The sequence below is a fragment of the Pavona decussata genome, unplaced genomic scaffold, assembly GCF_977016875.1.
Source record: "Pavona decussata unplaced genomic scaffold, jaPavDecu1.1 SCAFFOLD_156, whole genome shotgun sequence".
Lineage (NCBI taxonomy): Eukaryota > Metazoa > Cnidaria > Anthozoa > Scleractinia > Agariciidae > Pavona > Pavona decussata.
The window spans coordinates 3,640,893-3,872,332 of NW_028145568.1; the positions used below are offsets into that span (position 1 = coordinate 3,640,893).

Here is a 231,440-nt window from a genome sequence, read left to right on the forward strand (position 1 = left end):
CCTGATGTTTGAATTTTTTTTTTTTTTTCGATTTTGGCCATATGTAAGAAAAACCAACACTCCGAAGGAAGCCGTTGCGTGACCGAAACAAGTACAGTCAAAAACAATCGAAGACGGAAGATTATAAAGTCCGGCGGTTTCTGAGATGACTGTGGAGAACTTTAAAATTAGATATTTCTGTTAATATTTTCTTTGAGCCGACAAGGTTTTGTTACCGTCAAAGGATTTTTGCCCCTTCAATTGGCATTTGCCAAGTGACGTGAATGCGATAGCAGAAGTCATTAGTCACTGAAGGAGATCAATTATCAACCCTTCGAGCTATGATGGCTTTGTATGGTGCATTAAGCCAAGAAACTGATACTTAGATGACATCTTATTCAAGGTGAGCTAAATATGAGCTTTCTGTTGATTGGTCCATCGTACTATTGAGGGAAACAAGGAAAAAAATTACAAAAGTCTTCGGTGATTTTGACAAACATGTTTATCGCTTACAGTTGTTGACAGATAATGTTGCAATTATCGGGATTTTGAGAGCGTTAGTTCTCAGCGCTGATAGAAAGCCCGAAACTGATTTTTAAACCTGCTTTTAGAACGGCATTTCGTCAATCAAGAATTCTAAATTTCAAGTGATTCGGTGTTTTACCGGGTAGGGAAACTCTCTCCTGAAAAAGTGCGCCAAATTGAGAATTTCGACTGAGCCAATTTTAGTAACTTTCGGTACCTTCCCCATGACCTTCAAAACTAAAGCAGAGATCTATTATTGGCCTCAAACGATTCGTAAACACTTCAACTGAACATTTCCAAGCTTAAAATGAGGTTTTTTATCTATGCGAATTAAACAGAGCGAAGTTGAGAGAAGGTATGGGACACGTCTATTTTGGGTGCTTTCATAGACACTTGGGCCCGAACACATTTTATTCAATTTTTCTGGGTTTAAAAAAGAATTCCGAGAAATCAAAACCACCACGTTACTAGAACTACCATAGGGTATCCTTAGTCAATTTGTGAACGACTTTCATTTTTTATCATGTGCCACCCCTCGCTCGGTGTTAGTAGACATTCCCTCTTAAGTAATGAAATTTTAAAAGCATCAAAAGGCAAACATCTCATGTCTTCTGGAAGGGAATTCCAGTCTGTCAATGCAAAAGTTTCCTTGCGTTCAATGTGGGACAAACGCTTGTAGTCGAAATATTTTTTTTACAGTATCCTACAGTGTGTGTTGAAACTTCTGTGACGTTTTCATATATCTGCCCATACAAATGAAAATCGCTGAGCTGTACTTTGTGATCGGGTATTTATACTAAAATAGAGGCAGTCAAGTCTGGTACATATACAGTCTAGCGTATTTCCATTTTTTTTCCCGAAATGTAAAAAATAAAAGTGTGACGAAACAACAGGGAGTCCAACAAATCTTCCCCACAGCTGCGCTACGCGAGATTTTTGGATCATCGCTCTCACGCTTATTCAGTCAAACCTGTATTAAGCGGCCATCGATACCCTAGGGGTATGGCTGAATAACCGCTTCCGATTCATGTGATGGTTAATCATAAGGAACGGGGATGATATTGGATGACCCCCCCCCCCCTCCCAAGTCAGGAGCATCTTCCAGAAGATCACTTACTTGCCGATCATGATAAAATTATTTGCATTCAGTTTATAACTCCAAAATTTTGAAAACTTCAATATATGACAGCTATTTTTTTCAGTTGTAACCCTTGGAATTATACCCATACAAACAGTTCCAAGAACTCCAATTATTGCTCAAGATTTGAAAATTAATAAGGTAAACGAAAGTTGAGTTCATAATTTAGGAAGTTAATAATAATTGATGTTATGGCTCCCAAGAGATCGCCTGTTAACACTCAATCAAAAGGATGACATAAACAATGTTAAACTAAAATTCGAAGAATCAATCTACGAAAAGATCAGCTTTGTTGTTAATATGGGAAAGAAAAGTGTTCGACAGACAATTATAGAGCTTATAGATTTTGTGTATGCTGACCCAAGATTTTGGGAATTGGGTTGAGCCTAATACGTTATAGTACATGTATTTAGATCTGTGGAGGTGCTTTTGATTTCAAATTAACGTGGTTGTTAACTACAACACATCTTCTACCAGTTAGTTACCGCGGCAATACCAAAAAGGACATCAAATACAAATGTGTCTTTCAATTTTGAAAATGAGAATTTGCCATTTTCGTTTTACGATTTTACTTCAAGGATTTCCCCGCTTAATATTCCTTCCGACTATGCGGAAAAAAATGTTATAGTTAAAAAAGGTAGGGTGTAGAAATTATATTTTTGTGCAAATTTGCCAGTGTGAGGGCGCCCTGAAATTATGAATTTTTGATCGATTGTATACAATGGTTCTCTTCCCAGGTAAATATTGTTTTCCCCGACGAAACGATAAAAAAGGTTTCTAACGTTATGTTTTCAAAATAACTTTTCATTTGTTCTTCTGAGCAGGTGTTCTGACTTCATTAATTTCGTACAATCATCGAAATCCCACTTTGCAAATTATTATGTTTCCACAAATAACTGACATCGTCATCTAACTCCAGGCAGTTTTAATTAAGGTGATCTCAGCCATCTTTCGAACTGTTTGAGGTACGATTACCTCTGTTTGCAGGCAAATTCTACTGACGAACTTAGAAACTGCTCAGTTTAAAAAGATTTTATACCCATCACCGTTTTTCAGCGAAGGAATTAGACTTGACCGGTTTAAAAAAATCCAGATAGGTGACTTAACTGAGGTAAGTTGCAATTTCTTGTGTTTCAGAAAGAAAATAAATAACTGCTTCTTAATTTAAAAAAGGTAATGATATCTGTTGTATTCTCTCTCTCTCTCTTTGTGTTATTGAAACTTCAGTTTCGTACGGAACCGTTAGTGTCCTTGAAATCTTTTTTATTATTATTATCCTTATATAACTTCATACAATACGACTAAAATTTTATTGAGATGCTTCTGCGACAGGCTAATCAAATAATTTCGCTTCGACTTTACTGTGCGTGCATGATTTTATTTTAACTTCAACCTTTATTTTTTATTGATAATCACAACAATGGTACGTGTGATTTAATGCCTTATCTTGGCCTCCTCTTCCATTTTTATTAAAGCATTTTACCTTGATAGCAAGGCTTAAAAACTCTTCATTTTCTGATAGCAATCATTTCTTCGAGTGAGATTCTTAAGCCAATGTAAAATAAAGGGCACAAAATAAACATTATCAACGTTCTGAGTCAAATTTAAATATGAGTAGAGATTATTTATTACACTGGTGCCTGTTGACTCTTTCTTTTCTTCTGAGTAGATTAAAAACGCTTTTGTTAGCTTTAAACTTCCTTGACATTCACGAAATGTAAATTCGGGAAATTTTCTGCTGTAATTGTAAACAAGAAAGTAAATTAAGAACCTTTGAGAAATGTGCACCCGCCCTAAATTCAGGCATCTTCCTTGAAAATTTAACAAGTAACTGTCATCAAAAAACTGATAATGATTTTAAAAGAAAGGAAAGGTAGTATTAGTATTTGCTGTGACCCGCTGCCTTCTGTGGCATAAATTAATATTCCAATAGCATTTTTCAAAAAACGTGAAAATTTAAAAAGCAAAATGTAGTTATCAGCTTCATAGTTGGGGCATAAAATATACGCCAATTTCGCCCACTATCTTTTTAACGTAGCTGTAAACAGTTTTTCTTTTATAGTACCACAGACACTTCCCATAAACGACTTTTTAGTGCAAGTTAGGCCCAGTTCAGACGCCGAACCTTTCATAAGCCGAACTTAACTCAAATTAAGGTCGGTCCAAATGGCGAAACTCCCGCCTTTTGATTCAGACGCCGAACGTAATTTACTTGAAGCAAAACATGCATGTTCTCTACGAGAGACAGCACCTGAAATACGTTATAATAATTTATGCATTAGGTTTGGCTCATGAAAAGTTCGACGTCTGAACCAAAGCCGTTCCAAAGCCGAAATTCCCGGCTGAGCCAGGCGGTAAGAGCCGCTGAGCCGTTCTAAATTAAAGCAGCCGCTCTCAATTGATTCAGACGCCGAACTTTTCATGTACTTAATTTAAGGTATTGGGTTCGGCTCATGAAAAGTTCGGCGTCTGAACTGGACCTTATTGTGGAGTTTCTCCACCTCTGCCTGTACCGGTTTCTGTAAAATTCTTAAGTCACGGTTCAAACTTTCACATTTTGTAGAGCGATTTGTCTAAGCTGGTCGTAAGAAGGACACATTTCGATTTACCTTTGTTTCATTAAATCATGTTTCTCTGTTTAGATGGACTTTAAAACGATTGCCTGTGGAATCGCTCTACTTTGTATTTTAAAATTAAATGCATACAGAGGTTAGTAGTTTGTTTACGTGTTTGTTTGTTTCTTCGTTCATTCGTTTGTTTGTATGAAATGTTATATCTCTCTGACGATATACGTATTCGTAACGGCCAAGATTTTGGTCTGAAGCCGGATCGACTGAGCTGTATCTCAGAACGAGATGCATCCAAAGTATGGTTTGAATAGAACATGTTAGCTTCCTATCATTCTTATACTTTCTCTACAATGCACAGTATGTTTATCCGGCCAAATGCGTGGAATTGTTAACAAAAGACTGGGTAAATGATAAACTGACATGGAGTGATCATACTTGTGCGCACTATATAGTGAAATAGTTTATCAATGAGCGTCCCTCGCCACGGAAGTATCATCTTAGTGGACCCGCAAAGGAAAAAGAAAAACAACAACAGCAGAAGTTGCAATGTTGGTACAATGATTATCCGTATGCATGTCACTGCATCTGAAGGACAATCACAAGCATTCCTCTTTTGGGATATTGTACCGTACGGCATTGTAAATAAGATAAGGACCAAGGAACTAATTCACTATAAACCCATTCCGAGTATTAATGAATCCTATGTATTGTTTTCATACATTAAAGGCCTCTGGATTCCGACAATACTCAATACACATATATGCTTCTAAAAAAAATAAAATAAAATAAGCCTTTGCATTTCAACAATACCGAGAACACATCTTATCCTAGGTTGCCTTCATAATGAATCCTAACCCAGTGACCAATGAGTCTAGAGCTGTTTACCTTACCTTTCAGGAAATGGTTTGCGTGTCAATGATTCGGAGGAATACAAACTGCGTCGTGAGCTGTTTGAAAACATGGATGTCATGGTTCGCCCCGTTAAGTCGCATTCAGATGCCGTCAATGTATCGTTTTCTTTGACCGTCAAGTCACTGAGTGACTTGGTAAGTGACAGGTGTTGGTATTGGGGAAAGTATAGAGACACAGCTTTTTATCCACTGTACTCTTTATTGTCGCTTGACAAGACTTATAACAACGGCTTTCGAACTGCGAACGACAGGATTTTTTACAAGGTGCTTCGAAGGCACAGGAAAACTAGAGGGAACCAAAAAAAAAATTGACATAACAAATTTCTACTCTCTAGGGTAGGGTCACAAGACTAGGCTGTCGGGTCTTTTAATTGTTCGTTCTGAGCAAGTGCGGACCGTAACACTTGGCGGAACACGGAACATGAGTTTCGAGTCATCTTCTCTGCCATTGTGTTGTTTCCTTAAGATGCTATTACACAGGGCACTTTTCTTCTAAGTTGAAACACAACAGTTTCTTTAGCAATTGCGAGACAAGCTGCTTAACCCAAGTTGGTACCTTATGACGTCCTTGTGACGTGCTACAAAGCATTACGAGAAATAGACTTTTCCAGCAACTCGCGCAATTATTCGTTGAATAAGTCATGAGAAGGGAATGTTACAGAGAGACTTTTGTCCAATTTATGGCTCGAAATGGTGTTCCTTTGCATCATAGATCTTTACTTGAGGGACTGGTTAGGAAACCTTGCCATGGAAACAACGGTGCTGCAATTTATGTTGGAAGGGCCGCGAACCTGCACAATCCTTTGTTTTAACGTTCACACCACAGTTAAATATCTTAACAGAAACTTTCGGTTGGTCATTTGCTCCGACACATTTCAAATGCTATTGTTGTTTTTGCAGGGTCAAGGCCAAAAAGGCAAACAAAAACATATTACAATGAAGGTTGTTAGGTTCCATAACGATTGCCCTTTCATTAACTATGGTTGCATGTTGCAGAAACAATTGTTTCGTGTAATAGCATCTCTAGCGGCCAAGGAACGTAAGTTTGTTCCATTGACTAAACCGTGGGTAAACGAGAAGCGAAATCTTAAAACGAGGTCGCAGGGATTTAAAAGCATCCCTTCTACGAGGTAGCTGTGATACTTGTAGTTATGCACCACCATGTGGCCCGCGTCGCCTCTAGTCCGTCTGCACCTTTAATTTACCTACCTTGTAACACTTGGATGCAGTCCAAATGTGATTGTGCTAAGATGTATAACTTATGAACTTGTTTCCGCTTGCGTACTACGCAGAGGAGCTATTATTTGCGAAGGTGATTCTGTAGAAATAACCTATTTGAAATTCAGTTGAGATATACATGCATCTCTACCTACTCTCAAGTTCTTATGCCTAATTACTTGATTATTTCAGGAAAACAAACGACAAATGCTTATTACAAGTGTCTGGATTTCTCAGGTTAGCTTATGGAAACATGCATCTGTTATACAAATAAATTCAGCCGTGGTGCATAGCTCGTTTAGTTCGTTCCCTTTTTTGTTTGCATGGATTGCAAACTCGTGTAGACCCTCTGAGTAATGTCCTTATTTATAACATGCGGGTATGTGATAACATGCAAGCATACGTACAGTAATCTTGATTTAAAATACTTTATTCAGTGACGAAAACGGGAAAAAGTTACTACTGGCAAAAAAAAATAGTCAATCATGCCGTCCCAAATGACGCCATGTTCTTGACAAAAGGCATCTTGGGTAGCTTATAAATAATCAAAATCAATAAAAGAAGAATATCCTGTAGAACTTGATAGTGAAAATGACAGTGAATGTGGCCTTGTAAAGGAAAATTCAAAATGTCAAGTAGCATTGCTGTTGAAACGTGATCAATGTCACGAAGACATGGAGTTCTCAAAGTAATTATTGTGAAATTAAAATTTTGCTGTCAGACATTTTGTTAGCGATAGTCCTAACGCCTTCTCTTGTGCCATTTTTCAACAGAGGTGGCATAATCCTTTTCTTGAGTGGGACAAAAACAATTTCGGAGGCATTGACCGTATCCACGTCAGTCCGAAGGAAATATGGGTTCCTGATATAATCCTGTATAATAAGTAAGTGGTACTTTTCATTGGGTAAGTGATAAAAAGTAATGGTCGTAGAATTTCAAAATGGACTTAGCCACTCGCGCCTTTCTTAACATCATGCCGTCCAATCCCGTCATCATTATTACAGTCATATCGTTATCGTCATCTTTATCATTATTATCAGTTTCACTTCAGCCAGTGTGACTGCCATTGTCATTGCCAAAGCCACCGTACCGTACCTTTTTTAATTATCATAAGGGTTGCCATTGCTACTATCACTATCGTTAACAGTCAACGTTACGGTTACTGTCACTGCCACTCCCATTGTCAATATCATTGTAAGGTGTTGTTGCCTTTATCGTTATCATCATTTTTGCCCTCGTTATTAACTTCACCATCATTATCATTGTCATTTACATCGATATTGCCATCGGCATTTGTGCAATTCAAAATCGAAACGGGAAGCAACAAGCCATGGTCTTTGATTAATCAGAAGTTTCTGATGTGATGCTCAGATTTAAATACTGATTCAAGTGCCTTATATAAATCATTGTCTGTTCAGAGTGTATTTCACTTTTCCCTCATCCAATATATTTAGATGTCACCATTATGTACATGTAGACAAAAGGTAACTTGTTTTCTTCGTAGTGGAGACAACAAAGTGTACCAAGCAGGACATACTGAACTCTTCAAGACATGGGTAGTACTGCAGAGTAATGGAATATGCTCTTGGGAATCGCCTGCCAACATAGAAAGTGAATGTGACATTGACATTGGCTCGTTTCCTTTCGATCGGCAAAACTGTTCACTCATCTTTGGATCCGCGACGTACGGAAGCGAGCTACTGGTTATTCGATCTATGCCACCAAAGAAACATGGAATCATTGAATCAGGTAAAAAAAGAAGGCCCAAACTATAACCAATGGCAGCCAATGATTCGGAGCGACAAAATATATGTTTCGAGGGCTCAATCGCTTCAAATGAAATATTTGGAATGAACTTAAAATTTTAAATCTAGGGAGTCAAATGCTAGGGTTAGGTAAATCAAAATTTGATGGTTCTCACAAAAAAATATATTAAATTAAACATCTATTAATTTATTTCTTCACAACAGTCATTTGGACTTTCCTTAAATCAGAAAAGAATGAAATCTACAGTTAAGACATAACTGATCAAGGAATCTTATTAGTCAATAACCCTAGCGGGAGGGGGAGTTGGGGGGGGGGGGGTTCCCACGGCGACTTTGAACCTGAATAACTTTTTTTAATATTTGAGTAAACGACACCAAAGTTCAGGAATTTTTCAGAATTTGTTCTGGGAAAAATTCGATAGATTGGTTAGTGTACATTGGCTTTGATGTTACCGTGGCAACTAATTTTTGACCGGCCTTTTCCCAGAACTGAAATGGAAAATCCCTTTTCAAATAAAGAGAATTTACTAAATTCCTTACTATAACTTAGCTCATGTTAGTCTTCCTTTATTGGTTCTGATAACTTTTCGTTACATTTAGGCGCTTTCTGAAGTTTTGGGAAAATCCAGAAATCTAAGGTGGCGGATCCAAGAGGGCCGCACGTCATATGACGCCTTCTCTTCCCGTTACGGACCTCAAAGGAAAAATCGTTAGCTTAGCTTGCCCCCGATCCTAGAAGACAAAAACAAGGCCGGTCTAGATAGGGTTAAGGGATGTCTGTCTTGGAATGATCCCTGTGTTGATTGAAAACCCTCATTTTAATTTCTTCGGATTTACACAAATAAGTTTTAGAACTAGAAGTGTGCCTGTAGATACTACCTGCACTGGTTCTTCATCGTTCTATCTAAGTTACTTTCAAGTTTATTATGTTCTTTCAGATAGCAACGGTGAGTGGCAAACCCTTAAACTTGGAACACATGAAAACGTTTCCAAGAGACAGCGACATTCGAACGCAACTGAAAAGTACTCGTTCATCATATTCACGCTGGAAATCGAGAGAAAGTGGGTATACTACATCATGTTCTTGATTCTCCCGTGTGTCATTTGCACCTTACTGGTTCTGGTCAGCTTCGCAATTCCTCCAGAGAATGGCGAAAGGATTGGGTTCTGCTCAACCATAATGATTGCTGTCAGCGTGTTTCTACTCCTTATCGCGGATATGCTGCCAGAAAAGTCGGACACGTTGCCCATCCTCGGCGTTTACTACATAATTACCATGCTAGAGATCGCGTTCGCACTGATAGCGACCATTCTTGTGCTAAGAGCCTACCATTCAACTAGTGATCCGCCTGCTTGTTTCAAGGCCTTGTATCGAGCTAGCAAGGCCAGGAAGAAGAAGAAACTTGAGTGTAAAAACAAAATCAACATGAAGAAACTTCTTAAGCGAAATGTTGTTGCCAGCGAGATGACCCCAGCGGAAAGCGAGGAAGCAGCAGCCTCCATACCTCGCGGTCCTGCCTCTATTGAAACGGCGCAGAAGAGGGTCATCGAGGACAACGATGAACTCAGTGATGAAGACAATAGGAAAATATGGCGCACCGTCGCTGTGTCTTTTGATCGCTTCTTTTTCTGGCTGTTTTTGTTGGTGTTTATCGGATCCTCTGGGTACCTGGTAATGTATCGCCCTGACTTTACTCTCAACATAGCGGAACTGTCATGAAATCTTCAAAGCGTCTTTGGCTTTCGCAGCGCTATAACCTGAATACTGACCTTGATTTGTAGCCGGAGAACTTAGTTCTAGGACTTCGTAGTCTATCTATCAGTGGTAATAGCTTTTCAAAACATTGTAACAACAGACATTCCCATCCCACTATTGTAGAGTGGAATAATTGTGGAGAATCAAGCCTTCTATGCAGTCTAGATGATGCTGCCGTTTGAGGAAAACATTCTATTTGCTCCCGGTTTGGTGCTTTCTTTTTATAAAGGAAATGAAAGTCTATCAGATAAATCCAGGTTAGGATAGATAAATACGATTTACTTTGAAACTGAGAATTTGACTTGTTTTATTGGTCCGAAAACTGATTGGCTCCATTACATGAGTCGGGGATTTTCATTTTCGATTCTGCGAGAAGGTTTGCATTTCGCTGTACGAATTGATGGCCACGGTGTGGCGCCGTTAGAAGGTGCAGTTTAGTAAGATGTCATTTCTCGTTTGACCTCAGTATTAGTAGATCCATCATTTGTTTCTCTAAGGGCTGATAAGGAACCGTGCGATTGAGCGATTTCTGGCCATACATTTATGCCTCCGATCATGGCATGTTATGTTAAGGTATCCGTTGCCCAAGTTAGTGATACATAACAATCGTTTATTTAGATTTTGCATTGTTAAAACAATACAGTATTGTTAATACAATACTGTATTGTTAAAACAATACAGCTGTGATGTAAACGTTGCATATGAATAATTGAAGCTGAGAGTTATAATCTAGTGTTCTTGTTTATAGAGTTGATCATGAATTTGAATATGAATAATGTTAACTATACCTAAATATCCTATTAACATAATATGATGTAATGCTATAAAAATGTGTACAGAATTTATTGGAGCATAACAATGATTTTCTAAGAATAGGTGAAAACACCTGTAATAGATTACTTGAATATCTGTCTGGATTTTCAAAAACGTGCCCGCCCGTAAAGGGGAAGTATCACGGGAATTTGATGATATGTCAAAAAATCCAAATCGTTTTTTTATCAACAGAAACCTAACAGCATTGCTCAAATTTGTTGTAAATTATCACCCCAGTGTACTAAGACTATCGATGAGAGTTTCTGGTCACAAATGGACTTCGTCAGAATGCACTGCAACTTGAAAAAAGCTAGGCTAACTCTTTTCAAGTTCTCGCATTTTTTTTCCAAAATGTACTAGAGCAGGTCATGAGTTGTTCCTTTAAAGAAATCAATTTATATCTTTTTCTTGATGTTCAAGAATTATTTTGAAACTGAGTGAAGGTGTTGTTGCACCATTGTAACGAAAAACGGTCAAAATTCCCCTTTAAACTGAACAGGGCCCAAAACTTCAACTGCGCTCAGTCTCCTCCCCTCCCCACCTATGTGCTTTTCACACCCAACTGCGAGTCAACCACCTGTACGCTGACACAGCCCTGCCCCAAGGCTGTGTCAGCGTCAACGAATCAACAATTAATCCCATGCAGCTGAATGGGAGATGTCGCCAAAACTTTCCTCGCAAGTCACTCTAGCCTAGGAAAGGAACGCACAACTGCGAGTCACCTACCAGCAGTTAGCCTCCCTCGTGGGCAAGGTCACAGGATAGAACATGATGGCGAGCCCCCTCAAGTTTCAACCAGCCTATGCAATGGCTTCACTTCAAGTCCAACCTAGTGGTCACATTTTAGCAAAATCAGACAATTATATCATGATAAGTTGATTTCCGAGACGGAGAAGAAGTATGTATACTTAATGTACCTAATGTATACTTTTAACCATTTAACCATTTTTAAGAGAGAACTAAGCAACAGTGACTCTAAACAGATTTAAAATATATAGCAATATATGGCATTTTTTTTAATGGGAAACTTAATTATTTCAGAAAAATGCATGGCTACCCCTAATTCCAATAACCCTTGCTTTTAAGTCCCGTGTTTCGCGCGTAGTCAGAAATCACCTAAGAACACCTTTGCACTAGTAGGCACCACTCTAAAGAAATTCGAATTTCTCGGACCATCCCGGGATGCGCAGAACGTTATAATTAACAATTATTCCACGAGCACGCGTTGGATATGAGATGACAGATAGCCAACGAGGCGCGTAGCGCCGAGTTGGCTATAATCATCTCATATCCAACAAGCGCAAGTGGAATAACAATGAAGTAATATTGCTAGATCTTACTGGTTTTGCTGTGCAAGAATAACCAGCAGACAATTTAATGGTCGCCATTTCTCGGCCATGGTATAATGGCTCATATACCATGGCCGCTAAGCCAATCAAATCCCTCGAATTGCATTATACAATGATTCAGTTTTTAATAATGAGCATTAGCAGAAGGAGGCAGCGTAAAACACGTTATGTTAATGTAAACTAGTTTTTTCCAGTCTAAGAGTACATCAACTATAAATGAAGTCTATGTTTGTGGATTTTTTAAATCACTTATTCCCACATTGCGGGCTAAGACTCAATAGTAAAAGAGATGAAGGATTTATTTTATGTTTAGTGCATCCAGGAGCACCTAACCAACCGTTTCAGTGAATATCTGTTCTTACGACCTTAATCGGCTCAGAAATTCAAATTGAAATGTGATGAAAAACTAGAGTTCTCTCTGGATAAATATCTCTTTAAAATGCGAAAATGAATTCTTTTCCCATTCGAAGGCACAAAAAAGGAAAATATTGTCCCCCAGCATTTTCGTCCCAGGAAAGCCAAAGCAGCTCATAAATTCTGGGGGAGAGGTTTCTGTTCCCTCAAATCTTCTGCGACTTAAAAAATGAGCTAAAGAATCCAAACAGATGAAATTGTGCTAGCAAATACAAATATCCTTTTTAAAGGCCAGAAAAAAAAATCAATCTTCGCCTCAATCTGAAGAAGTTTTCGTAACCTTCTCGATGGGTGCCCCTTTTCAGTTAGCTGAACTAAGTGTTCAACTAAATGTTCAACGTCAAGAATGACCATCGTATGGTTGTGCATTGTAATTTTTTGCGTATATGTGATGATTTGAAGTTGCAGATACTGCCCTGCCAGATGGGGCGAGGGACAACACAGATCTCAAATTCTCGTTGGCAAGCCTGCTCCCATTCGAACAAAATGCAATTTGTTCATGTAAGTCTCCATTGATTACACCACAGTTAAAGAAATGGATGCATGAAAGAGACAAATCGAAGAGGAGAGTAATGATATCCAATGTGTTGTCAATGATTGGGCCAATTTTAGGCTATTTTAAGAAAATTCGAAATAGAGTAAACAGCAAAATCAAAAATGCCGAAGGAATGCCATGACAATAAGGCTTCGGGGGATAGATAGTACGTCCAAAGATTGGTCATATGACGAGATAGTTACGTCATGATTGCCAAATGGCAATCATCTTAGTCCCGCCATCTTGGACTTCTGGATTTCCCCAAAACTTCAGGAAAGCACCAAAATTAAACGAAAAGTAATCAAAACAAATGAAGAAACAAAATAATATGAGGTAAAAGCATACTAGTTACAGTAAGAAAAGTAATTTTTCTTTTTGTTTTTTCATTTTAAAAATGGATTCTCAATTTTCTGAAAAGACTGCCTATTAAAAAGTGCCTGCCATGGTAACGTCAAATTCAATGAACACTAACCAAACACTAATCAAACTTTTCCCAGATAAATGACAGAAAATCTCCTGAAGTTTCATGCGTTTACTCTAATGTTAAACGGACTCGTTCTCCAACCATGGTGCAAGATAGGATTGATTGGATCCCACAATTTTTGCAGTATCATTCGCTAAGAAACAAAACAAGTTATAGCTTGGCTATTGGTTTAGTTGTCATGGAAACCAATCTAAGTGTCCTTTTATGAAACGAAAATTTTAGCCGTTGAAATCAGGTTAAAGGGGCTCTGGAGCAAGTAGAGCTGCAAGTTAAACTAAGATAACCGCAAAATAATAGCTGCGGTTTGTCTTTCGACTTAAGATAATAATAATATTATCACCACCAGTTACTTATGAAATCTTGCAAAAGACCTAACGGGAAACTGACACCACTGAACCGTTTCAAATTTCTGGGATTTGTAACTTGATGGTTTTGTTAAAAGTAATATCCCGCATTTTTATTCTTTCTAAGAATAATCTATTGCGTTATTGTAAAGATCAAAGATGGCTTCTCCAGCAACACATCACCGGAGTTCTGAAAGCAGGTACACATTCACCTTTACTTGTCAAAGCGTTTTGTTTAAAGCAGGTAAGTGTCGCGTTAGCTATAATATTTTTATGACGTGTTAAAGTTATCGCATAAAGCTGGAAAATAATCGCGTTTGGTTTGATTAAGTAACCAGTCTAAACACTTTGATATATAAACAAAATCGCTGGGGTACGATGGAAGCTGCACACCAGAATCTGCTGCGCGCTAAGGTAACCTGTGTGTATTAACTGGAACTTTAGCAACGAAAACCGCGGCGGAAACGAAAACGTCGCTTGAAAATATAACTTTATTTTATTTGTGCTATTTCACAAGTATTTCAGTTCATTCAACATGTACAAAAACGGCGAACTACCCAGGAACCAAATTGGTAGGCGTGGCGTTCGAGTGAAGGAAGAGAATGAAAAATTCGTGTGTTCACGTTCTCCACAAAATCTTAAATTTGGTCATTTCACATTGTGCTTTGCAGAGGACGGCAAAGAAATGTACTAACATTTCAAACGCATCTTCAGAGCGATTGTTTTTGCTCATTAAACCTATTGTTCTGTCGTCGCCGTCGTCGTTGCTTAAGTTTCCTTCACATATTCTACTTTGAAGCATACAGCCACATATATACACTTGATAGTGGATGGACACTTAACTCGTAAGCTAGGTTGAAGTTATACTACTTGAGATAAAATGACAAATGGAAAATCATTAGTAGATCTAAGTAAGACGTTTAAATTTCTAGCAATACAAATCAGCAGTATTTAAGAATGAGTAAGGTTACTACATCAGTTGTTCAATCTGAAATATGAATACGACGTTATGGCATGTTTCTATGACACCGGGTTTAACGGACATGACTCCGTCGGGTCTAATTTTATTTAGTCTATACATGAATTTCATTAAAAACGTTGCAACAGAAGGTATTCAGTTAGGGGTATCTGTAAAACGCGGACCGGATGGCTGCGGATGGCGGATGCAAATGGCGGATGGGAAAGTGCGGATGGAAAAATGCGGATGACAAAAGAAAATAAAAAAATAAAAAAAATGAAAAAAAATTAAATGAAATAAAAAATATAAATATATAAATATACAGATTAACAAGAAGAACAAAAATTGAATGGAAAATGATAACAACAATTAACAAAGGACTAACGTTACCCGAAAAAAAACACCAGTAAAGCAAAGAACGGCGCTGGGGCTTAAAGAGACCACTAAACCAATCATCAATTTGCTTTTAGTCGGTAGTCTTCAGGGTCGAGTTAAGCGCCTCTATATCGCTTGGCAACCAGATGTCCGCATACAAAATGACTACCCCCATAGCCATAGAAATGATTCACATAATTCAATGAACTGAAACAGTTTATTATCAGTGACACTCACAACATTTAATTAAAAGGGATTTGCTGAAGACAAACATTGACATACTTATAAATCACGGTTAAATCGAAGTCACATCGAACGTCGGTAATCAATAAAACAACGTTTGTTCCACTGCAGATGTGGCTGGTCCTTTGGTATAAGTAACGCAACAGTGTAAGCTAATATAAAAAATTGTAACCAGGAGCCTATAATGGACTCCTGCTGTAACATGCAAATTATTGGCAACTAGAACAAAACAAAATCTGCTAATTACACTCAGCTATTGCCCGGGGGAATTTTTCTGCGCCTTTAATACTAGCTTCGAAACTGAAGTATTTGATTCCAACGCTTCATCTCCCCAAAATTAATTCGAGTTCCAAAATTAAAGTTCCCGCTTGGGCCCCGCCCATCCACGGAGCGGAACGATTCAGCGAGGGTACACCTGAAAAACAGGGCCTTTTTCCAACAATTTTTATACGTAGGATTTGATTTCAAACCATAGCAACCTATACATCACTGTAAAGCTTATAGAACAAAGTTTGACATGACACCAAACGGTTAAACAAACCATCTGCTGGGTACTACCAGTGGTCACTTGAGAAAAGATAACTCTTCCTAGATTTGATGGCCATTAATGGTTTCTGCATCGGTTGAAGTTTCTAATTTTAAAGAAAACGAAAAATGCCTTTTTATGACAAAACTCCGGTAGACCCCTCCTTAATTATATCAGGAATACCCTCTCAGGGTTAAAAAAGAAAAAAAGATGTGAAATAATGTAGAGAGGGCCTCGCTCTTTGGTTCTCAGTCCGTCTACATTACACGGACAAACCTAAATTCACCCTCAGAAACGCACGATGTTGGTCTGAGAAATAACATTTACTGGAAATGTCTCGCCCTGATCGCCTTAACTAGGTCTCTGCCCCGCGTGGGCCTTACACTTTAAATGCGAAACATCTGAGAAAATATATTTTAACAATGGGTAGATAAAATTTTGATAACAGTAACATTCTTGCCAAACAATCCCGTGCGCAATTGATGCAGATTTTTCGTGGCAGATGCCACGTCGATGAAGCCAAATACATGTGCTTAGTCGAGTTTGGCATTATTATTATTATTATTATTATTATTATTGTTATTATTATTATTATTATTATTATTATTATTATTATTATTATTATTATTATTACTATTACTATTATTATTACTATTATTTTTTTTGAATTAGTTGCCTTTTCTTGCTTCCTTCGATATTCTTCATAATGCATCGATTGTATGCTTTTTATGTGAAAAAGTGAAATTCGCCACCCAGAATTTGAAGGGTGATAACTCACCGACCAAAAACAGTTCATATGAGCGAATGTCGTAACTCTATGGATTCGCCAATTACCTCTTGCAATGATTCCGTCTCGAAAAAGTCTTCAATCCAAAACGTTCACTCTTTAAATTTTACGATTTCAAAATTATTTTCTGAGTAAACCTTACCCTTCATTCGTGATCTCCTATCTCAGCCACGTGGTGGTCCCACTAAGGGAAAATCGAGAAAATGTTGTAAGTCTTAAGTACACAAATGAAATGAGAACCTTATACCTAACCTCATGACTTACCTCCTGTTCTCAAACACGGGAATTCCCAATTCGTAGTCACTGCTCTAGCTATCTGTCATGATGGAACGTTAGGGTCTGGCTGCGACAATTCGTCAAACAAATCTTTCCCCGCAATCTTGCTCATGACACAACACTTTGTGTAGGGTGTGATGCTTTGATTGACAGTTGCCAATGACGACGGGTTTGACAACAGATTTCAATCTAGTCGATGCTCGAAACAATCTGCTCGTAATAGAAAAATAGACTCGCATGCGCTTTATCTCTTAAAAACTAACCGCATTTATTGGAAACTGCATATTTAAACTCGACTAATTTTGTTCCGTGCGAGAGTGCTTGCAAACGAAAAGAAAGGTTTCCTGATGCCTCATGGTAGCTGTGAAGCAGAACAAACCCTACTTGATTTCCCAGCGCCGTTCTTTGTTTGCTGGTGGTTTTTTTTCAGGTAACGTTAGTCCTTTGTTGATCGTTGTTGTCATTTTCCATATAATTATTTTCTTCTTGTTTAATCTGTATATTTATATATTTATACTTTTTAGTATAGTATAGTATAGTATAGTATAGTATAGTATAGTATAGTATAGTATAGTATAGTATAGTATAGTATAGTATAGTATAGTATAGTATAGTATAGTAAAGTATAGTATAGTATAGTATAGTATAGTATAGTATAGTATAGTATAGTATAGTATAGTATAGTATAGTATAGTATAGTATAGTATAGTATAGTATAGTATAGTATAGTATAGTATAGTATAGTATAGTATACTTTTTCAAGCCTTACTGATCGATGCTTTATTTTATAAGAGTGTGACGGGAGCGCTACTGTGCATTTTGCTGTTGTACGGGGGAACCATTTCAGGTATACACACACAATGCTAGTTTAACTTATCTTTAGTATCTCTGACGTAGAAATAAAATTAAGTATTTTGGGCTTGGTCGGCATAATTCTTTGTTTTCCATGCATTCGTTTTGGCTGGTTGGACACCACGAGAAAGTTTTCCTCGAAGTCAAGTCTGCATTCGACAAGTTTTCTTATCTCGTGTGCACAACAAAATTTTGCCGACGTTTTTCCTTTGTCAGTTTCCTTAAACGAGGTCCCTGGAAATTTCACGCTTTCCACACGAACATGGCAACTTCTCTCGTGTGTAACCAGCCCTTTTAAGTTGTAACTTGATACTGATGAGCCAAAGACGTACTAGTACCCGAGGCATTACATGTAAAAACGGTTAAAAATATTCAACCGAAAGCTTGCTATTTTACTACGGACACTTTCAGAAAAACTGTTGAAAAAACGCTAGTCATCGGAGAGAGATTTACCAATGCTGTTTCGAGTTGCGGGTGTTTTATCGATTCTATATAAAACACAAGCAAACTGTCTTTTTACCTCTCCTTTATAAAACAACCCATGGGAAATTTAGCTCAACGGAAACAAGTTATGGAAACACCGCTTTTTATATTATAAAATAAGCACGTAACAGACGATGTTTTCATTATCCAACTATAGTGAACTCAACTGTCTATTGCATCTTCCTTTCTCTTTTATTTTTCAGCCCAAGATTGGAGAAATGTTGGAGACTGTGGTAAAGGACTGAGTGAGTACTGTAATTATGTTTGTTTAAATGTACAGTTTATCTAATACTTTTACCTCTCCTTTCCAAATTGACTGCTCCTGTTTTGAAAGTGCTGTTTTATGTTTTGCTGCCTGTGTGTGTTTGATTGTGTACCTGCTTTTTAACCTAAATGTATTATAAATTAAACAAGCCACGCCTATAATCCTGATTTTAAAGTTGTAATTTTTTGAGGTGCCTGTAGCTCGTACAAGCCCTAACGGTTTCTCTATTGGCATCCTCGCCATATGTTTCTCTATCTTTTGTTCTTCATTTATCTTTTATACTTCAATTTACATTTATGTTGTAATGATGTGTAAATATAATGGTATAAAGTAAACTGAAACTATATACCGATTTCTTGACGCTGCACCTAGGTTTTCAACACAAAGAGAAAAATGTACCTTTCCGTGGAATCCGCTTTCTAGACTGTTCCCTGCGCCAGCGGGCATTTTAGACTGAGACTGCGGGATAGAGCTAAGAAAAATGTGTTCTTGAGAATGAGTTTTCAAGTCCCATTCAAGTCCTATTCAAGTCCCCGCCGCGAACCATTTTTTCACTTAGTTAAATGTCGCTTTTGATCATCCAGAAGAGGAAAGCATAATTTCCTATTACTTTTTGATAGGATATACGTATGAAGTTATCACTGACCTTTTAGCTAAGTTTCATGGCATTACAATGTGTGTACGAACATTGAAAAATAGGTTGAGGCAAGTTAACTTTAAAGAGAAGATGCCATCTTGTGACATGGACGTTGTCCGGGAACAAATAGTCCTTATCACGATTTTCGACGCCATTTTGACGAGCAGGCAAACGGGCTTGAAATAACAGTTTTTGTTCCTTTCGTATAACAGATCATTAGAGTGATCCTATGTGAAGATATTGGCTGATTCGCTTAGTATGAATATTCCTTGCTGTTTGTTTCATGTTTCATTTGAATTTGACCATAAAACCATGCAATCATAAAGAATTAAGCCTGCCGCACACTTGAGGAAAGAGCTGAGCAAACTGCCTCGTAAGGCGATTAGCTCAGCTGTTTCATCATGTGTGCGGCTGCGTTTTCGTGAGTTTTTCGCCTCGCGAGGCCATGAGGAAAATATCTATCATGTTTGATATTTGAGATTTCGCCTCGCGAGGCGAAATTTTCACAGAAACTCAACCACACACTTGAGGAAACAACTGAGCTGATTGCCTTGCTTGGCCTCGCTAGGCAGTTTGCTCAGCTCTTTCCTGTAGCCATCTGCAACGTGTTATATAAAATACTTGATTCACTTGGAATAATCTGTCACCCAATTACCTTCTTTTAACAACTCTTTCTTACTCGATGCTTACAGACTGTGGTCCGCAATGTCAGCAGTTATGCCTAAGTCAGCATAACTACTACAGGTCTTTACACGGTTCTCCTCCACTGAGATGCGATCCCGAGTTAGCCAAGTCCGCGCAACTCTGGGCCGACTCTAATGCACTCGATAAGACGGTACAGCCGTCTACACCTTCTAAAGATTATGTTGAGAGCATCTCATGGAAGAAATGGGGCTGGGAAGGAATGGAAAGTAAACTTGGGGCTATTCCTGGAGCCGTGAGAAGCTGGTACAGTGAAGTCAAACGGGGCTATAATTACTGGACAGGTTTGTTTATGGACTATCTTGTTTACACATTCTACACCAAAGAACAATGCCCGGGCATAGTTTAAGGTGCAACATTAGCTGTTGTATGTTTTTGATCCTTCATAAGCTCATCATCCATTCATGATATAAGTAACCAATCAGTAGGCCCCAGCCTGGTCATGTGGATGAGTTTTAGAAACCAATAAAATACAAGTCGAAAACCACACGTGTTTAAACAAATTTTAAACACGTGTGTAACGTGTCCTTCTTCTGGATATTTATCAACCAACATATTAAATATTTGACGGAATCGATAAGCCCACTTATATCAGATTTAAATTATAATATCTTTTTTTAAAAAGCTTGTAGGATGATCTGATAGCTTTTTATTTGGTTTTATCAACTGAGTTGATAAAGTAATTTGGCCATCTTTAAAGAAATTCTTGAGCTGACGTTCTGAGCGTTAGCCCTTTGTCAAAGCGAACCAAATCAAATCGTAGGCAATGGTTGCAGTCCAAGAAACTCAGATGTTCGTGGTTTATGTTTGCACGGGTGAGGGTAGGGTGAGGATGTGGGACCTTTTCCGGGGGACCCACTTTTCACGGCGACAGTCCACTCTGTTGCATTGTCTACACGAGGGTCGCTGGACCTTAGTTCGTGTAAAGTAGATAAGATATAAAGTCAGGTACAATTTTGGGAAACAAGTCTCTGCGAAATTCCACGACAAATTTAATCTAGTCTGAATTCATGCGACCCCCTGAGTCGTTGGACCGAAAGTTTGGATCCAGTATAATGAGCAGATTGTTACTGAACAATGTGAGTAGTGAGCATATTAATCAGTGTACTTTTGTCCATATTGACGCGCGCAGAGCACCATTGGTAAGAAAACGAATGAATCCCAGAAATTTTGGTTTTCGTTATGACGTCACTTCCCTCCGACCGTGCGTACGTAAGTCCGTACGTCCGCACGTCCGCCCCTCCGTGTAAGTGAAAGTAAAATGAGACGCTCAACTTAACCCTGTGCTGCAACCCGCGTATTTTTCGGTAGGAAGTTGCATGGCCAGCTGATTTTTAGAAAAACAAACGGAAATTTTGAAGAAAAGTTATGGATTTGTGTATTCGTTGAATTTGTCAACAAACGTGGAAAGAAGAGAAACAAAGAGACAGAAAGAAAACGAGAACATAGGCGATGAATAAGCAAAGTTCAATGAAAAGACAGCGACTGACGAATATCAGCCATAAAGACATATTTTGCAGTTTCAATCGTCTCGTTGCACCCTCTGGAAGCAGAGATAGTACTTTTAAATATTTTTTTCTCTGTTCGTGAACGGACGGTATCCTGAATTTCCTACAATCTGACTGGTCCGGGAGCGGGCAGAATTTTCCTATCTCTGACCACGGTCACGGTAACAACACGGTAACCGGAATGCGCGGGAAATCATGAAGTGAAATCATTTTACTCCGATCCGGTGCAAAGGAACGTTAGATTTTTCCTCTTAAAGTGAAAGTTTTCGCTCACTTAACGTTGTAAAACGAACGAAAAACTCAGTAATGGAATAAAAGGATTGGTTGTTCTCCAAAGAACCAAAGAAGCGAGTATTCATCTGATTTTGTTGACAAAACGTTGCTGGTTTACTGTTTTTGCAGGTTTTGTTGCAAAGTTGACGCGTCGCTTAACTTAAGCTAATTATATTGCTAACTGCAGAGTAGTCTTTTAAGCTCAGTTTTAGTTTTATGGTCCATGTGCATTATTTCCCTTGGAGTTTTATTTTCTAATCTCGCCCAATTTTACTTTACTTAAGAATGCTAGTGCCGGGAATATTTGTGTGTGTGTGATCTTAGAAATATTCAAAACTCTCTTTATACTTCGTCTGGATACACAGGTAGAGGAAATGGGATAGTGACTCAATTTAAGAACTTGATCAATGCCAGAGAGGCAAGACTGGGCTGTGGTATTACTATAAAGCCAGGTGATGGAGCTTATGTTGTGGCTCATTATTCTTTGGAGCCTGGCAAACAATTCCAGCTGAATGACTTCAGTCCAGGCAAACACGTCAGACCAAGAAAGGAAGTCGGTAAGACTTTAAGATTAACTAATTTGATTGTATTTCTGTGAATAACAGTACAGTACTTGGACCGAAAAAGCTCCTTGCACTTAAATTTAATTGTAACTCCCAGTAAACATTTGGGATAACTTTGAGTTCATTTAATTTCAAGTCGTTATCCTGCGTAATCATAGTAATAAATACAACATAAAAAATTGAAAAAAAAAAAAAAAAAAGAAAAAAGAAAAAAAAAGAAAAGAAACCTACGGACGGCGCCGGATGGCAATGTAAGGATTCCCATTTAAGGTGGGTGGTAACGGTTTCTGTCACGTTCCAGTATTTATACTTTGACGAATCAATACTACCACTCTTTGTCAGTTTATGCAAAAATAATGGTATCAAAAATATGCTTAACGTTTTCTTGACAAGGTAAGTTATCATTGCAACGGTATAACCTCTTTGAAACACTCCTAATTTTACCTTTAAGCTACTCAGATAACTAAAAAACGAGCTCCGGACCCCCATTGTTTATTATTGAACCGTACATCAGCATGTTCGGATACAACTTCTATTGAAGGGGTTCAAAGATACCTTAAATTCCGATTTTTTACGCAGTTCGCTACAAGTTTGAACTCACCTAAATATTTGGTGAGGTGGCAATTAATTTTAGTTCCATTCTTTAGTCAATCAAGGGAAAGATTCAAGACACCTTTCTAAATCGAGATGTTTCCTATGTATTCCTTGACAATAGACTTACTAGTGAGAAGATACTTATGTCCCTTGACTGTATGTTATCGTAAGTCAAAACCGGCTAAAGCGGAAACAACTTCACACGGAAATAGCCCCAATCAACTGAACAGAAGGAAAACTATCTTATTTTAATATTACCTTCTCTTCAGAGCCCCAGTGTCGCCTAAAGTCTTTTGAAAGAGAACCGTGCGGTCACCTTAGAGGTCCATTTGTAACTCCTGAAAAGTGTCTTAAGGCCGGCTGTTGCTATGACGACATGTTCATGGATGAACCTGAAGTACAGTGGCACCATCCAATGGCCTCAATATGGTGTTTCAAAAGCAAGCCTGAGAACAGTGCGGTGGTTGGCAAGTTACACATTTAATTTGATTTTAATAGCAGCACATTTTGTTAATTTCTAATCTATATGTTACGCTTTAAGTGTTCGTTTCAAAATGATAAAATTCTCACGCGCCCAAGTTTATATTGCTCTGCTTCTCAGTCCGCTGATTCTTTGTCAAACATTCGAATTTCTTTAACACAGCATTTATTTTGAATGACAAGCTATTACAATTTTGAATGTTCTAATGATGACTATTTGGTCGTTCTTTTTGGAACCATGTAAACACTGTATAATAATACCGGTAATATAAATTACAATAAATTATGTAGTGAACTCATCGCACGCAATGCCTATTCCCTCTCACTTTTCTAGTGCCACCTTCCGGAATCACGTTATTAAATGATGATGTCTATGGCGAGGACACCTCATGGATGAATGTAGGGAACTGTGGACAAGGACTTAGTAAGTAAAAATGCAAAACCTTTGCTTGATAAGCCCCGACGAATGCAACATAAGTTAGTAATAGTTCGATATTTTGAACTTTTGTTAAGGGCTTTAGAGCCTTGTATAGAGCGCTATATAAATGATGTATTAATATTAGTATTAACATAAGATCTTGTATTATCAAAAATTGATGGATGGAGAAGGTTTTTATTTGCTAGGCTTGCTCGATGGACATTGTTTGAATTGCGTCCATGACTCAAACATCGCAATGCATCAATCAATAACACACGAGGGTCTCCGGGGCAAAGTGCATCAACCCATCATTAATAATTCATTAAGATAAAAGAAAGGAAATCACGCTCTTAAAGAAGTTTTGGAAATCTGGTCATAATTATCAATAAATATAGCGAACTTTTTCTTTGAGTTTCTCCAAATGAATAATTGTCAATGGTTTGAGAAGCCTTATAAAACAATCGAAAGGGTGTTTCGTCCGATTTCCAAACACCTCCAAAATCAACCCACTTTCTGGTGTTTGGAAATTGAATGAAACACTCTCCCTCTTTTTTGATAGATCACGTCAAGGCGAGTTTCAGAAGCAGAGGATCATTTTAAGAAGTACAAATTATTTTCCAGCCTTTAAATACAGTTTTAAGCAAAATGGGCAACTCGTTTGTTTTTACCACATTTTTAAGCAAGTTTTATTGCATTTTTTTTTTTTTGCTTTAGGCAAATGGGCAATTTCAATTCCAGCAATTTTATATTGAGTTTTAAGCTAAATAAGCAACTTCTAGTTTTTTTTTTTCTAGTTTTTCAAGCAAAATAGCAGTTTTCAGGTTTTTATTTGCATTTTTAAGCAAAATAGGCAATTTCGAGTTTTTTTCTTGCATGTTTAACCCAAAAAGCTGGGCAAATTCCAATTTCTTATTTGAATTTTAAGCAAAATAGGAGATATCCAGGTTTTTATTGCATTTTAAGTAAAACTGGCAAGTTTCAAGTTTTTATTGCATTTTTAAGCAAAATAAGCAATTTCCATGAGACTATGACGGGACCGTACTGTATCTGGGATGGGTGGTCCAATCACTGAATGACTAGGAGATCAGCCATTTACCACTTAGGTTTGACAAACGTCCTCTTGCCGCTGTCCTCCCTTAATCGCGATGCAGAATAGAGAGAAGAACAGCTAAATATTACATTACAAAACGAACTATCTTCATTGCCTCACTCTAAGTTGTCATTTTCAAAATCGATCTTGTTCACAGCTTGTAATCCGGATTGCCAGCTGCTCTGCCTCAAGATGCACAATTACTACCGAGCACTGCATGGCTCGCCGCCTTTGATATGCGACCCGGAACTGGCCAAATCAGCTCAAAAGTGGACCGATCAACAGGCAGCAGATGGCAAAATGTACCACTCACCATGGACATCCGAGTTTACCGAAAGCATTTCATGGAAAGGCTGGGGGTGGTCAGGAATGGAGAAAATGGAAGGAGCCATTCCTGGAGCGGCAAGAAGCTGGTATTCTGAGATCAAGAACAAATATGATTACGAAGCTGGTGAAGGGAGTGGTGTTATTGGACACTTTCAAGCGGTAGTGTGGAAAGGAGAGAAACGGCTGGGTTGCGGTCTCAACATCAAACCGAATGATGGAACTTACGTCACTGCTCATTATGCTCCACCCTCTCACACGTTTTGGAACAAAACGAAAGAGGCTCCGTTCAATGTCAAACCTAGAAAGCAACCAGGTGCGTTTTTATACCTTGACATTTTATTCAGTCTACTTCCTGCGTGTATGCGAATTAGTGTTATGAACATCGTTTTCCCCCTTTTTACTAACAAAGTTTAACTTTGTTTGTTAAGTTTACTAGCTTTTCATGCTACACATGCTACACCTTTCTGTTGACCTTACAGTGCATTAATTGTGTTGTGTAGCGACCCAAGGCGTTCATGTTTAGCGGCAGATTATAGTTCATTAATTTCCTGTCCATTGCACTTTAGAACCAGCCTGTGCAATTCACTCAAGCAAGCGCTTTGACTGCTTTGGCGATGCAGCTACAGAAGAACAGAAGGTCCCCTTCGTCACACCCGAACTGTGCATCCAAAACGGTTGTTGCTATGATGACATGTATATGGACGAGCCTACCACGATTTATTCTAGACCTCCGGGAAGAACGTGGTGCTTTAAGAAGAAGGAAGGAGGTATGGTATTGCAATAAAAATAATGCGATGCTGGTTAAATTGAACGTCTCTCCTTGTGTCTTAATTGCCTTGAAAATTCCAATATTAAGAAGTGACGACAACAACAGTATTCAATTCCCTTAAGAATAAGACTTTGTTATGTGTTTCTCTACACAGCTCCAGGAGCGCAAACAACAGCCCAGCCAACAGCCAAAACATCAGCTACTGTCCCTCCCTCAGCAGGTAAGTTAGAGAAGAAAACGGGAAGTACGCGGCAGTAGAAGGAATGCGCGAGGCTTCAGTCTTGATAAGACTGCAAAATTTCTATGATGTACAGTTAATATTGCATTGTACACGCTTATTTTCCAAGCGAGTGCAAAGGCAGTCTCGTCGACAAAAAGGAGAGTTTTATATCGAATATGTAACGCTTGTTTAATTCAAAAGATGTGAGGTTTATTTTATTCAAAACCTCTCCTTGTGTCTTTCTTCTAGAAAATCTCACTGTAGTAGTTAAGGAAACAACAATTTTCAAATCCTGGAATAATGAGTTTTCCTTACTTAGCCCCAGGAGCTCAAACAACAGCCCAACCTCCAGCCACAACGTCAGCCACTGGCCCCTCACAAGCGACAACAGTAAGTCCATCTCAGCAACCCGGAGGTCCGTCTCCTTCAGCAGGTAAGTCAAGGAAGAAAGCGGGAAGTACGTGGCGAAAGGACGAATGAGCGCCGCTTCAGTCTTTAAAAGACTAAAAAATTTCTATGATGTGCAGTTAATATTGCATCGTACAAAAGCAGTCTCGTCTACGCATATTTGGGCTTTTTTATCGAATAACGGTAATAATGAAGTAGCTGAAGGCAGTTGCAGTCGTCATCTAAGTAAATATAGGAGTCATTTCGCTTCTGGTCCTAAGCTACGTGTCACACTTGTTTCAAAGTGAGTGACCGTCTGGTGCGAGCCAGGGCAAATAATGTTCATATCTCTTACTTTATGCGATCTGTAGCTCTAACCGTGTCCAGGCAAGGGAAAATGGAAAAGTCATGCTTCTTCTCTGACGGATAATGAATATCTATAATATCAAATCAGCCCGCCACTTTTGTTTATCTTTTACTGTTGTACTTTTTTGAAGGCGTTCGTGTCTCATTTAGAAGGTATCCGCAAGACTTTCTCAGAACCTTTTTCCAGTTCCGCCACTGCAGTCTCCTGCCACAAACTTTGTAATGGGTCATGACATTGTTATCATGGACGTCCCCTTAACGCAAAGAGAAAGAAGTGGTTTCAATGTCTATTATTTTTTTCTATTATACATGTCGACTTGAACACCTCAGATAACTCCTTCAATACTGATCAGAAAAGAAAACATTTCATTAGTACATTAGCTGCATTCCAAGAGGCAAAGTTGACTTATAATCTAGATCTTTTAAAGAAGCACGTACATTCATATATACAATTTGATTGACAAGAGTCGCCAAAAATGCCGTTGCAATTCCGCAAGTTTAAACTGAGATGGAGTGAAATAGATAGATACTCACAATAAAGGTAATTATCGACCCCTTTAAAATGTGCACTGGGGTTTTTATCGTTCTCGCTAAGGATTTTGTTGCTCGTGAAATTTCATATCTTTGACAGCGAAATCCCTTTTCTCTCTCTTCACAAGCTCTTGGAAGATCTTCAAGTGGCCATGATGATGTCTTAAAAATGAATAGCAGATTAATGCCTTAATTCGTGAACCATGGATGTTTTGTTATTTTCAGAGTAGGATAATTCATAGCGTCTTCATAGCATGAAAATATGAAAAAAAATGTTTTCTTCAATGAATTCAAAAGTATAATACTGAAGTAAATCCAGAAAGAATGACATCTTGGTTGCAATGCTGGTCATAACGGAATTGACCAAGGAACAATATATATACATTTAACAAATTCCAAGAGCGCGCGTTGGGTAGGAAATGATATATCCAACGAGGTGACTAGCGCCGAGTTGGCTAAAGTCATCTCATATCCAACAAGCATGAGTGGAATAATTGTTTTATTATAGATATTCATAATAGATATTCAAGACAGATAGATAGATACTCAAACACTGTTCTAGACTTTACTAGATCTTTCTGATTTCGCTTTGCAAGAACAAACAGAAGAAAATGGAATGGTCGCTATTTCCGGGCATGGTATAATGGTTATATAATGATCCAGTTTTCAATAATGAGATTTGCTATTCACACCTTGTAATACATAATGCTTAGTTACAAGCGTAATTGTTACTATTGGGGGAAAATGGCTAAAGTCAAAGGTAGAATTAATTTTATTTTTGCATCTTCGCAGACGATTGTTGCGAATTTTGATATGTCGCTTCTATATGTAAAAACATGTAGCTCCCCACTTCAACTTCAACTTCAGCTGAGGCCCAGATAGAGATCCAACCTTTTTTTTCTGATTTATAGAGTAAATTATTTCTGTGGTGACATTTTTGTATCGACTATTTCTTTTTCCAGGCCCTTGTTCTGCTAATTCCTGCTACACATTTGTAAAATCGGGGGGCAAGTGGACCGAAAACCGAAATGCCTGCAAAAGCAAGGGAGGTGATCTGGTTTCTATGGAAACGGAAGAAGAATGGGCATTCATCAATGGCGAGATCCAAAAAATCACCCTCTCGAATGTAAACGAATGGCACATAGGTTTGAGAAAAAAATCAGACTGGGAATGGGTAAGTGAAAAGCCGCTGACGATTGAGAAGTGGCAAAGAGGCCAGCCATCTGGCGATGGAGACTTCGCTGTTATGTCAAAGGATTATCCACCAGGATCTGAAGGGCTGTTTAATGATCTTCCAGACTGGATTCAGAGAGCTTATATTTGTGAAATTCCTAAAGGTAAACGGACAAGGGAAGGTAATCTGGGAAAGTAGCTCCTCACGTCTTTGGTTGATTTACATTGATAGCTAAGTTCGCAGGCTTTAAATCGCATTTTTATTTCAGCAATAACAAACTCGTTTATCTATAAAAACGCATAGGTTCTTGATCAATATTCAACATGATTCGTTTTATAACGCATCATCTTAGTAATATCCTACAAGTCTGTTTTTCTTGGTGTTTTTATTACTCACACCTCGGCTTAGCCACAAGTAGCTCAGTATCGTTACGGCAACGTTTGACCTTTCGGGCAACTTTTCTTTTTTTTTTACCTTCGAGGAACTGTTCACTTTAGAGCAATTTTTTACTAACAGAACTGCTTTCCTTGTATTTTTCTACTACTATATCGAAATGTAGCTTGTAGTAAGCAAGTCTTTATGTTTTTTGACACTATTGGTGTGGATTTAGATATTTGAACGAGGCTTTTTTTTAGTCTCTGACCGTAAGGAACTAAGCACCGTAACTTTGTTGCTCAGCGGTCGCACAGACCACGTTTTAAAATAGCGGACAAGAACCGTAGTACTTGCAGCTCTCCAGCATCGCGCATTTGATTGTATGTATATAGATACTTGCGCGTTGCAAGTGTTCTGTCGAGAATTAAGGCTCGATTGTCAAAGTATCTAAAATTGCAAATTGTGAGGGACTTTTGATTTTTTTAAAACCAAAATAATCAAAATACAAGCATATTTTTGAGCAAAGAAAATTTTAAGGAAAATTGGTATAACTTGTGACTTTCTCTATTCACACAGTCCCACCCAGAATAGAACGTGATTTGTACAGTAACCATAAGAGCTCCATTGTAGCTCCTTTAAGCTATGTTGCATGTTAAACTGACTCAGATAAATAGAGATCAGTTGCTGTATGATGCCCATTTGAATTCGTTATTTTGAAATATAAAAAAAATTCAAAAATGAACTTAATAAAGGCTAAAAACATTAAAAACTAAATAATAAAACAATTAACATTATTAAAAACAAAACTAAGAAGCACAGTTCCGACCAGTGCCATTTAATGAATAACTTCCACGTTAATCCTATCTGGATCAGAGAGCGGATTCTGCCCGCGGCGACTATGCACGTGAAAAAAGTTTTTAATATTGGAGGACTGAATAAAGTTTTGATGTTTGAAGAACTCGGCGACTTTTTTCCTAAATTTATGTGAAAAAACTTTTTTTGGGGGGTTTAGTATCCAATGACTTTGGTGTTACAATGGAAACCAATTTTTGACAGACAGTTTCTAAAGAATTCTAACAACGGAGGTTTTAAAATTTAGACTGAATAAAAACAAGCGATAGCAATGTTGACTGCGGTTTCGATGACTCCATGTCACCATTTTCAAAGTTGTGTAAGTGCGATTATGCAGGTAGTTATATACTGAAAAGCGTGCGGAAATTTAGTTACAGGTAATTAAATATACAATTTGACATCCAGAGGGTGTTAATTATGAGGTAAATAGTTTTGTTTAAAAGGAATCAGATTGGGTGTTCAGTTTGGGTTTCTTGTCTTTGATGAAGACCATTTCGTAGATTACACAATCCAGCTTTCCAGGGCATTTCTTTAGGTTAGAATAGTAAATTATTTTGGCTGGTCGTTCATCCGTCCAACAAGCACTCCCCTCCCCCCCCTCCTTCCCCGGTCTCAGAAGAAAACAAAAGCCCAGTCTAGATAGGGTTAAGTTGCAGAGAAAGATTAGGGTTATAAATTCAGCGTGAATGCCAAACGGGACGAACAACTCCCACGATCACCGACTCCCTCCCCACATGTAACACGGTAGGGTTAGGACTTGCTGGCTTTTACGTCAATGGATTGACAAAATTTCTTGTGTGATGTTAATCAATAGATTTTTGGGACTTTGCAGAACAGAGAGTAAAAATCTTACAAAATTCATGTTCGTTATTAAGAAATTCAAAAATTAAACAAGAAGTAAAATAACTTTATCCTAAAGAGAGTAATTATCTTACAAAATAAATGTTTTCTGATGTTCGTTATCAAGAAATTTTAAAAAATAACTTAAAATTAAAACATTAAAAACTTAAATTATGAAAAACAACAACAACAACCACAACAACAAAAGGGAACAATGATATCACGGGTCCCACCAGCGTCATTTAGATAACTAATGGTAAAGAGGGTAATAACCTTAGGAAAAACCTCTCTTTTTGCAACAATACAAACGTTTTTTTTATTTATTATTTAGAGTAATGAGTCCTTTTATGTCGTTTAAAGATTGGTTTCATTGATTGGTTTCATCGTCTCATTTATTTATTTCATTTTGCTTGATTTTTTTTATTTGTTTGTTTGTTTTTTTGCATTGCTTTTGTGTTTGTTTTTAACGAATAAATGTTTCACTACACAGGTGGTCAACCTGGAATCGCGCAACCCGCGCCTGCGGCACCAACGGAGACACCAACTGTCTCGCAGGGCACTACAATGGCACCACCGATAGGGTCCACAGTGGGTACCACAATGGCACCGCCAATAGGGTCCACAGTCGGTACCACAATGGCACCGCCAACGGGGTTCACGATGCCTCCATCGGGAAGCCCGGCTCCAACAGTGGTCACCACAGTGGGGCCAACTGGAGGTGGTGTAGGTTTTTCCGGAAAGCAAGAAGGTCATCTCTCTGGTTTACTCTTTTTTATATATATTATTATTGTTAGACTTTATAAGCAGGATTTAGCTCTTGGAAGAGGCTAATCTGCAATGGGTTATTGAACTCTAGGTGCAGAATCCTTCTATGATGCAACGAAACTAAGGGTGCGTTTCTTTGGGAGAATACTAAAACGGATTTGCTATCTCAGATCATTCGGATCTTGGTGTATCCAGGGAACACGACGAATCCTAGTCCAGAGTGGATTCGTCGGTTCCTTTGATGCACCATGATCCGAATGATCTGAGATAACAAATCCATTTTCGGATTCTCCCAAAGAAACGCACCCTAACCCTGCCTTAACACGTAGCACTTGTTTATTCTTATCTCTTGCTAGCTACCTCTAAATACAACCAACAAACTAAAAATAAACATAATGCAATCGTCTAGGATAGAGACAACGACTACTCCGGAAGAGCCTACGGATTTCAGGACACAGTTAACTAATTTGAAAATCAGATTGCCACGAAACGTCTTCTTTTTACACTGGCCAATTTAAGCATTGCCTTTCGTTTACATTCGTTGTGAACAAACAAGTTTGACCTTTTAAGATCTTTCTAGTTTTTAAATAAATAATCGATTGAGATGATTTGAAGCTATTTCACTTGAATCGGTACATTGAATCGCGGGATAAATGGACTGATAATTGTAGTTATTTTCGAAACGAAACTTCACGCTTCATTACAGGCATGACAGGATTTGAAGAGGATTGCTTGAAAGCTCACAACGAATATCGAGCAAAGCATGGAGTTCCACCTCTGAAATGGAACAGACAGCTAAGAGATGACGCACAAAAATGGGCCAACACTCTCGCTCAAAGAGGTGATATAGTTTATATTTATTATAAATACATATCTTGTCCCAGTCGCCGCGAAATGTAAAACCGGGTATTAATATGTTCAAAACATTACACTGTAAGTGCAATTTGTGTCAAAGTTGCACGAGACGCTGTTCAGTAAAACAATACCCTTAGAGCTTTTTCATTCGGAGAACACAGCCACTAGATATTGGTCGGTTTATGAAGAAAACAAACACGCAAAATTTCTCTTCAAGTTTCAACTTGTTTCATAGCGAGGCGAAGTTTACTTCAAGCTACTGGAAAGAATGTCATTAAAAGGCTTTGGTCTAGTAATATAGCGGCATACCATAATCCTATCTAGATCAGGCTTTTTTTTTTTCGCCTTCTGGGGGATGGTTGAAGGGAGAGGGCCTCCATTACTCCATGACAATGAAAGCTGAAAGGTGGACAGTACGTCAAAAGACTTTTCCTTTGAAGTCAGCGATGGAACGTCATATGACCTAGAACTACATCATTATTTCGGTGGCAGTTTCTGGATTATTTAAATCAATAGAACAACACTAAAATGATCTAAAGCATGAAAATTACAGTGATAAAGTTAACTTTTATGCTTTTTAGAAAGCAATAAAACCTGCCTTCGGTTACTATGCAACAATAAATTTATGAAAGAGTCACGAAGTTTAGCAGCGTTTGCTCAGACATTAAAACAGTTGTAAACGTTCAAACAGGGTAGAATCCACTAGTTAAAGCTACTCCTAAATTGTTCAAATTTTTGAGGGTTCGTGAACCTGTGAGAGAAACCTTCGTCACCTCGACATCCAAAAGTACTCCATTTTGACCTTTGAGGTATGCAAGACGAGTAGATAAGGTCACATGACGTAAAGATTACGCCGTAATTCCTGAAAAGCCACCACCTTGAAGCGGCCATCTTGGATTTCTCAACTCTTTGAAACCTCAGAAACTTAAAAGTAATAATAACCGATAAAGAAATGCAAATATGGTTTAAAAGTAGAGGTGGTGATATGTTTTTCTGAAACAATCAAATAGGCCTTTTGCACTAAATGGTCACATTGTAAAATCTGCCATACTGTATGGCAAAAAAGCGTGGCATCCTCTACTGGGACATCGAGAACAAAGAAAGTCAAGCTTGACAGGTTGCAATTCCTTTGTGTTCGAATCTACAACATTCTCTTGTCATCCAGTATGACGGATTTTGAACCATGTGACCAATTAGTGCTAAAGGCCCATTAAAAAAAATCATCTAGGATGTGATTGCCATGGAAACACCAAGTCGGTGAACATAGGCACGTCGTCCCAAATTGTTGCCAAATACTTTGAGTGATGATGTTTGATAAAATTAGGAATGTTACCTGCTTATCGTTTGTCCTCTTTGGTCCTTTGGGACCGAAGGGGACACGAGTTCAACCCCCTTTCCTCCCCCTCCTCCTTCCTCTCTTCCATGACTGTAAGGGTATTAAAACTCTGACAAAAAAACTGGTAAGGAGTATTTCCTGTGAGTTCCTTAAGGACGAGTGATGGCCTTACATGACATTACAATTACGATGTGATTTGCGGGCGGTTGCCATCTTGACTTCTTAAAATTTCGGAATCCTATGAAATTGACTAAAAGCATTCAGAACCAACAAAAAAAGTACGAAAATATAAGTCACCGTTACTTAATGTTGTTCTCTTAAATCAGGAAGACTTCATTTTCTGGAAAATCCACCTGTATCAATACTGTTGCAGTGGTAACATTAAATGCCATGAACATTGACCTCTTGCACCAGATTGCTCCCAAATAGATTGGGAAGAAAATTAACTACTTTAGTTTGGTGGTGCGTGCTCGTACAGTCAATGAATTAAGAAACGCTTGAGGTCTCATCGAGAGAAAAACCCTCTCCTTTTTCTGCATGTGTAGTTAGGGTTGAAATCAACGCAGACAGTTTCTGGTCATTATGCGGAGCGGCATTCTCCTCAGCTGAGGTAACCATAGTGCGGTGTAATTGTTTAGCTGCTCTGCCGTGCTTTCTAACCATAAAGTTAACTCTGAATTTTCCAGATACGATCCCACCGGACCATGACAAAAACAGAGGTGAGACTGGCGAAAACTTGGCATGGTTTATGATGTCAATACCAACGAAACAATGCCAAGGACCAAAGACACCTGACTGCACGCAGTGCCGCGAAATGGTCAAGGACTGGTATGATGAGATTCAAGACTATAATTTCGACACTGGTAAGAGCAACGGAGGAGTGATCTTACATTTCACTCAAGTCGTCTGGAAGGAGACCACCGAACTTGGAATGGCAACTGCCATGAGTAAAGAAAATTTCTTTACAGTCGCACGTTATAAACCAAAAGGAAATTTTGGTTTTCCAGAGGATTTTAAAAGGAATGTACCCAAGCTCTTGTAAGGAAGGGCTGGTACAGGTAGAAAAAAACCGTATTTTTCCGAACGAGTGCCAGCTCGCGCTGTACAAATTATCTTAGATTTTTCTTTCAGCATCAATGTTGTTGACAGCGTAATTTCCCTTGTGGAAAATATAGAAAAATAGTCAGCATGTTCTTTCATCGTACTCTGATGGCTTTGGTGGCTATCTTGCGTTTCCATTGACGCGAATGTCTGCTTCTTTGAAGGGGTGGTGAGGCGCTTAACAGAGGAAATATGCTAAGTCACGGGATAGCAGATATCTAAGTTAAACTGTTAAGAGCTGAGTTTGTAATGATAATAATTAAACTTCTTCCTTTCTGTTTACGTTACATTCAGATCAGAGGAAGTAACATTCAGATTCTAATGGTGCTTTTCAATTTCTTGCTCCCATCTAACTGCTTGTTTTATAAAGGGAGCAAACTATCACCCGAACTTTTTATTATCAAGATTGCAATATCAACCGTTTAACAGCCAATAAACAGCAACTTAAAATTGTTTCCAAAGTGATTTTTATGAGTTCCTAATGCCTTTGTGTATTTTTTGTGCCTGTTATTCGGCTAAAACTGTTCCATTCGAGAATGACTAAATCAACTCCCTTAATAGTGATATAATCACCAAAAAAGCCCCATTTTCGCTGAAAAACATTCTTCCATTAACAGCACAATTATCAAGGTTATTATTTAAACCAAACGTCTAAGATGAACGGATCAGCAATCAGTCGCTGCACCATAGAGTTATGAGTTACCTGTGTGCAAGTCTTGTAGCAGGTAGTATTGGTTAACCCTATCTATTCCGGCTGGGGGGTGGGGGTGGGGTGTAGCAAGTAGCCCTCTCCTCCGTTTTGTTTTTAAGTCGTGGCTGATTAAGTAATTGAAGTCACAGGAAGAAAAATCGAGATGACCCTCTCCCGTTAGCCTTGAATATAGTTTTAGAAACAATCGCAGGGACATACAAGGAACTTTCGACACAGTTTATTGGGACCAGATAATACCGTGTGTGTCTCGATTCAGTTGCAACAAATTAAAATTCAAAGGTCAGTTTGCCGAGCCTATTTTTTCAGGCTCTCAGTGTGCCGCTCATTCCCGTCGATCTCCCGCATTACACCGAGAACCTGGAACAGGCTACAGTTTAACAAGCGAATAAACTTGGTATACCTGCCTCTAATGTGAAGAAACGTCTGCCGAAGTCAGACTTATTTAGTAGACAGTCAAATCACCGAAAAAGAGACCGATCAATCTTTTACCATGAGATTATCAAGACGACGCCAAGGTAGTCAGATATGCCACGTGGCTGAATTGCCCCTCCTAGCCAATAGCGTTCAAAAATATATTTGATGTGATTGGCAATTCAGTTCGCTAGCTCCTGCCAGTCAGTGATGTCCGAGACGTTTAGCTTTGAGATTTGATTGAAAATGTTGACTAATAGAAAGACTGGTGGCTAGAAGGATAGGTTACCCAGTTTAAAAAATAACATGGCCGATTTATGTGGCTTGGTTGAATGACTATACAGCAGAAATTTAAAGAGATATCGTGTCTCTACCACCACGAAAACGTGACATTTTTAGAAGAAACGATTATGCTTAGAAACGCAGCGGATGCAAACTTCAGAGATGTGTCATCATCTGTGTCTTAAAGTTTGGTTAAACGAGATTGCAATAAGGGATACCCGTCAAAAAGGTATTTAATGCCATAATTTACCTTCAATAATATGGCTTGTGTTGTTACACCTGAAAGATGCAACCGAACTGCAATTGGAAACCTAATTTCTGGGATGCTCCAAAATTCTCGATGAACTATTTGGATGTGACCTAATTAGGCAACTTGAACTATAAATTATTTTCTTTTGTTCTCTATAGTCGTTAAACTTCCAGCCGATAGAGTAACGTAATGTTGCATATGATGACCGTGCTACAGCGCATGCGTGTTATATCTAGTTGGCAAAGAGGTTTGAGTCTGTAATTTGGCCAATCATATGAAAACTGTTCAGCGTTACGTGACGGTGGTGCAGTTTATTGTGTTTATTTTACAATATTTTCAAAACAAAACCACGTCATGCAAACTTCTTTTACATACCTTTTTTTATATACTTAAATGGCACCTTTGCAATCGTTTAGTTACAGTGAATAGCTGGATGTTCGCGAATGAAGCGAAACTGAGTAAAAACGTCAGCGTAGTGTTACACAGCAACAAACCACTTCATAAAACTGTCTGATATTGCCTGGAAATTTTCAGCGTTTTTAGCCAATGACTCTCTTGTAGCACCATGCGTTAAACTTCCCTTCCTTATTAATTAAACGTTGGCCCCCGATGATCCCTGTGTTATTTCCGCAGCCTTGTCTTGCTTTATGCATGGGGAAGCCAACTGAACCGGAGAATAGCCAGCCCTTACTAGAGAAATGAAAAAAAAAATGGTAATATGAGCCAAAATTAATAAACTTTTGTCGAAAATATAGCCTATGAAACTAAGTGCATTTTACTTTCTCAAAATTATGCATTATAAAAAAAAAGAGTAAACAGTTTTTATTTAAAATATTACACAGACAAACGAGCGATTTCACAGTATGAGGACAGGACAGGACGATAAAATAGAAGTAATTGAATTATATATAATCAATAAAATAAACATCTGTTCATCGTAGTACCCTTTACAAGTAAACCTTAAAACGTATATTTTGAACCTGGGGCAAATGGAAGCCACGATCATGTCTACGTAGGTTTCTCTGTCTCTGATGCGGAGGATGATCATGTAGACGATAATTGGGGTTCATGGTAAACTTGCTCCATAGTCGTTTTTCCATAACGCTTATATCATTCTTGATGGGAGTAGATTTGCTTTCTTTCCTCCCTTGTGATCACACAGCCTTTCTTGAAAGGGCCTTAAGTGTCATTGTCTGAGAAAGTGTTCCAGGGGCCAAAACTTGTGGTCAACCGATTTGGCTGAAACTTGGCACAGAAGTTGGTTGCCATGAGATATTTGAAAAGCCAATTTGGCTCACTTCTCTGACTTTAAGTTTTAGAGTTTCAGGGGGGGTCTCATTTTTTGCCCGTTGAGCACAAAAAATCCAGCCTTTCAGGGGTCATTTTGAAAGTGCCATAAAACCCAACTGGTAAATTGTGCTGCCAAATGAATTTGACCATGAATATTACTATAATAGAGCTTTCATTTCATGCATGTAACTTTGCCCTCAAGGTATTGGACAGAGAGGAGCCTGGGGCTAGAGTTAAAGCCAAAATTAATGTCAAAATTACAACTCAAAATTGCCATTTTTCAAAAAATCAGTGTATCTACCTGCCTTCTTGCATAACATCCGTACCTAAACCGTTATTTACTTTAGTGACCCAACTATCAAAATCAGTTGAGAAAAATTTGGCTTATCACGGTTTGTTGAATTTTTTTTCACAAACACTCCATGCCTCTATAAGGTCATGCAAAATGGAATTTTGAGCATAAGTCATGCCATAAAGAAACCAAATTGTTGACATGAAGCCCTTATTCTGTATTTGGTCAGTGAAAATGAATTGCTAAAGCAAAATCAGTTTAATTGTTTAGAAATACTCTGATTCTTACCTTACAATTGCTCTTAAAGGCCTTTGATTAGCACAACAAATACCCTGATTTAGCAAAACAAGGTTTAGTTTGTACTTTGAAAACCTAGTACCCATCAAACAGCTCAAATGATGAAGGCCCAACCTCGATATAACGATCTTTCTAAACGATGCTTGAATTTTTCATTGATTAATATTAAGTTCCAAGTCATAAGTCTTCTCCGTTGCTCCAAGCATGGAAAGTCTCTATATTTTGTCAGGCCTGATTTTTATTATGATTACAAGATAAAGTTAGCTTAACGAAAACGTTCGTTAGTATATAATCTATGTCTGTTAACAGCCTGAACAGTTCTTGTAAATACCCACCAGTAAAGGAGCATGGCCATGCATACATAGATATATAAACTTACGTAGAGATATACGAGCTGCAGTTTATAGCAGTGCCGATGTGACCCGTTACTTCAGAGTCCTCTAGAGCGGAGTAAATGAAACCATCCGTCAAGAAGGAATGCACAGTTAGGAGAGCTCGGTAGTAAAACAAAAAACCTGTGTTGCTAAATACAATAACAAACGAGGCCAGGGCATTGAGATGATGCAAAATCAACTGGCCCGCCATTTTGGACATAGGAGAGAGTGGGGACTGGACCGGGGTTACGTTCTTCTTCCGTTTCACGGCTATGTTTCATCAGGTGTAAGAAATTCAAGGGTAATTTCACGATGGCAGTTTGTTCCTTTGGAGGGGTAAGGGATAAGTGCGGTGCCACCGCATGGGCTCCGCGCGAAACAGGAATGGTTCCTTTATTATCTTGCGAGAATGATATGACTGAATGGTTGAAGGAAAAGTACAAGGGGTCAGGTGCATCTGGGGCAAGAGGAAGACCTGGTCATACCAAAGCAGCAGGTGATTCAAAATATCTGTTAGGCATCATACACGCGCACAAATGGCTTTTATCGCGATCAAGTGGACTCTTTTCTGTTGAAGAGAGACCACGATATTTTACGATATTGTCGTCTCAAATTGTTTGTTTATGACTGATTGAAGATTTCCCGAGGTAATTTACTTGATTCTTGCGATGAGAAACAAACATTCAACAAATTGTTCACAAGAAGGGCAAAGTGGTTGACTGAAAACCCTAACTTTGAAAGGTAAGAGCGCAGTTATTTTATCGCAACAATCTCTAAGACCAAAAACAACGATAAGAATAACTTGAAGTTGAAGGCTGTTTTTTGTCTGCTCGCTCTGTTTGTTTACATTCAGCATTACCTGTTCAGACGCTTATCATGCAATCACAATTCGAGCGTGAAACCCTACCGGTTTCCTATATTTGCCAGTTTCGTCTAAGAAGAGAGAACTTGAAAAATCTTTGCAAACATGCTGCATCGAAGCTTTTCGATGAAATTGACATTTTGAGCGAGAAAATGTCTTGTTTCACGGATAACTTTCTTGGTAACAAAAATTATTCGGATACTTTTTTTAATTACTTATAATTAGTTTTTTTAGTATGTGAATAGAGGCGGTATAATTTTAGGAATCTTACACCCAGTTTAAAACCTATCTCAGATTTATCGTTTTATTCTGAGCTCAACTAATCGATTAAACATTTTTTTTCTACAAGAATGGATGAATCACGATAAAAAGAAACTACATTCGATTTTGAGACGGTATTACGACTTGATAATGACACCATGACATACGTACAGAATGTTTTCCCGTATATGGACTCTCTGCTTAATTCGCATCGTTAAGAAGTCCTTATATTGTCTCAAAATCTGCCGATTTGTTATGAGATTTGCTTGAAAGATTTGCTTCGATGCAGCATGTTTGCAAAGATTTTTCAAGTTCTCTTATCTTAGACGAAACTGGCAAATGTAGGATTGCGTGATAAGCGTCTGAACAGGTAAAGCTGAATGTAAACAAACAGAGCGAGCAGACGAAAAACAGCCTTCAACTTCAAGTTATTCTTATCGTTGTTTTCGGTCATAGAGATTGTTGCGATAAAATAACTGCGCTCTTACCTTTCAAAGTTAGGGCTTTAGTCAACCCCTTTGCCCTTCCTGTGAACAATTTGTTGAATGTTTGTTTCTCATCGCAAGAATCAAGTATATTACCTCGGAAAATCTTCAATCAGTCATAAACAAACAATTTGAGACGACAATATCGTAAAATATCGTGGTCTCTCTTCAACAGAAAAGAGTCCACTTGATCGCGATAAAAGCCATTTGTGCGCGTGTATGATGCCTAACAGATATTTTGAATCACCTGCTGCTTTAGTATAACCAGGTCTTCCTCTTGCCCCAGATGCACCTGACCCCTTGTACTTTTCCTTCAACCATTCAGTCATATCATTCTCGCAAGATAATAAAGGAACCATTCCTGTTTCGTGCGGAGCCCATGCGGTGGCACCGCACTGATCACTTACCCCTTCAAAGGAACAAACTGCCATCGTGAAATTACCCTTGAATTTCTTACTCCTGATAAAACATAGCCGCGAAACGGAAGAAGAACGTAACCTCGGTCCAGTCCCCACTCTCTCCTATGTCCAAAATGGCGGGCCAGTTGATTTTGCATCATCTCAATGCCCTGGCCTCGTTTGGTTATTGTATCCAGCAACACAAGTTTTTTGTTTTACTATCGAGCTCTCCTAACTGTGCATTCCTTCTTGACGGATGGTTTCATTTACTCCGCTCTAGAGAACTCTGAAGTAACGGGTCACATCGGCGCTGCTATAAACTGCAGCTCGTATATCTCTACGTAAGTTTATATATCTATGTATGCATGGCCATGCTCCTTTACTGGTGGGTATTTACAAGAACTGTTCAGGCTGTTAACAGACATAGATTATATACTAACGAACGTTTTCGTTAAGCTAACTTTATCTTGTAATCATAATAAAAATCAAGCCTGACAAAATATATATAGAGACTTTCCATGCTTGGAGCAACGGAGAAGAATTATGACTTGGAACTGAATATTAATCAATGAAAAATTCAAGCATCGTTTAAAAAGATCGTTATATCGAGGTTAGGCCTTCATCATTTGTGCTGTTTGATGGGTACTAGGTTTTCAAAGTACAAACTAAACCTTGTTTTGCCAAATCAGGGTATTTGTTTTGCTAATCAAAGGCCTTTAAGAGCAATTGTAAGGTAAGAATCAGAGTATTTCTAAACAATTAAACTGATTTGGCTTTAGCAATTCATTTTCACTGACCAAATACAGAATAAGGGCTTCATGTCAACAATTTGGTTTGTTTATGGCGTGAATTATGCTCAAAATTCCATTTTGCATGACCTTATAGAGGCATGGAGTGTTTGTGAAAAAAAATTCAACAAACCGTGATAAGCCAAATTTTTCTCAACTGATTTTGATAGTTGGGTCACTAAAGTAAATAACGGTTTAGGTACGGATGTTATGCAAGAAGGCAGGTAGATACACTGATTTTTTGAAAAATGGCAATTTTGAGTTGTAATTTTGACATTAATTTTGGCTTAACTCTAGCCCCAGGCTCCTCTCTGTCCAATACCTTGAGGGCAAAGTTACATGCATGAAATGAAAGCTCTATTATAGTAATATTCATGGTCAAATTCATTTGGCAGCACAATTTACCAGTTGGGTTTTATGGCACTTTCAAAATGACCCCTGAAAGGCTGGATTTTTTGTGCTTAAAGGGCAAAAAATGAGACCCCCCCTGAAACTCTAAAACTTAAAGTCAGAGAAGTGAGCCAAATTGGCTTTTCAAATATCTCATGGCAACCAACTTCTGTGCCAAGTTTCAGCCAAATCGGTTGACCACAAGTTTTGGCCCCTGGAACACTTTCTCAGACAATGACACTTAAATTACTAAGCGATACATGCATGGTAGCCACATCGTTCTCTCGAGACAGTAGGTGTTTCTCTTTTTCTTTCTTTCTTTCTTTCTTTCTTTCTTTCTTTCTTTCTTTCTTTCTTTCTTTCTTTCTTTCTTTCTTTCTTTCTTTCTTTCTTTCTTTCTTTCTTTCTTTCTTTCTTTCTTTCTTTCTTTCTTTCTTTCTTTCTTTTCTTTCTTTCTTTCTTTCTTTCTTTCTTCTTTTCTTTCTTTCTTTCTTTCTTTCTTTCTTTCTTTTCTTTCTTTCTTTCTTTCTTTCTTTCTTTCTTTCTTCTTTTCTTTCTTTCTTTCTTTCTTTCTTTCTTTCTTTCTTTCTTTCTTTTCTTTCTTTCTTTCTTTCTTTCTTTCTTGTTTTCTTTCTTTCTTTCTTTCTTTCTTTCTGTCTATTTTTTTTTTAAATTTTGGCATGAAAAATCTGAAAATTTCAAATGAAAATAGAATGGTAAAAAATCCATTAACCTTGGAATTAAAGGCGTCGCTATACCTTTTCTGGGGTCCTATCAACGTCACAGCATCCAACAGAAACCGGAAAGGCAAAATTCAATGGTGCAACTCTCCTTTGGGACTTATCCACTCTCCTTTGGGACTTATGACTCATAGCAAGATGCCAAGGTAAAGTTTCCGAACTCGTATTTAGAAATTTAAGTTGACGAGTGTCATCACCCTCTTTCCGTATATATAGATGATAAAATGTGCCTTACCTGCAGTGTTCTAGTCCAGCTTTCCAAGCAGCACTCAGTTGATCGAAAGAGGCTAAAGTCGCTCCAATCATCCCACAAATTCGCTCGGCCTCATAATAGTTCAGTTGATATCGAGACGTACTCACAGAGAACACGCCTTGTACAGGTTTCGTTTGTTTGATCTGAGAAAAATCTGGAATTAAATAAAAGTATTAATACTATTTTGGAGTGGGCATTGTCTACGTTGTATGTTGCTGACTACGAAAATCTCTTCGAAGGTTTATCAGACATCTTCAGAGTAAACTTAACCATGAAACATAGCAACACAGGTAGAGCCCCTCGTTTTGCTTTGGGCGTCAATACGGTCAATACGCCAGTACGGTAACCAACATAGCCCCCACATTGGATTTTACTCAAACCTTGAATTGATCGAAAACATCGATGATTGTGAATTTGTTGGTTTCTATACGTGTATTATGAAACAATGGCAGTATCAGAACATATACTAATTGGAAGGAAAATACCATGATGGTTGTTCAGGGTTGCCCAGTACACTGGCAACGGTGAACTTGACGCTGTGACCGTAAGAAGGAGCTCGAGACGACGGTGCGTAGATTGCATGTCATTTAGGGGACTTAGAATATTTCAGTGTGTTTCGCAGTGGAGTGAGTCCTTTTGACGTCCCGTACAGTTCGCTCGATCGTACGGACTGTGAACTTGAAGGAGAAGGAGATGACGGTCCGTAGATTGCATGCCATTAATGGGACTTGGGGGTAAGGGATTCGCAAAAACACTAACTCACCATCTACTTCTCTCCCCCTCCCCCATCCACTTTTAAAACAGGCTCATTAGCCAATTATTTCAATGGGGCATAACGGTGTCTTATTTAACTTACCGACATTGCATCGCCTGTCAATATAAGGCAGTGTTGCGACTTCCAGGGGACAGTTGCATGTAAACATACCCAAGGCCGGTCCATTGACACATGATCCGCCATTACGGCAGGGGAACGAAAGACACGGGGACAACCTGAAGTGCGACTATAAGAATAAGTAATATCAATTCACCTTCTTATTCCTGGTGGCGAGCCTCGATTCATGTCATATCACCGGCTCTAAATTTTAATCTGTCGTTGAAATCAATCCTGAGATGCCATTATTGAAGAAGAAGATTAACTCAGCCCAGCAGTGCTTAATTTCCAATGGTGTTGTGGTTGATAAGTGTTTTGTTAGATAGCTTTGTAACTTGTTATTAAGTTCGACCTTCAATTATACCTGTAACTTACACGGTATAAGAATAATGTCATATCCTATTCGAACTGAACCATAAGGCTGTATTGCTCTAAAATTAACTAGCAATTTTGTTGCCATTAGTAAATATAAGAACTCCATTAAGTCTAATGTTAGAAAACAGACAACACCTTTGAAAGTATTGCCTACAACAACCTTTTGACAGTCCCGTTACGGACTTAGCACTAAGAACGAAATCATCTGCATTAATGATTAATTTAATATGGAAGTTCATAAAGGCGTTTGTTAAAGTATGCATTTGTTCACAACGTACACGCTAGGGATTTTTCAAGCAAAATTGGCCAACAGATTTTGTGGAGGCGTGATGGGGTGCACGGAATTGACGAATTCTTGGGTCTGTAACTTTACTTGCTTTTGAGACATCAATCTAAACTTAATACAAGCAATACATGTAATGTTTGAATCCAGAATTATTTTGGAGTAAATGTTTCTATGGTTACTAGTCACGTGACCAGTCAATCTTCGCCTTTTTAAGGGTGTAACCTTAAATTGTGATAACTTTCCCAAATGCAGAGCAACGAAAATTAAAAAAAGTTGTTCGATTTGAATTCTTAAATTTTATTTTTGTGACGTCACAATTGATTACGTCACAAAATAGCTTTTTCGTTCATGCGTAGCACTAATGTGAAGAGTCAAGAATTTGAAACAATTATTTAGGGGAAAACTAGCACTGAAAGTTTCATTTCATTTTCTTGTATAGTTTTTAAACAAAGAGATATTAACAAAATTCCATGAATATTTTTAAAAAAATCGTTTGGAAAAATTCATGGCCGTTTTTAATAACTTTTTCCCGAGCGTGTTGAGAAAGCGAAACGGAAACGATTTTAAAAGTGCCTAGTAACCAAACCTAGATTCTAATTGGTGTTTTGCAAATAATAAAGTGATGAGTCCGTCACCTCACTGAGATGACTGAGATGTAATAATAAAGTGATTTATTGTATGTATCTAGTTTAGTTATCTTACCTCCTCTATCATGCCATAGTAGGCAAATCCTTGCCTTTCTTGCAGATTTTCGGGGGTTAATTTCCTTTCTGAGTTGCTCAGCTCACATTCGTACAAGCCTTGTCTTTCGGATCCACCAAAGTTGAACGAAAGACAGTTTTTCTTTGCAGACTTTACACACAGAAACGAACAGTCTAAGAAATCCTGTGTAAGATGCCGCTCAGTCAGGTTCCCAAACAGCGACTTCCCTTCAAGTTTGTAGAACTTAGCTTCATGTAAATAGCGGTGAATAGATGACACTACTGAAAAATGCAGGGCAAGGCAGATTATAGACAGCGCGCAGAAACCACAAGTAGAAGCCATCTTGACTGAATCTGAACCTATTACAACTGAGACCGAAAAGGCAAAAGCATTTAAGTAATCATGAAATGTACGTTTAAAGGTGTATTCAGCGATTGACAGTACATTTGCAAGTAATATTTTTTGGGTATTGGGAAGAATTGTTGTTCCTTTGTTTATTCCTTTTTTCTAATCACGCAGGTCTCAATTTATCGGGATAGACAATGTCCTTAGTACAATCTAAATCTGTCAAAACAAAGTACTATCGCGGGAGTTTAACTTCGTGGATTACCGATTTTTCGTTTCGCGGGAACAAATTTTCGCGAATTTGGATTTTAGCCTTTAATACTGGGAACCTCGAATTTTCTCCGCAGTTTTCAACATGAATGTCTGCCCTTAAGAATGGTGTTCCTTCGGACGACCCACTTTGAAAAACCGAACAGTTGCCATCCATGTACTGTAATCATTCATTGTTTGTTTTGTTCTTCAGCAGGAGATTTGTATCCTGGTCTCTTTGTCTAGAGGGAGTTGATTTTAAAAGAAAATTTACCCGGAGACAGCGGAGACTCTCAATTACAACTGTAAAGAATACACGTCCTTGTCGTTATATGTTTTCTGCCAGTTTTATTGAAATTCAGTCGTGAAAATAAAGAAGTAAACCTTCGCTGAGTTTGGTGCAAGTTTATTTTTACGGGATCTAAGTTTCTCTCAATTACAACTGTTAAGAATACACGTCGTTGTCGTTATATTGTTTTCTGCCAGTTTTATTGAAATTCAGTCATGAAAATAATAAGTAAACCTTCGCTGATTTTGTTTTGGTGCGAGTTAATTTTTACGGAATCTAATTTCCGCGGATCGATGGAAAATTTGCGTAAATTTAATGCCACACGCTAGGCTCTGATCCTTAAACTATTTTCTCTTTTTTAGTTTTAGTGATAACATGGAAAATGGGGAAAAGATATCTTCCATTTCGTTTAAAAGTACTAGACGTATGTACCACCAATTTCAACATGCTGATGGGGCATAAGAATACTATGAGTTTAAAAGCACTAAAATATTGAATCGAATCAGAAAAAGGGAGAACAATTTTCAAAACACGCTCGAAGCACAAAATCCATTCAAGACCCAGTCACCTAATAACTGAAGTTTGCTCGCTTACACCTTCTTAAATATTTCTCCCCAGCTGAAATGCGTCTGATCTAATAGCAGAAACTTAATTCGATAAATTTTTAAAGGCCTTACCTCTCAATATACTTGTAAAAAGCCGATTGATTTTGGCTCGCCTTTGAGTCTTACATGAATTTAGCACAAGGAATCATTCCAGCCCCAAGCTGAATTTAACTGAGTATTCACACGAATTACCACTTGTTAATGTTTGACAATGCAAGCAGCAAAATTGCTAACGTCATACTTGTTTTATTTTCTTTAAAATACTTGTTTTTTCCTGGTGACTTGGAAACTAGGTTTTCTTATATATAAATAATAATTTAACATTGTTTCCGCTTTCTAAAATAAATACATTGTCATTACATATAAATAATTAAAATTTCCTGTATAAGCAAATTGATTCGGACTGTTGAAAACATAGCTGGGAACACAGCGGGAGCCTGCACTTTGCTGAAGTTTCGTTGAGAAGTATAACATATGTAAAAAAAATAAATACGGAAAGCAAAACTTGACTGGATTTAACAGAAACTGGAAAATCAAACTTCTGGCATAATGTTAAATTCGTTACGTTAGTGAAATTGATACCGTAAGTGGAAAGATATTGCTATAATTTAACTCGAATCGAACGTACTGAATTTTTCGAACTTTTCAAAGACCTCTCCCATTTTCCTCGGTTCTGTGAACCAATTGTGAATAGAAAAACAAGTCAAACCCAAGCGATCGCGGACACAGAGAAAGAAGTATGATTAAATGAGTTAGCAAAGTCGGTCTAAGACTTGGGTATGGGGAAATAAAAACCAATACAAATTGCCAGACTGTTGAGGGGAAATTTCCTACAGCACAAGTTAGAATAACCATGTACATTTGTTCCAGTTTGTCGATTAATCAGTTTCGAATGGTGTCGAAACAGCCGAGCGATGTATATTTTGGCGAACATCGACCACTTTCTTTGAAATCCCCGTTAACCGATAACATCGATCGAGTATAGTGGGGGGTCGTTTTACGGACACCTGTTTAACACGGACTCATTGTTTACTACTGAAAGATTTCTTGGCCGATTCCACCTCATACATTTTCCTTAAAATTAACCCGTTTGATATTTAGGAGGAAGCGTCGTAACACGGACACTTTATCTGGTCACAAAGGTGTTAACAGGGTTTTGACTGTACATGGAAGAAATGCCGGTTAGCACCAGAACTCCAAGAAGCAGGTAACTGATCTGGTCAGTTGCTGTTGTCGTCTAGTTAAAAATGGCAAATTGCAATAACGAAATTAAACCCTCAGCAACTAAGTATTCCTAACAAAAAAGTAATGGGCTCATCACTCGGCCCTGCGTGACAAATTTTAAACTGCAGCCATCTACTAGAACGGATCAACCATTAATTTCGACGCTTTCCTGAAGTTTTGGAGAAATCCAGAAATCCAAGATGGCGGATCCAAGAACCGCCATTTGACAATCATGATGTCATTACAACGTCATATGACCAATTAAAAAGACTGGTGGCTAGAAGGAGAGGTTATCCAGTTTGAAAAATAACATGGCCGATTGAATGTGGCCTGCCTGAATGACTTTACAGGAGAAATTTAAAGAGATATCGTGTCTCTACCGCCAGAAAACGTGACATTTTTTGGACGAACGATTATGCTTAAAAGCACACCGGATGCAAACTTCAGAGATATGTCATCATCTGTGTCTTAAAGTTTGGTTAAACGAGATTGCGATAAGGGTTGCGTCAAAAAAAAGTATTTAATGAATTGTATTCTGCTTTTTTCAGTTTCAGTTTCAGTTTATTGACACTTGGATATAGTGTTTACATTGTATATAGAAACATAGGAATAAAATGACAAATAAAAGGAAAAGAAAGAAGTTAATGGCTTTGGTAGAAGTGTACGGTGGTCAGAAGAGCTTAGCTTTCGAGCTAACCACCGCTATATTATAAATGGAAATACTAATAATAGTCCAATGCCATAATTCAATTTTCATGATGTAGCTTGTGTTGTTACACCTGAAAGACGCAACCGAACTGCGATTGGAAACCTGAGTTTCTTGAATGCTACCAGGTTCTCGACGAACAATTTGGATGCCACTTAATTAGGCAACTTTCTCTTTTCAGTCGTTAAATTTTCAGCCGATAGAGAAACGCAACATTGCATATGATGACAGTGCTACAGTGCATGCCTGTTAAATGTAGTTGGCACAAAGATTTGAGTCTGTGGATAAAATCCTAAATTTTCATCAATCAAATGAAAACTATTCAGCTTTACGTAAGGGTGGTGCAGTTTATTGTCTTTATTTTACAATATTTTTGAAACCAAACCCCCTTACGCAAACTTCTTTTACATATCTTTCTTTGTCACCTATTCAAATGGCGCATCAGTTGCAATCGTGAAGTTGAGGTGGGTCGGTGGATTTTCTTGCATGAAGAGAACTGACTAAAAACGTGAGTGCAGTGTTACACAGCAACAATTTGCTTTATAAACTGTTTGATATTCTCTGGAGATTTTCAGCGTTTTTTAAGCAATGACTTTCTTGTAGCACCATGCGTTATACTTCTTTTTCTTATCAATTAAATGTCGGCCCGCGATGATTCCTATCTTATTTCCACAGCTTCGATGTTTTACTTGCATCGGGTAGCCAACTTTACCATGGAATAGCCAGCCATAACTAGAGAAACAAAATAAAATTGTAATAAGGGCCAAAGTTACATTTTTTTTTGTCCAAAGTGTGAAATCTAACTGCATTGTACTTTCTCAAAATTGTGATTAATAAGAAGACGAGTAAACAGTTTTGATTTGAAATGCTACACAGACAAACGACATGATAAAATAGAAGTTTTTGAATTAGATATAATTAATTAAATCAAACATCTATATATTACATCTATTCACCCTAGTACCCTTCAAGAGACTATGCCAGCTGGGGAATATACGCAGTAGAGTCCGATTGAGGCTATTTTGCATACAGCTCGTCGCCGGAGGTTTGCTTTTCCGCCATTACGAAATGTTTCAAAAATATCTTTAAAGAAACAGCATCTGTAATTGCTAGAGAAGGTTCCTAAATTAAAAATTCAGCTAACTTTCCGAAAATGAAGTCGATTCAAACAGATTAAAACAGCTTGCTGACGATATTGTTTTAAAGTGCTTCTCATCAACGCGAGCATGCGTCTGTGTGGCATAGTCCCTTTGAGCGTTAATTTTTTAACTTGGGGCAACAGCATGTCATGGTTATGTTTACGTAGGTTTCTCTGTCCCTGTTCTGGAGGATGATAATGTAAGAGTTCGGGTGCCTGGTAAACTTGATTCATAGGCTGCGTTCGACTGACCTTATTCCGGAAATAAGAATAAGCGGAATAGCTGTCAAATCAGTCTCATTCTAAGTAATTTGGAAAGCCATTTCTGAAAACTTACCCTGACACATGATAATTTTTAAAAGAGCCATCTCGTACTCCATTAACTCCTAAACGTCTTATGAGGGATTTCTTGTCAGCGTTGTATGTAATCCTATTCCGGAATAGGGTCAATCAAACGGATCCATAGTCTTTCTTTCCTAACACTTTTATCATCCTTGATGTGAGTGGATTTACTTTTTTCTTCCCTTGAACCAGGTGGTCACAAAGCCTATCTTGAAAGGGCCGTAAATTACTAAAACTTCTGGCATTAAAAATCTGGAAATTTCAAATGAAAATAAAATAACAAAAAAATCCCTTAACCTTGGGATATAAACGCGTATAATTTTTTTTTGCCGTTATACCTTTTCTTATCTCCTATCAACTTAACGGCAATCAGCAAAACCCGGAGTGATCAAAGTCAATGGTGCCACTCTCCTTTGGGACTTATGACTCATGGCAGGGTGTCAAGGTAAAGTTTCCGAACTCGTGTTTAGAAATTTAAGTTGATGAGTGTCATCACCCTCTTTCCGTATATATAGATATTAAAATGTGCCTTACTTGCAGTATTCTAGTCCATCTTTCCAAGCGGCAGTCAGTTGACCGAAAGAGGCTAAGGTCGCTCCAATCATTCTACAAATTCGCTCGGCTTCATAATAGTTCAGTTAGTATCGAGAAGTACTCACAGCGAAAACGTCTTGTACGGGATTCGTTTGTTTGATCTGAGAAAAATCTGAAAATAAACAAAAATATTAATACTATTTTGGAGTGGGCATTGTCTACGTTGTATGTTGTTGACTACGAAAACCTTTTCGAAGGTTTATCAAACATCTTCAGAGTAAACTTAACTATGAAATGTAAAACCACAGGTAGAGACCCTCGTTTTGCTTTAAGCGTCACACGATCAACATGATCAACAGTCACCAACATGGCTCTCACATTGGATTTTACTCCAAACTAGAATTGTTTGAAAACATCAATGATTGGGAATTTATTTTTTTACTCGTATTTTGTGAATTAATTGTAGTATCTTAACATATCACACGAATTAGAAGGATTATATTATGATGGTTGTTCGTGGGGTATTTTGCGGTGTGTTCCATGGTCTTCTCCGTACCGCCATTTTGAATATGTCAAAGGCCCTGGAAATGAGGTTGACGAGTAACCTTTCGGTAAATAAAAAATACCGATATACGAAGCAGGTTTTTACCTACCTATCTTGCTATGTTCAACTAAATTATAACTTGTGGGGACCCTTTACTACTAAATGTTGCTGAACGAAGCTGGGGTCATCAGAAACTTTGGCACAACACTTTTTATTGACATTTCACACTGTTATCACACGCTATTCATCCGTAAAAAGATGAAACACACATAGCTTATGAAACCTTGGAATGAGTTCATATTACTTATCCTTCAATATTTCACCCACTTATCAGCAATTTTCAGTCAACCAACCAGGCGCTGATAAAAAAAATGTTATTGATACGATCAATCGAAAGCCTCACGGGCGAGGCATTCACTCGCCTTCTCCTTCTTCTCCTCTGAGTTTGTAGAACAGGCTCATTAACTAATTGATTTAGTTGGGTATAAAAGCTCCATGTTAAACTTACCGAAATTGCATTGCCTGTCAATATAAGGCAGTGTTGTGACGTCCAGGGGACAGTTACATGTAAACATACCCAAGGCCGGTCCGTTGACACATGATCCGCCATTACGGCAGGGGAACGAAAGGCACGGGGACAACTTGAAGAGCGACTATAAAAAAGGTAATTTCAATTCACCGTTTAATTCCAGGTGGCCAGCCTTGAAAGTAGTATAGTAGCGACCACGGTCTCCTCTTATTTTGAGGGGGGAATCTCATTAACTTGACGAGGGATAAATTAACACCGATGACTTTATCGTCTATTGTTTTGATCTCATTAACGTGACATTAATTATAATAGGATGATGTAATGTTTTATTTTAGCATTACCAACAGCTTATGAACCGGTTTGACAGGTTTGAGGGGCAGGTTTGGTGGAGGCAAACTCGGATGGAGTTACTTTTATTCATTTAAAATCTCCGATATCTAAATCTTTTTTCGTTCGTCTGATCATTTCTATTACCTGAAGCTGTCTATTGTTTTTGTTAAATAGAAGACGTTTAAAGGTTATCTCATGGGCTTATGGGCTTTTCCGTAGAGTGTATGCAAATGTAGCTTTGGATTCGGTTCAAGGCGTGCTTACGTACTTAATTATTGGCCAAAAAAAGGGCTATTCAAGAGTGTTAGTCTCCAATCTGATAGCCACAAGCGCGTTGACCCCAGATAACGAAAATCAAACATAATCAACTTTACGGTGATAAACATATTGTGAAATCTCTCTATGTGTTTAGTTTGTTCGCGCTATTATCAACATGCACAATTTAGCAGCAAGGAATTAATGAAACGGAAAACAAGTTTTCTATTATCTAGGTGATTCTATCGACATCTCCTTCAAAAACCTGTCAAACCGGGGATACCGACCATAACTGCCATAAGATAAAAAATAGAACATGACATCATTCATGAACCTGTCAAACTGTTTCATAAGCTTTTGGTAAGGCTAAAATAAAACATGACATATCCTATTATAATTAATGTCACATTAATGAGAATCCACCGCAATTTAGTCATAAGATCAAGACAACAGGCGATGACGTCATTGGCCTTAATTTATTCCCCGTCAAGTTATTGAGATTCCCCCTCCAAAAAGAGGAAACCGTAGTCGCCACCATACTACTCTTGAATTGTGTCATACCACCGGCTCTAACTTTTGAATCTGTTGATAAAATTTAATACTGAGATTCCATTATTTAAGAAGAAGATTAAATCAGCCCAGCAGTACTTTCCAGTGGTGCTGTGGTTCATAAGAATTTCCTAGATTATTATTATACCTGTAAGCAACATACACGTATAAAAATATTGTCATATCCTATTCCAACTGAACCACAACCACATCCTGCATACTGCTAGAGGATTGGAATGTTGTTTATCCCATGAACCTAGTTTAATGGCTTTAGCTCCCACGAGTCCCCTATAGCTCAGTGATAGAGCAACCGAATTAGTAATCGGAAGGTCTTAGGTTGAAGTTCTGATAGGAGCACTCGGATTTTTTTCCGAGTATGCCTGTGTCACTAACTGAATAATACATCATTCTCAAGTATGCATTTGTTTACAACTTGAGAAAGCGAAACGGAGACTATTTTTAAAAGTGCCAAACTAGAGCTAGATATTAAATATTATTTAGAAAATAATTAAGAGAATAGTTCGTCACCTCACTGAGATGTAATAATAAAAGTATTTATATTATTGTACATATCTAGTTCAGTTACCTTACCTCCTCTATCATGCCATAGTAGGCAAATCCTTATCTTTCTTGCAGATTTTCTGGGTTGAGTTTCCTTTCTGAGTTGCTCAGCTCACATTCGTACAAGCCTTGCCTTTCGGATCCACCAAAGTTGAAAGAAAGGCAGTTTTTCTTTGCAGACTTTACACACAAAAACGAACAGTCTAAGAAATCTTGTGTAAGATGCCGCTCAGTCAGATTTCCAAAAAGCGACTTCCCTTCAAGTTTGTAGAACTTAGCTTCATGTAAATCGCTGTGAACAGACGACGCCCGTGAAAAATACAGGGCTAGGCAGATGATAGACAGCGCGCGGGAACCACTCATAGAAGCCATTTTGACTGAGCCTGAACCTTGCAACTGTGACCGAATAAAAGATATAAAATTTGAGTAATCATGCAATGTACCTTCATAGATATATTCCTCGATTGCCAGTACTTTTACAAGTAATTTTAATTGTGTATTGGTAAGAATTGTTGTTCCTTTGTTTATTTGCCTTTTCTAATTACGTCTCAAATTATCTGGGTATACAAGGTCCTTAGTACAAACAGGAGTCCATTACCACGAGCGCACAATTTCCTCAGACTCGTGTGACGGCGTTTGTACAGACCTACCTATTTTTAAATAATAGTTCCCAGAAATTCAGTCTCCTACAGGAGGCTTTCTGACAAGTCTCAAACTTTGAATAATCCTCAGGTGAACGGGAATTTAAATTTTCCCTGGAAATAGTATTCCCATGGGTATCTAAAAATAGACCGATCGGTGAAAACGCCGTAGGAAAGGCTTAAGTAAAGTAAGCTCCTAGTAATCGGCTCTTGGTACAAAGTAAATCTGCCATAACTGCTAGACCCTGATCGTTAAACAATTTTCTGTATTTTATCTTTTAGTGATAACACGGCAAAGAGGGAAAAATACTTTCCATTTCGTTTAGAAGTATCATTTTTGTCTAAATGACGATTCCTATTTTTAATTTTAAAAAAGCGTCATAGTTGTGTCGAGGATTATCTGAAAGCTGGGCAATCCTACCTAACTACACCAGACGTATGTAGAGCCAATTTCAACATGGTGATGAGGTACAAGAATACTACGAGTTATTAAAAAAGTACTAAAATACTGAAAACTGTGGAAGAATTATGATGCTGAGTCGAATTAGAAAAAGTGAGAACAATTTTCAAAATACGCTTGAAGCACGAAATCCATTCAAGACCCTATCGCTTAATAACTGAGTTTGCTCCCTCACATCTGAAATTTCTCCCCAGCTGAAATGCATCTAATCTAATAGCAGAAATGTAGCAATAAATTTTTAAAGGCCTTACCTCTCAAAAATACTTGTAAAAAGTCTGTCGATTTTGGCTCGCCTTTTAGTCTTACATTAATTTAGCACAAGGAATCATTTTAGTCTGAGTCCACCAGAATTACCACTTGAATGTTTTTGTTTGATAATGCAAGCAGCAAAATTGCTAGCTTCATACTTGTTTTATTTTCTTTAAAATACTTGTTTTTTTGTCTGGTGACTTGGCAACCAGGTTTTCTTATATACAAATAATTATTTAACATTGTCTTCGCGTTCTAAAATAAAAACATTGTCATTATATAAAATTTAATTTTTTTTGTATAAGCAAATTTATTGACTGCTAAAACCATAGCGGAGAGCCTAGCGGGAGCCTGGGCTTTCCTGAATGAGGTTTGAGAAGTATAACATATGTTAAAAAATAATTACAGAGCGAGCTGAAGTCGACTAGATTTAACCGAATCTGGAAACTAGTAAAACTTATGGCATGATGTTAAATTCGTTACGTTGGTGAAATTGATGCCGTAAGTCGAAAACCATTGCTATAATGCAATTGGAATCGAAAAACAAATTAAGTTTTTGACTTTTCAAAATCAATTACACCTCTCTCATTTTTCTCGGTTCTGCGAAACAATTGACAATAGGAAAATCAGTCAAAGTTAAAAAAATAATAATAATAACCGTTAATAAATTAAAATCAAAGAACAAGCGATCCCGAGCACAAAGAAAGAAGTATGATTAAATGAGTACTTTAGCAAAGTCGATCTAAAACATGGCTAAGGCGTAGTAAAAACCGATACAAATTGCCAATAACTGCTGAGTGGAAATTTCCTACAGCACAAGTTAGAATAACCATGTACATAGTTACAGTTTGTCAATTAATCAGTATTGAATGGTGTCGAACAACTGAGCGATATATATTTTGCCGAACACCCATCACTTTTCTTAAATTCTCCGTTAATCGATAATATATATCGACCGAGTACAGTTGAGGATCGCTTTACGGACACCCTTTTAATACAGACATTTCCCTTAAAATTAACCCGCTTGATATGAATTTAGGACGAAACTCCGTAACACTGACACCTTTTCCGGTCACAACGGGGTTTGACTGTGAAAATTATAAACAAAAGTATCAGCGGTTACTACTGAAATGGTCATCACTCATGAACAATACAAAGACCTGTAGAAAAAGAGTAGCAACAACAACAATAACAACAATCTTACGTTATATTAAAGTGTTTTTAATAACTTACAAAAAATAAGCAAATTGACATCAATCCGTTAAAAACAAGATTTGTATGAAAGATTGCTTAGGGTAACCATCTTAAGTATTGATTGCCGTTTCTATGTTACGCCTCATTAACAAATGGAAAGTTTTTTTTTTTCAGCGACAGTTCAAAACTTCGTCGAAACCTCATCAACTCGTGGATAAATAATTAGTAAGAATCAGCTATTTAAATCGGTTCTGGTATTCGAGTTTCGTACTTTCCCGAAGCGGCGAAGAAAGTAATGTGCGCTAAACTAGGTTGCTAAAAGGATAGGCTAATTCTCAAGACGAAAAAGGTTTAATAGCTTGATAAATATATGCAGCGCAAAGGAACAATTAAACAAGCAAACAAGAGAACGTTTAAATGCTTGTCACAATTTACATTTTGTCCACAAGTTACCTTAACAATGGCGTCATGATGACACAGAAACGTCGGTTTTTATCGTTCGTTTTTGCTTGTAAAACTGAAGATGCGAATCAAAGATAACTGAACGAAGGTCAAAAGTAGGAATCCTACGCTAATGATTTCAATTTTGTATCTCAGGATCCTTGAAATATAGAAACTATGAAAGCAACTGACATGTTTAATATGTGTATAAAAAGAAATAATAGATACATGGTCACCTTTCCCACGCCCACGCCCTTTCACGAGCCTGCTTATGTCAATCAAGTGTCAATGGATTAGCCGAATCCACAAATCACGAAACGGAACAAAGTGAAATCATTACGACAAGCAAGCCGGGTTGAGTTTTAGTGCAAGCCTTGTATTCTGCTGATACTAAATTGCCAATCATCCACATTCTTGGAAGGTTCCAAGAACTTGCACATTTCGGGTTTTTTTTTAAGGCCTTACGGTTGGCTTTCACAACAGAACGAAGGAAGCGCTAGCGTGCCTTTTGCTGTTGTACGGTGGAACCATTTCAGGTACACGAATTTTGCTAATTCTGTTTATTGAAAACATACTTAATGTTATGAAAGAGAACGCTTGTAAATGTTCTGCTTTGACTAAATACACCATACCCTTTAAGCAATTACAGCTCAAAAACTTCTTAGAACAGAGTGCCTCAAAGTTTAATGTCACCCATTCTCCTTCTTTTGACTGACCTCATCTTTTGTTACTAAGAGAGGTCAACATTATTCAGGTCATGTCTTCCTGTGCACATAAATATCAGGGACATATATAGCAGCTTTTTTCTACAAAAAAAAATACATAGCATTTGGTATGCTATGGTGAGGGTTTCTCCTTACGTACAAAAGTGATCGTAATTGCTGAATCCTTTTAGTTTTTTTATGGGAATCGGCACGAACGACAAATTAAACTAGTCTATCCACACCAAAGATAGTAAAGTTTCTCTTCTTTGACCCCAAAGTGGGGTCACAGAAGAGACCATTGCACTGCAAGGTCAGGAACATTGAAGCTAACATTTATCTTTTTAACCTTGAATGTTTGCATTATAACTAGGTAACATTCAATGAAGGATGAAAAGCACTAAGGGTTGTGGATGATATCCATTAGGCAAAATTTCGGTAGGGGGTTTTACTTTTAAAAGCGTTTCTGATAATATCTCGGATGTTTGGAAGCCAACCCATCAAATCTTAATAGGGGAACTGTAATTGGGCGTTTTATTCAATAGATTGCCTTTTTGTGGCAGTATCACAAGTATCACATACTGTGTCTCCCAATAACATGTGGACTCTGACGGTTCAAGATTAAACTAACCCCTGACGTCAATCAGTGAAGTGGAAACCTTAGAAAACAAACGAAGGTCGTGTTCAATTGTTGTGTTTGGCAGATTTTATTCTTCTTTGTCCGTTTCGGTAGTTTTGCGGTCAGTCGGTTGACGTCGTAATTATGATTGAGGGTAGTAGAGCACGCAAATGGTCAATTGGGTTTTGAAGTTCAGAGTTTGAAAGGCGTACTAAGTTAAAAAATGTCAAAGCTGTTTTCTGTGTCCTCGTTTTCTTATCACTATCAGCGCAACACTAGCTGATTTTAGCCCTTCGTGATTACCGAAACCTCTTTCGTGTCACTTCTAAGAAACTGATTTGAAAAGTAATTAGCATTTGCAATTTATATGGATATGAGTTGGTTATTTCGGATAACATCTATTGTATATTATACAAAAAGCCTTGTTTGTCAGAAATAGTTGGATGACACTAAGTGCCTAGTGTTTAAGATTTTTCAATCAAGTGCAATCATTGATGTAGATACAAAATGTTTTAAGGGCTGTTCAAAGTAATTAACATTTCTGTCCCGGCAATTTATATGGAAAAGATTGCATGGGTTATTATTTCGGATAATGTCTATTTTCTAAGAAACAAAGCATGTCATTTGCCAGAAACAGTTGCCGGTGGCGCCAGTGCACTCAATTAGTCTTCCATTGCTCAACCTATTGCTTTGGTTATTCGTGCCGCACTTGTTGATGCTGAAACAACATGTTCAAGGGACCTGCCCATGATAATTTGGCGTATCGTCGTCGTTATTAAAGAGATTTAGAATCTAGTTTACGGCACTAAAGGCAAACGTCAGATTCGTGTTTATGTCTATGTTTTCTTCATAGATGAGAATAATGCAAAACAATTCTGGCCTTTGATGCTAATGCAAAACTTGCACTCAATTCTGCCGAGAAACTGAGAACAGCAAGGAACAAATATAGGATAAGTATGGTCATGTGGTTATTTCTGCGAACAACAACAACAACAACAACATTAACTTAATTTTTACAAAACTGAAAAAAGGCCTTTGTAGCCCGCCTTTTGCCGTTTGTCGCAAACGTAATTCTAAAGGCTGGTTTCCATATGATCGCGGATCGATCGCAATAAGGTCTGCGATCGTCTGCGATCATATGGAAACTACTTCTGCGATGCGAACGCGATCGCAGAAGATAGAACCATGTTCTATCTAAAGGCTGGTTTCCATATGATCGCAGACGATCGCAGACCTTATTGCGATCTGCGATCTGCGATCCGCGATCATATGGAAACCAGCCTTAAATATCTCTATTGAATGGTTATAAACTCGTTGAACACTCTCCGACTGCCACAGTAGTTTTCGCAATAATCTCTAAAATATAATACTTTAACGGGTGCTAATTCAGTGGAAATGACTTTGCCAGACTGACCTTTAGCAAAAATGATCGCCCAGCCACCTTTGTTTGAGTTTTTGTTTTTAATAGTGATCACATTTCCTTCATTTTTGTGAAAACATTTCTAATATGGTTAATGAGAATTAAGTACTGGTACTTTTTTTCATCTTTACTAGACTGATCGTTTGACAATTTATCTTTGTTGTTGGGTGAGGTCTCTATTCAATATTTAATTACCGTGAACTTGTAACAACAGTTACGCTACATTCTATACAATAGCATCACCAGTAACTGAAATGGTTAATACTTGAGTAAGACAAACGATCTGTGGAAAAAGCAACAACAACAATTGATTTCAAATTGCTTCTCCGCGATTTTCCTTCGAAGATGAGATTCTACTCATTTTTGTTTTCTCTGTGAAAATTTTTAGGCTCATAAAATATATTTTCTGTAGCGAAAAACTACCTGAGAGGCTGAAACACATGCACTTTCTTTTCTACATGCAAAATCTCTTTGTTAGGAGCAGGTAAACGCCCCATGAGCTATAATAATTTCATAACTGCGACAACGTTATCACCTTAAGATAGCAAATAATCGAGTTTAGTTTAGACAAGGTACTATTCTAAGCACTTTGATACTTACACACAACGCTGGAGTAAGATTTAGGCTGTGCACAAATATCCACTGTGTGTAAAGGTAAGCTGTGTTCAGTTTACATTTAATTTAGATGCATGTATCGTGTTAAAAATAGATCCACTATAGGCAAGGTTAACCGAAACAGCGTTTAATATCTCTTATAGCACAAATAAAACGAAATGCAGTCCACAAGTTGAACAACGTCATCGACTGATCGCAACACCGTGAACTCTGTTTTGTTATTCAATAAACAGAACCTTAATTTCCAGTGTCTTGTCAGAGCTGAAAGCTTCCCTTTGATTTAGCAGTTATTTAAAATGGCTTTAATGATGGTTAAATATGGCGTTGTATCCAGTACAATAACAAAGGTAACAAGAGACAAAATTTAAAGGAAAGAGAAAAAATAGATGGTCGATCAAAAAGGAAGAATCATACGTTACTCGGGAAAAACTTTATGCAGACTGGTCAAAATGAGTTCGCCTGTCCACAAATTGCTTTAGCGAAGCGGCGAAGAAACTGTGCTAAGCTCAGTTGCTAAGAGGGACTGACTAGATCAGTAATCGCAGCAGAAAGAAGTTCAACGGTTTCATAAATATATGTACCACAAGAAAACACGCAAACAACAGAAGTTAATGAAAGATGTAAAACACCCAAATAGAAGCAAAGAAATGACAGCTAAGGACTTGTGGGGTAAACAAAAGTAAAAGACTAGCAATCTCACCCTTATAACTGACATTTACATGCCTAAAATATAGAAACGAAAATGGGAAAATGTCAATCAAGTGTAAAAACAGAATCCAACTACGCAAGAAAAATAATAGAAGAAAGCAAAATGAGTGAAATCACTGACTAAGACAAGCAAATTCCAGTGGGAGCTAATTCTGACAATTGACCTTTTGCGATGGTGATTTTATATTTTTATGCCAACCAGCTTACAAAAACCATTAACACCAATAGAAAAGAAAAAACGTAAAATTAGTAGCAGGCCATTTTGAAAGTCTTGTTTTTAAATGTTCTACTAATTCAAGAGACTTGCATACAAGCGTCTGTGAAATTGTCGGCAAACTTAACGGAACTATATATATATTCGCTCTATTTAAAAAAGAGATTCGCAAACTTTTACACTTAACTAATTTTGATGTGTTTTTTTAGTGGTGTCAATTAATTTCCGTTACCTGGTAAAGATCAAAATTTAAAATTACCTTAACAAAGACCCAGCACTACAGTCGTCAATCATCCACATCAAGAGATTCTAAGAAACTCGGACATTTCTGTTTTGCTTCCTAGCCTTGCTGTTGGATTTCACAAGAGAATGAAGGGAATGCTACTGTGCCTTTTGCTGTTGTGCGGTGGAACCATTTCAGGTACAACTATTATACTTAGTTTTGTTTCATAAACGAGCGCCACTGCTTTGTCAGACCAGGGCTCGAAACACCGAGAAACAAATGGCACAAGGGCACACAACGGTTCATTTCCGCGGATATCTGTCCTCACCTTGAAAGCCTAAGAAGGAAAATCTATAGTTTTTTTCGGGAAAATGTCACCTGAAAATTTCGTATCACTGGAAAAGGAATTCTAAACAATTGAAAATCAAATATCTCGTTGAATATAAAGAAATAGGTCAGCTAGCATTTTCGTAAAGCCAACAACAACCGCGTAAATTCGTGAAATAAGATTCCGTTTTCTGAGACTTTCTGAGAGGTAAAGTTGCAGCTAAAGTATCTGAACAGGTCATACTGCATTAGCTGATGCAAATTCTGAAACACAACTGTAAACGATCTGGCAAAGCAGCACACAACATTTTAAGATCTTAGCTTTTATGTTCTCGTTGGGTACCAAAGGACAAGTAATTTTTGTTGTTGTTGTTCTTTTTTCTATTGTTTGGAATCTGTGACATTACTTTTAAGAGAAATTTTAATTGGAGAGAACTGATCAGAATAGCCCTTACGAGCTCGAGACTATGTTTCATTTTTGCACAAAAATGTGAAAAGGAGGTACCGACAATTGTTATTGAGCATTATAGATGGAGCAAACTCCAAAGTGCACACAGTACTTGCCTGTAAATAGAGCACGCCAAACGAATCTTATTTACTCGAAGCACGATTCGCCTTCGAACAGCGGCTTTGTTTTGAAGCTGAAATAATGTAACAAATATAAATTACGTAACGAACATAACAGTAACTGTATTGGCTAATCCCTGGCGTTAAAGCCTGCTCAACTCAAAATTAAGTGACTCAAGAAGGAAAGCAAAACATGCAAACTAATGTTCAGCAATTTAACAGACAACTAGGCAACAAAATGTAGCAGACAAAGAAAGAATTTCACAAGTTTAATTTTACTCCGAAATTGTCCGCTGTATTGAACTGTTGCAGTTTTGTGATCTCAGATAAATTTCTTTTTATCTCATATCAGAATTCCAGAAGATTTTGATCTGGTGTTTCATTTGGTATCAAGAGTCATTGATCTGAGCCAAATGGACCTCGTATATTCAATCTAGGCTCTAAGAAGCCGCCTTGTAAATCCACCAGTTCAGTCAGTTCAGTCATCACAGCTGACAAAAATCCACCAATTCTCTTTATATTTAAAGCAGGACTCTCCGAAAGGGGTTAAAATTAACCAGTTGACGTCTTTTTGTGCACGTTAATACTCAGGGCCTAGCAGCTTATGGTTATGGTTCTATAAGAGATTATAGTATTTGGCTCGCGATAGTAAGGGTTTTCCTGTGATCGGTTCACAGGTCAACTTTTAGTTTTATGTCTTAATTTTTACTGCGTGCTTGTGGGCTTTTCATTGTAACCAGGCAACGGTGGGTTGAATTCTCATTAGCTAAAAGCACTAAAGGTCAGACATTATATTCAGGGCAAATTACTTTTAAAAGCATTTCCGATGAATTGGGTGTTTGGAAGCCGACGCCATTAAATCTAACAGATATTGCAGATTATTATTTAACACATTGTAACTCTGCCCAAATATGGTCAACGTGCACTGAACATTCGCCGTCCGTAGTCAACAGATATCCGGCTCTACACGTAGAATGGCAAAACAAAGATCGTTACCAGCTTTTCTGCAATAAGACTGTGCTTGGTTATCAATGTGTTGAAGCCCATCATACATTAAGAATGTTTTCCTACGAGGAAGGACTTTTTAACAGAAAAGAGAAAGTGTCAACTTTTATTTTTCCAGAGATATTAGTGAAAGCTGCGGGAATAAACGAAATCAAGCCGTAAAAATTGATTCATTATTTACTTAAAAACGCTCTTACAGATTTTTTTTCTTATTTCGTTCGCCTGCAAGTTGTCTAATCGACAATCTCTAAAATGAGAGGCTATGCGCTACCATTGCTAGCTATAGGTTAATAGTTGTTGCTTGTAAACTGATGAATGTATGATGAATGATGCTACATGAGATCGAAGTTTATCTTCTATGCAAGATTGTAATTTCAAAACGTCCACCCTAAGTCAAGAATAACTGCAGCGAGCCTCCTTAATTTAACGAAGGCTTCATATTCCCGAAGCAGAATCGATTTTAGAACTCGAAAAACACAAATTGAAATTGACAGCAATGCTGTTATTCGAGACCAGTTCATCAAAGCACATCGACGCTCAATTCCAGTCCATAATGTAGTGAGCGCTATAAACTCACGTCTTCAGTGAAGATACAAGGCCTTTCAGCTTCCAAATTCTTGACGCGATATACCTTAAATAATCGACTAAAAAAGTTACCTTCTCTTGTGCTGACCTGTTTGCAAGCCGTTTTAAACTGTTAATGTAAGTAATTGCGACAATTATCGCCCTCAAGTTCGATAGGTTGACCTTCAACAGTTGATGAATCGTCTCGTTCTAAGAGAACAAATCTATTGCCATTTTTAGACACAAAATCGATACGGCACGAAACAAATTAAAGATGACGATAGGTTAATATCGACATTCTTCTAGATTTCTTCGTATTCTTTGATCGACGGCTCTCGATTCTTGAAGCGTTCTCGGAAACTCATAGTCCATACAAGGTACTGGTGCTGTGTGGATGACGGGATACGTTTACCTCGTGCATGAGTTTTGAATTTGAAGGTCGCGTAACCTTGAAATCGATGGAGAATGGAACGGCTTTGAGCTTACTATACACACTTCTATCTCATCGTCACAGCTTTAATGTTGTTGAAGTTATGTTGGGTGGAATGGAAGAGAACAAAAGGCTCGCTAAGGCCGAATACCCAATATCATTAAAAAAAAATAAATAAATAAAAAAATCAATGCCAACATTTTTGAACTGTTCATTCTCAGGCTCAAAAATATGCAACACCGCGCATAAACTGAGTTTTTTCATACACTGCGCTACATGCCATCATAAACCATTGTTTAATCAAGTTGTCGATTTACTCATCGCTCACGATCCATTTTCCATTTTTCTATTTCAGTACCCGCTTTTGGAATGGCAGAGCAAAATGACCGTGTCTACGGTGGAATGGACACCTCTTGGGTGAATGTAGGAACTTGTGGGCAAGGACTTAGTAAGTAATGTGACAAGGTCCGACCAAACGAACAGATGTACATAGTAACACGGTCATTCAGAATCACCCAAAATTGTTGCACTGCTGTATAAACAGGTCAATGCTGAATTGTATTAACTCTTTGTATTTGGTCAGGAGAATCCCTTTGGTGAATTATTTACCAAAAATCTTGAGCTTGGTCATATAATAATCAAATTAACCAAATTAATCAACTTCATTCACCATGTTACGAGCTCGGGAGTGGTTAGACAACAAAGTCTAGAGCGTCAATGGGGTCAAGAAACGTAATTGGCAAATGTTAAACTCAACAAATAAACGTCTGTCGAAGATGGATTCGTTTGGCCCCAATATCCAACAGTGTTATTTCCTTTGCACGAGGCTGAATAATTTCCGATCGATGTTCAATGTCTATCACGGCTAGGTCGTAAAATAGTTAATCTAAAAAATGACTTCTTTTTGGACTGTGGAGATAGTGGAATGCATGCTCATGGGAAAAAAAGATATACTTTGACATTGATAAAATCGATACTCCCACAGCCAAGATAAGCAATGAAAAAATACCTAGCAATCATAATAAAAGTATCGACATCCTTCAACAATTTAAAGACGAAAGTGTGCAAGATTTTCAGGTATTCCGGTTGCCGAGCAGCAAAAATTTGTCTCAGCGACCCGCTTCCTCGATCATGACATGCATGCCCTATCGCTGATTACCAAAGCTTTGACCTTCCAATTTGGTTTGGGCTTCGACATACAAAACCAATCTCCGCCATCTCATCATTAAAAAAAACCCTGCTATCAGAGTCATTAACAAATCAAGTTTTACTCTCATACAGATCCAATCTTAAAAGAACTAGGTATATTCAGTAAAATTCAATGGCATCCCCTTGCTACAACTAGGTCAGTTCATGTATTCTTACAAGACCTCATCCTTACCACCAAGATCTTGTAACAAGTTCTTTCCAAACAACAACCAATTTCACAACTGCAATACTGCAAACTACCTTACTATCCTACAAATATTAAGAATTTTTCTATGTTTTTCCAAGGACTCAAATTTTATAACTCCCTTAACGACGAAATCATCAACTCTAATTTAATTTGCTCTTTTAAGAATTCAATAATTAAAAACTTTGAGTGACACGTGATTTTCTAGCTTATTACTTTTATCTATTGAACGGCTGTACGCCATGTAACTAACTTAATTATTTGTAGTCAACTTAGTTTAATTTGGCTTTCTAGTTTCTTTTCGGTCTCCTCGCCACATTCTCTTTGTAACTTAATTTAAATTATTTTATTGTGTCTTGTTTGTAATTTAATTGTATGGCAAAACAAAAGAAAAAATTGAATTAAAAAAATAATAACCTTGTAACAGCTTGTCATCCGGAATGCCAGCTGCGCTGCCTCAAGATGCACAATTACTACCGAGCACTGCATGGCTCGCCGCCTTTGAAATGCGACCCGGAACTGGCCAAATCAGCTCAAAAATGGACCGATCAACAGGCAGCAGATGGCAAAATGTACCACTCAGAATGGACAGACAAGTTCACGGAGAGTATTTCATGGAAAGGTTGGGGGTGGGATGGAATGGAGAAAATGGAAGGAGCCATACCTGGAGCGGTAAGAAGCTGGTATTCCGAGATCAAGAACAATTATAATTACCAAACTGGTCGGGGATCTGGCGTCATTGGACACTTCCAAGCAGTAGTGTGGAGGGGGGAGACGAGGTTAGGCTGCGGTCTCAACATCAAACCGGGTGATGGAACTTACGTCACTGCTCATTATGCTCCACCTTCTCACACGAGTATGAACAAAGAGAAAGAGGCACCTGACAATGTGAAACCAAGAAAGGAATCAGGTGCGTAAAGCCTTTGTACCTTGACGATCAACCCAGTTTACTGTGTGTAATAAATTAAACATCTCGCTTGGACTTTAACCAATTCAACGGAATACAAGTTACTCTGTTTTTGCACTCTTTTAATTTAACTTTTGCTGATTCCGTTAGTTTATTGCATATTGTTTGACACTTCTCAAATTGCACGACACCCATGTCGAGAATTATCACTTGAGCCCATTTGTCACAAAATGTCTTGTCGTTCATACGGTCACGTAGAGTACAATATTGTTTATTCTGTATTGCGCAGTGTAGCATTGAATTTGTATTGTGTTGCGTTGCGTTGCGTTGTATTGTATTATTTTTTTTATAATTTTTATTATTTTTCTTTTCTTTTATTTATGTTTAAAAAAAAACTGAATCAACAACGCAAACATTTGCATCAAATAATCACAGCACAGGACAATTATTACACAACTACTTACACAACAATACAGTTACAACAATAGGCCATTTTACAGTTGTGTGTTTAGTGACCTGGCCTTGAATTGGAAGCGAGGCTGGGGGTGACCTTGTTTTGATACAAACCCCACTGCTTTTCATATGTAAATGCAAACTAGTTAGCATAAAAACAGCATGATCTACATATGAAAAGCAGTGAGGTTTGTATCAAAACAAGGTCAACCCCAGCCTGGCTTCATATCCAACGCCAAGTCGTGTAGCACACAACTGTAAAATGGCCTATGCATCAAATAATTACACTACAATACAATTTAAAGCAAAAAGAAAGAAAAGATTGGTATAATTTGAAAGTTATAAAAAACAGACGAATTGACGGGGAAAAGGCGATAAACACACATTGCTTTTTCCAGGAAAAAAATGGAGAAAAAAAATACATGGCTTAAGGGGGCATAACTAAAAGTACCTAATTATATTTTCATGAGAGGTAAGGCAATGTAGATAAATTGATATATTTAGTCACTGAAAAAAAAGTTAGGAACGTCCAAAAATTTTGTTACATTGTATTGTATTGTATTGTTATTGTATTGTATTGTATTGTATTGTATTGTATTGTATTGTATTGTATTTTATGGTATGGTATGGTATGGTATGGTATGGTATGGTATGGTATACACCGTATTCACAAATGGCGGACACGCGCGGAAAAGACTGGCGCTACGCATCAAAACGAGGCGTTTTAGGATAAACAAAAAAATTTCCGTCGAATGCAAGCTTCTAGAGGGTCGATAAGTGCTGAGTTTCTAAAAATTGAGTTTTTCTGATCACTTAGTCCGAACGAGTTCAAGTTCTAGTGTTTATTATTTATTTGTTGGCTTCTTGTAGCAATCTCAAATGCAAACTAGACACTCACGGGAAAAAACTGAGTTAGATTGTTTGTTTCAAACCTTCGAGTGTAATGTCTACAGAAAATATGAAAAGTTGTTAGAAAGATCTTCACTTTAGCAGGAGCCACAAAGGTTTATTCAATGTATTTTTTGGAAAGGGAATTAAAACAGGTTTCGAAGGAAAGAAAATGAATCTACAAACAAACGCAGTTCCAAAGAGGGTTGCGTGGTGATTACTACTCGGAAGTTCCGATCACAAAAGCTACAAAAACCGACTCCTACTATTGTGAACAGTTCAAATGCCTAAAAAACGAAAACAAAAGGAGGTGGAGGGAAGCTACTGAAAGAAAAGTTTAATTAAGGAAGCAATATGTGAGCCAAGACTTCAATATTTCGGTACATTTTAGGCGCTTTTCCCCAGAATAAAAAAAGATATCGTGCATCGCAAGATTAGCCAAGATTCATGCAAGTCATTGAAAATGTAGCAGTTACCAAAGTCAAGAGGAACTATACTGGAAGTAAGGTATCAATTTTAGGAAAACGATCCTGCAAGGAAATTCAGGAATGTCACTCTCAAATGCGTTATATTGTAACTGCATTACAAAGAATGACAAGTTTAGGAACCCAGTGTAAAGCGAAATACGATAATCTAATTCTGACAAATTACCTAATTAAGTATGCAAATCTTTAATGATTTCAACCGAAATGCCGGTTAAAAAGCCACACTGCTGTGTTCTCTAGTCCCTGGCGTGTTTCACGGAATACAGTTTTCTCATTCAGGCAAGAAATGTTCCTTCTGAGCTTGTTCCATTATTAAACAGTTGGATTTTGATGACTTGATTGATTTGACAAATTATGAATTTTGAGGGGACTGCATTCTCTGCTTGTTGTTTACAGTACGGCTACAATATAAATGAATCAAACAGACAAGTCTTGGTTCACCTGTTGCTTCTTTTTAACTTATTCGTCCAGCCGTTTCTCTCCACATCCTTCACGTCTTTTCGTTGTCGTCTTCGTCTTTTTTTTCTTGGTATTATAGCGGTTTAGACAAATGGTTGTAGTCTCTCTGGCGCTCGGAACGTCCGATACGAAGTTGATCACGCAACTCTCGCTAGAAATGCATCCTTTTGTACGTTCATTTTGTTTCTTCTAAGACCTATCTTACAGTCGGATTCTGAAAGACATACCAAACAAACTTCTGTAGTATCTCTATCCATCTGCACTCGAAAGTTGAATCCTTCGGAAACAAAAACTCTAACCGATTTGTTTCCGTGATCGTCTATTTTGCATTTGGGATTGCTACAAGAAACGAACCAAGAAACACTAGACCTCTCTCGTTCGGAATAAAACCAGCGATCTGAAAAACTCGCTGTTTAAGAGCTTATCAGCTAAATATTCTCTCTGTGAGCTTGTACTCGCGGGCAAATTATTTTTTGTTTATCCTAAAACGCCTCGTTTTGATGCCTAGTGCCAGTTTTTTCCCGCGCATCCGCCATTTGTGAATACGGTGTATGGTATGGTATGGTATGGGATTGTGTTGTTTAGCGACTATTAAGGCTATATCTTTTTACTACATAGTTCGTTTTTTGTCTGTTAATCGCTATATTAGAACCAGGATGTGCACTTCGTTCAAGCAAACGTGTTGACTGCTTTGGCGATTCAGCAACCCACGAACAGAAGGTGCCCTTCGTGACGCCCGAGCAATGCATTCATAAGGGCTGTTGTTATGACGATATGTACATGGAAGAGTCTGAGACCTGGTTTTATAAACCTCCTGGAAGAACGTGGTGCTTTAAGAGGAAAGGAGGAGGTATGGTATGCCAGAAATGGCACGACTGGATTCACTTTAAACTTATCTTTACATCCTTGTCTTAGGAATCCTATAGCGGTAATGACAGAGGTAAATGGAGAGAGGACGAGGAGGGAAGGGGGGGGGGGGGGTGAGCTACGTAAACAGCCTAGATAAGGCTTCCATGAATAGAAAACAGTCAAATAGCTTTTCGGTATGTTTTTTTTCTAGTACATTTGACCACTTTTTGTCGATTTCAATTAATTTTGGCTCATTAGAGGTGGGTTTCTTCGAAAAACCGGCTAATAAGGTGGAAACAGTATGGCGGCTACATGAATAAATAGGAACCCTAAGCAGAGACGACGACGACGCCAATGAAAATGGGACTTAAAATTTACATTCATGCGTTCATGTTCTCCATAAAACCTTGAATGCGGTCATTTCACGTGGTTGTTCTGCACGAGCAGAGTCAGTGTTTCGCTAAGTACTTGGCTAATCACCTCCGAGGTAGCCAATCAGCGCACGCGAAAGGCACTATTCACTTGTGTGGTATATACTAATTAAAACTATTGTTTTCTGATGTTATCGTTGTTGTTTTCGTCATCGCTCAGCTTAAGGCCCCTAATAACGTCACATTATGTAATGATCAACAGCCGATCCCTTATCTCGTAGAAGACACAATTGGCTATCAACAACAACAACAACATCCTTTTTTTAAACACGATAGTAGTTAAAGCAACAGATACGCTTGTGGGGTCGTGTATCTAACTTAAGTTTAAAAACATGCATTTAAAATTAATAACAATTATTTACATAGTCTTACAATTAATAAAACTTAAAACGCATTAAGCTCATTCCTTGCGTTTGAATCGAAGTTGTACGACGTTGTGTGAGGTACAAATATTACAACAAGAATAAAGGGTTTCCAAGAACCCCCCAACCCCTCGTCCCTCCGCCTTAGTACGGTGTGAGTGGGAGTTTACGTGTACGTTCGGGGGCAAAGAATCTCGCCAGCAGGTCAACATGAGTGATATAATCTGAAATGCTACCTTTATTTCAAAAGCTTAGAAAACTCTTCCCGTAAAGAATTGAGTTATTTCCCACTTAATTTGTTCTAGTTCCTTTATGACAACAACTCGTAGTTTCACATGATATGAAGATTTCTTGTTTGTTCCATTGTACATGTGTTGTTTTGATTACCTCGTTTAGTGTTTGTTGCTTTTGGGCTTTTGCCAAATACAACTCAGGAATGCACGTTACGTTATACAGGTGGTGCAATTCCTACAACACAGGGGCACCCGACTACCAGGCCGAGCACCACAGAGCCACCAACAGTAGGCGGTCTTGATAGTCATGCTCCGGGACAGCATGAAGGTCAAGTGTTGGTTTTATTTTCTGCGTACACTGATTGTTTTAATTCCTTTCCTGTACAAATTTCCTAAAGGCCGATTTAGACGGTACAACTTTTGATTACGACTGTCGCATGCGATTTCTAGAGCGCGCGCGTCTCGTGTCTTGCAAAAAATCGCACACGACTCTCGTCATTCAACATTGCCTACACCTACCATTGTCGTAGGAATTTAAAACATGTTTTAAAATCCTACGACATTTTTTTGTGACGTACACGCGAGTTGTAGGTTTGATTTACACGAAACAATTCGTGTCGTAGGCTTGTCGCATGCGACAAAGTCGTACCGTGTAAATCGCCCTTAACGCAGTTTTAAGTTTGTTTCGGGAATTAATAGCTTATAGCCCTTTTTATTTGACTGAGTAAGAAACAATACAACCATGTGATTAAAGTCACTCAAGCCCTTTGCGGTCTGTGCCGATCATTGTCGACTTTGATCAGCCAATGTTGTGTATTCTGGTTCTTTTTTTTTAATGCCGTGATAGCACACGTCACATCTGAACTTTTACTACGTCTCTTCGTATTTTAGTGTGATTGTTGGCTGGCCATTATACGCCACTGAACAAACCAAACATGACAATGATATTTTCATTTGGCAAAGAAACCCTTATACTAAATTAACTTAATTAATCCCTTTGTACTAAAACAGGTGGAACAACTCAGGCGAGCGTCCAGTACTCTGAACCCATACCTACACCACAGACGCCTTGACGCCATTAACGTCTTGACCTGACGTCTTGACGCCATTAAACTGATTTCTCCGTTGTTGTTTTTAATTGCTATATGTAGCCTCATCTGTTTTCTTTGTTGTTGTTGTTGTTTTTTTGTTTTTTTTTTTTTGTATTTTTTAAACTCTGGGATCACTGTAATTGGCTTACCGCTGTTGTGGTATCCCTGCCTAATTAAGCATTTATTATACTTATTCCTTCATTTTTCTGTATCATGTAATAGGTGAAGCTAATAAAAAAAAAAAAAATTAAAATAAAACCCCAGGTAAACCAGAGTGTAAAACCGAGCACCACAATGAAACCAACGGTATGTGGTCTAGATAGTCCTACTTCGGGACAGCAAGAAGGTTACTTTTTCTTGTATACCGATTAGTTGAATTCGTTTCCTTACAAATTTCCCATCACAGTTTTGAATATGTCTCAGGAATTATTAGGGATATGATTCAGCTTGGAGCCATTTTTGTTTTATTTCGCTGACTATAAAACTATACAATCAAGTGATCGAAGTCGGCCAAGCTCTTAGTGGTCTCTTGTAATCATAGTCGAGTTTCAGCAACTAAACAGGGGTGTTCGCTTTTGCTTAGAGGAGAAGACTATAAGTCCAATTTTTTTTTATTACCGAAATTCGCAGAAATAGCATTGAATTTTAAGAAACAAACAGGGATAATTCTTACCCATTCTGCGATATTGAACGTCCGCCGTTTTGTGAACATTTTCTTCCGGTTACTTCCAAGAAAGGAATGCCAGTCGTCATGTTGTGACGTCACTGTGCTCATGCGAAAACAAGTATTTACACACGATGCGATGCGAGTGTGTTTTCTTACTAAAATGTGTGTATGGTCGCTTCTTTTTATTTCTATAAATTGTCCATAAATTGATGGCAAATTCGCCGAATTCAAACCTTATTCGTTTGAACCAATGCGAAACAACTCCAGTTAGGAGGACGAAGCAAGTGAAGGTGAAGAAACCGAGAAGAGGAAATACAACGTGGTGCAGTTGTAACCTCTGTACAAACTGGGAAGGGCAACAAGAAAGGGAATGTTTATGTTCAGGCCAGAAGATCGATGAAGCTGTGAACAGAATTTGAGGTGAATATTTTTTATTCAAGAGATATTAAAAAAATGCGAAACTCATGGAGAAGTGACTCTGTTGTTGTTTGCTGCTATTTTGAGTGACCGTGAAATAAGTTAACTTAAATTTTGCGTTTAATATATATATTTGGCTCAGATATTGAAGTTGATCCGTCTTTTCGCTGTATAACACAGCATCCTAGCTTTCAAAGAGTTTGGTTACATAGAGAAGTAGTAGAGTTTGCCATCGTGGCAACGGAGGATTGAATTCCCATTAGCTAAAAACACTAAAGGTCAGAGATTATATTCAGGGCAAATTACTTTTGAAAGCATTTCCGATGATATACTGAATGTTTGGAAGCCGACTTTATTAAATCTAACAGATATTGAAGATTATTATTCAACACATTGTAACACTGCCCAAATATGGTCATGTTGCACTGAATATTCGTCGTCGGTAGTAAACAGATATCCTGCTCTACACATAGTTTCGCGTGTTGGGGGAGGAGAATGGCAAAATAAAGATCGTCACCAGCTTTTCTGCAATAAAACTGTGCTTCGTTATCAATGTGTTGAAGCTCAATATACATTAAGAATGTTTTTCTATGAGGAGGGACCTTTTAACTTAAAAGAGAAAGTGTCAAGTCTTACTAAAAGAGATATTGGTGAAATATGAAGGAATAAACGAAATCACACCGTAAAAAAATGATTCATTATTTACTTGAAAACGCTCTTACAGATTTTTTTTGCTAATTTCCCCTGCAAGTTGTCTAGATTAAGTAGTTTAAATCCCCCTATCTTATTTGGCTGAGTAAGAAATAATACAACCATGTGACTGAAGTCACTCAAGCCCTTTGCGGTCTGTGCCGATCATTGTCGACTTTCGTCAGCCAATATTGTGCATTCAGTTTTTCTTAAATGCCGCGATAGCACACGCCACACTTGAACTTTTAAAACGTCTCTTCCTATTTTTTATGATTGTTAGCTGGCCATTATGTGCCACTGAACAAACCAGAAATGACGATGATATGTTCATGTGGCAAAGAAACCCTTATACTAAATTAACTTAAGGAATCAATGTTATGTTATACAGGTGGAACATTTAAGGCGAGCGTCCAACACTCTGAAACCATGCCTACACCACAAGTAAACCAGATTGCAAAACCGAGCACAGCAGTGGAACCAACGCCAGGTGGTCGAGATAGTCCGCATTTATCTGTATAGCGAACCGGCCATGAACTGCTACTAAAAATAGTTCGCGGGAAAAAAAAAAAACAGACAAATGTATGGAAAGTTCAAAACACGACTGGGCGCTCTCTGGCACAGCTACATCCCTCCAATATTTTTTTCTTAAAATCCTTTTCCTAGTACCAAAAGTTTCCAATTCATGAATTTTTCAGAAGCGATGTTTTATGAAAATTATTTGACATCGGGAATCCATACAAACACTGTTATTTCAAGCGCGTTTGCCTACTCGTCAAAATGGCGTCGAAAACCGTGATAACGCCTATGCTTCAAATAGGAAACAAGTATCCGTTAGACGCTTGAAAAAAAACGTTTAAACGGAACCGTTTAGAAGAGTTGACTCCGTTTAACGCTTTGAAAATTACACTAATACAGTAAGTCTTTGTGAAAACACTAGTAGCAAAAGCGGCGACTTTCGCTTTACTAGTTATCTTGTAGCGACGGCCGACGTTGACAAAAGATCAAGACATACTGAGTAATTATTGTGCCTCTTGATTCTTAGCGTTATTTTCCAATTTTTTTTGTTTTGTTTTGTTTCCGCTTGCCGAGACTTGTAACGTTTACGCACCCCAACACAAGATTCAGTGATCTGATAACATTAAGCTACAAATAATAATAACAATAAATTAAAAAAGGCAGCCTGGAAGCGCGATTCCCGGACACGCGAATTGAAACAAGCGCGTCTCCAAATATTTGCTTGGCTTGAAGATTTTAAGACCTTTACCTACTTTAAAGTGTACCTTAAAGCTATTGTTCTTTTATCTTAGTTTCGTACTCGAACAAACGCAAGTTCTTCCACTAAATACAGAATATTCAAAGTGCGGGAACGCGAGGGATTCAAGACTATAAAAAGATCGTTCGCGCGATTATCGCAACGGGTGGTTATATCGGAAGCAATATGCTGTATGGCAAGCCAAATGTAGCAATATTCAAATCGTCTAATTTTATATTCAGTTTGTATGATATATTCAACTATGTGTTTAATATTCAACTTGTATTCACAATCAACACGCTTTTTAACATTCAACACATCATTTAACATTCATCTCTCCATTTAACATTCAACTATTCATTCAACATTCAACCATTCATTTAACATTCAATTCTTCATTCAACATTCAACTATTTATTTAACATTCAACTATTCATTCAACATTCAATTCTTCATTTAACATTCAACTGTTCATTCAATTCAACTTTCTTGAGCCCTCACTATTTCTGGTCAGTGACGCATAGCATTGCTTGTTACAAACATGGCGGCCTCGTCCATGGCGGCAATGCCGGTTACGGAAATGGCAGCCTACGAAGATGATGACACAAGGCTCGAATTCGATGTGGAGTCTGACTTGCCAAGGTTTCTTTCCTCGATCCTTCAGAGAACTGACCAGATTTCTCAGTGAAAAGAAGATAACGAAATTGTGGAGCAGCATATTGTTGTTATTGATCAAACGGTGAGTTTGCTTCGTACGCTCCGAGACAGCAGCTCGAATATTAACGCTTATGACAAAGAAACCTTAGACAATCTCTCATCAGCTTTCAGTGATGTCTTATCCGCCCTGTAGCAATGTTTAGCCACAGCATCTTTGTCTCCAATCTCAGTGGCAAAGAATGTTTGTGCCAGGCTAAAAAGTGATGGGCTACAGACCTCCTGGAACACCTCCTGGGTTTAGGCTTTACTTACACTAGAATTGCGGAGACGTTCACGTATATAATCTCGTACTAATTCGTCTAACTCGTCATCAGGCAGTTTACTAAACGACCTGAAATCTTCTAAGCCATAATCTTTGATCCTCCTTGATATAGTCCAACGAGATGCTCCCAACATCTCCGCAATTCTAGGGTAAGTAAAGCCCAAACCCAGGAGGTCTTCCAGGAGCTATGCAGGGATATCGAAAGCTGGTTTACCGGGCTCATCACTTTTTAGCCTGGCACAATAATTAAAATCCAAAATTTTTTTTTCTTTGAACGTACACGGTGACTTCATACGGCCAGCATCAAGGCGAAGTCGATCTATCATGCCATTCTGAAAAAATCGCTGCTTGTAAACCATTTACACTTTTAAACCTTTAAGCGATTCGTAAATTCTATCCGTTGATCCTTTTGCCCTTACCAACAGAGCCACTTTTTTATGAGATTTGAAAACAAACAAATAAACACATCAAAATTAAATTAAGTCTTAGCTTTGGAATAAATTTGCTTTAAACCTAAGAAGTCGCCATCTTTATCAGCGCTTGATGCACAGATAAATGTTGCAAATGTCATAGATAACAGAATAAACAGACAGTTGAAAGGTTTTGGAGATAGAGAGTCATATCATGTCTAGGAGGGGCTCATTTTGTGCTATTCATGAGTCAGGGACCATGACAAGATCATCTCACTAGCGCAAATCTCACCAGCCATCGACCATATCGTATTTGTCCCGTTTAATTCGCTGAACAGTAGATTTGCAAAAGGAAAAATATTGGCTTGTGGAAAGAAATGTTTATGAAGGCTCTAAGTACGTCGCTTTCAAATCAAGTCAAATATATTTGCCAATTTCCCTCACCCCGTCGAATAACCAAATTTGCTCGAAGACCGAACTGCAACGGAGTCTCTTTACCAGTCTTAATTCGCGTGGGCCAAGATAGATCGCATCATGTGATTGGCCCATCATATCACATTACGTCAGGGGACATGTCTGCAACGTAGGATTTAACTGCAATGGTACAGTTATTTTGTTGGGCTGGGGGAGTCTGGGAATGCATTTTTTGTGAGCCCGGATTGTGAACGAACGTGATTTTTGAGTCTCCAATAAAGGCCAAGCCAAATGCGAACTTACTTGCAAATTTATCGCCCAAAACACTCCCTAAAGCCATATAAAGTTGTTTTTATACAAAGGTATGAGTGGAAAAAGAAAAGGTAAAAATAAGGGGAAACGACCCAGACCGAGTAGTTAAAAGACCGTTGGGCGACGTGTGAAAAGGACCAGATTATACAAGACAACGTGTTAACCCGCCAAAACATCTACAGCCGGAGATGGAACCTGCTTTTCTCCAAAATTAATGAAAACAAAGACAGGAATTGCCACCAGCTCGTAAATGATGCATTGACAAACAGTCTTAAACTTGACGAAGAGTACGTAAACAACATTCCATTACGCGGCGTCCATCGGCTGGGCAAGAAACGTCCAAACGCCAACCAGCCAAGACCAATAATCGTACGGTTTACCTGCCGGGCCAACAGAGATCATAGAGACTTTAAGCAACGGCAACGGCGACGGCGACGTGAGATTGTGAGGGAAAACTCAAATGTCACATTGCGCATGTATGGCGGGAAATATCCAGACGTTCTGTTCCGGGGCCCGACGTGAGAAAGCTTCGTTTGGCGTTGCCCGAAAACGTGAGAACATTTCACATATTTTACCCTCGTTTCGGCCCGAAAAAATGATATTTTTAATATCGCTTGGCACTTAAGGATACTGCAGGTAAAGTACGCGTTGAGTTTTTGTTTTATTTTTTCGGAAACCATAATAACTTCATCAGTCGGCTGTTTCGAAACAGAAAGCTAGTGACGATGCCTGCAAAATTAGAAATGACTTGCGAGTCTGACACTAATCATCGATGTTTCTCTCTAACATCAGTGTAACATTACTTTTTCTTATTCAAAACAAGACACACTAGAACTTTTAATTTACATTTAAGCTGGAGAAAAATAAACAGTCTATGTTGCTCAAAATAGCATCCAAACCACAAACCACTGTGTCATATCGTAGTTTTCAGTTCAAAGTTTTAGATGTAAAGATAACGAAATTCTCACGCGTGCTCGCACTGCTAAAGTGTTTCTTGAAATCCCAGCCTTCGATGCAGAACATTTGAAGTAAATTAATGTTAATCTAGTCGCTATTTCTAGTTATATCGGTGATTTTTATTACGATCTAAAAATATATCAAATGGTCTGAATTGTTTACATCGGAGAACTGCAACTCCGACAAACACGTTCTTGTTAATAGCAGTAAAAATTCTCCATCGGTTCTTTCATTATTAAAATCGATTTCTGACTTCTTTTAACGAAAACGTGATGGGTGCTTTCAATTCGACGAAATTTTCGAAAATTTCGGGTGGGAATCGAACGGAACAGCATCTTTTCCGGAAAAGATTTTCGACAATTTAGGACAACCTTTTCAGCTGTTCCCGAAAAGTGGAAACCGACCGAGAATAAGCCCGTTCCATTCGAGACCGAAATTTCCGAAAATTCAAATCGAAAATTTTTGGTGAATGGAAAGCGCCCATCCTATTTGATCCTCTTCGAGGGAAGCTGTCGTCGTATTGCGCCTGCTTAACTGTTTCCAATTTCGCGACGCAACCGCGTCCTCTCCTCAGTCTTTTCTCGGTTTTTCCGTCGCCGTTGCCGTTCCCGTCGTCGATGCTTAAAGTCTCTATGCTTGGCGCCAGCGCCGTCACCTGGAGGGATCCCACGTCAGGATAGCGGTAGACCTTCCCTTCCACGTCCGCAAAATTCGAAAGAATTTTCTAGTCCCAGCATTGAAGAAAGCCAAAGCGGTCCCCGATGTGAAAGCATCTATTGTTGGTGACAAGCTCGTAGTAAACGGCCGAAGTTACACCTTTAACAAAATCCCCATGAAATGGAGAAACGGTGAAGTCAAACAGCAGAATGTTCCTGCTCAAGAAAGCCAAGGTCTTGACGATCCCACCTCGCTCGAAAACCGAACCATCCCAAGAAATGCCAGAAATCACATAGAAAGTTCTCCTACAAACATTTATTTAAATCCAGGTAAGTAGTTTAGTAGCTAATTACTCTTTTTTAAAATCGTCAAACTGTCGAATCGCAGGTCTGACCTTATATATTTCTATCTGACGCTGTGTGTTGATCTTTAAAAGGGACTCAATGAACTTGCTCCAATAACGTCTATAAGCTTCTACCAGACTGGAATGCGAATTAGAATGTTTCCATCGTGTTTAGGTCTTGTTAGATCTCTTAATATTTCGTTTGTTATTCTATATACTAATCTCGTATCAATTTTTCGTCTCGTAAATTATATTGAAATCTTGGTTCTCAATGATATTTGTATTTCAGTTATTTAATAAGCAATTTCCTACTATAATTGTTATGGAAAATAATTCTATATGATTTTATCTGCGTTGTATATACAAGAAGAACTACGCAAATTTCAAATTTCAAGCCCACTGCATTGAAGTTAAGTGCTAAGAAAACTGTTCAAACAAATGTGTTAATACAAAGCCATCAAGGAATTATGAAAACTCTGACACCTCTTTTATGAATAATCCCATTGATACCAAATGTCTGTCAGTGAACATTAGAGGCTTAAACAAATCACTAAAGCGTCGTACCGTCTTCAGGTGGCTACATCTTCAAAAGTGTTCTTTTGTTTTCTAACAAGAAACCTATAGCTCAAAAGAATGCAAAAACGTTTGGCAAGCGGAATAGGGCGGCGAGGTGTCTTTTAGCCACAGCACAAATCATAGTAAAGGCACCATGATTCTTATCAATCCTAAAATAAAATGCAAAGTTGAGAAGAAAATCTGTGACAAAAACGGGAAATATATTATATTAGATACAGCACTCGCAGACACTCGAATTGCACTTGTCAACATCTACGCTCCAAACGACGTAAATCAGCAAGTCGCCTTTTTCAAAGAGCTTCAAGAACAACTCCAAGAATTTTCTGAAGAAACAATCATAATAGGTGGCGACTTTAATTGCACACTATCAGAGAAAGACAAAAAGAGAGGTAATCCAATCCATGCAATCTTTACGACCTAAACGACATTTGGTATTCTCTTAACCCAGATACAGAGTTAAATATTCGTAGAGAAACCAATCGTTTAAAATTCAATGCCGCTTTAACCTTTTCCTAATTTCTAAGAAACTGTATGATTTAACCGGCACGTGTAAAATCGTATAAGCACCCGAGACAGATCATTTGGCAACACTGATATACTTCAAATCCGATTAAATGAGGCATAAAAAAGGTCCTGGCTTCTGGAATTTTTACCAATCGCTTCTAAAAGACGAAACCTATGTCTCCAGTTTGCGTGAAGAAATTCCCAACTTTAAACAAAAGTATAATGACATTGAGGACTTAACCCTCAAATGGGATTTAATTAAGATGGAAATAAGAGGTTTTACAATTAAATTATTCTAAAAATAAAGCAAAGAAAAGAAAATCTACAGAAATTCACCTCCAAGATGAAATCAACGAACTTTACAAAAAAGCTGAAAAACAACCCAATAACAAGCAAATTATCAACGATATCTAGCATGTTAGATCCCGCTTATTCTTAGAAGCAAAATCAGGTGGCATGAGCACGGGGAACGAAACACGAGATATTTCTATGGCTTAGAAAAACGAAACTATGAAAAAAAGACAACCACAAACTTGAAACTTTTAGATGGCAGTTTCACCAACGACCAATCCAAAATCCTACAGGAACAAGTGCACTTTTATAAAACTCTCTATACATCAACTAAGCACGGACCTTCGGCTTAAAACGATCCTCTCCGCAGTTTTACAGAAAACATCATTCCGTTAGAAAATGACGGCACGTTATGGTGTGAAAAGTTATGAAAAGTGACGGAAGGGGAATGTTTAAAAGCGTTAAACGAGTTCAAAAATGAAAAATCGCCAGGTACTGCATGATGGGTTCCAAGCAGAATTCTATAGACACTTCTGGAAAGAACTGCACTCCGATATGTTACAATGTTTTGATTATGCCTATGGTAGCGGAAAATTATCGATCTTCCAAAGACGGGGAATTATAGCACTCATCCCGAAACCGAACAACGATACCACTATACTCGACAACCTCAGACTCCTCTTAATACTGATTATAAAATTTTAACGAAAGTCATTGTAAAACGGCTAGAAAAAGTTCTACCTAAAATAATTAACCCTGATCAGACCGGTTACATCGAAAACCAGTACATTGGTGAAAATGTTCGTTTAATTTCCGACTTCATGAAGTACACGGAAGAAAACAACTTTTCTGGAATCGCTCTTTTCATAGACTTCAGGAAAGCCCTCGATACCATTGAATGGGATTTTATTAACAGCTGCCTTAAAAAATTCAATTTCGGGCCCAACATCTAAAACTGTATATCAATAAATAATTGTATATCAATGTTTCTAGCTGCGTTCTTTATAATGGATTTGCGTCGGGATTTTTTTCCGTAGAACGAGGTGTTAGACAAGGTTGTCCCTTGTCCGGACTTTTGTTCGTAATTGGCATAGAAATACTCGCGAGAGCAATTAAAAATGACACCGCCATTAAAGGCATAAATGTAGGTGAGAAAGAAATTAAAGTCTCTCTATATGCTGATGATACCACTGTTTTTGTTCTTGACCTTGATTATGTTGACCACCTGCTAACTCTACTTGATAACTTCAAATACCTCTCCGACTTAGAAATTAACACTACGAAGTCTGAAGGAATGTGGCTTGGTTGATGGAAAAATAAAACCGAAACTCCCTTCGGCTTTCGCTGGCTGCGGGACCCGGCCAATAAAAGCTCTTGGTATTTTCTTTTCGTCTGACATAAATAAAACAAACGAGTTAAACTTTGCAGAGAAAATCCGAAACTTAGAAAAGACGCTTAATAGTTGGAAGAGAAGAAATTTAACACTTTACGGGAAAATAAACATTGTTAAAACTTTCGGACTTTCTAAATTAATGTACAATGTGTCTGTTCTTGTTTTCCAGAAAATTTTATCAAAGAAATTGAGAAATTAATTTTTAACTTTATTTGGGATGGAAAACCCGCAAAGAAAAAAAATTTTCATTGGTGAGAAAAAGCACGGCAGACTCAAGATGAGTGACTACTGACTTTGACAACGTGAATAAAGCTTTAAAGGTTGCTTGGATACCACGTTTGCAAACCAGAACCGACGCATCCTGGAAGATCATCCCTAGAATATTTTTTTCGAGCAAATTTATATAAAAACGCGTTTTACCTTTGATTTTTATGTTGCGGTTGTTCCAAATTATTTCATCGTGGAGAGATGTGTCGTTTTGAAAGGCCTGTTTTGTGCTTTGCCACTGTTTCAAGACTTCACGATAAAAGCTTGGGAAGGTGGTTCATTTTGCGGAGAATTTATGCCATAAATGCAATGTGTCAGAAAAGACAGTCCCTCATAATTTTCCAACGTGATCTCACGTATTGAAGACCTTGTTCAAAATGACGGAAATGTCTTTTCTTTTAATCAATTCTCCGAAAAATTTCACCTTGAAACGCCGTTCACTTTTTATTTTGGATTGATCAATTCTATTTCGACTAAATGGAAATTAGCAATAAAGAACTCCCCGGCAAATGTCGGAAAATGATACTGAAACAAACATTATCTCTACTGACCAAAAACATCTACTCCTTTATGGTAAAAAAAACGCCTTTTTACCCCCCACCGCTGAGAGCAAAACTTTAAGGTACGGTTTTAATCAAACAAACATAAACAAAGTTTATGAATTACCCTTCCAGATAAAAAATGACATAAGGGTATCAACGTCTCAATATAAGATGATTCATAATACTCTTTCAACAAAAGTTAGCCTTTTTAAAGCCAAAATTTCAGATAATGATATATGTCCTCATTGTCTCACTGACAGACATTCTTTAGATCACAATTGTTCTTTCACTTCTCTTTAACTTTATCTTTTTGGAATTTATTTCAAAACTGGTGGTCCAGTAAAACTAAGGAAAATATCACATTATCAAACAGCATGATTTTATTTGGAATTTTTGACAACAAGATGCACATATGTACGCTTTAAAGTACACGCTTCTTATTGCAAAATACTCCACATACTGCAAATTCTTACAGGACGAAAAACTATGCTTCGACAGTTTTCTGTCACTCTTAATGAAAAAGTTAAATGCAAAGAGAAATTGCTATTCAAAACAACAAACTTACTAAATTCACTGAAATATACGAAATTTTTTTGTAGTTCTTTTTTTTATATACCGTTTTTTTTTTCTTTAAACACTTTATTTTTGTCGTTACTTGTCTTTTTTTCCTCGTAAGCATGATAATATACGTATGTACCGCACATAAAATCAATTTTATCTTACGTATATACTTCATAATATCTTGCAAAACGCTGCCGTTTATACGTATACTTTGTATAGTTTACTGTTATTGTTCCTTGTAAATACTAACACTAATTAAATATAAAACATAAAAAATAAAAAAATTAAAACAAGTAAAAAGAAATATAATAGATAAAAAAAATCGTTGAAATTCTTGCTAAACATTACAGCACCCTGCATAACGGCTGTGCTGGCATCACTTGGTACTATCACATGGCATCTCCTTGAAAAAAAGAAAAGGGTTTCCACATTATGCTTAACTAGTCGTTACAGAATATTATCATTGTAATTTTCAGTTTTAATATCTTTATCACTGCTAATGCTGCTGTTGTTATCGTTTCTGTAATTGTTCTACTTCATTGCCTTCCAAGTGACGGATTTGAGAACGAAGTCAATCAATGAACTCTCTAAATCTGTGGCCGACTTCGCCAGGAGATGCTCCTATTCCAGATGGTTATCGGGTTCTCTCGATACCGTTAGAAAGTTGCTGCTCATTAAGGCCCTAGAGATCAAGCTCCTTAGTTTTTCTTAGGAAACTTAACATGTTTGAAGCTTGTCTTCGAAGAAATGATTACATATCATTAAAGTTGGTAAGGAATACGTTCTTTAACAGAAGGCATTCGTTGTCTTTCCTCGAATTGCAAAAATTCGCCGTGCTTGAAAATTTAGGTCTGGAAAAGAAGACTAACGAAGAGGCATATGCTTTATTTTTACGCCACCAAAGTTAAATAAAAATCAAGCCCTCTACTTACAATCGCCCAAATTTAGATTCAAGACTGATCCATGATTTTCTTCCGCTGATGCACTACACCGCAACATGATTGGGTAACGAAGTGTTTAAAACATTTCTCAAAATCGTCTAGCTATAAGCTAGACTACCCAGACCAACACCTAAACGACGCTGAAATCTTTTTTATCACGCTTGCAGGCAGGTGTTATTCCAACGTTTAAAATGATGCGTATTCACACAACATACCTTGTGAACTCCTTTTTGATTTTATCTTGTAACAGAGAAGAGTCTGCAAATCCACCGACCAAGAGCATTACTTTGACTTTTGAAAGCTGAGGGCTACTCAGAAGAACTCTCAAATGATCTTTCATAGCTTCCAGGACAGGCTCAAAGAGCTTTACCATAACTCTTGCACTCAAACAGAGATACTCATCGTTGAGTATCCTAACTTCACCTGATCCATACCGCTTCATTGCCGCACTACGACAATCATTGACAAAGGAAACAAAGCTAAGCGGCAGGCGAATTCTTGTTTCTTTCTTCTCGAGGGCACGTGTTCTACGCTTCTTTGCTTCAAAATCACTCATCAACATTAGCCAGTCAGATGGGAACTGGGCGCGGTAGTCATACAGCATTTGATCACCAAAAATCTCATCCAGAAGACTTTGAAACTGGTAATTTACCCTCATACCGCCGTGAGGCCTGCCAGTTACTTTGTGGATTCTTTTGATGCTACCGTCATCCTGTTTTTCATGTACTGTCACGTCGAGTGTACCACCTAAAATTGTAAAAAAATTAGTTACGTGAGCATGCAACGTTGTAATAAGATAGTGTTAGTAAGAAAACAAAAGAATGTTACAATGGCCTTGCCACCATATCCCTGCCTTGACAGCCAAACGGGGGAGAAACTGTGTTGCGATAAAAAGAGGCAGTGCTGACAACAGAAGACAAAATTTGTCCCTTCAAAACCAGCCCCTTTTGCCTGCACCTTCAGCAACAACTACAAATGAGCCCCTACAACATCGTAATCTTCAGTCGGCTCCCTCATTACGGGATGCCCGCGGTGGAATTTCCTTTTATTAATCAGTGTGCTAGACGGCTGTCATTAACTAGGAAAATTTTTACCAAAAAAGAAGAATTGTGCAGTATCAGCTCTATATCTGAAAAAAAAAAAAAAGGGGGTAAAGGTGATAACGAAATGTTTTCCGATTAATATACAAATCCTTAGTCTTCTTCATTAACCAGTTCTAAGACTATTTTTGCATTTTGGAAAGTACTTACCCCCAATGTCTACAACCATGAACTGTGAATTAGGTGTAGAAAATTTGCCCTCTACTGAGACACTTTCCTTATCTGATGCGGGGTCGCCAAGCTTTCTCTCTGTGCAGAAAACTGCAGCGGCTTCAGGTTCCAACGCAATGAGCAACTGTTCCGGGTTTTTGCGTGAGCCAATACCAGCCTGCCAGGTGCAAAAACAGCAGGGGTGTTATGAAATTACTACAGTGGCTAGAAAAGACTTGCAACACAGCTAAAAAAGTCTTCAGGGTAGTACATCATCTTGTTGAATACGGCTGCCAAATGGACATTATTTATGTAGAAAAATGAATAAATATTTTATGGCTTTAGAATAACATATCCTTCTTCACACCTTTTTATCGCAGGTAAATTTATATGGCAGCAAAATTAACTGTTAAACAATTCATTTCCATACCTCATAGGCGGCTTCTCTCATGAATTGCTTTGCTTTTGGAGTCCATATAGCAGGCACCGTTAACACCCATCGAATATCTTCCACTTTATAACCTTCATCTCCCGCTTTCCGTCGAATAATTTTCACTGCTTCGTCTTTGAGAAACCTGATGGAGTGGACAAACACTGTTTTGGCTTTCAAGCTTCTTCCATTGGCTGCTTTTATCTTGGTCTCCAAGTTCAGGCTCTACAGCATTTCGAAGGACAAAGTTAAAACCGCAAAAAGCAAGCCTTAAATCCACATATTTTATATTTTCGTAATTTGATAACTCAATTTACTTTGTTTAACGAGGGTGACAGTTAACAGTCTGATACGACTGAAAACCTGTGGCCCTCAGATTCCAGATCGGATTGGAATTTGGAATGCTGGTGTTTGAGAAGAGGGGAAAACCCAACTACCCAGAGAAAAACATCCCGGAGCAAGCACGAGAACCAACAACAAACTCAACCCACATATGACGAGTCCGCCACATATGACGCCGAGTCCGGGAATTGAACTCGGGCCACATTGGTGGGAGGCGAGATCTCTCACCATTGCACCATCCCTGCTCCCCGTTAATTTGCAATTGCATAGTATGGTAAGTTTAGCAATTTGGAAAGCATAATTTGAAAACATTTGCAACCTAACCGCGGTGCTAGGCGTCATTTACAATACCTGGAAAGCTAGAAAAAAAATCTAACATCTTTTAAAGGCCTAACACAAAATCATAAAATTATTATTTTTTCTTTAAATGTTATTCTTAATGCCTTCAGCTCAAAACAGTGGTGCGTTGTTTGAAAATCAAAGCGGAAAATACGATAACGTATCACGTGTTCCGAAGCAACGCCCAGCATAGTTCCAGCGCTGATCTTTAACCCTATTAGGTCAATAAATAGTTTTTTCTCTTTTTGGTTACGGGGCTTGATGTGATAAGCTGTTGCTCCTTTTTTCAATGTATGTAGTTGGTATCTGCATTTGAACCTGAAAATATGAGGGAAGTAGTTGTTTGTTTGCATGCTTCTTCTTCCCTTCTTACCCTGTCATTGTGTAAACACATCTTAAAATGCTGGAAAAACCAATACTCTGTTTCTTCATACACATTTTTGAGATTACAATACTTCTCTTCTGCTTTATACCCAAACGAGTCGAACGATAGGTCCGGTTTAAGCAACAGGGACGTCGGGGTCTTCTTTGTTCGATGCCCCTGTTCATTAACCCAATCTCTATTCATGAAAATCGAGTAACTTTCTCCATTTTCCTTGTTAAATGAAAACGCAAAGCCACTGTAAGTTGTTCCAAAGTCGATGGCAACGGTTACAAGGTAAGACTTCTTGATATGAAGAAGAAGAGCGTCGTTGAAATCTGTTAGAAAAAATATATAATTATTGTTAAAAAAAAGTGTTCATTTTGCATGTAAACGATCAATCCAGGGTCATGTGTGGTAATTCCCATGTGGAAATCTTATTAAGATCTTGTAAGATCTCACAAAATCTTGTAAGAATCTTGTAAGACTGAAAATAACACTAAGATCTTAATAAGATCTTTTTAAGATTTGTTAAAATTTCAGATCTTAATAAGATCTTACGACACTTCTTTATAAAATCTTAATACAAACTATACGATCTTCAGCATTTTAAGATCTAAATTCTTCTAAGATACTTGTAAGAATCTTGATAAAATCGTCAACCTAACAATCAATAAGATCTTTAAAAAAAATAATAAGATCTTATCCATTTCTTAATATTTTCTTAAATATTAAGATCTTATCAAAACTTTTTCAAGATCTTATTAGAATTCTTGTCAAGATCTTAAGAATTAGCTTACAAGAATCTTGATGAGATCTTACTATATAAGATCTTAAACAAATTTTGATAAGATCTTACCAATTTCTTAATGTTTTTTTAATAAGATCTTAATCGAAATTTGTACTAAAATCTTACAACTATTCTGATTAAGATCTTACTACCTTACAATTATCTTTGGTAAGATCTTAGCATAAATAATTTAGAAAAAGATCTTTAAAATCAGTTCTTATAAAGAATAATAGCATAACGTGAACATAATATGCAGAACTGTTTGTATGTAGTTCTAATAGCGACGTCAAACTCAAACTGAACTTATGAGGAAGCGATAAACACACACGTCAGCAAGTCGAACGAGAATCTACTTTAGTCTTTTAGAAATAAGGCTTTTGAATGTTCCATTTCTTATTCATCAATTAAGTACCCTCTGATTACCTATCTTTTTAACAGTTTTATTGGATGTATCTCTTACAGTATATAATATGAATTAAAAAGAAAGAAACAAGACTCAAAAGGGGCAGATGCAACTGTACGAACGTCCCATGAGATCGAGGCACCACCCCTGGTTTAAGACCTGAGTTAAAACAAAATGAATACTCAAGCATTCCGGCATTCATGTGTTTGTAGACTGAGTGACACACAAGTTTAAAAGCTCTGAAATATTCTACCAAACACCAAAGACTATTTTCCCGTATTCTCCATTTGTTAACGTTTATTTAGAGACTAGAATTATTACTATGGGACCAGAATTGACACAGTTTTGGATTTCCAAACATTTTCCCCCTGGAGCTAACTTGCTCTCGCAGAAAATGTCATGTTTACGTGATTCCGACGGCCGTTTACAGATCATTTGTAAACGAAAATGCTTTCTTCCAGGCAGAAATCGATAGTTTTATTTATGTTACGTGTTTAAAGCTTCACGCAGGTGCTTTTATCGTTTATTAAATTCTCGATTACGGTCATCGACATTCGTTTAGAAATTAATTTTTGTACAATATTGTTTCGTGGCCGTGTTTCATTCGCATTACACGGCTCTCATGTGTTTGTAAACAGACACAAGTTTAAAAGCTCTGAAATAATTCTACCATACACCAAGACTACTTTCCCGTATTTTTCATTTGTTAACAAGACTAGAATTATTACTATAGGAGCAGAATTGACACAGTTTTGAATTTTCCCCCGGGCCGGTAACTTGCTCTTACACAAAAAAATATTATCACGACGTGTAATTCGAAGGCCGTTTACAAATCATTTGTAAACGAAAATGCTTTCTTCCAGGCAAAATTTAGATAATTTTCCTTTATGTTATGTGTTTCAAGCTTTACACAGATACATTAAACGTTTCAATACCACTTATATTCGCAGAGAAATTTATTTTTTTTAACATTTGGTTTTGAAGCCGTGTACATGCAATGCCTTTGCGCCGCTCTGCTTTCATGCGCTTAATGCACTGTAAACACGCACAAGTTTTAAACGCTCTAATATTTCGGGCCACAGCTAAGCGTCGAAGTCTAAATTTTTGTAAAGGCCAAAAATTATTTAGTAGGAGCAATATTGACTGCGTTATGGCATTTTTGACATTATTGACATTATGACATTTTTTTCAGAGCGCCAAATATATCAGAGAACCCTGTTAAGCAACGACGACGGCATCAACATGGCTGAAAATGAACAACAAAAACAATCACTCCGCACGTGCATTTTAAATTTTGGTACATTTCTTTACCGTCCTCCGAAAAACAACAAAGTGAAATGACCTAATTTAAGAGTTTTGCGGAGAATATGAGCACACGACGGTGATTTTTTCTTTCTCTGTTACATTGAACGCAATTCCTACCATTTTTTTTTTAATAGACAAGTGTCAAGCTTTACAAATGTTCTTCAATCGTTTCGATAGGAGAAATATTCGTGGAGACACCGATGTTTGAACTTTTTATTTCGGGGCAGTTTCGTTTGCACCGCACGGCTCTCATTCAGTTGTAAACCGGTGAGGGTAAAAGGCGGAAAGAGTTTGCGGAATGGCATGTGGCATGGCCTGCGGAATGGCATAATTATGCGAAATACGAGATATGCGGAATGACTTCAAGAAATAAATTAACTGAAGAGCGCGTCCTGTTTTCGCGCCAATTTTACAAGAGTAGCAGTTTTCTCGATGCTGCGGACTATTAAACAACCAAACAACAGATCGAGGATTAGAAAATAAAGGCCTGGGATAGAACATGTCTGATCGCTGGTTAGGAAGTGAGAGTGAAGAAATCGATGAAGTTTTGCATTTAAAGAACTAAGAATAAATTAAATTTCTAGTTGACAAAAAGAACGTGGCAGTGAGTAGCCTGGACAAAAAGCAACAGCAGACTGGAGAAATAACATCAGTCCATGGCCAAACTATTATGTGAGAAATTTTAAATTTTATAATCTCGGTCATTTTATCAGACTCTTTGACGGTTACATAAGGTAACGAATAAACAATTTGTACAATTCATGGGAAAAATAATATTTTACTTTTTCTCACCTTACATTTTCGTCGAACTACGAGTACGCAAGTCACTGTTGAGCTGCTGAACTAACTAGCTAGCTATTCAACACGGCCATTCATGTAGTTCATATCTAGCCATATCTGTCTTTAATTAAGGTCTATCAGTGCCAGATGTCCCAACCTAACTTCAGATTTAAAAGCGAAAAAGCCCTAGCGCAAAAAAGCAGATGACAAGTATCGTGTGAAACTGTTCTTATCACAAATGCATTTTGGTCAAATCAATGTTCAAACCCTTCCGATCTCAATATTAATCAGCGCCAATTAACCCGCTCATGATAAATGAATCATCGAGCATACAGGGTATGAGAATTGATCTGTTACCGAGGGTTTAAAAAAAAAAACAATGTTTATTATTTGCCCTCGGTAAAGGATCAATCTTTGTTCTGATAAGACTTCACGCTGCCACGTTATTTTTGTCAACCGAAGTCGCACGGAGAAAAATGAACATGAAATTTAATTTACTACGGATTTACTCATAGTTCCTTGAATGCTAAAAATGTAAACAGTTTTCATCGCTTTGTTTACCCTCACTTCTTCCAAATCAACGATCAGACGATCTAATCCTAGAATTGCTGTCTATATTCAGCAATATTCCGCAGCATCAAAAAACTGCTGCTCTTATAAAATTGGCGCGAAAACATGACGCGCTCTTCAGTTAATTTATTTCCCGCGTAAATCGTATTTCGCATAATTATGCCATTCCGCAAACTCATTCCGTCTTTTACCCTCACCGGTTGTAAACGTAGTTAAAGATTTGTGCCAAGCAACCAAGGGTGATTTCCCCGTGTTCTCCTTTTCTTGACGTTTATTTAGATTTCAGTAGGGGAAATATTGACTGAGTTGTAAATGTTACACAGTCATGTTAGGAAGATAGAATATACGTTTTTAATACAGGAGTAAACTAACAACGATAAAACTTAATGTCAGGTTATCTAATTCCTACCGCTTGAAATTCCGCGAAAATAGATCGATAAAAAAAGCCAACGGTGTATCTAAAGAAGGAACATAATTTCTTCCACAAAATTTGACCTACGCCTTGCTCGCACCAAAAGGACACTGTTATGCTCAGTGATCATTCGTTGTAAGAAGAAGTAGCGAGCTCAAAGCACTTGCATGGAAGCAATGACTGATTTCGGTTTCTTAACTGAACAAATGTCAATCCTATCCAAGTTTTTAGCTTTGACATAAATAATCCGGCTTTTGCTGATTCCTGTAAAAAAACACGAAAACTAACGTTTAGGAATTCCCTTTCTCAACCTCATTAATAATTCATCAAGAGAAAACAAAGAAAATCACTACCGTGATCGTGGTTTGGATATGTGATCCTAATTACCATAAAATTTTGCCAACTTTAGCCTTAAATTTCCCCCAGAATTATTGATCATTTGAGAAGCCATATTAAACACTCGAATGTGTGTTTCATCAGATATCCAAACACCTCGAAGTCGGTTGAAAAACTCGGCTGCGCCTCGTTTGTTTAAACTACTTCTCAGTGTTTGGATATCTGCCTCGTGTTTGATATATTACTTCTAGCTGCAGCACTTGATTTCCATGTATTTGTGGTACAAACAACCCAGCTTAAGCAGTCGAACTCCAAAGAACTTGAAAGAAGTCGTTGTTTTTAGACAACAAATTAAGAAACCAAAGGAATGTAGAACTGGCGTGTTCAGCCAATGAGGAGCGAGTATTTTCGCCGATCGACCAATCAGGAGTAAGTAATTTTGTCCTCGGGGAAAGAAAAATTGACTAATATTGCCGTCCATTGCAACAAATCAGCATTCAAGAAAAAATTCGCCCTCTGTATTGCATTGTTACTGTCTGGGCAGTTTGCTGCATATGCACTAAAAATATATATAACTGCAGAAAGAATGAGGAACTGGTAAGGTTATTACGCTCATGCGCTAAGCAGATTTTTATAACTGCTATGAAAAAAATGGAGCTCCGCTTTTAGGCTTGGCTAAATATACATATTATACCTCAGTCCGTGTTTGATACCCAGTCCGTCATCTGTATTCCGTATTCCGTAGTCCGTCCGCAGTCCATATTTTATACTGACCGTACTCGAAACAGGATTCTCAACCAGTGAAACAGAATAGACTGTTTGCACGACGGCAATGTTGGAGGACCGAAACAATACAATGATTTTCCTTTGGGAAATATATTCTTTTTTTATGCAAATATCTTCTATTGTTTTAGTCCTCCAACATGGCCGCCGTGCACACGCTCTATTAAAAGAATAGTTAGCGTTAGCATGAAGCACAATAGCTATTAGACGTACAGGAGTTTAAGGCCAACATATATTAAAACGTGTTTACAGATCCACGCTAAGAAACATTTGCTCAAAGAAGGTCGACTAAGTAATTGTGCCATGTCATTCCGTTGTTGCATTGATAAAACCTTCTACTTCCCTTGTGTCGACGACACAAAACCCATCATAGCGTGTATTAAAGACGAACTTAACACATAGATATTTGTGCCTAAAATTGTTACCTTGTAGCGACAAAGCCATGTTCCTCAAGTTTTCCTTTCAAACGGGCCTCCAGGTTTAAAAACAACGATGCGATGAAACTATATATTGAAGGGAAATTTCCTAGAATAAGCTGACGTCAATGACGTGTAACGTGTAACGTGTAACATGCTTACCTAACTACACCTAAAATTTTCCCAAAATCAAAACAAAACAGAAGTAAAATGAGAAAGAACTACGGTAAATGTTTTCCCTTGGAAGAGTTGGAATTTGTTTCGTGTACTGAAAAAAAGTGCCGTCAGTTTGTTATTTTACTTTCAAGCCGAAAATCAAAGAGCGTGACGCTTTCCGGTTTTCCTCGAAAGTGAAAGTTTCAAAGCGGAAGTACAAGGTTTCCGGGAATAGTAGTCAGAGCATTTGCTTGAACATCGATACATTTTGTAGATCGACATTAACATGGCAGGCCGTAATTCCGTGCCATCGAGCTCACGGGCTGGAAGTCGAAGAGAATCATTTGACTCAAGTCAAACGGAATCACTTACTACCAACGGAGAGTTTATGAAGTTGTTGAGGCGGATTTCAGACGAGTCAAACTCGACTTGAAAGTGAAAATAGGAAACTGAAGAGAGAAGCAAATACTTCACATTCAAGGTGATTTGAATATATACGCTACACTTCTTTATTATTTGAGTCTGTGGATCAATGTTAACCAGCAAAACTCTTTTCCAAACCCAAGTTACTAACGGGAAAAACTGATCAGCTGCTTCTATTCAAGACACTTCAGACAAATTGCGTTCGTGGTTGCCACGGTGTGATGGTTGTATGCACATAGCTCGCTACTTCGAGTTTTGTTCTCGCATTCTGACGATCTGGATGCTGTTGAAGTGTTGCTACTGAAACCAAAACTCTCATATCTGCGAAGATAAAGTACGCCTTATACACTCTTATCCTACCTCTCAAAGCCTAATTCATTAGTTTATCGCCGTTTATACTAAATGTTAATGGATATGTAACCAGTTCCCAGTTGGCTTGATAGCTCAGTTGAGCAAGTTCAAAACACGACTGGACGCTTTCTGGCACAGCTACATCCCTCCAAATTTTTTCTTAAAATCCTTTTCCTAGTGCCAAAAGTTTCCAATTCATGAATTTTTCAGAAAAGATGTTTTATGAAAATTATTTGACATCGGATTTCCATACAAACACTGTTATTTCGAGCCTGTTTGCCTACTCGTCAAAATGGCGTCGAAAACCGTGGTAAGGCCTATTTTCAACGGCTGCCTGTAACCCAATACCGCTTGCACTCAAAGGTCGTCATCCCACTAGTGATTAATTATTACACGCTCTCTAGTGACGCACTTAGGCTTCCTTTGCACAGGCGTACACAGAAATGAGAAATGCGAGTTTTTTCCAACAGGAGTCGAACCTATGATCTTCTAAGCAGTATGATAGTTTATAGCAGAGCTCTCGCGCGCGCCGCAGGCGCGCGCAGCGGAGCCCCATAGCTAAGAGAATTTGGTAACCCGTGAACGCGAGAAATTTTGGTTTGGTTATGACGTCACTGTCCGTCCGGCGTACGGGCGTCCGTACGTCCTTCCGCCCCTCTATGTAAGCCATTGTGAAATGCCACAGTCAACCTGTGTGACAACCCGCGTTTTTCTTGTTTTTCGGCGGGAAGTTGCATCGCCAACTGCGTTTTAGAAAAAGAAAAGCAAAACATAATTTTAAAGACGACAAAATACAAAGTCAATTTATGTGACCGACAGCGGGAGAAACAGCAAGATGTCTAGCGGTAGAGGAAACAAATTGACTGGCACGTCATCAGAATCTTGAAGTGAAACCATTTTACTCCGATCCGGCGCTACGAAACGTTGGACTTTTCCTCTAGAAGTGAAACGTTTCATCCGCTTGACGTTGTAAAACAAACGACAAAAATCAATAATGGAATAAAAAGACTGATTATTCTCAGAAGAGGCGAGTATATTCATGTGATTTTGTACGTTGACAAAACTTTGCTGGGTTGCTATTGTGCAAGATCCTGTTTTCTTGCAGTGTTGACACGCCGTGTAATTTAAACTTGAGCTTAATATTGCTAACTTCAGAGCAGTCTTTTGAGCTCATTTTATTATTCGGTCCATGTTCAAAATTTCCCTTGGAGTTTTATTTTTTAATCTCCTCCGATCTCCTTCAAATTTTACCTTTCAACAGCGGGAGAAAGAGTAAGATACGCGCGGCGGGAATTTACATGAAGGGGGCATTGATCATAAACAGCAGGCGCCGTGAGTCTTGAAGGTCTTGAAGGGGCAACCCTAAAAACTGGAACGGTGGAAAGGCAGAAAATCACCCCAAATCCAAGAACACGGAACGGGTAAGGGTTAGGTTCAAGGTTACAGTTTATTTGGGGCGATTTCCGCCGTTCCATGCTTTAGGATTTGTAGTGATTTTCCACCATTCCGCCGTTCCGCCGTTCCACCGTTCCTGCTTTTAGCGTCGCCGATCGTGAAGTGAATCTACTCCGATCCGGCGCGATGAGAAGTTGGATTTTTCCTCTTCATTCTTGAAGTGAAAAGTTTCGCTCACTTAACGCTGTAAAACGAACGAAAAAATCAGCAATGGAATAAAAGGACTGGCTATTCTCAGAAGAGGCAAGACATGTATATTCATGTGATTTTGTAGACAAAACTTTGCTCGTTTGCGGCAGTTTTGCAATAAATCGATTTCTTGCTGTGTTGACACGCAGTTAATACTGCTAACTTCAGAGTTGTCCTTTTAGCTCATTTTTTTCGGTTCACGTTCATTATTTCGATCCCTTGGCGTTTTATTTTTTAATCTGGTCCAATTTTGCTTTCCAACAGCGGAAAAAAGAGCAAGGCGAATAGCGGCGAAAAAGGACTGTTCTAGAGGCGGCACATTATAAACAGCGTATCTGATCCTCGGAGAAACGTTGGATTTTTCCTCTTGAAGTGAAACTTTTTGCTCATTTAACGTTGTAAAACGAACAAAAAAATCCGCAATGGAATAAAAGGACGGTTATTTCCAAAGAGGCGAGTATTGTTGACAAAACTTTGCTGTCGACTTTTGCAAGTTATTTTTTTTGCAGTGACTTCACACTGCAACATGTTTAACTTAAGCTACTGCTAACTTCAGAAAAGTCTCTTGAGCTCATTTTTCGGTCCATGTTCGTTATTTCCCCTAATGTTTTATTTTCTAATCTCATTCCTTTTTGCTTCATGTAAGAAAATTTGATTCTCAGGTAAAATAGTCAGTGAAACAAACGTCTCGTAACACTTTTTTATCGTTAGCTAGCATAAACTACTGACAAGTTTTTCTCGCATATATGTCTAATTTTTGCATTTATTTCTGACAATCTTTACAGAGAACAAACACAAATACTTTAAAGGATAGGATATGTCTTTTCAAAGAACGTTAAAAGCGAATGTAAAATTAGTTATTAGTGTGACCTCATTTTCATCATAACATCAAAAGTACGCCAAATTTGTTCGCTTGTTTGTGGAAATTTTTGAAGATCGTCGTTTAGTTATCTCTGTTCTGCTTCTTATGAATTATCACAGTTTGTTTGTTTTTTTCATTTATTACTCCAGGATACATGTATATTTTAAGTCTGTTTCATGGTTTATAGTGTAGCCTTTTTCTCTGAGGTTTATGGTTGATCAACAAAATTTGCCTAAGACAGTGACAGTTCGCCTCAATCATCTTTAAAATAATAACAACAAAATAATACTTTGAGCGTGAAGAAAACTATCAAAACTCGATAAATAGCCAATCCCGTCCTGAATATTTTCCTGTACAGTGTAGATAATATTTTGATATTTTTTTTGTACCCCCCACTCTGCATCCATGTAGCTTTAAGAATGTCAGTTCTGCTGAAATGGGTTTGTGGGAGGCCGAGTAAAATTAAGGTTTAATTTTCAAGCGGCAGGGGTATTTTGCAGTACACCAAATGTTGAATCTATAGAAGTCCTTTAATGCAATGGCTGCCATAACAACAAATTAAAGCTAATTGTCTGTATAATCAGTGTTAGCCCTAAACAGAAAAGAAATGTGCTTAGACCTTCATAACTTTGTCCATAGCTTAATAGGTGTCTCGCGTCCAAGTGATGTAGAGCGTCCGGTTTAAACTGTGGATACCTAACCTTACATCAAATTAATTAAAGCTTATAGAGGCTCGGCTTATTAAACTATACCAAGAATTTTGAAATAAAATGAATTGTCGAATTTTTAGCACTGTTTTCTTGAATCAATTTTTTCACTTGAAGGGGGCACTTAATGCTAAAACTCAAATGGAATTTGTTTGTTTACCCTCAATTTTGGGCAGTTATATAGCTAGTTTAACATATAAGGAACAAAGACGTGTCGCAAATTTTTTCTTTTGAAATATTTTTTCTCTGAGTGATTTTTATACGATCACTTCACATTTCTTTAATCGTATTTCGAAAATGTTCTGTAACTTTTCACTGCAATTTAATATCACAGAATGCAGACATTTTTTTTTTTTTTTGCACTTTGGGTGTACTGGAAACTGAGGAGCAAATTAAATTAGCAAAAAACAAAATTCACTTGACTTGTAGCCTTTAAAAGGTGATTCGGATGCCCACATTTAGAGGGGGTAAAAAATTCGACAATTCATTTAATTTCAAAATTCTTGATATAGTTTGATAGCCAGCTCTATAAGCTTTAATTTGATATAGGGGTTTTAACATATCTACAGTTTAAACCGGACATTAATTGCTACATCGCATGGACGCGAAAGACCCCTAAAGGTATACGGTAACCTTACTGCTAAACTGTTATAGGTGGCGAAAAATGCGACATTCGGCATTCAGCATTCTGCAAAATACCCCTTCCAGTTAACAACTAACAATATTGTTAAGGTCTAATTACTTTTTTATACTATTTAGGGTTAAGCGATTTACCAATAATTACATGTATAATGACTGCAGTGTGTCCACTTCTAGTGCTGCACTTTTTATTTTCCGGCAATGGTATCCACACTCACTGCCATCATTCTCACTCAGCATCCCCTCAGTTTCACTGCACCAATTGTTTTACCCACAACAACAGTGTCGTCTCCACCTTTTTTTATCATTATCATCAGATGTGGGTTTGTTAGCTTGTAAAAGACTCTGGCCTGGGACTTTCATTGTCGCTGATGTCTGTCCCCTTTGCTTCTTCTTGTAGATGACTGGTTAATTTAGCACAATCTTTTCATTTTTTCAATTTTTTTCTTGTATGGAAGGGAGTGTTTTTTCAAGAGAGTGTTAAGTCAAAAAAAAAAAAAAAGAGATTTTAACCCTCCAGATAGTAGTAACTCTTCCCAATTGTTATCCTCATTCTCTGTTTCATCGTTTCTCAATGGTTGATTGACTTCGCAAATCTTTGAAATAATGGAGATGTTTTGAATGGTCTAGGTATATTTTCACTAGATCCTCAGAAACCACAAACTAAGGTAGAAGAAAACTCTGTAATTTCTATCGCTGTGTTCAGCTTTCCTTCATTGAAGGAATTAGGCATAAAGTCATCAACAGTACTGGTCATGCTGTTCCATCTAAAGAAGTAGCCGGAGATTCAAAGACATTTTAATTTGTACCTTAACTTCTCTTTATCCAGGAAAGGGCATGGAATTCTGCCCATCATGGAGCCAGCCAACCATTTTCACATGAAGCTGAGTGACACTGCTGCTCTTTCTTAACCTCGCAGGTGTCTTTGACAAATTCCATGTATAACTCTAGCCACAAATTTTTGCAAAATAATTATAGCCAGGTACATGTTTTTTTTAACTTTCAGATGCCTTCAAGTAATCATGATTAGCTGGGTCCTGTTGAAAAAAAAACCTGCCTCCTCCTCCCTCTGTTACAAATTCCCTTATGTAATCTGGCAACAGGTGCATCATCAATGTGCAACGCTATGTCATGAGCAACCCTCCATGCATTTCTTTTTATTCTTTTTCTTCGTAATTTCACAGTGAGCTAGCCACAGTCGTCTTCTAAATTTCTTCGTCTGATTTGTCATGAAATCTTTGAAAATATTCCATTTTATAGAACTGCCATCGGTAATGGCATCTCAGCCACCTGCAGGATTAGTCCTTTCCAGCCAGCTTCCCCCCAGTCACTGCTTTCGTGTGCTCGATGAATCCGGATGCGGTAATCAGACTTGCAAAATTCTGGACAATTCGGCATCTCGTAAACCTGACCTCATCAAACAGTAGCATTATCCAAAACGTGAACTTAGGGAAAAATTTAAAAATCATCATAGGCCCCCATCTGCTTAAATTATGAACCCTCACTTAGGAGTGTTTTAAGATTTGCCACTGCCTGGGCACAAAAGCCATGCACAGAGGGTGTAACCTTTACTGGTAGGTTTAGATCTTGTGTTATAGCTGTAGCCGGCAAAAAATAAATTGATGTAAGCTTTTTATTTACCATCACAGATCATGACAGATGTGATGAAAACACAGTTTGGCTCATGAATCACTTTCTTAATGGACATTCTTGTTGAGGCAGTTCATAAACTTGTAAATCATCTATTCTTGTGTGAAAGCTTTTGTGCACTTTTCCCATCAAGGGATAGATCCAGTTGTGTATTAAATTGTTTACCTTTTGATAAATGTTGATGTGATGGCACAAACCAAATTGAATGGCGCACTCGCTAAGCATATAAAATTTTTCTTCAGGAGTAAAGATTTTAATTAGTTGGCCTGAGGCAGGGCTATTGCTCTAGCATGTTGTGTTGGCCACTGGATGTCTGGGCCTACAATAGCTGCACGTTTATAAGCAACAGTCAGCACTGTCACTTAATCATTCTTATAACTATTCAATTGATGGAGGCTACAGAAATATGCTGAACAAGGGGCATTCCCTGTATACTTTACAGTGCAACGAACTCAACTGGGGCCACCCAACATTAATCAGCCAATCATAGGTCACGTTTACAACAAATGAGTCTGGCTTTGGTAGTTGGTAAACCAATCAAAAACGAGAACATGTCTTTAAATTTCAAAGTGTCGGTTTTATCGGTGGCCCCGGTTGAGTTTGTTGCACTGTCTGTAAGACAAAACCTCACCTTACCTTTAGTTAAATATATATATTTTTTACAAAGCCTGAATATCAGCTGTTTCCCATCTCTCACCAATCATCTAGAGAGGAGATGACTGATATTCAGGCCATGTTTAATGCAACCAGACCCTGGCTTCTTTTGAAGACTGTGATTTAACAGATACAAGGTCAAACTTCTTATCAGCCATCTCTTATTGAAAGAAAAATTTAAAACTTGGTAGTGGGTAATGAATTATGAAATATGTACAGTTATTTATTTTTACAGTGCAATCTCAGTTATTTGAACTCTCAATGTTTTTCAGCACTCCCAATTCTTCAAGAACAAATAGTTGTTACAGCGGTTACCAATAACACGCTACCTATCGCCTTCAAAAGACTCCGATAAAGTTGCATTTTGGTGGACGTCAATCATAGAAAAGCCGTTGAAATTATTTTGAATTCTGAGTCCATTTCAAGGCAACAGAACCAAGAAATTGACAGTTTTATCCGCTGACGGATGGTAAACTTTATGACAGTTGATTTCCAAGCCAGATTATCTAAAAACAATGGGCATTAAACATTTGAAATCGCTACACCTGATAATAAATCAGCGATGCGTGCAAGTGAGTAAATTATCACGTGCAGTGAAAATTGAAATATTTAATTCAAAAATACCTTTTATTTGCGCTTGATCTGGCTCGAGAATCAATTTGAATAAAGTTTACCTTCTCTTAGCGAGGTAAAATTCTTAGTTTCTTGCCGGGTTACCTTGCAATCTTGTCAGAATTCAAAATAAGTTCAATGGCTTTTGTTTGATTGACGTCCACCAAAACGCAACTTTATCCGACTCTTTTGAATGCGGTAGGTCGCGTGTTATTGGTAACCGCTGTAAAATTCTCTTGGATTTGCTTCAGTCAGTTTTTTGCCTCCTATTTTTTTGAACAAAATTCATTTTCACTAGGAAGTTAAAAAAAAAATTGGTACAGTACTTCCACTGCAGTGAATTTTGTCACATAACATTGTTATAAAAATGTTAATATACCAAGTAAATTGTTTTCTTTTACTTACTTTTGATTATCCAATAATAACTGTTAATTTTCATGGGTTTAGTGACATGCAGTAACCTGAGTGCTACAGTTTTCTACACCTTTAGTCTGGTATAACTTTTTCAGTAACATAAGGAAAAACACTAAATAATATTATTTTCCTTTTCCATTCTGTCCAGGGTTTATGTAAAATCTTTATTTATATGAAAATAGTTTAATCCACTGATTGTTTTGGAGAATAAAGTGATATAATGCTTTTAATTTGCAAATTATATTTCAAGCAAAGTATATGTTGTACATCATTTTGTGAATTCAGAAGAGTACTACAGTGTATTGCTGTACATGCACTCAACTCTCTTTAGGCACTCTTGTTCCTTTTATTTTTTTCTCTCGGAAAAACAGGATGATGAAAATTAAAGTAAGGAATATTTTTTAGAGAATGCTTATTAAAATTAATGTTATCATACATGGTCGGTATTTTGCTGTGTAAAAATGAATGGGACTTCTCAGATGAGGTGCTATCCATCAACTGGAGTGATGAGGCTGCAGCAGTGTAGTGTTTAGCAGTCTAATGACTTCCTAAATTGGGATTTTGCTTGTAAGGACAAAAGGTTAATGGGTTGAAGCAAGGCCTGTTCCTTAATTGAGAAACCAGAGAATAAAATCTGCAGTGTAAATTTTTGTGGTGGAACAAAACTGCTTAGTTTTCTTTTCGGTATTACCTCAGTAAGGAAATGTGGTCCATGAATGGTAAAGAAAAACTCTTTGACGGATTAAAACCTATGACCCCAGGATTTTTTTTATCACTGATGGACCACAAGGGTAATGCAAAATTTAAGTGGTTTCCTTCCCACACAGAAATTTACACTCCAAGGATAATTCTCTGATTTCTCAGTTGTATAGTCAGTACTGCACAACACAAAAATTAATTTCATTATCCCTTAATTGTTGTGTTATTTCCAAGTTTACTCCAAGTTAACTCTCGTGTAGCAAAGTGTAGAAAAACTGCTGGGGATAACTGGCTCCCATAACTGCCTGATGAATTTTTTTTTGGTAAAGATTTTGACAGCGACAGTTGAGGATTTATACACAATAGGCCATTTTGATGATGGCGTCATTTTACTACAACTACCAGAATTCATTTCGTTTTCCTTTTCAAATGCAATTTTTTTTAATCCCAGTGGAGAGCAAAGAACAATAGCTGTAATTAGCATGAGAAAAGAAAAACCAGAAGGATTCTGGTAGTTGTAGTAAAATGACACCATAGTGAAAATGTCCTATTGTTATTTGATTCTATGTCAAACAATTTACTAACTTAATTTGAAACCAGGTACAAATGACTAGGGACTGAAAAAAAAAAATTTCCGTTGAATAATTAGACTTACGACATTTGTTGCATTCAACATAGAAAGAACGCACTCCTTACACAGCCGGATTGGAGTTGAGATTGTGTGGGAGAACCAAAGTTGATTGCCATGAATGAAAGGATATTGGGACATACATGTGTATATCTGGCAACCCCTGTAGATTTTGCAGGGGCAGATGACATCATCACCAAATTGGCAAAGGAGAGAACCTACGCTAGGATCAAGGTTATCAAACGCACTCTCTGATCCAGTTTTGGTTATTACTAGTTTCCATACATACAAAGTAGCAAAAGGCATTCACAAGTGATTGTTGTTTTGACTTTACAATATCAAGAATAAGAGGCAGCCAATTACTGCTGTGCTTTCTCTGAACAAAACAGTATCACTTTGCACTCTCAAAACAATGGAACTAATGTGATTGACAGGAAATTATGAAAGTTTCATGTTTTCCTATCCCTACCGAAACAAATAGGAAAAATTATACTGCATTCTTAGTTAAGTTTAGAGCAAGAAAGACATCTTTAACTCTCTTGTAAATCAATATCAGTTGCATGGAACTGACCATTTAGTTTGGGTTTATACAAAAACCAAAATAAGCACACAAGAATAGCTATCAACCTGGGAATAACAGAAATTTTTAAAAATGAGCTTTTCAATCTAATTTATTGAATTAATGAGCTACAAGTGCAGTAAGAAAATATAAAAATGGCACAAAGCTAATTTGACTTGAAATATTTCTCCTGTATTCAAACATCTCCAATGTGCATCTCCCTCAAACAGAACCTAAACATAAAAAAAATCACTCAATTTGACGAGAAAAAGATGAAATTTTAAATATTTTGTAAATCCCTATAACTTATAATGACTCGTTTTTCAATTGCTCCTCGGTGTACCAGTTTGGAACGATCTCCTGGTATTACTAGACCACATGAATTCATATACCAACACTGGCCCACTATTGTCCGTATTAGCTTGCAATTTTAATATTCTCTTGATAAAGATTTCTTTTAGAAAATTGCGGTCAGTGTAAAATGCAGACTGCAGACTGCAGACTGGGGGTAAAATGCAGACTGAACACTGCAGACCAGGGGTAAAATGCAGACTAAATTAAATTAAATTTTGTTCGGTTGGGCAGGTTGTATCCCGGAAAGTATTCATTCATTTTAAACCGTGAGAACTGTTTTCATTTTCTACGATTTTTTCGCAAGCGCTAAATTTCTTTCTCGTTATCTGCGCAACAGAAATCTTTTCATATTTAAATTCTACATCTACTCAGCTTTCTATAGAGACAAAAATGAGCTCGATAGGACATATATTTACCGAGATACGAATTCTTGAGTTTTCTGTACTCGCTTTGTTTACAACGTAATTGATACACGGCGGACGGTAGTAAAATGCATCCATCCGCGTACTTTAAAATTCACTGATATATTTCGAAAGTACATCGTCAAATGCATTTTTTTTTCAAAACTACAACATTTAAATATCTTGTTGAGCGGTTTTTCTCTTTATTTCGAAGCCAATTCATGGAGAAATAATTTTTGAAAGTATTGGAAGAAGTAGGGCGCCGTCCCCAAAAGTCACGCAATGAAATCCTAAGTTTTTTTCCCAAGCCTCAAATTCCTTTTACGCTAACAACGCTACATGTATCTTTTTGGAATTCTACACTTACTTATTAACTTTCTATACAGACCAAAATCACTTCGAGTGTTTTACAGTCAACCCAGGTCACGCGTGAACGATATTTTTGAAATTTGAACGGAGTTATGAAATTTACATGTCAGTTTTCAAAATCTCAGAGTTCCCGTATAAAATTTCCCTAGCTTATTGACAGTATAAAGCTATGAATTTTTCTTTACATTGCAAAATTGAATATTTCAAGAATAACAATTGTTTCCCAAGTATTTAGAATCTATTTTTCAGTTAATGCGTCTTTTTCGGAACGACTTCCACAGAGATGTCCAACATTTCATTCACACGTCGGACATTACAAAGAGAAATTCGAATGTTCATTTCATTCTTGGAATTACTGTTCACGCGTGACCTGGATTGACTGCAACTTTAAAAAGATAGTCTTTATAATTTAGTCTGCATTTTACCCCTAGTCTGCATTTTACCCCCAGTCTGCAGTCTGCAGTCTGCAGTCTGCATTTTACACTGACCGAGAAAATTGCTCCCTCGTCAGAAAAAAACAACACTACAAATGGAACAGTTTAAAGGTGTGTACGCATACACAAAGATTTGAAGTTATCTTACCTCCTTGATTGACGGAGCTGTCGGACCTTTCGCCTTCCACCGACACAGCAAAACCCCTTCTACTTTTGACATTTAAGCTTATCACACTAAAAGTTTTCTTTCAAATCTGCTGTCAAAACGGAACATTTCCACACAGTCGTGCAGGAAAAATAAGACGAGGCGTACGAAAAATTCGATGCTTTCAAACCTGAAAACTTATGCAGAAAAATCCTTTCTTTTTTATCCACCATCCTAATACAGGAAGATGTCTGAACACTGCTATTTTTATTCTGTTTTATCCAAATCTCTAGAACGAAGCAAAGACTAGCACTAAATCGCCTCTTTGCTCGTACTCAGAGCCCGCGTTACCCTTATCCAGCGCCCGTTCCGCTGGATAAGGTTAATGCGGGCTCTGAGAACGTGATTGCCGCCATTTTTTGAAGAATCTGGGTCACGGCTAGGAGTCCAGGATCAGGAATCAGAAGACCTTAGATAAAATAGTCTCCTTCGCAGCCGTTATTAGTGTCGTCACGCTACGCTCCGTGGGGAGGAGCGTTGCGTGACGACCCTTATAACGGCTGCGAAGGAGACTATAGATAACAAGGACTGCAAACCAGATTTCAGAGCCCAGTTCGAGCCCAGCGCTTTTAGGGAAAACATAGGTTTGGTGGGAGTGCCAATTCTCGCGGGCCCACAAACCTGGTTCCAATCCTTGTTATTTAAGGATTATGGATATTCCTAGGAATTTCATTCCCATTCAAAAACGCACGTGGGCTCTGGGGACGAGATTGGGGTACAAGCGCAAAGATCAACCAATCACCAGCCCTTGCTCGGTGAAAGGAAAATTAAGAAAAATGCCCTCTGTTACAAAAAATCAGCCTTAAATAATTGTGCTCTCGGTATTACCAGGAGCCGATGATCATGGACTCCTGGTATTACATTGTTGATGGGGAGTTTGCTGCATATGCATTAAAAATATATATAACTTTAGAAAGGATGAGGAACTACGTCCATACGATAAGCAGATTTCCATAAATGCTATCAAAAAAATTGGAGCTCCGCTTTTAGGCTTGGCTAAATATATATATTAAAACCTTTGTCATATTCTTTTGCCATAAATGAAAGGATTGTACAGTTGAGGACGCATTGCGAAGAGCAGCTGCAGAACAATAATGAGTTCCAGATCTTACAGAAAAAGAACACTCAGCACCTGCACTCAGCTACAATATCGCTCAAAAGAGAGGTAATGCAATACTGTATCAGCACCTATTTGAGCGAATTGAGGTTCACTTTACGCTAATGAAAAGTTTTCATTTTTGTAATTATACGTTTTGATTTTGTGATTATTCAACTCCGATCGGTAACACACACAATAACGGTCTTGATCATGTGACTGGAAGAAATACTCCAATCTGGTTGTCTGAGGGCACGAAAATCAATCAATAATTTTTAGTTTGCCCACAGCACAAATTATGTTACCTTGGCAGTGGCAGAAGTAATTTCCAAGGCATTCACAATGATGAGAATTTGATTCAAAAGTGTCTTCCCTTCACAGCTGTGAAAATTTTTTTAGATGAGTTAGTACTTCGGGGCAGCAAGAAGGTCACTTATTTTTCAGATATTTTCTCGCCGTTTAACCAATCATTTAGTGTATTTTTCAATGGTAGGACCAACAAAACAATGTCAAGGACCAAAGAAACCAGACTGCGTACAGTGCCGTGAAATGGTCAAGGACTGGTATGATGAGATTCAAGACTACATTTTCGACACTGGTAAAAGCAACGGAGGAGTGATCTCACATTTCACTCAAGTCGTCTGGAAAGAGACCACCGACCTTGGTATGGCAACCGCTAAGAGTGCAGACAAGTTTATCACAGTTGCACGTTATAGATCAAAGGGAAACATTGATCGTCCAGAGGATTACATAAAGAACGTCCCCAAACCCCTTTCGACAAGGGCTGGTGCGAATGGATCGTCAAATCCCTTAAATAACTGGAACCAGTTGGTTTACTTTAACTTTCGTATGTTTGTGTTTTTAACTTCAATAAACTGTCTTGAATTGTCGACTATATAATGTCTGTGGCAAAAACTATAAAAAGTGAACTGGACTCAACCTTCTCAGTTCTATATGGACATGATAATATCATAAAAATAAAAACTTTAGAATGCAAGTTAAACTAGTTCATAGTTAACGCCTGTGGCTAAGTTTTCTGAACTTACTTCTGCTACTTTGTCTTCATCGGTATCGCTGCCATTATGTTTTAGTAGCTGAGTTTGATTTTGTTTTCACCAAATAGGACCAGAAATTTATTCATAGCGGTGTAAAGTTGATCACAAGTTGTTACTGAATGACATGTAAGACTACATACACTGCAAACTTGAGGTCTAAAACATAGTTATAAGGCGTAATATAAACCGATATAAATTGCCAATTACTGCTGAGTGGAAATTTCCTAAAACCAAAGTTAGAATAACCATGTACATTTGTTCCAGTTTGTCACTTAATCGGTATTGAATGGCGTCGAACAACCAAGGGATATATATTGTGCCTAACACCCATCACTTTTCTTGAATTCTCCGTTAATCGATGATATATGTCGATCGAGTACAGTGGAGGATCGCTTTACGGACACCCGTTTTGTTACGACGGACAGATTTCATGACCGATTCCACCTCATACATTTCCCTTAAAATTAACCCGCTTGATATTAATTTAGGACGAAACTCCGTAACACCGGCACCTTTTCCGGTCACAAAGGGGTTTGACTGTGAACGTGTGACAAATGTTATGCTACATTTTAAATAAAAGTATCAGCGGTTACTACTGAAATGGTCAGAACTCATGAACAATATAAAGAACTGTAGAAAAAGAGTGACAACAACAATCTGACGCTATATTAAAGTGTTTTTAATAACTTCCAAAAAATGTGAAAATTGACATCAATCCGTTAAAGACAAGATTCGTATGAAAGATCGTCTAGGGTACTCATATTAAGTATTGATTGCTCTTACTTTGTTAGATCTCATTAACAAATGGAGTGCGGTTTTTTGTTTCAGCGATAGTTCAAAACTTCGTCGAAACGTCAACAACTTGTAGATACATAATATGTAAGAATCAGGTCTTTAAATCGTTCTGGTATTCGAGTTTCTTACTTTCCCGAAGCGGCGAAGAAAGTAATGCGAGCTAAACTAGGTTGCTAAAAGGGCTAAATATATATGCAACCCTAGAGAATTGAACAAGCAAAGAAGAGAACGTTAATGAAAAGGGTAACTCAGGCAAATAAAATGTTTAAATATTTGTCACAATTTACATTTTGTCCACAAGTTAGCTTAACAATGGTGTCATGATTACACCGAAACGTCGGTTTTCATCGTTCCTTTTTCTTGTTTATAAATAAAATGTGTAAAACTGAAGATGCGAACTAAACATGACGAAGGTCAAAAGTAGGAATCATTCGCTAATGATTTAAATTTGAATCTCAGGATCCTTTAAATATAAAAGCAATGAAAGCAACTGACATTTTTAATGCGTGTATAAGAATTAATTATATATGTTCACCTTTCGACATAGCCCACGCCCTTTCACGAGCCTGCTTATGTCAATCAAGTGTCAATGGATTAGCCGAATCCACAAATAACAGAACGGACCAAATTAAAATCATTACGACAAGCAAGCCGGGTTGAGTTTTAGTGCAAGCCTTGAACTCTGCCAATACTATAAATTGCCAATCATCCACATTCTTAAAAGGTTTCAAGACCTTGCACATTTCGTTTTTTGTTTGGCCTTACGGTTGGCTTTCACAACAGACCGAAGGAAGCGCTAGTGCCGGCCTTTTGCTGTTGTACGGTGGAACCATTTCAGGTACACGAATTTTGCTAATTCTGTTTATTGAAAACATCATTAATGTTGAGAAAGAGAACGCTTTTAAATTTTCTGCTTTGACTAAAGACACCATACCGTTTGAGCAATTATAGTTTAAAAAACTTCTTAGAACAGGAACAAGAAAGTGCCTCAACATTTAATGCCACTTTACTCTCCTTCTTTTGAATGACCTCATTTATTGTCACTAAAAGGGGACAACATTATTCAGGTCATGTCTTTATGCGTTCGTAAATATCGGTGGCATACATAGTAGCTTTGCTCTACAAAGAAAAAACGTGGCATTTTGTATTCAATGAAGATGGTTTCTCCTAACATACAAAAGTGATCGTAATTGCTGAATCCTCTTGAATTTGTTTTGAGTCGGCAGGGAGGACAAATTAAACAAATCTATCCACACCAAAATAGTAAATTTTCTATTCTGTGACCCGACTTTAGGGTCACAGAAAGACCATTGCACTGTAAGGTCAACAATAATAAAGCTAACATCTTTCTACCCTTGATGTTTCCATTATTACTAGCTAGATAACATTCAATGAAGGATGAAAAGCACTCAGAGTTGTAGATGATATTTATTAAGCAAAATTTCAGTAGGGGGTTTTACTTTTAAAAACGTTTCTGACAATATCTCGGATGTTTGAAAGCCGACCCCATTAAATCTTAATGGGGGACTGTAATTGGGATTTTTATTCAATAGATTGCCTTTTTGTGGGAAATTGCTTCGAGTATCGCATACTGTATCTCTCAATAACACGTGGACTCTGATGGTTCAAGATTCAACTAACCCTGACGTAAATCAGTGAAGTAGAAACCTCAGAAAACAAACGAAGGCCATGTTCAATTGTTGTGTTTGGCAGATTTTAATCCACTTTCCGCTTCTGTAGTTTTGAGGTCAGTCGGTTGACGTCGTAATTATGATTGACGGCAGTAGAGCACGCAAATGGTCAGTTGGGTTTTGAAGTTTAGAGTTTCAAAGGTGTACTAAGTTGATAAATTTCAAAGCTGTTTTCTGTGTCCTCGTTTTCTTATCGATAGGAGCACAACCCTATTTCTTTTACCCTTTCGAGATCACCGAAACCTCTTTCGTGTCACTTCTAAAAAACTGATTTGAAAAGTAATTAGCATTTGCAATTTATATGGATATGAGTTGGTTATTTTGGATAATGTCTATTGTATATGGCAAAAAGCCTTGTTTGTCAGAACTGGAAGGACGACGCCAAGTGCTTAGTGTTTGAGATTTTTCAATCAAGTGCGATCATTGGTGTAGATACAAAATGTTTTAAGGGCTGTTAAAAGTATAATCTGTTCATGTTGTCCTTCAGCAGCATGGTTAAAAATATATAAAACTGTTCAAGGAGGCCTTAAACTGCTGTTTAAAAGTAAAAACTAAAATCCAAGCTTTCGCCGATCAACGGCATCATCAGCTGTTGAAAGTAATTAGCATTTCAGTCCCGGCAATTTATAAGGAAAAGATTGGGTTATTATATGGATAATTTAATTTCTATTTTCTTACAAAAATATAAGTTGTTTGGCAGAAACAGTTGGATGACGCCAGTGCAATCAGTTAGTCCTGCATTGCTTAACCTGCTGTTTTAGTTATTCGTGCCGCACTTGTTGATGCTGAAACAACATGTTTAAGGGACCTGCTCATGATAATTTGGCGTATCGTCGTCGTTATTAAAGAAATTTAGAATCTAGTTTACGGCACGGACGGCAAACGTGGGATTCAAATTTATGTTTTCTTCAAAAAACGGGTCATGACATAGATGAGAATAGTGCAAAACAATTCTGGCCTTTGATGCTGACACAAATCTACTCAATTCTGCTGAGAAACCGAAAACAGCGAGGGACAAACATAGGATAAGCATGGTCATGTGGTCATTTCTGCCTTTTGCCGTTTCTCGTAAACGTAATCCTAAATATCGGCTACTGAATGGTTATAAACTCGTTCAACACTATCCGACTACCATAGTCCGTTTTCGCAATAATCTCTTATCTAATACTTTAACGGGTGCTATCTGAGGAAATGACTTTGCCGGACTGACCTGATCACCCAGTTATCTTTGCTCGAGTTTTCGCTTTTAATAGTGATTACATTTCCTTCATTTTTGTGAAAACATTTCTAACATTTTTAATTAGAATTAAGTATTTGTATTTTTTTTTTCATCTTTGCGAGACTGATCGTTTCACAATATACACTTAATGTATGGTCCCGAGGAAAACAGAGAGTCCTGGGACGAGTTGCATAAAACTTAACGGCGGGCGTAAATGCTATCGTCAGACGTTAAAATACTGAATGTGACTGGGCTGAAGGTCTGGCCTTAGCAGTTATGCCCAACGTTAAATTTTATGCAACTCACCCCCTGGACTCGAGGGAAAACAATACTAACTAGTTTCCCGGGGGATTATACATCTAGTGGTCTGTTATGTATTAAGACTTTCCCTTCAACAATCACAGTGAAACAAATAAACAAACAACTGAGAGGGCAACAACTGCGGAATTGTATCCCGGTTGGGATATATTTGTATTTGATCAGGAGCACGTGACCAAGAATCAACCAATCACAGGTCTCGTGTCGTTGAGTGAAGGTCTAGGTATATAACAATTTATCTTTGTTGTTAGGTGAGGTCTCTACTCTATATTACCGTGAACTTGTAACAGCAGTTACGCTACATTCTATACAATAGCATCACCAGTTACTGAAATGGTTAATACTTGAATAAGACAAACGAACTGTGGAAAAAGCAACAACAACAATCGATAGTAAATTGCTTCTAAGCGATTTCCCTTCGAAGATGAGATTCTACTCATTTTTTTTTGTCTGTGAAATTTTTTTTAGGCTCATGTAATAATAGTTTCTTTAGCGAAAAATTTCCTGAGAGGCTGAAGCAGGTACACATTCTTTTTAAGATGCAAAATTTCTTTGTTAGGAGCAGGTAAACGCCCCATGGGCTATAATAATTTCATAACTGCGACAACGTTATCACCTTAAGATAGCAAATAATCGAGTTTAGTTTAGACAAGGTACTATTCTAAACACTTTGATACTTAAAGACAACGCTGGAGTAAGATTTAGGCTGTGCACAAATATCCACTGTGTGTAAAGGTAAGCTGTGTTCAATGTATATTTTGTTTAGATGTATGATGCTAAAACTGGAACCACTATAGGCAAGGTTAAGCGAAACAGCGTTCAATTTGAAAAGCAGGTTAATATCTCTTATAGCACAAAAGAAAACGAAATACAGTCCACAGGTTGAACAACGTCATCGACTGATCACAACACCATGAACTCTGTTTTGCTATTCAATAAGTAGAACCTTCCCAGTGTCTTGTCAGAGCTTAAAGCTTCCCTTAGATTTAGTAGATATTTAATGTGGCTTAAATAGTTGTTAAATGTGGCGTTGTATCCAGTGACAATAACAAAGGTAACAAAAGACAAAATTTAGAGGAAAGAGAAAAAATAGACATAGTCGAACCAAAAGGAAGGAGACGTTAATCGGAAAAAGCTTAATGCACACTGGTGAAAATGAGTTCACCTGTCCACAAATTGCTTTAGCGGAGAAACTGTGCTAAGCTCAGTTGCAAAGAGGGACTGACTAGATCAGTAATCGCAGCAGAAAGAAGTTCCATGGTTTCATAAATGTATGTACCACAAGAAAATACGCAAACAACGGAAGGTAATGAAAGATGTAAAACACCTAAATAGAAACAAATTTAGAAATGGCAGCTAAGCCGGGAGCGGGGTAAAAAAACTAGTGAATAACTAGGAATTCCACCCTTATGATTGAAATTTGCATGCCTAAAATATAGAAACGAAAAAAATGTTAATCAAGTGTAAAAACAGAATCTAACTACGCAAGAAAAATTATAGAAGAAAGCAAAATGAGTGAAACCACTGACTAAGACAAACAAATTTCAGTGGGAGCCAATTCTGACAATTGACCTTTTATTTATTTTTTTATGCCAACCGGCTTACAAAAACCATTAACACCAATAGAAAAAAAACGTAGAGTTACTGTAGTAACAGACCATTTTGAGAGACTTGTTTTTTAAAGATGTTCTACTAATTCAAGAGACTTTGCATACAAGCGTCTGTGAAATTGTCAAACTTAACGGAACTAAATATTCGCTATATTTGAAAACGAGACTCGTAAACTTTTACATTTTCAGTTACTAGTTTTAATGTGCTTTTTTAGTGGTGTCAATTAATTTTCGTTACCTTAAAATTACCTTAACAAAGGGGAGTACCAGCCCAGCACTACAGTCGTCAATCATCACATTTTTGAGAGATTCTAAGAACTTGGACATTTCTGTTTAGTTTCCTAGCCTGACTGTTGGATTTCACAAGAGAATGAAGGGAGCGCTACTGTGCCTTTTGCTGTTGTGCGGTGGAACCATTTCAGGTACAAGGATTATTCTTAGTAACTATATTTGCTAATCCTTGGCGTTAAAACCTGTTAAACTTAAAATTAAGTGACCCGAGAAAGAAGGCAAAAGGTATAAACCCCTGTACAGCAATATAACAGACTGGGCAACAAAAGGCAGAAGTCAAAGAAAGAATGTCACAAGTTTAAGTTTACTCCGAGTATTATCCGCTGTATTGAGTTATTGCTCATGAAAACGTAGGTGTGTGATCTCAGATAAATGTTTTTTGTTTTTTTTTTTTTTATCTCATATCAGAATCCTGAAGATTTTGATCGTGTGTTTCATTTGGCATCAAGAGTGATTGATCTGAGCCAAATGGACGTCATATATTCAATCTAAGCTCTAAGAACTAGAAGCCGCCTTGTAAATCCACCAATTCTCCTTATATCTAAGTATGACTCTCCGAAAGGGGTTAAAATTAACCAGTTGATGTCTTTTTGCACACGTAAATATCCAAGACCTAGCAGCTTAAGGTTTTGGTTCTATAAGAGATCATAGTATTTGGCTTGCGATAGTAAGGGTTTTCCTGTGATCGGGTCACAGGTCTCTTTTTAGTTTTAAGTCTCAATCTTTACTGCGTGCTTGCGGGCTTTCCATCGTAACCAGGCAACGGAGGATTGAATTTCTTTTAGCTAAACGCACTAAAGGTCAGAGATTATATTAAGAGCAAATTACTTTTAAAAGCATTTCTGATGATATACTGGATGTTTGGAAGCCGACTGCATTAAATCTAACAGATATTGAAGATTATTATTCAACACATTCTAACAATGCCCAAATATGGTCATGGTGCACTGAATTATCGTCAACAGATATCCTGCTCTACACGTAGTTTCGCGTGTTGGGGGGAAGAATGGCAAAATAAAGATCGTCACCAGCTTTCCTGCAATAAAACTGTGCTTTGTTATCAATGTGTTGAAGCTCAATATACATTAAAAATGTTTAGTTGTGAGGAAGGACCTTTTAACAGAAAACTGAGAGAATTGTCAAGTTTTATTTTTCCAGAGATATTGGTGAAAAATGCGGTAATAAACGATATCACACCTCAAAAAATTGATTCATTATTTTCTTGAAAACGCTCTTACAGATTCTTTTACTAATTTCGCCTGCAAGTTGTCAAGATTAAGTAGTTTAAATCCCAAAGTTTCGTCATAAAGTGTCTGACTAGATTTCAAGATAATCGACAATGTTTAAAACAAGAGGCTATGCGCTATGTCTGTCGGAGATGGATTCGCTTGGCCTCAATATCCAACAGTGTTCTTTCCTATGCACGAGGCTGAATAATTTCCGATCGGTTTTCAATGCCTGTCACAGCTAGGTCGTAGAATAGTTAATCCAAAAAATGACTTCTTTTTGGACTGGGGAGGTAGTGGAATGCATGCTCTTGAGAATAAAGGATAAACCATTCAGGGATTTTTTGAATAACGAGATGGCAGAGGTTGGTGTTTGTATGTCGAAGGACAAACCAAATTTGAAGGTCAAAGCAATAGTATGCCTATCATGATCGAAGAAGTGCGTTGTTGAGACAAATTTCTGCTGCTCGGCAAAAGGAATACCTGAAAATCTTGGGCATATTCGTCTTTAAAATTGTACTTGAGAGATGTCGATACTTTTATTGTGATTGCTAGGTATTTTTTCATTTCTTATCTTATCTTCATCTTATCTTTATCTTCTTCTTATCTTTATCTTCTTTCATTTCATTTCTTATCTTATCTCTTATCTATTTTATTTGGCTGAGTAAAAAACAATACAATCAAGTGATTGAAGTCACTCAAGCCCTCTGCGGTCTGTGCCGATCATTGTCCACTTTCTGATCAACCAATCTTGTGCATTCAGTTTTTCGTAAAGGCCGCGATAGCACACGTCACACATGACCTTTTACTACGTCTCTTCCTATTTTTGTGATTGTTAGCTGGCCATTATACGCCACCGAACAAACCAGACATGACAATGATATGTTCTTGTGGCAAAGAAACCCTTATACTAAATTTACTTAATTAATTCCTTTGTACTAAAATTTAACTGAGGAATCAGTGTTATGTTATACAGGTGCAACAACTCAGGTGAGCCTCCAGCACTCTGAACCCATGCCTACACCACATGTAAACCAGACAGTAAAACCGAGCACAGCAGCGGTACCAAGGGCGGGTGGTCGAGATAGTCCTCATTCAGGCCAGCAAGAAGGTCATTTTTTTTGTAAACTGATTAATATTTTAATTCGTTTCCTTACAAATATCTTATGGCAGTTTTAAATATGCTTCAGGAATTTTAATTCCCTATTAAAATAGGGATTAAGCTTGGAGCTCTTTTTATTTCGCTGACTACAAAACAAGACAATCAAGTGATCGAACTCGCTCAAGTCCATTGCGGTCTCTGCTGATTATAGTCGACTTTCAGCAACCAAACTTGGGTGTTCGTTTTTGCTTAAAAGCCTTGGTAACACCCGTTGCACCTGAATCTTTGGTACGTCTTTGCCTAATTGGTAATCGTTGGCTGGTCAATATGTGCCTTTTTATAAAAACAACAAACTAGAAGTGACAATGATGTACTCATGTGACAAGGAAGCCCTTATCTAGAACAATTATTGTTAATTAATTAGATTACCTCAACCTCAATTTTTGTCTCTCTGGCCGATGAACGTCTTCGCTTTCAGTTGCGCATGATTTTTGGGAAATTAGATCCTTTTCCTGTTGTATTTTCAAGTCTTTTAACCAGTTATTTAGTGGCAGAATTTGACCAAACCAGTTTACGTGTAAAGGAATCGGGTACACGGGGACGAGTTGCATAAAACTTAACGGCGGGCGTAAATGCAATCGTATGACGTTAAAATACTGAATGTGACTAGGCTGGAGGTTTGGCGTTAGCAGTTACGCCCGTCGTTAAATTTTATGCAACTCACCCCTGTTTTTTTTTTTTTATTGACCTTACTTAGTTGCCAAGACATAGAAATTGGGTTATATAGAGAGGTCGCTTTAGTGGCTTCCAAAAACGTGGTACCAACTCCTCTTATACCTCGCATTGCAGTTATGACAGGCTTCGAAGAGGATTGTTTGGAATCTCACAACGAATATCGTGCAAAGCATGGAGTTCCACCTCTGAAATGGAATAAACAGCTGCAGGAGGACGCCCAGAGATGGGCCAACATTCTAGCTCAAAGAAGTAGGTTGGCGGTTTACTTGGTTTTGTTTAAAAGGAACAAAAATTTCCCAAAGATATGGCATACGGGAACGTTTCGTGAAACCTGTCTTGTCGCCTGTGTAGCTGGCAAGCTGGCAAGATTTTTTAATTTGCGCGAGGGCGAAGTGACCCAGGAAAATAAGGCAACTTACCCGCGAGGGGTATGGGGAGGAGGCGTTTGGTATTTTCTCGCGGCTTCCTCCCCAAACCTTAACAAGCCAACTAATAATGCGTTGTGGCCCTCACAAGAACAGCGGCGGGTCGACAGCCTGCTAAGTACTCTCTCCAAGAGCACGCGGATCTCCTGTTTGTCAACTCCCTAGGGTGTTTCGCCCTGTCACTCGAAGTACATGCCACTCACAGTCAGAGAGCTTTGATCCTGTACAAGCAAGGTCAAATTTTGGACAACTTTCCCTTTACCCGACTAAACTATTATCCAGTGAAACAACCTACCTGCCTCTATTCTTAATGACCACAGTTCTCTAGAGTCTTTCAAGCAAAAAATAAGCAGTGTCAACCATGTACCTGCTCATAAATCCTAACTGATGTTATTTAATTTTTGTGCTTGATGCTGACCCTAGCCAATAATCCTCAAATTTGAGGGGTAGTCTGCATCGGTAAATTAACGACGTAGGCTAACTGTCTTCCAGCTAACAAATTTGAAATGCAATGTCACATATCCTAATGTTACATACCGTACGACACAATGGCAATTTTTGTTCAATTCTAGCTGTGCGAATGGTAGCCTATTGTAACAGCACCTTTAGAGTTATCTGAATCGGACCCAGAAGTCACCGGGTGTCAGCGGATTTAGGTGTTAAAAGGAACACGCAAGATTCATCGCGTGATTTCGCTGCAAGACCAAATTTATCTAAAAGTACTTGAAAATAAGTTTAGAAAGAGTTTTGGCCATTGATATACAGCTATTCCAACTAAGGGCCACTAATGCGCGGCCGTAATTAAGGTTGTGAGTGCATATCTCCCTTTTTTCGCCATTTAAGACTTCAACTTCTTCACTTAAATAAATTGAACTTCATTTGCGAAACAGCGTCCTGTCAACTGAGCTAACGAAGTGTGGTTTGATTCAACTGATGGCGCTGCTTACTAACCATAAATTTAATTCTGGATTTCTAGATATGTTCAAGCATGAGAGAGAAAGAAATGGTGCAGGCGAAAACCTCGCGTATTTTATGCCACCAAAAGAACGATGTCAAGGACCAAAGAAACCAGACTGCGTACAGTGCCGTGAAATGGTCAAGGACTGGTATGATGAGATTCAGGACTACAATTTCAATACTGGTAAAAGCAACCACAACGGAGGAGTGATCTTACATTTTACTCAAGTCGTCTGGAAAGAGACCACCGACCTTGGAATGGCAACTGCCATGAGTGCAGACAAGTTTATCACAGTTGCACGTTATAAACCAACAGGAAACATTGGTCTTCCAGAGGATTTCATAAACAACGTACCCAAACCCCTTTAGACAAGGGTTGGTATGAATGGATCGTCAAATCCCTTCAATAATCGGAACCTTGGTTTACTTCAACGTTCGTATGCTTGTGTTTTTAACTTCAATAAACTGCTTTGAATTACGGACTATTTAATGTCTGTGGCAATAAATATAAAAAGTGAACTGGACTCAACCTTCTCGCTATATGGACATGATAATATCATAAAAATAGAAGCTTTACAATCCAAGCGAAAGCGCATGAACTAGTTCATAGTTAACGTCTGTGGCTAAATTTTTTGAAATTACTTTTTGCTGCTTTGTTTTCATCGGTATCACTGCCATTATGTTTCAGTAACTCAGTTTCATTTTGTTTTCACCAAATGGGACCAGAAATTTATTCATGTTGTAAAGTTGATCACAAGTGGTTGCTGAATGATATGTAAGACTACGTACACTGCAAACTTGAGGTACGCTAATCCCCCAAATTGCCCTTTTTTTTTTCAAGAGATGAGCCTCCGTCTTTTTAGACAACAGTCATTACAACCTCTATGTTACTAAAACGTTAAACAAAAATATTGTTTCTGCGCAAAGTTGCGGACAAAAAAGGTCCACGCCCTTAATTATCTGTAATTACGCTTTCACATTCACCCGTGAACCTCATTAGACATCATGTGCGCTCATTATAGAAATGCCCTTGAAAAGACTGAAAGGCTGTGCTTAAAAATTTCACAATAATTCAGTTCTTCTTGTGATGATAATGATTTACGAACTGCCCCATGGAGTTAATTTAATACATATTACATCTGCTGAAAAGTCATCCCATACCTTAAGGTGGGGGTAAACGTGAATTTGAATGGGATTTTTAGAGGTTTGAAGAAGAGATAAAAGAAAGAAAATGATTTTTAAAACACCAACAGACAGTCGATAACCACGCAAGAGCACCCCAGGTTGCTAGTGGACTAACTGGGTATCCGTCTATTAATTATTAACTACAAATTCTAATTTTAAAACCTCACTAAATCTTCAATATTTCTTATTTCTCTTAATTTTACCAATCCTTCAAGAAAAACTATCTCCTCCCAAATATACCCAAAATTCACCTAAAAATTCACAAAACACCCAACAACATAGATTTACGGGATAAGCAGAGAGTTTTTGGATTGCTTGAAACGTGAACGAGATATTTCCATGAAACCGATTTTAATCGGCATGAAAACGGCTTTAAGGTTTACCCCCGCCTTAAATGGTGAGACTAACCAATATTTTGGCGTAATAGTTTCTATTGCGTAGTTGTTCGTGTCATTTATAACGGTAACCAGTTGTCGTCTATGAAATCAAGCTGTTATTTCATGAAATTGAACTGCTTACGCCTGCTTGTGAGGTTCAATTAGACTCCATCTCCAACCACTATGAGCCATGTCATATTTTCTAATCTTAAAGCCTGGGCATAGCTTAAAAGTGTGATAGCAGTAAAAAGGACGGACCTATCACAACGACGATCAGCGACTTGTTTTACCTCTGCATCCTAGACAAGAACATAGTTGATTCCAAGCAGACATGATTTACCTTCATGATGGTTGGTCAGATTGGTCAGATTTGTTTTATCATCGCGACTGTCGGTTTAAACTACACACAACCCGCAAATCTTTGATTCGTTTCGAGGAAGGGCTGGCGCTAAAAACGGCAGCTCTCAAATCTCTTCATACGGTGGCCAAATTACGTAATCAATTTAGTTCATCAAACAAAATATTCCTTTCCACTCACTCACCGACGCAGACATTAAGTTTCTTTAGAAACCAACCACTTATATATCCGACAATTCATAGCTTTTGTTTGGAGAATTGAGATTCTGACAACTCTAAAGAATTCTATGAACTCGTAACAACAGTTATGCTACATTGTATATGATGTCACTATCAGAGACTACTGAAATGTTCGATGATTGAACACCCTCTAGGAACAATACAAGAAACCCAGGGGGGGGGGGGGGTGGGGAGGGGGGAAATAACAATATTCAGAGGCCGTTTAAAAAAGTTTAAAAGTACTTCACACTTCACAGCGAAGATTATCAGTGCATTTGCAACAGGTTACCCGAGTTAAGAAAGCATGTGCGCATTCATATTTAATCGCCTAATTCTTTTGTTAAAAGTAGGTAAATGCCCTGTCGGTTATAATATTTTCATGAAGTGTCAAAGTTATTGCCTGAAGCTGGGAAATAATTGACCCTGGTCTGGGTAACCTACTGGTCTAACTACGTTTTGATATATAAACACAACATCGAGGTTAGACTGAAGTAGCGTATCTTCTGAAGTAACCTGGAGTGTATATTTTTTGACTGGCCACGGATTCTAATATTTCCAATAGAAACTATAGGTCATATGAGTGTAATTTTGAAACGCTAGTAATGAGATTAAGGCTCTGTTTACATGGAGGTAGGATGATCTCTACAGGTGAATTATCCTAGCTGAAATGTAGTATTATCCTTTGAAGAGGGTGAGCTTTTTGTAATGCATGTAAACACTCCAATTGATAGCTCGATCAAATGCCCGGGGCAAGTTTTCTCCAAAGGAAAACTCTGAACACAATACCGAGAAAATTGATTAAAACTAAAAGTCTTAAAACACTTCAATAACTCGACATCAAATTTACTTCTCCGTGTGCAGCGTATTTCGGCTGAAATGTGGTAACAACGCTCTTGTGAAAGGCTTTGTGAAACTTGAAATCGAGTTTGGCTGCCTACAGCACATGAAAATTGTTTTGAAAAAATCGACATATAAATGTTTCTCGACTTGGAAGCTGGGTTGAATTCTTTCGCTGCTATAACTTTAACATTAACTCCAGCGGTCTCTAAGCCATCTTCTCCTTCGTTTGCCTTCCGGGGTTTCATCTCAGGGTATCATGAACTTTAACTAACGCGACAAAAATTGGATCGGGAGCTAAAATAAGTTTCTGTTGAGAGGTTTCGTGACGCTTTCGTACTAATAATACCGAAACTTTTGACCCTGTTTTTAAGGATAAACTGACACATGTAAACAACACACTGAGGGCGCATTCGTTGGAGAATATTCTGCTTATTCATACTCAGGTTAAGGAATAAGCGAATAAGTGAAATAATGTTTTCCGAAAAAAGTCACATCTTCTGAAAACGGAATGCTTTTTGCGGAGGTAACCTGAGAATCAGAGCTCGGAATGATGGGACCAACTTTCACGACGCCATACTTTTCTTTTTTATACAGAGAAATACGACTGTTTAAACCCTAATTTTAGTTGAAATCCGTTTAAAATAATAGTAAAACCATGATTCCTACTTGAGGTGGGATATTTGGCCGTATCATCGAACACACACACTTATGAACTCAAAGCAATCTATTCCAAACTGAAAATGTAATGCAATTCTCTTGATTATATAAGATCGTCGCTCTTTTAATTACAAGAAAAAAATTCACACAAGATCCTAGAGAAAAAAAGATTTGAAATCACCAAAATGAGTCATTTTCAGCGAGAGCTTGTTCAGTCATTACCTGACAAACAGTGGTAGTATAGCTGTAATTACTTGTTCATTTTTGTTTATTTTCCTTACCTTACAAAGGGATACTTGATTTCTCAAAGGAATGAAAAGGACGATACTATTAATTTTGCTGTTTTACGGTGGAATCATCTCAGGTATGTGTTATCTGATGGTATTTCTGTTTCGCCATCCAAAATTTAGGGACTATTATTTCTTAAAATAAGCACTATTTGTATTTTTATTTTATGGTAGTTTTTACTGATATATATCTAGTAAGCTTTGTAATTGTTGTCTTTATACTTTTAATTTTTATATTTATTCAGCACGTACGAATTTTGAACGAGCTTTAAACTAATTAGACGTTAGGTAGGTAAATAAACGATTGATTGATTGATTGATTGATTGATTGATTGATTGATTGATTGATTGATTAAAGTAAATCACTTCACGTTCTATGTCTCCGTATAACCTCAAGTTTTTGTCATTGAACGGAGTAAAAAACTTTTAGTTTGAAATTTCACTACACATGTAAATATCAGTAGCCTAACAACTAAAGGCTTTGATTAATGTATGGTATATTTATGAGAGGAGTCTGCAACACTTTTTTAGCGTCACCCAACGAGAACATTAAAGCGACATTAACTAAAGCTGAAAATTTAAGCCGCAGAAAATTTGAGAAAACTGAATCTCATTACCGAATTTACGAGCTGTTTTTGGCTTCACGAAAATGCTAGCTGACCTTATTTTGCATTTCAACGACCTATTTGTCCCTCTCAAAACGAAAAAAAAATCGAATACAAAAACAAAAAGCAGTTTTCTAATGTTGCGAAATTTTGAGCATACATTTTGCTGAAGAAAACTATAGACCTTCTTTAAAATTAATGACTTTCTAAGGAGACTAAGGCCTTCCGAACAGATATCCACCGAAATAAATCATTGGGTGCGCTTTACTTTTTCACCATTTTTGTGGCTTTGGAGTAAAAGGAAAGTAGTTAATTTATTATTGTATTTAGTTTGTGGTGTTAGGAGTTAATTATCTCTTATCAACATAAAGAATTAATCGCTGAATCTCGTCAGTTAAATTTGTTTGAATTGTCTAGAAAGACAGTCACGTAAAGAAGAGTCCAAGCTAAAACTGAAGGACAAAGATATTTTGACAGAATCTTTATTGATGAGTATTTAAATAGCTGGAAGAAAAGTTCACGCTAACCCTGGATTAGTTTAATCGGTTGAACGACTGGGCCCTGCATAATTCGGCCACATTTTATTAGTTGAATGTATTAGAATATTCACGGAGTATATCAGATTACGTGAACGTGTGTTTGTAAGGGACATTTTCGTTAGCGTTAAGTCTGTTTTCGTAAGGTCTCTACCGTTTCATACCGGTTCAGTCAACCTTTTACGAGAGCTTAATTCTATATATTGCGGACAAAAGGTTTTTATACAGCTCTGAAATGAAACAACCCAAGGAGAAAATTACAAAGGTTTCCATAAGCAAAAAAGAATCAAAAAAGCTTTTTCTTTAAACTGGTGACAGATAGTACATAACGACGAAAATCATCTCCAATCATAATGAATTTAACAAGCTAGTGGATTACACGAAAGAAAAATATTCTTTGTTCTTATTTTTTAGCTCAAGACTGGGGAGATGTTCGAAACGATCAAGCCGGACAGGGTAAGTATTGTTTTGACGTTAGTCTTAGGTTGAAAGTTATCCTAAAATATGCTAACCACAATTTATTTTGCATGGTCGGGCCAGCCAAAATTATGAAAACAATATACTTTGTTCGATCAGCTTGGAAGTTGTTATTGGACTTTTTTTTTTTTTTTTACTTATTCGAAAAGCCCGTGTTTTAAAAATAAGTAGGAAACTTGTATTTTTTTCCTTTTCGTTTCCTTCCTTTTACTCCTGGTTGTTCTGAATAATATACTATGCTTGAGAACGCTGCAAAACTAATTTAATGACTTCCTCAAAGGAACACAAAGTAACCTGTTTCTCGATGAAAATTGTTCTACAGCCGTGGATCCTTCTTCCTTATCCAACCTGTATTCTCCTGCTTCAAGACCGATTAGCCCGTAAAAACTGTGTAGAATGGTAATGATTTCTTACCTGTGGTAGGATAACATTTCTTCTTTCTTTTTCTAGACACTTGCTTTGCTAATTCCTGCTAAAAAATTTTCAAATCGGGTAAATCGTGAACTGCAAATCGAAATACCATAGTTTCTATGGAAACGATAGAAGAATGGGAATACGTTAATAGTGAGATTCAAAAAATTAGCCTTTGGAATGAAAACGAATGGCATATAGGTTTCAAAAAGGAAGGGAACTGGAAATGGGTGAGTGGAAAGCCTTTGCAATTGACAAGTGGCAAAAAGACCAGCCATCTGATGATGAAAACGTTGCAGTAATATCAAAGAATTATCCGTTAGGATCTAAAGGGCTGTTTAATGATCTTCCAAACTAGATCCAGAGAGCTTACATTTGCGAATTTCCTAAAAGGTTATCGATCTGGTCTGAGTTTGGCGCTCCTCTCCTATTTAAATTGGTCGACTTACATACAGTTGAGAGTTGTTTTCTATTTTTAAATTATTCTCCTCAACATTTCTTTCACATCATAGTTAGACCTTTGCAATAAGAAGATATTGTTGTTATAAAAAAGCACCAGGTTATGTTTTTATTTACGTTTAATTAAGCTTTATCTTTAAGGTTAAAATTGAAAATTAAAACTGAAATTAAAGTAGCATGAATCTTAAAAGCGACATTACTGAAAATTGCAATTTATAAGTAACAACGCTTACTTAAGTTGAGGTAAAGTAAGAAAACAATATTTCGGCAGGTAGGCCAATGAGCTCAATGACTGGTTTTCAGAGAGGCCCTATGTCAAATTTACAATTGCAATAATAAAATATTATGGAGTACACAATCATCAGAGAAAATGGTACTCTTTATCGCGAATAATAACCTTACCAAGTATGTTTTGTTCGGAGCCAATGGAAATTTCTGTCGTAGAGAACTGCTTTATTTCGATTTTTGTTCTTTTTATTCTCTCTGTCGCAATAATGGGAAATTCATGTTGTCTGAAGAATTTGTTTGTTTCATTGCACAAGTTTATCATGTTAACTGTGTTTCTGCTTTGAATGGGTCTTTGTTCTGAAGGGATGCACTTTGTGGAGCTTTGGTGGTTATTGTAAAAATGAAAAACGGCACAACCAAGGAATCAACAATATTTTATTATACAGGTGGAGCAGGTCAGCTGGTAAACCAGCCACCCAAGCCTGCACCTCCGGGGAAAACTTCTGGCAAGCAAGTCTTTTACGCGTCTCCAATAAAAACGACAAACAGAAATGACAATAATTCGCTCGCTCATTCTTAAATAACACCTTAACCACACAACTATTACAGTGGATATCTAGACATTAAATCTTTTAGCTCCGATTGGTCCAAACCTTCTTTTTCATTCCATGGAAGTTTTCACGATTTCGAACATTTATATTTCGATATTTCTTGATAAATTAACTTGCTATAATCCATTATTTCTAACAAGTTCTGGTGTAACAGAAGTCAAGTGCATTGGCCATTTTTATAATCTACTTTAATCACCAATTCTGAGAAATAGCGTTTCATGGATTCGTTCTTTCAGTCACCTTTCGAATTGAAACGTTAAGGTTTGAGCTCTTTTGTTACTCTGCATTACAGGCATAACAGGATTTGAACAGGATTGCTTGAAAGCTCACAACGAATATCGAGCAAAGCATAGAGTTCCACCTCTGAAATGGAACAAACAACTAAGAGATGACGCACAGAAATGTGCCAACACTCTAGCTCAAAGAAGTAGGTGCTATTTTTGTCTGGTAAATGAGAAACTAAAAACACTTACCAAGAGAATGAACGTTTTACCATTCTTCATAGAAACCTCTGGAAAAAGGAGAACGTTTCGTGCAACGCGTTTTGTGTAGAAAGTCTAGTGTACGTACCCTGAGAGATACATTTCCTTTTTTTAAAGCTTCATTTTCGCATTACACACATTACAAAAGTACAGAATTTGTCACAGTATTGTTACGAGACAATTGTCAGATAAGCCGCCTCGTGACAGAACGCCTTCCTAAGGGATCATAGTGACTTGTAGTTGTGACCTGTAAAAGAAACCTGCCGCGGCTTTTAGGATATTTCTTATTGGGACCCACTGGTGACATGATATCAAGGAGCTGATGGGTTGGGGGGGAGGGGGGATAGATGGTCAAGCAAACTTTAATACTTGCTAATATAAGCTCAAAGTAGTAGGCTACTTAAAATAACATGTTCAGTGCTTAGAAGTTATATATATATATGGCTTAAAGTATAGGATGTTTTTACCTTTCTGATACCGGAGGGAGAAAGCAGATTTCTCCACACTCTCAAGAGCACTAAAGCTATGACACTGAAGCTATTAGGGTGCATAGTAAAAACCCAAAGTGCTTCCTTTAGGTTTGGCATGATGAGTTGATGACAACACATGACGTGAAAATTAGCCTTGATTTCTCAACCTTGGATCATTTTGGCTTACTCTAGTTCTCCAAATCCTTAGTAATGAGAAACAATCAAGAAACACTAATAATATATAAATGTAAAAAGCTTTCAAAAAAACCTTTTAAAAAATTGTTACGTCTAAACCCTTGTGCAGACTAGTACCCCGCATACTGGGCAAATCGCAAAGGGAGGTATAATTATCCAAGACCTCTGCTGGGCTTGCTAACCATACATTTGACCCTGAATTCTCTAGATACTTTCCCGCAACATGACCCAAACCGCAATGGTTCAGGTGAAAATATTGCGTATTTTTCATTTAAAACACCGCCAAAACAATGCCAAGGACCAAAGAAACCAGACTGCACACAGTGCCGTGAAATGGTAAAGGACTGGTATGATGAGATTCAAGACTATAATTTCGACACTGGTAAAAACAACGGAGGAGTGATCTTACGTTTCACTCAAGTCGTCTGGAAGGAGACCACCGACCTTGGAATGGCAACTGCCATGAGTACAGACAAGTTCTTCACAGTTGCACGTTATAAACCAACAGGAAACATTGGTTTGCCAGAGCATTTCAAAAAGAACGTACCCAAGCTAGTCATCCTTCCTACCACAATGGCACCTCCTGGTGACTGTTAGCTTCTTGTCGTGTGTCTCTAAATGAAAACAACAAACTGGAGATAATGCAGATAATAGTTACGCTTATCTCGGGAAGGAACCCCAACCGCACAACAAGTACAGTGGATTTCTTAACACTGTTGAGCAATTTGTAACTCAGATGACTTAACTCCTCGTCTTGTTTCCTGGACTGTCAAATACACCTTAATAATAAAAACAATCTTTTAATAGGATGCTCCATCACAAGAGTGGTTTACATAGAGGTCCTATTATTCCTTCATTACTTTTAATTTACATTTCGTGTGAGTTTCACTGTTGATCAATTATCTTTCAATGAGGTCTCAATATATAATTCTTCTACTCTATTCAGTTATTCAGAGGCATGATTTTACCAAGGAATCAGTTTGCGTATAAGAGAATCAGTAACAAGTCCAATTTAATCAATTTATTGATCTGTTCACCATCTCTTAGAAAAATGGTTATATATATTGGATGCTTTGGCCACTTTCGAAACTGTGTTGCAAACTCTCCCCATACCTTGCATTACAGGTATGACGGGATTTGAAAAGGATTGCTTGAAAGCTCACAATAAATATCGAGCAAAGCATGGAGTTCCACCACTAAAATGGAACAGACAGTTGAAAGACAACGCGCAGAGATGGGCTAACACTCTGGCTAAAAGAAGTAAGTTGCATTTTTGGATTTTTTTTTTTTTCAATAAATAAACAAGTACTTTGGGTATATAACCTTTTTACGAAACGAATGGTAAAATGTAGAAAGAAATTAAATAAATTAAACATCAGCCATTCAAACTTTGGTTGCTTACGTTCTAGTTGCCTGATACTTTTAGCAAAAGTCATTTGTTGGCATTAGCACAAATGTTGTTCTTCCTTCTCAACGTAAAAAAGGGTTTACTAAAATATATTCTTTATTTTGTTTGTATATCGAATATAATTTTGTTGTATTTTTTCTTCAATTTATTTTTTCATCTTAAAAGCAACACAACATGATCATAATAAGATTAAATTTAGAAATGCAGTTGACTATAAAAAAATTATATTTTCTGTTACATTCTTTACTTGATAATGGTGCCAAGATGACACGGAAACGTCGTTCTGTATTTTTGCTTATTTTTATGGTCAACAACTATGATCACATCTCTTATTTTTATATATCATGTCCCACGCCAGGTTTTGGATGTCGAAAGACGATTGATTAATTCAAGACGATTGAGTAAAGTAAATAGTCAAGACGTCGATTGCTTTCCTTGCATAAAATGAAACGTCTGACGTACTCTTGTACAGACTTGTACCCTGTAAACTGAGCCAATATCTGTTCAGCTGTTTCTTTGCTAACATGAAGTTCACTGTGAATTTCCAGATAGAATCCCACCACAACCTGGCGAAAACAGAAATGGCGCCGGCGAAAACATGGCGTATTTTTCAATAATAACACCAACGAAACAATGCCAAGGACCAAAGACACCCGATTGCGTACAGTGTCGTGAACTGGTAAAAGACCGGTACGACTTGATTATAAACTATAATTTCAAAGCTGGTAAAAGCAAGGGAGGCTTTATCCTACCATTTACTCAGGTTGTCTGGAGACAGACCACTGACCTTTAAATGGCAACTTCCATGAGCAAAGACAATTTCTTTGCAGTTGCACGTTATAAAACCCCAGGAAATGTAGGTTTCTCTGGGGATTATAAAAAGAATGTCCCCAAGCCCATATAGACAAGGGCTGCTACTTCAAGTATCTTTGTCTCTTTAACCTCTTTACACTGGCTTAAATTTAGACAATGTAATGTAAATGCAAACAAAGTGTGAAGGAGACTCATGTCATCTGGCCCGCTCTGCCTCTTACTTTTTTGACGAGTGGTTAGATGATTATTTCACGTTCTAACTGACTTCTATGGACACTTATTCGATGAATAACGGATGTTTAATATTTCAGACATTTCAGTTATAACGTTGAGCTATTTCTTGTTACAATTATAGCCCAGTTTCACCTTCTACTTTTTTATCATAGGGCGGCGGCACATTTCTTCCATCTCAGCTGGCACGATATTTTTGCCAGACTCCAATTCACCATGCCATACATATTTTATTTATTTTCATCCTATTGAAGTTCAAACAACTTTTTCTTCTTAATCTTTTCACAGCTGAACAACTGCCGAGGAATTCTATTCCTGGCGATTCTAGATAAAGGAAAAACCTATGAGAGGACCCTTTTTCAGAGGACATTCTACTATATTTGTCTTAATCATAACCATTACAATTTCCTTGAATGCGATTGGCTCAAAAACTTCTCTATGTTGCATTAATCTATCTATAACAAAATTCTCGAATCTGATTGGCTATCAGCAGCCATGATTTGAGCATTACTAGGGCAGTGTATGCGTCATGCCTAAGTAATTAGACAACACACGCCATGATGTGCCAGTCGATTTGTTTCTCCCGCCGCTAGTTGCCTTGCTCTTTCTCCTGCTGTTGGTCACATATAAAATTGACTTTGTGTCTTGTCGTTTTAAAAATTATTTTCTTGTTTTGCCGGCAGCCGGGTTGTTGTTTTCGGCGGGAAAATGCATGGCCGGGTTGTAGCACATACGTTCATCTATGTAAGCCAACGTGAAATGAGACACTCAAGCCCTGTGCCTCAACACGGGTTTTTTTTCGGCGCCCTTTCCTGTTCTTTCTCTCTTTGTTCGTCACTCTTGTTTCGCCTGTTTGCTAACGCTCTCAATCGCTCTCTTTGACGTCGAACGTTGCTTCTTCGTCGCCTGTTTTCTCGATCTCTTTCTTTGCTTTCCATGCTAGTAGACTTATTCATAAATTTACTTTGTGTTTTGTCGTACACGTCGTCAAAAAAAATTATTTTTTTTTTTCTCAAACGAAGCTGGCGATGCAATTTCCCGCCAAACAAACGTGGCCGGCAGCGCAGTTGGCCATGCATTTTTCCGCCTGATTTGCAGCACAGGGTTTGAGTGTCTCATTTCACGTTGGCTTACATGGAGTAGCATACGTACGGACAGACGGTCGGTCGGACGGAAGGGACGTCTTAACCAAACCGAAATTTCTCGCACTGATGGGTTTACCAGAATCTCTTAGCTATGGGGCTCCGCGCGCGCGCATTCCCTCGTATGATTTCTTCGATAAAGCCATTTTGTTTTGGCAACTGACACCATCAAGCCACGCTCTGTGGATTTTCGAATAACCGCAGACCTAAAGTATCGCGTGAACGAAATGACTCGGATTTCTGGCAATTGTACTACAATTATTAATCGGATTCCACTCAGTGCTTATTAATTACCATCATTGATAAGTTCGTCTTCGCATCTCTTTATTCGAAATCATGTCCATCCAGCTAACTCCACTAATTCTTCCCGGACACTGACTTTAGAGCACACTCAGCATATTACCGTTAATAACCTTTAAGTCTGTCCACCATGCATTGGAATCAAGAATACACAGCTTCTGTAGAACATAATCTTCTTTTGAAGGTTTACTTTAAAAGCGGAATTCCCTTTCCACTTTGGCAATTAATCAGTGCTGTGATGTATTGGAAAAACAGGTTTCAGTAACAAATAGATTCTGTCTGGCGTATAGATACCGTCTGAGAATCCGTTGAGGAATATCGCCTGCGGCAAGCTTGGGTGTTCCAAAATCATCTACGCTTTCCACCATCTTCCTTAACTTAACATCATTTCTCGCGATTTACTTTCATGAGATTGAATTTTACAAACCTGAAGGGAAGTCGCTATTTCCAAGCTTTATTGAGAAGCTCGTTACACAGGACTTCTTTGACCATTATAAGTACTCCAACATAGAGTTGTGTTTCGTTCAACTTTGAGCTGAGCAATTCGGAAATGCTTTTAACGCCTAACAATTTCCAAGACAGGCGAGGGTTTACCTAGTTATTTATTGCGGCATGACAGAGGAGATAAGATCAGAAGAGACTATGATTGTTATGAGGGTAATACTGGTATTAAGTATTCCGAAACTGTCAAAACGTATACTTCACAATGAGATGGTATGACGACTCAGAAATGTTGCGTTAGTAAACTAATTTGGTACCTTGCGTATTTCTATATTTTGGGCAAGCAATGGTTGGTCTTATGCCTCGACCTATAAGCTACAAAAATAACAAATGAAATGACCAACTGCCCAAACATTTGTAAGCTTATAAAGAAAATGAGAAAAAACTTCATTGAAGAATGTGGAAAGTGTGAAAGTAACAATTAAGAACAAATATTGGTTTCCTTATACGTACAAAAGGTAGATGCTGCCTTTTTCTGGAGAGAAATTATATTTCATTTGACCACTACAAGCTCTTCTTTAAAGAGGCTGAGGCCCAAATTTCGGGGCCAGGATAGAGTTGAACATGGGTCACGCAGACCAGCTGGCGCTTAAACCTGGTCTGTGCATTTTCCTCTTATACATAAGGCATTGAGGAGTATTACTATTCCCCTTGGATGGGATAGCACTATATCACAGCATTTTTCCCAACTACAATGTCAACGCTAGCTTCGTTTAGCTTGTATCACTCTCTAGTTAATGAAAAAGTTAATGTTTTTCTATAAAGTACCACACAGCCTCCCTTCCGCTACCTTCCCTGCGCTTCCTCACCATGCTTGTAAGGCAATTGATATATCATACACAGGGAAGAGTGTTTCATCCGATTTCAAAACACATACCGAGAAGTGGGTTGGAAAAACGAAGCGCAGCCAAGATTTTTTTTTAACCAATTTAGAGGTGTTTGAAAATCGGATGAAACGCTCTTTCGAGTGTCTGAAATAGCTTATCAAATCAGTAATAGTGCTTGAGGAAATTCATAGCAAAAGTTTACAAAACTTTTATGATAATTACGACCATATTTCCTAACCTCTTTCATGGCAGTGATTTTCCTTGTTTTTTTTTTTTCATGGATCACATTTTAGATATCGCGAGAAACTTTCGAGAATTTCGCAGCTATGTATCCCATTTAGAGAGTATCGGTTTGAACTAAATTGACTGATGACAGTTGCATTGTTGGTAAATGACACCTCAGATTTTAACAGTTTGTTTCCTCGCTGATAGTTTAGTGAAATTTACCGACTTAACCCAGTTTAGACGGATATGGTGGCATTTCTTTGTCACATAAATAGCTTTCATTCTGTTTTCCGAAGGCTGTTCATTTGGTTCTTTTGCCCTCAGTGTCATCATACTGAAGATGTGTCAAAAATCGTCAAGATTTGTATGAACAAGGCAAGAGGAGGCGAATGATTATTTTTGGAACAAAACTCATAGGGTAATAACCATCGACGAAACAGGCAGATTGTTTTACCGAACATTGGATAAATGCTTTAAATTGTTGAAACCACTTACACTTAGCTTCAGCTACGCAAAGAACCCCCCTTTGTCGGAAGTAAGAATTACTGATCAGTAATAATGTTTGTGTTCAAATATAGGAGAAAGAACTACGGAAGGCCACACAGAATCAGTTGCCCTAATTAAATTTTCGATTTTTACTAAGTATATAAACTTTGCAGACTGCTTACTGCCGTTGTACATGTTGATCTTTGCCTTAAGCCGAAAACTATTCAAGGTGTAAACGCTCTAACTTTCTTGTCCGTACACTTTGAATTTGTAGTAATTTGTAATTTGAGTTGTTCTTTTTATACTCGTATGAATCCGACATTTCATTGGCTGCTTCGAAATTTAGAGCAGGTGAAATGTTCCGGATAAATTGTGGACTTTTAAACTGAGTCTTGTTCATACAAGTGCAATCAAGTGAATTTGAACCCTATCTGGAACAGCTTACGTAACCCATCCCTTAGTTACAGAGCAACTATTGGCGAGCTAATACTGCGTTTGTAATGTTTGCTATGCACGAGTAGCGTTTATTGTATTAAAGGTGCCCTGTATACAGACTTAATCAAATCTTGACATGCATCATGGAACCTGGATGAGGATATTTGCAAGTACGTAGCTCAAGAGTTTGCCTATCATGACAGCGGAAACATTCTACTTGGCGTGTATTTAAAACATTACATTCATGAAACTGGTTATACCTGTATACCTCACATCATAACATCATTTTACTACACCAAAATAAAATTCACACTTAGAATGATGCATAGATTTTTAAATTTGAATAAAACAGTTACAGAAGAAATGCATATGGTAGATGTCTACACTTATTCAGTCAATGACACCAAACGTGGTATCAGCTACGGCCGAATTTTTCTTGACTATGGGCGATGAAGGTGCCCAGAAAGCTGCAACTGTATTTTCAGAGGCGGTATGGCCTGGCAGGTTGTACGTTGGGTATGTTAAGGTTAGATTTCTCGAGTTTAAGATCTCGGTTAAGAGGTCCCGAGTTCAAAATCTCTCTCATGACCACGTGTTCCATTTTTTTTACAGGGCATCGTGGATTTCAAATTGTCACAACTAGCCAGCGTTCTGTCAGTCTCAGTTTGCTCAATCGACGCTCAAAATGACTGTAGAGCCTCCAAACTAGCTGGATAGTTGAATTTACTTGCACGACATAAACGCATTTACATTTTCATTTGAATTTACTTGATCGTCCTTCCTACTGCAGATAATTTTTTGCCGAAGTAGCAGAAAACTGAAAGGGGCGAAATCTTTTCTTCGCACTCTTAGGGAGGTGGTCAAAATTACTATACTCGAACAGGACAGAACAAAACACAAAATAGATGATGGTCTTTCCCTGCATCACCCTTCCTCAACCTGAAAAGATGGTGTCTTTATTGCATAGCCACCCTGTATCCAGCAGTAAAAAATTACAATGAAAATCAAACCTCAATTTTCTTGTTTATCTAGCAATGCTGACTCTTAGAGCTGAATATGTCTGTGTCAACTCAAATTTTGCAGTCAATCCACGTCACGCGTCACCAGTATTATAAACATTAGTATTCCTCTTTGTAATGTTCGCCATTTGAATGGAATGTTGAAAAGTCTCTGGAAACTTCTTTCCGAGAAAGACGCATTAACTGAAAAAAAGATTCAAAGTACTTGGGAAACAATTGTTATTCTTGAAATACTTAATGCCCTAATGTCAAGAAAAATTCATGGCTTTATACCATCAATAAACTAGGAAAATTTCTACTGGAACTCTAAAATCTCGTGGACGATGTTTACAACTGACATGTAAATTTCAAAACTCTGTTTAAATTTCAAAAATACCGGTCACGCGTGACGTAGATTGACTGTAAAGCCAAAAAATGTTTTCGATAATGTTCATGAGATAGGTGGTGTAGTCGATAACAAACCTACCCCAGGCAAGGTGGGTCCACTTCGAACAAACTTTTTTGACCACTTCCCTTACGACACTTTGTACCCAAACCTCAAACGTTTGGAAAGTCCTTTCATTCCACAAATTCAGCTTCCTCTTTGAAACGATCAAGACTTTCTGAATATTCTTAAATGTATGATTGTGTTTGAAAAAGCCAAGGTGAAATGATAAATAAGCCTTCCATAAAACAAAGGTAGGATGGTTGGATAAAGCAAAAGGGGGAACTACGCGTTTGCTTTGTTGGCATCAAGACTGCCCAACGAGTTTCGAGCTAAGCTACTCTTGTAACAGAAGCACACTTAGTAACCTTAACTTCTGTTCCATTTGGCTGACTTTTTCTTACCATTTTTTGTAATTATAATTATTTTCGATATGATTGCAACTTATATATTCAACTACCAAATAAATGCATTTTTTTCACCTTTGTCATGTACTGTAATTAAGTGTGACTCATTTCATTAAAATTGAACCATGGGCCTTTTGCACTAACCGGTAACATGGTAAAAATCCGCCATACTGGATGGCAAAAAAGCTTGTCATCCTCCACTGGGACATCGAGAACAAAGGAAAGTCAAGCTTGACAGGTTGGAATTCCTTTGTGTTTGAATCTAACACATTCTTTTGACATACAGTATGGCGGATTTTGTACCATGTGACCAGTTATTGCAAAAGGCTTATTCATTCATTTTTCAAACCCCTTTACACTTTTAGCCTTGCGGGTAACCTGTCACTGTCTGTAGCAAAAGGCGTGGTACTTTAGGTATCTAGGTTTACTTGAAGATGTTCCAAGAATCCCAATAGCGTTTCCACAGGCGGCTCGCTTGCTTTGCATTGGCAAACGTACAGACGCGTCTCTCAGCCAGCCCCAACTGTTTCACAGAATCAAAAAATTTAGGTTAGAATCACATTTGCATATTTGAAAACGGTGTTTGTGTCTAAGGCGAAAAAGACTAAATCTTAGGAGTATCATTTGAAACATTTGAATTACATGAAAGGGGATATAACCTAACCCCAAGGGAAACATCGAGTCCCATTTCGAAACCATTTAAAATACTCCCTTGTTGGGCCGTACTAGCGATAACACGCTGGAGACGAAATTCGCCACACAAGAGTTATTACGTGAAGCATGCTGCGCGAAATCCTCAGGAGGGATAACAACAACATCCTTTGAGTGGAAAGAAGACACTTCTGCGCGACACCATTGCTAATCGTATATATTCCAGTATCCCGCTGGACGGGTTTTGAAATCACACGTAAATTACACATACTCCCAGCAGTAACTCAAAGCTTTCCAGCACTTTGGTAGGCGTGACTTTGGACTGTAACTTGTACCACAAATTATAGAGCCAGAATTTTATTGATCTGATCGCTCAGTGAACACAGATCTAACCAAGGTAATGCAAATTGTTCAATCAGAACTGTTGGAAACGACTTTTAGGAGGGTTAATGCAAGTGATGTCTAAGTAGCGATCTGGGTCTATTCGGGAACAAGAAAATGACTCATAGAAAAGAATTCTCTTGGGAGAAGACAATGTTTTCACAACTTCCTATTCTTCTTAACTGGCTGAACTGTCCCGTCTTGGGACCTTGGGATCTCTCCACGATTTTTACGTATTATATTGTCCTCGTCCTTCTGCAGCCTTCCAATGCACGGTTCACAGATATACGGTGATGCAGGGTGCATCGCAAACAATGCAGAAAAGACTGATTTCTTCGTTCACTTTAGAACTCCATAACCTTGACCAGATTTCCGTCGCTTTACCTCACGATAAGGGACAAACAAAATACAATCATAGTTTTTATCTGTCAAAGGAAAATCCTGTTGAATTTATGTTGCATAACCTGTCCTGAGTATATCACGATGATGGCTAATAAAGGGTGATTCTAGCAATGCCTACTGTTAAGCAACAATTAGAGCGCTTTCCCAAAATTCCTGGGAAACAGCAGGATACTGAAACACGATTAGCAACCAGCGCAGACCTGTCCTCTTTACGTTCAAAGAAAATAAAAGACATCTGCGTGCTGGCTACTCATATTTGAGTCACACCAGGACAGGGCTATTCTGTCACACTTAAGAAAGAAACTTTTAACGCATAAATGTTAAAGAAAACATAATTTGAAGGAAGTATAATATTTTCATGCCTGCAAACTTCATAGCCGGCTTCCCAGGCAGCTTCGAGGTCATTGATGGTAGCTAGAGTTGCCCCATGAAGTTTACACAATCGCCCAGCGTCAAAGTAGTTTAGAGCATATGCGTAAGTAACCCTGACACGAAACACGCCCTTGGTAGGATTGTCGACTTTCAGTTTGCTTCTATCTGAAACGTAATTCAAAAATAATGGATTACTTGTTTACTGTGCCTTTCAATAATGTGCGGACTCAGACGTTTCAGATTCTACCAACCGTTACGCTTTTCACTGCCATCAATCACTGCAGCTGACCTCTAAGAAAATAGAAACGTGAACAATTTTTCTCCCAGGTCAATGTTCACCAGATTTGTTGTTCATGCAGATCATGGCAAATTTATTTTGACAAGCAGTTTTCTTAAAATTTGGAGTTTTTCTTATAGTTGATTGTGAAAAGAAATATTTTTTTAGCAATCACTTTTCTATTGTTAGATGATTCTTGTATTGGCTTTGATGTTGAGAGATTTGGTAAGTCAAGAAATGTTAGATGGCAGATACAACATGATCACGTTCTGAAACCATAGCATGAGTCCTGTGTGATGTGAACCTCAAAGGCAAAAGGATTCACCACCTCTTCCCCAATCCCCGTGGGTTGGGGGGTGGGGGGGGACTGCGGGTCTCATAAGACCAGAAAAAGCGGTCAATATTGAATTAAGATACACACTGGTTCAACAGCATTCAAACAAGGTCTAGATATCCAAAGACCTAATTTGGGCGTTGTTTAAAACAACAATTAGTTGACTGTGAGCGGCTTTGGATTACAGTAAATTAAAATGTTAGCGTTGACACATCAAACCAAAATATAATAATGAAGTGATACGAGATAGACGAAACGCAAAGACATGAAATCATGTTAGCTGAACACGGCAAATTCATCACCTGTCTGTTTCTTTCTGTTGCTTTTTGAACCTTCCTGGACAACCCATGCCATGTGCCTTGAAATATATATTGATATCAATAAAAAACAACTTACCAACATTACATTTGTCATCGATGAATGGAAGAACGGAAACTTCTAGTTTGCACTGACAGGAAACTGATCCATGCAATCCTTGGCCATCCCAGACGCACCTCCCTCCATAGTTACAAGGATTATTGGTGCACGGCGAAAAATTAAGAAGTGACTTTAAAAGGAGACATTAAATAGAACACATGCCAGCAATGTAATCATGTTAAAAGATTGTGTCCCGTTAATCATATATGGTTGACTTGACTGTATTTTGGCGATTATACTTGTGAATGAATAGTTTCAGTGGTCATGGAATTGATTGTCAAATGTGATGGAAGGGTCAAGCCGGCCTAATGATAATGACAGAAACTGAAAGAAAAACTATCTCAGAGGAAGAGAAATTAATATCTCGAAAGAAGGAAGACAAATTATTGAGACAGCTGCAAATTTGGAGTTAAGATAATTGACAACTGGTTGATAAGTTCTCCAATCATCCTTCCGAAAATACGCCGGCCTTAAAATATGCCTCTAAACGTCATCAGACGCAAGCATCTTTCCAACAACAATACCGTAAACCTCCAAGTACAAGCCGTGGGCTAATATTCAAACCTTAAATTACAGCAATCTGACTATTTCTCTACTAAGATTAATATATACGATGCATTACGCTACCGGTAGAGACCGTCGGTGACTTCAAACTAAATAGGGGAATCCACGATTTTTCTTCTTTTTTTCTCGTTCGTTTTCCTTTGTTTTGGTTACACGGTAAATTCAAAAAGGTCTATTAAATCCCCCAAATTTAGGCCATTCTATTAAGAGGGCCAATTTGGGTCTCCTAAATCAGGACCACATTAGCCTACCTAATTTCAAGGGCTAAAATGTACTTAAAGGGGAAGTGTCATGGGTTTTTTACTTCTTTTGTTAAAAATTGTAAAATAAGACCTTCACTTAGCTACAAAATGATTCTAGAAAAACGAGAGGAAAGAAATCAACTCAATTCTTGAAAGGGACAACTTGTGATCTGTTCCAGCGCATTTTGGAAATCAAAACTGCGATAATTTAGCCTAGCCTATTAGCCTAACATTTTTCAAGTTTCAATCCATATCGACTTACTCTGTCTCTGGCCAGAAGCACCAATCGACAGCTTTATTGTACAGGGGTTATAAATTATAACTAAACTAGACAATTTTTTTTTGTTTATGTTGATAGACAAACATTTTAGGGTTTTGAAATTACATCAAATTCGCGTGATACTTTCTCTTTAAGGGTTAAAATGAGTCCATGAAGAATGGGCTGAAATGGTCACTGGGGTTGAATCAGCTCCTAGTAGGTCACCAGGGCTACCTTGGCACTTTGGCCGGATGAAAGAGATCTTTTGAATTTACAGTGTATATTGAAATTTTGTCTCATGGTTGAGTTCATAAAACAATTGTTCCAGTAAACCTCCTCGTGCTCCATCCGTCTTGGAATATCTGTTAAATAAATGCTGTTTACAAGAGAAACCTATTCAACCAAGCCTCATGTCGGAAATGTTCTAATGGACACTTTTATACTAGAGGACGCATAATAGACTCATAATCCGTATGGACGAACTTGGGCAAACATTCCTTGTTCGTCTGGTTATGCGTCTCTACTGATAAAGACGGGCACACTGAAGATGCATTATGCGTCTAGACGAACTATCTTCCGTTGTGCGTCCTGAACGACGTTTATATACTGGAGACGCATAACTAGACGAACAACAAATCTTTCTCAAGTCTGTACAAACGAATTATGCGTCCTGCGGTATAAATTGTGAATTGGGATTAACGTGGGAATTTATGGGATCCCAACTCACCTCATAAGTAGTACCGTAGTAATCAAAGCCAAGCCTTTCTTGTATTTTGTGAGGCTCGTAATATCTCTCCGAGTTGCTTATTTCACAGGAGTGATACCCGGTGTTGTTATTTCTTCCAAAATTAAAAGACAGACACATGAAGGGACCATATTCTAAGCACAGAAACGAGCAGTCGAAGTAATCCTCAACTTTTTTCACCACCGTCACATTTCCAACCAGCGACTTGTCCTCCATTCTGTAAATATATCTCTCGCGCGTGGTAACACGGTGTCCAAAAGAAAAGAATGGTAGAGAAACAAGCCATCCAACCATAACTACGATAATCTTTAACGGGGTCATTTGAAAAAAATTTTTACCCTTTATTCTGCAAAGGAAACAAACAAAGGACAATTTTGCATCTATTGTTTTGCTTGTTTATTTCTATACATAAGTTGTCAGGTGTGTTCCTGTAGTTCGTTGATATCCGGTAGTAAATATATAATTTAGGTCCGCCCAAAAGTTTTAGTCGTGTCTTCAATACAAACAATTTATTTGAAAATATAAGTCGAAGATCGACTTAAGGCCAGTTTACATGTGCATTTTTGTGCAATTTCTGACGCATTTTACTACATTTTTGTGTGGAGTTCGAGTTGCCGTTAACTTGCACATGAAAAATGGCAGCCATTTTATTTATCGTGGCGATATCGCAGGGATTTGGCTAAGTCAGTAGTCATGTTTAAAGCTTGATGCAAAGTTGCGAAGTTGAAAAAGTATTGAAATTACTTCCAAGAGGAGATCGCAGAGAAGCATCCTGTAATACGCTCTAGGTTAATGAATTATCATGAGCTTTGATAATACAAATTGCTGCGACATCGCGCTGAAATCGATACCAGTAGAGCAAAACAAAATTCAATATGATAGATAAATTCGCTCAGTCCATGGCTCAACACTGCTTTAAAGCTTAAGCAGGGACCAATTTAGTAAAGCATTTACACTTATAACTAACAATCCTGCTATTACGCGCTCATGCAGAAAACAGGTTTAATAAACATTGTGAGAGGTTTTTAACGATAATTATTTAATGAACTCGTTTTGGAGCTCTTCTTTTAGTTTTTCCCTGTGCGCGCATTGCCAAAGTTCAACTTGTTAACTGTAAGTGTAAAAGTTTATTCAAATGACACCCAGTACCTGACCGTACGTACCTTTTCAGTCGCAAGTCTTTATTTTTTTCTTTGAGCTTCGCTTGTTTTATTGCAGGCACCCGCCATCACGCAGGCGGCCGAACTTTATGATAGTTAAAATGAAAATGGCCTAGGTCCAAAACTTCAGGATTAATTATAAAATCTTAAGGTTTTAATGTAATTCTTTTATACCTCATTAAAGGTCTTGGCACTTGAATAGTGTTTGGTTTTGATGGCAACACCAAAGACAACGTCGTTTAATTATAATCTACAGATATTATACTCTATAATTATACGTCCGTTAATCACTGTGTTATGTGAGATGGGGTTGCGGGATTTATCAATTAATCTGTAAATCAGATGGGACCTTTGAAGTTCTAGATAAAGCCGCATAACGGAAAGCATATTAATCTTGAATTCAGAGCCACCTGATTGTGTGGTTTGTAACATGAAAAGAGTAAAAACAACAACAACAACTGCAAACAACTGCCTAGACTTTGTAAACTAGCTTATTGATTACTCCTAATCCTTATTTATTGTATTCTACAAATAATTCTATAGCATGTATATTATATGATTCTCTCTCTTTTTTTAATTGTCCATATATTTTTCATTCACTTTTTTTTTTTGTATTTATTTCTCGGAGATACTAGCGCTTATACGCTACTCTTCAATCCAAGTTGAAATAAAGTTTTACTACTACTACTAACACATTATCATATCACGTCATATAGGATGGTGACGATGAAACAGGCTCCCAAAGCCCTTAGCTTGAGCCCAAGTATTTTCACCTTTGAAGTCGAAAGCCTTTCTACTTAGATCCCAAACTAAAATGATGATTCTGACTCAATGGAACCTTGGAGTGGAGTATGCAGCCCTAGAGACCTCGACAGTATCGAAAATGCCTTTGGATTGAAGCAAAATTAGAAATTTCAGAGTCAAGAACAAAGCTACTGAAGGATGCCCAACATAGCAACGAACACGAAATAGCTGTCCTGGCGGATAACATTAAGATGAAGGAAAAGGATCTTTAAGACGTGACTGCAAAACAAGGAGCCTCTGAGGCAGAATTGGCCAACTTGGCATGTCAAATGAGAGCCCTTGAAAAGAAAACGGATGACCTACACACAAAAAATCTTAATCTTGAAGCGTACTCGAGACGCGAAAACATCAAATTTATGAACGTTAAAGAGACTGCTAAAAGACATCAAAGGGAAGACACCGAGCAAGTTCTACGAAATTTCTTCAAACAAGAGCTTGGCTTCTTAAATGTAAGCGATGTAGAGATGCAAAGAGTACATCGCGTCGGGAAGAGCAGACTGAGACGGAAAACCGAGACCAATTCTCGCTTGCTTCTTGCGCTATCAAGACTGCGAGAAGTTATTAGCCATGCATGGAACCGGATATAAAATGTTCAGGGATCTTCCGAGCGAAATAGTTGACAGGAGGAAACCCCAGATCAAGACTTGAAATTAACACGAAGAAACGGTATCCCCGCTTCTTTAAGCGCTTCACAACCGGACAAATTTGTTGGAGGAAAATTTTGGCCGGTAGGTAAACAATTCGACGTATAAGGACACAAATGTGATACGAAAATAGCGCTTTAACATTGCTTTGTCGGAAGCGGACGCAAAAAACTAAACGTTAAACTACTAAGTTGTTCGCTACTTCTCGCCGTGCCTTATTAGTGTTTTTAATATCCCCTGTCTGTCTGTCTGTCTGTTTTTGTTTATGTTTTCCTTTTTTGGATTATTATTTTTGTGCACGTTATATGTCAATGTTCATTTTTGAGTTGGGGTTAAACGTTTTTTGAGGGAGTGCCACCAGTTCCGTACAACATACTTGGCGCGAACCATCGCCAAAACGGATCTTAAGATAGCGTCAATAAATGTAAGAGGTTTGGGAGACAAGGTACAACGACAAGAAACTCTCAAATAGCTTCGAGAAGAAACATGTTCAATCTTCTTCGTCCAAGAAGCACATTGTTCTGACAGCAGCAGGCATGACTAGCGGGCTGAATGGGGCTATCAAGCTCTATTCAGCTGCTGTTCTAGCAAAAAGGCAGGTGCCGCAATATTATTTAACAATAATTTTGCTTTTCAAATCTCTAAAAGTTACGTCGACCGGCGAGGGACGTTTTTTAATATGTGATTTAAACTCAAGTGGGAAACAGATGACACTGGCAAATATCTATGCTCCAAATGACGACAATCCAAATTTTTTCACAGCATTCTTTGAGCATTTAACGGACTTCAATGGTGAGGACATTATAATAGGAGGTGACTTTAATTTGGTTTTGGATGTTGAGAAACACAAAAAACTTCGGCCTTGCTAGAACTCACCAAAAATCTTTGAAAGTTATTAATAACTACTCTGAAAACTTAGACCTAGTTGGCGTTTGGAGAACTCTAAATCCGAAGTCTTTCATATATAGATGGCGACAAAGGAAACCTGAAATTCATTTTGTAGACTTGACTTTTTTATTATAAGTCAATGTACGCTTTGTGACACAATCAATGCAGGCTACAAAACGGATCATTCTATGATTACTTTACAAACAGAAACAATGGCAATCTTAGATTGAACGGCTCAAGTGGCACACTAAATGTCTGGCCGAAATATCCTGAAGGCTTGAGCTGCACATGGCTCATCAGTGTGCCTCAAGGAAAGACTTCTAGGCTCTTGTTCACCAAATTCGATCTGAATTGGCATTTAGGCACCTGTGGAGACCATGTTGAGGTTTTTGATGGCTGGAAAGACATTTCAAGTAAAATTCTTAAAAAATGTTGCGCTTTTCAGGGTCGTACAATCCCAAGCGACGTTCTTTTAAGTTGGCGCGCGGTAGATGAAGGTAAAATTTAGTACTGCATTTAGGCGTTGGGAGTTTGAGGTGCCAAATGCAACGTGAAGGTTTTGTGGCCAGGTTTAAAGATGTGAACAAGGAAGAAGACATACGTAAGTATTACCCAGAAAGACAATTTAATCTTGTTTACAACGTGATTAAGTATTAATCACTTCTGTATTTTGGCCATTTTGACTTTTCAGAACGGATGCTTTTACGTTTTATTTTATGGCTAAACTGGTCCAAGACGAAAATTAGCATTCTTATTTAGTCTTAGCTATTTTAGAAGGGTAGTAATATCACAACCTTATTGAACTAGTTTGTTTGGTCCGTATTGGAGAATATTAATCTCATTCTTTAACGTGGCGAATGTTTTTCCAATGCAACTGGGCCGATCAGGCTAGTTCAGTAGCATTTGTATTGTGTGAAAATTTGACTGATAAGAGTTGTCATGGCAACGAGCGATGTTAAGGAATGTCAGTGTTGTTAGACACTGGACGATCTAGACTCCGGATGATCACACCAGACTAACTTAGATTAGAGTGAAACGTAAAAAAGCCTCATGTCGCAGCAGGTAAGCTGCGTCTTCAATTTGCAAGCGCCAGAACAAATTCTAGAAGACACGTTTCTTGATGAACTTGCAAGTTCATTGTTTGATAAAACATAAACTAGCCTCATATAGATCGTTCAAACGAAAAAGAATGAAAGAAAGTCTTATAAGCTTTAAGTAAGTAATTAAACACATGATCGATCTATCATCCATTTTTCCAATAGAAGTAATTTTTTAAAAACGTTGCGTTGCAGTAAACGTATTTGTTGATTGCGTTCGATCGTAGAGAGAAAAAGCTTTTAGGCCAGGCATGTAATTGCAAGGAAAGGAACTGGAGTAGTTTCTTTTGCAAGAAAATTAAAGCCTTATTATGCTTATGCATTAGCACGAGCTCGTGGTAGGACCTCAACATTGTTAGGGGGCAGTATGCACGTGGCCGGAGGTAACGGGTTACATTCGCTCATTGACCTTTTATTGGTAGCCTCGAGTAACCTCCTTAGCCAGCCGGTTTGCCTCCCGCTAGTTGGGGTGCTTAACCAATTCTTTATTACTTTTGTGTAATCATTTAGAGGGCCTAATTCAGTGTCATTATAAAATTCTTTGGCTATTTAATAGCCAAAGAACGAATTTGTTAAAGTAGAATCGTTAAAGTAATGGATGAGTTTTGTTACGAACAACCCTACTAATGCACAGAAACTGCCATTTATTATGTTTGGCTGCAGATGGCTAGGATGGAAGCGAATTGCAACTTGAAAATATTTAATTGGTTAACTTTCAAGTTCTGCCTTTAAATTTTAGAGAAGTCGCTAAAAAACCTGATTATAATTTGTTCTTCTTAGGAGAAAAACCTTAATATTTTCGTTCCGGTGTTAAAACAAGAATTTCATGTTAGAAAAAAAGGTGCTTTGTTATATATTTGATCAGTTTTTACCAAAATCGCTGTGACAGTGCCCCATTGATGAGCCATTTCCTAGTTGCTTTAAAGCTCATTATGAAGTTAAGTGTAAAGTTTATTATGAAAATTAGTTTTCCCCTGGTTTTCATCCATACGGCAAACAAAACCGGTTTTCAGGGCGTGTTTGCATAAAACATCCTATCCTGTGTTCCGAAGGATTTTCTCGAGCGCAATTTTGGATCACCCGGCTGAAGGCAGTTTATTGAGGAAACGAAATGCAACATGAGCATGATAAAAATCGTGTGTAAAAATGCAGGCAACGACTCTGGTCTGAAAACGGGTACGGTAAATGTTTTACATATTTGTGGTCTGAGATGCTACCAAATTATCCAAGGAGTAATTCCCACCCTCTTGAGAACGAAGAATAAAAGAATAAAACTTTAGAAAAGGAAAAAAAAAAAAAACAGTCCTCTTAAGTTTGTGAAGCGGTGAGTGCGGAGGAATTACTCGACAGTTTCCTTTCCCGTTCGCTGAAGGTCCTTTCCTTACCCCCCCCCCCCCCCCCCCTCTGCTCCAGATTGTTGGGTCCTTCCGTGTCGGAAGTTTTTAGTTAGTTCACTTCTCGCTGTCGCTAGGGAGAGAAACGTCTGCTACGCAGCCAAAGCTCTTCCCTTTTTTCTGCTCACCAAGTTATTAACTGTTCATACTGAGACGTCAAAATATTGAATTGATGGTCAACTGATGTGAATCAGTGATGTGTTGAAGTTTATAATTCTTGGTATCGAGATAATTAAGAACTTCCCTATGGACTTGACTTCAAGTTTGAACATTACAGGTAAGCTTTTAATTGAAGTTAAAATTTTGTAACTTGTTTATGTCCGCAAGCTTCTGCACAGCCCTGATACATTAAACTTACTTAGGTGTACCTTTTTTTACTCAACCTTCATTCACGCTCGCTGTTTGTGGAAGGGGGTTAGTATGACAGTGGTGCACGTATAATTAATGTATGGCGTTGTGCGGAAGGCTTTCCAAACTTTCCCTTATCGTGCAGGGAGTCGATAACACTACATTCAGCTGGTTCTTGTACTTGTTGATTGAACAGATCACGCAAACTGTTTGCGGAATAAACGACGGCCGGTTATAAATACGGCTATAAATAAATTTGCTAAGGACGTAGCTGTTATTTAGTTTGGTCGAATTCTCTGCGTGGTAAGCCGAGTTTCTCTATCATTGACTGGAAGATGAATGGGCTTGTTATGGTGCACTTGTTTTAAAGTTATAAAATCAACCAGTGGCAAAACGTCAAATCTTAGAAAACAGAAATAATTATATTCGTCTAGAATGCAGCATTCTTTTATGAAGTCGATGACTCAAAAGCTTCCTGGTGAAATTTAATATTATATGCAGATCCGATAACTTCTAACAAGGAAGTAAAACAGATAACAATTGGGGGAGGGGTGGATGTGAAAGCAGATACAAGACAGGCAGATTAAATAAAATGTTTTTGGAATTCAAATACGATGGAGGATTAAAAAGGGATGAAAACGAAGCTTCACGCCGGAATCAAGCCATTGAGATACGTGAATAAATAATGAATCCAGCAGCTTCATGCCTGTTGTCTGAGACAGGAATTAACGCTGATTCATAGAATTTCGCCTATACAGGGAATAAAAAAGGAGAATCAACGCTACATAAAGTTTGCTTGATGAAAAATATCATTTAAAATTTACAAGTTAATTAAATTAGGCAGTGAACCAAGGGTTCACTGCTCACACGTCATTGCGGTCACGCAACATACAACTTTTTCGAAACATTCAGAGAAATCCACAGGTTCTCTTAATTTAACCATTTAACAAATATGTCTAATTGAATTAAAACGCAGCCACGTGGAACTGAAAGTGTACGACGCATACTTTTCAAATCCAATACAGATTTCTTGATTTTACTAGTTTTTACTTGAAATCGAAGTTAGTCCAAATAAGCCCTATTTTTTGGCATTGAGACCGGTTATCATGTAATAGGCCTTATCACGGTTTTCGACGCCATTTTGACGGGTAGGCAAACAGGCTCGAAATAACAGTGTTTGTATGGAAATCCGATGTCAAATAATTTTCATAAAACATCGCTTCTGAAAAAATCATGAATTGGAAACTTTTGGCACTAGGAAAAGGATTTTAAGAACAAAATTGGAGGGATGTAGCTGTGACAGAAAGCGTCCAGTCGTGTTTTGAACTTTCCATACATTTGTCTGTACAGCGAACCAGCCGTGAACTGCTAATAAAAATAGTTCGCGGGAAAAAATACAGGGAAATGTATAGAAAGTTCAAAACACGACTGGACGCTTTCTGTCACAGCTACATCCGTCCAATTTTTTTTCTCAAAAAAGCGATGTTTTATCAAAATTATTTGACATCGGACTCCATACAAACACTGTTATTTCAAGCCTGTTTGCCTACCCGTCAAAATGGCGTCGAAAACCGTGATAAGGCCTATTCTCTCGAGAATGAGGCGAGCAACAGAGGGAATCACGCTTGACTGAATTCTTTACTATACGATCACAGATGCCTTCCTTGAGTAATTTGATCAGTTTTTTTGTGAATTAAATTAAACTTTAGTCATTCTTTGTATAAAAACAAGGAATACAGAACAATCGGTGAAACGAAGAAAAATTCCGGGTCAGGATTAGTCAGTTACAAGAGATTTGACGAAAAAATGTTATTAAACATGAAGTCTTAAACCTTTGACTCCCAGAAGTGATCAATATGTAACTCCTCCTTACGTTATCAACACATCGTCAACTAGACAGGTTACGAGAATAAAGGAAATCATCGACTAGGTGACATCGTTTGATGTGACACCAAATTCTGTGAACCAACTTTAAAAGAAATGTGTGGTAGTCAGTTAGGAGCATTAACATTCAGATCATGGGAGTGAAAGGGTTAATTGTCTTATTTACTTGTCTTATTTACTTACCCATTTTGAACAATATTACTCCTTCCAGGTTTTCTTGCAGTCATCTGGATAGTAACTGTGTTGGCTCAATTTAATCGTAAGTATAAATAATTATTCATCTTTTTAAGTGTCTTGTGTTAAGAAAAGGGATTTGCAAATCCTTTGGACCCTAAGGGTTGACACATATATACATGCATGGTTTTGGACTGGGAGTATTTGCCTGCTTCTGCATGTGTTGATCATCGATGACTAAAACACTGTCACTGAAAAACTGACAGCAGCTGCATGGAGTTAAGGATGTACTAGTAGACAACAGACCTTGTTCGCTTCGTGGCTTTTGTTGCCCCATTACAGTTCCTGTTACGGTACTCTAGGGAGAAGAATTGGTTCTATTCGCGTTCTTTAGTTCCTTAAAAGCACGGCGGGAAGGCCAATTTATAATACCCTAAAACTATGCCCACTTTACGGACGACAGCCACTAGACTCCTGTGTCCATAGGTGTGCATTGTCACCCAGTAAGCTGTTACAGTTTATTAGCTGTTGTTGTTATTGACCTTTACAGGATGTAACTACAATAATTACAAATGGCTATACCCTGCAAGACTCCATCGCAGCTCTCTTTTAAGAAGCCCCAACTATCCGCAACCCTATGACGTGAATACAGAATGCTCGTGGCATATTCACACCCTTAATCCGCCTTGGATTGATTCTGATGACATTGTCAAAGTGACATTTGAGGACTTTGAGTTGGAAGGTGACAATCCTGACTCCTGTGTATACGACAGTTTAAAGTTTTATGATGGCCAATTACCACAACAGTCTAGCTTCCTTGGATCATACTGCGGCACAGTTCGCCCTGATGTTATTTACTCTCGGGGAAAGCATCTGGTAGTCAAGTTCCACAGTAACTCGCGAAATACTTACAGAGGGTTTAGCCTTCGTTATACAGCAGTTAAAAAAGGTAGAGCACTTTTAAAACGTCTGTATTTCAGTGCCATACTGTTACTATTGAATCTTTTAAAGACATCGATCTAGCATAATCCAGTGGTTAACTATAAGAGAAATATATTTGTGTCTAGATATTTGAGTGATTTTGTTTGGCGGTATATCGTTATCCACTAGCTTCAGAATCTAACGCTTTCTGGTGTTGTGATTCACAAGGTTTTTGTCCGTTTCCTGTCCTGACTGTTATGCCATGTTCTTGACGAAGCTTCTACGAGAATTGACTCCAAGCGGATAGCATTTTAACACTTTTGGCCTTTTTTTGGGGCTTTCAATATTAACAGCGAGATAGAAGGGAGATTCATCGGTCATTATGTATGTCTGCTAGGCGGTGATATTTGTAGGCCAATTAAAATAGGACATCGATCTGTGTTGTTCTTGATCTCGTGCATTTGAGTTGTTCCTCACAAATTGGGATATGATGGGTTTTATCAGCGCGCGTTTTCGGTTGCCTTTCCTTACCAACGCCGTCCGGATCGGTCTTCAACTGCAAATTACCCCCACAGAGATGCCTTTGTCTTTATCGGTCCTCATCCCGAAGTAAGTACAGTATATGATCAAAAGAGCGTTAGACAGAGCTCTAGGACAGGGCCCGCCAGCGGGTTTTATCGTATGTGTGGAAGATGAGGGGCGGGGGAGGGGGGGGGGGGGGGGAGGAAGGGCTAAAGCGATGGTGTTAGCGTGAGACGACCCCAGAAAAATTTTAAACTTAATTCTGGTGAAATGCCTAGAAATACATCAAAAACTGTCAACGCTGATGTAAATTTTCAATTGTATCAACCAAAATATGTTTCCTTTTCTTAATTTGAAGAAATTAAGGAGTCAATCATTCAGTCTGCCACGTACATTTGACCAACACAACAGGCTGATGAGGCAGAAATTTTCGACTTGTTTTCTTGTGAAAGCCAGCAGTTTGACTCAGTTTCGTTGTTCTTGTTTCCGTAAATCATATGTGCTTTTTTGTTCGTTATGGCAGCGGGACTGTACGTAATTCTCCGTTTCAAATATTTACGCGTAACGGCGATAAGTATAGGTTTTAAAAATAAATGCCTTTGTGTAAAAAACTTCCTCGAACTTATTCAGTGATGAAACTTTCTCTTCGGGAATCACCGATCCAAGAACTAATGAAAATAGGAACAACTCTGACTGAAATTCCGTGATTTCACAGTTGCGGAAATCTAGTCGTCCGTTCAGCAGCAAAACTAACGACAAACTGTCTGAAATTGTCACGTTTGTCGGAGAAACCTTAATACACTAAATAATATGTAAGGTAACTTGTTCCTGTGGACGGGGGGGGGGGGGGGGAGAAGGGCTAGCTCCACCCCCTCCACGGTCCCTGTAGGAGTCAAGTCCTAACACTTCATGGCTGTAAATCGTTGCCGGCGTTATCTTCATCGGAGAGTGGATCCGCTCTCATTGGGTTTTCTTTGTCGATAAAAATTGTCTTTCTCCCCGAAGAGCTTTAAATAGTTAGGTAAATAAATAATAAATCAATAAATAATTACGACTCGAAAAATTGCTCAGCTGCAGTCAGGAGCTTATGACCATAAGCTCCTGCTGCAGTTCATTATTTAGCAGTATCATATTATTATACTAGAGTGGATATCCACGATTATTAAAAACTGAATCATTGTATAATGCAATTCGAGGGGTTTGATTGGCTTAGTGGCCATGGTATATGAGCCATTATACCATGGCCGAGAAATGGCGACCATTAAATTGTCTGCTGGTTGTTCTTGCATAGCGAAATCAGTAAGATCTAGCAATATTTCTTGATTGTTTTTAATAAAACAATTATTCCACTTGCGCTTGTTGGATATGAGATGATTATAGCCAACTCGACGCTACGCGCCTCGTTGGCTATCTATCATCTCATATCCCACGCGCGCTCGTGGAATAATTGTTAATTATCCCGTGTGACGTGCAATTTATCTTTATTCTCTGTACAGAGGAAGCCTCTGGTATATGCCGCTCACCATATTTAGGAAGTCAAGTGTCAAGACTCAATGGATCCTCTGGAACATTTTTTAGCCCTGATTATCCTGTTCCATACCCTAAAGGAGCAACCTGTGTCTGGGAAATCACCGTTCCCAAAGGCAAAGTGGTAAAGCTGACATTTGAACACTTCGCCCTCGCAAGCCGTTCGTCTGATTGTCGTCATGACGGGAAAGACTTTGTGGAGATACGAGATTCCTTATCATCAACTGGTAAGGAACTCGGACGTTACAACTGTGATTTGAACACGCCAGACCCCTCGCCAGATGTCTATTCCACAGGAAGACACATGCTTGTGAAGTTTCATTCCAGCGTTGGTAGTTCTGTTAGAAGGAAAGAAGACAAAGGTTTTAAAGCAAAGTTTGAGGCCGTGGATCCACCAATTAGCAATCATAAGCTTGGTATGTCATCATCAAATTCTTCTTAAAATAGATGGTTGTGGCAACGAATACATAACGATGCATAACATTGTTTAGAAACACGTGCGTGCCAACAAAAAAGAAAACGTCAAACTGCCAAAATGTTTCTTCCATCCACACATCCCTCCGTCCATCCGTCTATCCCTCCCTCCCTTCTTCCTTCTTTCAGCTTTTTTTCTTCCTTCCTCTCTTCTCTCATTCTCTTTCTATTTTTTTCCTTTCTCTCCCTCAGACACAGACAAAACGACAGTAGCCGCCAAAACTACACACCGTTTAACCGAATCCTCCTGAGAGATGCTTCAACCATTGATCAGAGGACATTTTTATTTAAATTTTAAGAGTTCGTTCAAAATCGGTGGTTCAATAGGAGCAATTAGAACTTCGATGTTAACTGAGATACAATCAGATGCCATTATATATGTTGATCTGTAATTTTGATCGCTCTGCTTCGTGGGAATTATGTGATGCGCAGTGAGATTTGCTTAAGGTTACCCTATACCTTTAAAGGTGTCTCGCGTTCAAGCGATGTAGCGCGTCCGTTTTAAACTGTAGATACCTGAGCCCTTATATCAAATTAAAGCTTATAGAGCTGGTTATTAAATTATACCAAGAATTTTGAAATAAAGTAAATTGTCGAATATTTTACGACCTCTAAATGTGAGCGTCCGAATCACCTTTTGAAAGCTACAAGTCAATGCGAATTTTAGTTTTTGCTAATTTAATTTGCTCTTCAGTTTCCGGACCCAAAGCGCTAAAAAAACCGTGTCTGCATATTCAATTGCAGTGAAAAGTTAAAGAACATTTTCGAAATAGGATAAAAAAATGTGGAGTGATCGTGGAAAAATCGCTCTCGGAGAAAAAATATTTCGAAAGAAAAAATTTGCAGACATGTTCTTGTTGTTTATACGTTAAACTAGCTACTGTCCAAATTTGAAGGCAAACGAACAAATTCCCTTTGAGTTTTAGCTCTTTAAAGTGTCTCTTCCAAGTAAAAAATTGATTTGAGAAAACAGTACTAAACACTCGGCAATTCATTTTATTTCAAAATTCTTGATATAGTTTGATAGCCATCTCTACAAGCTTTAATTTGATATATGGGTTGAGGTATCTACAGTTTAAACTGGACGCGCTACATCGCCGCTACATTGCTTGGACGCGAAACACCTCTAAAGGTATAGGGTAACCCTTAAGGTGCTAGATTTTTCGAGGAAGACTCGGGTGAACTTTATTCAGGGCCTAAACTCCCAAACATCTTGTTTGACATTCTTCTTTGATTCCGTCAGTTTCTCTGTTGCTGTTGCTTGTAACGTAAATGAGATGTACTTACAGATTCCCATCCCTCCAGAAGACCGTCCGAAGTTCAGATTTCTTTGAAGGAATATGGAAGTTGGGCGAAAGCCCGGGGGGGGGGGGGGGGGTGGGGTACTCCTATATATGGGCTATATAGGTACGTGCCGCGGAATAGCGGTATGGTTTTGAGGTTTTCGGTCCTTACATAGGGTATCTTTTTTTACCCTTTTGTTACGGTATTCCTGGTGTGGTCCTCTGATAGGGTGGCTAAATTGTATTATCTAATAATGGAGTGTGAAAACGCCCGCCTAATAGGGTGTCATTTTCCGGGTTTGGACCTTAAAAAGGGTATCAGTTTACGCCTTCGCAGTCCTTAAATAGGGTTAGGTTTCAAGAAACTTCGCGGCATCCCCTATCCAAAATTCGCGGGAGTACCCCCCCCCCCCCCCTGGGGTCGAAAGCCTGATGTGAAGGAATTGGAATGAGTGGTGTTCGGTGACGCTTCTGCCCCGTTTCGCGCGCACGATGTCTCCCAGAAGAACGCAAAAACAGTCAGAAATAATTTCCCCTAACAGCTTACATAGTGAACAAATCTAGTTATATGGATGACTTTTGTGAGAGACAATCAAACTGCATTTCAACTGGTCCACTGAAGAGCTTCAGGCCATGTGGGCGAAAGCTGAAACGAAAGCCAGAAAATTGCTGAGTAACTCATCAGATGTACTGCTTACTGTTAAGAAATGCAATATTTACGGTCAATGAGAATCCTTTCCTTATGAGTTTTAAGCTTTTGATGCTAGAGCTGTTAACATGTTCTCAACTTAGCCTAAGTAAGCAAGCGCAAGGACTGATGATATTACCGTACTGAGCCCTAGATCGAAGGGTTAAACACTTACAGTCATTCCTAAGGAGCGTCGAGCCTTTGAGATCGATCTTACAGAGAGTTTACCCGCTTACCAGCGGGACGTCCGGACCTTTGTAGTCAAAAAACCGACAGAAGAGGACGAAATAACCAAGCGGATTATTATGAGCAAAGGGGTGTTCGATCCTTCAAGTCTCGTGAGTCTGTTTGAGAGCTGACACGAGACCAAAGGGTATCAACTGGAATGAGCCCATCAAGCGTGAAATTTCTCATAGATCAAAGGATTGGTTCTCTCAGTTTGAGAGCTTTCAAGACGCCGGTGTCCCAAGATACCTTCACGGATCAAAGCCAGAGAAGTCGATTTCAGTGCAAAAACTCGTTGACGCATCAAGTGAAGCATATCGTGAAGTGAGCTATCAGAGAATCGAGTATACCTTAGGTTGCTTTGGTGCTCGTATCATCGCGTCCAAAATAAGCTAGAGTTCCGCGTGATGCCATTTTAGGTGTCCGTTTAACGCTATCAATCGTTACCGCCCTTAATATTTCGATTGCTAAAACTCGATTCCGGTCCGGCAGCACAATCGTCCACTTGAATGCGAGGAAAAGGCAAGCAGTACCGTCCATGAACTTAAATATTTTTACTTTTCTTTTCTTTTTCTTGTTTTTGTTTTTGCTTTGTGTCCCAAAATAGCTTACTGCATATAGCTGAATCCATGGGCAATAAACCCTTTATGCCTCTGCCCGTCTGTAAAAGTAATGACCAAATAAGTAAATGGATTTCTTTCATATGATTTCACTAACATAAAGGTTTTATTATGTCTACAGATGTCGACTCCAAGGAGCTCTGTTTTTCAGGAAACAGAAACAATGACAATCTTAGATTGATTGGTTCTAGTGGAACTCTAAAAGCCCCTCCAAAATACCCAGCTGGCTTAATCTGCACCTGGCTCATCAGTGTCCCAGAGGGAAAGACGATTAAGCTCTCTTTCACCAAATTTGATCTAAATTGGCATGCAGGCACCTGTGGAGACTATGTTGAGGTTTTGGATGGGCAAGACACTTCTAGTAAAACTCTTGAAAAATATTGCGCTTATCAGGGTCCAAAACCAAGAGACGTTCTCTCTAGTGGCCGTTACATGAAGGTGATGTTTAGGGCCGAATTCAAGAGTCGGTATTTTGAGTGGCCAAATGAACGTGAGGGATTTGTGGCCAGGTTTAAAGCTGTCACCAAAGAAAAAGGACGTAAGTACTTCCCACAAATTAAGGGCAGTTTAATCGTAACTGACAACGTGATTTAGTGTTTAATGACTTGTATATTACGGCTCTTTTGACTTGTCGGAACGTATGCTTTTAGTTTTATTATATGGCTAAACTTGTCGAGACGAAAAATAGCATTCTGATTGGTTCCGCCTTGGCGGTTGTAAAAGAGCAGTAATAATATCAAAACTTTAATGAGCTAGCTCGTTCGGACTGCATTTGGAGAGTATTTGTCTCGTTCTTTAAGGTGGCGAATATTTTTCCAACTGGGCCGAACAAGCTAGTCCAGCAATATTTGTCTCGTGTGGTCATCTGACCAGGTGAGAGTTTTCATGGGAACTAGGGAACTAGTGGACTGAAGTAGACTAGACTAGACTAACTCCTAAAAAAAACCCAGCAGATGTCGCAGCAGGAAAGCTGTATCTTCAATTTTCAGGCGCAGAAGTCTAGAACTTAACCTCAGAAAGCAGAATTTTCCGGCTCTTGTTTCTACCGAGTGAAACGAAGCGAAAAGGTTGTTTACCTTTACAGTTGACCAGGAACTCACTTGTATGTCTTTTTTCATTTCCTTTTTCAGATGGTTTGGCGATAACAATCGGTGTTGCTGTTGGCATGGCATTTTTAATAATTTTTGGCCTGAGCGTCGTGTACCACTCTAGGCGAAAACGGGCTTTAAACGGGGGAACTCGCCGTGTCTCCAGAATTCCAATGACGACAAACACCACGTCAGCTTCCGACACAACACAAACTTCTTCACCTCCCCCAGAGGCACTAGCAGACAATCCCTTTCCAGCCCTTGAAGTGGGTCATGCTTCATTCCCAACAGAACCAAATCTCCCACCATACCCTTTCCCTGACGAGCCACCACCACCTTACTCTGGAATGGAAGAAGCTCCACAGTACCCACCTCCATCGTATGAATGGTCGGAAAGCAATGCTCCAGCCCAGCCCTCGGCACCATCAGCGGATCAATGAAATGACTTTGGTGTCAGAAGTTTCATCAGCGGCTCTACATGGACGATATTATTACAATAACAAGTTGCATGGTAATTTAAACTACACCGTAAATGATCCGATAGCCGCCCTGGCTCCTCTAGCAAACTGCACCAAGTATCTATTAAGAGCCCTCCTTCGCTCGTTTAATAGGTATTTTGTGATAAACGCCTCTCTTATAAAGAGGCCCCTTCGAAAAATTGTATCACCCCAAAAAGGCAACTTCTAAACCAGCGGTCATGTAGGATCTACTCAAAAACTTCCAGTAGTCTTGAGAGCCCATAGGCATGTAATGGGGAAGTGCCCGGGAAATTGAAAACATCCTTTCTAGACGATTCATTGTAACCGGTCATCGGCTCACTTGGATTACTTTCTTGTCTTTTGCTACGTACTTAGCACACTTTGTTGTAAGTGCAATCAAACTTAATAAATGCCCCTTTGTAATAGACGCCGCATATGTTATATATGCAAATAAAAAAAAATAACACAAATAAGGTAATAAAAGCCCCGGGCATTTAGAAAGTCATTTACGGTTTTCAAAAAAAGAAAAATCGCGATAAAAGTACTGACGCACGAAATGTCAAGTTTTTTTTTAGTGATTCAGAAAATGTACATGAAACAGCATGTTTTGTTTATTTTTATTAACTTAGTAATGAACGCATTCGAGTCAAGCATCAAATGCAGCGTTTAGTTAGCTTTAATACGCGCTTTTATATTAGTGAAAACAAGTGAGCCTAAATTTGACGAATCATCCGTTGCTTAAATTCTGATGGTATTTATTACCTCCGCACTTAACCGCCTCAAAGGATGCTGTCGTGCCAAGAGGGAAAATTCAATGACAATGACGAATTTTATTTTTTCTTATTGTATCCCCTTTCAGTTGAAGCCCCTTTTTAGCAACAGACCCCTCCCCCCCCCCCCCCCCCACCAACATGTCGCTCTACTGTAATGGTGCCACCCCACCTTCCCCCCTATATTTCAAGTGTTGGCAAACTTGTTATGATCAATAAGGGCCTATACGGCTTTCATAGATCTGTAACACACTTAAGAAAAGTTGGATGACTAGATAGCTCACAACTTATACTAAGATGTCACTTTGACTAAAATAAGGATTTGTATAAAAGTAAAATACTATATTTGCTTATTCGCTGAAGTCACAACGGTGTATTTAACAATTATTCCACGAGCGCGCGTTGGATATGAGATGATAGATAGCCAACGAGGCGCGTAGCGCCGAGTTGGCTATAATCATCTCATATCCAACAAGCGCAAGTGGAATAATTGTTTTATTAAAAACAATCAAGAAATATTGCTAAATCTTACTGATTTCGCTGTGCAAGAACAACCAGCAGACAATTTAATGGTCGCCATGGTATAATGGCTCATATACCATGGCCGCTAAGCCAATCAAATCCCTCGAATTGCATTATACAATGATTCAGTTTTTAATAATTATTATTAATCTCTCCAATGGCTATGTAGTGGTTCAATTTTTGTTTTCCTTTCAGTGGTCGCTGTATATGATAATGTTTGATAATGAGTATCAAACAAAGAAAATATAAATTGAGCCTAGGTTTGAACGACAACATCTATCTTAACTCAATCTCAAGAACTACCACAGAATCCAAATGGCAAGTTCGCGAAGTTATGTATATAAAAATTATGAAATGGCTCCCTGCCGACACAGAAACAATTCCCGGCAATTCTTGTTTGTGAAATGCCGGCTGCCGTCCATGGTGTCTTTTCCCGTGTGTAAAACGTTCGACTGTCCACACTACAACGGATGCGTATTCAATACTCACAAAGTTTAAAAGGTTCCGTCTTTGCTTTCCGGTGGTGAATTCCTCCTCCTCCTCCACCACCACCTCCCCTTCCTCCTCCTCCTTTAACTTCTAGAACATTAAATCTATAACAATGGCACTTGGAAAATAAATTCATTAAGATTGGATCAGATCACTGTCATAAAATGTTCGTTTTCTATCGATCTCCTATCACTCAGAAAAAGGAGAAATAAATTAACAAATCACTAAAATACACATCAAAAGGCTGCTAATTAATTACTTTCTGCTGTCGGCCTGGTAGCGGTTCGTTGCAAAATAAAATCGACTGGTTTGGCACAAGAGACTAATGTTGTTTTGGTTTCCTTTTCCACAGTTCCGTGGTCCGCGGTTCCGTGGAAAATCAGGAACCAAAGTCAAAGTAATAGTCGCAGGGTAGAGTGGGGAAAGGGAAGGGGGGAGGGGTGGAATTCATCTCTCATCCCGCCCCAATCTTCCTCTGCTAAGAAGAGCGCAGAATCTATTTTTGTTTGATTCCTGCTTCATCGGTTTGTCACGAATGATAAGTTGTCGATTTGGGCTCATCAGATAAGTCTTTGGAAGCAGAAATTATTCCTTTCCAACTGCGGCAGAAGGATTGCAAGGGTTTTTTGGCGAATACAAAAAAAAAAAAAGACTGAAGCTCGACCTGCAGCTGCACTTGACTAAAAAATATGGCACTCGGTAAGTAAAAAAGAAGCTTATAAACTTAAGGCCTGTTCAGGGTGGTTTCTATCACACAACATGTACTCCAGCTACTAATCGGCAGATAATCGTAACCAGAATTCTTGGAGTCGAAGGACGAGTCGAATATAGCCTGCTATTAGAGAGGATCGAGTGTACAGCGCTGTTAAATTTATAGCTGATTTGAGTGGCTGGGCTGTTTGTTGATTTAAGCTTAATTAACAGTATTTCGTAAGCTTAACTTAGCTCTTATTTTTAAAAATGGTAGCAAAGCTTACTAAGCTTAAGTACAAAACGAAATTGATTTTCTCGTGAAAGAAGTAATGTTCGTGAAATATCCATGTATTAAATTGCTTGATGATCGATTATTAATTCATAGGTAAATATTATGTTTATTCCTGAATCATGCCCTGATTACAACTAACCACTTCAGTGCGCTCACCTTATGGGAGGTGGGGAGGGGGTGAGCCAAGAGGGGCAGGAAGTGAATCGTAAGTGTTGTGGATGGGGCAACTGAATAGCAACTGTTGTTTGCTATATTTGCTTCTCTCAATTAAAAGCCTTATTAGCTGCATGTATAACTCTCTAGCCTGCTTCATAACCTAGGGGATGGATTGTTCTTGTCATAAAAATCCACATAAAATTAAGTAAATAATTATGTAATGGTTTAATTCCCAATTTTCTTTCTGGATTCCACATTAGCCCAAGTTGCTAGGATCCGTATGGTCTTTTAAACTGCATGTGCAAAATACCATTCTGAAGGTTTCTCTATCTTCTCAGTTGAGGTCTTTTGATGGACTGGTTAACCCTGTGGTACTGCTAACTTGTGTAACTTCAGAGATGCCAACCTCTGAAAATCTCAATAATTTCTGGAGAACTGATTTTTTAGTTTGAACCATCAACCTCCTGCCCGAAATTGCCTACACGTGCCTCTTTCCCCCAAACAAACTTGACACACTAATACCGCACCCTTCTCAGAAAATCATCCCAGCCCCTCCCCAAATCAACTCCTGCCAACCACCCACACCTTCATCCCTACTCCTAAAAAAAAAAACATTCTTTATATAAAAGGTCTTTCAGTCAAGTTGGCACAAAATTTGCTTGAAATTGGAGCATTTTTGTCCTGTGCTTTAATTGGTTGAACAAATTTGATCCAATCAGACAGTCCCTTAATTTAAATTATTTTGGCAATGACAGCAAAAGTGTATTTTCTTTGGTTGCCGTCAAAAATGGTGGCAGATTGGGTGAAACAGGCATGCAAATGCAGCCACGACACAACCCTGGTGAAAAACCTCACAGGATCTTCAAGGATCTTTGAAGATCTTCAAAGACCTGCGAAAGATCCTCAAAGACAAAGATCCTCAAAGGATCCTTACAGGATCTTTGAGGATCCTCCAAAGATCTTTAAAGATCCTGTATCTGCAAGATCTTGAACAAAGATCCTTAGGGAATCAATAAGGATCTTGCAAGGATCTTTCAAAGATCCTTGTAAAGATTCCTGCAAAGATCTTTGCAAGGATCCTTGAAGATCCTCAAGGATTAAATGAAGATCTTTAAAGAATCCTTAAAAGATCCTTGTAAAGATCTTGCAAAGATCTTTGCCAGGATCCTTGAGGATTTAATGAGGATCTTTGAAGAACCTTAGAAAGATCCTTGTAAAGATCTTGAAAAGATCTTTGCCAGGATCCTTGAGGATTTAATGAGGATCTTTGAAGAATCTTTAAAAGATCCTTGTGAAGATCTTGCAAAGGTCTTTGCCAGGATCCTCAAGGATTTAATGAGGATCTTTGAAGAATCTTAGAAAGATCTTTGCTAGAATCCTCAAAGATTTAACATGGATCTTTAAAAAACCTTAAATAGATCCCTGTAAGGATTTGAAACAGTAGCAAGTCTCAGCCAAGAAACTTAGTAACACATTGTGAAGGGCTCAATTTTGCCGTGCAAAAGACAAAACTTGCAAAAACCGAACACAAAAGTCAATAAGATGGTATACATTAAGATGATTGCACTTTACAAGTCAAGCTTTCAGTCAGCTGATTGATCAAATTATATTAATAACTTGAAGATTAACTACAGAACTAAGTGAACTTAATGAAGAAGACAAAAATGTAGTGAAAACGATAAAAGAAGTCATATTCAATTTCATAATTGAGCTGGTGAAGAGTTTCAAAGTTAACCTTGAGTTCCACACAGTCTGGAAAGATTAACCTGTTACCAACACATGGTACACGTATATTGAATCTAATGATCAGGGCTGTCATTAAGTTGTTAGCATGTGGCATTAAGCTTCTTACCTGTAACAATCTTGTCAATTTCTGACTAAAATGATCCTTCAACCATCAAGATCAACCGTAACATCAAAGTTCTTTCAAGGGAATTCAGGCCTAATAGCTGTTATGGGATAGGGCCCTTAATGACAGCCCTGATTTCATCAATTATTACAGTTACCCTTCCCATGGAACACATGCTAATTTAATCATGTTGGTAGTGCTTAAACACAGGACTAACATGACAAAGATGCAAGGCATCCATAGGAAAATAATTACTTTAGAAAAAGAAAATTAAAAAGGAAAATTTTTTAATGTTTTTTTTTAATAAGATCTTAATCAAAATTTGTACCGTGATCTTACAACCATTCTGATTAAGGTCTTACCACCTTACAATTATTATCTTGGTAAGATCTTAGCATAAATTAAGAATGACAGTTTTAAAAAACAGTTCTTATGAAGATCTTGAAAAACAAAGACAAAAACTTCTTGTTTGGTTCAATTCTTTATTAAGATATCTCATAATATCATACAAGAATCTTGACAGGATCTAAGAATAAATAAACATGCCCGCAATACTCTTACACTAACTGTGATTATCTCTTTACTTGCAATTGTACTGTTATTAACAATAAAATTTACTAGTTGTTTGTTGTGACATCTTGTACATCTTAATACTGTTTCCTTCAGTGTTCTAAGTTGATAAACGCAATGTAGACATGGGTGTTTCTAAACAAAGGCTTAAAAAATATGACTGTTAAGACTTACAGTGTGCAGTTTACAGATTGTATTTGCATAAAAAAAAACTAAATGCACGGTCCTCCACTGAAACTTACTTGTGAAAACACTATTACTTACAAACCTTCTTTGATGAATCTCAACTCCATTTAATGCCAAAAAGAGCAAAAATGCTTTGAATCATAATCCCTTTGACTTCCATGCATAATGTTAGCTTTTAAAATGAGCAAGAAAACGTGGAATCACAGCAACACTGGCAGCCATCTTGGATTTCATTCAGACTGCGAAGACTGGGCACCATTTTGGTCAGCAGTTATGCCACTGCAGGCTCGGAGAAAGACCGTTTCATATTAGATTTCAGGGATTTCAGGCGGGATTCAAATCTATACAGCACACATTTCCTCTGGATTTTGCCTCTGCTAAGCTAGAAAAATGATGGCTTCAAGTAGCAAACTGTGGACAACCATTTTTTAGAAAGAGTGTACAAGAGTGACAGGCCTGCACGACTCCCTAGTGTGTGTTTTAGCCTTTTTTTTATAGTTTGGCTCTCACGAGTATATCTTTGATCGACCGCCCTCTTTTGTAAGATATGAGGGGCGGGTCTTTGTAGATTTCTTTGAGCAATGGTTGTTGCTCTATTAAGTGCCAGTCTTTTAAGAGGATCTGTTTTAAGTTTGGCACTGCTGGGTGGTATTGTGTTACGAAAGGCAAGATTCGTTTGTTCTCCTTTGGTTTTTGAAGGAGTGCCAGTTTCCTGTTTTCAAATTGCACTTCTGAGAGGGTCCTTTGAACAAGGTTCTCGGGATAACCTCTTTCCCTTAGGCGTGATTTAAGGTTTTTAATTTGCTCTTCAAATATTTTTTTAGAAGAGTTTGTTCTGAGAAGTCTCAGAGCTTCGCCTTTGATGAAGCCTTTTTTGACCCCTGGTGGGTGGCACGAAGAAAAGTGCGTATATTGAAATGTTTCAGTAGGTTTGAAGTGCGTACGCACGTCAAGAACTGAATTGCTTCTGAATCTTTCACCTTTATAAATGTTTGTATCCAGAAATGTCGTCTCTGTTTCTGAAATTTCAGCCGTGAATTTAATTGTCGGGTGGTGTTGGTTTGCTTGTTCAATGAACTGTAGTATTTCCTCTCTGCTTAGAGTCCAGAGGGAAAATATGTCGTCTATATATCGCTTCCAAATGAGCGGTTTTAATGCGCTTTGGTTTAAAATCTCCGTTTCAACCTTAGCCATGAAGATGTTGGCAAAGGCGACTGCCATTTTTGTGCCCATGGCTGTACCATGGGTTTGTAGGTAGTGTTTTCCATAGAACTGGAATGAATTCTCTTGGAGAATTAAACTGAGCGCTCTTTGAAGTAGCCGTATAGGGATAGGAGGTTTGTTGTCGTAGAATTTTTCGTATGCTCTGCATACGGTCAGTATTCCCTCCTTTTGTGGTATGTTTGTGTAAAGGCTCGTTACGTCCATTGAAACAAGTATAGCGTCCACTGGGACTTTCGTTTTTTCTATGAAATTGACGAAGTCAGTGGTGTCTTTGAGGTAGGATTTTTGTTGTTGTGCTATAGGCTGAAGTAATTTGTCAACAAATGATGACAGTTTCTCTGTAGGGCCATCACACCCAGATATTATAGGTCTACCGACCGGAGTCGGTTTGTGTATCTTGGTAAGGGTGTAGAATTCTGGAATACGAGGCGGACTTGGTGTTTGACAAAGCCAGTTCTTAGTCGTTTCGTCTATGTGGTTGCCATGGTAGAGGTCGTTGATAAGTTGTTCTACTTTGCGATGTGTGTCAACTACCATGGGTGACGCAAGATTTTTGTAATGTTCTTCTTTATCCAGTTGGATTTGGCCTTCTTTTATTTTATCTTGCATGTTCATGACTACAGTTGTAGTTCCTTTGTCTGCCTTTTTTAAATTTATTGTAGTGTCACGCTTCAAGGCATTGATTGCCTCGCGTTCGGCGGGTGGCAGATTGTTTTTAGGCTTTGTTAATTCGATTTCTGCTAGTTGGCTCTTAGTCCTCTCCAAATAACTCTCAAGGGCAACTGATTGTTGTATAGGTGGTTCCCATGTAGATTTTACATGGAAAGGATGTGGTTTATTGTTTTTCCCGTGAAATATGTATTGTAGGCGCATTCGTCTTGCAAACATATTAAAGTCACGCAAGAGTTGCCGCCTTATTTGTGTGTGATTTGTCACGGGTGTAGGAATGAATTTGAGCCCTTTTGCCAGTAAATTGATCTGGTCATCTAGAAGTTCTTTGTTTGAGAGGTTTTTGATGTGTTTTTTGTTCGCCTCTGTTTGTATTTTAAATTGTTTCTGGTGTTTGATTTTTTTGCGTTCTTTGCGCTTTCTGTTTGCTACGTTTGTAGCTTGAGGTATGTTGTGTTTGGCCCCCGTGGGATGAGACTCAGGAAACAGTGTTGACGGGCCTGCACGACTCCTGCAGTTCGCTAAAAGATTGGTCTTAAAGCCTTTATAGCGTATCTCTGCTTCATGAGATGTTAATCTTGATCATGAAGGGAAAAACTCAAATATACTGAATGGAGATTTTTTTTATGATCATTCTGAGCCGTTAGGAGAAGTTCTTCATATGCCATTGGATATGCTAGCTCTTTGGCATTTGTTTAGGTTCACCGGCTCGGATTAACTGCAAGATATCAGACAGCGCTAAATAAATGCTATTTATGAAGACATAGGATCCAGGGATTTCTTAACTGACTCGTGATTTCATGCTTATCTGCAGTGAGATTGCAGGCTGTTCGTTTATCACGTATATGAGAGTCTAATAGATCCGTGTCTTTAGGAGACAGCGCTAAATATATGTCATCTATGAAGACATAGGATCCGTGGAATTCGTTACTCGTGATTGCAGGGTGTTCGTTTATCACGTATATGATATTCTATCAGATCCACGTCTTTACAAAGTTGATTACTGTTGTCTCTCGCTTTCGAGAGCTTTGGCATCTTGCAGTTGTTTTCAGCTCTGTTGCTCAGTTCGTGACTGAAAGACGAGTATTATGTTCTTGGAGCTGACATGTATCTCCATTGTTTTGTGCGTTAGCTCGCATCCGGCAGATATTCAAATCTAAGACAGTCATTAACTGTCATGGGAGTCTCTAGGATGCTTCAGCGATTTCTTCTAACAAGTGTTTAGTGTTGTTTCTCAGGCAAGACTGCAGTTTCGATTCTCTATGAATCTCATCAGTTGCCACTGAAAGTTCTGTCAGTGTACAAGAGTGACAGGCCTGCACGACTCCCTAGTGTGTGTTTTAGCCTTTTTTTTATAGTTTGGCTCTCATCTTGTAAGGTTCTTGTAAAATTCTTATTTCTTATTAAGAATCTTGATAAGATTATTGAAGGATACTTAATGAGGATCTTTGCAAGATCTTGGGAGGATTTGCATGAGGATCTTAATAAAGATCTTCAAGGATCTTTGAAAAGATCCTCAAGGATCCTTCATTTTCTTGCCAAGATCCTCAAGGATCTTTAAGGATCCTCTAAGGATCTTCAAAGATCCTCAAGGATCTTTAAGGATCCTCTAAGGATCTTCAAAGATTCTTGAGGATCTTTGAAAGATCTTGGGAGGATGCTCGAAGATCCTTGAGGATCTTTGCAAGATCTTGGGAGGATCCTTAAAGATCCTTGAGGATCTTTGCAAGATCTTGGGAGGATCCTTAAAGATTCTTGAGGATCTTTGAAAGATCTTGGGAGGATCCTTAAAGATTCTTAAGGATCTTTGAAAGATCTTTATGGATCTTTGAAGATCCTTAGAGGATCCTTAAAGATCCTTGAGGATCTTTGAAGATCCTTAGAGGATCCTTAAAGATCCTTGAGGATCTTGGCAAGAAAATGAAGGATCCTTGAGGATCTTTTCAAAGATCCTTGAAGATCTTTATTAAGATCCTCATAAAGATCCTCATGCAGATCTTTAAGGATCCTTAAAGATCCTTGAAAGATTTTCACCAGGGAATATTTCTTGGATTTATAGCTAGTTGATGTTTTACAAATAAGACACCAGGTCACTTTTATCCGGTAGATTTGGTCACCCACGATGGGAGAACGGGAGATTAATTCCGTGACTGGGAGACTTTGGATAATCCGGGAGCGTTGGTAAATAATTATTGTTAAAGTATGCATAAGCTGTAATTTATGTAACACCCTTACATACGCAAAGTGCATGTAGTTGATCAAGATTTAATTAACACTTTTGAGAATGTTGTCATTGTCTCACAATTGTTTTTACCTAGGCTTGTAGCTTGAATGATACTTAGTCTAATGCTTTTACAGTATTGGCACAGCTTCGGAGCAGTATGCTGTCAGGTAATTTGTCTGAACGTGCATAATAATTGTCTCAAGTCAGGGTTAAATTAATATAATTGCATGCTGTACCTTTTCATGTTTGCAAACACATGTGAAATGATTGTTTTTGTATGTTTGCCTCTTATTCATGTGCACTTTGCTAGACAATAGAATTGCATATATACCAACATATAGGAAGTAATTATTTTGACAACTCACTCAGAGTTCAGTGGAAAATGTTATACTGAATTTCAAAAACCTACAGTGTATATAAACAAAAACGCTTTGTCAATATAATTATAAGTTCCCCTAACATTTTGACAATACCATTATATTTATTCGATTAACTGCCTAATTAGCTTGAATGCCCAAAAAGTAAATGAGCACCCACCTTCAAATAAGCACCCACCCAGGCCTGAAAGCCCAAAAATGTAATAAGAGCCCACCCTAGCCTGAGAGCCCAACAACAACATTTCTATACTAGCCCAGCATGAAGAGAAGCGTCGTACGGTAGTCAGTGAACTTTTATTGTGTATTGCTTGTTCATGTTAGCCAACATGAAGCAAAATAAACTTGTTGTCCCTTGTTTTGTTATTCCCTAAAAATGACCTTGCTTGCTGAAAATGTTGCGAAAATAATAAGCAGTCCCACCCTCGAATAAGCGTGCCTTGACCCTCATGGGCCGGCAAAATTAAATACAGCCCAGGGTGGTTAATCGAATAAATGCAGCGGTGCATATATTGTTTTCAAATGTTTTTTTTTTTAATTTTGATAATTACGTCAAAAATCCAGTGCAATGACTGTACACGTTATTATAAGTGTGAAATGCATATCATTCTGAAAAATATAACTGTTAGTAGTACTGTGAGGCATATGTCAGCAAATTATGTCTTGAGTTCTTTTTCTTACTGTTCATGAACTAAAATAATATTTATATTTTTAATGGTTTTGATCTCTGTACGACATATTTTTCATTCCAGGCCTTCTTGTAGTGATCTGGACAGCAACAGTGTTGGCTCAAAATGGTAAGTTTGCCAAGTTTACTCAGTACTCCACTTTCTCAATTCTAGTGTAGACCAGTGTGTTAGCAGTGTTAGCAGAGGAATTTTGTTCGTCCTCTTAGCATGGGCTGGCAATTTTCATACAATCATTATGCTTGACTATATCCTGAACATAGAGAAGGGGGAAGGGGGAGGGGTATTAGGGAAGGAAATTAAAAAAGTTAAACCCTCCAATGTTCTTAAACAAAATTACAAGAGAAATGCAATTTTACATTTAGCTACAAGTGTTAAGACAAAAGTAACCTTTAATTAGGACAACTATATAGCTGTAGTAAAATTCCATCTCATAATACATGTACTCAATAGATCTTACATGGTGTAAAAACTTAATATAGTTATTAATCAGAGTGAGCATAATTATTTAAATTTTTCATGGTGCCAATTGTTTAAATTATTTTGTGCTTCTTACTGTGCTGGCTGAGTTCTGAACAATTTGATGCGTTCATCATTAACTTTGATTTTACCATCGCAACAAATTTTGAAAGCATCACTTCTTGTTGCTGACCTCAAAGGAAAGTTACATCTTTGGATGCATAGTCGTACCATTAATATCCTCCAAGTGTCATTTTTCATAGCTTTAATAGACTCTCACAGATATGGAGGGAAGCAGGCCCTCCCCAATTTATAATGCTGTAAGTTTATTACTCAAAAACATTGTGTCAGCTCTCACCACAGACTACAGTTTCAAGAAGTGGAATTGAAACATGAAATTCTTGTATTTGAACTGCGGATGAAAACATTGATAAATGAACAACCAACACACTAATACTGTTAAGTTATGTAATAATATTGCATCTTAACAGCATGCAGCTGCAAAAAGAAAGTTGTAGACATAATTATACATGTAACTGTAATTATCATTCATTTATTAAATTAATACATGTAGTTTCTAGAACATTGACCTGGTACATGTATATTGGCAGCACAATTAGTACAGTCATATAAAACTGAGATGTTATCAAAGTTGCTATTCAGTATTGTTTAATCTTTTGACAGGTTGCAACTCCAATCGTACTGACATCCGTACCGCAGAAACCCACGTTAACTTAGTTTTGTCAAGCCCCAACTATCCTCAGGATTATGACAGTAACACGGACTGTTTGTGGAGAATTCAAACTAACCCCTTCTCTGGCGCTGACTACATTATCAAAGTGACATTTCAGGACTTTGAGTTGGAAGACCCCCATAGTCTTTACTCCTGTAAATATGACAATTTAAAATTTTATGATGGCACATTACCACTAGAGTCTACCCTCCTGGGAGCATACTGCGGCACGGTTCGCCCAGATGTTATTTACTCTCGGGGAAAGTACCTGTATGTCAAGTTCCACAGTGACTCAACAACAACTTACAAAGGGTTTGAGTTGTATTATACAGCTGTTAAGAAAGGTAGGGAAATGAAGTACATGTGATACATCAAACACAGGGATCTTTCCAGGTTCTAGAGTCAGGGCATTATTTCACCTTTTTTGTTGTTCCTCGCTATCTGACGACGAGTGGAACGTTAATTTGAGGCCACAGAAATGTTCAAGATTGCTGGCACATTTTACAAAATTAATTAATTTATATATGGCATTGCATTCATTTGGTAATTAAAAACTCAACAGTGACAATAATTACACTGGAATATCTACTCTGAGTTTGTACATCAAAAACACTACAGTTCAAATGATACAAAATGCCATCATCTGTATTTTATGATCCGTTTATTCTTCAATGACTTTATTTATATTTATAATATTTATTATTGACTGGATGTTTTTACTTGTCATTCCTTTTCAGATGATTATTTTCTCCCCCAAGGGATCTGTAAATATATAATTAATAAACAAATTACAAATAATAATTGTAATAATCATAATAATAATAATAATAATAATAATGATAATGATGACAGGATGTCATCAGATGTCAAAATCTCTCTACGTTAGTTTTTTTCTGATTAATAATAATAATAATAATAATAATAATAATAATAAAATTAATACTACATTGCAATTATTAAATACAACTTGACAAAAAATATTCAACTGTTTAACACTCTTAGTCCAGTGCAGTTTATTAAAGCTATAGAAAACCATAAACAATTATTTCGATAGATTTATATTTTCAGTCAGTGACACAGGCATACTCGGAAAGAAATCATAGTTCTCCTAAAAGGAGCTGAACCTATGACCTTCTGATTACTATCTGAGATGCTCTACCACTGAGCTACAGGAGACTCATGGAAGCTAGGCTGGGCCATTAAACTATGTTCAAATGACGAACATCCTGTATACTGATAGCATTTAAATGTCGATGAGTGATATATGGGAAATAAATCTGATGACTCTCTCAAACCCAAACCAGTCACATACATTTTCCTGCGTTTTGTGCTGGTTACATGCAGTTGCTGGTAGGATTTGAATGTCAATATTAATGCACACGTCTGTTTGAGTGAAATATGTATGTGAAAGATATGTGATGGTATGTTTATAATTTAAGCCTGGTGAATGAATGATAACTACTGTATTTCATCTGTTAATGCAATAATTACTATTAGGCACTAAAACAGGTATCTATTTTTTGTTTTTATTCTCTGCACAGAGGAAGCCTCAGGTATATGCCGCCCACCACATTTAGATAGTGTTGTGTCAAGCCTAAGTGGTTCGTCTGGTACATTTTTTAGCCCTGGTTACCCTGTTCCATACCCTGCAAGTGCAATCTGCACTTGGACAATCACTGTTCCGGAAGGCAAGAGAGTGATGCTGGCGTTTGAAGACTTCGCCCTAAGGAAGCATTCAGTGACATCTGATTGCCATGATGATTGGAAAGACTTTGTAGAGATACGAGACTCCTTATCATCAACTGGTAAGCAACTCGGGCGTTTCAACTGTGATTTGAACGCGCCGGACCTCCCGCCAAAGGTCTATTCCACTGGGAGGTACATGTTTGTGAAGTTTCATTCGAGCTCTAGTACTTCGTTCCGAAGGGAAGGTGACAAAGGTTTCAAAGCAAAGTTTGAGGCTGTGAATCAACCCAGTACACGTAAGTACAGTTGTGTGTTCTCCATAATTATATAAAACAAATCACAATGCACTTATTATTAATAAGTGACAAGGCCAACTTCCTTCTCTCTTCCTTCTATCCTTCTTTGACCTTCCTTCCTTCCTTCCTTCCTTCCCTCCTTCCTTCCTTCCTTCCTTCCTTCCTTCTCTCTTCCTTCTATCCTTCTTTGACCTTCCTTCCTTCCTTCCTTCCTTCCTTCCTTCCTTCCTTCCTTCCTTCCTTCCTTCCTTCCTTCCTTCCATCCTTCCGTCCTTCCGTCCTTCCTTCCTTCCTTCCTTCCTTCCTTCCTTCCTTCCTTCCTTCCTTCCTTCCTTCCTTCCTTCCTTCCTTCCTTCCATCCTTCCGTCCTTCCTCTGTACAAGCTGTGTTTTTTTCTAATTCTTCTGACAAACGATCTTTCTGTTGATAAATAATTCTGAACGAATAGATTTCATTTTGCCACACGTTTGTACTCTGATAACGCGCAGATGACATCAAGACGTGGTATTAGAACAAAGAAGTACTCTTCTAGGTACAGAATAGTCGCATGACTGCTATTCTTAACACTTTTTGAAGTCCTCTCTGCGTTTTCAGAGTACAGAGCCATGAATGACAAAATTAAATCTATTTGTTTCCTAAAACTACCAGGACATTTCGAAGGCAGCTTCACGTTGACTGAGCCGAGTCAAAAACTTGGTAGAAAATTTTTAGACAACTCCGCAAATGCAACTGTGATCCTCCAATTAGAGTATAATCGGAAGTAATTTACAATAACCTTTATTCCAAAAGGATTTCCAAACCCAAAATATTACAGCATGTCAGTTGCTTCATTACCTTTTGTCATGAATTAACCACCATTGCTGGATTTCCTTCGGCAACATATTTCCTGCCCTTTAAGATGATATCAAAGTTGTAGTTTTTTTGACCTTATTGAGGTCATTGGTAATAGCCGTTGTCGGGTTTTTCAGTGGACCGTTTTACTTTCCTGCGAAAAGTTTGCTATTTTTTTTTTTGTTCACTAGTCACCAAAATAGTGTGCAAACCTTTGTTGACCAGATACTGGACTCTAGTCATTATCACGTGCGCCGGTCTCAACACTCAGTGACATCACTCGTGCATCAGTATTCTAATCAGATTCCCCCAGACCAATCAAAACGCGAGGTTTGCACTTTTATTTGTAGAAATAAATGTCAACACCAACAGTTCTTGTTTTCTGTTATACGATTTCGTCGACATGAAGTTTTTACTTTGTTTACAGATGTCGACTCTAGTGGGTTGTGTTCTCCGGGAAACAGAAACAATGACGATCTGAGATTAACTGGCTTTAGTGGCACTCTAAAAGTCCCTCCAAAATATCCTGAAGGCTTGCGCTGTACCTGGCTCATCAGTGTGCCCGAAGGATATGATATAAGGCTCTCGTTCACCAAATTTGATTTGAACTGGCATGGAGGCACCTGTGGAGACAATGTTGAGATTTTAGATGGGCAGAACACTTTTAGTGAAAGACTTGAAAAGTACTGTGCTTATGATGATCCAAGCCCAAAAGGCGTTGTATCAAATGGACGATACATGATAGTCATATTTAGGGCCGTTTTCCGTTCATATTTTGGGAGTTCAAATCAGAGGGAGGGTGTGGAGGCCAACTTCAGAGCTGTGAAGAGAAGCAGTAAGTATTACCAGGAACGGTTATTTTATCTTTACAATATGACTTGGAGTGTAATTTGCATTTTTCGGATCAGCGAAGCAATCCCAGAGATAAACCTCTGAGCAGGCACGTGATTGCAAGGAAGTCCTCCAGTAGAATTTGTCGTCGGTTCAATCGAACCTAAACTGCAGAATACCCTATGCGTACCCGGCTACGCGGTATGCAGAAACTAATTAGCGCAAGGTTTAAGACTTTTAAGAGTGACTCCACTGTGTACCGCGTAGCTGCTTCTTAATTTGTTCAACAACTTAAATTTATTATCCACTGCACTTTTTATTTGTTTTCTTTAGATAGTACGTTGATAGGAATCGGTGTAACTGTGGGCGCAGTGATTTTAATTATCACTATTGGCCTTTGCTGTGCGTGCCACGCCAAGAAGAAACGGCTTCCAAATAGGGAAACTCGTGCCGCCAGAATTCCAATGACGACAACGACTACGACAGCCTCAGCTTCCCACAGCATACATCCTCCTCCTTCTGCCCCAGAAGCACCTGTCGCTAATCCTCACCCTACCCCTGAAGTGGGTTATGCTCCAGTACCAACAGAACCACCTCCCCCAGATTACCCATACCCACTCGAGTCCCCACCCCCCTACCCTGGATTAGAAGGAGGTTTACAGTATCCACCTCCTGGAGAATCGTATCCATGGTCACAGAGCACTGCTCCGGCGCAGCCCGGGGCGCCACCAACGAATCCGTAAGACGGTCTAAGCTTTGTATGTATATGTATATGTTGCGTGAAATACATTTTAAAGACGCTATATGAACTCTGCGTTATTGTTATAATGACAAGATGTATAATTATGTTTTAAAGATATATCACTATGTTAAGAAATCTTGATGTATTGAGACACACTAAGTGTGCTTTTACACTATTTAGTGAAATGTCCACAAAGCGGTATTTTTTTTTTTTTTCATTTTTTTAAGTGTAAAATGAAATTGGAAAATTCTTTTTCTTTAGGGTTATTGATGAGGACGTTGTTATTGATCATAACGGGATTGCCGTCAGAACTCATTTTAAATAATAATAACAATAATAACAAGAAGAAAAGTGGTGGTAGTGGAGGTTGAGATGGTGGTCGGGCGCTATTTTAGGTACAAAAAAGGTAAAGGGCTATTAAGAGCAAATCGGAATTCCAAAACAGAATGAGAAGCAAGGAAAAATGAACTGTCTTTGAATCAGCTCACATCTTCTTACGGGGTGTAGCTTGATGTCCTAGGGTAATAACCTAACCAATGCCAACTCTGGGTGAGAAACATTAACATAACAATAAGCAATTATTGGATGAGGTTGAGCATGACAGCGAGAATTATCAACGCCGATATTTGTGTTATCTCTGCTAATATTGTCCTTGAAAATTCTCGCTATTATGGGGGAACCGAATTCAAGAATATTTTTGCTATGAGCGTCCATGTGCTAAAAGCGTTAGTCTCCCTCGCAGCCGTTCTGTGTCTCGTGACGCAACGTTCCTTCCCACAAACAGGGCAGAAGCTTTTCGTGACGAGACACAGAACGGCTGCAAGGGAGACTATAAAAGCGTCTGCAAACACAAGAGCGTGCACAAAAGAATTTAACACCCAGCCACCCACACAGACGTTCTTTCGTTCGTCACGCCACGGACTGTGGAGGAGTGCGTGACGTAACTAGCCAAAGAACTGCCAACGACAAGTCAACTTGTAAGCAACTTTATTTTCAAAACCTTTTGCTTTCTAAAAGTTTAACTTCCAAACGGCTAATTTAATTAAAAAATGTATTTTAAACTAAAATAAAATTATTTATAAACTCTTCTGCTGAATCACAGTTCAACCTTCAATTCCTCTGCAAAATGACGTCATTTTTAAATCCATAAGACAGATTGTCTATGGGGATGACGTAACGAAAATAGTGCCAGTCAGAATTGTCGCTTCGTTCTATTGACTGCATCCATACTGTTCATCAGCAAAGGCAGCAAATTTCTGAAATTCTTGATTGACTACTTCTGGGTAGGACATTAATGACAACAACAACAACAAGTTCCTTTACATACCTAGACTTTCACTCAACAAAACGAGCGCTGTTATTGGTTGATTCTTGGTCACGTGCACCCAATCAAATGCAAATGACCGGGATACAATTCCGCAGTTGTTGCCCTCTCGGTTGATTGTTTGTTTGTTTGATTGTTTTGTTGTGATTGTTGAAGGGAAAGTCTAAATATATAACAAAGCACTTAATGTATGGTCCCTAGGGAAACTAGTTAGTTTTGTTTTCCCTCGAGTCCTGATGGGAAAACAAAACTAACTGTTTCCCTCGGGACCATACGTTAAGTGCATATTATTTCCCCATTCGTTCACATTACAGTTATACACTTAATTAATTATTTCAAAATACGAGAGGGGGGTTGGCTACCTGGAATAACTATGGAGTAAAAGGAGGCAGGCAGCCAGTTTTACAACATTTGACACAAAACACACAGTGGACACTAAATAAATACTGTAATAGAAAAAATACCCATACTATAAAATAAATAGGAGGAATGTAGAGCTTTTGATAATTAAACTAATAGAAATAAATAGATCATGCGAAACAATTTTACAAATCTAGTATTGCAGGCGCTTCCTAGTATCTTCCAAAGAATTCGTCTTTTATCCTTTCCTTGAACATAGATATGGATGATAACTTTAACATCATTATCGATGGAATTCCAAATAGAGGGTTCTAAAAACCGAATGTTAAATTTACCTACAGTTAGTTCTTGCATAAGGAAGATAGTAAGACTGTTTTGCTGCAAATCCAGTATTGTAATTATGAACATTGCTTTAATACTCTAGTGAAGAAGGAATTAAAGGCAATAGGTAGGAGCTTATTAATATAAAATGTGTATATAGAAATATAGCAATATGAAATGTAACTGTCACAATACTGACAAATATGACTTATCTGAAACTTTAGGTGCGTTCCTTTGGGGTGATCCGGATCAGGTTTTTGATCCGTCGCGTTACTTCGATCCATTTTCAGGTCAATGATCTATCGAAACCATTCTGTACGAGGATTCATCAGATCTCTGATCTGAGTGATCCGAAAATGGATCATCGGATTGATGATGGTGCATTTCCCTCGTATTTGGAACTGCCATAAAATAGCTTTGTTTCTGCCGGCATCGATTGAAAATTTATCAGGAAATGGACGAAATTCCATCTAAGTACAAACAGTTGAAGTGGCTTGCACATAAACTTTCGCTTTTATCACGAAAAATTGACTCTCCTTAACGTCAGCCTCCACTGATGCTTCAGCTGAAAAGTAGGTAGTTAACTCACAGAAACACAAAAACATTGTCAGCTTTGACCTACAGAAAAAACTTATCAGCTTTGAGCTTTCTAACCGAAAACATTATTTATTTTATTTATTTATTTTTATTTTTTATTTTTTAACGGACTATTGTTACGTTTCGGCGCGGTGGGTGGTTAACATCCCTACCCTCCCCATCGCCCGACACCGCCTCCCCCCCCCCCCCCCCCCCCAAATCTCGCCCCAATCTTCGATCTGCTCGATCAATTATCAGCTGGGAGATCCTGGTAAAGAGCATAATCTTTTTGTGTTTCACCCTGGGCCGGGTTATCAGTTTATCACGGACAACACGGACATCAGATTTGACAATAGACAAAAGTATTTCCATTCGAAATGCGGCGGGAGGATTTCAGCGTACTCTTAATTTTGATCAACAAGATTTAGCAAGAGGCAGACTGGAGAAGGGTTTTCCTCGAATTGCCTGCAGCTTGTTCACAAGATATGGAATGTTTTTAGTTATAAAACCTCACTCCTGACTTGGATATGCTCGGTAAGTTGAGAAGGTTTGTTCCATGTGAATTCTACCACAGCAACATGTACACCAGCTACTGGGTTCCACTTTATACTAATGAGGCTCATCAGTCCTCACTACTGTTATAACCTGTGCGCTAGAAAACTCACAAGTGAAACAACAACAACAACAACAACAAAAACACCTTTACATGTATGTGATATAGAACTGTTCAGTAATGAGCAGGTTTGACCGAGTGTCGTCCCAGATAAGCGGCAAGTGCTGGTGATCGAATGCATATTGTACGGTTAATAAGATTACCTGAGCTGACAGTATATGTCAACAAGACTGCTGTTAACCACAGGTACCCCAAGTTTTATGAGAGATATAGGCCGTGACCTTTGCCTGAGTGTTGTAATTGGAGCATCACGGCGACCATTGCATAACGGCGAAATTATAAGGATTTGTATGGGAGAAAACGATTCCTACTTTAATTTAAAAATTCCAATGAGTTTTCAATAAAAAAAAAACCCTACCTGAACTTGTCTGTTGTTCTTTCTCCTATGTGGTTTTTGGAGCAAATATTTAGCGTGATTCCAGTAACTGTTAATTCCATTGCTTTTCTCTCTATATAATTCCTTTCCCAAGGTTTCAGACCTGAATCCGGGTCCGCTAAGGAAAAACAGCCATAAATTCCTTTCAGGGCCTCCGATTGCCTCAAAATTCCACGTGGACTACGCATGATAGTTCTTTATCCTCTAACAAATTAATTATCTCAATTTGTTTTTAGCTCAAATGGTACTTGTCTTGATGGGGATCACATTAGCACAGAGCAGCACACCATCGTGTAAGTTGATATTTATTTATTGTACCGCTCAAAAGTAAGTTACCAGTCTCGTCTCGTTTCTCGCAAGTCGCATCTCTGGATGACTGCCTATAGTATTATTCTGCAGTCATACACTATATACATATACTGTACATGTAGATTACATGCACTTTTACTTGATGGATCAGCATTTCTTAAAAACCTTGTAATCAATGTTAGGTTGTGTCCACAAAATGTTCTGTGATAAAAACAGAAATCTTACCCATAATTATGTTAGCTTTTTAAATTGCAAATGAAGCACAATTAAAGCATTGGATAAGACGTCGATCATTGTTTCCTGAAGGAATTCAAGGCCACATGCAAAACCTCTGGTGAATCTGAGCAACATTAATTATACATGTAATGACAGTAAAGCAGCAGAAAGCGATCTAAAATGCACTGATCATGGGTTTTTTTTTTATTTTTTTTTACTTTATTTTATTAACTATAGAATACTAAACTCTACTTACAATACTAACCATACCAACTTAAGATACTAACCTAAATTACAAAAAAGTAATAATAATAATAATAATAATAATAATAATAATAATAATAATAATAGTTACAATACTACTACTGCACTGATCATGGTTGGCCAAGGCCCAAAGCCCTTCAATTATTGTAGCTTCAATATATAATTATACAAATTATTCAAGCTTAAGGTATTAATGAACATCCCCTAAAACTAATCCACTCCTTAATTGGGAAGACAATTTAATCATTCCATCAAGAGCTACTGTACTTTAGTGGACCAGAGATTTTAGTACAATGACGTAACTTGGAACTGCCGGGTAGCTTTGTAAAGTGCTTGAACTTTGTTTGACCTTTCCTTAACAGATTGTGATGGCAAACGTGCTAAGCTCTATACTGCCTGGCCATTCAACAATAAGCCAATCACCAGTCCCAACTATCCCTTACCTTATGGCCGTATCTGGGGCGATTGTTTATGGTTGGTTGAAAGTTCTTATTTTGGTGACCATAACTTCATACTCAAGGTGGTATTCAACGACTTTGAATTAGAAGACCCAACTTCCTCCGGCTGCCGGAATGTTAATAACTTAAAGTTTTATGATGGTCCATCATCAAAGTCTAACCTTCTGGGAACATACTGTGGAACGGCCCACCCTGACGTGATTTATTCTACCGGACAGTATCTGCGTGCCCACTTGCATGTTTTCAGAGCTAAATACAGAGGATTCAGCTTCAATGTTTCAGTAGTTCAAAAAGGTAATGGTTGCTCTTTTGTTGCATTAGCTATTGTTGAACTGAACACAATTTCTAATTACTGCATGTAATTATACTGACGGAGGTTTGAAGAAATATCTTTGAGAGTACAATTCCAAAAGATATCCATACCCCCCCCCCCCCTCATGGATTAGGTTTCTTTGTTTTACATCCTCCGTCCCCCCAGGAAATTCCAGTCTATCTTCATACTTTGCTTCTAAAATTTTGACTTTTAAGACCCCCTCCCAGGTATGGATTTTTTTTCTGGCCAATCTGTGAATGAATTACTGAGTTTACGCGAGTCTGAATTAGTTACATGTAGCTACAGCTGTACATGAACTAATAGGGGGTACTAATTGATTGGTCAGATCATTTGTCCCTTCTGTCATCTCTCTTTTCCTTCCCCCTCCCCCCATCCCTCCCCCCAATGTCCACTGACTTTGTGAATTCAAATTCAATATTATTAGCCCTGTAAAAGCTGACACCTTTTCCAGCTTTTTCACCATCATCTGCTTTTGCACGCTTTTGAACAAGTGGCCAGCCTAATACTACTGAAATAAACAATTAAGTGTTTCCTTTGAGGGGCTAATCAGTTAATGTTTACCCATTGAAATTGGATGTTCTTAAAGGCCCTCATTCACCCAAGATGTATTGCGCGTCGAGGAACAGTTTTCATATATAAAAACCGCCCATTTTATTTGAGCGGAAGTCAAGTGAGAAAGCAATAAGGGATCACGAATAGTCTTTCCCTCCAGCATGAGTCGTAGAGGAAACCAGCATGAACCGCTTGTGTTCGTACAGCCAATAACATCGCGCGTTTGGACAATACAGCATTTCAAAACAAAAACAAATGACCGCAATGACTCTTGGGTGAAGGTGGGCCTTTAAGCAAACTTTACATGCATGCTTACAGCTGTAGGTTTTGGTATCAAATCAACAGGCCCCCCCCCCCCCCCCCCCAAAAAAAAAAAAAAAAAAAAACATTTGGAGTAAATCCGAGTTTGTTTTTATTGTAACAGTTCACCACTAAATTTTGTTCCAAGCTGAGACTGACCCTTTGAATTAACAGCTCAACTGTTCAGTTGACCTTAATAAGGCAAAAGGTGAAAACAAAAAAATAAAAGATTAATGTACAAGATTAAATACAATGTTAGCAACCTGCTCCTTAATGAATTAGATTTTTTTATGATGTGAAGAGTGGTGTGTTTTATTCTGCTTGAACCTGGCATGTAATTGTATCAAATCGGTCTATTTACCTATTTCAGTATTTCTGTTTGGATTCTATACAATGTACATATACTGTTGTAGTGATTTGGTTTAAAAAATGATTTTATTATTACAATTGTTGAAATATTATTATAATTATTGTTTTTTTTTTTTAATTATTTTGGAGTCTGGGACATTTCTTGTATCTCATTACCGTCCTTTAACTTTGTATTTTAAAATCTGGACGGAAGATTGATTTGTAATGCGGTTGCTTGTGTAGACGCAATACCCCATGAAAAGCAGAGTATAATTAAATTCATTAATAAGCTTTACAATCTGGAGTGGATGTCAAACAGTTTTTCCCCAGCAGATTGATTGCATTGAGCTCCATTCGCAGTATTGAACCAATGTTATTATTGATAACGTTATGGGCAAAAAGGCTTGGACAGAGAAGCAATAATTACATGCATCTGAAGGTGTGGTTGATGAAATCTTTCACCACATTATATTATTAATTTTATAATTATCATCAGCATCTTCCTTAATGCCAAAGCAATATTATAGTTCTTTTTGTGTTACTATAATTTGGTGACTTTAAGCTAGAATTGACATAGGTGTTCGCTTTATGGCATTTAATTGAAAACCGCTCTTTTCCAAAAATTACTAGCTAGTGCAAATTAAGGGTGGGTCAATAGCAAGTTTTTCGAATTTATCCGATACAAGTACGATATTAGCTACAGGTTTCGAGTGGTAAAAACAATATTTTATGAACGAGAGCAGCGAGTGAGAAAAATATTGTTCTTAACAAATAACAATATTATTTTTTTTTTTTGTCACTGAAACAGCCTTTAAATGTCCAAGAGAGCGGTCACATGAACAGTATTGAAAGGGATCAAAACAGTCAATACTCCTTCGGTATCGATAATATCTAGTATCTGGTATCGGTATAGGCCCTGACCCTTAGTGCAAATTTTACAGCCAGTATATAGTATATATTTACTGTCGGTAATAAACCGTGTATAAAAGTTGTAAGAAGATTTAATGACTTTTAGGATCCATTGTCTGTTTGCCTTATCTTTCTACAGAGGAAGCCTCTGCAATTTGTCGTGTACCAAGTCCGGACAGTAACGTGACAAGCCTGAATGGTTCCTCTGGTACATTTTTTAGTCCAAACTTCCCTGCTCCGTACCCTAATGGTGCATTCTGTATCTGGGCAATTACCGTCTCAGTTGGTAAAATAGTAAAGCTGACATTTGAAAATTTTTCCATCGTAAATCAATTTTCGTGGGAGTGCAGCTTTGTGGAAATACGAGATTCGCTGTCGTCAAATGCTACGGAGCTCGCTCGTTCTAGTTGCAATGGTTACACCACATATTTTCCATCAGTGTTGTATTCCACTGGAAGATACATGTGGGTGAAATTTCTTTCCAACGTTGGTCGTTTTCACAGAAAGAAAGAAGACAGAGGTTTTAAAGTACATTTCGAGGCTGTCGATCCAATTGGTAAGTTCAAAGCCATCAGTGGTAATAATTAAGCTTAGTTTTCAACTACAGTGTGAAGTATAAGTATTTTGACCAATTGATGGTTTGCATGTGACGTCATGGCGGCCATGTTAGTGGACATTTAGTTCAAAACCCGACTGTACGCTTTCTGGCACAGCTACATCCCTCCAATTTTTTATCTTAAAATCCTTTTCTTAGTGCCAAAAGTTTCCAATTCATAAATTTTTCAGAAACGATGTTTTATGATAATGATTTCATATAAGATTTTCATACAAACACTGTTGTTTCAAGACGTGTTTGCCTACTTGTCAAAATGGCGTCGAAAACCCGTGATAAGGCCTATTAGTCAAAGGTGGTTTTCAGTTGACCGTCGAAAGTAATTGTACGTTTGCCTTTGTTTTGCTTTACTAGGCTCTGTGATTGGTTGACAAACCCGCGCCACTTTCTCAAACCAAAACCAAAACCAAAAAACCAAAACGCTTGGCGCTGGTTATATGTACATTTGTATTTGCTTCAAGTTCTGATTGGCTCATTCCTCTGTTTGTGTCTACTTTTTTTTTTTTTCAGTTGACAAGGAGTTGTGCCTTCCGGGGAATCCTTACAGCAACTTTCTGAGTCTCGCAAGTGACAAAGGAACTCTAATGACCCCGATGAAGTACTATCCCCCTAACCTAAGCTGTAAGTGGTTCATCACTGTGCCTGAGGGGAACACAGTGTGGATAACTATCAAAAAGTTCAACGTGGGGCGGCTCAGCAGCTGTGGAGACTATATTGAGTTTCTTGATGGATCGCACAATAGGATAGAAAAATTCTGTGGTTATGATTCACCTCCAGATGTCGTACGTTCAAGCAGTCGATACATGATAGTGATGTTTAGGTCCGATGGTGAATATCATGACAGACTTGAGGGTTTTGAGGCCACATTCAAGGCAGTGAGGGAGGAACCTTCCTCAGATGAACACGATGGTAAGTATTAATCAATCTCTGATGTCTTTGACAGCTTAATGAAGATCCATTTACTGTAGGCCATTTTCCTGTCTAATTCTCCCTAATGAAACTCAATCAAAGACAACGACAAAAAGTTCTTTGAAAAAGAAAGTTTGTTCCAGTTGGGGGAAAATAGAACAATACAAGGCCATCGACATCATTAGGAACGTGATTGGAGTACCTACCCTCCCTTATATGGTTTGCACTTCTAAGGAGGTTTTCCAAGCCTTGACCTCTGCAATACACAATCTCCCAAGAGTGGCCGGCGACGGAAGCGGGGGAAGGTGAGGGAGGTAACATAACCTACACGTACAACTTTCCCCCAAAGGGGTGGTGTACCAGGGGTTTAGTCTGAGATCAAAACTATCATGGTTAAAAAATTCTTCTTAAGACGTAGTGACCATTTGCCAGAGCTGGGCAGTGAGTTAGTTAGTGGCATCGGCCTTTTACTTAGACTTGCGGTATTTCTTCCAAATGGGGGGAGTGGGTGGGTTCTTATACTTTTTGGGTCAACACACTTATTAAGTGACACTTGCGCTTACAACTTCTTCAAAATAGGACGTGTGTCATCTTGAAGCAGAGATAACAATAATCCTTCAACCGGGCGCTGGTGCTGTTGCGCATCACACTTATTATTTACTTATTATTGTTATTACTTATTCTTTCTTTTTAGTTTGGCTTATTTCTTTTTGTATCTTCTTTCAGGTGATTCAAAATGGAAGATGGGTGTTATCGTGGGTGTGGTTAGTTTTGCTGTTGTTGTCTTCTGTTTAATTTGCATTGCAAGGAAAAGGAGGCCAGCGAACAGTGCAAACACTGATGCCAACATTCCAATGACAGCTTCCCACGATACACAACCTCCTCCATCACCCCCAGGGTACCCATATCCACCCTACTCACCACCACCCTACCCTGACCCTGAAGGTAATGGGGAAGAGACCCCACAGTATCCACCTCCAGGAGAATCGTATCCATGGTTACAGAAGAATGATCCGGCCCATCCTTCTGTGTGATCTGCACGTCAGCAAAATGGCGTTAGACCCGTTCCAGACCCTGGTCAACTCATGTGCCGAGCCTAATACAATTGAAAGCGACCTTTCAGTGGTGGCTCATTCAGACGGCGTACTTGTGCCGAACCTAAAGCCGCCGTTACACGTTAAAACGTTTAGCTGAAACTTATGGGCAACGGCGCTGCGAAACAAGTTTCACGAAGTGGTGTTACACGGTGAAACTCTTTTTTTTTTTTTACTACCTGACTGCGACCGTTGCGAGCCGTTGCAGAAATAGAAAGCGGTTCTACTTCTCGTGAAACTTGTCTCGCAATGGAAGTTCGAAAAACGTATACGAAACCGACCGTGTTACACGGTGCAACGCCTGCTTAAGCTTGTTTCGTAGCGCCATTGCACACAAGTTTCAGCTAAAAGTTTCAACGTGTAATTAACGGCGGCTTAAGTTACCGAAACTTACGAAACGAAAGTAAACAATTCTTAGTGTGTCCCGAAAACAAAGATTCTATCCAAATAGAGGGCTATCCAAAAATAGCAATTATGAGAGAATACAAAAGTCGTAGGCAAGATTCTGCGGCATGAATTCGTGCTTTAATTTTGCCTGTAAAATTGATAAACAACGGGGGTCGGGGTGTCGGAAGGTTAGAGTCACAAACGGCAAACGTGAGATTCGCGTTTATGTTTTCTTGAAACAAGTAGTACACAGATGAGAATAGTGCAAAATAATCCTAACCTTTGATGTCAACGCAAAATTACGCAATTTTACTGAAAAACTGAAATTACCTCGAGCGGCAAATATAGGGTAAACATGGACACGTGGTCAGTAGTGCCGTTTGCCGTAAACTTAATTCTAAATCTCCCTAATAACTCCTTTATAAACATGAAATAAACCTATTCATACTGTTATTCTTGATGTTATCGCTGCTCATAAGAGAGGTGACACTGCTGTCTGAATAAAATTCAGTTGTTAAGTTATGAATCCGCTTCATATGGAGCGATCTGCTCCATTTGCAACGTCTCATCTCACATTGGTCGAGAGAACAAAAAAACGGACAACCAAACAATGCTGCCAGACATAAAAACATTGGAGCTGCAGGTTCTTAAGATCCATTGAAGATAGAGACTATAATAGAATGGAATAGAATAGAATAGACTGTTTATTCACATTATACATCGCAGTCATTAGACTGAATTGCGTATTTTACAGAGAAATACATAAATAGGTAAATGGGTAAGTGGCTTTAGCCACTTTATTACACGTAAATAGGTAAATGTTAAAACTAATTACAATCATATGTACATGATATAAAAATATAAGCATCTAATGGGATTAAAATATGTATAGTTACTAGCTATGTACTACGCGTTGTTTGTTGCTAGGCATCTTTTGACATTGCATACACGAAGGACTGTCTAAAGCGGTCTGTGCGCGTGCGTGGTAGATTATATGTTCTCTGTTGTCGCTAGCCTCCCACGCAGACGTTCTTAGTGGTTCGTCACGCGCGTGACGAACTCCGAAGAACGTCTGCGTGGCAGACTATGTTGTCGCAGGCAGTAGCTTTGTTCATTTCTTGGAGGCAGTAAGTTGTGTAGTTTATGCCCCGAGTTGTTGGCGATTGAATCAAAGAGTCGTTTACATAGTTCATTGCATCTCTTTTTTAGCGTTTGCAGGCCTAGGCTGTCCAAGCAGTCCTGAAATGACATATCTGGGAGAATTATGGAGAGAACTGTTTTCTGTATTCTCTCCATATCCTCACTGAGATAAGCGGGAAGCGCGTGATGGAAGAGGGGAGCGCAATATTCTAGAACAGATCTGATTGTTGTACAATAGAAATTGGTGCAGGCCTGTTGATCCTTACTGGACTACCACACTGATGTTTAGTACCGAACTGCATCGTTTTCTACTGTTCTAGTCCAATAAGGATCCGTAGGCCTGCAATTGCAATATCAGGATTGACCATTAGTGGCTTGTCTGTGCGAAGCGTGCCGCGTTTAGTTTTTCCTATGCACTGTTTCGTACATTTCGGTCATTCAATCCGACATAGCACAGATTAGTGGTCATTAGTTAGTTTGCAAGTTATGCCAACTTACCAGTTCACTCCGTGTTACAGACTGCTGATCAAGGTTTTAATCCTCTAAAACTGGAGCCCAGCAAAAACGCACCCCGCTGAAAAGCGAGGGCGGTTTACCTCATAGAGAGAGGTAAAGCTTAATAGCCGGACGGCCTGAACCGACACAATGAATGTTATTCGAGTGTCATTTTAAGTCTTATTACCAGTAAAAACACAATTTCACGTACGCTAGTTAACCATTAACCACTTCGTGTTTATGTTCAACTGTAGTCATTTTTTTTTTGTTTTTTTTGGCCCTGAAGGAGACTCGGTGGTGCTAGTTGTTATTGGCCCAAATAAAATTGTCATTTTCCGAAGTGTCAACCCAGCAGATCGTTCAATAATAATTGCGAAGAAATTACCGTTGTATACAGCAAAATGTTAGTGAAGAGCAATGTGACTAAAAGCTGACGTGGCGGGTAATAAATGAGTAACTTGGTCGCATTTTTTTCGACGTTCATTCGTAAATGTTGAAGGAAAGAACCCAATATGAATGTGAATGGGGATGATATGTATCTACATGTGTACGAGGTAGCCTGCGTAGCCGACGGGATGATGGGTGAAGGCCAGGCGAAAGTTGGGTGAACGTGCAACATAATGTAAGGATTTTTTGGGTCTGACATTTTGGCCTAAAGGGATTTTTTGGGGTCGCGAAAACAACACAGGGATTTTTTTGGGTATTGTATTTTTCATCAGCTCAAATCAACAATAACATAAGCGCAATTTACTGCTTGCAATTGTGTGGTATTACAGGATATTTCTGAGATTGTAATCTATTTGTTTTAGCTCTCAAGAAGATAAATAATAAAATTTGCTGATGCAAAAAACACTGAGCGATTTTTTTGGGTATGCTAAACGAAATAGGGAATTTTTTTTGGGTAGACAAATTCTGAATTTGGGATTTTTTTGGGTATAAAATATGAACCTCTGTCGGACCCCCTCGTCATTAAAATATGTTAGTGGGGCCCCTGGGAGGTATTCACTGCATGCATCCTCCAGTCGTTTTATTCAGTTACGGTTGTACTTCATTTACTTTACATTAACCCTTTAACTTCCAGTATGAAAATCCATGTTCTCCTCACAGTGTTCCCTATATCCCTTCTGTAAGTAGTTGGAAGAATGTGCTTGAACATCAAGACATTTTTATTTTCAGGAGATTATATCTTTCATTCCGCAGAGTTTTAATCAAAGCATTGATATTGTAAGGCGAAATTAGACGCTGACATACCTTTTACCTTAATTTCTCGAATACTCCCGAAAATATTTGGGTCCAAAAACGTACAATGTTTATTGCTGGAAAATTGATTTTTGGTAACCGTTACCTAAAACTAAAATCTTGAAAACTTAATAAGATTAAAGAACACCTTTGGAAAGTTTAAACAAAGCTACCAGACAAGATAGACAAGTTTCTGGAAGCGATGAACAAGGAGATGCTGGCACTTATGGCCCTTTTGGACCGGTTCAAAGCATTTGATAGTAAAGACCATGGCTAACTTTTAGTTAAATTGAGCTCGTTGGGGGTGTCTAGTTCGACACTAGAATGGAAAAATTGCTGGTAAATTGATTTTTGATAACCGTTACCTAAAACTAAAATCTTGAAAACTTAATAAGATTAAAGAACAACTTTGGAAAGTTTAAACAAAGCTACCAGACAAGATAAGACAAGTTTCTGGAAGCGATGAACAAGGAGACGCTGACACTTATGGTCCTTTTGGACCGGTCCAAAGCATTTGATAGTATATACCATGCCAAACTTTCAGTTAAATTGAGCTCGTTGGGGGTGTCTACTTCGGCACTGGAATGGATCAGGAGCTACATGCATGATCGCCAGCAGTATATACGAATTGGCTCTGAAATGTCTGGTCAATGTGTAAATCTATACACGGGGTTCCACAAGGATCTATATATCCTAAGGTCAGCATTATTTAATGAGTTACATAAATGATTTGCTGGGCGTGCCAGATTACTGCTCCTTAGAATCCTACGTGGATGATTCGAAATTACATCTGTCATTTTTGGTTGGGGATATCGTTGCTGCAGCTCGACAAATAACCGAAGACCTGAGGAAAGTGGCTGCATGGTGCTGCCAAAATAGCCTTCTGATTAACCCGGAGAAGACTCGAAATTGTTTTTGATCCGCACACGTCAAATGCTTCAACTGAAATACGCCTACAGATCCGGATCTACATGTTACTTTACTGGGGAAAGAGCTGCGTCCAGTTGTTTCAGAAAACGACATTGGGGTGTATATGGACGCTGCATTGAGTTTTGATGAACATATAAGGGACGGACCATTAGAAAAGTGATAAGGGGGGGGGGGGGGGGGGATTTTCAGTTTGCAGGAATTTTTTTTTCCTTTGCTCAGTGCTTGTGCAGGAATTTTTTTTTTCGGTTGATACCTTTTTTTGTTGTTGTTGTTGTTGTTGTTTCCAGAAAAAAGGAACTTTAAATAAAGGATTTTTTTTAAAAAAAGTTGTACTTTGTGGGCTTGGAATGATTGCCTTTAACCCCTGAGACAATATCTAAAAATTACAGCATAATGGTCAAAACTAAACAAAAACAACGAAATTAGTGTCTGAGTAGTATCTAGTGCTGGTAGTAAAATCAGCCTCATACTTAAATGAAAGACTAATAAGGGCCTTGAGGGTTTCAAACCTGACGCACAAAAAAACAATCCATTTTTCAATATTGATTCTGTCCCAGTTCGTAGTTTCAACAACTTCAGACAGACGTAATACAGCCGCGTGTAGTCATTATGCATCGGTTCAGCTTGTTATCTCAGTAATACTGGTGTTACCTTAATACCTCTACTCTCTATAAGCCGGAAATCTCTCTAAACCAGACAGTTGGAGTCGGTCCCGACGATGTGCGTCTTTAATAGAAAGGGTTCACTGTACTATATTCAAAGCAAATTTGTCCTACATCCTGATTTTTGCAGTAAAAGCTTAAAACATAAATTATTTTAAAACTTTGTCGACTATTGACCGCCTTAATCCTTCAGTAAACAGCAAGTCATTCACAGATACAAGGTACTTTCGATCACCAGATCACAAAGCACTTTGTGCGGTTTTAATTTGCCTACAGGGCACTTTGTGGTATTGACAATGAGCCACAGAGCATTTTGTGGTGAATAAAGTGAATACTTGCCCTTCAATCTAGATGCTCCTACAAGCGTTTAACAGGACTTCTTAAAAATGACTCAGTTTTTTAAATTTTGTAACCATAAAGCACTCTGTGGCCCAACGAATAAAACTACAAAGCGCTTTATGGATAAGCAGATATGCTGAAAGCGTTTTACTGACAAAATCGTTTTTCTTCAAAACTAATTGACCTATTGCTCGTGATTATTGGGTTTACTACCAGTTACAAACACAAAACAAAATACTGAGTTGTAGTAAGAGTAAATTCCAGCCACCACACAAACTGTGGGGTTGGTTTGTTGTTCATACAAAACAGACTTCCACAAAAAAATTTAGATTTTCAAAACATTAAAAAGGCCATTTTGGGGCATTCTGGAAGAAATTTTCTGTCATTAAAACACCAAAAGGTATTTTCTATAATAATTCCTTAATCTCCTTCTGCAAGAACTTTTTTTTTCCTTCTCGGCATCCGTTTTCATCATCATCATCATCATCATCATCATCATCATCATCATCATCATCATCATCATCATCATCATCATCATTATCATTATTATTATTATTATTATTATTATTATTATTATTATTATTATTATTATTATAAAAATAGGGCCTGGAGGGTTTCAAACCTGTCTCTTGGCTACGTTCTAAAGTATCCTTTGCAATCCTTAGGTCCGCTTTACTCTGTCTAAGAGGGTCAAGAACAGTTAGAAGAGTAATTGGAAGCAACGTTCGAGACGCAGACTTCGAATTAGATAGATGCCTCGCCAAAATCTAGGTCCTATGATTTTTATACATACTTTTTCTTGTTTCTTTTTTTTATGATATAGTTTGATGGGGTTTTTTTTAGGTAAAAATCAATGAATAATAATAATATTGTTGTAATTCGATGAGATTTTTTTCCTCTTTTCTTCAAAAAAAAAATGTGCTTAAGGACGGTGCCTACTATTGTTACTGCGCATACGTTCTGCGCATCGCGAGATACTCGGGTTTCCTATGGGTGGAGCCTACTAATACAGGAATATTTTTGCGCGGTTTAAAACTATACGGAGAAAGCAGACCTTACCAAATGCCTTTGGTATCTCAAAAGAAAATTGGGGGTAACCATGCATTTTTCAGAGAAAATTAAGCTTCAATTTAGGAAAAAATCCCATACATTGCTTTATATTTTGGCGCTTTTTAGAGATATTGTTGCTTAATTATCTCTGAAAAATGCGTGGTTACCCCCAATTTTCTTTTTGGATTACAATAGGCCTTGCTAAGATCTGCTTTCCCCGCATAGTCATAAACCGCAAAAAAAAACCTCGGTATTAGTAGGCACCGTCCTTAATAATAGTCTTTTTTTATTGAAAAGAATGGTAAATAAGTTTTAATAGCTACTTTTAACCTGTAAATAACATTTTACTTGGAATATTTTAATAAAGAGATTATTATTATTATTATTGTTATTATTATTATTATTATTATTATTAATATTATTATTATTATTATTATTATTATTATTATTATTATTATTATTATTATTATTATTATTATTATTATTATTACCACCAGTCGATGGCTAACGAATTTGAAAAATACTTCCCGGACGCGAAACTGTTTAGCCTTTTTACAGCCGCCCCCTCCCCTCACAGGCTTGAAGCTGTTCGGGAGGTTTGAGAAATGGTCCCCAGGTCCTTTTCGGCTAAAGCGTGACATCCGTCCAACGTGGATTATGAAGTCGCTGTACGTGCTTTTCAAGCATAGTTTTCTATTTTTTTTTCTCCGTTTTCGTTCATTGACGCAATATAAAAAATGCTGGGGACTTACAATGACTTTGGCAACTTTTGGAGTAAAAAAAAAAGTGTAATGGTAGGTATTGCGAAACCGGAAACACAACAAATTGAATATATTTCAGTTGGTCACGTAAGACAGAAAAAAATATCGTAACTTGGCAACCGCCCCCAGACCCAGACTGTTATAAAACCCAGTCTAACTGGAAGACAATTGCTATATTTTAGGCCCATCTGGGCTTCTTCTTCGTTATTTTCACCGAATAAAACGCAAGATGTCTGGAATTACCAAACCAAAAGTGTTTCTATGCAAGGATAAAGATGGAAATGGGGCAGTTCCAGCTGCATTTGAAAAGGTAAGGTATACAATATTATGGACAAATAAACTTACTGTAGATCAAATTGAGCAATTAGAACACAACGTCAACAACAAATTGCTGCAAATCATTGATCGAAGCTATCAATTCGATCAGCACTGGATCTTGGCTGTTATAGATCATTGTAAGTCTCTGAAACGCTAGCCTGGCAGCGTGACAGGCGCTAGAAAGGGGAAGGGAGAAGGGAAATCGGGCGCGCGCGCCACCACCCAACAGTCTGCAGAGCATGGCAAGTGCAAGGGAAGATTTTACAAAATGCCTCTTATTATTATTATTTTTGTTTTGTTTGAGAAAATGCCTTGTCATGCGCAAGATCTTGTTGAATTCAGCCAGTAGCTAAATAACTCTTCAGACTGCCCCCCCCCCCCTCCTCCCCCACCCCTACTTCCCTACCATTGTATGGGGCTAATTGCTTCAACCTTCCCCTCTGCTAAATTCAATGCTCAGGTTTTTAATTGTGAAGAAGCTGGTGGTACCTGTTGCATCCAGTCCAACATCCACTACTCCCCTCATTTTCTCACTTAAAGGCATATTTGGAGCTTTTGAAACTGAATGGGTTGCTCATATTCCCCTGGCCATGACTCTGGCCAAAATAGATGCATGTACTTCATTTACTAATGAGGTTTGGGGTCCGTGCTGTAAGTTACAGACCAAGTTTTCTCCTGTCCCCTTGATTAATGCCCCAACTGCGAAGTGCATTGGCCATAACGCAACAGCCGGAGGAAAAAACAAGGATCCGTTACTAACATGCACAGTCATTGAGGTTGGGGAGAATAAACCTGTAAGCTCCAGACTAATATGTTATCAGTGGAGTTCATCAATTCTTTAATTGTGCTGAGTTCCAGAAAATATCCATTAACTCCCCCCATGGAAGGTCTTTTGTTTTGCACCCTGCTCCCCCAAGGAAATTCCAGTTTAGCTTTATACTTTGCTTCTAAAATTTTGACTTTTAAGACCCCCCTCCCCCTAGCAATTTTCGATGACCTTCCGTGGGGTGGGTATGGATTTTTTCTGGAACTGCACATTCAAAATTCTTTTTACCAGAGCTAGTAAATTTGTCTAATCAAATTCAAAGGGGCATGCGTACTTCATAAGTTTCCCTTTGTGCACGCTGTTAACGTCAGCAAACAAATCCCTGGAGAAAAAATTTCTCCACTTTTGAAAATGTTAATAAAACAATTGGTTTATGCATGATCAGCTGTACATTCATCGAGAGATGAAGCACACCAGAAGTTTGGAGAGCCGGTACTCAAGAAGCCAGAGTTGCTGTCGGGCAACTCTGGTTTCTTGAGTTAACTCTTGAGTACTCATCTTTTGTGCTCTCCAAACTTCCTGCGTGTTTCAAACAGGTATCTCGATGAACGTACATTGCTGATGCATGAACAAATTGTTATAAGTGATTGGTAGATGCTTGAAATTCAGAAATCTCTTATAAATACATGCAGTACTGTACATGTCTGTTGTTATATAAGCCACTTGTACAACTGATAGAAACATTAGGACATTTAATTAAACAGAAAACGAATTCTGTCTTTGATAATATTATATTCATGATGTCACAACCACAACCACAAGCACAAAAACATTGTCAGGATAGACTTTAAATGCAGCAGCATGTACCTCATTACAATAAAATAAATACATGTACCTGAAGTCATTAATTAAAAGTGCATATGAAGAGAAAAAATAATTCATATGCCTATCTGAAAGGCCTAATTCCAAGAGAGACGATATTTGGAAAGAAACACCATTATTCGACCATCACTTTGAAAGGCCTTTCTAATAAGCATAATATGTTTTTTACTATATTTTAAAGGCACTTATAATAAAATACTCTATACATAATGTATCTTGTTGTTGTCGTGTCTGTGTAAATTGTCCTTGGTCAACACTTTCTTGCTAAATAAATGTCTATTATCTTGACTCTCACTGATTTTTGTTTCTTTTCCCTTGTTTGGTTTTTATTTGTTTGTTTTTGTTTCTTTTTTAATGTACATTGTAAGTAGCACATGACTAGTATATAATTCATTTATTTTTAGTGTTTTCTTACTACGATGGGTTGTAGTGGAGACAGGATAGATGCTGGTTATAAATACCAAAATGAAATGCTGATGGTTTACCCACGTGAACAGCGAGTCCAACTGCAGGTAGGCTTAAATACACCTCTTAAGTGGTATTTACATGCATGTACATTCTCTTTGACTAAGATACATGAACACTTGAATAAATTATATGCCTGTATGCTATTTGCCATTAATACCGTATTTACTCGATTAACTGCCAACCTCTGCATAAGCACCCACCTCAAACAAATGCCCAGCCTGAAAGCCCAAAACGTTAATAAGTGCCCACCCTCGAATAAGCGCCCACCCCACCCCCTCCCAACAAAAAACATTTCAATCAATCTGTAATAACCCAGCGTGAAGTAAGAGGAACATCATTTGAGTTCCAAAGTGGTTTTAGATACTGTAGTCAATGAACTTTTGTATTGTTTATGGCTAATAAATGTGTTAGCTTTTGTACTTTGTTTTGTTTTGTTTTGTTGAAGTGAAATAATCTTGTTAACCCTTGTTTTGTTATTCTCTAAAAATGTGCTTGCTTGCTTGCTGAAAATGTTGGGAAAATAATAAGCACCCATGTGCACCTCAAATAAGCGCCCACCCTCATGGGCACAAAATTAAATAAATTAATGCCCAGGGCGGTTAATTGAATAAAATATACCAACAGTATCAGTAGACAAATAACATTGTAAGCTGCATCATTGCAGGGACCTGAAGGATCTTTGCAGGGACTTCAAGGTTCTTACAAGATCCTGCAAGATCTTTGAGGATATGAATCAAGATCCTTAAAGATCCTCAAAAAGATCCACAAAAGATCCTCATGTGGATCTTTAAAGATTTTTAAAGATCCTCAAGGATCTTAAAAGGATTTTCACTAGGGTAAACTAGTCTTGTAAACTAAGTTGAGACTTTAGTTGCCCCAGTGTTTTGTATGGGAAGCCTAACAGGTTATATGGAGTCAGACATAGTGTGGGTAGGATAATTTATAACTGAATACAAGTCACCATTCCTCTGCTGATGAACTTACCAGTAGTAGAAAGGAAATGACAGCAATGTGCAGTGGAAATCATGAGACTGACAAATGCCGTGGGGTAGACTAATTCCCAGCCCCTGACAAGGACAGTGATGGAAAAATTTCCCACTACAGTTGGGGGGGAGTGGGGGGGAGGGGGGGGCACTGCTGGAATTGATTGATCCATATTAAAGTAGTGTGGTCACTGGTAGCAAAAAGCAAAATTGTCAGCTGCTGGCATACTGGAGTGAGCTGCTAGCAATAGTATATACTTAGTCCAGTAATAACAGGGTGTCAAGCGAGTCCTACATCCCTATAAAATCATACTTTTTCAGACTTGTCCTATAAAGTCCGGTAAATTGAGGAAAAATCCTAGTATATTTTCCTATATTTTAAGCCTTCTTTCAAAAACTATTCAAGAAATATTTAGAGAATTAACTAAACGTTCCATTGGTGTTAAAAATCCACAATCATTCAGGAGATTTTCATGTCACAAAGATCCATTATTGCAGTACATCACAATGCAAATTTTCTTTAAATTTGCACCCACTGACTTTCTCTTAACTTTTGTTGGTGTGCAATGGATTGTGGGTTGACTGTGAGGGGTCAAGAAGAAATCCAACATTAGAAAGACAACCACGACAACCTTTACAGCAGTGCTGAAGGTGTTAACCATAAAAGAATTTGTGAATGCTTTAGCTGACCTGAAAGCATATGCGTGCATTCAGAACGGTGACTTGGGTTTAAATTGGCTTCTATTTGGCCTAATTTTGTAATTCTATGTGTTTTTGTCAGTAAATCCATTTCTTTGCTACTGACCTGCATTCACAGAAGTGTCAGTACTGAGTTTTGGACTCGAACCTGTTGATATAATGTCAACCATTGTTGAACTAAAAGGAATGTAGGATTGCCCTAATTTGCTATCGGTCTTGCATTCCAAGTAACGTATTGTCAGTGAGATGACGTTATGATCTCAGAAAAAATTGATTGTTTTTTTTTTTTTTTCGCTTTTTGAAGTAAATGATGGACTAACGATAAGTTGTGAAAGACATTTTTTGAAACCAAAAAAGCTTATTTCTTTTGTTGGCTTTCAATTTTGGCAACAAATTAAATGAACGGTATATCTAGAGAGTCTATATAAAATACGTTACCATTAGTTGAGCCTATAAGTTACTGCCGGATTAGTCTTATAGTTTTGCAGTTTTGGTGGGTTTTTCGTGTATTTTCAGGTCGTTGAGTCCTATATTCCTATTAATTCATTCATTCATTCGTTTGTTCGTCCGTCCGTCCGTCCGTCCGTCCCTCCGTCCGTCCGTCCTTTCGTTCGTTCGTTCGTTCCATCAATCAATCAATCAATCAATCAATCAATCAATCAATCGACGTCAACCTTGACCCCAATCTGCATTTGGAGTGCGTTCTTTCTACGTTGAATGTAACAAAATTACTGTTTGCCTGTATATTAAATAATAGTATATAAAAAAAATTATGTTGTGGACTGAGGTTGATAGCGTTATACTGATTGTCATGTGTCAATTGTTTTGTTAGCATCCAAGTTCATGCCCTTGCCGTTTTTTGACAGCAACAGACATTGCTAAGATCCCCCACGAAAGTCAAGGAGTTAAAGCAGCAGTTGCAGTCTTACTTCAGACATCTGATAACCAAGTGCTGCTGACGAGACGACCAGAACATATGCGCACATTCCCTTGTGTGTGGGTTCCTCCAGGTACTCGTCAAATGTTTTGGCTTCCTGACATGTAAAATAAACCTTTAACAAAAGTGAGGCAAAATTCAGTTATACGTTTCAAATATTCAACACATTGTAACACTGCTCAAATGTGGTCATGGTGCACTGAATATTATTTTGTCATCTGTAGTTTAAACAGATGTCCTGTGATATGTGTAATTTGTGTGTCTGGGAGAAAAATGACAAAAATTAATAAAGATTGCCGCCTGCTTTTCTGCAAGAAAACTGTGCTTCGTTATCAATGTGTTGAATAATAAAACAATGATTCTCCTCAATATTGAAGAATATCCCCTGATTGTAGCCAACTCGGCCTTAACGGCCTTGTCGGCCAAGTATCAGGTGATAGTCCGTGCGATTTCGCAGGATAATTGTTATTACACATGTAATATACCCACAAATTGAGCAGTGAATTGGTTCGCCATAATATAAAAAAAAAATGATGGATGCCACTAAAATTAGAGAATGTGAAATCATTGAATTTGATGATGTAAATTAGAAAAGGCATTGTCACAATTAAACCCACTGACCGAAAATTAGTTTATTTAGCTCTTTATTGTAGTCTGAAATGTCAGCCGTCTCCTTCCCCTAACCTGATCCCCCTGCGGATTAGGGGGAGGAGACTGCTGACATTTCAGGCTACCGTATTTACTCGAATAAGCGCCGCCCCCGAACAAGCGCCGACCTCGATTAAGCGCCGCACATGAAGCGGAATGGTTAATAAGCGCCGCCCTCGAATAAGCGCCGCAGCACCGGTGCGGCGATTATTTGAGTATTTCCATAAGATGATAAAAATACACTGTAATCGCTGCAATGCGGTTCTAAGCCAACAATGGGAATTTATTTTCATCAATAGTGATGTTTTCAGTTGGAAGTGAGTATATCTTGATGCTCTTTCATTTAGTTTTCTCTTCAAAATGTTCGCGTTCTTCAGTTCTTGCGTGAAGGCTGTAAACTTTGCCGGTAAGAGAAGCCCAACCTCCCTCTTTCTCTTCCCTGTAACTGTTGCAGTAAGGAGATTGTCAGCGTTTGCTTTTACAGTCAAAATGTTTTGAATTTGTGGTATGAGCCTTTTAATAAGCGCCGCCCTCAAATAAGCGCCGCCCTCGAATAAGCGCCGCACAGGAGACACGAAAAATTAAATAAGCGCCGCGGCGCTTATTCGAGTAAATACGGTACTCTTTATCGAAGTTCACGGCTGCGATAATTATGGGCATTTTTAAGTTCTTTTTTCCGTGGAAATCTCTCTAATTTGTAATTAGATACTCTGTAATTAATTATTATATGTAATGCGCGCTTGATTATTTTATGGAAAGCGCACAATATAAGAAGTAAAATTATTATTACAGTATTTTGCATCAGAGTTATAAAGTTAACTAAACTTACTTGCTAATTACACTTCACATGTAAGTAGCGCAATTTGGTGAATGCACTTAATTTTCTCTTGATTCTCTTTTCAAATACCTCATCAAATCGAATAAACCAAATTCCGCATTTGCGATTCATCACTTTTATTAGTAGTCTACCATGTATTTGGAATGATCGTACTGGTGAAAGAGTCTTGCCAAATATACTTGATTTTATTTTTACGATCATGGTAAATTTAGTCATGAGTCAGAACTTGCAGTTGTAATTGTAAAATTTAAAAAAATAAATAAATAAATAAAATAAAAATCGATAATTAAAGAAAATTATTTACTATGTTCATTTTGAATTTCTATTTTGTGTAGGTGGTCACATTGAACTAGGAGAAACTGTAAGTAAAGTACAGGGGGCAGATATACATGTCACAAGGTATTCTAAGCATTGTTTCTTAACAATGGCCTATAGTGCTGAGACTATTTTCAAGAAACAGTACTTACTTAGGAAGGCTTCATAAATGAACGTGGCCTCAGGTTCCAACAAAGTTGTGAGCTGATTAAAGTCTTGCAAGAGTAGTTAATCTATGATAAACTGTATGCCTACAGTACTTACAGTTTTTAAAACTTCGTGTGACCAGCGATTTGTGGACTTAACAAGCTGAGTCCCTAATTTTTCTTAGGAATTAGTCGAGGGTCTAGCGCCCTTAAAAGGCAGCATACTAATTGGGGACACAATTTATACATAGCTGAGATACTAAAAATTAAAACCAATCAAAATCTCTAAACCAACACTACTACTAATACCAAAAATTAAAACTTAATTAAGACTTAGAACGGCCGGAAGCAATTTTCGCGTGCGCCCTCGTGGTTCCCTCTCTCTACTTTCCCTAGAAAATAAGCGAGTCCGCTCGTAGTGTATTAAGCAATGTGCGTCTCGTGATACAAAAATCTCGTCTGGGACAAGAAGTATCTCTGAGGGGGGCACTTGCAGTTTTAGCCAATCATAGGTGGTTTGCAACCAATCCCTAGAGATCCAAAAGACAATGGTGCGGCAGCCATGTTGGATAACAGAATCTTTTGTTTTGTCATCCAACATGGCCGCCATACCGTTGTCTCTTTGGATCTCCAGGGATTGGTTGCAAACCACCTATAAGCTTCGAAATTCCTTCAAAGGACAAGAAAGTTTTGACACATTAGGTTTTTCTTGAAAGAAATTTGATGTTAGGTTTTAAGCCTAGTAACTAACTGGTGGATGTAATTTTTCAGCTACTATAGTGACACCTTTTTTTTTAAGTTGATCCTTTTAAATGCTCTTGGGCACGTGTATTTGTAACAGTCTCATTATGCTACATTTGTGTTTTATTATCAAGGCTAGAAATGGCTCGTCACGCAATCTTTCCTCTTTCATTGGGGAGGAAAGGTTGCGTGACGAGCCAAAAGAGCGTCCTCGAGGGAGGCTACCGGGGAAAGGCTAAAACGGGAAAGTAACGCGTGACGAACAGGCAGTGCAGTTGCTTTTTCGTAGCAGGTATAGCAGGAAAATGTGCAATGTGCACTGTTTTGATACAGTTGTGAAGTAACTAGAATTTTGTAACTTGTCACTGTCATGTACAATGTACCATTAACATTGTCAGTACGTATAAAACATTAACATTTTCTGTTTCAGCTTAATCAAGCTTGTACCAGGGAGTTATCCGAGGAAACAGGGCTGACATTTTCACCCGATAATCTCAATATCTCAACACTTGGTCTCTGGGAGGTACATGTTTATGAAATAATTATCCTTTGTAGCGTCAACAGTGAAGTATGTTAATGATGGTGCTACCTTTTAATAGTGCATGTATGTTCAACGGATAATGAGATGGTTCGAGAAAGTCGAGCTTTTTATTAGCACGCAGTGCCTGCTATTAGATTTAGGCATTTTGGGGCAGCGTATTATTTTGCAGGGAAAGCAGATCTTTACAAGGGATATTGGAACCCAAAAAGAAAATTGAGGGTAACCGCACTTTTTTTCAGAAACAAACATTAAGTTTTAACTGATGTGGAAAAGGATGCTATGTTAATGTTAGTATTATAAAACTTGTTGCAATTATTGTTGCCCGGAAACCAACGTTTGGAACTGAGGCAGCATTACAGTGATTTAATGTATGGAGTCATCAGAGCATAACATTGCCAATATCTCATCCCCAAATTGCAATAAAATGCTGTTCTTTCAGAACATAGACCTTATTCCAAAATGGCTACTGTTTTGATATTCTTTGGTGGGTATTTAAATTAGCCCTTCTTGCCTCGTTTTTAAGCTCCAAAATCGAAATAATATTTTACCTTGAACGAAGTCAAGAAGGGCTAATTTGAATTCAAACAAAACGATATTAAAATGGCAGCCATTTTGGAATGTGGTGTATCTCTTCAAATACCCTCACTAATTTTCATCGATTTAGTTTTTGTGATGTCATCACTTTAGTTCTCTATTGATAGTGAAGAAACGACCGTGTAAAGTGTCCGTCATAGAGTCCCCTACTGCCATTGCTATTTAAATCAATTCATTGTTTTGATCCACAGTCTGTATATCCACCATTGTTATCCATGGGATTACCGGTCCGGCACCATGTTGTAGTGTACCTTTTAGCCAAAGCCCAGGAAGACCATAGAACTTTGCAAGGGAGACTCAAGTTACAAAACCAAGAAGTCGATGCAGCAGCATGGATTGATAAGGCAACTGCCACTGAGGTGGCTGCCAGCGATGACTTTGGACAATCTAGAAAAGTACCACAGAGATACTTCAGGTCAGTTTACAGTGCGACTTCTCAGACTCTGAGGCCCGTTTGCCGAGACTCTCGAAGAGTTTTCGAGCATTTTTCAAATCTGTGTTATATCGATTGGTGTTAGTGCTTCTTTTAAACTAGCCTACTGTGTTTCTTAACGTTGATAAGATTTCAACATCGTAGCTTTAGAAATCATTAACTAGTAATACTTAAAGATTAGGGAGTGCGTTCGATGTCACCAGGCACACCTTTCTTTGCCAAGTTGGCGATGATGTCATCCGCCCTTGCAAAATCTGCAGAGGATGCCAGATACACTTCCCAGATCCACTCATTCAATCAACGTTGTCCCATACAATCTCGACAGTCTGTATTAGGTGTCCGTTCTTTCTACGTCGAACGCAGTAATCGAATTTCTAGCGATGGGCATCGTGCACGTAAAATAAATTTTCATCCACGAAATGTTTTCGGGAAACCGTTATTTACTGTTGCTCTACCGACTGGACTGCGAGGCCAAACGGGCGCAAGCAGTGGATGATTAAGGCAGTAACTGTGGCAACGTCTCCTGGCGTGGCCGAGTAGATAAGTCGGTAGTCGTAAAGCAGTAGTTGATCAAATCCGGAGGTCGTGGGTTCGACTCCCCCCGCGGTCGATGATTTTTTTCCTTGCCTTATGCGGTCTCCCATTTCCTTACTAGGGTTTACGCTCAATGGGAAAAAAACTCATGGGTTTACTTTAACATACACTATAGAGTTAATTCTCGGATCTATCATCTGTGTCATTAGTATAGCGTAACAACATTCATGTTCCATAAGTGTTATCACTTAAATTGATAGCACTTTGAAGAGAGGAGCGAAGGGATTTCATTTTTGTCCCCATTTCTTGATTTCTTGATACGGTGATGGGTAGTTCCGTATGGGGCACTCCGTATGAACGTTTGGATCTCGGGGAATTTTTCATGAATTAGCCCCAGAGACAAAACATTTTCTGACTACCATCTCCCTAAAGTAATCGTTTTGTTTCTTTGTTTTCACAGTGCCAGTGTTGTTGAAAATTCCAAGTTGGTTGAGAAAAATATTCCGTTGTCAACCCTGATGACCTCCGTACCCAACCGGTCCGAACCAAACAAAGAACGACTCTCTGCTGGAGCTAAGTTTGCGCTCGACCGATGGATAAAAATGTCCCAGCCTCTTCTACCGGGGGACTTCTAGAGAGGGGATTTATTTTGATACAGTGTTTGAAATGATTACTAAAGTTGGCCATCAACCTGAGAAAATAATAAACGAGACGCTGGGGAAGCGTTCACTCCGGACATGGAAGTTGGGGTGGGATGGGCGGTTTGGGATCTGAATGTCCCTCTGCCGGTAACTTGTACTGCCAGGTATAAGGGGCTCAGTAGAAAAAGGTTGCCTTAATAGGTAGGTAGGTAGGTAGGTTGCCTTTATTTAAACACGATGTATATGAAAGATGAAAGCTTGTGGTGTACAATACATTTCTACTAAATTAAATACAATACTTAATAAGATAACTAGCATTGTAGATGTGGTTTTGCAACGTCAAGGAAGTTGGGATGTAAGGAATTTTGAAGGTAGAGCATTGTTTCAGATTTTAGCGCGACGGCATGTTTGACTGATTATTTGGTTCATAAGTGTTCATTTCGGTCATGCCATTTTGTTTGTTTGTTTCTTTCTCAAGTATGCAAGAGTAGGAGTTTCCGAATTATAAATGTGATAAGGGTTAGAGTGTATTTCATTGAATTGAAAATAGGTTGGTCGTTGTCGACTAATATGACATTTTTTTATTGCTTTAAAGAAAACAAAGTACATGTAATACGCATAAAGCAATGCCAACGTGCTAGTATCCACTATAAATATGTAAACATTAAAATACAAACTTGACCTTGGTGCTACAGTAATTGTTTTTCGCAATGATGGCTTGTTTCAAAGTGTTGCTGTGACTTTGTAAAGTTTCATTAAAAGAACAGCCAGGGGTTAGATTAGTGTCCTTTTTTTTTCCATTTTCTTATGGTACAAGTGATAATTGTTATTCTTGCATTACATGAAGCAATGCAATGCCAAACTAGGAAAGTGCACTTAATGTTTCCAACGTATATGAATTGTACAACATTAACTAAAAGATTGAAATGTAAACATTGAAACACAAACTCTAATTCTTATTCCTTATTTTTATTCCTTATTGCTGTCTTTGTATTTTCTATTTTTTAAAATATTTGTAATTTTTAAATCATTTGTAAGTTTTTAAAGCATTGCGTACTTTTTTCTTAATTATTTATTTATTTTTTCTCAATTACGTATTGTCCTTGGACTTACTGCCTTCTACGGTGTTTTCATTTTCTTGGGGTACAAGTAATAATTAATATTCTTGCATCACATGAAGCAATGCAAACATGAGAATAAAAGTCGACTTATTGTTGTCGTTGTTTCCAATGCAAATGAATTGAACAAAATTAACTAAAACATTGAAATGTAAATATAAAAACAGAAACTCTAACTGGGTGGTACAGTAATTTTCTTCCAACAATGAGTTGTTTCAATTGTGATGCTGCCACTGTGTAAAGTTGATTATTAGAACAACAATTAAAGGGTTTGGTGAATCAGTATTCTTTTACTGTAGTTTAATTTTCTTTGGATGTGAGTCGTCTTCTTTTACTTGCTGATGATCTTGGGATTCGTTATTTACTGGTGTGGGTGTTGTATGTTCAATTACTTTCCTGTCAAGATCCAATCTGATTGTGAACTCTGTACTGAGAAGGTTTATGATGTCTTGTTGTATGGGCTTTACTTTTTTTAATAACACTATTGCACCAAAACAATACAATTAGAAACATTTATCTTGAATAATAATAAAAAAACCACTACATTTACGTTACAATTTGAACTACATTTACAACAACAATATTTTTTTCAATACTGCTAGTCAAGAATAGAACCGTATTATATGCTAATAGAAAACAAAAAAGTTCAAAGTTTCACTTGGAATTTAGATTTATGTTTTTCCATATTTAAGATAGTTTTTGGGAAAGGCAAAGAAAGCTTGCCAGATGTATGCTTCCTCTCTCCTTGATGCAGTATAAATATAGTATTTGGCTAAAATCACGCCGAGGTTCAAGCCAAGACGAAGAGTGGGGCCATCAGTAAAGCCGTAAATAATTTCTTGTTTCAGACAAGGAGACTGCTTCTGAATTTTTTGTGTTCCACCAATTTGTAAAATCTTCCCAAAAAGAGCGCACGTAAGAACAAGTTACAATAAGATGTTTTAAAGTTTGTTTCTCGGTGCAGAGATGGCACTGTTCACTTGAGATGGGCTTTACTTTTGGAGTTTGCCAGTTAAAGAGGTGCTGAATGACCTGTAAGTTGAAAGGATACGCAGTGATTAGTACGAAAAGGACATTAAAAATTGGTGAGGATTTTGGAATTGCATATGAATTGTTTCAGAAGGAACAACAGAAACAGGGCCTGGATTTTTTTCCTATATCCCTACAAAGGGTTAATTGGCAATAGTTGACTCTGTGATTCAAAATCTCATAAACACCTGATTCTGAAATGCCTCTACTACTTATAACCTTTGGAAATTTATAATTTTCTCTTAGCTTTGTGTTCAGGTTAGCAGTCTTATGATTTATGCTGTGTGATGCCACAGCACGATGAGATGTTATTCTCGGGGTGGTTTTACCTTACATACAGATTTGAATTCAGACACATTTGCAGGGGTATTTCTGAATTTAATGCAAAGGTGAATTCGAGATGCAAAAAGCACACAAATGACATATCTCACACTTGTAACTTAGTCCTAAACAACCAATCATTGTCACGGTCTTGTTATATTGATTTTTAATTGTTTCACCACCTAATTAAGTCAAGTATTTTTGGATTTACTATAACAACAGTCGAACCTCCACTAACGTCCACCTCTCCACAACGGCCACCTCTCTACATCGGCCACATTTTTTTGTCCCGGCGGACAGTCCATACATTAGCTCTTGTTTAAACCTCTCTACAACGGCAACGGCCATTAAAGTGAGTCCCCAACTGCCAAAATAACCTCTCGACAACGGCCAGTACAGTTCTTTTTTGTAAAAACCTTTTTTTATAAACTGATGCAGTAACCGACATTTGTCTTCGGAACATTACGTTTCTGTATCCATTTTAATGATATACGTATTTTGATTGTGTTCCATTTGTATGCTGCAGTAAGCATAAATTGTCTACAATATAGCGAATGTTGCGAACCTTGCTCGTTTCGTCTTGTTAACATTTGGATTCAAAACATTATTTACGTTTTATTGTGTATTTTATCTATATATATCTTATTTAATATTGGATCGCCATTATAGGCTACAGTAAGCATGAACTTGGCACAATAAACATGTTGTATTTCTCGAAAACAAAAGGTGTCATATTACACCCCTACCTGCCCATAACGGCCACCTCTCCACAACGGCCACTTTCTTCTGTCCCCAAGGTGGCCGTTGCGGAGAGGTTCGACTGTAATAAAAGGATATGAAATCCTAGCCTTTTCCTATACCTGGGAGCCTATTTTATTTTACTGATAAATTCTAAGTCTTAAAATAAAAGTTTGTAGAATAAGAAACGGATTAAGTTATAAGCCTTAACAGATTCTTATTGAAACAGTGTCCAAATTAGAAATTTTAGTCTAACGGGTTCTTAAAATTCAAGTTCTTACTCGCGGGCTTTTACTGTATAATCCACGGATTGTGGAGGGAAAAAAATCACGGCTTCTAGGCACCCTTGATATGCACCCAATGTACCTCAGTGCTTAGGACTCTATCAATCTCTTGACTAGGAATTATTAAGGATCCAAGAAGTCGCGGCTTGCGACGCTCTTCGTTCGTTCTCAACGTTCAGCCGCAGCACGCTGTTCATTGTCACATTTTGATGAATTTCTCCTTCCATTTATTGATGAAGTTGAACTCCGGTGACATTGCATTACACTAAATATCATGAACACCCCGTGTTTGCAGTGGCAATATTGTCAGATTTCTGAAGATGTGGCGACGCAACGAAACGAACAGGAAATACAAAACAAACACACAGCTGTGGGCATACGTTTAGGCATGACAACTTCACATCGATTTAAGTGTGTGTGGGTCGTTAAGTATTCATATATTCATGCTATTGTTTAGACTCATTGCCGATTCATCGGTTGTCACTCGGGAATGTAAGACAACTATAGAAATCGGAAGGCCCTTTGAGGAAATGTGTGACAATTGCCTTTTGTTTAACATCTGAGAACGAACAATAGCTCAGTTCGATTCACAAAAAAACTTTAAAGCTGTTGGACTGCAACTTTTCTTTGATAATCTCTAAACTTTTAAAGTTTATTTTACGCTTATCATCAAGCACGCGCTTATCGGAACGATCTCGAATATCAAACGTAAACACGGCTGCTAATATCAAGAACTCAGGATGCTCAGCGTTTGCAGTAATATAAAAAATCCAGGCTTCATTTAATTTATTTAAAGAAGAAAGTGAAATTCATCAAACAACTTTTTTACCGGTGAGGGTAAAAGTGCCAACCATCGGCACTTTTCGAGTCTTCTTCTGTCTTTCCGGCAGTTCACAGCAGCTTCCTGGTATCAGCCTTTACTTTGGTAAGCACTCAGTTCTGTAATTCGGTAATTTTATCTTGGTTTCACTTCATTTAGATCATTTAAGAATATTTCAGATTTATTTTAGATCATTTTAGGTCATTTTAGGTCATTTTAGGTCATTTTAGATCATTTTAGGTCATTTTAGGTCATTCCTTGTTTTAGTAACTACACGTTTTCGGTGGCTCCTGAAGTGAATACCGAAAGGACTAAAAACGAGCCTTCAAGCTACAAAATCCAGCGGTTTTTCCCATTTCTGAATGACACACTTAAGGTGGCCGAACACAGTTTGCTATTAAGCGCGCGCTGGGGTTGTGGTACGTAAATACGGCGGTCGATAAAGTGATCCCTCAATTTCACATGAAATGGATAATAAAGGTAAGTTTTGATCCTAAATAACTAAGTTTCTCGTTTCTGGACTCTTTTTCTTTTCTTTCCGAGCAAAAAAGTCATTTACCAAGACCTTTTGCATGCTTTTCAACTTTGCCATGAAACCCAATTAAAGCCACCCATGCGCATTTGACCAAAAAATTGCGACTGCTTGTTTTCGTGGAAATGAACTGTTTTCTAAGGAACCGCTCATTAGAATTTCGTAAAATTTGGCATAAAAATACTTACCTAAAAGCGTAACTCGCCTACAAAGAGAAACCTAAATCTAACAGAGGGTATCTTCACAAAACATTAAAATGCAAAATCAATATTTACAGGAGATCTGTCTGTTAAAATTACATGAAAATAGTGCAACTGTGTCAGTGTTTTGTGAGTTTATCTGGATACAAAAAATGGAAAAAATCTAATGAGTACATTTTCTAAAAATAAAGGAAACCTACAATATATGGACGTTTAATAGTTTGCTGCGTTGCCATGGAAACGGTACTTAGCTCGACAAGACGTACGAAAATTCATTGTTTCTTAGTTAGTCTTACACCATACCAATTTTGGGCGCCCAGAAGTACATAGTTTCCAAATAACGTCTTCTAACACCTGTACACTAAAAAACTGTATTCGGCCACCTTAAATCGGCGTGTTGTTATGGTGACGTCAAATCATACACTGGACAACTAATTCTTGGCAACAGCAGTATTTTTACGGTAACTGAATATCGAAGCAGCGCTGTTGCTAATTGAGCCTGGGGTGTTTTGAGAAACGCCTGAACAATCTCTTTAATTCCAATCATGGCGAGAGAAAATGGCGCTACAAACGTTCTACGTTCTCTGATCGGTAAGTTTTTGTATTTTATCTTGAACGAAAGTAAAAATGTGAACGTTCAATTCAGCAAGCTGAACATGTTGCAAACTTAAAGCAAAATGATGTCTCGGGTTAATATACATTGCCAATTATGATCTCCTTTTGAACATCTAAGGTCGATACACAGAGGTGATATGATATCAGTGGAATTATTATCCTGTTCTATTTGCAAACAATATATTTTTGCGTGTGACCAACTGTGTTATTCAGGGAAACTAATCCAGCTTGTGGACAGCTCGGCCTTTGGCTAAAAAATTATTCACAAGTCTCGCCTTTCTTACTTTTAAATCAGGTTGTTTCAGTCCTAAAACTACTCAAAATACTTTAAAAATATCAATTTCAGAAAATCTGCCGTTACTTGCACTTTCGTTGGCAATATTGCCATACATTCTTGGTTTACGATGCTGTTACAACTACCAGCTAGGCTGAAATAATTTGCATCCGTTTAGCGAATCAATTTTCTTTCTTAAAAGCCGACAAAAACAGAAAAAAAGGGGCTTTAACTCATATTACATTTTTTTTTTTTTTTGGACCGAGAAGCTTTCGGCAACTTGCGGGTTTTTTTTTTTTTTTTTTTTTTTTTTTTTTTTTGTAATGTTTTAATGCTACTATTTGGGTCCAGTATTTACTTTTGAATATTGGCTTCTCATTTATGGAAATTCGACGTAGAGCAAAAATAACTGAGAAAGGAATTAATTAAATATTCCGGTTAGCAAAACCCTTGACACCATCTGGCGGCATTACTTCCTTTATGCGAATTTTGTCTCTTTCCATCAACGAAAGCCACTTTGAATTTTATCACGCTGTACTTAGAAAGTTAAATTTATTAGTCTCGGTAAATTTTGGCGGCGATTTATGATGCCGTCAATGAGGCTGGCCTAATATCGGTAAATTGCTGATAAGAATTAAGGAAGCTCGAATTCGCTCGTTTGCTTCTTTTGTTCTGTCGCTGTCGTTGTGGTGTTGTTTTATAAAAAAGTGGAAGATCCGATGCGCATTGAGCTGACAAGCGAGTCTTTTGTGAGTCTTATGTCCTATTATCGGACATTGTTAACACAAATTGAAGTTTGGCAGTAAAAAGTTAAAAGCGCCATGGCAACCGTGTAAATATTTGAAGTTGGATTAATTTTACTGCTTCTAAATCAGGGAATTAATAACATCAACACCTTTCACAAGTTGTGAACAAATAAGTCATCGAGCGAGAGCACTTTGCCGATATTTTATTCATATTATATTTTTTAAAAATTAAGAACTGTTATTTTTTTGGTCCTACTGTTAATACTGCAATCCCTTCGTGTTTCTAGCATGGTGTTGGTGGAATTCATTTCCGGCATATTTCCATTCGTTGCTTCAAAACGCCGCCATTCCTCTTTTTTGAATAGTGATTTTTTTTTAAACTATAATATACCTAACTATAATATAAACATAGACATTTGAAGTTGGATTAATTTTACTGCTTCTAAATCATGGAATTAATAACATCAACACCTGTCACAAGTTGTGAACAAATAATTTATCGAGCGAGACCGCTTTGCCGATATTTTATTCATATTATATTTTTTGAAAAATTAAGAACTGTTAGTTTTGTTTTGGTCCTACTGTTAATACTGCAATCCCTTCGTGTTTCTAGCATGGTGTTTGTGGAATTCATTTCCGGCATATTTCCATTCGTTGATTCAAGAGGCCGCCATTCCTCTTTTTTGAATAGTGATTTTAAAAAAAAAAAAACGATAATATACCTAACTATAATATGAACATAGACATATGTGGAGTAAATAGGTGGCTTGCAACCAATCCCTTAGATCCAAAAAGACAACGGTATGACGGCCATGTTGGATAACAAAACAAAAGGTTCTGTCATCCAACATGGCTGCCACACTCTCTAGGGATTGGCTTCAAACCACCTATTGGGAAAGCAAACACTTGTCGATTGGTTACACTAGAAAACTTTTCCTTGCAACTTGTCTAGCAATTCCGTTACCCGTACGTTTTTGTTGCAGTCATCGTTGCACGAAGTAGAACCAACTTCTACTTCTCGCAACGATTGCGGGAACAAAAAAAAAAATACGAGACATGTTCATTTTAGGGCATGTTACACTAGGCAACAATCCGTACCACTTGTGTCGCAACAAAATTGCGAGATAAGTTGCAGGAAAAAATGCCCAGTGTAACAGCACCTTTTAGGCTAAGTATGAGAAGGCCAAAAACGCCTGTCGCAAGTTTATTTTGGGTAAAACATAATTTTTGCTCAAACGGAGAGGGAGTATGAACGATGTTCATATCCCTGCGATCACCTTTCGTAAATATCTCTTCATATTGAAGAATTTGTTTGCTTGTTTGTGCTAAACGTGGGTACGATATACCCTGTAATGATTGCTGTGACTTACGCTACTTCTTTAAAGAAATTTTGAATACTTTCATCAGCCTTGCCAATCCGTTTGCTATTTCTGTGCGATATGGCAGTCCCTTTGCGTGGTTTTCCAAAAAAGTGGACACCGATCAGTATTCTAAGACTTTTTGTAGTTATAACATGTTTGCTCGAAACTCGACTGCAGCTGCTGTTATCCGTCAACTTAATGCTAACGAGTTTCTCAAAAGACGTTATGGCTGTACTTTTGCCTATAACAGATAGATTAAAAAAGAGCCAGAGAGCTTACCGAAATTGTTGGTTAGAAGAAATGGGGAGAGCTGAATTTTGTCAGAGGATCGAAAATTACTATCTAGTGATTGTATCTTACTTTGCCTTATGTAACCAAGAACGGTGAGATTTCATTCTCGTCCTCAGGCTACAATGAAGGCAAAGGTTATTTGTCATACTACTTAATTTGAAACTGGAAACCTTCTGAATTTTTGTTTTGTTTTGTTTTGTTTAGTTTTTTTTTCTTGTTTTTACATTTACTGTCATCTTTCAGGGAGATACCCTGAGACGGGACCTACTGTTTGGAATTAGCTTCAAACCATTTGGGATAACTCCATTTTTTTTATTTTTGTTAGACTTTCACCTACAAAGTGGGCAGTTATTTTGAATGGGTTGACCAGAACAGACCTTGTCTTTAATAGTACAGGAAATCAGATTGTCTGAGACAGGGTCAGGGTTTACAGTGCCCTGCATTACTCCACTCTCTAAATATCTACCTGTGGCCATGCCACTCGCCAGGCCACATACTTGTGGATCGCACCATAATGGAATTGTATACACGTTAACCCTATCTAGACCAGGATTCCCCCCCCCCCCCCCATCCCCTCCATAACTTTGCAACTATAAAAGCTAGGACAGTGAGATTTGAAGAATTGAAGGCAAAGTAATAAAAACTGAACCCTAATATGAGCTATAGACGTAAAAGTGATACGAGGAAAGTTCTTCCAACCATTATGATACATGACCAGCTAATTTGAGCAGCTGCTTTTTTTGTCACGGAGTTCGACCATAATACGCTAATTGATGTATTTTATTAAAATTTTGTTCTCTCTAAATGGGAACAATAACGTAGAATCTAAATGTAATGTTGAACTGTTTTTTTCTGAACCAAAATCCGTGGTCCTGAAGACCGATTAAACAGGCGCGAAATCGAAAGGATAAGAAACTGTGTCACCTTTAACCAGAGCAGTATTAACTTTCAGAATTAACAGTTGTCAAGGAAATTTACACGTAGCGCAATTATGGAAAGTGGGAGCTTTTGATTTGGCAAAACATTTAGAATATAAGGACGGAAGGACAATTGAAAGGTTAGATTGTAAGACCTACGGTACTACATGACATCTTTACAAACTGTTTTTATCCCCTACCCCTACCCCTCCCCCTCTTCCCTCCATCTCACCCCTCAGCCCCAAAAGGTCTTACAAAATGTCAACAATAAAAACACACACGTTCACTAAAGGTAGAGATTTAATAGAAGCAATGTTGAGTGACTTTTATATAGGAGGTTTTGGTTGCTTTTTGCAGAGAGATGGATCATATGGGCCCCTTTCTGGAAACCATGGTTTTCTTATGTTTGATTCCTTTTCTTCTCCCTGTGAAACGTACGACCCATCCAGAAAATCATAGTTAACGTATTGAAGGCTATGGCGTCAACGACGCCCTAATTAAGAAAGCAATTGGTTAACTTAAAAATCAAAACTCTTATTTTATTTTCAAAGCTCTTCTTTACCTCTATCAGTTGTCGTCGGCATCTGGTAAGTCTGCTTTGCCCGTCCTGTTAACTATTGTTAGCCACAAGGTTTGTCTTTGTGTCTTGGTCTATCTATTCACCGATTATGGTTTGTTCTGCACTCGAGAAAATTACTCGCTATCTCACAAAAAAGTATATTGTTTTAACTGCCGTGTAGTTTTGGCTCCAACACATAAAACATCTAAATGAAGTCGTCCCTTTACAGCAAGTAGATAGGAGGGTTACATTCTCTAAAGAAACTGTTGTACTGGGTCTGTGGTGAGTGAAAGCGAATGTCCGGTTTTATTAACGGAGTTGATATGGTTATTTGGCCACCGTAAAGAGAGCTGACCTGATGAAGGACTAACACTCGAAACGAGTGTCAAAAACGACGTGCGAAAGCTTATTGGAATTGGTCTGAGGTTTCGATTAAAAATGCCTTTCGTCAGACGAAGAGCTGGCGAAAGGCTAACGCTCGAAACGTCAACGTTCGAAACTCTTTACGGTGGACAAATTGCCTGTTGAATACACCCAACATTCCTTTGAAGCAAGTGTTAGCAACTCCAACAAACTGTGACTTTTCCTATAATTTATCTGGCAACAATTTGGCTTCGCATTTGTTTGCACACGTGGTATGAAGTTTTCCTGAATAAACATACCGATAACCATGTTTTCTAATTTTTGATTTCTTTGTTTGTTTATGGAAACGTTTGAGGTTTTCGTAGCAAATTTACCTTTTCTTATTAACATTTTAGTTTAGTTTTTTAAAAAAAAAAATTAACATTTTAGTATTTTTAATAAGGTTTTGATTATATTTGGTCATTTAGGATAGTTAAATGAGGTTTTAGAAAAATCGAGAGCTCTAAGATGGCGGATGTCCATAACAAATGGCGTAATTCTAACGTCATATGACGCCATCCCATTTTGCAGGCCTCAAGGGAAATTGGACTAAGTGCGAATCCCTAAATTTCTTTCACACAACTATCCAGTCCAGAGAAACTCCTTGTTAGCGCTGTTCTGGAAGGGTGACATGGTAGAATGCTTAACTGTTTACTTTTGTCTTTCAGTTTGCTCTAACATTGGCCATTCTTACACAAGTCAGACGTACAGGGACCAATTGCTCACAAGTCCAAATTACCCTTACAACTACCGCCCATCAACCACCTGCTTATGGAGCCTCAAAAGACCCTCAATATCTTATGCCGTGAAACTTACCTTCAGTATATTCTACTTGGAGTCCTCAACCAGCTGCAGGGATGATTATTTGGAAATTCGCGATGGGGACAAATTCTCCACAAGCACCCTGATTGGAAGGTTTTGTGGGACCAGACTGCCGCCCATAATAGTCTCTAGGTACACTTATATTTTTGTGAAGTTTGTCAGCGATTCCGACTATTACCCGTCAACGAGGCGTTTCCGTGCTACGTTTAGAGCCTTTGTCCCATGTAAGTAAGCATGTCAGCTAAACTTTAATATCATGAGGTGAATTTTTTCTTTATTTTAAAAGCGTTGTCAAATTTCACGTGTGCTTATTGGCCAATTTTCTTCAATTTTTACTGACGAAGACTGGTCGAAAAGCTGACGTCGTCGGCGAACGTTTTCCAAACTTTTAAAGCTGCTCTAGTTCTTGATGCGAGAGCTCGACTTCAAAAATACCATTCTTAAAAGACAAAATCGCTAAAAACACTTCGGATGATGAAAAGAGGGTGAAGCGCGGCTCTTATAAGCTAGGGGGAAATGGTGAGGACCTTTGTATGAGGTTTGATTAGAATGTGTGGAGAACGAGAATTAGAGCTGTGACAGATGTAACTAGAGCTGAACCTTTTCTGCGCCCTGGCTGAACTGAGTTATGTAACAGCGAATCATTTAATTATCGACTGCAAGAAAAGGTATTATGGTAGTTTCAAAATTACGCCAATTCATCAAAGTATTGTTCAGTTGTTGTTGTTTTTTATTTAGAATTTTAGTGAATGTTTGATGAGCCCGTAACTCTTCAAATTATTAGGAACTCGACACATTCCGCCGTTATGAAAATATTGCATTTACTCTCTTTTCCTACTTGCATTCTGCATTCTATTCCATCTGTTCCATCTGCTTGCGTTTCAATCGAATTTGTTTACTTTTGTTATTGTAAACATCAAAAAATTAGCTTCAGTTTGCTATACCTCTGTCCTATTTTTGATGACAGATTTCCTCGTAATTTTATCGAATTAGAAGTTTGCTCTGGATCCACGAGCCGTCATGCGGAGTCATGACACAATTCATGAAAAAAAGAACTGTCGTCAATTTGTTTAATAGCATGATCTTGTTCTCGGGTCCATCGAGTGACCTTGTCAGTATCAAGTTAAATACTTTCTCCTTATTCGATCCTACAGTTAGCTTGACAAGCAAGTGCTCGCTTAGCAGCCCATTTCTACACAACAACAACTTACAACTGAGCAGCCTCTCCGGCGGGACATTCAGAAGCCCATCCTACCCCTCATACTACCCAAATAACATGGTGTGCACTTGGAAGATCACTGCACCAAGTGGAAAGAGGCTCAAGCTTTCCTTTACCTTCTTCAGACTTGAAAGTGGCATTTGCTCCACTAATGATTACCTGGAAGTTCGCGATGGATCAACTTCGACAAGTGTGAGGAAAGGAACGTATTGTGGTACCTATGCGCCAACTATCACCTCAAGTGGGCGGTACCTTTGGGTTCGCTTCAGGTCCGACTCAAGTCTCAGCTTTAAAGGATTCGAGGCGCGATACACTGTTTTCAGTGCAAGCTGTAAGTATTCATGACATAGGCCGCATCTCGTCATTGCTACTAGCATCACTTGGTTGAACCACGTGAATGCAATCACCTTCTGACCATAATAATGTGACTGTAATAACAATGTCGACGTGGTTCATTTTGGTTGGCTGAGAGCAGCCGAGTTATTTTTAAGACGTATCGCCAAATAAATACATACAACAACAACTAAGGCTGCTCACAATTAATTTGGTAAGTGTAGGAGATGTCGGATAAAAGACAATCTTCATATACAATCGGACTGGACTAGAGCTTAAGTATTTTTATAATTGTCACAGCTTGCATTATTGTTATGCAAGTTTAGCTGACGCTACTTAAACTCACAGAACACTGATTAAATAAAAAATATTAATAATTGAGAATGGCGTCACGATAACTTCGAAACGTCGTTTCTCGTCATTAACTTGTCTTTAATGTTATTTATTTATTTATTTACTTATTTATTTATTTATTTATTTATTACAATTTAAATTTAATGGCACAAATATAATTAAAATAATAAGAAAACCTATGAGCCATAAGGATGATTTGTAAAAGAGTCAAGACCCCACACAAGACAGATCACCTGCTAACTAACCTTAGAAAAAAACACCGAAAATATACATGTATAGGAGTAAGAGAGAATAAGTGCAAAAACAAACAACTAGTTATTCAATTTCATTAACATCTATTTATTTTTCTTTAACAGCAAGCAAAGTAGGAACCATTGTGGGGGTTCTCGTAGCCATTGTCGTCATAGTCGCAATAATCGCGGTCGTCATCTACTTTGTGAAGAGGAAAAACAGACGTGTTGTGACGACTCAGGCTATTCCTATGGCCACGACCGCGACAGTGACAACGACTCATCCACCCCCTGTCGGGTATGCTCAGGCAATACCACAGCAGTACCCACCCCCTGGAATACAGCCTGTTCCAGGTCCATACCCATCCCCTGGTAATGGTATGTCTAATCCAGGTCCTGGTGTCCCGATGAATGCCGGGTATGTAGCTTATGCACCACCCCCAGGAGCAATACCGGCCACACAAGTTCCTCCTCCGTACTACCCGCCAGAAGGAGTGAAGGCTAGTGGCCCTACAGCGTCCATGTAATCATGCTGGTTCGTTTTAACGCCGAGTACAATTAGTTTTGACTGTAAATATAAAGCACTGATAAATCCTGTGCTTAGTGATATGGGTGATCTGGATTTGCATTCGTTTGACTTTGTAATGTGTTCAGCAATTTGCTTCAGTCAAGCAATTAATACATTTAATAAATATATGATATATCCTTTTCTCAGACTAAACAGCCGATTATTAATTAATGAGGTTGCTGGCACTTTACACCACTTATAATTTGACGGGTCAATACTACCGTATTTGCATATTTGTGACCCCATATTCTGTTATGAAATGTAATCAGCATGTCCAGGTACAACGTTTCCCAAAGTTTAAAAAATTATAGGAAAAGGTTTCCAGCCTTCTAACCCTTTCACGAAAAAATTTAAAACTTGAAAAAGTTGTACCTAAACATGCTTATCACAGTTCCAAAATAAAAATGGGTTCACCATGCTCGGTTTTGAGTCACAACTAATTAAAGCTAAAATAAGGCATGTTTTTAACAGGTAAGACTGTTGCTATGGTTACCTATTATGTAAAAAACGACGATAACTTGTTCACGAGTGGGTAGGCATTTGTTACATACCGTTATTTTTGTATCAAGTGATAAAGAGTGGTTGTATTGATCCATCAAATTATAAGTGCTCAGAGGTTCTGGAAACCGTTGCCAGCCACCTACAAGGATAAAGAGTGGAAAAGAATAAAAGAAATTAAAGAAGAACGCTGTGAGTTGAGGTTTGAGAGACTAGGTTCAAGTTCGCAAAACAACCACAACAAAATCAAAGTAGCAACTTACAGCAACTACCTGGAAGGCGCCCGAGCCTTCAATGGCTTTTTCTGCCCTTAATTTAAAAAACTTTGACAGGTATACCATAACTCAACTGGAATAACAAGATACACTTTATACATTTCTTGCGCATGCTTTCTTACATTTTCAAAGTCGAACCAAGCTGTAGTTATACCGGCAGCTTCTGCTAATTACATTTTTAATAAAGAAGAAACGTAACGGAGAATTTTCCGTCGAAGAGTTTCTTCCACTGGGCTGATCCTATATTGGGTAAGCTGTTGCCGGATATTTTATTGCTAGATAAGTTACACTAAATCTTACATATCAAACGCCGCCTTCACAGTAAATGGTTCACAAATTAATTAACCATATTCAGCCGAAGAAAGGGAGGGGGATACAAAGTGCCTACGCTGGTATTCAATGTTGAAGCAAACACAACCAAGCCTTATGACTTTTTCCATAATTTATCAGGCAACAAATAGACCATCATGATTTCTGAGTTGTTTTAAATCTCATTATGAAAACGAGGCTAAGTACAAATCTTTTCATACAAAAATTAATTTTGTTTGCATATGAATGGCACTAATTTTCATAATACAAACTTTGCACTTAGCCTCGCTTTCACAATGAGTTTCACAGCAACTTGGAAATGGTCTATTCGGTATAATATTCCATTATTCACGTGGTTTGGTGTTTCCCATGGTGCATCCTCGCCCTCGTCCAGGTTGAAAAGGAAAAATAACAAACAAAAACAAAACAAAAAAAATAACAAAGAGAAGGGAAAACGGTGCTAAATAGGGTCCATCATGGCACAAATCATTTCTTCAAACCGAGAAGAACAAGCAAAGGGGCAAATCAACTAAAGTGTGTTAAGGCTTTACCAGCCTTCTACTGTGAAACTTAGAAAACGTTCTTAATCTATATCCTTATTAACCCTTTTACTCTAAAGCATACGAATTCGTACGATTTACAGGTTGGCCACGTTCTCAAATCCAGAAACCTGGTTGTTATGGTCTGTTTATAGTGTCAACCAGTAAGTGTTTGAAGCTTTAGAAGCCAATAAACTGAGGATGACCCCCGTTTGCCGTTTCGTCATACCAACATTTATTGTCAAGCAAAACCAAAAATGCCCGTTTTATGTGTCCTAGGGCAAAAAAGATAAAAAACACACATCTTTGACTTGAATTCTTTCATTCAAAATCTCCTTTCGAAAACAAAATTCCCTAATGACAGCAAACCTTATTAGTACATATCACACAGGTGAATAGAAGTGTAGAGCCACCCAGTCCTACTGGCAAAATAGCACATTCAACGTGTTCTTTGCAACTCAAATATCGCCTAAATTGCCTTGGTAGGTTCAAGAATCTACCCACAGAACGACCAGAGAGACAACTTCACTCCTGAACCACCATGATTCAATACGAACACTTTTGGCATCCCAGTCGCTGTAAAATTAATTATATCTCACTCCTAGTTTTGTTCAGAGGTTTGCTCTACCCACTATTCAAGTCAATGATGCCAGCCTGTGAGCTTCTGCGGTGGAAAAGGGGTCGAAAACACACTTAAAAACCGAACACTTACCGATTTGAGCTTGTATGTGCTCCCTCCAACAACAAGGGTTGAAATTGGGGACGTCATAAAAAACTAGATTCCTCATTATTTAGGAGAAGCAAATATTTCTAGGTAGAGCTTCATATAGGACAAATAAACTCCTTTTGGTCATCTGCATCCAGAAAATAGTCCAAGAAATTTCCCACTTAAAGGGTTAATCCTGGAAAATTTAGCCACGTGATGTGAAAGCGACTTATAACGGTTATAATCTTTACTCAAAATGGAGTACGGAAAGCTATATTACATCAATGTTTTTTATTGTTTATGAAATGACTTCTATCAAGGGCTTTATCAGCCCGCCTTTCAATGATGTCCACATGTTAACAGTAACCGTCAATCGGCACTTTTCGAGTTGCTGTGCCGAACCTCTATGCAAAGTCATTTGCGTATATTAATAATATGCCCTGGGGATATGTAAATTATGAATATAATGGACCACGTTGGGCCACCTCTTGCACTCTACTCTAGGCCGCCGTTTGGATTTGATCTAGCGACTCGCCCTACCACCCAGCGAGGAATTCGGGGTTTTTGGCTTGTCCCAAGCCAGAGCGATTCCCCATACCTAAGTGCCTGCTAATATAGTGATATTCTTGCGCACTTTAAAACTGTGCAGACATTGACATAAGCGCAGATAATGGATTCTGATGAATTAAAGCGAGGCTGAGTGCTTTTCATATGAAAATACGTTTTTTTTGCTTATAAATAAAAACTAATTTTCAAAATAAAACTCTATACTTGGCATCGCATTCATAATGAGGTTCAAAGCAACTCGAACAAGGCGTATTAAGGACAATATGTCACGTGACATGATAAATGTCAAAATGTCTTACAACGTCTATCAGGACTACCACCTTAAAAGGCGGAATTACACTGGCACATTTGTACTAAAGTTTTTCAAAATGTTCAGGTATAAATGTTACCCGTTTACAAAAACAAGTTATGTGACGTCTAACAGCGAAGTCGAAGCGAAGTCTAACAGTTTTTAGTATAAATCTACTAGTGTTCTCTATCACGAATGCCGTTCTCTGATTGGCTACGCTACTCGCTATCTATTCTGTGATAGATAGTGAGTAGCGGTTTTCAACAAAATGGCGGCCGCTTCGTTGCGTTTTCGAAGTGTCTGCGATGAGGAAATTAATAATTTACTTGTTTAGTTTTTACCGACTAGTAGATTTATACTAAAACAATTAGATTATTCGCTCTCGATTTCCATGCGTGATAGCTGATTCGGGCTGCGCCCTCATCAACTATCACGCGATAGAAATCTCGAGCTCATAATCTAATTGTTAAATAGAATGAATTCCTTTGATCGTGTAAGTTCGTTTATCAGCAGTGAATACAGCATCTTAAAATCTCTGCTGGGGGTCTTTTAAGGATAAATAACCAGGCCTTAATTAAGTTACTTGAGAAAGACTATTAGACGTGGTGCTTTACCATAATATATACCTGGTTTCTTTTCAGACAGTTTTGAATGCAAGTTAACCCTGTGAATGATGTATTATTCGGTGAGTGGCACACGTATACTCGAAAAAAGGAAATGCGAGTGCTCCTTACAGGAGGCATATGCGCAGTGGAAGAAATGTGATGGTATATTAAGTAAGTTAACCCTGTGTTCAGACGTGAGGCGCCAGGTTAACTCCGCCTCAAGGCCATTAAGGCCGTTCGCGAAAACCTTCTTAATGTACTTTTTTAAAACACTTTTGCAGTAGCTAGGTAATGAGCCACCGGAAATGCCAAAATGTCGGCTGGGCACCGACTTCATTACAGAGGTATGATATCTGAAAGACCATCCTAGTTTCGAAAAATCGGTTTTCTTTACTCCATATGGTCCCTGAGTGTCTGTTAGTCTAACAATATTGCACATGAATACCAATAATACAACTTTCTGTGTGAAATTGTATACGATTGGATCTATGGAACAAATCCATTCAACCGGATAACATCCGTTAAATTAAACATAGCCTTTAAATGATCGTATTCGCAAACCCTGGAGCCGCAAGTACCTGGATACAGATTTCGCGTGGGCAGAAGAATGGGAATTTTTTTCACTTCCTTCATTGATTTTTTTGTTCATTTTTTACAATCTTTGTATAATTTAGAATAAAAATGAGTGATATAAAGAGGGAACGACGTTTCGATGACTTCATGTCATTATCATATCAAACCCTTTGGATAATTGAAACAGAAAATTATCTCTCCAAAAAGAATAATAATAATAATAATAATAATAATAATAATAATAATAATAACAATAATAATAATAATAATAATAATAATAATAATAATAATAATAATTTACAAGAATAAAATCTAGTAGATAAAGTTTGATTCTATTAAAACCTGAGTGATTTTACAGTATGCTGTCATAAAATTGTCAAATATCAACATCTTATATATAAAAGCTAATTCATATGGGTTTGGTTCAGAAGATAAAAGAACAATTTCCACTGATGTAATAAAAATATATATACCCTCATAATAAGAATATTCTAAATAAATGCCCAGTCACAGTGCTTCCAATCATACACTAAAATGAAAAATAATAATAACAATAACAATAATAATAATAATAATAATAATAATAATAATAATAATAATAATGATAATAATCTTTATTATGCTTTTTTCGGTGTACATGGTTGATCTTTACAATCTTCTAGAGGTAATATATAGAGAATAATTTAATTAATTATTAGCTGAGTAGGGGTCAGCGACTGTTTGCGAGAGTAAACTGCAGGAAAAGTTAATACAACGGTTATCAGACTTTTATCATTCAACATTTTGTAACACTGCCCAAATATGGTCTTGGTTTTGTTTCAATGTATTGGCTAATGTTTGGCAGTTTGTGAGGTCTTAGGGAAATCGTGAAATTCACGAGGGCGGAACCAAGATGACGGCTAATCAGAACTTAAAATTAAATGCAAGGCTGATCGGACAGCTAAAATAATTTTATTGCCCAATATAGACAATACTAACTTTCTTCAGGGGCTGCAAAAAGCTAAGTAAAAATTGGAAATAAAATTGAAAATAAACGGTTAAGTTGAGATGTGATTGGTTGATATATAAAGAAAGCTGAAACGTGTACCGTAGACAGATTAAGTTTCATCGCGTCTGTTCATTCCATAGGGTTCAAGAGTCTTGCTCTTGATTGAATGGCCAGGAAGAGTGAAGTGATCTGAAACGGCGGTAGGTTGATCAATGTGACGTTGTTTAAGCGCTTTTAAGGGCATTTAATCCAGCCCTTCCTTACATACGTCCAATCATTTTCAACAATTTAAACATTCTTCGTTCTTCACAGCGATGCAAAGCAGCATTTCCTTCTCCTCCTCTCATATCGTTTCGCCGATACAACAACCTACGTGACATACTAGTCAAGGCCAAACACCGCAGACCACCCCCAAGACACCGGGAGCTTTCCGTTGTAACAGAAATAGGTGCAAAACGTGTCCCTTTATTACGGAGGGAACCACATTTTACACCTTTTTCTCTACAAACAAACACAGATCCATACGACATCACATCACGTGCTCATCTTCAAATCTCATATACATGATACAGTGCTCCAAATGCAAGGTACAATACATAGGAGAGACTAAACGACATCTAAGCGACAGATTTGGCGAACACAGACGCGCAATCGAAAAAGCCCTTAAATAGAACTCATTCCCCTAAAACTCATTAACTCCAACAGACGGCATTCGGAAAGCTAGGAAAGCATTTCTAATTTCCAAGGGCAAGACTCTTGAACCCTATGGAATGAAGAGACCCGATGAAACTTAATCTGTCTACTGTACACGTTTCAGCTTTCTTTGTTTATCAACCAATCACATCTCAACTTTTCATTTGTATCGTCTTTAAATATTGTAACCGTTTATTTGCAATTTTTACTTAGCTTTTTGCCGCCCCAAAAAAATTATTTTAGCTGTCCGATCAGCCTTGCATTTAATTTTACGTTCTGATCTATACAATGATCCGGCTACACTTTGCTGCTGTTTGTACAAGTGGTCCCTGCACTATTCAAGAGTTACCGTAATCAAAACTTATGACGTTATTGCCATGTCATGTGACGTCATCAGTACATTTTGTGGTCCACAAAGCAAATTTCTGAACGTACTCCGTACTCTCCCTTTCCCCTTTTCTTTTTCCCATTTGACAGATACTAAATATAATTTTTCGAATCCAGAAGATATTCACTTTTCCTCCTGTTTCGTCTGACGGTCTGTGTCTGTGTCTGTCTCTGGTTACCTGAAAAAGATAGCCGAACAGAACTTGAGTGCTCCAAGACTATCCGCAACGCACTTTCAAAGAACATGACGTCAGCGAACTCGTTTTCAAAAATCCGAATAAAAGTTGGCCAAAATGCTATGAAAAGGCCCAGGAACCGGTAACAAGACCATTCCACTTATTGCCAGACTTAGCCGTTTTACAATGTTTGGCACCATTCCGGTCAAACTTCTGCGAAACTAATTTTTGAAAAGGTCGCCAATCAAAACTTCTAGGCTCTTCGTTAAGTGAGACAGGCGGAATCACGCGTTTTATGGCCCCGAGAAGGTTCTGAATGTGAAGTAAAAGAGAGAGGAAAGGATCTAGACAGAAGGAAGAGGAGAGGGAAACAATATGCAACCTTTTGCCCCTATATCAAATTCCAGGTAGACATACATCGTTGTAAGGCGATAAAATCGGAAAGGATCAAGCCGGTATTTAAAATTTAAAAAAAAATAGAATTTAAAAACTATAAACTACGACTATGATTGCTTTCATCAGCGTCTCGGAGGTAAGAAAACATGCTTTATAAAAACTGCTAAGGAGGAGTGTTCCCTGAGATGGCGGGGTACACTGTTATAGTCCTTTGCTCCGAGTTTTTAATGTTCTTTTGCCCAGCGGTTTGTTCCCTCTAAGGTAAGTAAAGCAGGCTGAATTACACAACATTCTGCTAGCCATGCAAATTAGAGCGCTTTGAGAGACATCCCTCAACTAACTGATCAGTACAATGTAGGTTGCTATTTTCACAAGATCAATCCTTAAATACAACCATGTGCTTTCCGAAGAGGTCTAAGTGCAGTAGGAAGGCATATTAACGAAGTTATAGCATTGTTGCGTGGAATCATCAACACCTACAAAGTGGATTTGGATCTCCCACATACAGGTTACGTATTATAATTGCTGTCTTCTGCAATGTTTCCTTGACATTATTTTCTTCCTCCCCACGCACCCTACTTCTAAAATTTCTGCGATAACAGTATTGCAACGTGTCTTCGAGGAGAGATAGAAATGTTTACACGTCATAGATAAGAAAGCATACATGTAGGTTTGCTTTATTACTTCAGTGTAAGTAGGACATCATCGCCATCGGCAAGGTGGTTTTTATCGAAAGATCAAAAAAAGAATTCAATAAACCAATTAATCAATAAATCAGGCAATCGATAAAGTTTGTCTTTTATAGCCATTACGAGGAAACCGCATTAATATCATGGTTTATTTTAAACTCCTGTTATACTTCCTACTTCTTCCTAATCGCGTTAGCGCGATTTGTAATTTTTCTTTCTTAACTTATAAAATTGCTGTCGCGAACGTCTTCCTGATATCTCTAAAATATGAAAAAGCCATTAATTTAATTTCCCTAGTTTGTGGAAATAGAACGGATTCAGTTTATTAGTACCCAATTCTGATTTTAAGGATTGTAAAATCGAGTCGATGTGTCACTTTTACAATCCAATTCGTATCTCAGTATTAATGCTGCCACGACAACGTTGGTGTTTGATAAACTTAAAATTGAACATTCTGACCAACAAGTCTCTTCTTGCTTTAAAGACTAGGTGTTACTCACCGAATAGATCTATTGTGCTGTAACATGGCTTTGACCAGGATACACTCTTACGATAAGATGCAACTTCCCGAACGATGTACTGTGCTGTCAATAGGCTAGGGTTGTGATTCAGCCAAACATAAACTGATGGTACCTCAGTCTGCAAAACTATCGTTTAACAGTAAAAAATGATACTGTTTTTGGCATAATTTATAGCTTTACTTCAATTTTCAAAAAAGTTCTGCGTAGCACTGTACTACCCTCAGTCTTTTACAATCAGAAAGACACCCTAAAGACTTTAAGTCAGAATTGAATATGGCTTTTTAATCTCTTTCAAATCTCAGAAAAAATCTCAGACAATTATACTAACCGTACCCGCAGGTTATTGTTACGATTCGCGGCGGGTTAGTTTAATCATTATGTTTCAGAGTATTTAGAGAAAGAAACAGCGCCTTTGCAAAGTACCAAAAAGTTGATGGTCATCACAAGACCTGAAGTACATCACTTCGATTCAAACGTGGAAGGGTGAATAAACGCACTACGATAAAGATGAACTATTTTGGATTTTTTTTCCGATTGCCAGTTACTTCAACAACTAGGAAGTTTTATTGACACGGTACTGAGCCATTCTCTATCGACGGTTTTTCAAATACATCAACTGTAAAGGGTCTTTTTTTAAACAGGACTTCAACTATAGCCGGTCTTGGATTAATAAGGTTAAAACTGAATATGTGAATGATCATCATAGTTATATACGCAACTTTAGCAGTTGCCTGCTTAAATTGCGTATATAACTGCGATGATCACTCACTTATTCACTCTTTCTTCCGCAGTTCAAATATATGAATTTTCATATATATTAACTTTCATAAGGTTAAAACTGTTGGAGCTTGGTTTAATTGGTTTCATCCTTTCACTGGCTGACACGCGTTTCTTACTGGGTGTTACTTTTTCATAATCACACACAAACCACACCAATAACATGGCGTAAAATTGGCAAAGGGCATAAGCTAGTTTAATGAATAACCAGATTCTGGTTCTAATCATTACAAGAAATCTTCGACTCCGAAAAATTTATCAAGCCCAGTAATAGTGAGGGTACAAAAACGCACACCAGAAGTTGACCTTGCCTACGATAAAGGAAATGGAAATGGAGGAGGAGGAAGAGGCACCGAAACGTGTGCACTCGCTTTAAATGTTGTGTAAATGGCCGGATAACAGCAAGAGCACAGAGCATTGAAAACCCCACACACCCACGCACCAGCCTGCCACGTGCATCGCGTGATAACTGACATTGATACAGAGATTTAGAATCGTGTTTACGGCAAACGACAAACGTGAGATTCGCGTTTATGTTTTCTTGAAAAAATGTGTACATAAATGAAAATAGAGCAAAATAAGCCTGGCCTTTGATGCTTACTCAAAACTACTCAGTTTTATTGAGAAACTGAAAATAGCGAGCGGGAAATCTAGGATAAACGTGTGCCATGTGGACATTTCCGGCTGCCGTTTGCTGCTTGCCGTAAGAGTAATTCTTAATCTCTCTGATACTTCAAAACAACCTCAAAGCATACATGAGCTTATTATTACAAATATAACAACCAAAAAGAAAACAATTACTACTTACGACGGAATTAGATCACACATCTGGCTTTAAGAGTTGTGAAAGTGTAAACTTGGTAAAAGGCGCCATTTGCATTACTTATGATTTCATTGAACTGATTATATGTTATATTACACGAGACGATTTAAATTAAGTTATAATTATATTTTTATGTTATTTTCTATCTATTGGTTATATTTAGGACACGGCTACTTGAAAAGCAGCCTTTTCTTAATTTATTACCATGGTTAAATAAATATTATATCACCTTTCATGACAATAAAGAGATGTCTGCAATTGTTACGTAACAATGTTGGTACTCATATCTGTACTTTGTAGTCAATGCCTTAAGGACGGTGCCTACTAATGCCGAAGTATTTTTGTGCGGTTTATGACTATGCGGGAAAAGCAGATCTTAGCAAGGCCTATTGGAATCCAAAAAGAAAATTGGGGGTAACCACGCATTTTTCAGAGATAATAAAGCAACAATATCTCTAAAAAGCGCCAAAATATAAAGCAATGTATGGGATTTTTTCCTAAATTGAAGCTTAATTTTCTCTGAAAAATGCATGGTTACCCCCAATTTTCTTTTGAGATACCAAAGGCATTTGGTAAGTTCCGCTTTTTCCGTATAGTTTTAAACCGCGCAAAAATATTGCTGTATTAGTAGGCACCACCCATAGGAAACCTGAGTATCTCGCGACGCGCAGAACGTATGCGCAGTAACAATAGTAGGCACCGTCCTTAAACAACTAAGGTGACTATCAGAGGACCAGTGGTCCCACACTCGATAAAAATGCTGGCCTGACTCTTCTATTTCGCCTTGTTACAGGAACGGCGATGAGCATACGCTTTCGAAACTTGCGAGAAATAATGGCGTACAAAATTGGGTTGAGGAAAAACGACGTTTTGGCAAACACACTGCATGCGCTCGTAGCAATTGGATTTACAGTCGAACCAGGTCAAGCGTACCCCCCTAGATTCTATTAATGATTCTATTATTTGAAAATTGAACCCGTTAGTCGTTTCAAGTATTGAAATCAAAATTAGATTTCCGATTGGATTATTCGAACTAGGGTGCAAATAATGCATGAAACCAGAAAACCAGAAAGCCCGCGGGAAAAACCCCTCTCAATATATTCAGAGCGGCAATTCTTGATTTATATAACAGTGGATTTTCCAAAAAACAGATTTATCGTGATTTACAGCAGTCAACGCGTACTGTCAGAAAGAAAATTCGCCATTTTAAACCGGGCACGGTGGGTCCTGTCGCGTAAATTTTAACTCACTAATGATCACTAAATGAACATTTTACGTTTGTACACTTGCGTTTTTCCCGTTAGTTATTCAAAAACAAAAATGAAAAAGGACTGGAAGCGTTTTATTATAACAAACGGTTCTCTTTTTGAGGTATATGCAAATTAATTGAGCGAAAAGTATGCGAACTCACAGTGAAAGATGTTCATTTCATTTGACCTTCGACAATGGCAGCACATGTGTTGCGCTATTCGTAGACGTATAATGGACAGTCTGGTGAAATAATAATATATACCAAACTTTTTCATGCTACAAGGTAGGTAATGCTATACATGAAAGATAAATAATTTGGAATTTTTCAGCCCGACTCATTTGCAAGCGCTTGACTTTGTGCTCTTGCCATGACCAAATTTGCATAACGAATTATATGAATGTGTCAACAACATGCAGGAACAGTTTGAACGAACGAGTTGTTTCAAATGTACTGTAGTTTGAATTTTACAGGCTATTGCTTTTACTGTTGGCACGGATCTATGTTCTGCGAATTTTAATTTGATCATTGATCCGCGTTAACAATGAATAAATGAATGCATTCTTTGAAACGACTAATGGGTTCAATTTTCAAATAATCGATCCATTAATAGAGTCTAGGGGGGTACGCTTGACCTGGTTCGACTGTAACTGCACTCGAAGGACTATTAGGAATGATACTATAGCATAAGGAGACCAGGACAGCATAAAAGCGGTTATAACAGTCAGAAAGTACATGGCAGATTTGCGATGCTTCTTCAGAAGGGCTTGAGTCATCGTTACTGCAGGAACGCCACCCAACTGGCAGGTCTTATAGACAATATGCTTGGAAACTTGGTGTATCTTGTAATACTGATGAAAACATGATTACCGACAATGCTAGGATATAGCAAGTGAAAAATACAATGCCGAAATATGCTTTGTCATCGGGAAGAAATGAGTCGTGCTCATCTGAGCATGTTTCACGGATACCTTCCAAGCCATAAATTCGTGACCATATTACCAAAGGAATAGCACTGAAGATAAACGATAAAATCCACGACGCCAAGATAAGGAACATGACTGTTTTGTTGTTCAAATAGGACTGTTTGGAAAGAGACCTGGTGATTGTCAAACATTTTCCCGCTGAAATTTCAGCCAAGTGCGACAAGGAAACGAGAGCAAGTAGAAATATCATGAATGCGTGAGCTTGACAACCAGCCATTCCAAACGGCCATACCTTCTGGAAGTGCCTAACGATGGAAAAGGGAACAGCTACCGAACACGAAAGGAAATCACCCACAGCAATACTGAGAATTAGGTAGCTTGGTGCAGAGAGGCGAAATCTGTTCATCCAGATTGTAAAGATTACTAAGGCGTTAAAGAAGACTCCAAAAAGGCAAACCACAACTTCAATGGCCACGAAGATCATGCTCCACTTGTCAAAGGCGTCCATTTTTCTTGTCAAAACGTCAGTTTTGTTTCTGGAAGATACCTTTTGTGAAACTTCAGATCATCGTTTTAATAAAATAAACGACATGTGTTGTTGTTAAATAAGGCGATTGCTTTATCGTCCGTGGTTTGTTTTACTCGTTTTCGAAAACTTAAAAACACCCACATGGTGGTTTTCGCTGGCCATTAGTAAAATAATGCGATCTTTTCTGTGACATCACATCCTATAATTCAACCGAACACGTGTCCCTTAGGGCACAAAAGCTGTATGCACGTGCCTCGTGCAGTGCAAATATTGGTTTAGATTAAAGCAGTTTTAGAAAAACAACAAAAAATATATATATATTTAAACATGTATTTTGGAAAGATGGTCCTTAATAGGCGGTAAATCACTTTTTGTTTATTTTAGTAAAGGTCATTGAAATAATTTTCGACAAAATGGCTGAAGAAGAAAAATAGCTCAGTTTGATAAGGGATAGAAATTTTGCCGTTGTGTATAACCGCACGTTTTGGCACATAATTATCTGAATTTTCTTGAGATAAATGTAGATAACCACTGATGTTATGATGGGAACTATTCTTGCAAAATCACTTGCTCTCTTCTCAAAGTGCAAAGAACGTTATGGCATATAATATAGATTTCAACATGCATGATGAAAAAGATTCCCAGAAAGTATTTGAATCCTTCAGTCTGTAAACAATAATTTTATGCGGAACGAGTGCATAATGATGAAGCCTGTTAGATATCCGAGACCAGCCTTAACATGAAGAGATGTGGGCTTTTGTAATCGTCTAGAGACATTAAAGTGTCGTAGTCTCGTACCAAGTCCATTTTGCAAGATCACCGAATGCGTGAACCGAAGTCCCTTCTCAAATCGTTTTGTTATCTTTGTCACAGCTCATTCCCATGTTGTCTGATTTTCCTGAAATTGCTTCATTAAATTCAATAAATGTCCCACATATATTAGATTGAACGGTATCTTCTTCTTCTTCTTCTTTTTATTATTATTATTATTATTATTATTATTATTATTATTATTATTATTATTATTATTATTATTATTATTATTATTATATTGCTATTAATAATAAATAACCGAATGATAATAATATGACTATTCTGGTTCACAATATTCTATAGGTATAGCTTCATCGTTTCTCAATTCCTTACAGCAGAGGCCAGACAAACGAAAAGATGATTGAAAATGATGCTCCATAAAATACGTTTGATAAATGTGGTTCTAATGAAAGCTGTCGACAGCAGATCCGTGAGATATTTTCATTCCCTATTTGTCTGACTGAACTACGTGTAATGCACACGTGTAATTCGTCACAGACAAATAATACCAACTTAACAGGAACTAATTTGTAATCTTTAGAGACCTCTTTATGCTCATCGTATCTTTGATTACTTGACCACTTTTCAATATTAAAAAAATCCTCTGAAACTGAAATTTTTCTTTGATTAGAATTAGATTTCAAGCATCGCTATTATTCGTGCTGTTGTGCCTATCTTGCTCTCGGATATTTTTATTCGCCTATTGCCATTTTTACGTTTCTAAAGACACGCCCGAATTATGCGCCATCTAAGATAAACAAGAACATTTGAGTGATCATTAAAGGTTTGTGCGTGTCTCAGAAAGGTGTTCAATCGAGCAATGACGCCAACGGAAGAACATGCCATAAAAATTCAGTTGCTTGTCGTAAAAAGCCACTGTGGTAACCATAATATGGAGAGTACCTGTTTTGTTTTCTAAGATTCTCTCAAACCTCAGAAAACTGTGGAATTCAAACAAAAATCACTAAATCTCAGTGGTAAAGAAATGCTAAAATGTTAAAAATGAAATCGCTAATACTAAAAACGAAAACTGTGGAATTCAAACAAAAATTACTAAATCTGGTAAAGAAATGCTAAAATGCTAAAGCGAATAAATTTGATGCATTAAAAGGAACAAAAAAATTCGTGGTTTTGTGGCTTTGTCTTCGATATTAAAAAACTAGTCGCATATTTAAAGTTAAATTGACCACAAAGAACGAGGCAATGGAAAAAAAAAACAATGATATTTTCTTAAGGGAAGAGTTGTTTTGGCGTCCAAGTAAAACTATAGTGGTGTACACCAAGCCAAAAATATTTGAACAGTGAACTGTACTTGAAAAGAGGTCCCTTTCTAGCACTTTGCCCGTCGATCACGTTTTAAGTAGAAAATAGCGAGGGGTGACAGGCCTGCACGACTTCTAACAATGGAAGGATTTTTGAAGTGTAACCTCTTGATATTTTTGCCCTGACAAGCATGTCATTTAGAGATTTTCCTATTCTCAGCGGTCTCACCTCTCACATATAAAAGGAGATGAGACAAAATGAACAATGCCATTCTGTCGATCTAGCGAAGAGGTTAGTTCAAAATGGCTGACCAAGATGTACAAGTCCCGGTAGACGAAAACCTTCGAGCCGCTGACAAGCGGCCGCTGTTGTCCAGCCACCGCAGCCTCCGCCTCCACAAAACCAACAGGAACCTGCAAATCCAAACCCTCAGAACGCCGCAGGAGAAGAGGTCACTTTGGACGTTTGTTCAATGTTTCTTCTTACTCTAGTATCGCACACGTGTTCTTGCATTTCGTATTCGCATTGCGGCTTTAAGTTTGTTTTCCGTTCTTGTTATGCCCCGCTCCAAAACGTATAGCTTTATAGCTTTGCGGGCAATTTTAAGTTGACTTTCCAGTTGTTTTATGCCCTGCTGATAACGTGAAGCTTAGTTGCTTTGAGGGCGGTTTTAAGTTTGTTTCCAATTCATGTTGTGCAATGCTTCAAAACGTGTAGCTTTTCAGCTTTGCGGGCAACGTGCGGTTGACTTTCTATTTGATGTTATGCCCCGCTCATAACGTGTCGCTTAGTTACTTTGCGGGCGGTTTGAAAATTGTTTTTTAGTTGTGTTATGCCCTGCTTCTAAACGTACAGCTTTCTAGCTTTGCGGGCAACGTGAAGTTGATTTTCTATAGTTGATGTTATGCCCCGTTGAGAGCGTGTAGCTTAACCTCTGTGGGCGCATAGAGGTTTGTTTCTAGCTATATTATTCCCTGCTTTAAACGTATAGCTGTGTAGCTTTGCGGGCAACTTGAGGTTGATTTTCAGTTGAATCATAATACGCGTTAGCCTTTTGATTTTGTGTAGCTTACTCGCATTGCGGGCACTTTTAAATTTGTTTTCCAATCATGTTATGTTCTTTTTTCTATCATATAAAGTATAGCTTTACACGTTTCTTTTGGGAAGCGAGTATTCGAATTCTTGTCTTGCTCCTAGAGGTTTTTAAATTTTTGTTTACTTCGAAACATACTCCAGCAGAGAGCTAGTTATTATTTTTGTGTGATCCTTGTCTTATTTTCATTCTTTATTTTTGAATTGTCTTAATTTGCCATTCTTGCGTGCTTCTTGAACCACATTGTTCTACTTGAATTGTTTTATTTTCCTTTTGTTTTGTGTTTATTGTGATCTTTGATTTACCGACAATGTTGGAACAAAAGATGTGCTGCTGCTTTACCGGGTTTGTGAACTGACACAATGTGACCATTTAGAAATATTTTGTATCGCCTCAGAGCGGTAAGAAAAAGATGGCAATTGACAATAGATTGCCAATGTTTCTTTTAACCTATGACGGAGATGTTTAGTAACGAACACTTCAAATCCATCATTTGACTCTATCTATTTCATTTCCACATTTAGGCCCTACAAGAGAGGATTAGGTTTTTAGAGAATGCTCAGGGGACCTCCGTACAAGCATTAATAAACCGCATAACCCACTTTGGTAGTCGTAGATTAGAAGACTTCGACAAATATGAAGCTTTGCGCCTTGCAGAAGAGCTCGTCTCTGTGGCGAAGACTACTGACGATACCAAAGCGGCGAGCTATGACATCATTGCAATCACCCTCAGGGAGAAAATCCATGTGCCGAGAGAGCAATTTAAAGCTTACTTCCTGGCCCTTCTGGCAGATAAGGAGTTTACTAGGATCTTCGACACCATCTCCAAAGTTGATAAGTCATTTAAACGCCCTGCCCCATACTTTCGCACACAAGCTAAAGGTAACCAGAGGTTTTTGCCTTCCAACCCACGAGTGACCTGCTATAGGTATGGAACCCCCGGCCACAAGTCTACACAATGTTGGAAGCGGTCTCCGACGACGACCCACTATTTTCCTTCAGGCGGTCCAGGTCACAACCAGCCTCGACCGACATCTCAGCAACAGGATCTACCCGATCCACCATTTTGTATGAGTTTTGGGTACTATTAAAGTTAAATGAACACCATTACAACGTCTGTTTTATTTTATACATTCTAACCCCACCCCCACCCCCACAAAGGTTAAGCTTTTCGTTTTTGTTAATGGACATGTTCAAAGGAGTTTAAATTTTAGAAATACGTTAAGTATCTTTTCCATAAATGTAGGGACAAATTATCTCTTTCAATCACACCTTTTTCCCCTCGGGTGGCATTCTCAAAGGGAAGCTCACTTTCCCTCTCGGATTACCGGGGTTGAGTTTGCCATCCCTTGGGCCCTCATAATTTTCAATTTATCTTTTCCTTTTCATTCAAGCTTGCGAACCCTTGCTTTTACGACTGGGAAAAGTGTCCTGGTTTCACGCCCAACACAGTTTGTATACTGAATAAATTGCAGTGGATAAGCATCGATGGATCTGTTATTGATGAGGCCCAGGGGACGACAAACAATGCCCATATCTCTGATGAAGATATCAACCTGGTGTTACAAGGAAATTCATTTGCAGATATGTCCCGCCTTGTTTTCCGCGATCCAGACACCTTCCGAGCAGGGGAGCTCCATCGCCATACACCACAATGGAATGTATTATTAGATAATATGCACGATGAGCGCTTCTCCGAAGTCCGCGCTTGGATTGTTAACGGTGTAGACGTAACGAAGTTTTTTAGACCGTTTAAATGTAGTTACAAAGGGAAAAATTACGAGTGCAGTAGTCCACCTCCTCGTATTTTCCCCAATCACCTGTCTTGCAAACCTATTGCCTCGTTAATATCTGATGCGCTCCTGGACCGTTTGCGTCCGGGCGCTATTTCTTTGTGGGGCAAAGTCGGAGAATGCACCCCACCTCACCTCGTCATGCCCCTTACTGTAGAGCCTATATATCAAGCCGCGTCTCTGTAACGACGATAGATTTCTTAATCTCTGGATCGAAGACCGTCCGTTTGCCTTGGATAGCGTTCAACATTTGCCTAAGTATGTTGATAAAGGCTTCTACCAGTCAGTGTGTGACGACAAGTCAGGATACGACCACATGAAACTTCACCCCAGCAGTCGAACTTACTTTGGTTTCCAGTGGGCAGGCTGGTACTTTGTGAGTGAATGTATTCCTTCTGGCTGGAAATCCTCCGCATATATATACCATACGACTGGTCTTGTCGCGTCACATAGACTTCGTTCATGGAACATTCCCTCTTCATTGTACATTGACGACCGCCATAATGGCCAACTGTCCTTCCCTGGCGGCATTTTACCAGCCACCTATGAAGCCCTTTCCTCAAGGGATGAAGTGAATCTTGCTCTTGCCGTCGCGGGTATTTTCGTCACGTGCTACGTCTTAACTTCCCTTGGCTATTTCATCGGCCTGGCGAAGTCCAAACTCGCCCCTGAAAAGCAGGTGCTATACCTTGGTTTCGTTATCGATTAGGAACGACAGGCATTTACTTTGCTGCCACACAAAAAGGAAAAGTTTCTTCGTCTCGTCAAAGATACATTGCCTCGCGATACCCTAGATCTCTTAACTCTGCAAAGGCTCAGCGGCAAATGCGTGTCCATGAGCCTGGCAGTTCCGGGCGCAAGGCTTTATGTTAATGAAATCAACTTAGCTGTGTCTCGCGCCTCTCGCTGTTTGCGACCTGTGAAGATGTCTGCAGCTGTACGGAATGAAATTGAACACTGGCTTTTCCTTGAGACCTGAGACGGTTTTTCTTCCCTGGCGGTCTGAGAAGCACACACATGTCAAGCTTTTCTCCGACTCATCTCGCTTCGCTTGGGGAGATGCACTGAGCCCGAATGCCATTGAAGCGAACGTTTATGATTACTGGGACGCCTCAACCATGCAAGCCGATATTGCCACTAAGGAGACTTTGGCGCTTAATAACGTCCTTGAGTCATTCGCTGATACCATCAAAAACTCTTGGGTCGACGCCTTCGTTGACAGCATGACTCTGGTCCGTTCATGGAATCGGCAGGGCTCTCGTTCGCTTTTAAACGCCTTGAAGAAATTGTTCGTCACATTGACGAAACTCAATATCAATTTGCACCTTACCTTTGACCTAGTTCTCAGAACCAAGCCCACTCCCCCTCACGTCGCTTTAGCCTCCAGGATGCCAAATTGCTTATATGGCGGCGAAAATGGGCGATCTCATGGCTCGTCCCTCAAACGCCCAATCCGACTTGTCGGGTGCTTTATTGCCGTTCTTCTCTGAGAATCCTCTCCCTGGGTCCCAGGGAGTGAACGTGTTCGCGCAGTCGCCCGATCTCTACGATGTGTCTCTATTTAAGAACCCATACGTCTTCCCACCGATCTGCCTAATACCTCATGTTATCAAATATGTGAGAAGCCTACAATTATCCTACACCATCGTGGTTCCCGATGTATGCCCAAGGCGTTTTTGGCGGCCTCTATTAACGTCTACATGTTCTTCGCGTTACCTTTTAGCCGTCGCCGGATCCGTTGGAGCACTCTACACGCCCTCTAAGGATGGGTTTTCAAATAATTGGCCTACCCCTTGGGATCTCTGGGTGTTCCGCCTCGGATAAGCAAGTGATCAGGTGATAGCTCTCCGCTAGTGCACTGGCCGAACAAGGGATATTTAACTGTCTTCACGTAGGCCTTTTCTCCCTTTTATTTTGGTCCATCACTTCCTACTATCCAAATTGAAATGAATGTACATAACAAACAAAAGAATAAGAACTGTTTTCTTTTTCATATTCCTTAGGATCTGCCTTCAGCCGTGCGAGCGTTTGTGCCAACTGTGTCATTTCCTTCGTGCAGTTACCCCAACGACAATCTGTTCCTTTTCTGCCAAATGTGCGGCTACCAGAGAAAAACGGTCTCCCAAGATGTCCCGAGTTCTAAGGTCTCAGTCGACCTTCAAGCCATACATAACCGTTTAGAGCAACTAAAAAATGCCTCCCTTCTGTCGTCATACTCAAAGCAGAAGTGCTCGCTTCGGTAAGAGTTTGAAACATTCTTGGCGTCCCTTCCGAATAGTAAAACCATCCTTTCAGCAAGCCCTATTGACATCACTCGCTTCTTGGTCTGGAAAGACCGGTATGGCAAAACGGTAGTACATAAAAATGGGTGCTCCAACTCCCACCTTCAAAGTGCAACCAAGTGTGAATGTCCTAAACGCCTGGCATTCAAAACAATCGACTCCTACATAGGAAAGCTAAGAGCCATATTAAAGGAAATCGGACGCTGCGGAGAGTGGAACTCCATGCTAGGTTTGGCTAATCTTTCCGCTTCTCTTGAAGTGCAAAAATATCTTAAAGCATCAACCGAGGAAAAATTACGCGCCCGCATCTCACCAAAGCAAGCCGTTCCCTTATTTCTGTCCAAATTGTTGCTTCTGGCCCCTTTTTGGAGTCGGAAAATTGCGGAGCACTCGCTTAATTCTTCTGGTCTGTTTGTGTTAACTCGAGACCAAGCGTTCTTCAAAGCGTTTTTCTTTAGCGGTGATCATGGTTCAGATCTTGGCATGGTGAGAACAGAAGAGATCCTGCGTTTCTCCCAGGACGATGGGCTGTTGTTCAATCACGTATGGGGAAAAACCCTCAGAGATGGCGCCTCCAACGTCTTTGGGATTCGGAGACACCCTAACCCTGAGTTAT

At 38.2% G+C, this 231,440-nt stretch overlaps 12 protein-coding genes, 3 long non-coding RNA genes and 1 pseudogene across 18 annotated transcripts; 9 read left to right on the plus strand and 7 right to left on the minus strand.

The window, feature by feature from the left end:
• Nucleotides 1-1,680: 1,680 nt before the first annotated feature.
• LOC146465376 (neuronal acetylcholine receptor subunit alpha-5-like) lies at nucleotides 1,681-12,219 on the plus strand. The gene is made up of 7 exons (XM_085128667.1): nucleotides 1,681-2,753; nucleotides 4,285-4,351; nucleotides 5,110-5,258; nucleotides 6,534-6,578; nucleotides 7,115-7,224; nucleotides 7,846-8,090; nucleotides 9,046-12,219. Exons 2-7 carry the CDS (start codon nucleotides 4,285-4,287, stop codon nucleotides 9,825-9,827), a joined length of 1,398 nt encoding a protein of 465 aa, XP_084984793.1. The 5' UTR covers nucleotides 1,681-2,753; the 3' UTR covers nucleotides 9,828-12,219.
• Nucleotides 12,220-14,051: 1,832 nt separating this feature from the next.
• Nucleotides 14,052-35,183, plus strand: LOC146465377 (uncharacterized). Of its 3 annotated transcripts, XR_014868315.1 has the most exons (16): nucleotides 14,053-14,216; nucleotides 17,760-17,814; nucleotides 18,506-18,547; nucleotides 19,897-20,190; nucleotides 22,053-22,244; nucleotides 23,114-23,311; nucleotides 23,659-23,748; nucleotides 24,990-25,472; nucleotides 25,726-25,926; nucleotides 26,083-26,148; nucleotides 26,468-26,581; nucleotides 28,395-28,769; nucleotides 31,164-31,421; nucleotides 32,145-32,279; nucleotides 34,316-34,976; nucleotides 35,030-35,183. XR_014868315.1 is itself a non-coding variant. In XM_085128762.1 (15 exons), exons 1-15 carry the CDS (start codon nucleotides 14,181-14,183, stop codon nucleotides 34,669-34,671), a joined length of 2,889 nt encoding a protein of 962 aa, XP_084984888.1. In that variant the 5' UTR covers nucleotides 14,052-14,180; the 3' UTR covers nucleotides 34,672-35,183. The 3 variants fall into 3 exon arrangements, 2 of the variants coding, with proteins under 2 accessions (XP_084984888.1, XP_084984887.1); XM_085128762.1 differs by having other exon boundaries at nucleotides 14,052-14,216; nucleotides 26,474-26,581; nucleotides 34,316-35,183; XM_085128761.1 differs by having other exon boundaries at nucleotides 34,316-35,183.
• Nucleotides 35,184-36,603: 1,420 nt separating this feature from the next.
• Nucleotides 36,604-46,668, minus strand: LOC146465378 (uncharacterized). The gene is made up of 5 exons (XM_085128781.1): nucleotides 46,610-46,668; nucleotides 45,050-45,417; nucleotides 43,672-43,816; nucleotides 42,798-42,969; nucleotides 36,604-37,075 (listed from the first exon to the last, which is right to left on the minus strand). The coding sequence occupies exons 2-5, from the start codon at nucleotides 45,389-45,391 to the stop codon at nucleotides 36,925-36,927; spliced, it is 810 nt and encodes a 269-aa protein (XP_084984907.1). The 5' UTR covers nucleotides 45,392-45,417; nucleotides 46,610-46,668; the 3' UTR covers nucleotides 36,604-36,924.
• A 2,345-nt stretch (nucleotides 46,669-49,013) lies between these two features.
• On the minus strand, nucleotides 49,014-53,698 carry LOC146465379 (uncharacterized). The gene is made up of 4 exons (XR_014868320.1): nucleotides 53,280-53,698; nucleotides 51,534-51,678; nucleotides 50,482-50,653; nucleotides 49,014-49,199 (listed from the first exon to the last, which is right to left on the minus strand). It is a non-coding gene; the product is annotated as an uncharacterized LOC146465379 (long non-coding RNA).
• Nucleotides 53,699-60,832: 7,134 nt separating this feature from the next.
• On the plus strand, nucleotides 60,833-73,491 carry LOC146465380 (uncharacterized). Its single transcript, XR_014868321.1, has 2 exons — nucleotides 60,833-60,932; nucleotides 73,341-73,491. It is a non-coding gene; the product is annotated as an uncharacterized LOC146465380 (long non-coding RNA).
• A 4,742-nt stretch (nucleotides 73,492-78,233) lies between these two features.
• Nucleotides 78,234-92,802, minus strand: LOC146465381 (heat shock 70 kDa protein 12A-like). Of its 2 annotated transcripts, none has more exons than XR_014868318.1 (7): nucleotides 91,878-92,802; nucleotides 86,086-86,411; nucleotides 85,032-85,256; nucleotides 84,602-84,779; nucleotides 83,567-84,098; nucleotides 78,727-82,813; nucleotides 78,234-78,693 (listed from the first exon to the last, which is right to left on the minus strand). XR_014868318.1 is itself a non-coding variant. In XM_085128767.1 (7 exons), exons 2-7 carry the CDS (start codon nucleotides 91,894-91,896, stop codon nucleotides 82,666-82,668), a joined length of 1,428 nt encoding a protein of 475 aa, XP_084984893.1. In that variant the 5' UTR covers nucleotides 91,897-91,955; nucleotides 92,031-92,802; the 3' UTR covers nucleotides 78,234-82,665. The 2 variants fall into 2 exon arrangements, 1 of the variants encoding a protein (XP_084984893.1); XM_085128767.1 differs by having other exon boundaries at nucleotides 78,234-82,813; nucleotides 91,878-91,955; nucleotides 92,031-92,802.
• A 9,148-nt stretch (nucleotides 92,803-101,950) lies between these two features.
• LOC146465382 (uncharacterized) lies at nucleotides 101,951-104,404 on the minus strand. Its single transcript, XR_014868322.1, has 2 exons — nucleotides 103,573-104,404; nucleotides 101,951-102,099 (listed from the first exon to the last, which is right to left on the minus strand). It is a non-coding gene; the product is annotated as an uncharacterized LOC146465382 (long non-coding RNA).
• Nucleotides 104,405-107,298: 2,894 nt separating this feature from the next.
• On the plus strand, nucleotides 107,299-116,673 carry LOC146465383 (Golgi-associated plant pathogenesis-related protein 1-like). Its single transcript, XM_085128783.1, has 5 exons — nucleotides 107,299-107,413; nucleotides 111,751-111,835; nucleotides 113,907-114,041; nucleotides 114,882-115,016; nucleotides 116,169-116,673. Exons 2-5 carry the CDS (start codon nucleotides 111,784-111,786, stop codon nucleotides 116,516-116,518), a joined length of 672 nt encoding a protein of 223 aa, XP_084984909.1. The 5' UTR covers nucleotides 107,299-107,413; nucleotides 111,751-111,783; the 3' UTR covers nucleotides 116,519-116,673.
• Nucleotides 116,674-122,326: 5,653 nt separating this feature from the next.
• LOC146465384 (cysteine-rich secretory protein 2-like) lies at nucleotides 122,327-126,746 on the plus strand. The gene is made up of 5 exons (XM_085128831.1): nucleotides 122,327-122,330; nucleotides 123,691-123,825; nucleotides 124,754-125,137; nucleotides 125,671-125,805; nucleotides 126,502-126,746. Exons 1-5 carry the CDS (start codon nucleotides 122,327-122,329, stop codon nucleotides 126,744-126,746), a joined length of 903 nt encoding a protein of 300 aa, XP_084984957.1.
• Nucleotides 126,747-133,144: 6,398 nt separating this feature from the next.
• Nucleotides 133,145-137,623, minus strand: LOC146465385 (stabilin-2-like). The gene is made up of 4 exons (XM_085128832.1): nucleotides 137,390-137,623; nucleotides 135,577-135,727; nucleotides 134,560-134,734; nucleotides 133,145-133,286 (listed from the first exon to the last, which is right to left on the minus strand). Exons 1-4 carry the CDS (start codon nucleotides 137,621-137,623, stop codon nucleotides 133,145-133,147), a joined length of 702 nt encoding a protein of 233 aa, XP_084984958.1.
• Nucleotides 137,624-143,445: 5,822 nt separating this feature from the next.
• Nucleotides 143,446-172,137, plus strand: LOC146465386 (tolloid-like protein 2). Its single transcript, XM_085128833.1, has 13 exons — nucleotides 143,446-143,671; nucleotides 145,838-145,885; nucleotides 146,351-146,749; nucleotides 148,740-149,186; nucleotides 152,182-152,598; nucleotides 153,191-153,576; nucleotides 155,761-155,819; nucleotides 160,345-160,400; nucleotides 164,398-164,442; nucleotides 165,475-165,867; nucleotides 167,065-167,505; nucleotides 168,764-169,171; nucleotides 169,501-172,137. Exons 1-13 carry the CDS (start codon nucleotides 143,641-143,643, stop codon nucleotides 169,908-169,910), a joined length of 3,540 nt encoding a protein of 1,179 aa, XP_084984959.1. The 5' UTR covers nucleotides 143,446-143,640; the 3' UTR covers nucleotides 169,911-172,137.
• Nucleotides 159,597-161,504, minus strand: LOC146465387 (uncharacterized). Its single transcript, XM_085128771.1, has one exon. The coding sequence runs from the start codon at nucleotides 161,264-161,266 to the stop codon at nucleotides 159,647-159,649; it is 1,620 nt and encodes a 539-aa protein (XP_084984897.1). The 5' UTR covers nucleotides 161,267-161,504; the 3' UTR covers nucleotides 159,597-159,646.
• Nucleotides 172,138-172,781: 644 nt separating the features above from the next.
• LOC146465388 (dorsal-ventral patterning tolloid-like protein 1) lies at nucleotides 172,782-181,132 on the plus strand. Its single transcript, XM_085128765.1, has 6 exons — nucleotides 172,782-173,024; nucleotides 173,776-173,832; nucleotides 174,691-175,080; nucleotides 177,369-177,785; nucleotides 178,353-178,751; nucleotides 179,478-181,132. Exons 1-6 carry the CDS (start codon nucleotides 173,018-173,020, stop codon nucleotides 179,783-179,785), a joined length of 1,578 nt encoding a protein of 525 aa, XP_084984891.1. The 5' UTR covers nucleotides 172,782-173,017; the 3' UTR covers nucleotides 179,786-181,132.
• A 5,681-nt stretch (nucleotides 181,133-186,813) lies between these two features.
• LOC146465389 (m7GpppN-mRNA hydrolase NUDT17-like) lies at nucleotides 186,814-198,548 on the plus strand. Its single transcript, XM_085128780.1, has 7 exons — nucleotides 186,814-187,158; nucleotides 189,219-189,326; nucleotides 191,797-191,974; nucleotides 193,723-193,748; nucleotides 195,020-195,112; nucleotides 195,916-196,139; nucleotides 197,152-198,548. Exons 1-7 carry the CDS (start codon nucleotides 187,078-187,080, stop codon nucleotides 197,324-197,326), a joined length of 885 nt encoding a protein of 294 aa, XP_084984906.1. The 5' UTR covers nucleotides 186,814-187,077; the 3' UTR covers nucleotides 197,327-198,548.
• Nucleotides 198,549-202,790: 4,242 nt separating this feature from the next.
• On the plus strand, nucleotides 202,791-211,106 carry LOC146465390 (bone morphogenetic protein 1-like). The gene is made up of 5 exons (XM_085128770.1): nucleotides 202,791-202,965; nucleotides 207,130-207,165; nucleotides 208,208-208,585; nucleotides 209,516-209,911; nucleotides 210,624-211,106. Exons 1-5 carry the CDS (start codon nucleotides 202,920-202,922, stop codon nucleotides 211,022-211,024), a joined length of 1,257 nt encoding a protein of 418 aa, XP_084984896.1. The 5' UTR covers nucleotides 202,791-202,919; the 3' UTR covers nucleotides 211,025-211,106.
• Nucleotides 211,107-221,601: 10,495 nt separating this feature from the next.
• LOC146465391 (melanopsin-A-like) lies at nucleotides 221,602-223,592 on the minus strand (annotated as a pseudogene).
• Between the last annotated feature and the right edge of the window lie 7,848 nt (nucleotides 223,593-231,440).

What these genes read in the sequence shown, in the direction of transcription:
- LOC146465376 (XM_085128667.1), top strand. Translation starts at nt 4,285, where the DNA reads ATGGACTTTAAAACGATTGCCTGTGGAATCGCTCTACTTTGTATTTTA. An exon ending in AAAATTAAATGCATACAGAG is followed by an intron (nt 4,352 to 5,109) that starts GTTAGTAGTTTG and finishes CTTACCTTTCAG; the next exon opens with GAAATGGTTTGCGTGTCAAT. An exon ending in ACATGGAATCATTGAATCAG is followed by an intron (nt 8,091 to 9,045) that starts GTAAAAAAAGAA and finishes ATGTTCTTTCAG; the next exon opens with ATAGCAACGGTGAGTGGCAA.
- LOC146465377 (XM_085128761.1), top strand. Translation starts at nt 14,181, where the DNA reads ATGGAAGCTGCACACCAGAATCTGCTGCGCGCTAAG. An exon ending in GTACGGGGGAACCATTTCAG is followed by an intron (nt 17,815 to 18,505) that starts GTATACACACAC and finishes TTTATTTTTCAG; the next exon opens with CCCAAGATTGGAGAAATGTT. An exon ending in TATTTGTGAAATTCCTAAAG is followed by an intron (nt 28,770 to 31,163) that starts GTAAACGGACAA and finishes TTCACTACACAG; the next exon opens with GTGGTCAACCTGGAATCGCG.
- LOC146465378 (XM_085128781.1), bottom strand. Translation starts at nt 45,391, where the DNA reads ATGGCTTCTACTTGTGGTTTCTGCGCGCTGTCTATAATCTGCCTTGCC. An exon ending in ACTATGGCATGATAGAGGAG is followed by an intron (nt 43,817 to 45,049) that starts GTAAGATAACTA and finishes TTATTCTTATAG; the next exon opens with TCGCACTTCAGGTTGTCCCC. An exon ending in TGACAGGCGATGCAATGTCG is followed by an intron (nt 42,970 to 43,671) that starts GTAAGTTAAATA and finishes ATTTAATTCCAG; the next exon opens with ATTTTTCTCAGATCAAACAA.
- LOC146465381 (XM_085128767.1), bottom strand. An exon ending in TGTGTTTACACAATGACAGG is followed by an intron (nt 85,257 to 86,085) that starts GTAAGAAGGGAA and finishes GAAATGCTGTAG; the next exon opens with AGCCTGAACTTGGAGACCAA. An exon ending in TGAGAGAAGCCGCCTATGAG is followed by an intron (nt 84,780 to 85,031) that starts GTATGGAAATGA and finishes TGCACCTGGCAG; the next exon opens with GCTGGTATTGGCTCACGCAA.
- LOC146465383 (XM_085128783.1), top strand. Translation starts at nt 111,784, where the DNA reads ATGAAGGGAGCGCTACTGTGCCTTTTGCTGTTGTGCGGTGGAACCATT. An exon ending in GTGCGGTGGAACCATTTCAG is followed by an intron (nt 111,836 to 113,906) that starts GTACAAGGATTA and finishes TATGTTATACAG; the next exon opens with GTGCAACAACTCAGGTGAGC. An exon ending in CAACATTCTAGCTCAAAGAA is followed by an intron (nt 115,017 to 116,168) that starts GTAGGTTGGCGG and finishes CTGGATTTCTAG; the next exon opens with ATATGTTCAAGCATGAGAGA.
- LOC146465384 (XM_085128831.1), top strand. An exon ending in AATGGCACCTCCTGGTGACT is followed by an intron (nt 125,138 to 125,670) that starts GTTAGCTTCTTG and finishes CTTGCATTACAG; the next exon opens with GTATGACGGGATTTGAAAAG. An exon ending in TAACACTCTGGCTAAAAGAA is followed by an intron (nt 125,806 to 126,501) that starts GTAAGTTGCATT and finishes GTGAATTTCCAG; the next exon opens with ATAGAATCCCACCACAACCT.
- LOC146465385 (XM_085128832.1), bottom strand. Translation starts at nt 137,623, where the DNA reads ATGGAGGACAAGTCGCTGGTTGGAAATGTGACGGTGGTGAAAAAAGTT. An exon ending in ACTACGGTACTACTTATGAG is followed by an intron (nt 135,728 to 137,389) that starts GTGAGTTGGGAT and finishes CTCCTTTTAAAG; the next exon opens with TCACTTCTTAATTTTTCGCC. An exon ending in GCCGGCTATGAAGTTTGCAG is followed by an intron (nt 133,287 to 134,559) that starts GCATGAAAATAT and finishes TCTGTGAAACAG; the next exon opens with TTGGGGCTGGCTGAGAGACG.
- LOC146465386 (XM_085128833.1), top strand. Translation starts at nt 143,641, where the DNA reads ATGGACTTGACTTCAAGTTTGAACATTACAG. An exon ending in CCCAGCCCTCGGCACCATCA is followed by an intron (nt 153,577 to 155,760) that starts GCGGATCAATGA and finishes CCTTTTCCACAG; the next exon opens with TTCCGTGGTCCGCGGTTCCG. An exon ending in GTCAAAGTAATAGTCGCAGG is followed by an intron (nt 155,820 to 160,344) that starts GTAGAGTGGGGA and finishes TTTCAACCTTAG; the next exon opens with CCATGAAGATGTTGGCAAAG.
- LOC146465387 (XM_085128771.1), bottom strand. Translation starts at nt 161,266, where the DNA reads ATGTTTGCAAGACGAATGCGCCTACAATACATATTTCACGGGAAAAAC.
- LOC146465388 (XM_085128765.1), top strand. An exon ending in TGTTTCAGTAGTTCAAAAAG is followed by an intron (nt 175,081 to 177,368) that starts GTAATGGTTGCT and finishes ATCTTTCTACAG; the next exon opens with AGGAAGCCTCTGCAATTTGT. An exon ending in CGAGGCTGTCGATCCAATTG is followed by an intron (nt 177,786 to 178,352) that starts GTAAGTTCAAAG and finishes TTTTTTTTTCAG; the next exon opens with TTGACAAGGAGTTGTGCCTT.
- LOC146465389 (XM_085128780.1), top strand. Translation starts at nt 187,078, where the DNA reads ATGTCTGGAATTACCAAACCAAAAGTGTTTCTATGCAAGGATAAAGAT. An exon ending in CAACACTTGGTCTCTGGGAG is followed by an intron (nt 195,113 to 195,915) that starts GTACATGTTTAT and finishes TTTGATCCACAG; the next exon opens with TCTGTATATCCACCATTGTT. An exon ending in GTACCACAGAGATACTTCAG is followed by an intron (nt 196,140 to 197,151) that starts GTCAGTTTACAG and finishes TTGTTTTCACAG; the next exon opens with TGCCAGTGTTGTTGAAAATT.
- LOC146465390 (XM_085128770.1), top strand. Translation starts at nt 202,920, where the DNA reads ATGGCGAGAGAAAATGGCGCTACAAACGTTCTACGTTCTCTGATCG. An exon ending in CGTTCTACGTTCTCTGATCG is followed by an intron (nt 202,966 to 207,129) that starts GTAAGTTTTTGT and finishes TTATTTTCAAAG; the next exon opens with CTCTTCTTTACCTCTATCAG. An exon ending in CACTGTTTTCAGTGCAAGCT is followed by an intron (nt 209,912 to 210,623) that starts GTAAGTATTCAT and finishes TTTCTTTAACAG; the next exon opens with CAAGCAAAGTAGGAACCATT.